The 276,686-nt window shown below is 38.9% G+C and overlaps 2 protein-coding genes across 2 annotated transcripts in view; one reads left to right on the top strand and one right to left on the bottom strand.

The window, feature by feature from the left end:
- The window catches only part of c1qtnf1 (C1q and TNF related 1), an 11,651-nt gene extending 10,356 nt beyond the window's left edge, over nucleotides 1-1,295 (top strand). Inside the window, exon 4 of the mRNA XM_079397385.1 lies at nucleotides 478-1,295. Within this exon, the coding sequence (XP_079253511.1) occupies nucleotides 478-1,028 (551 nt within the window). The 3' untranslated portion in view covers nucleotides 1,029-1,295. The remainder of the gene's footprint in view (nucleotides 1-477) is intronic.
- Nucleotides 1,296-33,321: 32,026 nt separating this feature from the next.
- LOC306857993 (RNA binding protein fox-1 homolog 3-like) lies at nucleotides 33,322-177,122 on the bottom strand (the record flags this gene model as incomplete). Its single annotated transcript, XM_079398326.1, has 13 exons — nucleotides 176,997-177,122; nucleotides 72,946-73,194; nucleotides 65,165-65,185; nucleotides 64,748-64,894; nucleotides 57,412-57,465; nucleotides 54,944-55,036; nucleotides 53,345-53,405; nucleotides 51,969-52,022; nucleotides 43,239-43,371; nucleotides 42,732-42,771; nucleotides 39,655-39,719; nucleotides 35,233-35,311; nucleotides 33,322-33,366 (listed from the first exon to the last, which is right to left on the bottom strand). Exons 2-13 carry the CDS (start codon nucleotides 73,159-73,161, stop codon nucleotides 33,322-33,324), a joined length of 1,008 nt encoding a protein of 335 aa, XP_079254452.1. The 5' UTR covers nucleotides 73,162-73,194; nucleotides 176,997-177,122.
- Between the last annotated feature and the right edge of the window lie 99,564 nt (nucleotides 177,123-276,686).

Here is a 276,686-nt window from a genome sequence, read left to right as displayed (position 1 = left end):
TAAAAGCTTACATTTACAGAACGACTTACATAACCTGTTGACATTTTGACTGTATACAGTTGTTAGGGTCAACGTTAGCCTTAGCTAAATATCTCACTGTCTGTGAATGATATAGGTCAGGCCTGGTAAATCACAGGCTGCTTCTGTGGGCAAGAAAACATGCACCAAAAAGGACAAATCCCCACAGAAAGTGACTTTATGGGCCAAACTGTCACAAACAAAAGAGTAATGGTTGTGAAATTGGCGCCATCTTCTATACAACACTCCACACAAACAAGACCATTTGAGAGTCATAATTTTGAATTAGTGGATGTTTAATAAAACATCCTCCAAAGCTTGACCAGAACATGAAGTTTCAGGAAGCAAGGCATGATAAATCAGAGATTAAGAATGTAAAGGCCTTTTTAATGATCATAGTTAAATCTTTGAACCAAACTGAACTTTTCACGATTCACTACTACATTTCTTCCCTTACAGGGGAGAAGGGAGACACTGGCGTGCGAGGACTTTATGGGAAAATGGGCAAATCTGGGCAAAGTGGCCCACGAGGCCCCCATGGTGTGAAGGGAAACAAGGGCAGCATTGGTCCTCCCGGAGAACCCTGTAAGTCCTACTATGCTGCTTTCTCCGTGGGCCGCAAGAAGGCGCTGCACAGTAACGATTACTACCAGACCATGATCTTCGACACAGAGTTTGTCAACTTGTACGGCCACTTCAACATGTTCACGGGCAAGTTCTTTTGCTACGTCCCCGGCATCTATTTCTTCAGCCTGAACGTGCACACTTGGAACCAAAAGGAAACATACCTGCATCTAATGAAGAACGAGCAGGAGATGGCCATCTTGTACACGCAGCCCAGCGATCGCTCCATTATGCAGAGCCAGAGCCTCATGCTGGAGCTGGAGAGGGACGACCAGGTGTGGATTCGGCTCTATAAGGGCGAGAGAGAGAATGCAATATTCAGTGATGACTTTGACACCTACATCACATTTAGTGGTTACCTTGTTAAAGCAAAGTCAGAGGGTTAAGCAGAGACAATCTATGGACAGCAGGGATTTATGTAACCGTGTCTATTAAATGAGATGTAATTTCTTGTTATTATTTTTTGTAATATAATTTTAACAGTTTTACATGGTACTTCAGGAGAAACCTTGGTTTATCTTTATGATCCAGTACTGGAGTGTCCTGTCTGACCATCTTTAACTTTGTTACAGAGGCTGGTGCTATTTGACAAACATCGTAGAGGCTATTGTGCTAGTAATATTAAAAACAATACAAATCTATATCTACAATCTAAAAAAAAATTAATGACAGTATCATATAAATAGACAACAGTATCATATTTACAGTATCAGATTTTGCACAACATCTACGGGTGCCTTTTTCATGTGTAGATATATCAGTAATCATTTAACAGATTACTTGAAATTGTTGTATCATATCTATTATAATATATCTGGCTATAAATCAGTATTAAATTGGTTGTAGAAAATGGAAAATGGTGCTACATTTATAATTTAGGATTAATTCAAGAAATAATGCAGTTTCAGTTCAACGCTCAAATCATTAAATCAGAAAAGACGCTGAAGTTTAAATAATGCCAAATAGTTTCTTTCATTATAAAAACAAAACAACAAACAAACTAAACAGTGATCTATGTCAAATATTTTAGTAAATAAATATTTGATAATTTACAGTATTTTAGAATGAGAATATAGGCAACTTAGAGACAGTCCATGCTACCGACAACTAGAGTAACTATGATTAATAATGATCTCTGAATGTACTGTATTATAAATGTTATATTTGTATAAATGGATGCACTGGTAAGACTTCATGGTCATATCAGCATATAAACAACTACGTTGTGGATTTGATAAGATTTGAATAAATTTATGCTTTAAAACAGCGGTAATTGTAAGACTATAAAAATCTTTTCCTGTTTTGCACAAGGTCTCTAAAATAAAAAAAATAATATGACCTGGACTATTAGCACTTAACCAAAGCTCATTATTTTGAAAGTTTTTGAAAGAACCAGGTTACTGTGGTCAACAGCAAGTTTCTATAAAAACACTAACAGGGGCTTCAGCAGGAAGCACATTTATTATTATTGTTAATTTGTAAATGTTGTGTTCATTGTCAATTTTGTCAGACAGTCAAATTGGTGACCTAGAGGTCACTGTTTATGAAATGTTAAAAAGCTGCAAAACAAGTGCTGTAAAACAAGTTCATTTATTTCAATAAACAATCTTTTTAGACTAGATGTGAGTGCCATTGCTTGCTATATCATCATTATTGCATTTTGGTCTGTTTTATCCATCTGATTGTTATTTATGCATCAAATACATTAATTAAAAAAATTCAATCAGTCCATCTGAATGTCCGAATGGGAGTATTAAAGATTAAATTAATTTGGTGAACAAGACATATTTAAGAGTAAAGAGCAGTTCTGTCAAGACCACTATCGTCAATGATAGACACTTAGCATACAGTTTGGCTTGGCGGTTTGGTTCTGTTCTGGGCAAATACTCCCTGACCATCCATGCAGCCTGTCATGAATGAGCAGGGAGAGCAGCAATAATAACCCTCCCAAGGGGTTAACAGAACAGAACAAAGCAGATATCATTAATGTTCTTAATTACATTTAGTGTAACACATTACTCGAGATTAGGGAGTCTCATTCAACAGGAATGTCAGAAGCCAAGTCCTGACTGTGGCGAAAGGAGGAGTTGGGGATGGAGGAGGGTAATTTGCTCCCGAGCAAGCAAGCTGCTGAATAATACCGAATAGTGCTTATGTAGGGATACCGTGACAGGTGTCGTATTCCTATAGTATAGATAGATGTGATCAGCTGAGAGTCAGCTGATGCAAGCTTGACTCACGTGACCTGCCAGAACTAACACTACGCTTAACTAACAGATTAACTTTTAATTAACTTTTTATGACCATGCTGTGTGTGTTAACGTGTGTAGCTCTTCATATCAGTCTAAAATATAGAGGATAGAAGTGTAGGACCAATTTAACACTGAAGCTATCCTGTGTGAAATAGAGGGGTAAAACCTGTTATGCTACATTTTAGGATTAAATTAACCTTGCTATATCTCAGCAGCTGTTCAAATCAGAGCATAATGCTTTTAAGAATATTAAACAGAAGATTAGACATTAACAGAGTGAATTTGAGTAACATTTAAGCCATTCCCGTGTGAAATCCTGAAGATTTTAGTAATCTGTTATGCTGTATTGTCGAATTCAGTGACCCTAAGCTGTTCACATATGTGCAAAATGCATTCAAGGATAAAAAAAGGGGTGATTTGACTTCACCAGAGTGAATTTGATAACACTGAAGCCATTCTGTGTGATACACAGTAGTCAACATTTGAAGTGGATCAAAAAAGTTAATCAAAATTGTCCAAAGACAAGAATGCATTTTGGTTTTAGGACAACTTTGATGAAATGTTTTGATCCACTTTAAATGTTGAGTGTAGAAAAAGTGTACACTTTAAAGTGTAGAGATGAGTAACAGAGTTTGGTAACCTATTATGCTACTTTGTCAGATTTAGTGACCCTGCTGTATCTCTGCAGCTGTTCACATTAAATATTTTTTTATATATATATATAAGATATAAAACACAGGAGGTAAGACATCACCAGAATTAATTCAGTTAACATTTTAAAGCCATTCTGTGTGAAATAGACAGAGGAAACAGATTTCAGTTGTTGTCAGATTTGGTGACCCTGCTTTCTCTCTGCAGCTGTTCACATCAGAGCAGAATGCTTCCTAAAAGACAACACAGAGGAGCTTAGACATCACCAGAGTAAAATGAGTAATATAAAGCTATTCTGTGTGAAATGCAGGGGTGTAACACAGATATTGGTAACTTCTAATGCAACCATGTTGGATTTGGTGACCCTGTTGTATCTCTGGTCTGAGTATGAAAGAGAATATTAGACATCACCAGAGTGAATCTAGGGACCATTAAAGCCATTTTGTGTGAAACAGATGGGGGGTAACAGATTTTAGTAGCCTGTGATTCTGCATTGACGGATCCAGTAACCCTTCTGTATATCTACAGTTGTTTACACCAGAGCAAAATCCTTTCTAAGATATAAAACAGATTAAATTAAAGCCATTCTAACATTTTTGGCAACATGCTGTATCTCTGTAATTGCACAATGCACATTCATATCTCTTCTATTACTCTGTTTTCTCCTATAACCAGTATAGCTAATTGTTGCCATCTAGTGGTGTAGTTAAAAAGGTCTTCAAGGGATAGTTCACCCAAAACTGACAATGATGTCATGATCTCATGTCAAGTCAGTGTTAACTGATCTAAGCTGTTTGCTTACCAACATTCTTTAAAATATCTTCTTCTGTTTTCCACAGAAAAAAGGTTTGGAATTACATAAAAATGACAGAATTTCCATCTCCCTTTTCATATTTCTTTAATTTTGAACAGCCCTAAAAGAAATGTAAAACCTTTCCATATTATTTAATTAGTAAATAAAAAGACTTACTTTTCATATTTCTGATTTGTAGTTGTCTGTACGTGGATTGTAATAGGCCTACTTACCATACAATGCCCAAAATATAAAATAAAATACATTTAATTCAGACAGCCAATTGTGTTGACCTTTAAAACTTATCTTGATGGCATTCAAAAGTAAAACTAAAATGTCTGATTGGAAGAATAGAGAATATGACACAATGACATATGATCCTGTTTTTTTTTTTTTTTTATGATACTTTCCTGGCGTTTTAGGAATTGTCAACATAAATCACCATCCACTTTTCTTGTATATAAAAAAAGCTTGAAAATCCTGCTAAAATGTCCTTTTTTTGTTTGTAGAAGACAGAAAATATGGGGGAAGGAATGACACTGGGCATGAGTAAACGATGACAAAATGTTCATTTTTGGGCAATACATTCCTAAACGTTCAGCAACAGCAACTGCTAGCCTGTCTGCAGAAACAGTTTTGCAATTTTGTCTCCATCTTGTGATTAAACTTGATCAGTGTTCACTGTTTTCCACAGATTTATCTCCCTCGCTGGAAAGTATAGTTCTCAGTATAAATGAGAGAGTTACTGAATCTCCAGCACTCACTCCCCTGGAAACCTTTTATTTTTACTGTCTAACTTGCTGATGGTGAGGCACTTTACGTAATTAATTACAGTTTATAGTGTATACAACAGTTTGATTCTTTCTCTGATACAACTTTGTGAGTAAATAAATTTCCAGGATATTTTCAATTGCTGTCCGTATGGAAATTTATGTGGTCATTCAAAATGAATAGAATTAATTTGAGATAATGATCTGACTACGGTACAGAAAAATGACTGTATCAAGAGTCAGCAGTCAACCAAGAAAGACTAACAGGAGATCATTTTAAATTCAATTTCCAATCTAGCCAAAAGCAGGGCTATTTTGTCTACAGAAACTACAGTCATCAGGTCTTAGTCTGATTGCAGCTATAAAATGCATCGACAGGCAATGGATTCAGAGTTTGTCCTGCCCATTAAAGAGCACTGGGGTAAAATGCTGATGATGTGCGCTGCTCTTGTGATGGGTGTTTATCAGGATGGGCCATCAGACGCTGCTGGGGAGGAGGGGGTGTTTACTCAGCAGGCACATGCTCTTTCTGTGCACTCAACTGAACAACCCACTTTCTTTCGCTTTTAAAGTGCTTTTAAGGTGTCATCCCAGAGTGCTTTTCTTTTAAGCCAGTTAAGCTTACACAAACTCAGTGTGTCACAAGTCACTGTGACAATGTGTGAGAGAAACTGCTACCATATTGAAGAGTGTGTGATCTGATGCTAGATTTACACGACCCTACTGAAAAATATACTAAAATGTATTTGAAATAATTGCCAAGTATAAATACATTCGCATATTTATGTACTTAATAAAAATACCCCGCGCATTTAGTAAACTACACTGGTATACTTAAAGTCTGCTAAATTGGAACAACTAATTTAGCACATAATGCACTTTAATTGTGCAGAAGTCCAACTAAAGAGATATACTTTAGGTACACTTTAAATATCTTGAAAGACTGATATTATTCAATTCTCATCAATAGTGACATTTTAGGCTTAATATTAAGAAATGTGCATTGTGCACAAGTAGTACTCCAAATATAGTTTAATTATATATTTTTTAAATCAGTAAGTCTTAAGGGATATGTCAGTAAATATGTTAATAGATTTGAACTATACTTAGTATGAAATAAATGTATTTTAAATATATTACTTTTTTTTTTACTAGGGCAATTATTACTATTATTGACACATTAGAAGATAAACAGAACAAGGAAAAGTATCATCTCCATCTATCATCTCTTCCTTGTTCTGCTTATCTTTCTCTTTCTTTCTTTCTCTCCTTCTTTCCCCTCTCTGTCAGTCCTCTTTTTTAATTTATCTATTTTTCTATTCTCTTTTTAAATTTTTTTTGTTTGTTTCTGTCTCTTTCTCTCTCTAGGTTTTTTTTTTTTTTTACATTTTAATGATTTATATTTCTGTTCGGTAAATATCACTATATCAATTATCTATTCATAATTTTTTCTACCTCATATGCTGCTATTTAAATACCTTGTACAACTTTTTTGCACATTCTTCTGCACATTCCTGTTATATTACTATTTATGTCAACAACATACTGACCTGCACATTTATATTTATATATTTTTTATTTTATTCTTTTTATTTTTTTATACTTTTCGTTTTCTTAATATTTGTCTATACAATTGCACTGTCCTTGGAGCGGACCTGACTTACATTTCACTGCTGGTTATACTCTGTATAACTGTGTACGTGACGAATAAAAATCTTGAATCTTGAATCAGAGGAAAGAGACAGACAGTAAAGAGAGAAGAGCTGGAGATGTAGAGGGATTGGTCATGAGATGTGGAGCAGTGATAGTGGAGAGCTCATGCTCATCCAGCACTATGCTCCAACAGATTTATGTTTGGCTCCTGGACTTGGCTCTGTACTAGCCTCTCAAATTAGATTTTCAGTGTAAGTCCTGGAGCTCTGCCACCGAACCACTAGCAGGAACGAGGAGCAAATATTACATAAGGAAGGGGAAAAAAAAATGACAAGAATTTTGTCTACTTTTCTAATTCTGCCTTTTGCCGCCTTGACAAAGATATGCAAAGTGATTTATAAAGCTTTTATCAGCAAGCCAAGACCACAGAAGGATAAATAAGCCATAAAAAAGGATTACGAAGATCCAAGTAATTAACACAGGCTATGAGGAGAGCTCCGAGCCAAGCAAAATCCAAAATCAGAGAGAAATGCCCAGGAAAAGAAATGTGGTTTGGCTGGAGTGAGTATGAGATTCAGCAGCCAGATATCACTGGCTCAGACCGAGATTCTAAATCCACTGTGCATTTGTGGCCATGTGGCTCCTTATCTCTGTGCCTTGCCAGGTCATCATTGTAAATAAGAGTTGGTTCCTAATTAATTAGGAAGTTGGAATGGAGGTTAAATACTATAGATAAACTGAAAGGCAGATGTAGTGTCCACTGATTCTGTATCTGACATTTAGCAGATGCTTTTAACCAAAATGACTTACATCATACATCGCAGGGAGAATCACTTGGCACAATGTGGTTGAAATGATAATTCCCCTTAAAATGACAATATGAAGTCATCATTTACTCACAAGTCATCATTCACCCACATGTCGTTCCAATCCTGTATGACTTGCTTTCTTCTGTGGAGCACAAAATATTCATATTCATGCTGTGCTTTTCCATTAAAATGGAAGAACCAAAAATCATCAAAAAGAACCAAAATCAGCATAAAAGCTTAATAAACCATATTGCTCAAGCACTATATTCACAGTATACTGAAGTCATATGATAGCTGTCTGTGAGCAAGAGACCAACATTAAAATCGTTATTCACTAAAAAAAAATCTTTGATTTAGCTTTTAAATTTCATTCATATTCAAGCACATTGGAGCAACTGGTTATGAATATGTGGCGTATATGTAAAATACGTTCTTGCTGCAGTGAAAGTCAAATACAAGTCAAAAGTCTGGCTACACAAGACAACTGTGTCTAACTCCAGCACTGGTAGCTCTACAGGCACACTCGATTTTCAATAATTGATGAAAAATATGTATCTTAAGGTAAAGCACATCTGTAAATCCCAAAGTTCTTCTCTTTTCAATTCCAAAAAACACATAAACTAAAACTTTTGCAAAGCTTAAACAGTTTAAATGCATCTGATCCAAACTTTCAGAGTCCATACCCATTGGGTCCGCACTGATGCAAACTGTTTGCTCACTCAGAACTTAAATATTTGCTATGTTCTATATATCTGTTTTTTGTATGTATTGTTGTGTTTGCTGATTTCCCTCCAGTCATCTGAGAACACCCAACTCCTAGTTCTTTCTCTGACACAGGGGTCTGCCTTTCTGTTAGTTCCCTATCCTCTTTGCGCTCTGTTTGACAGGCCGTGTTGTCTGCAACTGACCTCTTTTGCTTCTGCACTTCATTGCCAAGCTTGATCTATGAAACTCTCCATCTCTCTCAGGCTTTACCTCTGCCATGCAGAGAGAGGGGGGAAGAGCATAAGAAAATAACAGGAGGAGAGAGAGCTAAAAGCTCAGTGCGAATGGTAACAAAATGGTCCGGCTGTACCTTTTTTCCATCTCTCTTCTCCAGCTATATAACAGTCATTACCCTTCCCAAGCCTCTCTTGGAGACAAGCTAAGCACTTTTCAGAGAGAGGACAATTTGTGCTCGCTGTAGTGGCTCACCTGTCTACAGCTAGTCCTTGAAGTCCTTCACCGGTGTGCTACCATCTGTTTTTAGAGGCTGGTGAGCGCTGTCAAGTCCCAATTTGCACTGAGAAAATGCAACTGAGAGGACTTGAGCTTCCGTAAGAAGGTCTGTCGTCTCAGTGTGGTGTGCTCCGATTCACCATCCTGAGAAAGTTTTAATGAAGTTAACAATTATGGGAAAAGGATCAAATGCAACCAACTTTGGTATGTAAGATCTGTCTTTAGGGAGTGATTAAACTTATCTCACGCATTAATTGAAACCAGTGTACTGACGGTAATGAGTCTGTGAATTGCATCACAAGTCTGATACCATCTCACTCCGGTGAGTAATACAATTTCCTGTCTGGATGGTTATAGAAGAAAACACAGACATAAATGAAGTTGTAAAGCACTGAAAACAGAGCAGCATGATTTGTCTACATAAGCAGTTTTCAAAATCCACTAACCTCACATTTCTGGTATCTTCTCAATAAGCGTATTTCTGTGAGACTGTGTTGCCACAGTAAAGCCAGAAGATGGCAGTCTTGTCTGTGCAAGTCTTTGCAACCGCTGGGCTTCACACTTTCAAACTGCTCAGAGTCATGTCTTCAAATGTCTGCTTAATATTTCTCATCTCAGATACCTCATATGCACTTTTGTCCCTTGAGCTTTCCAGAGAGCCTGAAAAAGTCAATTTCAATACATGGTCATGTGGGGAAATACACTGAAGCCCAGTTACGTGAACATATGCAGCACACTATACCTTTGTTCTCAGTTTATTCTCAGCTCAATATCAAAAACAGTGAAGTCTCAGTGCTGTCAAACCCAGTTAGAATCAAACCCTCATGAAGATAGATGAGATGGTATTTGATCCTAGAGCATATCATACTCGGCCAATCCCAGGAGACAATAAACATGAGCTTCCAGTGAAGGTATATTGTGCAGATTTGTGTGGGATTAATAGCAGTTGACAAATGTGGAAGCTCCTCTTGCATGTCACACAATTATCTCAAATTCCTGTAATATGAAAAATGCATGCAATTTCAAACACAGTCGATACATAACTATGTGCGTTTAGTGAATCTAAATACGATAAGTGACAGGTTCAATCAGGTCAAATTCCCCTCTGTATGTCTTCAGGTTTGGCTGAAACCCCTCGGGAAAGAGCGGCCTATAAAAACAGCCATGCCACTAGTAGCATATTCTGTGTCTGAGGGCCACAAGCAATATCAATTTTTAATCTGAAGCGCACTTTGAATATGTTGAGGCGTATTTATTAGCATATGCCAATATATAATAAATAATCCACCTCTGAAGCCTGCTGGTAACATTAATTTTTAATTGAGAATGTACCTAAATGTACTGCTGCATTTTAAAACAAATTCTTATGAGATTAATTTTTATATTGGGTTGTTAGACATTAAAGGCTGAACCCCTGTGTGCCTTTTTCCCAAGATGGGATGAGAAAAATCTGTTTTCCACACTGCATAAGGAGACCTAATGAAAATAGTCGACATCTCTGCTGTTAGCATGTGAAACGATCAAAGCTGCAGTTAACATGCTTTCCTTCTGAGGGCTGTGCCATTTGTTTGTTTGTTAAGTGCAGAAATCTTTTACATGGCATGTAGGTGGTCAGGATGGGATGCTCTATTTATTTACTCTACTCACTGGTTTTTCATTTCAGTTAATCAGGTCTATTTGTAATGCTAATTAGTTTTTTCGAGAGGGACCTGATGGCTTTGTTGCTACTCATGGTGCATATGCTGTTGGATGAACTTTCATGCACAGCGGTGAGGCGCTTCTTGTGTCTCTGCTGACTGGACTGGGAGGGTAGAAGCAGGTGAGAAAGACAGAGTAAATAAGGAGTGATTGCGGACAGAAGTGACCTTTGACCTCTCTTATGGTTGTACCCGGATACTGACTCTGAAAACCAAACGCAGAGATGCGCTCCCTCTTCTCACCACAAATAAACATTAACAGCAGCTCCTCGGAGGGCACTTCTACAGAGAGAAAAGTTTTTTGGCCCTGGAAATAATTATGTTTGGCAAAGCAAAGAGCTCCTCCGGTTCCCTCAATCAGATTTTAACATTCCACAGCCCTGTTGCTGAAGTCAACAAATATTTACATTAAAAAACCATTAGAGGTCCCCTCTGTCTCTTGACAAGATCTCTCCGAGGTGCATTTGGCCAGTTTTTCTGCCCGCATGATTCCCTTTTAATTGTGGACGATTATAGTCCGGGGACTTTGGGGAGCATGGGGCGACCATCCTGTGATTGTAGGACCATTAAACCTTTATTGGACGCTCTTGCTCTATGGTCATGCCCATGTGTGGAGGGACGGCTAGTACACAACGGGGAAGTGTTAAAGGGGGCCTCCCTTTTTTTAATGCACCTTTTATGGGTGTTCAAACAGCAGAATAGGCTCTTGTAATGTGCTTCCCACCCAGATGCCAGCGCTTTGTCCTTTCCCACCGGCCCCTCCCCACCTTACATACTTCATTAATTGGTCCACTAAAGACTTATCACGTTGGCGCTCGTTTTCGTTCCTCTCAGTTGTGAAAAGTGGCCCCCTCGTCTCAGATTTGGAGGCTCGTCCACTCCTCTTTTTCTCTGTCCCACAGCAGATGCTACTGTTCTGCCTTACTGATGAAGGCTTCCAACTTAATTAACACTAAATAATGAAGTGGATAAACATGCCATGTGAGCACATGCGCTCAGCACTCAATCCTGTGCACATTGCCTGACGCCCACGCTCTACAGGAAGATATCAATGACTGTACCAGTTCAATGAGTCACCAACCTGAAACCATTCAAGCAATTTCATTAATTAACAAGAGAGTGACTGAGTCAGCGTGCTGAGTGGATTACTCAAGCCCCCGCTCTTTCAGACCAAACGACAGCTGGATTTTGAAAGTTTTGGCCGATGTGTGATATTGATATCTGCTGTTTATGTGGCATGAAAAATGGTTGATGAATATTTGTTTTGCATTCAGTCTAGCTCACAATATAACAGCTCAGGAGTTGTTTGTGTCTGTACAGTAGGACTGCATATGGCTGAATTTCATGGGTTACATTTCAAATATTTGACCCCTGGTCCACAAAACCAGTCATAAGCATCGGAAATACATTGCATGGGTGAAAATAATAGATTTTTCTTTTATGCCAAAAATCATTAGGATATTAAGTAAAGATCATGTTCCGTGAAGATATTTGGTAAATTTCCTACTGTAAATATATCAAAACTAAATTTTTTATTAGAAATAGGCATTGCTAATAACTTAATCTGGACAGCTTTAAAGGCTATTTTCTCAATATTTAGTTTTTGTTTTGCACCCAGAATTTTAAATAGTTGTATCTTGGCCAGATATTGTCCTATCCTAATAAACCATACATCAATGGATGCAGAAGCTTATTTATTCAACTTTCAGATGTTGTATAAATCTCAATTTCTAAAAATTAGTGGTCCAGGGTCACATATGCAGTAATATTAAGAAATGACACTTAAAAAAAAAAAAAAATGTATGTATATATATATATATATATATATATATATAATATATGTAAATATTTACAATCCTAATATAATTTTGCTTTATGTATTTATTTATTTTCCTCTTGATTTTGTGGTATTATTTGACCTGGACATGTTTTTCAACCATGTAATTCATATACATATGTGATCCAATGCACCCCACTGCTGCCGTGTTAAACCTCCATGCAAAAATGGCAGAAAATAAAAGCTAATTTAGAGGACATGAATATATCCTCTGGTTCTGAGGCCTCTAATCACTCATGTATAAATTACTCTGTGCTGCAAGCCGAGCACGGGAATGAGCGGATGAGAAAAGGGGGTGGTAAACGTCAAAGACGGAGGAGGGATGGGGGTCTATCAGTGTGTCTTTTTCACCATCTCTCCCTGATGCCTTGTTGTGTGGGCCCACAAAACACTCTGACAAACACTTCATCATTGCCCCCCTTCCTCCCCTCATATGTTCATGTAAAAAAAGTAAAGATGAGCTGCTTTCTTACGTCTGGTGCAGACACACGGGTGATTATGTGCTAATGTTCCTCATCCCTGTGCTTTTGTTTTTTATTCTTTCCAGCAGGATGAATTATGAGCAAGGTTGGCTGTGACGGCATGGAGAATGCGGTCCACCAGGAGCCAGCGTAATTCCAAGAGTCCGTTATCAAAACACACCGATGTGGGCCGAGACGTGTGGCTGCTCTTTTCTGCTGGGATGGACATGTCCTCCGCCCCTCCCAGTAGTCTTGCTTATGCCCGGCTAATTAATGGAGCCACACTCTCATTCCCCATCAAACAACCGGAGCAAGCTGATCCAGGGCTGCTCTGTGTGCTTAAAAGACACAATCTCGGTCAATGGTCTCGACCTTGGACAAACAGTCACATCTATATGCACATTCAGTTGAAAGGGCACCAGGACAAGTTTCTTGTCTTTACTTTAGAGGCATTTTATCTGAAGAGTAACTGTCTACTGCAGATAAAAAGCTATAAAAATGCAGATATGACTACAACAAAAATACAACAAAACAGTGGTGTTACTGTATGCGTAAAATATTGCAATTTTTCAAAAGTACCACTGCTCTCACAGTGCTTCAAAAACATGGCATTAATTTGAGAAAGGTAAAAGCAAAATCAGGGGAGAGGATTCAGTGCATCCACATCACTATTACTGACGTATTGCACTGTAAATCTGTTATTTCCCACCTTTCATGTCCAAAGTCAGTCTGCAAATTGGCCTTAATGGGTTTAACTGGTGAAAATGACTGGAATAATTAGAAAGAAATTCACCTACTCAGACATCACCACTTTTAGTCACATCCAAATCAAAATGAATTTACAGCTGAAGATACTTAAATGGCCTTAAACATTCTCAGGGTATTAAGCATAAGGTAAATGTCCTGTTGAAAAAAAACTGCATATGCTGGTTAGGTATGTTTTGAAGCATGACAGCTGGTTTGAGATGGTTTAAGCTGGTCCGTTGATTTAAGCTGGTTATGAGCTGGTCCTGAGCTACTTGCTTAGGACCAGCACATGACCAGCTTAAACCAGCTAAGGATCAACGAAGGGCCAGCTAAAACCAGCTGTCATGCTTCAAAACACACCAGCATATGCTGTTGGTGCTTCATTTGTCTCTAACCCAAACACAGTGAAAACATCAAATGAAACTGGAGTGTGAATTTAACATTTTTACATTTGACTTAAAACCCCAAACAAAGGGTTTGCTTCCTCATTTCAGAAGTCCACAAACCACCGTCGTTTTGCTGCCCTCCACCTCTCCAGACCACTCAAGGCAGAAGAAGCATTGAGCTCCTGAGCCTGAGTGATTTCAACATTTAAACTTGACACCGGTCATGATAAACTCCCATAATAAAGCTAGAGGAAGGGTATCACTGGGTTGCTCATCACCATAGTTACACTATTCCAATTACAGCTCCTCCTGTGTCTCTCTCTCTATTTTATGTGATCTCTTTAAACAGCAGTAAGGAAGAGAAACACCATGGACCTCCAGGCGTTTGAAAAAAATTGTTAGAAAGAAGGAGAGAATGAAAGGAGTAGAGAGAGAGAGAGAGGGAGAGAGAGAGGGAGAGAGAGAGAAAGGGTTCAGGGATAATTTTACATTACATATTATTCTTTTTTTATAATCCATTTTATTCAGCGAACATCTAAATTGGTACAATTAATGTCTCATTGTCTTTTCATCATTCACTTCAGATTCTGTTAAACATGACTGGTACTTCATGGCCTGGGTAATGATGTTACTCATGATGTAACAGTCATGCCAACAAAGCGTTCTTCAACTGAACCGAATTGAGAGGGTGAGCAAAAGAGAGGGAGAGAAAAAGGGAAAGAATAAAAAGACAGGCCAGTACAGAGAGAATAACAATAATGGAACAAACCCAGCCTGGTGTTATTATGATTGTAGGCTTCCATTTTAAACAGGCTGTGCCGTAAGCCAGGTGTAGCTCGATTGAGTGCGACTCAGACAGATGAGCTCCCTTAAACAGACTATTCCTCACAGCCAGGAGTAAACAAAACTAATACTTCTAGTTCTTGGCAATGAAAAGACAAATCCTTACTGCTTCGAGGGATAGTTCACCCAAAAATGAAAAGTCTGTCATCATTTACTCACCTTCATGCCATCCCTAACCTGTTTGACTTCCTTTGCTTTTACCCGAATAAAAGCTTTGAATGCTTCCCATCTAATATAAGCAGATGTTTCAGATTTATTAATAAAACAAAAACATCAATTTGTTTGCCCACATATTCTACAAACTCTGGGTCATGACGCCATTCTATCTGAAAACGCCAGGATTTTTTATTAATTTTGTAGTTTTGTATGATAAAGATACCGCTGCATGGTCATAGATGACTATACTGTGATAACTACAATCCGTTGTATTGTTAAGCAATTGTGCAGAAATTAGGTAATAATCAATATGTGAGTATGTTTGATGTATACCAGAATAACAGAAATATGATATCGCTGCAGGATTAAGAGCCATCCAATCATCTAATAAATTAAGATCTTTCATAAATTCCTGTATCACCTTCCTGGCTTTAGTATGTGATTTATCAATCCCTGTTGAACGAGCTTTAGTAGGATCTAACACACAATTCATATCCCCTGCAATAAGATAGTATCCAGGCAAATTAGCAATTAACAAAAACAAATAATTAAAAAATGTGGGATTGTCATAATTTGGACCATAAATGTTAAATTTATCTTTTCTGAAAAAAAGGTATATTGTAAGACAATGTATCTTCCTAGTGTATCCTTAGTTACTTTCTGAACCTGTATTGGGATCGATTTATGAATTAAAGTCATTACTCCTCTCGCATTAGAAGTGTGACAAGCAGCAAAAACTTGCCCTTGCCATCTCCGACGAATCCTAATGGTCTCACTTTTTACCATGTGGATTTCCCCGATTTCCCCAGTAGCGTCCATACTACTGCGTTTGACCCCCCACCCCTTACACTCCGTATATGGCGCTGATTGGTCCACACACCCGCGAAGAACTATCAGGTACTTCTGAGTCTATATTTATCATCACAACCCTATTTGTAACATTACTCTCACCAATTATATTAAACTATGAACACACTTTTCACATTTCCAGAGAACAATAATACCTGAACATATTACATAACATATTATTTTACAAATTGGTCTCGATTCACTATCGAGTCCCCACAACAAAAGGGATAGTTTATGGTGTATGATCGGAGTTATTTTAAACCTACATTCAGGTTTTTAATAGTCCAGCTGGATTGAGCCCACCTTTATTCTGTGTCTAATTCTTCAATGAAGCTTTCAACCGCTGCCGGTGTGTCAAACACCCGTGATTTCTCCTGGTGAGTAAGAAGTAGACAAGCAGGATATATGATCCTGTGTTTACCGATTCCTCTCTCTCGATGCTTCAGTCTCACTCCATCATAAGCCCTTTCCTGTTAACTTCAGCCGAAACATCTGGATGAAAGCGAAGAGTGGGTTCCTTGTATGAAATCACCCCCTTGGACCTGGCCACTCTGAGCACCTGTTCTTTTTGTTTGAAGTTTAGGAACTTCATTATTAGTGTTCTTGGTGGTGTACTGGCATCTCGTCTTGTGTTCTGAACATCCTTGTTTCGTTGTGGGCCCACTCTATGTGCGCGCTCCAAAACTAACGATGTACTCAAGTCCATTTCCAATATTTTTGGAATCCAGGCCTCTAAAAACGCACACGCATCGCTTCCTTCTTCTTATTCCGGCAAACCCACCAGCCTCAGGTTGTTCCGTCTGTTTCTGTTTTCCTTGTCGTCAACCTTTTCTGTCAGTTTTTTAACTTGTGATTCAAGGGAGTTTGCACGAGCACTAAGTTGAACGATTTCATCTTCCGCTCCAGAACTGCGTTCCTCAGCCTCCTTCATGCATTCCTTTACCTCTTTGATGGCTGACATTACATTGTCAATTTTACTTGTAACTCATTTGTCCATTTCTTTAATGGCTTGTAACACATCTGCATTGCTGGGGTTCAACTCTGTTCCTTTAGTAGATTCGCTGTCGTCATCTTCCTCTACCTCTTTTAGTTCGTCTGCATAGTCAGATTCCTGTGACATCTCTTGAGCTTCGTTATTCACTTTTTCTTGAGTTCTGTTCTTCCTTTTTGGTGCCATTTCGGTTGTTAGACTTTTGTGCATTAAATAACAAAGGATGTATCAAAATTTTAAGTGACCTTGAAGGATTTATATTCAAAACTATAGGAGGGTCGTTAACTCAGTACCACTCCATAACCGGAAGTCAGATTTTTTGAAGTTTTAAATAAAAGATCAAAAGGATTAACAATGCAGATTAATTTTCACAGCCTCCTTTGATCATATTTACCAAGGCTGCCAATATTTTTGGCCATGACTGTATATATACTGTATATATATATATATATATATACATACATATATTAACATTTTCCATTCTATATTCCATTCATACGTTAATCAGAGTGTCTAAAAAGGTTAAAAAAATGTGATGATATATTTATGGTGCTTATATACACTTTGTTGTATGCACTGATATACTGGGACTGTCTGAGGAGACCTTTTTGTTTGGTTCAACCCGTTTCTCATTAAGCAGAGTGAATGTTTCTAAGGGGAGGAATTCACATGAGGGTTAAAGTGAAATGAAAGCAGGCAATACTACTCCTCTGTCACTCTCTTTTTTCTGGTCTGCGCTGAAAGCTAGCAGTAGATCATCAGTGTTGCTGTGGTTTGTTTGCGGCGGGATTTGGAGACCTGTAGACAGAGCACACACGGGGGAGCAAGCATGTGTTTGCTCTTGTGTCTGGAAATCTGTGTGTGTGTAATGCTGGACAATGCAGTTGTGATGGCAGATTAGTGAAGTCTGAGCCCAGAGGTGGGCAGACAAAAACTGACCTGCGTTTAATGAGATCTTCCAGCAACAGAGCAAGTGCTGGGCAGAAAGTGTGTGTGTGTGTGTGTGTATCTGTGTTTGTGCTTGTTTGTTTGATGACTGAATGCTCCCTCTTGCTCTCGACGAGCCCTCAGTAAATATTTACTCTCATTTGAGTCTGTAATCTCAGCTGTGTCTCAGAGTAGTCTACTTGCTCTCGTTCTCCTGATACACTCGCTCCATCTCTATTATCCCCCCTTGATATTTCTTTATTTCTGTAGTTTTGCTTTGCCAGACCTCACTAGGACTGCTGTTTCTTGGTTCTTGTCAAACTGCCAGGTGAAAGTGAGAAATAAAAATCGCATGAGGAAATTCTCAGATTCAACCGTGATGACCACAGCTCTGAAATGGTAGCGGTCCTAGAGGGCATTTTATACTGGTCATTTTTGTGGTAAAATTAAAGTCTTTATTGCACTGAATATTTAATAATTTCAGGCAAAAATGAAAATTCTGTCTGTATTTACAGGTGCATCTCAGAAAATTTGAATACGGTGAAAAAGTTCATTTTTTCTTGTAACTTATTTCAAAAAGTGAAATTTCCATATATTTTAGATTCATTACATGTAAAGTAAAACACTTCAAAAGTTTTTGTTTTAATTTTGATGATTAGAGCTTACAGCACATGAAAGTAAAAAATCAGTATCTCAAAATATTAGAATATTTACATTTGAGTTTCAATAAATGACCATCTCTACAGTATAAATTCTGGGTATCTCTTGTTCTTTGAAACCATAATAATGGGGAACACTGCTGACTTGGCAATGGTCCAGAAGACAAACATTGACACCCTCCACAAAGAGGGTAAGTCACAGAGGGTCATTACTGAAAGGTGTGGCTGTTTACAGAGTGCTGTATCAAAGCATATTAAATGCAAAGTTGACTGAAAGGAAGAAATTGAGTAGGAAAATGTGCACAAGCAACAGGGATGACCGCAAGCTTGAGAATACGGTCAAGCAAAGCTGATTCAAACACTTGGGAGAGTTTCACAAGGAGTGGACTGAAGCTGGAGTCAGTGCATCAAGAGTCACCACGCTCAGATGTCTTCAGGAAAAGGGCTACCAAGTCACTTCTGAAACAGAAACATCGTCAGAAGCATCTTACCTGGGCTAAGGAGAAAAAGAACTGGACTGTTGCTCATTTGGAAATCGAGGTCTGAAGTCTGGAGGAAGAGTGGAGAGGCACAGAATCCAAGCTGCTTGAAGTTCAGTGTGAAGTTTCCACAGTCAGTGATGATTTGGGGTGCCGTGACGTCTGCTGGTGTTGGTCCATTGTGTTTTATCAAGTCCAGAGTCAATGCAGCCGTCTACCAGGAGATTTTAAAGCACATTATGCTTCCATCTGCTGACAAGCTTTATGTAGATGCTCATTTCATTTTCCAGCAGGACTTTAGCACCTGCCCACAGTGCCAAAACCACTTCCAAGTGCTTTGCTGACCATGATATTACTGTGCTTGATTGGCCAACCAACATGTCTGACCTGAACCCCATATGGAATCTATGGGATATTTTCAAGAGAAAGATGAGAAACAGTGGATCCAACAATCCAGACGAGCTGAAGGCTCAATAGTGCCTCAGCAGTGCCATATAGGCTGATTGCTTCCATGCCATTCCTCCAGTATTGAGTGCATAAATGAACATACTTTAAAGAACATTAACTTTTCTGTTTTGCAAATCCTTTTTTTGATTGATCTTAGGAAATATTCTAATAATATGAGATACTGGATTTTTGACTTTCATGAGCTGTAAGCTCTAATCATCAAAATTAAAACAAAAAAACTTTTGAAGTGTTTTACTTTACATGTAATGAATCTAAAATATATGAAAGTTTCACTTTTTGAAATAAGTTACTTTTTGTTAATAAGTTAATTAAAAAATTTACTTTTTCACCATATTCTACTTTTCTGAGATGCACCTGTACAGACAGATTTGATTTTAAGAATGAAGAAGTATAAAGTTGTGATGAACAAACCAAAATTTACACTTTAATCACGGATTATCTTCCCCTTCAGTGAGAGGAATTTATATGTATTAATTTAACTGATACTTAGAAAAGATAAAAACAACAGAAGCCTGCAAATTAAATTATCCGTTAAAAGTTACTGAGACAATAATACACCTACATTGTTTTAAGTCCTGTCTACTTTGCGTGTTACACAAGCAAATAAAATACCCTCACCCTCGTGTTGCTCTAAAACACAATGACGCTTTCATACAAAATTCAAGGTGACCCTTACAAAAATTAACCATGGTTTTACTACTAATAAAAAAAAATATTTCTTATCAAGCTAACATTTATTTTATCACTATTCTTGCTAAATTTTACCTTCATAAAGTATCAAAGAAAATAACTTTTTATTTTCAAGAGGGATGTTAATTCGAATTCTTAAAAGAAGTCTAAAAATTCAATTACTTTTAAAGAATCTTTGGTGGTGTAGTATGCTTTAGTTCATTACAAAATTTAATGTATTGTAACACTCTTAGAATATTTTGCTATTGTCTGATTGTAAATGTTGTGTTCTATGTGTCCACAACTGCACCCACGTTGAGAACCTGTCTTAATAAGACTGTACTGTATGAATATATCCTTAAAATCCCTAAATTATACCATATTAATGGTGTTATTTTTTAGATTTCTTTGATGTTTCATGAATTTATATTTAGCAAAGAAAAGACAATTTTGTAAATGAATAGTGGTTCATCTTCCTAAATTGCCAAAAGCCTTTCCAATGTCATTTTTACATGAAGTTCCTTTACCAATGGCATCAGGATGGGATTATGGGAGTTGAACTAGTCTGTCAGATAGGGAGGGGGGTCGGAAGATACTACTGCTCAATTTAAAATGAGAAATGGGTGAACACCTCGTCTGCTGGGTCTCATTATAACCCTGCCTTGTGACAGCCACCACATTACCGCATCGAAAGAGACCCTTTAAAAAGGGGGGATTTATTTTGTGGAATGAATTACCAAGTATAATTAAAGCTTTAATCTCCTTTTTCCCCTCAACAAAACAATTTTGTACGAACCCAGAGAAGCAATCCAAAATTAATTTACTGCACCAGTGATTAGTATTAATGCTTTGCCATTTTTTTCTTCCCTCTTCCGTCGCATGGCTCTCTCTTGCGCCGAGCTCAGATGAAAGGATATAGCCTGTTGTTACATGCGATATTCATGTGTAATTAACAAGTCTTGCAGAGCACAGGGGGCAAGCTAGCATGTACTCTTAATAGCTTTCATCCTGGGAATCGCAGCTTTTGTCTCCCGCTGGCAGGGTTAGGGTAGTGTCTAAAACTTTGCTCGTCAAGACTGTCAGTCATAATGTAAGGCCAGACTGAACCAACTCTTCCACCAGGCCATGAATGGATGATTTCTACATAGGCAAAGGTGACAGCGGGTTCAGAAGATTGGATGAAAAATTCCACGTGGAGCTGTTTTTTTTTTTTTTTGCAGGAAGTAATGGAGAAATGTCAAGATGCTTGAACTGCCCCTTAGGTCTTTATTCTGCTATTTGTTTGTAGCATTTTACTATGTTTAAACTTGTATTTGTGAAGGTGTGTGTGCTCAAGTACGACTGGAGTTTTTTTTTTAATGGTAGATTTTCCTTTCTTTCCTGATCCATTAACCGATTGCCAAACCTGGATCATGCAGGTTTGCATTTCAAAGCAGCTACAAGTTCAACATCTTTCTTTGAAAACAAATAAAAAAATACTGGCATTTGAAAGAGACAAAGAGCTTAAAAATAAAAGCTTTTTGCCTCTTCCTATTGTTCTTCCAGAGCAATCTTCTTATTTGTTCCTTTTCCAAGAGGTTCCTCTGGTGACCTCCAGACGAGGTGTAAAGTCTTCTTTGATTGGACGAGACCTTCTATAGCCTGTGTAATGAGCGAATGACAAAGTACTGAACCATGGGATCAATGCTGGAGGTGGAAAGCTGTTCGTTAGCGTAGGTATGTGAACATCTTTGTGCTGTTTTGTAGGGTGCGAGTGGGATCGATGGTGCGTTTGCTTTGTGTAGGTAAATGATCATTGTGGAGATGGACAGGGCCACTTTGTCTTGTGGCCCTAAGGGAACAAAAGACAAATTGGCCTAGAACTCCCATCATCCCTTTCACTCTCAATTCTACAACTTAACACTGGCAATGATACATACGGAGGAGCTACAACAACAAATCGGGTCAAATAATTTCCAGCAGCTCTTATAGAAGGTCAAAGGTTACTTTTAAATTGCATTTATTTCCAGTCAGTCATTGTTAATATTTGATTTGCTGTACCAACACTTTTAGTAGCAAACGTCTGAAAAAAGAAATAAGGGACATAATAGAACTTAAAGACATACCCGCCTGAGATTTGAACAAAAGGGGTCTAATTTATGTTGTACATTATACCTGTCGTTGTTCTGGTCCTTGAATTTGGTCATGTGCTTGTGTTTTCCAAACACACTCAGTTTGTGTATTAGTAGTGGGAATTTTTCAATGACACATTCTGCAATTTACATAACTATAAATGTCAAGTATTATATTTAAATCAACAAAAGTTTATGAATTAAATTTTTTGTGCATGATAAATAGTTAAAACATTGAGAAATATCAAGTGATTTAAGTGTGACACTCAATAACGAATTATGAATGTTTTATGTTGCCTGCTAGTTTGAAAAACATGCCATAGAGACTAAATACACATTATATGCTACTAAACCATCCTATATCTGATAAAATAAGATAACGTATGATTGAGCAAACAGATTTGAGTATTCCAGTGAGCTGTGTGATAAACATACAGTGTATATTCGACTATAATATAAACTGTTCAGATGCATCATAAATATGCCAAGCTCAGAGATTTGAGTTTCTGTTATTGAAGAAAGAAATATTTATTTATAACCATATTAATCATGATAGTAATAATAATAATCATAATCATAATAATATAATGATTTCATTAATAAACAGTACTGGTTGTTTGAAGCACATTGGATGCATACAGAAAGAAAACTGAAATTTAGAGTACAGATCCAGGACAGCAGAAGTTTCGTCATTTCATTTTAAATAGAATACTTTATATTGGTTTCTTTTTTTCTTTAGTTTTTTTTTTTTTTTTTTTTCACGCTTATGTATTTGGAACAAGTTCAAAATTTGAAAAAGAATGAAAGAAAAGGAAAACAAACAAAAGAAAACCCCAAACGATAGATTTGTTGTTGCGTAGAGCTTGTGTTGCACATGAAGAGAACCTTTAATATAATACATTTTATATTGAGATGACAGAGGAAGTAGCTTTTGTATATTTTCAGTAGAAAACAAAGGGGCTGGAAGCACACACACATACATACACGCACACCATACACACTACATGGAGGGTAACTATCACTGAGACAACTAACTTGACTTCCATTCAAACTCTTGTGCTTCGGGGATCTGGCAATGACGATGAGGAAAATCATGTTGGCAGGAGTTCGTTTTTTCCTTTTTTGTGTTGGGAAAAGCAATTGCCGAGATAAGTTTGTCATTTCCATTGGCTTGACTGTGTTTGAATGAAGTTCAAGGGAACTGTGCAGACACAGGTGAGCTGCATAGCTGGTCTTACACCTGCCCTAATATCTAGAGCAGACGACCAGTGTAGATTTGAAGGACGTTTCGGATGGAGGAACAAGTGGCAGATACATGCGCTTGAGTTTCATCATAGTTCTGACAATAGACTATAAGCAGACTACAGTTTGCATTGGTTCTCTGCTTTGGGTCGAAGAAGACGGCAAATGACTTTGGTGCTCAGGTTAATGGGCTGAAACAGAGAGGAGAGGGAAGACAACAAGCCAAAGAATACAGTGCAAAAGCTGACAATGTATATCTCACAGCAGGGTCAAAAAAACCAGGACATGTAAACAAGTAATGTCTCGTACGGACTAAAGCAAAGAAATAAACCCAGAGGTCTCGGATCTCTGTAGAATTGACATCTTTTTGTTAGGTTGTTCAGTCACAATCTCTTCCAGAGCAGAATCCGCCACTCGGTTTTTAGAGTCCCTGAAACAACACGTCTTCACCGAAGTTCCCGTTGCTATCTGACCCGACGAACTGTTTTCCACGATCCTTCAGGTAACAAAGTAGTACAGTCGCTAAGATAGGAGTCGCCAGCTTTGTAGAAAATAAAGTTTTGTTCTGAGAGGAAAAATGCAGCAAGGAAGAGTAACATCTTTACCTATGGAAGGGAACACATCAGTTCATGTAACACCTGAGTCCGAGGAAGCGCATGATTTTGCAAAGCTTGGGAATGCTGTCTGTTGAGGTGGGCTATCTGTTAAATGTACCATTCCTTCTCACTGAGCCAAAACACACACTGTAAAAAGCATGAAATCGTGCAGTTGTTATTTCATAGACGTGTTTCTTCCTGATCTGACCCACACACTTTCACCGGTGTAGCCTAATGTAGTCAGGTTGATTCAGTCCTATTAAATATGAAAATGCTGACCTGAATAAAACCGGTAAATTTAGATGTTATCAAAAGAAGCACGTTTTTTTTTTTTTTTTTACAGTGCATTTCTTTCCCAGGATAACATACTGCCATTTTAACAACATCGATTATAGAGTGACACCTCTTTTGAACGTGGGTCAACTGTTCACCATTTGCATAAAGAAAAAACAAAACAAAACAAAGGAAAGTGGTTGTCGATAAAAACCAAAGAGCATAATTCTGCTCTGTCTCATCCAATCGTTTTATGTCTTTTCTGCCATTGTCCTGCAGGGTCATGATAATGTCCGTCGGCCAGCTGGAGTGCTCCTGTTATAAAAGAGAGGTGTCAGCTGGATATTTCCGTCAGGTCCGGCTTCAGAACGAAGACTCGGTTTACCGTGTCCACATTTACAAAGTACTGCTTAAAAAACAAAGACATGTACATAAAAAGTTGAATTACATTCAATAGCTGAACCAAAGATACAGACGAACAGAAACAACGCCACACAAGTGAAAATCTCTCAGTACTTGCATAAATCGCCTCCGAAAAGAAACCTGGACCACCATCAAGAAACAAAAAAAGGTACAATCCTTTTTGAAGGGTCGCAAAGTCACAAATAGATATATCCATATATAAATGTTTTTCATACTGGTAATACAATAATACAACATTAGTAAATGGCTACAATCGACGTTTGACCACGCTGAGCAGCATGTAATTAGTACAACGTTTAAATATATAAGGATGTGTCACTGAAATGGAGCTCATTAGAAGTATAAAGGTAATCGATTTTTAATAAAACTTTGCTCGTAACCCTATGACTAAACTGGCATGTCGTTTTCCACCTCGCAGCGGGCAGGAACCCATTTTCAAGATGGATAGTGAAACTCCTGTGACAATACCGAGAAGACAGCTCCAATTTTCTTAATTTGTAGCCTCATGACACTACATACAAAAGTGTTTACTACACAGCACGGCCACCTCCACAACACTACAATGAAATGCTTTTTGGTAGCCCTGGGTTCCGGGGCCGCCGCGACCCAACACGACTCTACAAAGCCCCCTTCCGCCCGTAACCGCTCTCACACAAGAACGCACACATCCCAGTAAAACCTGCCGGCGGGCCATTTCGTATTGTGCTACAAACAACAGCGGGATGACAGCGCGTTCCCTACTTCAGAACGACTGCGCTCTGGTAGTTTATTTACAGTGTCTTCTCGTGCCCCGTTCCATGCGACACCTGAATAGCGACCTGATGTACTGTAAGACTGAAATTTGGAGTCCCATGCAAGTTTGTCTGCCTACATCTAGACGGGATGAATAACAGCTCCCTGTGTTCGCGACTAAAGGCCCTTTCCCTCGAGGAAGCGATGCAGTTCAACCCACGACAAAAACCTACTGATGGAAGACCAAGCTGTGCCATATATTCAAAGGCTTTGGATGAAGAGGGGCCACATGGAATCGTGTCTGGTGGGTCTTCAGCCTCTCTGCCCGGCCTCCTTGACCCTCCTAGCGCAGGCCGGACAAGGAGGTCTGCGATGGGAGGGGGTGGGGGGTGTGAAGGACCAACATGTACACCCCCCATCCCCCCTCCTACAGCACTAATTCATCACTCTGTTGCTAGTTTTGTACAATTTTTTTTCTTCACTTTTTTTTTTGTAACATATTTATACATACATATATATCGCTATATAGATATATACACTCATCTTTTTCATCTTTTTGAAACCATAAACTTAAAAAAGTTTAGAAAAATAAAAAGTTTTATGACGACCTCTCCTCTTCTCCTCCACCCCGAAAGGCTGTCCCAGGTGAAAGCTAAGCCCTCTTTTCATCCACAGCTTGGCTGCGTCAGTCTCGCGTCCCCACAGAGATATATAATGCCTTCTCCTGACAGCCTCGGTGTAAGGATTTTCGCTTAACTTCTTTTTGTATGTTTTTTTTTTCATTGACACTTTTCCTCCTTTATCCTTTTTGTTCCTTTTTAGCTGATGCTCTTCTCCATTGTCTTCTTTCTTTATATTTACTAGAAATGCAGAATAAATAGAGAACACATGAGTTAATCTGCATTGTATGCTGCTGAGGTGCATGCAGACTGTCTTTAACATGCACATACAGTGGGGTTCAAAAGTCTGAGACCATTAGTGAAATTGCTTGTGTTTTGCATTTTAATAATTTAATACATTTCCATTCAACATTTTAAGAATGACAATTTGAAGACAAAAATTCAACTGAATGATTCATATAAAACAAGGTTACTATTAATAATAATAACAACAATAATATTTAAAAATATATTATTTTTTTACATTTCCATTACAAATGTTCTACTTCAAATTATATCAGCATAATGATCAACAGAAAAAGTAATAATAATTATGTAAAACTTTTGTGCTTAAAAAAAATATATAATTTTTATTTTCCAAAATGTATTATCATTGTAATGATTTGAAGGAAATTCTATGAAATAATACTAATACTAATAATATTAATACTAATTGCTACTTACTAATATAATACTACTAATAATTATCTATCTATCTATCTATCTATCTATCTATCTATCTATCTATCTATCTATCTATCTATCTATCTATCTATCTATCTATCTATCTATCTATCTATCTATCTAGAAACTTTACATTACAAATTAAAAGCACATTCATCTAAAATAAAAAATAAATTCCTATGTTTGTACAGAGGTCACATGATCAGTGTCACAATAAATACGGCAGAATCTGAAATATTATTGATTTTACATCATAATTTACAATTTAATCATAAATGTTTGTTTTACATTTTTTTTTCTAAACCTGTTTCCAGGTTTAAATTAGATTCTGAATCCCAGATCTTCAGTGTGATCTCAGACTTTTGGACTTGCATGATCTAAAAGAAACTAATTACACAATAAAAATGCAAATCATGCAGAAGGAAAATATATTCTGATTACATTATCTTCCATGCACCGGCTCAATATCAGAAACAATCCTTGGGTGTAACACTAAACACACATTGTGGAATTATCCCCCAAGTCCCGGATTAGAGTAACTGAAGTGAAAATAGGTCTCAGCAGGGGGAGCTTCTGCTAAATTTTTGCATAATGAGTGAAGCGGATTGATCAGAGGCTTGGTGATATCATTGTAGTCTGAGGAGGATGTTCAACACCGAGCTGAAAAGACGTCCACTGGACAGGAAGAGAAAAGTGAAGAGAGAGGAGGAGGAGGAGGAAGAGGAGGAGATTCCGGGGTATCCCAGGGGCTCTCATCCTGACAGAAGCTCTCTAATTCAGGGAGATGTGGTGCCGTGTGGAGGAGCCTCAGAAGAGGGAGCGGGCTGACTTTAATTTGAACATGACTTTGTAGTTCTTCACCCATCCCTGGAGGAGCACACAGATGTGCTCCGGCATACTGATCATGCCCAATGATGGGCCTCTGTTCTCTGCTTGGGGCGTAATATCTCTGGAACAGACATGGGAGGCTCCTCAAGTTTTTGCTCGACAAACATGAACAGAAATCGACTGAAGCAGACGTAAAACTGTTGGTGGGCAGCCATGTCGATGGAAGCCAAACACGCTTGTAACATGATACATGCAAGCCTCCTTTTCAACATCCAAGTGCTATAGACTATGTAAGTCACAAAACTGACAGCTACTACAGGCAATAAAATAAATATATTTTATACTAAATATATATATATAAACAATCAAATAGCAAAACAGAAAAAGACACTTATAGTTATAATTTTCCTTTTATTTAGACACAAAAATAGCTAAGTAGTACTTATTTGTATTTTATGTACATAGCTTTAACTACTGAATCTTGAAGTCCAAAAACAAATGGTACCAGTTGGATTTTAACAGATGAGGCGATTCATATAAGCTGAAAATTTCACAATGTAAGCCTACATGAAAATGACAGCAAGTGCACATTTAATACTACAGGTTATACATATAAAAGATTACTGCGATATGTGCTCACATATATTTATATATAGTATTATGTACAAAGAGTACAGTTTTTGCTTAAATTTTTTTTAAAAACATTTTTTTTAAATCCCCTGACAGAAGAAAATTGCACAATGAAACAGCACATGGAATAGACACAATTTTAAATGACAGAAAGTTAATGAGGTAACAGCAGATATAATATTAAATTGCGTTATTGTCCGGCGTGACCCAGTTTGAGTCTATTATTGACACAATTCTATGCTAGTTAAGCCGCTGAATTAAGCACGTAAAATAAACAATTATATTACATTATTAACTTCTATGTAATGTTTCAATAAATAAATAAATAAATGCAATAGAAAATAGTTTTTTAGCTTATACTCCATTCTGTTTGCACCCTAAAACAGACCTCTCAGTAAATTAACATTTGTGCCATCAAATTGAGAGAGATGAAAATCTGCTGCTATGTCGACTGGCCTCTGGCCCAGGGTGCCATCTTACAAATCACTGCATTAACAGAGATAATTAAACAGGCAATCTTTTAATGGCCCACTGCGGCGTCCATGCAAGACGGAGACTTCCATCTTGTCAATCTGCAAGCTCACACATTCGTTTAGATGACTGCAAACTGTCTCCTCAGCAGTCATTTCATGCTCAGCACGGTGTTTTCTCTCTCTGCCTAAATGCTGGAATTAAATAAATGGGTGATTGAGTCCTAATATAGTTGCTTGATTAGTTTAATTGTCTGAAATAGAGATGGAAATGCCTTAAGAATATGGTAGTCTTTTGCATGAATTAACTCAATCAGATTCATTTACAATTCTGCATAGATATTTAACAAGAGGAAGCGTGGTTTATACGGTCAAACTAAACGCCACTTTTTAGGACTAACTAAACGTGTGGCTGGAAGCACCGAACACAATGCGTGTTTGATTTCAAAAAGGCTCATAAACGAGCACTCCTCAGAAAATGTGAATGCAACAAAGTCAATTAAAATTGTGTCTCCTACATAAATGAAACTGAGGTCAGAGGGCAGCGTAAATACCTTCCTGATGTATGGAAAAAGGACATATATTTAAATAGCTCAACAACACACAGCACAGAGTTATTGACTCACATCTGGACATAATATGCTCTCTCCTCTCCTCAGAAAAGGTATAAACTATTTTGTTTTAAAGCCCATTATATTCTATTATATAAAAATGCCACCATATAATATTCTTAAGGGTGTATAATAAGTTTACAAAAGAAAGGACTTTGTATGTTTAATACACAATGGCAATGTTTTCATATGCCACACCTGTCTTGTTTTTCATTTTTCAATTGATAAACACCAACAACACATTGTTCAAAGTCAGACATGATAAAAATGTTAAGAAAAATAAGCTTGAATAGAGAAAATAAAATCACAATGTTATTTACAGTGCACGTTAATTCTTTTGAGATACACTTGAGTATACCATTTCCACAGAGGAGATTTTAGCTTTTGCATTGTGTTGTTTCAAACCTGTATACGATTCTTTCTTCTGCTGAACACACAAGAAGATATTTTGAAGAATGTTGGTAACCAAACAGTTGCCAGCAGCCATTGACTTCCACAGCATTTTTTTTCCTATGGAAATCAATGGCTAGCGGCAACTCCTATCGACGTTCTTCAAAATATCTTATTTCGTGTTCAACAAGAAATGAATTCAAACAGGTTTGGAACAACTTTTCATTATTTCTGAATGAACTAAGCCTTTAAACTCTTGTTTGCTGTGGCACCTGCACAGTTTTAGCCACTGTACAGCTCCCTAAACATTTTTTTTTGCCTTTTTCTTAGAGCCAAGTGCCGCATGCTGCACAGGGGAGCAAGGAAACATTCGTTTAGGTGAAATATTATGTTGCACTGTAGATTTCTCCCTACAAAGGTGGAAAAAAGCAATGCATCTAATCTATGTTTTACAATAGGCTGCTGTGATTTCACACTCATGGGAGAACGGTGTGTCTGGAGAGGCAGCCACAACAGCTATGGTAATAGACTGAGCAGAACGGCTGTGCCACGCGCCTGGCTGGCCTAGTGTATCTCCAAATGAGATCAGTGGTTATTGACTCAATGCTGTTATCTTTAATCTGCGGAGTAAATTACTTTGGATGCTGCCTCTCTGCCCAGGTTTCTTTCCCCTTCTTCTATAACTCTTACAATTCCATTTGAGGGGTGCAGGCAGCTATTTACTGGGCCGTGTGTGTGTGTGTGTGTGTGTGTGAGACACGAGGACATGACCAACACCCTGAGGAACCAGGAAACGAGGGAGGCCCTATTTCACTGGGAGGATTACTGCCACCCCCTACTCTTTCTTTCTCATTCTTCCTCTCTCTCGTCTCTAAAGGCCTGGCATGTCTTATCACAGGTTCTGTATAAAGTGCTGGGCCTCAGGGGAATGTCACCTTGGGGGAAAATCTCTCACCTTATCGTAAAAGTGCTTCTCCATTGAGAAAAAACGTTGAGTGTCATATGGGTGGGCTTTTATAAAAACAGATATGATTGAGAGCTTTTAAGCTCATTTTTTAAAAATCTTCCAAAAAAGTAAAATACAGGTCAACATTTTTTTTTGGTTAATTAATGTCTGGGTGAATATATTTGTATATATATTTATCAAAACTACATATACAGCCATTCAAAACGTTTGAAATGAAATAAATTAGTGCTGTCAAACGATTAATCACAATTAAACGCATCCAAAATAAAAGTTTTTGTTTATATATGTATGTGCGCTGTGTACATTTATGATGTATATATAAATACACACACATGCATGTATATATTTCAGAAAAATATGTTATGTTTATATATTTATTTATAATATAAATTATATGAATATAAATACATGTAAATATTTTCAAAATATATACTGTATGTGTGTGTATTTATATATACATAAATATACTAAGCACACATATATTATGTAAACAAAAACATTTATTTTGGATGCGATTAATCTCGATTAATCATTTGACAGCACTAAATTAAATATTAAATATAATAATATTTCACAATATCACTGTTTTACTGAATTTTGATTAAATAAATGCTTGATGCACATTAGAGACTTTTATTTTTTTTATTTTTTTAACACCTTACCAACCCCAAACTTTTGAATGGTTTGAATATATACCTGTGTGAAAATGTATTTATAGATATTTATTATTAATTATTTTCAGATTTTTGTCTCTTTCCTAATTGTTTCCCCGCACTATATCTTAAATCTTCCCACTCCTATTAGGAAGTCTTAGGCTGGCCTCCCCTCCACATTTTGGACTTGGCCAATAATGTCCCGAAGATCTATGATTAGTTCGCATACTCTCAGCGCTTAACACGTAACTCAACAGCAAATCAATACTGGAACATGTTGTTCAGAACATCATAACCGGTAGGCTACTCTCAGTTTCCCAAGGGATGAGGGATGCTTTTTGTTTTTTTTTATTTATTTTCAATTGATAAATACCTATAGTCTGTTATATGTTTGTATCTTTGTTAGTTAAAATTGGATTACAAGTTATTTTTAAGCAGACTGTGTCTTCCATATTAACATCAGCGTGATGGAGATTTCAGCAATGAGCGGTAATTGCTCCCGTCATCTCTGTTGTTGCAGTAGGATTCTGGACATCTCATCAGCTAGAGGGTGCAATAGACCGTGTAGTGGGGAAGTGTTCTCTCTTTACACATTACCGCACTATGTTTATTTACAGAATGCATTCTGAGCAGCAGAAGCGGCCTTGATTAAGTGTAAGCTCTTTATGTGACATCTAACAGATTAAAACTGAAGGAAACCTTGCTGGAGGCCTTCCTTCATGAATATTTGCTTTGATACAGGCAGACGTGTTTGTATACAGGTTTAGTTAAAAATAGGAAGTTTAAAGATACATTAACATAATATAATACAAGTACTATACTGTTAGATTATGTAATTGTTAGATATTTTATTGTCATTATTGCATGTAAAAAATAAAATTAGATTTGCGTATAAGGAAACAAACTAGATCTGCTGATTTTATTGATTTGTTCAACTGAAAAAAAGCAAAAACAAAACTTAAATTATTAATATTATTATTATTATAATTTCCAGTTTAATAGTAAAATAATAATAATAGATTATTCTTTATGTTATTTTAAAATATTATTATTATTTCTGCTTTCAAAATATAATAGATTATTTTCTTTATTTTTTATTTTCTAATTAAATCATTAATAATAATAATAATAATAATTTATTGTATTGAAAAACCCCATAAAATATATTTTTAGTCCATCTGTGGAAATGGAATACTTTTAACCAAATATAAAAAACAAACAAAAACAAAACAAAACATTGACATCTGACTTGACATCAATCTCCCCAAATGACATACAATTGCAATCATACAGACAATAAATGTTCATTGAGTTATATAACAGTACGTTAAAGTGAAAGAGGGTGTGAGTGACAGAGAATTACTTGAAATGCTTTATGAAGGGTCCATGTAGCTAACTATCAATTTTAACACTACTACAATATTGTATCGGTAAACAATCATAGACTCCATAAGAGAAAACCAGAGTTTTGTAAATGAATGTTTATATCCGTATTTCCCTTTGATATTTACTGGAGAAAAAATAGTAAGGCTATATTAGTAGTTTACAGATAGCGTATGCAAACCTCAGAGGTTTTTCTTTTCATATTTTCATCGCCACTTCTAATAAGTGGGTGTTCAGTTGGGCCTTTAATGCAAAGACTGCAAAAATACGTATGCGAGTCTAGCGCTGCTGTTGTTTTGCTCAAGTTGCTCATTGCTGTGCCATTTAGTAAGGCAAATAAACTCACTTCCTGGCCCGCTCACTGTCCACATAAATCAGCTGAGCTCATGCCCATAAATCTACGGCGCGACTAAATGAGAAAACTCATTGGACAGCACCCCCCCCCCCCCCCCCCCCACCTCTGTCACTCAGCCCCTCCCCTACCAGACCACACATTTCAATACAAATAAAACAGATTCCAAATCAATAGCAAGCAACAGAAGTGCTGGATAACCGCAGGTTGATAAGAAGAGCTTTAGCTCAAATGTGACTGTTCGGGGAAGGTTCGCTTATGACCCGGAGGCGTTTTGCTCTATTGAACGTAGAGGCGGTTGGGTTGTTTGTTTGTTTTTGTTTTCTTTTGTTTGTTTGTTTGTTTGGATTGATTCTCTCTCTAGTAGGGTGTGAAGCGACTGCAACCTCCTCTGTAAAGGCTAGCCTGCAACATCAAAGATGAAAAAACAAAAAGGACCCAATCAGTGTTAAAAAGATTCTTTGGGGTGAACAGTGGTTGAAATTTTCTTCCCTTTCATCTCAAGTTTGGAAAGAAATTACAGTGTGAATTTCCTCTCGGATGGGTGTCAGAGTTCAGAGTTTCACGGATCAACCGGGTAACGACTAAAACTGCCCAGTGCGTTTCATCAGTTGTTCTGGATCGAACCTCTCCATCATGGCCGACTGGCCTTCAGGTTGATCTGATTGGAGACATCTAACACACACTGCTGTCTCAGACCTCTCCTTAACCGGACTGCAGTAGTGCCCTCCTTTGCTCTTGCCAAATACAAAAAAACTTCAAAGGCTCTATGGGCCGTTCTCCTCAGCTCCAACCCTGTGCAAAATACACACGCCTTAAACGTGGCATGAATTCTGTTCTAACAGAGAGCAAAGCAAACTAAGTTTTTTTTCGAACCCTCTGAGGGGCTCATTATTAAATACTTTTTACTTGTGATCTGCTGGTCAAATATGATTTAATGATATTCATTTCATTCTCAGCAGGCTCAGTGCAAGTACTGAGAGGAGTTCTGCTCATTTGAGTCGCAACCGGTTCAGTCCTGGCATCGCTGAGAACTCTGAGTGCCCACTTCGGCCCCCCTGCGGCCCTCGTTTTGACCGGAGGAGCGCCGAAGGATATTTGCTATGCCTTAACGTGGCAAATTGAAGTCTTGAGAAAGGGAGGAAAATTTGATAAAAAAAGAAAAGGAGGCAAAAAAGCAACACAGGCCACAGTTTTAATTAAGTAAATGAAGAGGAAAAAAATGGTCTTAATTAATGAAAGCTTTTAGCTAGCAGCTGCACCGGGGAATAGTACGGTTTTGAGAATCACACGGATGTCGACTTGGTAAATTCCAGTCATTTGTCTTAGGCAGAGTGTTTGTCCAATAAGCCACATGGGCAGGGGGAGGTGGGTGCGATGGAATCTCTCGCCTTTTCTTTAATCTCCCTCGGCACGCTGCTGCATGCGCTTGATGGTCGTTAATCTTGAGAAAAGTCCCGACCAACAGCGGCAAAAAAAAAAAATCATAAAGAGTTTTCTCTTTTTGTGTTCAGATAGGAGTTTGAGAATTTTTCATCTTTGATGTTAGCTGCAAAAGCTAGCTAAAAACAAACATTAACGGGACGACGATCCCCACATTTGCTGATGTGCAAAGGAAAGTGTCTCATTTGGAAGGTCTAATCAAGTGTCAGTACGCTGGATTACCCCAAAGCATTTAATGAGATACAAAGTGCCCATGATCCATCTTGACACACTGTCACATACACATATATCAGCTGATGAGTCTCTGAATATATAAACATATATCTATAGTCCTGACATTAATAATGCAAATGTAAACAGGGTCCAAAATTAACACTTTCCAACTGCCAAATACAAGTATAAATCGGCTTTGGCGTGTAAATAAAACACTTCGCCAGTTGCAATCTGTAAGAATGATTCCTGATGTAGCTGAAGAAAGCGATTAAAATAAAAAAGGTACTATCATCTACCAATAAATAAATAAATCGAAAATTGTCGTGGCTGGTCATTTTGGACCCTGAATATGAAAATGATCATGTACAATATTAAAGACTTCAGCCACCCCAACTACATATCTTCAGCTCGCAGCACATTCTTCAATCAGCATTATAATATTTACAATTATACTATTAATATTTCAATTACATTTAACAGAATGCACAGTGATATCTTTCAGCATTATTATGGTTACACTGGACTCTGCCTTGTACTGTATGTTGTTGGGGTGCTTGGGTCTGTGTAATGTTAGGGTATGGATGAATGTTTCATGCATCAGTTTTCTGGACTCACCATAGTGCCGACGCTGTACGTGGCTGCAGGTCCAATCGTGTGGTGATAAGGGTCTGCTGTTGCATAGACTCTGCCATAGCTGCAGGGAAAGGAAGAAACGGAAAGGGCACTGAAGCTTCCAGAAGATGGTATGCTCCAGTGAACGCTGTTCATTTGAACTACACCCATTATCACTACACTCTTCCTCCCTCTCTCTTGCCCTCTCTTTCTTTTTGTCTGATAAAAATGCAATCACTGGCTTGCCATAAATACACGGTATAAAGGTAAGAGTGTGTTAAAAGTGATAGGTGCTCTGTTATTGTTTTGGAGTAAAAGTATTTTATCTTATGAGCATGTGGTAAAGTTATATTGGTCAGAGAGGGAGAAGACACAGAAAAAACACAGCAGAGTAGAAAAGAGAAGAAAATGGAAAACAGAAATGAAGAACCAACAGAAGCATTGCAGGCTCATTTCTACCATGCAGTACACTTTTAACTCATAATTTAAAAAAATGGAAATTATGTTAGCATTCTTTTATAACAAAATAACGACTGCACATCGGGGTGAATCTAAAATTATTTGTGTATGTTGCCATTTTTTATGTTGAGTGTATGTTGCCATTTTTGAAAAGAAATATTTTCTTTTATTTTCTTTCCTCTAATCAAAATGTTGTGTAATTATTTTTTTTTATGTTCTCAACATCACTTTCTATGTATGCATTCTATATAATTTATTTTCATGTTATAATCCCTATCAAACGTGACCAGGAAGTGACAAAATTTGGGTGGAAAAAGAAATAACAAAAAATAAACAATTTTTAGCAAAGGATTTGATCACTTATGTGATGGTTTATGCTAATCATTGATATTCTTATTTGAAATATGATTACACAAACATGTATCATTAAATGTTCAAACATAAAAAATGCAAAAATATATGAATTCATTTAGTTTTCATGCTTGTGTAAGCAAGTAAATAATCAAGTTTAAATAAATAAACACATTTTCAATAAATACTTCCTTAAATGACAACATTAGCACATTCAAACTTTCAAAGTTACAAAGTTCTAAAAGTACTGCAGAACATGAAGGACCCAGCAAGGAAAGAAATGTATGGATGCTTTGGAGTTTGTGGTGTTGTGCGTGTGCATTAAAAAAGCGAGTGAAGGAGGCAGAGAGTTTATGTTCACAGCTCTCTTTATCCTTTTCATGCTCCTTTGCTCTCTCTTGTTTACCCAGGCTGCACTGTAAAGAGGCACAGGGCTGGTGGTGGCGGTGGCGTTCTCTGACTCTTTTCATTGGTACCGATTTGGAACTAATTCCTCCAAGATGGGCCTTACTTCTTCCTTTATTTATTTATTAACCCCCAGCACTTCCCTTCTTCATTTGTTGACTTTCCCTACAAACACACGCTTGCAAATGAGGGCCTGTGGGGAGCAGATAAGGCAGGCCGAGCCGGGTGCCGAGGGCACAGACTGAGAGAGGAGAAAAGAGGAGAGAGAGGGGAAATCCTGGACCCAGACATGCTATTACATATGGAAATACTATCGGATCTGACCAGGTTTTTGTCGTCTGGGATTATTACAACATCAAAGGTCAGGCTAGCTCAAAGGAGTGAGAGAGCCCAGCGGAGGGGACTTTAACTGCTTGTGACAGACAGTGCAGACGAGGCTGGCTGGGAATCCCCGTAACACTCTAGCCGGGCTGGGCTACTTAACCTGCAGCTTAACCGGGCAGCGGGAATGACCCACTCCAAAATAAACCTGGATAGCTAGTTCCATTCAAAAAGAGTGATTTCAGAGAAGTGGATTCCATTTGATAATTAAGTGATAGTTCACCTAAAAATGAAAATACTGTCATCATTTACTCATCTTCTGTGACTTTCTTTCTTTTGAGGAACACAAAAGAAGATACGGCAGTGTGAAAAAGATTTTTACGTAGTTGTAAATAAAGATTATTGGAGTATGTTTCACAACAAAATACCATTTCATTTTTTTCTATTTAAAAATTTCATGTTTAATTCAATGTGTTATTTGCTCTTTCTAAATTTGCTAACATTTTCTGAATGAAAACCGCTTCCACACCATTTTTTCTTTTCTGTGTGTGAAAAATTTTCATAACCAAACCATAACCATTTTCATGTATGGACAAAAAAGACATTTTTCAAAATATCTTCCTTTATGTTCCACAAAAGAAAATTTATGCAGGTTTGGAACAACATAAGATGAAACACAAAATCATTAATTTTTGTGTTAACTATCCCATTCTTTAAAAGGAAAGCTATGCAAATATTTTTTTTTTCATTATTCTGTTGCTCCAATCATATGACTTTCATTCATCTGGGGAACCCAAAATAAGTTCTTTTTAAAAAATGTCCCAGTGTTTGTTTTTGTTCATGGAAGTCAATGGAATCTAATGTTATTTTGAACTCCACTGACTTTGATTGTATGGACAAAAACGTTTGAAAAATTCTTCAAAATATCTTCTTTTGTGTTCCGCAGAAGAAAGTCAGTCGAGTGAGTAAATGATAAGAGAATTAATACTCTGTTAAGAGGTGAGTTCAGGAGTCTGTGTCATTTAAACACGTACTTTTAAACCCCTCCGCCATGACATATCAAATTAGAGTGCAAAACCCAGAGCTGGCTTATGTGAAAGCAAGGAGCTGAACGACAAGCGATGCAGAAAGCGCTAGAGAGAGAAAAGGAGAGTTGGAGGGAAAGAGGGGACGCAGGAAGGGGCTGAAATAAGTGTGGTGGAATGCCAGTCTTGTCATCTGCTCTGATGTGGATCTGTGCTTGGCTCTGATAAATCTTACATTATCTGGGCTCTTCAGGTTGGCAGGCAGGACCGTGCCTTATCGGCACCGACACGCTCAATCTTGCCTAGATTAAACCAGCGCCTGGCCTGATCCAACCTGACAGGGTCCCCACAGGTCCTGGATAAATTACTGACAACCCTGCACCACCTTCGTCTTCACACACACATACACACTCAAACCTCTGGCCTGAAGTGAGTAAGCTAAGTGGTTATGGAAATTCAGGTTGAATTCAAGTTTAAAGGGCGAGAGTGTTTCAAAGATAGGGAAGCAATGTCTAAATCAGGGGTGGGCAAACTTTTTGACTCGAGGGCCACATCAAGTTTTCCACATTACGTGAGCTGGCATTTGTTCTGATACTGGAAAGTCTATAGAGCATTTTAAGCATTTTTAAAACGGTTCCAATACAAGGCATTTTTCAAAACAAATTAACACTTTCACATTTTTTAAACAAGTAACTTATTTACAATTGTGCCAGTTTTGTAGTGTATATAGCTATTTTGACTTTTTATTTTGTATTCGCTCTGTGGCTTAAATGCGGCGTCCGTCAATAATAGACTAGGAGCCTATCTTTAGTGAAGCCGTGCGGAGAGCCGCTTCTGAAACGTGCCGCGGATTGACTGGAGTGGCCGTGATCTGCTCCGGTGGCCGCGTCGGAGCGGCGGGACAACAGGGGTTATTATAGCCTACTGCACTACAGGCTACAGCGCCATCTATTGGATATTACTGATATTGCATCAAATTAGCTATTTTGGAACAACTGCCTCATGGGCTGGATGAAAACGCCCATAGTTTGCCCACCTCTGCAGATACGTATCATTTTTAAAAATCCCTTGCGGGCCGCCACAGGAGTGATAGGGGGCTGCAGATGGCCCGCGGGCCATAGTTTGGACAACCCTGTTTCTAAATGATCTAATTTAACCCAGTTTAATAAGAGACCAGATTTGTAAACTGATGCCACTCAAACTGATGATTCAGAACTCAAATGAAGTTAAAAGTTGCAGTGCATAATGTCCTGCCAGGCCTTAAAAGACATGGTCTGTTTATTCATAACCATCATTCTTTGAAATCAGAGAAAGATTAATGGTTTTAATCTCAATTTGTCAAATAATGAGGTAAGACCCAAAGAAGTGGCTTGAAAAATGTTTTTTTTTTTTATATCCATTTATACTGTTGGAGATAAAACATTAAGTGCAATGTAAATTTTTTATTTTATTTCCAAAACTAAATAAATGGCTTTTATACTATCACTGTGAGGAAGCCAAAGCAAATTCTTTGTCTATATTATTATTTTTTTCTTTTCTTTTTTTCTGCATTAACATCAGCAGCCAGAAAAATACATTTTTGTATTTCTTTAAAATAGTCTCTGAACCTGGATAGCTAGTTCCATTCGAATTCAAAAAGTGTGATTTTCTTCACTTCAAATGGTTTCGATTAGATAATTAAGAATTAGTTCACTCTTTGATATCTTATTGAAAATGATCAAAAAACTAAATTTTTGGGTCAAATACTGTATTTAGATGCCTTCAGGGCCAATATACATAGACCCAAATCACCAGTGTTGTTTTAATGGGGTCTTAAAGCATCAACCAAGTAATAAAAGACAGACAGAAAGCAAAGGACTCTTACCTGTCACTGTAGGCCGCTGCAGCTGCTGCGGCTGGTTGGGCATATCTGTATGCTGCATAGCCACCCTGTCAATTACATAAGGGCATCCGTCAGACACAAGCAAACAGCAGGGCATCGGTGACATGAAATTTTTAGAACCATCTGTCCACAATACAACTGGACTGTTCATACATTATCCCATCTCTTTGCAGATCCTAACAATGCAGTGAATCCCAAAAGCTCAGTTACAACCTTAAGAGTGCTGCTGAAAAGCCCTGTCAATGCTCACTAAAATCAACGCTGAGTGATTTAGGTGGTATTTAGTTTGCCAATACAGCTTTTTGTGAAGCCTTTTTGTTTAATGGGGAATTGTCAGATTGACTGCATTAGCTCTTCATATAGATCTCGGCACAGATGCCTAACAGCCCCAGTTCGAAAGCGAACCATCTGAGCGTCTCCACTTATCTACGCTGAGTGCAGCAATAGAGGTGCGACCAACGGCTTGTCTTTCCAGTGTGCATCAATCCCATCAATTGAAATGGCAGGGCTGGGCAACTATCGATCAGCATGGTAAGTAGCAATCTGGTATAAACAATTAAAATCAGTCAATGTTTGCTTACTGCGAATGAACCAAATGGAAGATTTGGCTGAAGCTATTGAAGGGGCCTTTTAATTAATGTGGCTGGCCAATACGAGTCTCCTGGCTCGATGCCCAGGGGAGCGGTCTTGACACACACAACGTGCTCATCCGTGGCTGGAGAACGGCACAAGACAACACTAAATATTGCTTGTGTAAGCATTAGATGACATCTGACAAAGCTATTAATTGCTCCATTCAAGCTAGCTATTAATAGGCGTGTTGTAAGCAGCATCAAATAACATTAGCCGAGACTGTTCGCCACAAGAACCGTTGTCTGCTAGTCTTCTCGGGGTGACGTTTTGTGCTTACACTCCAAACATGTCAAGCTTTAAACAACAGGGAATGTATTTGCTGTGAGCGAGTATCTAAGTGGCTGGGGTGTTTATTGAAGTGTCTGTTTTAATGAAACGTAGCTCCGCTCTTTGTTATTTTTGCACGCTGACATCACTGGTAAATTATGTGAATAATCGCGATGCCAGAGCTCGTGCAGGACTGAGGCATCGCAGATACAGGACTGCACGCTGAATTATAGATGTTCTCATTTATTTTTCAGCTCGGGATTAATGTCCGATGCTACTCTGCTAAGATCAAATGTTTAGTTACTGGAGTCGAAGAAAAATCAGGTCACAGAAGATTGTGTACATGGATTCTGTAGAAGTTACAGTTTCCTAATTACGGTGGTTTCACTGGCTCACACAGATGGATTTAAAGGGATAGATCAACCACATATTTATGTCATTATTTACTCAGCTTCATGTCGTTCCAAACCTGCATGCTGCTTTTTGTGGAAACTTTTTTTAAATAAAAATAAATAAAATAATAATAAAAATATTTCAAGATTTTGACCATTGCCTGCTTTAAAAACATTGTAAAATCTCAAGCTTGATATCTTGGCATTTGGTTAGGAGACATGTGAAAATCAGTAATGTTTAAGGTTACTGATGTCCAACCTGCACCATAAAAGGCATATTTGAGATTCACACAGCAGAGTTGAAGAATATCAGTGAATAATGACTTAATTTACATCTTTTCATGACACAAATGTTATGTCACTTTGTAAGGCTTATAAAAATATAGTAAATATTGTTAAATATTTTTGCAAATTAAAATAACTTTTCTATTCATATCTATTTTAAAATTGAATTATTCCTGTGATCCTGAATTTTCAGCATCATTACTCCAGTCTTCAGTGTCACATGATCCTTTAGAAAACATTCAAATATGCTGATTTGGTGCAACATTTCTTATTATCATCAATGTTATTATTTATTAATATTATTATTATTTTAAATCTTACTGACCCCAGACTTTTTGAACGGTAGTGAATATATTGAACATGAGTCTTAAAGACTACATTAACAGTGCTCTTTTAGAGTTTGACAGCACCTGATCACTTCAAACTCAATCATTGTATGTGAAGAAAACATCAAGTTACATGGTGAAGATCGATTAAATATTCAACATAAAGGTTTGGAACAACATGAAAGTGAGTGATCTTTATTTGAACTATTCATTATAAGTTATCTAAACTTTGGGTTACTCGAAAAGTTGATGTTGTGGTCCACAGAGAAGGATTCTGACTTTATTGGCAAGCAAACATACTACGTGCGTTCGTCAAAATCCGTTCGACTATGAGATCTATCTGGGACTGTAGCCACGGAACTGGCTACGAGCTTGCAAACTTGGCGGCAAACATACTATCGTGCGCGCCAGGTAAAGGCATTGCAGTTACGTCCACGTTCATTTGTCTTGTTTTAGATGTAAATGTTGAATTAATTTCCATTTTTCAAGCAGTGAAATAATCCTGGGAAAGGGAGGCACGCTCTCTGATCACCTGACTGACTAATACGTTCTGACGGCCTGTCAAAAACAATAGGGCCTGGGCACAATCTCGGGCTGTAGCTTGAGGCCTTTGGGCTGTATTTGAATGGAAACTGAGGGAAAGGCGGATCAAATGCGTGCCATAAATTAAAACAAAATCACTGTAACGTCGACTTCATCAACTTGATCAGGCATGATTTTCCACCCACTTAGAGCAAAACCAAGCAGCGGTAGAGATAAAATGTGGAAGAATGAGACGTTAAGTGCGTAGGCAGGTTTGTTTCTGGTTCATTCCACACTGTACATGTTAGCATTATCCTAAAACCCATAGAGATCATCTACAGGATTCAAAGGAAGCCAAGTTTGAAGAGGCTGAGCCATGTGCGATTTCATTGTGCCATCTAACGGTATGCACAGGGGACGCCTACAAGGCTTTTAGTACACCACAAAAGGCCATCCTGGTGGATTTGCACATGGTGACCTGAGCTGACCCTTGGCCTTATGAAAAATTCAGCACCAGCTGCTCAGGTTAGGCTCAGTGAACGCGAGCAACGTGAGTGCCATGTCCTCAACGTTGCATTCTTTTACAGAAACAGTGGAAAAAACATTGGAATGGGGAAAAACAGTGCATACTCACATAGATCTCAGCACCGTAGAAGCCATCTTGGTAGACCACACTGCAAAAACACAACAAGAAATAACAAAACACAATACATCAGTGCCGAACATCCATGGAGTTTCTTCGCGCTGTATAGAAAAGAAATTATGCAGCGATGCATTCATTCGGCAGACAAAACAATGCACTCCAGACTGTGAGGAAGAGAAAAAAAATTGAGCAGATTAGGAAAGATGGCCACTTTCTCTGCTTAGAGAAAAACAATGTTGCTTTATAATGGGCTTTGCTCTGTCTTGTCACTGGGGAAAACCAGTAGGGCTCGCCATTAGAGTGTAACGCACTTTATAGCCATCAAGCGGTCATGTTGCAGGTTAAGGTGGTAGCACATATAATACGAAAATGGCCCTTTGATAACAGCGTTTTTAAGTGCTGAATTTTACCTAATAATGGCCTCAGGCTTGGACGGCAAAACAAAGTGAGCCATTTGCAGATACTGTATGTTTATGTTTTGGCTGAAGGGTTACTCACGCTCCATAAGCAGGAATAGGAGGGGGTGGAGGTACGGCGCGGAACGTGTTGTAGACGGCACGACCTCTGCCTCTCAAGTGGGCGCCCCTGTAAGCCACCGTCGCCCCTGTGGTGGGATAGGGGAAGCCTGTCACTGTAAGAAAAGGAGAGAAGAAAGAAGGTGACATAAGCTTTTTCTTCTAAGAGGCACACCTGTCACCGCCAATCGGCTTTCAGTCAGTAGTGTGACAACACACTGTCATCCTAAAATGTGATGCTTTAAAACAACTCCGACGGATGTCAAACGGTGCGTTATGTTGGCACAACACATCAAGCATGGCAGCATGATACAGCCAGTGATTCTCAACTGGTTTTGCTTCAGGACCCAGATTTGTGGCAACCTGATACAGTTAACAGTGTGTTTAACATACAAAAGTAAAAAAAAAAAAGGCATTCAAAATCAAAAGGTGATATTTATTAAAGGTGCACCATTGAATTCTGAGACTTCTGATGACATGGTTGAAACATAAAATTGCACGTTACTTGTGGCAGAAGTGATAGCTAATACGACAAGCTGTTAATTAGTGTCTTGTTATGAAAGATAATTGATAAACAATCAATATTGTAATAACATTAAAATATAATAATAAATATATTAAAATTGTAAAGTTAATAAACGAATTAAACAAATGACAAATATGGATTTCTGGGATTACTGCCAACATTTGTGGTTGGAATTGCAAGTTACTTGTGGATCAACTGATTCATCAATATTAAAATTCTGGCTAATATTTATTTTCATGTTAATGACAGATTTATTAAATATATATTTTAAAATTTTAAGTTTTTAAAGATTAAGCTTTAGTGATCATTACATGATGGAAAATGTAATCTTAAAAAAATATCAACTTCTGTGCTATCGAGTGTGGCACAGATATATTGTGCATCTGACACAGTAATTGATTTATCATGAAGAATTAAATGAGAGCATAAACAACACAGGCCCAACAATATGCTAAATTCTTAAAAATAATCCACACCAAATGAGAAGCAGCACACTGCACTAAACAAAAAATTCCAGGCTTTATCAACTGAATATTAAGCATTAATCTGAGCGCCTGGAGAACGAAACGCTAAGGCATCCCTTGTCTGGGGAAGCCTCTCTATTGTGGTTATCTCTGAAAGCTTGAGCGTGGGGTGTGTGTGAGTGTGTCTGGCTGCTCTACCGCTCTGGAGGGGTGTGTGCGAGGCAGGGAAGATGGTAGGTTGCTGTAGGTGAGACACAAGGTGCTGGCACGCGGGGCTGAGTGAGCAGATGGAGAGGATTGTTTAGAGATGCAATCACAGGCTGGCGCCATCCCTCATCTCTCTCCCCCCACACACTTCCCCAGCCTCACGCCACCACTGGGGCCAAACCCAGCCTGGAGGAGAGCAGGGACAACTCAGGGTCAAGACTGGGAGAGGTGGCAGATTTGAGAGACAGAGAGAGAGAATCAGGCTTTATGCACGTTAAGGAAACATACACGGATGTAAAAGTGAAACAGACAGAATGAAACTTGAAACAGTGTGTGTAACAATAAATAGGCGAAAACATGTCCAGGTCACATTTCATACAGTCTCGGCCACAGATTCCCACAGACTGCCCGCAATCCATTAGATGCATATTGCACATAAAAGTGGAAAGCTCTTTCTCAGTTTCACAAGCTCTAATCTGACTGGATGACTTTAGGTATAAAAGCACCTTTTTTGTTAACACTTTACAATAAGGTTCCATTAGTTAATGTTAGCTAATTGTAGAATATCAGAGACTGAATCAGACAAATTTAAGATGCGATCAGAACATTGAAACATGAGGAGCTGGAATCCCACAGAGAGGCCCAAGGAAACAGTCGTAAATCAGATTCCTAGCTCCAACTAGTCTGAAGCAAGCAAACTAACCAGCAAGCCTCTTTCACAAAACAGCTTACAACCATGAGACAAAAGAACACTTATTGATGATCCCAATTCAAGAAGGAGACCGTCAAATTTGGGGCAAATAATCAAGACTGATGGTCAAAGAGATGGCCATCACGTGTTCCACGATTGAATTCACAAGCTTCCTTAGACTGACTTCTCCCCCACATAGAAGACAGTCCAAACCAAAATTCCTTTGTCTAAAGAACATGCCTTCGTTCTCCATAGAACTATACAAAGACTTTCTTTTTCATATGCACTTAAAATCATCCTAAAAGGACATTTCTATGCAGAACTCCATATTATGTTTGTAACCCACATATTAGACTATCATGTTTTAATCAAATATTATGTATGTCTTTTTAATCATTATTGAATAGCTGAAGGATTCATATGCGTGTTTGGTATGTATGAGTTTGAAAAATCATGCTTTAAATGTTTCTTCCAATTAATTCTTTGTCAAATGCATCATAGTCTTGTTATAGAAATCATGTTCAAAAGTATACTTTGCAAGAGCCTGTAAAGTTCGGACCTCTGACTGAACAGATAACATGTTGATTTATTAGTGGGGTGGAGAAACAAAGCAATACCCCGATCAAGTACAGTATCTAATTGGTCAAGGTGTCCAGATGGGACGGTCTGAAAGCCGAGTTTAAAAACTCTGGACACCATCAAACTCTCTCTTCTTCTTAAAAATGCTCTCTTACAACCTCTTGGTCCTCTCCCTTCTCCTCCTCTTCTCTTTTGCCACCGCGTTTTGACGCTGCTCTTTCAGCATGCTCTGGCCCACATGCCAGCTGCTACCACAATGAGAAGAAAACCTAGTCTTGTTACATCCTTTTATTCTTATTCTTTTACTTTAGTTTCTTTTCTTTCCGTGGAGTTTCGTGTTCTAATGTAAGTTTGCTGCAAAGTTCAGCTCCGACTGCACTCGCTTCAAACTTCGACCAGACCAACTCCGCATCCTCAGCCAACGCCCAAGACTTCACTTCAAAGACTACTGAACTCTCAACCAATCAGACACTTCGGGGAACCCCCCTGTCTGCAACGACTACGACGACACAAAGGAAACCCCTTAACACAGGCAAAGCAAGCAAGTAACACCTCCAGGTTCTAACTGAATCTGTGTATTTAATATAAATTTTAGCCTCATTGAGAAACTCAAAGCGAGGGTTAAATAAGTGATTGATGGTTGTTCAGGTCTATGCAACTGAACAGCTGTAAACTTGGGATTTCACATTTTCATTCTCTTAAACTCATCCTTTCCTTACTTTATTTCTTTCTGCAACGTGTGAATGTGTGTTTTCATGTGTTAGATTAGTTTATGTCTTAGGTTTATATAAATAAAATCTCATTTATATTAAAAAGAGAAGTATCTTGTGTTTTGTGCCCACAAGTTAATGTCTTAAACTGCCGATCTTGTTACTGTGCTATTAAATAGTGTTTTCAGAGTCAACTAGTGCAGAGTTGATGTTATACGGCTCGTTCAGTGAATCGCCGTAACAGTGAGTCTGTTCAAATTCCTTATAAAATCATAAATGATTCCCTTTGAGCTACATTAAAATATTTATTTAAATTACATATTAATGTTAAATATTTTTTATTACGTTTTATTATATTACATAATGTATTAACTAACATGAACGAATAATGAACAACATTTATTACAGACTTTATTAATCTTTTTTAATGAAAATACAGTCGTTCATTGTTAGTTCATGTTAATTCACAGTTAACTCACATACATATATAAGCTGGGTGTCGGAAAGTGTGCAGTTCCGTTACTTGCACATAATTTTTGTGACATATGACCCGTGCATGTTCTTGACAGGTTTGAGAGTGTGGGATTCACCCAAATAATATGAGAGAACGAGACATTAGAAAAACGAATTTGAGAAGTATAAAAAAAACCTACATAATCAACAAAATAGAACATCAGGAAAATGAGTAAAACAGTAAAAAAAAAAGAAAAAAAAAGAAATCAAGAACATGTTACACCCAAGCCTCTCTTTAACCTTCACTGAGTATGGCTCTGATGAGTCAATGACAGCGCCATAATTACCCATAGTACTGTGCAAGCAAAACACAGTCCAGCAGTGCAGCCCACAAAGCTCTCTTTCTCATTTATGCACCGATGACACTATCGCTGTCTATCCTGCATCTCAGAGGAGCAGGACAGCCCTCTTCAGTTATTTCATGTCCCTAAACAAAACCTGTGCCTCCTCCTGATCATTACTGTACAGACATCAGCCAAGCAGCACTCAATATGTGTCAAAGTAACCACTTTAATGAGGTCAGCTGAGTTTATTTTAAGCACATATATGTATGTCTATATATTCAGCACACAGCCTTGGTGTAAAGACTTTTTCGATTCACATTCAGCAAACTTTTGGCTCTGGGGTTTGCAAGTGCTGGTATAATTTCCCTTTGACTCCGTTATCTCCTCTCAGACAAACAAACAAACAAACAATAAAACCTCTTGTATGCGACACACCAATCAGTGGTGGAGAGGTACGGCACAGCCCTTCATCAGAAGAAAAAGAAAGACAGATGGCTGAAGGTAAGGCGTTTGCTCTTTCGTTTTGATATAGCGCAGAGCCGTTGACATTTTAATTTGTCCCTTTTAAGCTATAGAGTCGGTGTTAATATGCCAAACAGTGGTCGTCTCTGATGTATGCCAGGCCATGGTCAATTTATCCCGAATTCCAGTCATGGGCAATGCTCTTATATTTTTTTTGATTGTGTGTGTGTACATTATGTGTGCCATGACGTACATAAATGTAATCTCATAATGAGCTATGGGTCTGCACGCAGCACCGATTCAATAATAAGCCATAAATCATTCCAGCCAGTTATGACACTCCATAAAGCCTACGAAACACACAACGGCAAAAGTGTACGTGAGCATAAATCTTCCTCGTGCTCCCTTGTTATTTCAACACAAGAGAAGGTGGAGAGGGTCGAAACCCTTCACATCTGCACATCTACAGTTTAAAGCGATAAGGTCGCTGACACACTGCTGCATCTACCTGGGTTTACACAGGGGCATCTCTAGTGCTGGAAAGCATCCCATTGGGCTGTTTGGATAAAGGTGTGGGGGCAATTACATCCCCTACCCTTTTGGGACTCTTTCATTTACTGCAAGACTGGTTCCTTTAATATGGTGCGGCTGGAAATCGCCGGGTGAGGGCCTCTCACAGACTGCGTGCTATTGTGAAACGTCTTTAGATAATCAGACCACCGATAAACCCATATCATGAGGAAAATTACACCATTGCTAGATTAAAGGGAGTTTTTTTCCTCCCCCGATACTTCTAATATTGTAATTAGACTGCTTAATTTCAATTATGGATCCATTTGAGTGGTTTTGTAATTGAAAAAGCACAAAATGCCCACAATGCTCCAGCACTTTTAAAGAAGTGCACACACATAGGTGCACCGTTAAGTGCTTCAATATAAGGCCCCAAATGTACTCTACACAAGTATGCTTGCCTAATGGTTAGAGAGTCGGACTCGTAATCCAAAGCTTGTGAGTTCGAGTTTCAGGTCCGGCAGGAATTGTAGGTGGGGCGAGTAAATGTACAGTGCTCTCTCTCCATCCTCAATACCACAACTGAGGTGCCCTTGAGCAAGGCACCGAACCCCCAACTGCTCCCCGGGTGCCGCAGCATAAATGGCTGCCCACTGCTCTGGGTGTGTGTTCACTGCTGTGTGTGTGTGCACTTTGGATGGGTTAAATGCAGAGCACAAAGTCCGAGTATGGGTCACCATACTTGGCCGTATGTCACATCACTTTCACTTTTTCACTTGTATACTTAAAGTTAAATTCAGGTTTTTGGAATTTTGGAATCAATTCGGAAGTGAGCATCACTCTGATTCCCTCTACAAAAAGCCAATAGGTTTTTTCCATTGTCTTTTGAAAAAATGCAGAAAATAAGTTTATGATTCTTACATGCTTTGTTCATCAACATAATCTTTACAAATGAACACAACTTTTCAGAATTTTGAAGCCTAAATACAATCTACAAGTAAAAATATATTTATTTCTGAGTTTGAGTTAGAATAGTTTACAAGAGCGTGAGTATAAACACAACAAGGCTGTAAAAGTGGACTAGTGAATAGTTCTGCTGTTCAGCATGTTGACATTTAATATCCTCAGAATTAGCAACCACCTTCTTCAAGAAACATAAAAAAACTAAAAAAAAAACCACTCATGGGGTATTACTTATGTATTTTATGTTGTAGGATAAAACATGAAAATATCTTGAGCTTGTGTCAACCATAGACCTAATTTAAGGGACTCTATTAAAGGAACAATTCACCAAAAAATTAAAATTTTGTCATCATTTACTCACCTTGCTGTCCTTCCAAATCTGTATAAGTTTGTTTCTTATGTTGAACACAAAAGACGACATTCAGAAGATTTTTTTCTTGAAGAGCCAAATGTTGTTGGTCCCCACTGACTTCAATCAACTATTTGATTACCAGCAATCTTCAAAATATCTTCTTTTATGTTCAACAAAAGAAAGAAACTCATACAGGTTTGGAATGACATGAGGGTGAGTAAATCATTTTTGGGTGAACTATCAGTTTTAAACTGCATGTGTTTTCATTTTAATAGCTACTTATAACATTTTATCAGTTAACCTATGTATCTAATTAATGTAACTAATTAAATAGATCAAATTGATTCTCAGAGTTTTGCCATGACAGTAGTAAACTGTTTAAATTCATTCATCTAGCTAATGCCCGCTATAGCTCCCTCTCGTGGCAACACTGAGAATGCAATGAGTACTTGTGTTGAAATAAAACTGTCTTGAGTCCACTTACTTGTGTATAGTAAGTTTGGACCCAATGATTTTTCTGGATCAGACACACATGGCCTGGAACCAAACACCCCTGAAAATATTTTATCATCTTTATTTAAAACATGAAAATGTATTGCTCTCTACTTTGCATTTTAATCTTATTGGCTGCGTTTGTCTCAACATGCTGCCATGGACCGAATTCACTGGCTGAGAGAGCTGTCAGTCAATCAATATTATTGTGCTGCCGTGCTGCCCGTTCGGATTGAGCAAGTTAGGAAAAACTACCCTAAGATTACGTAATTAAGTTTCCCGTGCACGGTTAGCGCCTCAGCCTCGCGTCTGCATCTCTAATTTGGCTTTGGCTACCGAGTGCTAGTTAAGAGCCTGAGGGAGAGAGAGAGAGACTGAGGGAAGACGAGAGAAGGAAGATATTGAGATTTAAAGATAGAGTGAGTGAGTAAGAAAAGGGCAGATGGAAAACACCTCAGGCTTAGATGAAGAGAGAAATAGAATTAGCGATATATGTCGAGAGAAGGCTCTGAAAAGCTAGAGGAGTGGAGAAATGAGAGCTAGGGAGGGAGTCTTACGGGGAAGAGAGAAGCCCGACTTCCCTGGAAGAGGTTAAAAGCAGGCAGTCGGCGGCCCTCATCAGTCATTCTCCTGAATGGGATTTGAGGACAATAAACCTGTAGCACCCGGACGAATGGAGACGGAGTGTGCTGTCAGCAGCCCACGATTTATGGTGCCCAATTCCGCTGATCTCCCGCACAGAAACTCGGACTGATAAACAGTGATTAATCACCTTTACATCCGATTTCAGTACCGCCCCCCTCCCCCAACAAAGTACATTAAATGCAGTCATAATTATTTCACGTGAAAGCTTCCCTCTTTTTTGAACGGTGGGAGGGAAACGAGGGGCAACACGTGGGCGTCCGTTTCGGCCATTCCGGAAGGTTCCTTATTTAGGAAGCGAAATCTATATCTTATTTCCATTTTGTCTCTTCTCCACCGGTCGCCCCCCAGGGAACAGAGGATGCATATGGTGTCGTTTAGGCTTGGCGAACTTTAGAGGCATGTTAAGACGACTTGAAAAATTAGCATCCAATAAATCAAGCGACACAGGCTCCCCGAGCCAAGCCGCTGAAGTGCCGGACGAGGGTAAATCTGATTTGATGGGATGTTTTGGGAAGCTGTATGTTCACATGGGAGGCATGGAAGTATATTTGTTGCGATTAGAGAAGGAGTCACATGCATGTTTCAGAGCATACTTAGGGGTCAAAGCATGCGTAAACATTTTACACGCACCGGATTTCTTAGCATATTTGCATTTTTACGCGCGCTACATATGCATATCACGCACATTCGATTCGTGTAACGGCTGTGTTGGATTGTGCGTTTATGCATGCCAGAATCAAGGGAGGGAGGGAGGAAAGGGAGGAGGAAAAAGTCAGATAAAAATGATAAACGACTGCTTTCTGTCACCGATGGTTATTTAGAGTTTTGCTGTAAAGCTGTCCTGAAATGAACAGATTTTAGTCTAATGAGCAAAAAGGCAGGCCGTTAAAGAGCTGCTATGTGCTCAGCACTTCTTCCAAATGAAATACTGTAATACCATTTCCCCCTCATTAGGATGCAAAGGGCTCAAAGAACTCAGGGCAATAAAGAAATCAAAGACCGAAAGGGCAAACAACAGCACAAAAAAGACAACAAGTCAGTCAAACAAAGACGGCTCCTAAACTGCGGTTCAGAAAACAGTCCGTACCACTGTTTCATCTCAGTGGGAAATGATGGCCTGGCTGATTAGCGTATTGTCAAATGCACCGTGCGAGATGGGAGAACTGGGTCGCGATTTAAAAATCATTTCTTAAGTGTCTCTCTGAAGCGCCTGTGTCTGAATTTGATCTAGAAATCAAAGCACATCTGACGAACAGTGAATCAAAGTAAGTATCTGAGCGGGGCCCTGTGACCACAACACTCAAATGCAGTTTACCTGCATAAAATTCAGGACCATAGACAGCTCCCACCACTGGATTCAGCTTCCAGCCTGTAGAGGAATACACAGGGGAAGAGAGAATTAGCTGCGAATGCTTATCGCCTTGACCTGTGGAGTGTTTGTTTCTCCATCTTTCGCCGATTAATTCAAGGGACTGGCGGGAATTTGAAAATAAACTGTAGAGATTCGGAGGAAAGAACAAAAGAAAAGGGGGAGGAGGGAGAGGAGGAGATGTGATATGACGGGGAAATATTTAAGGCGACATTAAGTTGAAGGAGTTAGGGGGCGGCAATATCGGGGCATTCAGAAGAGTGCGAGCAATATAGGATGAGAGACAGAGAGCAAGAGAGTAGTGAGTGCTGTCCGGTGTGCTGTCAAGTGATAGATGGGGCTGTAAAATAGCCTCCTCTCACTCCCCATTGGCTGTGACTGAAGTAGAGCTGGGGGGTCTACACTGCTGCTGATCTATTTGATTCTTTTATTCCCCCTCTCTGTCTCTCTCTCCATTGCAGTCTGAGGGAATGAGCATCAGCGGAAGAGCTCAGGACCCCACCAAGACCCCTGCGCTGAATGAGCCACCTCTCTACCCTGATCCCTATCAGCTAAGCTCTCCCCCCGGAGCTCCCAAACAGCATAAGGAGAGCTGCAGAGGAAGAGATCACTCTTTACATTAACCCCCTTTTTAGCGGGAAACAAAGTGGACATTACATCATTCTTATTATACTTGATGACAAGGAGTTTTTTAAAATTATTTAAAATAATAATAAAAACAATAATTTTATATAATTATTTATAAATATAATAAATCATTCTGTTTTAAATAAGTTTCAAGTAATTTTATATAATCAGTTGTAAACAAAATCTGAAAGAATTGTGTTTTAAATAGTTACAAAAAAATTAGATACACTGTCCAAAAAAAAAGAAAAAAAAGGAAAATAGTTATTCATAGTTACAGTTCATAGTTAAATATCAAAATGAGATTTATATTTTAAATAGCCCACATTTATCAAACAAAAAACATTAAACAAATATATGTTATTTTTAACAGAAGTACTTATTAAGTACCAAAAATAAATAAATAAATGAATAAAATAAAAATAGAATTTCATTAAATTATTTATAAAAATAAATAATTGTTGTGGTTTAAAATTAATAATAATAAAAAACATTAATCATAATTTTATATAATTATTTATAAAAATATATAAAATTGGGTTTTAAATATTTTTTTTTTTACATTAGAAATACTGTTAGGGTTAGGCTCTTTTTTGTGCATATGTTATTTGGTTTGATAATGAAATTCATTCATTTTACGTATAAAATTGCATTTGGGGCCACTGAATGTTTTTACAGTGAAAAACAAAAGCTCTTACCGTTTGTATATGGGTTGGCCACTTTTTTGTTTGTCATTACTCGTGCCGTTGCATTATTTACCTGTGAAGAACAAGTAGATATAAGAAACAAAAACCCAAATCAAAACCCAAAGAATACAGGCACATATGCCACAGCCATGAGTGTGACAAAAATCTGGTTCATGCTTCTCCGCAAAAAGTAAAAAAAAAAACCAACAACATTCACATGCTCTAATTATCAGTTGAAAAATTATGAGATGCTAAAAAATGAAAGCGATCCATCAAGCTCTGATCTTCTGTTTTCCTGCTGGATGTAGGATCTAATCCAGGCTGTTTGTAGAAGAGCTGGATGATGACATCTGGTTCAACATGTAATGAAACAGAGCAACTCTGGAAATGAAACCCAGAGAATATTGGAATTCCCCACTAGCCAAGCTGAGGGAGCTTCCTCGAGGCCTTCTCCGCAATTTAATCTGCCACATTGTCTAGACAGTTCTACATATTCCCAGACACTACAACCCTGAGGTGGCGGCTTCATGAGCTCTATATTTAACCTCAGGAAGGAGGAGTTATATTGTACAAGCTCTCCAGGTTACACATAACACCAGAAAATGAATTAAATCAGAACACTTATGGCGGCTGGTTTATTTGCACTAGCACATGCACTGTAGCTGAACCAGCCTGAAAATTATTATAATTTTTTTTTTTTACATGAAACCATTGTTGATTTTATTATATCAATAACATAAAATCTTTATAGAGCTCTCGGCCTTCAAGTAAATAGAAGCTGCACTTGCATGCCTGCTGCCTACATAGAAAATATTCACTCAGGGATGTTACCAAGATGGCCACCGAGTGAACTGACTTGCCTTAAAGGGACTTTAGTAACACACAGCGAGGCCAAGCAGCTTGTTGGGAGGCGCCAAAGGAATTTAAACATGGCCGCTGGCAACAGAAGCCATGTTAGTATTTCACCCTCATGTTAATTAGCGTTAATAGCTTTCCGTTCCACAGGGCCCATGGAGGTCATTTAGCTTGAGGAAACAACTGGCCTCGACTCTCCCTTGATATATAGGTCTAGGTATTGTTTGTGCATTACATGAATTATCTTAATTGTCCTATAGAAAATCTTAATAGCCCTGTGGAGAAGAGGGGAAAAAAAGAGAACAAGAGACTGTGTCCTCAAGCAAGACATGTGAAAGAAGAAATAAACCTCGGCTGTTCGGGATAAACAAGTGGGATTTAAATTTACGCAGACAGGCCTTTGATATCTCGAGATGAAAATAAAATGTATATTTTTGGAGATGGAGCATCGGTTAACACACACTGTAAGTGATGATAAAAAGTTCAAAAGTTTCTTTAAATACAGTTGCACATACACATCAAAGCAAAAAGAATCAAATCTGACGGCATGCACATCAAACACGCATACACAATAATTATCACATATGTCAAGTAATATTTATTCACAAAACCATAGACACATGAAACATGCAGCATGCATTTGGGATGCAATGCGGTGAAATGAGACGTGTGCAAGCATGTTCAATCAAACCGATAGCGCTTATTTTCTCATGGGATGGGGATGGTAGGGTATTGATAGTTAGATTAGGAAAGCACCTCAATTTTGCGTCCCTCTACGATTGTACCGTTTAATTTCTCCCGTGCGCGGTCTGCGTCTGCGCTTGTTTCAAAAGTTACAAAACCAAAACCCTGATATGATGTGATCATAGAGGATTCCCAATAGAGGATGAAAAGGGTGGTTGAAGATATTTGAATGGGCAGCAAACAGAGTGAGCGTGAAAAGAAGAAAGAGGAAAGAAGAGAAAGAGGTCACAGTCAGCAGGGTTGCAACTTCTATCCATTAGTAAGAGGTGAAATTAGAACTTTAGGGTAGGGCTGCACGATAATGGTTAAACTGATTAATGGTTAAATGATTTTTAATCACAATTATTGTTTACATTTTTTTGTTTTGCTTGCAGATTTAGTCACAGCAAACAACTGCATGAAAGAAATCATACTGATTGTATAACATATATTTGAGATCACTAAATTCTAAATGACTTTTTCTGTAATGACAGAGAGATCATGGTTGCCAGTTTTGGAAGATCAAGGCAACCACTGGTCAGAAAATGTATCGATTTCTGAAAAAAAAAAATCTCTGATTGGGGGATTTAAACTCTTTAAATCTGGCAATCGCAACCATGTGTGCTTCTGAGGGCTTGTTACCAATGCAAAAAACCCCACTAATGCCAATTTTAATTGAAATGTTTTCAGGATAAAAAAAAAAATAAAAAAAACAGCAGGAGAGTATCGCAGACGAATGTGCTTAATAAACCGAGCAAAAGCAGAAAACATGATCACGATTAAAATACGATTTATCGTGCAGCCCTACTTTAGGGTGAGAGCCACTGGAAAAGAGACAAAGCAATCTAAGATAAACTTATGAACAACAGTGACATATTCTGCATTTCTTAATATTGAAACATTTAGCATATGTAGATTAGTGCATCTCCCATCTGTCTGGCTAAGCATAAAACTCATTCTTCATAAATTACAGACGTTGCCCTTGTCATTAAATGATATAAATTAATGTTAATTTATATCAAGAGCTGATAAAATGTAAAAACTGTAACTTGAATGCAATGTAAGTCGCTTTGGATAAAAGCGTCTGCTAAATGCATAAATGTAAATGTAATGTAAGGAATGTTTCCAAGGCCATATAGGAGCTCAGAGGTTTAATGCACACAATCCTGCGCTCTAGCTAGGAAGCGCCTGCTCTGTCCCCGCACCCCCACCTCCGCTGTCAGCCGTGAGTTATGGCCAACTGCAACCCAAACGCCATATCCGGAACAGCTATTAGGCATGCACAGCAAACAAGAGCGTGGAACAAGCCCTGGTCTTTTAGTTCATACACACTTGCAAGTACGGCCTGGTAATTGCTTTGGGGGGCCTGTGAGTATGATATGCAAACATGGACACTCCATTTCTTCTTTCTGGCATGAATAAAGACCAGCCCAGGAGTCCTTGGCCCGCGAGGAAACAGAAAAATCAAAAAGGAATGGGTCGCAAAATTAATCCTTTTGACATTTTGTTCAACACAGTGCTTGTAATTTTTTGACAAATTTTAAGTCAGCGTATAAATAAATGTAAAAATCTGCATATGTATATATATACTATATATAAATGCATAAATAAATAAATAAATATTTATTTCAATATAAATACTATATTATTAGAAAATATAATATATAATGTAAATATTATATTATTTTGGTATATATACACATATATATATATATTTACTATAATATAAACAACATTTTCATTTAATACTGAAAACAATCAGTAAAAGGTACTTTAGTGTATTTAAAAGTTGATTTTCCCCAATAATTGTGTGTCAATGTAATTTTACGCATACTAACATATAGCAACATTTCCAACATGCTAATGCCAAACTCTACTGGAATCCATTGTGAATCAAGCCTCCCTATGTAGGCAGCTCACTAGATTTTGAATCAAAGCCACTGTGTAGGAAATCAAAAGGCCAGCAGGAAACAGGTTATTTGTGAACGATCGGCTGATCTTATAATACGCGTTGCTTAGGTTGAGTACACTGTGACGGTTTGTTCCAGCAGATTCACCCCTGTGAATCACCTAGGAGGAGGTGAGAGAAGTTCTCCTCAGCAATGTTACCCTCCTTTGAGACCAGCAGCGCTTTATGGAAGAATGGCTATATATAACCCGTTTTCTAGCACAAGACTGGAGACTTAAACAGCTGAATCTTATTACAGTGGGACAGCTCTAAGAGCAGAATCACTGAGTGTTGGTCAGACGTTCACTTCTCTGAAAAATATTACCGGGCAAGTTGACTCGCACTCAGCTGAAACCGCTCCGTTGTCTCGCGGCGTAGCTACCTTTCCAAAACGCGTCTCGGCTCAGTGTGAGCGAGTGTGAGAGTGTGACGTTTGAGTCACTTTGCGGCTGCTGTGTAAGAGCTGTAATTATTCGGCTCATGAAGGGAAGAGGAGACCTGTGGGGAGGAAGAAGTATGAAGTGACAAAGAACTGCTCTTCCAGCTGACTTACCTTAGAGCCCCGCTCGTTAAAAATAATTTCCACATCCAAAATTTTCCCAAATTGCTGTGGAGAGAAAAGGAGATGGGGAGGAAAAAAAGAAAAGAGGAGAGACAGGGGAGAAAGAAAGACAGAGAGGGAGAGAGAAGGAGTAATTAGAACTCATCTCTTCTGCAGTTTGTCAGGAAACTTGAGCACTTGATTGCACAGGGAGCTAAAATAGTAAACCCACCGCTTTCACTATGAACATGCAAGACAAACCTTCACACATCTCCTTTGCCATGACAGAAAAATGATACTGATGAGCACAACTCATCATTAATGGGTTACTTTAAAAGTAACGCATTACAACATTACTTAGTATAAAATACAACAAAAGCTAATTACAGTATGTAGTCTCCCACTACTATTAAGTTACTTTTACTACTTTTTCCTCACCGTTAACGGACTGAAACTATGTCTGGGATGGAATACAAATGTAACATTTAAACACTGCAAAGTATACTGCACATTTTTTAATATTAAGTGAAACAGTATAGACATTATTCTGCAAGTATAGATCTAAAAAATATTATACAATATTTAGTTTCACGCAGGGATTTTTCAGTGACTCTTTTTGTGGCAGGTACTGGTAGCTTGTGACAAGTGACTGACTTCATGATTTAGTCAATGAATCATTCACTCATTCGATTAATCCAAAACACAAATTCATTCAGGAGCAACACAAATGACTGTTTCTAAGAGTGAATCAATAAATCATTCATGCATTAGATTTGTTCAAAATACTGATTAATTTAGGAACAAAAGAAATGACTGGCTGTGTCTGAAATTGTACCTACTCACCGAGTAGGTACTTGTTCTGAACTGTTGAAAAAGTACTTTCTTTACATTTTGAATTTTGTGTAGTATGAATGTAATCCAGACATACTACATTTGCCTATTACTAAAGAAATATGCATATTCAGATGCAACCACTCTCTTTAAGAGTGAGTCAATTAATACATCAAAGAGTCACTAATTCAGGAGAAAAAAAACTCACTGAATTCTGAACCAGTAATATGTTGAGTAGTATGTTGTTCCGAATTCAGCATGTCTTTATGAGTGAGTCAATGAACCATTCACTCATTTGATAAAACAAGTGGCTGTTATGATGATGATTTTATGTGATTTTAATGTGATTTATGAAATTTTAACATTAAAATAGTTGAACTGTTCAAAAACACTGATTCACTCAGTGAATCTTTTATTTTTATTGAATCAAATATTTTTAAGCTAGTAAAGGAATCTCAATCGACTCGTTCTAAACAATCACTCACTCAACTGATTCACTCAATAAGACTGATTAATTAAGAGATTATTAACTTTGCATGACACACAAGAACTACAAATACATTTATATATTCAAAAAGTAACTCAGATCCTATGATGTAAATTTAATTGAGGACTGTTATTTGTAGCTTCCTAACCAATTGTACTACATGAAGCTCTTGGCTGGGTCGGGATTCTGGGAACGAGCAGGACATACTGCTGATGGGAGCAAACTTCAAAAGATCACAGTGGCACCCTGCTGTGTATGCACCAGTGCTCTTAATGACACAATATGGCTTGTTATTTTCTGTGGTGTTTTTGACTGATAAAAGCTGGCCGAAGCCACGGGAGAGGGTATTTCTGGCTTGACTTAACACCAAACGCCCGACTCAATTAAAAAAAGGATAATTGGATATAGAGCAGCCATCATCGCCGATGATAAACCATATATTTGTTTATTATCTCAGTGACGAATACCATCCTCGTAATTACCTGTCACTTCGGTTATTATTTTCCAGCTATTTGCACTCCGTTCTGTGGTTTTATCTGATTGTCATTCTCATGGCCCTCTGAAACGCCCAATCTCTAATTTTTATTCTCTAATTAGCATTAGCCATGAGGCACTGACCACTCCCTCCAAGATATGGCTTTGTCTGGAAGCTTTTTTCAAACACATATGGATTTTCAGCCTGGTTGCCATTTGAGGAAAGAAGCTTAAACTTTTTTGGCCTTTGACTGAACGTCGCTTATACCTGCCACCAAAAGGTGAACCCTGAAGAATCTGCGGCCTGATTAGAGGTGATAAACACCACCCTCGCTGCACAAAACACACGTTAACCTCGCCTTATGCTAATCAGGATCCTGGTTAGGGAGCTCCACAACGAGACCTTGAATCAAGTAGGTTTATTTCAATAAATAAATAAACATGCCAGCGCATGCCAACCCAAGGTCACCGCTGCTCTAGCCGAAGGAGGAGACAGCTTCTTTAAGAAGTAATTTGGAACAGGCCTGAATAATTGGTTAGATGGAAGCAGGAGGCTCCAGGGTGCACTGCTATAAATGTGCCAGTAAGCTTGACTGTTTATATGAAAGCGTAGGACAGCAATTAGAGCAACCGCACAAAGTGACACATGTGATAAAGGTTCTGTTTGCATTTCTCTCTTCCACTTTGGCGGCCGCTGGAGAGGAGTGACGGCCAGCCCGGAGCTCCCCAGAGGGTTAACGGTGCTTAAGCGTTCCATTTAACGCGACCGGCTTTGGAGATCATTACGGAACGCAGCGGAATGAAAGCAAAACCTTAAGTTCCCCTAATGGGAGGAATGAAAGCAGGTTTTAATTGCTGTCTAAAATGGCTGTATTATTTCATTAAAACTAATTACCCTGTCAAGCAGGCCGCATCGGCTTCATTTCAGCACAACAGGGGAGAAATGGGCCTTCCAGGCACCTACGGCTCAATGGGATTGATAGAGGGCCCAGGTCACTAATAAGGTTAAGAAGAGCCGCCTTTCATCCGCCCAGCCACGGGGAGATCCCGAGGCAGACTGTATATGTGTGTGTTTGTGGTGAGGAGGAGGCTGAGCTTGCGCCGCTCTGATCTCAAGCTGGGGGGGGGGGGGGATGGGGGGGGCTCGCAGTTCATTTCGGCCGGCTGTTGCTTGATCTACCGCGCTTGTTTTTTTTCCAGCCCAATTCAAATTCCACAGCCAAACCCAAACAGCTGCTACTTGACACGATTCCCTCCATTTGTTCAAATTAAGATGCTTTTTTTCCTCCTGCCAGAGTCGGAATCAAACGCCGGCATTTGCATCTCAGCGTGAACCTGCTCACGACCGCAGACGATTCGCTCTAAACAAAGTCTGCGGATGCTAATTGTTTTAACCCACCCTAATGGGCTTATGGTATTGCTGAAATACTTCCCAGGGTAGTCATCCCTGGGAAAACCGAACTAATCACAGCTAGTCACCATAGGCTCCATCATTGCCACTGCCTTGCAGCAGAGAGCTTTAATAAGAGTGTAGGCCTACATGAAATTAGGAACAATGGGAGATCGCAGTGCTGGACTGCTGGTGGTACACACACTTGATAGGTTGGGAAAACGCTTCACGAGAATTGTGAGAATTGAAGCGAGTCAGCGTTGCAGTGAAAACGGAGGGAGAGTAGTTAAAAAAGAGAGTCAGTAGTGTGACATTAAGACGGTTTTGTTTGGAAATCAAGCAGGTATCATTATAAACCCATTATGAAACCATATGGGGCTTCTGCTCTTGTTTGAGATTCTAGGTAAACCTCTGCAGTCCCTTGGGTGATCAATATTTTAGAAGATTCAAATCTCTAAGGGAAATACAGAGGGGAATAACGGTCTATTAATTCAGAATAACAAGGTACCTGTTTTAATCTAACTCTAACTTTCCCCAGAGCTGGGAGCGATTTTTATTGCTAGTTTATACATATGCACTGAAGTGTAGGATCGCTCAAATCAGTGCAGGGGAGCATTATGGGAGGAGTCGCACAATTTTGCAGCCTCTGTGTGGAATCGTCATGGTGGTGCTTTAAAACCAATTTCATACACTAGCATTTAATCCACATACTCATCTGTATAATTGCTTTGGATGTCTTTTTCTAATAATAAAATGAGGCTGAAATAAGGTTGGGTAATGGAGCTTTTTAATCGTCGCTCTTTGTTTGACTACGGCCCAAGCCAGTGTACTCGAATGAGGAAAAAGACTCGTAAGATTGCAGTTCTCATAATCAGCTATTCCAAATTGAATTTCCATCTTGCTAAATTGAGAAATCAGAAATGGTTCAGAAAGCTGTCTTGAATTAAAAGTGAGTGTGATCTGTGACTGTTTATCTACAACAATCAAAAGAATTAACATGGAAAGATAGGTTTAATTTAACATTTACTTCTGTCTTGAGACTGTTGTTGACACAATGGGCTCACAATTAAATCTCAAACAGTTTGTGTTAATAAAGTTAGGTTAAAACAGGTATCTTATATATATTTCCTCCTGCCACATTTGTTATATTTTTATATAATTTATATCTATTATATACTTTTAAAATCTACACTAGATATTTGATCATAAATACACTATTACTAATATACAATTTAAGAATAATATTTACTAATACTAATATTGTGCAACATTATTATAAATTATACTACGGGGCCGTTGAATGCTTGAATCTGATTGGCTGACGAACGTTCTGAGGTGTGCAATTATTTTCAGGGAAACGCACGGCGAACGTAGTTCCAGGCAGCTTTCTTGACCGCATTACAGTTCCATATCACTTCGCATCGTTGTCAGCGCTGCCCTGACGATTTTATCAGTTAGCCTAGTGTAGCAACTTAAAGGCTACACATGACATTTCTCACTAGCGAGGTAATAACAGCGCTGCATCTTAAAGCAGACTTACAGTTTAGAGACGGTGCTTCAGAACACTGTTGAGGGACACACAGAGGTAGCCTAATTCATACAAGCTCTCTCTCTCTCTCTCTCTCTCTCTGTTTCTCTTTCTCTGTCTCTCTCGCTCTCTTTCTAATAACTTCATTATTAACTGCATTAGTCTGCTATCAACGGCTCAAGCCTCCATTGCCAGCTTTAAAATGACGTTTTGGAACTAGCAAAAGAGTCGTTGGATGAGATGCGGAAGAAATAATCCTACTCACAATAGCGATTTAAGTAGAAAAACCGGACGAATCCCTTGAAATATATAATCTGATCGATGTCTTGAGGTGTGGCAACCGTAGTATAAGCGGAATAATTGACTCCGGACCGTTGAATTATTAGAAAAATAATGCACACCCGAGGTGTAACGGCCACTCCGCTTCGCGTCGTGGCCGCATCACCACCTCGGGTGTGCATTATTTTTCTAATAATTCAACGGCCCGTCGTCAATTATTCCTTACTTAAAATAACTTTTTTCTATTTTAATGTGTCAATATTGTCATTTATTTCTGTCAAAAAATATAAACAAACAAACAAATAAATAAATAAATACAATAAAATGAAATAAAATACCTTTTTTTGAGAATTATAAAAATGGGGAGAAGCCAAAGGTTTTGGGGTAGCCAGTAAACCCCTCGAGTAAGTGCTTAAGGAGCTTGAAACTGTCAGTAGATGGAAATCTTCTCCCCTTGTGCTTCAGTCACTGTTTTCAGACTTGCGTTTTCTCACATTTTTTGGGACTTTAGAGGTGCGCAGCGCTTGTCCATCCCATCCTCTCCCACTAGTCTATCTATGGCATGGGATAATTGCACCCCTGGGTCCCTGAGAGACTTCACAGCAAGTTGCAGCAGTCTCTTCAGACAAACATACACACACTTGGTCACGCATGTGCCTGTTTTCACATCGGAGCTGTCAGCCAACACAAACCTAATGAGGATAAACTTCTAGTTTTTAACCACTGTGAGGAGCGCTATTAATTACGTCTCCACTGGTGGGACCACTGTGTGGCTCTCTGCTCATCACATCAACTCTGGGTAGAACGGGAGAGGAGCAGAGAGGAGAGGACAGTCTCTCTTAGAGAGAACAAAGAGCGTGAGGAACAGATGTTCCCAAGACTCAGCAGTCAGGCTGTACCCAGAGTCCTCCACCAGTTTAAGTGTTACTGTTTGCTATACAGTGCCCTTAGTAAACACAGACTCCGGTTTTTAACAAGCTGGGACCAGCAGCGTTTTTTTCTCCTCCTTACGCTGCCTGTAGCCTCCAGTAACAAGCTGCCAGTGTTTATCGCCGCTCCCTTGCTGGCTGCTGATAATTCAAAGGTATGCTGGAGTTTAACTGTACAAGTCCTCGAGTCTTAGAGAGACAGCCACATATGTTTCTTTGGTCAAAGAAAGCTGCTAGTTGTTCATTAGTTTTGCTTTTTATTCTAGCCGAGAGTGCTTACATCTAAACGCAGATTGAAGAGCAGTAGATGTGGATAAAATGCTAAATAATGACCAACCATTACTGAGCCTGATGCTGCTCTCAGTATAACAATACTTTTTTGATTGAATAAAAAACAAGTTTTACTGATCCCTTGTCACAAGCTACATATACAAACGAAAACTAATATAATGCAGTTAAATCATTTAGCACTTTGTCATGCACTTTCTAGGCTTGGAGGGATAAAATGAAAAATGAGAAAAATAAAATACTGTATGGTTATGTTAAAATATTTAGACTATACTCTGACTATGGATGTTTAGTCTACAATTTTGTTCACATTAATTACATAATATACTACTTGTTTGTTGAACTGATCACATAATTGATTTTTGTTTGTTTTTTTGCATATAATACATTAATATTAGCTGAGAAAAGCCTTCATATGACATTAATTTATAACATTATGAAATGTCTCTGGCTTCTGGTTCCTTAATATTAAAGTTTTTTTTAGGAGTTTTAAATGACTTTTTAGAAATGACAAATGCAATGCCATGCAATAATTGGCTTTAGCTAATATATATATTAAATACTACTGTCAAAGTACCTAATGTGTATCTTGAACTACACGCAGTCATATGAACAACAATTTAAGTCTTACAGTTAGCTGTAAGCTATATGTGTTTAATTCAATAAAAAACTGATTCAATAGAGTCATTTGTTTCGGGAAGTAGACTACGCTAGTTGAACTGTATGGTTTTTTTAAAAAATTCATTAAAAACTGGTTCATACAATTAATTTGCTCAGAAATCAAACTACACTGCTTGCACTGTATATTTTTGATTCACTAAAATGGCTTATTCGTTTGCTCAGGAAATGGACTATACTGGTTAAAATGTATGTTTTTCATTTGTTTAAAAAGTCTCATAAAATTGATTTGTTTGGGAATCAGTCTACACTGGCCGCAGGTAACTCAATTAAAATGTTAAATTGACAGCCCTAGTTTAGTCCTTTATAGGAAAGAAAAAAACAGACTAAAACTACAGAATCTAAACAGGTTTTGCACTGTTGAATATAAGATCAATGTCCTTGTCAGAGTTGAAACAGGATTGATAATCAGGCCTTCCTCTGAGATACAACCTGCTGCCATCTGGCTGAGGCCTGAGACTCACCCCGAACATTTGCCGGAGGTCTGGGTCACGGAAGCGGAAGGGAATGTTGGAGACGTGTAACCGTTTGGGCTGCTGCTTCTCCGAAGAGTCTGAGAGCTGGAGCTGAAGCTGCTGAGAGACGTCTGTCTGCGCCACATCGTCCGCTTGCTGAAAGACACACAAGCACAGCCCTGTTAGTTCCTACCTCAAATGCTGTCACGACCTGGAGAAAGTGCAGTGGGTAACGGTTACGGGACGGTGAGGGGGTGGGTGAGCAGGAGGAGATCAGGGCATGCTGGTGGCATATTACAAATTCCCTTTACTCTGCCAACATTTGTATGTGGCGGTGAAGATTAAGGAAGCTGTCAGGCAGTGAGGATACAGATTTAAGGAAAAAAAAGAAACCTGTGACATGGGGAGACCAGAGAATGCATTTACTGAGCAGCCGCCTATAAAGACCTGAGGGAGAATGGGAGAGGGAGAGAGAAAGTAAGCGTAAAGATGGTGTGCTCATCTGTCCATCATGTGGAGGAAATGGTAGTGACACAGCTGTGCTCAAGGATGGACTGCTGTCCGTAACACGCATTCATCTTTCACCTCACAAGCAATGACGCTACAGCCTTCATCCCATTCTCACTATTTCTCTCGTTGTTCTCTGAGCTTCTTAAGACCTCATCTCACCAGACTCTGACCAGACGCACTGTCACGCATGGTGTGCAAAAACCACGCTTCATGCAGTGGCATCTCTACTAGAAATCAACCAAGATTTATTTATTTATTTATTTTTACAGCCAGTATTAATTATGAAACATTATTGTAAGTATCCAAGATGAGAATTTTTTTTAGCGGTTATAATTTTTTTGCTTATTTGATTAAAAAAAAACAACAACAACTAAATATTCCATATACCATAACAATAAAATCTAAATATGCACAGTTAATTTAATATAAAAAATATTATATTAATATTTAAGTAACAAATATTTTAAGTAAATACATATATTACAATATTATTATGAAAACAAAAACTATGCATTGTCGATTTAATATAAAAATATTATATTAATATTGAAGTTACAAATAATTAAAATAAATAAATATATTGCAATATTATTATGATAAAATAATATTTACGTGACATATATTCATAATATTAGGATTATATATTTATTTATTTTTCATTTATAACAACACTTTTTTGTTTTGCATTTTCTGAGCAGATTTTGGAAGAGAATCTGTGGTGCGGATTGTACATACTACGCTGAACATACTCAGAGCTGGAAAATAACCAAAATGTGATAAAATATTTAATAAACAAACAAACACATACATATTTAAGTAGAAAGGTGAATAATATCAGTGAAAATATATTTTTATCTACTCCTATGTACATTCAATCATATCAAATATTATGAAACAATACAGAAATAAATAATAAATCAATATCTATAAAGAAAAATATTATCTAACAAAATGCTCTTGAGGGAGGATCAGGTTAGTGCATAACTGAATTAATAATTAATCCAGATGTGATGCAATGGCTGGCAGATGCAGAAGACTCCTCTACGTTTAAGAGTTTGTCTTGTTTTTCAGCTCTTGTGTGCAGACATGTTCAGTGAAGGAAAAAGCATGGTGAGCGCAGCACCAGAACGGCAGCCCTTCATGTACATAATGAATTAGAAGAACATGGGAGCACAGATGAAGAGATGATGTCAGCTAAACTTCCCCCGGCTTAGCAGGATCAATGAGAAAGAAGTGCTGAAGGCAGCTACATTTGGCTGGGCCCATAGACAGCTGTATACTAGAACAGAATCACGCTGTAGAGAGAGAAACAGAGAACAAGAAAGAAAGAAATTTGCTGTGTGTTGCTAGGGTGTTTTGTGGGTTGCTAGGTGCTTTCTTTCTAGCTTAAAACAGTACAATCCACAGTCTCTATGATATTCTAATAGATACAAATGGCTGTAACACTATGGGGTATTTTTGCCTGTTATCATCAGTAAGGTGAAAATTTATCTGTCAAGCGCATTAAAAGTAAAGCAAAAGTAAATCATTCAGGTCCGCAGCACAAACAGTGAGGAACAAGTTAATAATAAAATGCTGTAAATATTGTATGAACAATAGTAGTAGACTTAAATACTTAAAAAGGACTGGAAGTCAATGGAGTATAAACAGCCTGAAAGCTGACACGCTAGATATAGTGAAATGGTTAAGTTTTTGGATATTATTAAGCTTTCAAAAGTCAGAAAGCTCTAAAACAGGCTGAAAGAATAAGCTTAAACTTTTCAAACATAAAATGAGCACTAAAGTGAATTCTGAAGATTAAAAACTCAAGCTCTCTCACACATGATTTCTGTGCATCCCTATTGAATTGATTTTTCAATCATTTTTGATAGGATTGAGATTTATCCATACATTCAAAGAGTGTTTTCTTGCATTTCATGTACATAGTTAATTATAATAAGTGGGCTGGACAAATTCCCCCTCATTAGGCACAAAACACACAAGAGATATGAATCATAGAAGACGGCAATATATCATGTATTAGGTAATGAAGATATAATGAGATATCTATCACTCCATCCCTTTTCGCTCGCACCCTGACAGAGAAAAATAGAGGAAAAAGGTGAAGTAAATGCAATTATGTAGACACAGCTAAGAACATAATACCAACTCAAATGCAAAAGATTTGGACCTGGAAGGCGTTCATTTTTTCACTCATTACAGAGAGAAGGTGAAAAATGGCATGATAAAATATCAGCTGAAATGAGATTTTAAAGTTTAACTCGCTGAACAAAACCATTATTGCAGAGGACATATGTCTTTACAGGGGAAATTACACCAGTAACATGACAGAAGCGGCTTTACATTGCTATGGGTCTCAAAGATGTGGGCCTTTTTTTTGCAATTAACATAAAGATATAATAAACCATGCAGACAAGCATCTTCTGTGCTTATCTAATATTTATTCAAGCAACCTTACTGAAAGAAATGTGTTCATTTTACAGCAGAACAGTACAGTAGCTACAGCATGAGGAGCTCCAAAGGCATTTTTTAGGGGAAACAAACAAAAACCCAAGAGTAAAATATTGATGTTATTTTGAAAAAATGTCTGTGTTTGTTTAGTTCATATATTTTGCCCAATGTTGTTTTGGATAGACTTGCACTGTATGGACAATAATTTTAATATTGTTTAAAATGTATTCTTTAAAGAAGAAAGAAAGTCATACAGGTCTGCTATGCATTACTGATAACAGAATGTTATCAATATCAATATATATTTAAAAATATAAATTTTTGGATGAAATGTCGCTTTAAACGTGTGTTTAAAAAGCCCCTTTGTGTACAAAAATCCCTATAGATGATTACACTAAATGTTTTGTATAAACAAGGCTAAACATACACCCTTCACACGGTCAGTAATCAATAACCAGTCTTATTTGAGAACGATGAAGGTAAGTTTGAACTCTCGCTACAGGTTATACAGTATAATAACGGCGAAACCTCTGAACCATTAAATGTCGAGGGTCACCAACTTCTGCTTTTTCCTTCTGACAACTTCCTCATCTTCTCTAATTCACAGTCTCTCCCAATGGGCTCGCCGGGGTTTCTGTGAGAGGACACCGTGTTTACCAGCACATTGGCACTATCAATCATCGCAGCGATGCAGACAGTCAAGCCCTGTTAAGATAAAGCACATGGGTCGGCTCTGGATCCACACAGCCTGTCGTCCTGCCCCTTGTGTATGCCGCCCGAGGTCGACGAGCAGCGGAGGCCCGTAGCCCCTGCCTGATGATGGTAGATGGAAAGCCGAGCAGATGGATGGGCAAGCGGAGGTGCAATTACCCCCTGGTGCCCCCGCTCCCTGGGCTGCACCTCTTCCCGCTCCCTCATCCTCATCCATCACGCCGGTGCCATCGGTCATTCACATGCTTTGTCTGCAGTCGCTCTGGAGAGAGCTGCGCTATCTATCATGTCTAACAGGTGAGCGGTGCGACGGCGCGGACTCGCCCATTACCGACCGGCGGAGCGTGGCCTCTGAGAGCCTCCAATTCCTCGCTCTGCCCAACGAAGTGCTGGAGAGAAGGATGAGGGCTTTGATTTGCTTACTTTATAGGAACACGTATTGACTAGGTCCTCTCAGATGTAAGTCATCATGTAGCGACGCGGCGCAACGAGTAATAAAAATGAAGAGAAATCTTAGGGCTGCTTCGCATTCGTCTTGCGCGTTTTGCTAAAAAAGGAGACAATTGTTCCGCCATAACAAGCGCTTTGTAAAACACACGGTCCAGCTCGCTCGCTCTCGACTAGAACGATATAATCTCTCTGGCTTTATTCGGAGCACTTCCTCTGCTCTTCAGCGTGGCGGCTTGGAGTGCTCTTCTCTGGAGGAGTTGACACCAGGCCAGGAGAGGGAGAGGAGAGGTAAGCGTTCGAGACTCCGCACTCCAGGTTTGGATCTAATTATCTCATCGTCACCGCTAAGCAGCCATCTACAGGGGGTTCGTCTGCGCAATTTGCCTTTTAATTTGTGTTAATTGCATGTTAATTATATTGCAGCTAGCATGGGCTGCATCTGTCTCTTTCAGCGACAAGGTTTCAGAGGGCTTTGCGCTCCCAAGTTCCGCAGACGAGGTGAAAAGTAATTAAAAGTGTTCGGCGTTAGAGGAAGAGGCAAACTCCCCGCTCGCTTGGGTTGCCAGGTCGTCCTCCAGAGGACGTCGCGAGATGTTTAGGAGGAGGATTTGATGTCTCTCTTGTATGTGCAGACGGACTATGACCCTCTCTCCAGAACTCGGTTTACTAGGATGACAGAGGGGAGGAGCTAAGCAACCTACCTTAGAGTACCAGAATGTGGATCCTGCCAAAAAAGCTAATAGAAAATCCATATGGGAGGATTTTATGGTCAGCTAAGAAAAGCTCCCCAAATTAACCCTAAGTAGGTATACTACTCCCTCTAAAGGTTTATGACAGCCAATTACTACAATTGAAGTCAGGAATGTTATATAACACTGTTCTGTTTGCCAGGGTCTGGGATTAAATATGCCAAATTATTTACTGAATGACAAATGTGGACTATTCATCACTCTGACATACTCTGTCCAGCACATTTCCAGTAAACATGCATCATATCAAGTTTAAATTGATTGTTCCTACAAGCAACCTGAAAAGAAATGCTAACTGTTTGAACCAAAAATGTTTTCAGAGTATCTGTGGAAAATTTAAAAGAAAAAAATATACAATGTATGTTTAGGGCTGACAAAGTTAATGTTTCATTAAGATATTAATGAAATATGTTCAAGGTAATGATTTATGTGCATTCGCCAACTTTGATATTATACTATAAAATAATTTAGCTTTCTAAAATCTTGAGCACAACTGTATATATATATATATATATATATATATATATATATATATATGTGTGTGTATATTTATTTGTTGGCCCTTGGAATCGTGTTCCCCATACTGGATCATCTCCTCTCACTTGTGTTTTCCTGCTAGCCTTCCCTAATGCTGGACTACAGTCATCCATACATCCGATGCACTTCTTGTTTCCGTTCCTGTTGTAGAAGAGCAACTTCCCTGCACTTCACATTCCACAAGGAATGGAGCAGCCAAGCAGCACCAAGAAATAATTGCCTGAACATTATCACACACCACCACATTGGACCTCACATCCAAACCCCCTCCCCTACCGCAACGTCACAGGAGGCTCGTGTTTGCCCACATTCGCGTGTTGCCATGTTTTTATGTGCGGTTGGGTGGGGAATGAGTCCTGCTAAATCGTTTCTATTGCCGCACTCATTCAGTGTTATCTGCAAATCACTTTCAAAGTGCTCAGCTCAGCACTTCCCCCTTCAGAATGCCCCTACAACCACATAATTGAAACTATCTGATTGGAAAGCTGCCAAGCAGGTAGATTACATCCGATTAGGGCCAAACCAGCGCTTCACTTAAAGGGATTAGCTTGAGCCGCTTTATAATTTTTTTGTTCTTCTACACTTCTGCCATCCTCCCTTCCGATTCCATTATCCCTCCCTCACACCGAGATGCGAGTACAAACCATCACCTGTCATCTAGAAAGAAGACACTGGCCTTTCAGTCTTGCGCAAAGCTCTAATTAATTAGACAAGGTAATCTGACTCGCAACAGGTTTAGCCGGTAACGAATACGGAGGCTTAAAGAGTGCTTATACCTGCAATATTATTATCAATGGCACAGTAAAAACTACTCAGGGAAGGCGGCCAAGAATAAGTGCAGGAAATAATGGCATTGCCTTAATAACATAACATCACGCTCCTTTGAGCAGTACGGCTGTGTTTGAGCGAGTTGTAAATCACAGTTTAGACAATCCCACCCAAGGCAATATGACAGTCGTAGTGGAAAACTGTTAGCATGTACCCTAAAGAGAGGTAAGTAGTCTTTTATCGCCGAGTTAACGAGCATCTAGAGTCTGTGCTGTTGTGATCTGATATGCGATCTGATGTGATTACCGTCCACTCTCTGATGTGTAATGTTCCTTCTTTGCTAATGATCCTCCGAAGGGAGAGAGAAAAGAAGGAGAAAGGGAGAATTTCCCTGGTGGGTTAGGCCAGAGTGACAGTTTAAGTACATCCTCCAATCGAGCCATGGATTAGCCCAGCCAGAGCTCAGGTGTCTTTACAGGGCCTGTCAGCATCGCTTCTCTGCGATCTGCTGAGCGTGGGATTATATCTACTTCCTTTAAACCATACCACCTCAGAGCTTTACGCATATCCCAATCAGAAAGAGAAAAAGATTACATTTTTCATCCGTCTTCCACCCCCCCCAGGCCCAAGAAGACCTTGTACTTCTTTTTGCATTGAAGAAAAGTTTTATGCTCTTTAATTTCTCTTTCACACTCTTCTCTTATGACCTTTCTCTGGCTGTCTCATTTTACTCCCTAGTTCCCTATGACGTAAATTAGCAAATCATGAACACAGATTTGGACTCCAGCAAGATCTTTATCCTCTTAAAAAAATGAGACACTCATGGTGTATATCAACAACATTAAATATCTTGTTATATATTTCTTGCAATAGAAATAACGACAACAGTAACTGTATTTAGATACTTATGTAGATACTTAAGACAAAGTTGGAACACATTGCCAAACAGTCCAACATTTCCAGTGAAAACAGTGATTAAAACCTTGCTAAAACCTTGTATTTTACAAGGCCTATGGTATAGGGGTTTTGTAAAGGATGAGTGTCAAGCGCTGAATCCTTAATATAGCATCAAATAAAATGTAAGAGAAAAATTTATTAAAATAAAATAATAAAATGAAATGTAATAAAATAAAAATAACCTTTAGGGATTTATCTGTCCTTCTGCTTTTTTCCCTATTTTTCTTCCCAGTGTAAGTGAATGTGTTAATCAAAGGCCTACAGGAACCAAGAAAGGGTAGCGCAAACAGACAAGACACAACTTACCCATGGGACTGGGTCTAAGGACACTCTTTCCTCTGAGTTTCTTGTCATATGCTCAGATAAAGCACTTGGGCAGCACTTGTTAAGTGGTCCATTGAGACGTTTGTGATATTGTTAGCCATGGTAAATGGCTCCATGCGGTTTAAGATATGAAGCCATGTGATAGCCATGGTTTAAAGCTTGACAAATTGGAGAGAGAAAGCAGAAGAACGCTTTCAACTGAGAAGGATGGTTTTTCTCTTAACGTCTTTTATTTTGTCTTATGCTTTTATCTTTGCTTGCACTAGCTCTATAGTTATTTTCATTTCAAACTCTTCAATTTCCTAGCCCCAATTTGTCTTTATCTCAGTCTGTATAAATGCAGACATGTTAAAAATGGGACGTTAGACTCAGATTCTGACAATAAAAAATGTAGGATGTAAAAAGTAACTCAAAAATGAATAAAACATCCCATTCGTGGGGTACAAAATGAACTTTTTGCCACCTCCCACTGGCAATTTACTTTACATAAATATTTTTTACAGTTCTTAAAACTGTAACTTGCATTGCTTTATTTTTGAAAAAATATATTTTTGTCTCAGTAGGATTTTTTTTTTTTTAAATAACAGGTTTTTCCATCAACACCTTACATTAGACAATTACATTGTGATTTTGCTACTCGTATGACTCACATGGAATTCTAAGTCAAAAAATTCTAATCAAATCAATTAAAAAATAATAAAATAAAATAAAATAAATATTCCATGCATGCATGCTGCTAGTGGCACTCACTGTTATGCTGCTAGTCCCTGTGAGGGAAGGTGTGCTGCTGTCAGTGCCAGGTGGCTCGCTGTGTGTCTGTGTGGGTGTGTAGATAGTGAGGGCTGCGGCGTGCTCAGGGACCGGACTGGGCCCCGTGTAGTCCTGCCCAGGGTGGGTGTATTCGCCAGGCAACCCATTCTGAGGTGGAGGGGGAGGATACTGCGCTGGAGCGTACGGCTGAGCCATGGCTTCTGGGGGAGCAGGGGCCTCCTGGTTACCCTGGAATGAAAGAAGGAGGGAGATTTTATCAGTTTTATTCTTACATATCTCATACTAATCCAGATTTTCGGGCTCTTCAAGGAACAATGCCTGCAATGAGACGTGACATGAGCGATCATCACAAGTGCCCTGTATGCCTGGGTCGTGATTACACATGAGAGGAGAGAATGGGACCTAATTCCATGATAATGGCTGAACAACTTGCAGAGCAACTACTGCACCTGACAATCTGAACCTAAATCATATACAATGATAAGCCTCAGATATTAAAACCACTTATAGTGATTAAATCCAAGCGCTGATTCAGATCCCTGTTCTTGCTGGCAAAAGGAATATTCCCCTATACACTTTTCACCTGATATTCAAATGTATTAAGTGTTAAAAGAAGAAATATTGAAAAACCTACAAATATTTGTTACACATAAACAGTTCATAGTAGCTACTGTACATCGTTCAAACTTCAAAAATAGCCAAACACCAGCATGATAACACCATAAATGTAGTCCAAATTACTTGTGCTCTGTGTTCAAAGTCTTCTAATGCCATACAACAGATAATGTGAGGAACAAAGCAAAGTTTAGATTATTTGCTGATAATTCTGGCCTCCAGAACTCTAGAGCCTCTCTGAATCAGTGAGTTGAAACTGAGAATTAGATCTGTAAACAACTCGTTCTTTTGAGATAGCTCTTTTAAATTATTTGGACTGATTACGTTCTCAAGTTCAGCTCACTCAATAATCTTCAAAAGAAAAGTTTATCAAAAAATAACACCATTTCTGTGTGTTCCTCACATACATCTATCTAAAAACTTACAGGACTTTTGGAGCTTAAAAATATGGAAATAAATATTACATGAAGATTCATCAAAATTCTCCTTTTTGTGTTCAACAAAAGAAAAAAGCATACAAATTTGCAACAAGATAAGGGTGAGTAAATGATTACAGAGTTGTAATATTTGGGTGTACTGTTCCTTCCTTCTGAGGCATGATTTTTCTTTGTCTTATCAGAGAAAAGCAGCAGCATCTGAGACGCGTGGCTGCTGAATGGCTTTGTCTGGGCCCTATCATATCAGCTCTCAGAGAACATTAGAGGACTGCGTTATCATTACAAGGCAACAAACTTACTTTATAGAGCAACGCTCGATAGATTTGCAACCCAAGCGACAGGGTTCTAAATTGCTCTCTTGGCAAGCAGCATGTGTGAGATCAATTAACTGATAAATTTTTGATTATAACCTTTGATTTAAATTACAGGTTTCTAATACAAGCTGCTGTTTCCCCTTTTCCCGGCCTCTCTCGTCTTTTCCGTCATATTCACCACCCTCTGTTTCACTCATTCTGTCTCACTTACGCTCTCTCTCTTGCTCTCTGTCTCCGCGCTGGAATTAAATGAGTATCTACCCCCTCATTTAGGTCTCTGTGTGAAGAGGTGTCTTTCTTTCGCGCTGTGTATCAGCATGTAAATGAATGTGCTTTTTCTTTCTTCTCATCCATTTCTCTCCATTGAAGAGGATGCAAATGAGATTCTTTACTCTGTTGCTTTCCCGTTCGTTTTGAGTCACCGAAGAACACGATGTTTTCTAATCTTATCAGCGAACATTAGGATGTGGCGGTGCGTCATTTTTCTCTCTTCCTCTGACAGGTGTCATCATTTGTGCTAGTGGAAACTGGCTTAGTGACTGTTCTTGAAGTGCAGCTTAAAGGCCCAATGAGAAAAGCTGCTTGATGAGTGCAGTTTCTGTCCTGAGTTGGCGTATTTCCTGTTCAGACAGGAAGTTTGGGTGGAACAGAGGGGATCTGAACTTTTTCAGAAAGTTATTAGTATATAAAATAATAGTCATTTTTTATAAAATAATAGAATTCCATATAAAAGAGTAAATTATATAAAATAAAGCAACTGTAACAGACAAAAGTCCCAAAGAAACTGTAATTTTCATTTTGTTTTGGTCTGCACATTAAAGTGTTTCATTGATACTACAGATGATCATATGGCTTATTTTAGGGAGAGTGTGTATTGTGAGATGATGAGAGATGAGAAGTACTCATTTGGACATAATGCAGGTGTGTTAGTGTGTTGATGTGCAAGAGCTGTTTGTGTGTGTGTAATGACAGATGAGGGGCTACTCTCTGGGGCAGAGTGCTGTTGTCAGCACAGGTGCAACTGGGTCATCCGTACAAAGTGTATTGTGTGTTTTTCTGTAAATGTGTGTTTGTGTATTGTACATGTCTGAATGTTGCTATATAAAAGCCGCTTACCCCGAGGGACTCATATCAACGTATTAATCTTATACAAATTTAGGACCTTGGAGTTTGACCCGGTCCTGAGAGCTCATGGCAAAGAGAGGCAATAACAGCTCCTTTAACCAACCTCTGGGTAATGGGATCTCTGTTGCACTTACTGTGCCTGCTCCTTAATTAATCAAAATCTGATGAGCTTAAAAAAATAAAAACACCAGGCACCCCTGGTCACAGACGACTTCTTGTTTGGAACCACACAAGTATTTTGGACAGACAATAATATTCCTGAATCTGAACTCAATATGAATTGAGAAAGCAAACAGAAAGCAGAATTGCATTTTGATTTAATGAAGTAGAATTAAAACTAATTGAAATTGAGAGAAAGAAAAAAGTCTAATTCTTTCTTTTTTAAAAATGAAATATGTATAAAGGTTTATGTATAAAAATTTAAGTGTAAAAATATAAAATATTATATTAATATTAAAAACATTAAAAATAACATGTTTATATAAAACATTTATAAAATAACTAAATTATTAAAATAACAATATAATGAAAAGATATTAGTGTAATCTAGTATTAAATTATTTTAGAAAAAAAAAAGAATGCTTATAAAATAATGATTCAAATGAATACAATTAAAAAAATATATAAATCTGAGGTGCTTGAGAGCTGTTGGCTCTTGAGGATTCATGTTTGAGTACATCCTACGGTCATTTCCCAATCCCATTCTCTCAACTTTCCTGTCTTTCTCAATTGTTCTATAATATGGGCTAAAAAGCCCATAAATAAAATTACAAAAAGAGAAAATCTCAGCAGAATTTGGTCACCTCCGCCTTTTCAACCGTTGTCCATTACAGAAGGCCAATGAAGAGCCGTAGGAAACACAGAGCCTTTCTTTCCCATTTCTGCTTGATTGTTATTAACCTTTTTTCACTGACTAAGCAGCATTAGGCAGCGGCAGCAGCTTTGGCTGGGGAGGGATGCAGTTTAATAGAAGTGGGGAGAAATGCATTAATGTAAATGTAGTGGAAACAATGAGAGGCCCGGCCATTGACATGTTGGCAAACAAATGAGGCTGTCCTCTCAATTAGAGTCAATGCTCCATTATCCAAATGAAAAACGCACTCTTCCATGGCCAAACGCACGACGGACAGGCGTGGAGGGGTGAGAAGGAGTGAGGAATAAGGAAGCTGGGATTTTATTACTTCTCAGTTCTTTCTATGTGTTTGCACTTTATTACAAGTGTCTCAAAGTTCCAGAAGCTCAAACCGAGACGCTGACGCAACACGCGGTGTGCTAAGCATTGATGTACAGTTCCGTTTTGATGAAACATGTACAGTTTGATACACAAACACACAAGCCCATGCATACAACTTCAGTTACGTGGGGCGCCGAACTCAAGGTTTGACAAGTGCGGGTGTTCTATTGATTAGATGTGGAAGTTTGTCTCTCTCTGTCTACGTGTCCGTCCATCTAACTCTGCATCTCTTGCTTTCATCCCATTCCTCAAGTTGCACCACTCAGGCCATGTCTGACTCTCTCCTAGTCACACAGAGGAAAAAGAGCGAGGCAGCCCATAGCCTGGGGTGGATATTGTAATTCACTAAAACATTAAGCAGTATTGATGCAGCACCCCGTCTCAAAGCACCAATGAGGGTGAGGTCTGTCCAGCAGCCTGAAAAACAGTAGATAAGACTGAAAGGGAGGGGTGGTCTTCACTCTATCTTGGAATGTGGGCAGAAAGCAAGGTGGTGGTGGGGGGATCCGGGTGAGGTGCTCGCACGCCCATAAAGTCTGCCGGAAATGGTTTTCGCTTGAAATCACCTTATTATTTCTGTGTGTGTTGACTCCGCGCTATGAAATATTCAGTGAGCTAAACGGACGAGTAAGCCACATTTTCCAAAGATAAGATGAAGGATGGAGAGCAGGTTCCTTTGCATCAGGAGGGCTATGAGGCGGATGAAACAGTCAGTAATCTAGCCTCACATTTTCGACGTGTTTTTTCCAGCTCTTGCACCTGCAAACAACATAATGTGCTTTGTTTTCTCCATTTTACACCTGTGCTGAAGGTGTTTGGTCTCTAAACCTGTCTGGCCTATGTTTGTATTTTTTTGTTGCTTCTATGTGCATTAGTTAGTTTTTTTTTGGAAGGTTAAGCGAAAATGACCTAAGAGAGCTGACGCCCGATTAGCTCCCATTAGATCCGCCTGCGGTCACAGAGAGCTTGAGTGATGACCTGAGCTTGTACCATACTCCACCACAGACGCCGAGAGGATGTGCGGTAAAACCAAACCTCTGGGACTGTCCGTCATCGCAGTGGTCAGAGAGTGACCACTACATGATGTGAGGTTACGGAGAGACGAGAGACCGATGAGAGAGAAAAGTTGTGGTGAAATGTCTAAAATCAGTTGAAAGAGTTCCTCAGAACTCGGGTGCTTGATTCAGTTGAGAAGCCTTTTAAATTCTAATGGAATTCCTGCTCATAGGATGCAGAAATTCCAATGTTAATTTACTTGAAATTACAAATGCAGAATTTGAGATAATCCAGTAACAAACAAGTCTTGTATTTAATATTACGGTTTGATATATTATATCTTATATTTAACTTGAAAAGCAAAGTTTGTCAAGATAAACTTTGAATATTGTTGTTATAAGCTTGTTTGAAAAGTTTAAAAAGCCTTGAAGTTTGACGGTTATAAGGCGAGACAGATAGATAGATAGATAAATAGATTATAAAAAAATAATATAATATACTATAATATAATATAATTGGATATTTTTTTAAACTAGAACAGGAGTCAAATAAAAGTTGAAATATAAAAAACAAACAGAAAATATTATTTAAAATAATGCTAGAAATGATTAATTAATGCTTTAATAACATTTTCTCAAATATACATTTACTTAACAATCATTTAATTCCTAAATGTATATTTCATGTAAAACTAAGTGTCCTAAAAGTAAAAAAAAAGTTTAAACAGTAAAAACAACAATATAAGACATTATTAAATTAACGTTTTGTATTATTAAAATAATACAATTAAAAAAATTAATAACATTAATTCCTCAATGTGTATTTTTTAAAAATTGAACAGAAAACTTTAAAAAAAGTTTAGTTCTTTTAAACTGAAACCAGACAGACATGGGCTAATCATGTTAACATGCTTTGAATTTCAGTTTACATTTCTATTTCTGTCAATTCAAAGTTAATTTACAATTCAATGTTCATGAATTCAAACAGAGAGAGAGTCAATTCTTAAATTCTGATTTTGTCCAAGTCCACTGTACATTACAGCAGTGCTGAAGAGCCTTTAGCACCACGGACAGCTCCCATTATACACTGGGTGAAAGGGAACAGCTGTAACATCAGAGATCTGACCTCTCTGTGTCTTATCACACATTTAATATTCCTATAGGAGTCCACAGACTGAATAACACAAATTCTGTTCGCATACCTCTCAGCCTCCGTTATACAGTCAAACCCGACATGATTTAAAAATGGCCATTACTGTTATGAGAAGTGCCAAACCACACAAGAAATACATACAGGCTTCATATAGGGAAGCCAAAACAAACCGTTCATCCTTCATCTTACAGAGGCAGACTGCGAGACTGAACTGAGAATGACGTGGGGCCATGGAGCGGAGAAAAATCACTCACTATGTGATTTTGTTTTTGATAAACTTAAATCAGAAATTGATATTTAATACAGCCCTCCACTGCGGCAGCTTTTATTTAATCAGTGCCCTTTCCACATCGTTCTGTAGAATAAGACTCCGATAGCTTATAGATGTGGAAGACAGAAACGAGAGAGCGAGTGTGAGAGAGAACCGAAGGAGGAGAGAGAAAGATTTCCATCAATATGACTGAAGCCATGCGACACTAAAAACATCCTTCGATCCTTGTCGTCAAATTGCGCCCGTAAATGATTTCCGCGATGAGCTAAATGGTATTATCCACCCCCAACCCCTATTCCTCCACCCTCCGCCAGCCTCAGAGCCCCAGCCGATGCTCGCTAAATGAATTTATTTCCTTCCCAATGGGGAGAGTGAGTGGGGCATCCTAGTCATTCAAGCCAGGATTTAACCCTTAGCCTTACCACTGGGACCACAAACAGCCACTCTACAGGTTGCAAGACTAATGGAGCCCAAGATTGCCAATAACTCAAGACCTTTCATCAGTTTCAAAGGGAGGCCTTATGCAATTTTTGATCAACACTGTTGGCAAATGCTTGCGAAAGCTCGACACAAACATGGGAAGGAATAAAAATCCTCAGTGGAGCAGATCACGGATGCTCACAGCTCTGTTTGAAGTTTGAGATGTTTTGCGAGTGAGTTGGACAGGCGTGTAAGTGACTGTCACCAGACCAGAGAGGATGGAAGATGCCGCTACATCAAGAACTACACTAATATGACCACAGAACAAAACAGGACATTTTCATAGGAATCTATTGGCTCAAACACACATTATACACACATCAAAGTCACTTCTTTTGAAATTAATGGGAAAAAAGCCTGAAAGAAATAATAATAATATCAAAGTACTAATGTCTGTGCATGTTTACGACAGGCAGTAAAAAAATAATATAATGGTTTGGAAAAAAGACAAAAATTGTAACTTATTTAACCCTCGCTTTGAGTTTCTCAATGAGGCTAAAATTTATATTAACTGCCCCTGATTGAGTTAGAAACTGGAGGTGTTGCTTGCTTTGCTAAGGGAATCCCTTTTGTGTCGTAGTCTTTGCAGACAGGGGGGTTCCCCGAAGTGTCTGATTGGTTGAGAGTTCAGTAGTCGTGAAGTGACGTCTTGGGAAGCCGATGGAGTTGTGGCTGGTAGAAGTTTTGAGGCGGTCACAGACTCCAGTTGAACTCGGAGACGAGGCGTGGCGGCAAAACTTAACTGAGTACACGAAACTCACAACGGAAAAGAAAAGAAATTAAAGTAAAAGAATAAAAGGATGTAAAGAGACTATTGGTTGGTTTTCTTATCATTGTGGTAGCAGCTGGCACGTGGGCCAGAGTACGCTCAAAGAGCAGCGTCAAAACGCGGTGGCAAAAGAGAAGAGGAGGAGAAGGGAGAGGACCAAGAGGTTGTAAGAGCATTTTTAAAAAGAAGAGGAGAAGGGTGACTAAGAGAGAGTTGGATGGTGTCCTGAGTTTTTAAACTCTTCTGGCTTTAAACTCTCCTGGCTTCTGGACACATCCCCTCTGGTGTCTTGACCAATTAGATAGGCTATTATCTTAGCTAGGGGTGTTCTTTCCATCATAAATCAGCATGTTATCAGTCACATGGTCCGAATTTTACAGATTCTTGCAAAGTATAATTTTGGATGTGATTTCTATAACCAGAATATGATACATTTGACAAAGAATTGATTGGAAGAAACATTTAAAGCATGATTTTTCACACTCATACATACCAAACACGCATCTTAATCCTTCAGCTATTCAATAATGATTAAAAAGACATACATAATATTTGATTAAAACATGATAGTCTAATATGTGGGTTACAAACATAATATGGGATTCTGCATAGAAATGTCCTTTTAGGATGATTTTGTGCATATGAAAAAGAAAGTCTTTGTATAGTTCTATGGAGAACGAAGGCATGTTCTTTAGACAAAGGAATTTTGGTTTGGTCTGTCTTCTATGTGGGGGAGAAGTCAGTCTAAGCAAGCTCATGAATTCAATCGTGGAACACGTGATGGCCATCTCTTTGACCATCAGTCTTGATTATTTGCCCCAAATTTGACGGTCTCCTTCCTGAATTGGAATTATCAATAAGTGTTCTTTTGTCTCAAGGTTGTAAGCTGTGTTGTGAAAGAGGCTTGCTGGTTAGTTTGCTTGCTTCAGACTAGTTGGAGCTAGGAATCTGATTTACGACTGTTTCCTTGGGCCTCTCTGTGGGATTCCAGCTCCTCATGTTTCAATGTTCTGATCGCATCTTAAATTTGTCTGATTCAGTCTCTGATATTCTACAAAATATTATAAAAAATATACAAAAGTATTATAATAATTAAAATAAAATAAAGTGTTATATTGCAATATAATAATTTATTCCTGTCACAGAAAGGTTGAATTTTCAGCAGCCATTATGCCAGTATTTTCTTCAGTGCTCAAGAAAAATGTAATATTATTATAAATATTATTAGCAAAACAGTTGTGCTTCTGCATATTTTTATGGAAAGAGTGATATATTTTTTTTTTCAGGATTCTTTGACAAAACGTTCAAAAGAGCAGTATCTGAAAAAGAAAACATTCGAGTCAACTAAATTTGTGCATGAGAGTAAAATGCTATTTGTAAAAGATAATCTATATACAGAAAAGTATGTATATTAAAAAAAAAAATATTAGAAAAACTGAATTACTTTTCCAAAGTTTATTTTCCTTATCTCATTGGCAAATTTCTTTATTAATTAATTTATTATTATTTAAATTATCAATCTAACAGAGCTGAATGAGATTTATGGTTAAACAACAACAATTTGTCAATGAGGTAAGAAATAAATACTGTATAAAATACAAATATTAAAATAATAATATATTTTAATGTAATTTTTATTACCATTACAGCCACTTCTTTGGTGTATACTGATGCTTTGGCAATATTATATGTAAAACAATCATCCCAATAAAGTACTTTGAAACTGAAATTGAAATTGAGTGAAGGGTGAATTTGGGCCGGCCGGGGCCAGCCGGTATTGATCTGCTCTCAGCGGAGCACTTCCATAGCTGCAGGCCTCGTGCGACGCCTCCAGTCTGATTACTGAGAACCACTCTGCTGGTGCAAATTGGATTGAAAAGCCCCTCCCAAGCGTACTTAGGAAATCATTTCCAAGGCTAGGCTGCTGCTTGTATCGCGTCGGCCAGGCACAGGTCCTTCCTGGTGCCCCCAAGTGCTTTGGGGACAGACCTTGTGAGAAGCTCTGTTACCGTGCGCATGTTTGTTTGGGTACGGCTAGGATCCCCCCTCTTATTCGCAGACGTAATCTATTTTAATCTATGAGTCATAGGGTCCATTTCCCCTCTCCCTGCCATTCCGCCAATGGATTCATTCTCTTTTCTACTACATAGTCACATGCACACACACACACACACACACTAGCACTCCTTACTGAGTGTGTGTGAACTCAAGCGTAAGAATGAGAGCTGCTGTGGTGTGTCTGTCTCTCCTAGTTGTAACACCGTGACACAAAGCAGGTTTGAAGGGTGAAATTTAGCACTGTGAGAGAGCAGCGGCCTTTGTGTGTGTGTCTTAAAATGGTGAGCACAGTCACGTAGGAATGCTATTGTTTTTTCCAGATGATAAAATCCTCTGTGGTGACAGGAGTGTGAGATGTATGAGTGATTTCCCGTGCAAACGGCAGACGGGACTTGGGATCAACAGAAGCCCAAAGGTCTGCTGCATTCGAGAGAAGAGCAGGCACAGAGGAGAAGTAGCTGTTAAGTTTGGAGAGTGAGAATTGTTTCCTTATGTAACTGTATCTCTCTGAGACGCCTAACACTGACCAAATAATGTGTACCAGAGGAAAATGTTATTGCTAAAAAGATAATAAAACTATCTAAACTTTATTAAAACAACAAATCTATTAGAGAAAGAAAACTGTTTAAGATATTAGGACTTGCCTTTCTAAAACGTTTCTAATGTTTACTTATATAACGGTGTGTGTGTGCACTTTGGATGGGTTAATTGCAGAGCACAAATTCCGAGTATGGGTCAGCATACTTGCCATATGTCATGTCACTTTCACTTTTCACTTTTTATAGTTTTTGTCTAGTTTCAAGTATTAACCTAACAAAATTTAATGAGATTTATGGTTAAAACAACAACAATTTGCCAATGAGGTAAGAAAAATAACATTTAAAACAATTTTTTTTTGCCTGAAAAGCCAAAAAATGCTGAATTTTTGCTTCAAGTACTGTAACTTTATATTTTTAAGGATGTTTATACTTTCACTGGAAAACAATACAAAAATACTGAATAAAATATGTTGCAGTATTTATAAAATATGTTTATGTACCAACTTTACTTCTGATATATTTTCTAAAATACATTATGAGATAATTATAAAAAAATGGAATCTCTAGAAACAACACATAGATAAATAGCACATTAGATAAATAGAATTCTAAGATGGATGGATGGATGCATGGATGGATTGGTAGGTAGGTAGGTAGAGATAGATAGATAGATAGATAGATAGATAGATAGATAGATAGATAGATAGATAGATAGATAGATAGATAGATAGATAGATAGATAGATAGATAGATAGAATAGTATAACATAAAATAGTCGAATGATACATTCACAGACACAAATACTGTTCACATACATTTGATGTTTAACATTCAGTTATGTGGAACAGAAGCAATGTCACAAATGTCACAAAATGCCTTGTCGTGAGCTGGTTAAGATAAAAATGATGAGGGACATTATAGGCAGAGAAACAACAACTCACACATGCATGTCCACAAAACCGTACAAAAACATACAGCACGTTCCTATAGAGTTCTCTCTGTAAAGCCCTGTGGTGATGTGCACAAGAGAACATCTTAGATATGCAGACATTCAACATTAAAGACAGCACTGCCTCTCTATGTCCCAGCAGGTGAACAGTAAGGACGTAACATTGCACCCGCAGGACCCGAGCACATGTCTCTATGCCCCCTAAAGCTCCCAGTCAAAGACTAATACAGGGAAGGGGGGCACTTCAAAAGCAGTAAACAACTATTTCTCATATATTCCTCCCTCGGAGCTAGTGTGGATGGTAATATATAAATAAGCTGCTTTTATATTCTTTGAACTCCAATAAAAGCAAAAAATCTAGGATATTAAATCAAAAGAAGTACATGACGGTTCTGTATTAACATTCGGTTTTCCCATATGTTTTAACCCACCCATTTTTTCCAGACTGTGGGAGTTCTAATGTACAAAAGTGTATGGGATAACATACACACATATGCTGCGAATAGTGCGGACAGAGTAAACAGGAAGCATATCTTCTTTTGCTATAGTTAATATTGATGGTTATCTCCAGACTTCAGACGGAGGGAGACACTGGGGGACGATTTTCCCAAAACACAGCAGACATTTAGTCAGTAAACAAAAATATCGGCGGTCTAGGAGGATCCATTTTAATTATACAAATCACACCATTTTCATTGCTCTCTGCTTTCTCCTTTCCCATTCGCTCGTTCAAAAATTTTTTAAGCTTGCGCTAATCATAGACTCTCGGGGCCGATCGCTCCCTGCGCCCACTGCACAGAATGAGAAACAAACTCATTTAAAAGACTCGAAAATGTGTTATTCTCATCTCTAATAAAACGGAAAACACAAAAGCTGCCTAGTGCAAGTCAATAATACACTTTCAGGAATCCTTGATAAAACCTAGAGAGAAGGAATAGAGAGAGTTTGGCTCAGGTTTAGTGATGACATCCTGCTGACGATGGCTTTAACCTTCATGTTCTGTTTGGGGCCTCAGAGGCTTTCATTTTAATATCTCAAACTTAACATCAGGTTAATGACTTTGGCAAATCTTATTACAACTTGCAAAATTTTGACTTCATTTCAAAGGCCCACTATGAGAAATAGATTTTTAAAGATATTACTCATGTTTGGGTTCTCAGAGAGAAGGAGAAAAGGATAGTTCAAGTTGACGGTAGCCATTGACTTCCATAGTATGGAAAAAATACAATGTGAGGCAATAGCTAATGTCAGCTGTTTGGTTACCAGCATTCTTAAAAATATATTCTGTGTCCAGCAGAAGAAAGAAACTCATACAGGTAAATGTAAATGATAACTATTTTCATTTTTGGGGGTGAACTATCCCTTTATATTAAGATCTGTTTTCTGAGGAAAAAGCTCTAAAAAGGAAAATAAGAAGCCAATCTAAAATTTAATATCATTATTTTATGTGTATCATTTGCGAAACCAAACATAAAAACAACAGTCAATTTCAACAGAACATGAAGGTTAAATTGGAACATGGACAAAAACTGGAAAAAAGGGGGTAGTGAAGAAGAGAAATGAGAGCGTAAGGCTCATCAGCATGTCTGTATCTGTCATCTTGACATGGTTATAATTCCACTGTCACATTTGTTTTGCCCCATCAACATGGTTTAACATTATACACATGCCAACACATATTTGAATGCAAACATTTGGCTGAACTCAATGTCCAGTCTAGACGCAGCTTTGTCCATCTTTCTTTGTCTTTCTTCCGCCGTCTGACCTACTATTCCCAGCCCCTACCTGAGCGGCTTCATGATACCGCTCTAATTCTTTTTGTCCCTTGACAACAGTTTTTAATAACTTTTATTAATTAGGGCTGTCCTATGGCCTGTCAGCTGGAATATTATTTTATTCAGGGACCATTAGGCTGTCTGTTACCCCTGTGAGGTGTGTGTGTGTGTGACAGAGAAGAAACTGCTTCAGTGAATGAAATCAGCATACATCACTTCTGAAGTGACATTATTGCTCATACAGATCCAGACAAAATCTGCAGCCCTTACGCATTTTCTGTGCCCATTTTAGAGGAAAAACTGTTCAATTCTGCTTAAAAAAATAGTGTAGAGTCCCATACATGCATATAGGCTTATTTGCGTGCACATAATCATAGTATGGCTCATAATTAACGAAGTGAATCGCATTTCAGGCATTATCCCTTAATGAAATTACATTCTCCTGCTGAAAATCCAGCATAGCCCCATTCTAATCGTAACTTGCTGCAAACCTGTGTTTGTTCTTCTGGCTGATTGAAATTTCTTACAGTGCTCATCACTGCAGTGTTTGAGTAACTCAGTAATTGAACTGTAGAACAAGAGGCGAAAACATCATCTGTACCGACGTGGGATTCAACATGATGCTGCGAGCCCTCTTCAGCTCACCTCGGCGATATCAGATGTCGTCCTGCCGTACAAGAAATCGCTCGCAATAAAGAAGCCAGAGATTTGCAGGCATTATACTCCTGACGTGAAGTGGATCTGATGGTCTCAGAACATGAGACGGAGTGTGCTACACCGCAGGGGATGAACTGTCCTAGAACACTAAATTGGTATCAGTGGCAGGGCATGGTGTAATAAGAACTTCTGGCTTCGAAACTGTCTCAAAGTTCACATCATTCTACCATCAGCTGACTAAACTGTTGAATTAAACAAGTCCAGTGTCTTCAAGAACAGTATTGCATGACCTGAAGGAAACAAACACTTTAAGAACTTTTCACCTAAACAGATTTTGAATGCAACTTCCAAAACAAGGGATCTTTGATATTTTAATATAATTATTAAAAAAGGTTTTTCAACATGAAAGGCCTACAGATTTTTCCTCCCAATATCCAGAAAATGTCTGTATTGTTATTTTCCAACAAAAATCTATAGTGATCAATTCCTGTCAAGATAGAAAAAATGCACACTCAATTGCACACTCAAACTGCCTGTTATATACTGTATATGTGTATATATATATATATATATATATATATATATATATATATATATATATATATATATATATATATATATGTATATATGTATGTATGTATATGTATACACACACACCGTTCAAAATTTTGGGGTCAGCAAGATTTATTTTATTTAATTTTATTCTTTAACCTACATTGCATTAATTTTTTATCAAAAGTACAGTTAAACAAAAAAAACATAAAATTTAGTTCAAAATTACAATTTAAAATAACAATATATTTTTATAATAGTTTATAGAAAATTTGTAACCCTGCGCCACAAAACCAGTCATAAGCGTCAATTTCAAAATTGAGATCTATACATCATCTGAAAGCTGAATAAATAAATTGATGTGGGGTTTGTTAGGATAGGACAATATTTGGTTGAGACTAACTACTTGAAAATCTTGAATCTCAGGGTGCAAAAAAATCTAAATACTGAGAAAATCACCTTTAAATTTGTCCAAATGAAGTTCTTAGCAATGCATATTGCTAATCAAAAATTAAGTTTTGATATATTTATGGTAGGAAATTTACAAAATATGTTCATGGACCAAAATCTTCACTTAATATCCTAATGATTTTTGCCATAAAAGAAAAATCTATAATTTTGATCCAAAGAATGTATTGTTGGCTATTGCTACAAATATATCCGTGCTACTTAAGACTGATTTTGTGGTTATTCCTGTGATGACAAAGCTGATTTCCAGGCTTCAGTGTCACATGATCCTTCAAAAATCATTTTAATATGCAAATTTGGTGCTCAAGAAACATTTCTTATTATTATCAATGTTGAAAACAGATGCGCTGATTAATATCTATGTGGATACAGTGATACATTTATTTCCAGAATTCTTTAAATAATAGATGGAATTTTTGTTTGTAACATCATAAATGTCTTTACTAGTAATCACTGCTGATCAATTTAATGCTTCCTTGCTGAATTAAAGAATAAATAAAAAACTAAAACTGTCCCCAAACACCAAACTAATGCATCTTACAATTAAATAATTAACTATTATATATATATATATATATATATATATATATATATATATATATATATATATATATATATATAATTTATTTTTATTATTTTTTTAAACACTTTGGTCACATCTTGCCAAATGCTATTAATGTTATAATTGCCTGTGAACATGAGTTTTGCTTTCCCAGTGCTCTGGTTGGTCATGATGCACTTTTGAGTCTGATGAGTGTGTGTGTGTGTGTGTGTGTTTGTGTTGCTGGTTCTTGTCTTGGCTGCATTGTGCTAAAGGACATGCAGAGGAATCTAATTTAACAGCTGACTGAGTAGCGATCAGTAGCGAGTGTTCCCTGGCGCACACACACACACATACACTCCACAAACACTGACCAGAGGTTCTGGAAACCTGACCCTGAGAAAGAGAGCAGTAGACCCCCTAGATCCAGACCACAGACCACATAGAGAGAGAGAACAAAAGAAAACCAGAGAGAAGAAACCAGAGAGCAAGCACTATATACAAGGAACCACAGATATTCTTGAAGCAGAGAGAGATGAAAAGCAGCAGAGGGAAGCTGAGAGATAGATAGGGAGAGATCAGCGTTTGAGAGTATTGAAGGGATGAAACGGGAGCGAGCGAAGCACAGCTGCTTGTAATTCCGGGCAAGTCTACACTCGGGCTGGTCGCAGCTCCCACTAGACCTGCTACATGATATTCACTAACCCCAGTAACAATGGCAAACATATGTAAATCAGACACAGTGCCGGATCCAATCAGGGCTCATCACAAAGCCACTGACACACTCTTCACAGGCAGCGAAGGCCACAGTGCTCACCATCTCACGGCTCCCCGTCTCTCTGCTCGTCTCTGGTCCGTTTCTACGCGACATCATGCGGCTTTGTTTGCACCCTTGATGTCTTACGCTCTCTTTTTCACCAACATTGTCACAGTCTCACAATTACATCTTTGCTTTCGGCCCTTCTTTTCTTTCCCTCCATTCATTCTCTCTCTCTTTCCATCATGAAAGAGAAAACAAACACGAGCATCGCAGGACAGCTGAAGCTAATTAAATTGCTTATCGATTCTAATTATAGAGATTTCTACTAAAGAGACTACGACCAGTCAAAGCACATTTTCCAAACGCACATTAAAAATGTCTTTGTTATCCGTATTGCGTTTTTGCTCTTGTTTCAGAACGCAGAAGAAAGAGGCATAAGCTATCAATACTAATGATCCATGAATCTAATCTTCTTAATGAAAGGGGTGACCAACTAAATCCACCATTCGAAAACTTCCTCCAGCAAAACAATCGTACAGAAGTCGTGTGAACAAGAACTGAATGGATGGACAGAGCAGTAACTGATGGATGGAATGATGGCCATTTGAAAGAGAAGCACGACCGACAGTCTCGATTACCCACTCGTCTCTGTGAATGGAGAGAACAGAGGAGCTGGATATCAATGTATTGATAGGGATCTGTCAAACAAGGCCGCTGCGCTGAACAGTGATGTTAATAGTTATATGTATCTGATTAAAAAGCGTGCGTCCAGTTTATAGCCGGACAGGGAGCTGCTGATGAGGTGCAATTTGGAGGACGATCATCGATGCACTTATGCTACTTATTAACCGCATTAACTTCAGGGCTCCTGAAAACAACCAAAGAAAGCTATAAGCTTGTCAGTATTGAGGAAGTCCCTGCTCAAAAGACCAGCTGAGACCAGCATGAATTTCCATTCTGGGCTAGGCTGGCTTACCTTGGTGTGCTGGTTTGGAACACACTCTGTTGAAAAACAAAGAGGGAATCAAAAGATTCAGACAAATGTGTCTCTCTTTATATCTCTTTATATGCATTGAAATTTTATAATATATTAAGATTTTATGTATCTTTATATATATATATATATATATACATGGAATTAATAAATAAATAGATAAATACCAACAAAAAATAAAATAAATTGGCTGATCTTTCCCACAGGGGTGACGTACAGATTTCTGTCTGCTATTGAACTGAAGCTTGAAAACATGCTGTACAAACTCCCTGTTGTTTTGTCTAAGATATTAGCATAGTGAATCAATTTAATTGTTCCCTCAATAACTAGGTGTAAAGTATTCTCTGCATTACAGAGTGAGCCGATTCTTCCATATGCCTCTCTCATATTTGTCTCATCAGAGTTGTTTTCCTAGTATCATTTAGATATCTGATGAAGTTTTGTCTTCATTTTAACATCTGATGGTTCCTGTAGAGTTTGGTCATGCGAGACTGTAGGATGTGTGTGATGTTTGACCTAAAAAAAATCTGTTGGAGTTTCTTCACATGTGTATTTCATGTTCTGAAGATGTTATGAAGAATGCACTCATTGGTGAATACTGCTTCTACCTCCCTCTCTCTCAAAATCTTTCTTCCCTCTCCGGTCTGTCTGTACCACTCCCGCTCTTTCACCTTCCTCTTCTAGCTCACTCTCTGTGGCCCCCGGTCCTTATTAAAGGTGATTCCCGGGCATGGAGAGTCGCCGGCAGGGCCATGGCCACCTCTTTAATGGAGACAAGCTGGTAAATCTTTCATGCTTTAGGACCATTTCATTGTAAAAGGGAACCGGCTGCAGCGTGATAACAATGGTGCATTATTCATAGGGTTCCAGGGCTCTCAGACGGCCCAAATCTGACTCTTTCCTCTGCTGCTGGAGGGATGGTATGTGTGAAAGAGAACAAGATGGTGAAGCAGTGACAGAGTGTCTGCAATCACTGGTACCTAAACCATCATTTCTTTTTCCAGTCAAAGTTATGTGTGACAACTGACAAGTATATCCATCATTTTATTAGAATACTAGTGTTAAAATTTTGATGGCAAAGACAGCTGGCAAAAATAGCTCCACAAAAAACAGGCCTGAAACTTTTTTGTTTTCAACAAATGCTCAGCAAAAGAAGGTGCTTAACCTTCAGAAAACGATGATCGCTAACCTCAAGAGTTCAAACTAAATATTATATAAGTATATGAGCTGTTTCGATTCTTATTAATTTTCTATGAGATTTTCAAATTTTGGAGGACTGAAACTATGAATTTTATGCAGCAATAAAGTTTAAATAAACAAAAGCTTATATATCAAATTATATACATATTCCCTCTCTCATTTTATAAAAATGACAAATGACTAAAAATTACATTTGTTAAATAGTAAATTGATATTTTATGATATTGCTGCATGATTAAAGGAGGGAAACAAATATTCAATGTGCTTAAAAAGAAGATACCTTTAAAGCTAGGTTTAGTTTATCTTAAAAATTATTAACACAAAATATGATATTTGTACTTTTAATGTTATATAAAAAATGCATTTGTGGAATACGCCAGCTACACTGCTATATTTCATTGCATTTGTGTCATTTATGGTGGGGAGTTTTTGCTGTATTCACTTTAACTGAAGTGCATCAACACAGGAAGTGAATTTGCAAATCATACCATGCTTAATATTATAAATATGCGTCACAACCAGCCCATCGGCACAAAACATCTGCCAAACTACCAGTGTGACTGTCACCACCACTTTTTAAAACAAAGTGACACCCAGGCTACACTGATAAAAAGAGAAGCCAAAAGAAAGTCGAAGCTAAACTAATCACCAAAGTTGAGCGGAGGAGACTGGAGGTAAGGGGAGGAACGATTCACTCCAGTTTAAATGTTTTAATTGGATCAAGCGGCCAGCCACCTGGTCTCAATGTCTGGTTTGCACCAATCCATGCAGATCAATGGCTCAGTGAAGCTGAGAGCCTGGCTCAGGTAAGCAGGATGCAAATGACATGGTTTAAAAGTCCTTTGCCACCTCCTGATTTTCCCCCAGATCAATTTATTACTAGCCTGATCTCGTTTTCCTTAAGGCAATCCAAATTCCCAATAGATGAAAAAACCCATTGAAGCGTTCAAAGACAGAAAGCACCTACATGCAGGCAGGCGGGTATATGCACAATCCTGCACTTGGTCATACTGCATTTGTACTCTCTCTCTCTCTATGAAACACACAAACACAACTACCACTACTACTTAATGCCTAATTTCTGAAAGTATGGCAAATGGTCAGGTAGTATAAAAAAAAGAAAGTAACCCCCCCCCCCCCCCACAAAAAAAAAACAAAAACGGTTAGACTAACACCTATATTACTTTCACTTAAAGGGATTGTTCACCCATAAATTATTTACTCACACTCATGTAATTTTAAACTTTTATGATTTTCCTTAAGAGGATTTATTTATAATAATAATAATAATTATTATTATTATTTTCCATAAATGGAAATGTATGAGGTCTATACTATAGCTATAATGTTTTGACTAACGTATGAGAAAAAAACATATTCTTCAATATATCTTTACACTAGTTCAGTTCTCTTGGTTTGTTTGGTCCGGACCAAAAAAAAAAAAAAAAAAGTTACATTTGGTGCTGGTCTACTTAGTGTTCACACTTTTGACAGCGAACCTAAATATACCAAACCTAAAGGCATAGTCATATGTTCACAACCAGATTGGTTGGGTTAAATGATGTATATTTCATGACGGAACACCCCAAACAATAGGTGTATTCAACTTAAAGTGGTGCCGCGCAGAGCAGTCGTGTATGGCATCAAGGTACCCATTCACCAATCGATCTGCTCTTCACATAATAACATCGAATACACCTAATGCTGTAGCAGTCCAATGAATTAGCATTGGACTAAGCGCACTCATTGTTGCATGTACATATGATTTTATTTTTACCACCTGAGCTCATAAAAGGCATTTTACCTCCTTGTTGCTCCACGTTTTCCCTCTGCTTATTTTGTTTTGGATACACCGCTTGCTCCCCATTGTCAAATCATGTCACATAGCGTCACATCTTATCATTACATCCTGTTTTTGGTTAGTTTAGAAGTATTTGGTCCGTGTTGCATTCATATTTCATTCAAACCACACCAGAGTTTGTTTGGAAGTGGATCGAGACCGCTAAAAAGATGGGTCTTGGTCCACTTCCTAACAAACTCTGTTGTTCAACTCTTGTTTGGTGTAAACCAGGATTCGGATGGCAGCGTTCAAACTTACTCAAATGAAGCGCACTAACAGAGCAATCGCACCAGAGTTTGTTTTAATCAAAGATTAAATGGAGAATGCAACAGCGCTAATATAAGTAGTAGTCAAAACAAAACAGCACACACACAAACACCAACAATAAAAAAATCTACAAAGATTCTGAATGAAAAGCACTTCAGTTACTAAAACCTCTGGTTATAAAAGAAAATAACAAAAGCTGACACACTTGTGTTGGACTTGCATCTTAAATTCAGCATGAATCTTTCACAAGCACAAAAGGATGGGAAAGGGGAAAAAAGAAGTACCCTTACAGTGTCTTTGATTTGGAAATGCAGTTTTATTTTATTGATATTAAATTGAATGTGTTGTAGTTGTAGGATATCAGAGACTGAATCAGACAATTTTAAGATGCATTAGGACACTGAAACCTGAGAAGCTGAGATTCCAGAAAGAGAGGCTCCAAGAAACAGGATATCATAAATCTGTCCGGAGTCCTAGCTCCAACTAGCTGAAGCAACTCCTAACTTAGCAAAGCCTCTTTCATCAAACAGCTTACAACCTTGAGACAAACGAACACTTATTGATAATTCCAATTCAAGAAGGAGACTGTCAAATTTGTTGCAAATAATCAAGACTGATGGTCAAAGAGATGGCCATCACGGGTTCCACGATTGTATTCACAAGCTTCCTTAGACTGACTTCTCCCCCACATAGAAGACAAACCAACATTCCTGTCTAAAGAACATGCCTTGTTCTCCATAGAACCACATAAAGACTTTCATTTTCAATTTTAATGAAACTAATAATTTCTATGCATAACTGCATATTGTGTATGTAACCCATTTGAATATCCTTGTTTTAATAACTCAATATGTCTTGCTTTTAATAAGTATTGAATGGCTCGAGCCTTAACGAGACCTATTGCATGTTTAGTGTCTATGAGTTTGAGAATTCACGCTTGAAATGTTTCTTCCTGTCAATTCTTTGTCAAATGCATCATAGTCTTATTATGAAATCATGTTCAATAAGGTATACTTGGCCATAGCTTGTAAAATTCGGACCATGTGACTGATAACAAGCTGATTTATGATTTGAAGAACACACCCTAGCTAAGCAAGGACAATACCTAATTGGTCAATACGTGCAGATGGGACGGTCCAGAAGCTGAGTTTAAAACCTCAGGACATCCTCCTCTTATCTCTCTTGCATTTTACTCTCTCCATCTCTCGTCCCCCTCACCGCGTGCGTGCTGCTCTTTGAGCATGCTAAGGCCTCATGTGCCATAATGAGAAAGAAAACAACTTAGTCTCATTACATCATTTTATTTTATTATTTTACTTTAGTTTCTTTTCTTTCCGTGGAGTTTCGTGTTCTAATGTAAGTTTGCTACAAAGTCTAGCTCCGACCCGTTTCAAACTTCAACCAGAAAGAACTCTGCATCCTCAGCCAACGCCCAAGAGACATCACTTCAAAGACTACTGAACCTCCAGCCAATCAGACACTTCGGGGAACCCCCTGTCTGCAACGACGACACAAAGGAAACCCCGTAACACAGGCAAGCAAGCAATGCCTCCAAATACTGAATTGGTGACTTTAATGTAAATTTTAGCCTCATTGAGAAACTCAAAGCGAGGGTTAAATAAGTGATTGATGGTTGTTCAGGTCTATGCAATATTACATATTGCTGTGAACTTGGGATTTCACATTTCCATTCTCTTAAACTCATCCTTTCCTCACTCTCTCTCTTTCTGCAACGTGTGAATGTGTGAATGCTTGTGTTCATGTGTTAGATTAGTTTATGTCTTAGGTTTATATAAATAAAACTGATTTATATTTTAAAAGAGAAGTATCTTGTGTTTTCTGCTCACAAGTTAATGCCTTAATCTGTCGATTTCGTTACTGTGCTAGTTAATAGTGTTTTCACTATATTTGGGATTTTAATATCCAGTGCAGCGTTTGTTATACGGCTCGTTCAGTGAATCGCCGTAACACTGATTCTGTTCGAATCCCTATAAAATCATAAATGATTCCCTTTGAGCTAAATTAAACTATTTGTTTAAATTACGTATTAATATTATAATGTAATTAACCCTACATTTTTTTTATTGGTGGAGAATGCGGGCAGATTAATCTAAATTGTGAGCATAAACCGAGTTATTTAATCTTTTTCTGTTGCCGCGGATGAGAGACGAGACTATAGTGTGTGTGTGTGTGCGCGTGCGCGTGAGTGACGTCAGCTGCGCGCGCCCCGCTTGAATGAATGAAGACAGCAAAAGAGCTTCTCGAACTGCAGTAAGTGAACTTAAAGTTAACATCTGAGATCGTACAATAAGGTCGAAATTGAGCGTGTTCCTCTCTTTCTGTAATGCCTTTTATTTATAGTTGAAGTGATGTCCTGCGGGTTCCAGGTCAGTCAGTAACTATTCTCCTGAATCTCAGTCTGTTAGCAGAACGAAGCTAAACTGCAGTGATTAAACGGGAAATAAATCAGTGTATAAAGAATAGTTTTGAGCGTGTTCCTCAATCCTATTTATCAGAGCCATTATTATTCATAGTTTGATTAGCAGTGCGTGTCCCATTGTTAAATCATCTATGACTCCCTCAGTTAAACATTAGACAATAACGCTCGTATGTTTGTGTAACTGTTCACTAAGTGAAGTTAATCTCGCTCAACACTGCGTGTGTCCGGGAGATTTTTAATGGGAGTTTTAAAAGCTTTATCAAGTAAAGTTTAACTTTGAACCAACAGCGAAGAAAACCTGTTGTGTTTATGTGTCCAGAGAAACTGTCACGGCTTCTGATACATCACTGTTTCCCTGCAGCACCAAGCTGTTATTTTAATAAAGTTTAACTCTGAACGAACTGAGAGTTTAAGCGCCACATCGCAGAACAACTAAAAGCGGTGTTGTTTATTTGTACAGTGTTGAAATGCGCTGACATTTCATGTAACATGCTTAACTGTACAGGCAATGCAACGTTTGTTTTGGTTTCCACAGTTACGATCGTGACACGGAAGTCTTAACCTACTTCCGGAGCAACTTTGTACTGCGCACGCGCAGCACATCGATGCTGATGTAAACAAACTCATGCTGTTGCTAAGCTAACAAAACGGTTGTTTACCTGGTACAAGTCTATGCTAAAGATTAGCCTCGAAGGTTAGCAGTTAGCATTAACCCCCAGTGGTTTAATACAGTGTGTGTTTGAAAAGCTAAAGTGGTTTAACCCTTTAAACACCTCTCAACTAATAGACTTGTTGGTCTTTCTCTTTCTCATTTCTCTAATTTCTCACTTCTTACCACTTATTTGCATTTTACTAGAAAGGGAAATACTAGTTCACAATTATTAATTGTGCCAAATTCAAAATTTAATTAAAACATTAAATTTATTTGGAATCATTCAAATTTCCCTCAGATCATTTCATATGATCAATACTTCTAGTATTCTCTTCTGGGCCTAATCATTTTAGATACAAATAAGTCTTGAACTTGGAAAGTTTAAGTAAACTTATTCTATCTAATTGATTTATTACCCATATTAATAGATTCTATTCAGACTTATACTCACTCATTAATTTATTGCGTTTTATTCCCTCGTTCTTCCTGTTGTGGCTATACACTTAGCCACTATTTTCTATTTTTATTTACTGATTTTCTCCTTTATTTAATTTCAATTTCACTTTGTCTCACCTGAGCCTTAATAGGAGACAGTGTTATCCGTCACTACGAGTTCAAATAAATTTAAGAGACAAATCTCTTGCACCCAAAATTTTATTTTTGTTGATTGGTTGTGGAGCAACTGACAACAACTCGTAGTCGGCATAACTGCTTGCTAGTGGACCCGATCCACTCGATTTACTGTCTCTTTCTCTTCTCTCCTGTTCTCTCCTGCTTTCTTTCATCTTCACTTTTCACATTTGTGGGGACCTGTAAGAACCATCAATCAATTCTAAGTGAATGAGATACACAATCTTGTCAAAGGGACTAATCATCTTTACGAATTTGATTGTAATCGTTCTTCCTAACCTCCCTACATTTAAAAACGCAATCAAAATTTTAACATCTCATGCAACGCTGAGATCAATTTTAATAGAGAAGTTTTGAGCAACCGTTGCCTTCGCAGCCTCCCTGGTGAGCGGTCCAACTGTAAGGTGTACGTTGTCAATCCTGTCAGACTAAAAAGAGATATCAGAATTATTATTATATTCATCTGTCGAGAACAGAGATTTAATAATATTGTTTGCCTTCTTGATAACATTTAATTGAAAGAAAAATGTTTAATAAATAATTTCTCATTAAAAAAAAAAAAAAAAAGGGAATTGTTTATTTTAATTGAATTTGCTTTTCACCTGTTTTCTCTCTTTCCCCTCTTCCTCATTAGAGTGACGAAGTCTTCACATCTTTAGTCTACCACCTAGACACTGCGACCAACACAGTCATCACCACCACACTACATTAGTGGTTCAAAATCACTGACACAACACGTAGTTGTCACCACACATAGGCTTTTACTCCACACAGATCTGTGTCAGTCTCTCTTCTCCCTAGCGTGCCAACATGCCGCAGACTGCAAACCCCTTTGCACAAGGGGAAGATGGGAACACTTGGCTGAGAGCCACGACAGACAGCCTCACCCCCAAGACCCTTGAACTGTTATTATTTTTAATAATAATCCTAAACCTGAGAAGATTCCTGACACAAGATTCAAGCCAGAACAACAACCACGAGGAGCTAGTCAAAATCTCCAGCTCTCTAAGCTATGCCTTCACAACCCAGCTGAAACTGAGCGACAAGCACGTCACCCACCTTCAAGAGGAGCTGACACGTGTTCTACGCCGCATAGACAAGCTGGAAGTGGAAGTTCAAGATCAACACAAAGCACCCAACGAGAGGGAGCAGGAATCAACGGAACAAGTTAAGGAGCTCCAAGCAGCCCTGACAGCAGCTCAGCTCGACCAACAACATGCAAAGGCTGCCCAGAAAGACCTGGTAAACAGACTCCAGTATGCTGAACAGCTCCTAGAGAAAGCCAAGCATGACATCAGCGACAAGAATGCTGAAATCAGTGCCTTGAAAGACCACCTTGAAAGGTACAGTTCTAAAATAGACACTCTGACCCAACAAATAGACGATACCAACGATCAGCTCTACATGGTCAGAAAAGAACTTAAACATGCTAATGAGCAGAAACAAGAGCCAAGGCGAGAGAAGCAGCTCTCAGCCTCACCTCTGCTGAGCAGAGCAGAGTCCCACATCCAAGAACTGGTATACAGCGAAAGAAGCGAAGAGCCACAACCCAAAACCTCACCTGCCTTCGCCACAGAACTCTTTCCTGTCAACGAAAGTAAACCTCCCATCCAAGCAGACCTCGGAGCTGCACATGGGATGACCATCAAAGACCTCGACAAGCTGTCTAAAAACATCAGCAAGTTCAACCCGAACTCCACAGAGGGCCACACCATTCAGGCCCATCTTCAAGATATCGACTTCTATCTGGAAATGAGACCTCATGTGACTGACAGAGACAGGTTGTACCTCCTTAGAGCCACGTCCAGTACCGAGGTACGAAACTTTCTAGATCGACAGCCCAGTCGAACGAAGTCAGACTACCAGCTACTTCGTGAAGTCCTGATTAAAGAATTTACAGACTCTGAATCTGAACATGGACTGTTAACTGCCTTAGAAACCAAACAAGGTCGACAAGAGGCTCCACAAGCTTACTACAACCGACTCCGACAAGCCTACTTCGGTGCACACAACGAACCTGACCTTGAAGAGGATGTGAACTTCAAAAGCCTCTTCCTAAGAAATCTGCACCCTGGAGTCAGCCACCATCTAGGCGTCATGGCCTGTCCAGGCTCCATGACCATCCAACAGTTGCGTGACCTAACACAGAAGGCCTACAACAAGCAGAAGATGGCCTCAAAGAAAGGTAACACAACCTCCACACTCTTGAACTCTGTCAACAAAGACTCAAGCTTTGCACTGGACGACACCCAGTTGCATCACAACACCAGAGTCCTCCATCAAGAGCACAGAGAACGTGACCCCCATGTCCACGACAGCTATCAGCCCAACCGCTGGAAAAATCCATGGGACCAGCCACGCTTCTCAAGAAACCACAACAACTGGAAACCTAACCAGACATCCAAAGGTAATCGCCTGACTCATCCAAGGGCGACTCGTGTGGGTAAGCGACAACGAAACCCACCTCAGCACCACTCAGACATGCACAGTGCTGAGTATGCACAAGAACAAGACGGCTTACCATCAGAAGACATGGAACAAGTCATGAAACAACTGAAAGAGTTCCTTCAAGATAAGCTGAACATGGATGACTACAAAATTGAGTCATGCTCGCTGTGACCAGCGACAGAACGGAAGGCCGGTGATCACATGGTACAACACCATATCAGAGATGACAAGCACCTGTTCAACAACCACCCAGAATGAACAAGTCTCTCACGGCCAACCAATGATGAAAACTGAGGTACCAGAGAACATCACCTCAGTCACCCATCACTCACTAGTAAACTGCTAAATGAACTAAAACTTCAAGAACCACATTCACGTCTGTGCAACAGCAACCACCAAAGCACAGAAGGTCAGAAAGTCTGCCACATCCAGAAGGCAGCACAAGAGGAATGCAACATAGGAGACGAAGTTTGCATCCCAGCTTCACACAGCCATGCCAAACTACCTCTGACTGTCTGCTTAAGAACTTCCTGCCTTGCTGGACTGACCCCCATTAGATCATGGACACGCCCTCATCCACGCCAAGGATGCAGAGAGCCAGTCTTCACTGACATACCAGAAAAGGGGGAAGACAACACAGACTGAAACAGATCTGACCACACCTACACTACACCACTAACACACATAACATTACCTATACTCAGAGGTAACCACATCTACTGATAACACATTCCACAAACATATTCTTCTCACAAGTAGAATATACAAATTGGAGCATAACAAAGTTACATACACCACCATGAAGAAACATGCAGCTATCCTCACAATAGGTAGAACACCTGACACTAAGTTAAGGTACATTACTTCCTAGCTGCACATGACATCCTAGCTCAACAGAAGTTGCAAACCACGCTAGGAAAACCCACAGCAGCTTTGTTTTGTTTTGTTCTTCTTTCACCTATACTTTTCCTTCCCCTCTTTCTTTAGTAGGTGAAAAACCTAGACGCCCTGCAAGGGTCAAAGGTCTGATATTAGGATTGACTCGTCACACCTAATATCCGCAAGCCACTCTAAACTGAATGGAAGCCAGAGAGCTCCATGCACGATAGGTCAATTCATTTTACCACAAATGATGCCACCAGAAACTAAAGGTGAACATTCATAAGTTAAGACAACTTAGAAGGAACAAACAAATTTAAATCACAAAACTTGATCGAAGAATCAAAGTATTCAACCGAATTAGAACAACAATTTCCAAATTGAATTGTTCAATTTAATAAACCATACTGACTAATTGAATATAACCGTCTGTACCTCAAATAACCTGAGGACCTGCACCAATACAGTAACTGTTATGGAGGTGTTGTCTTGTTGTTTGCTGTGTTCTTGTCTGCTTCTTCTGCCTTTGTGTTTCCAGCGCTCGACGACGTCTTCAACTAAACACCTCGCCGATCGAAAGGGGGAGATGTAGGATATCAGAGACTGAATCAGACAATTTTAAGATGCATTAGGACACTGAAACCTGAGAAGCTGAGATTCCAGAAAGAGAGGCTCCAAGAAACAGGATATCATAAATCTGTCCGGAGTCCTAGCTCCAACTAGCTGAAGCAACTCCTAACTTAGCAAAGCCTCTTTCATCAAACAGCTTACAACCTTGAGACAAACGAACACTTATTGATAATTCCAATTCAAGAAGGAGACTGTCAAATTTGTTGCAAATAATCAAGACTGATGGTCAAAGAGATGGCCATCACGGGTTCCACGATTGTATTCACAAGCTTCCTTAGACTGACTTCTCCCCCACATAGAAGACAAACCAACATTCCTGTCTAAAGAACATGCCTTGTTCTCCATAGAACCACATAAAGACTTTCATTTTCAATTTTAATGAAACTAATAATTTCTATGCATAACTGCATATTGTGTATGTAACCCATTTGAATATCCTTGTTTTAATAACTCAATATGTCTTGCTTTTAATAAGTATTGAATGGCTCGAGCCTTAACGAGACCTATTGCATGTTTAGTGTCTATGAGTTTGAGAATTCACGCTTGAAATGTTTCTTCCTGTCAATTCTTTGTCAAATGCATCATAGTCTTATTATGAAATCATGTTCAATAAGGTATACTTGGCCATAGCTTGTAAAATTCGGACCATGTGACTGATAACAAGCTGATTTATGATTTGAAGAACACACCCTAGCTAAGCAAGGACAATACCTAATTGGTCAATACGTGCAGATGGGACGGTCCAGAAGCTGAGTTTAAAACCTCAGGACATCCTCCTCTTATCTCTCTTGCATTTTACTCTCTCCATCTCTCGTCCCCCTCACCGCGTGCGTGCTGCTCTTTGAGCATGCTAAGGCCTCATGTGCCATAATGAGAAAGAAAACAACTTAGTCTCATTACATCATTTTATTTTATTATTTTACTTTAGTTTCTTTTCTTTCCGTGGAGTTTCGTGTTCTAATGTAAGTTTGCTACAAAGTCTAGCTCCGACCCGTTTCAAACTTCAACCAGAAAGAACTCTGCATCCTCAGCCAACGCCCAAGAGACATCACTTCAAAGACTACTGAACCTCCAGCCAATCAGACACTTCGGGGAACCCCCTGTCTGCAACGACGACACAAAGGAAACCCCGTAACACAGGCAAGCAAGCAATGCCTCCAAATACTGAATTGGTGACTTTAATGTAAATTTTAGCCTCATTGAGAAACTCAAAGCGAGGGTTAAATAAGTGATTGATGGTTGTTCAGGTCTATGCAATATTACATATTGCTGTGAACTTGGGATTTCACATTTCCATTCTCTTAAACTCATCCTTTCCTCACTCTCTCTCTTTCTGCAACGTGTGAATGTGTGAATGCTTGTGTTCATGTGTTAGATTAGTTTATGTCTTAGGTTTATATAAATAAAACTGATTTATATTTTAAAAGAGAAGTATCTTGTGTTTTCTGCTCACAAGTTAATGCCTTAATCTGTCGATTTCGTTACTGTGCTAGTTAATAGTGTTTTCACTATATTTGGGATTTTAATATCCAGTGCAGCGTTTGTTATACGGCTCGTTCAGTGAATCGCCGTAACACTGATTCTGTTCGAATCCCTATAAAATCATAAATGATTCCCTTTGAGCTAAATTAAACTATTTGTTTAAATTACGTATTAATATTATAATGTAATTAACCCTACATAGTTGTAGAGGTACAACAGTCTTATCAGAGTCGGCTGAGTTGAAAGGGTCTGGGCTTCCAGGGAAATCTGTGTTTTCTTTTCAAGCTGAGTATATAGATTACACTCACTGAGCAACGCTGCACAGGGGAGGATTGTATTTTTTTCTCTCCCGATTGTGATTTCTGGAGAGCGCTTATCTGTTCGCTATGAGAGGAGAGAGCCTAGCGCTGTCTGTTTCCCAGCATTCCCTGATCCAAGACATTGCCAGCTCTTATCGATGCCGCTCCCGAACAACCGCTACACTGCTCCAGGCACCTTCCTTACTCTGGGTAGGAGGGGGTGACGGGGGGTTGGCTATGCCCTCAGAACCCAGAGATAACAAAGGAGGAGACAGCAAGAGAGCGACTAGAAGCCAAACACACCCTGTATGAGCACCCCTCTCCCACCTGTCCCACGTCCGTGCTGTGATGCGGATATGCAGGGACAGATCACAGCAGCTCCATGGGGTTGAAGGTCAGCTTTTAATTGAGTGTGCAGAGGAGATGGAGAGCAGGGAGGCCGTCTATCATTCCCTCAGCCACTAATGGGAATTCACCAGAGGACGGGACTGCTGACGCTGGCGCAATTGCATCAGAGAGTGTTTTTATTTTTTTTTGTATTTTGAACACTAATATGGAGTGTAACACATGCCTTTAAAGGATGTCCCTATCTCCTTTGACCACAGCTGGTTAATAAGGAACACAGCCTGTTGCTCCAGTCGGGACGATTCATCATGTCAGATATTCATATCCTTAAAGGTCAATCGAAGTCATGAAAGAGGAAAATATGCTTTGTTAAACTTTTTTCCTCCTTACAATTTTTCCCTGTCGTCTTTTTTTGCTAACCTTATCATATAAACAGACACCGGGCTGACCCGCGTGGGGCTTTGGAGGCGGGCCTTCAAAAAATGATTGATAACTACAATTACGAAAGCCAACAAGTTTCATTTCATCAGACACTTAGTGTGACAAACCTCACAAACAAGCCTTAGATTCATAAGCGCAGTCGGACGCACTCTCACTTTTCCTGCGAAGGGTGAAAAAAGAGAAGGTTTTGGATGTTCACAAAGTTTCATGATTAAGTCGGGATGTAACAAATTACAGATTTAAGGAGAGACTTGCCAAATATAAGCAGAGATGGAAATTCATCCTCTGTTATCTCATTACATCGTAAAAGTGATGAGAAGGTTACGGCTGCATTTGCATAGATGCTGGGAAGAGCCTCTTTCGCCGTCATTAGCTATTCCATCTTGTGCTAAATCTATAGCTGCTCTGAATTTTTTAACAGATAGAAACAAGAGTCGGCAGAGGAGCCAGCGGAGACTACATGAATTAAACCCAGCTTACATATGTTAACGCCGTCCGACGTCCTCAGAGAGACACTTTTCAAAGAGATTCTGAAGGATGCGTGGGGAAATCATGGCGATAAATAAGGAAAAGGGTAATTGCGAAGGTACAAAATGAAAACGAACGAGGGAAGGGAGACGGCGAGGGGGAACGGCTGAGACAGACTCTAAACGCTAGCTGCTGTCAGTAGAAAGTGCAGCGCTTGTGGTTCGATCCAGCCTTCCTCTGCCACTAATGACTGTCAACATGGCGAGAGGGGCTCTGAAGGAGGAGAAAATTACTGGCTGAAAAGCAATTGACTGATCCCCATCATTTCTCAGGGAAGCAGTGACCTGTGAATATTTCATTATGGGTAAAAGTCATGCGGTCCATACCAATGCCCGCAGTGGAGCGAGTGATGGGGGGGTGAGGTGAAACACTGGCCCCATTTCCCCTTCCTCCTGAGCCCTGTCACCGGCAGGTAAGAAACAGCTCCGGAGCCTATAGCTGTAAACTAGCACTTTTCCGCTATTTATAGCAATGGGACCAGCATCACATGAAAAGACTGCAGATCCAAGGACAGCGTCAGCAATAGGAGTTTACTGCGTTGCAACATCAGTGTAGCTTGCACAATGTTTTTGCGTGGCGGTAAACTCACCCCTGAACCACGCCATTCTGTCTCGGACTGACCTCGGAATGGCGTCACCTTTGAAACATTGATACAAGATGACAAAGCGCGGTTTAGTCTCAAATCCTTTATTAATAACCTTATTAAGCACGCTGTACCATGATAATTGGGCAAAGCGTCACGTCTCTGTACTTAGGAGCTACGCTAAAAGCTAATTAGTGCTAATTTGACCAGTTGTCCTCTGGTGGTATAAAAGTGCTGAAACAGGAAGAGCAGGGTGGAAAGAAGTGCACACAGGCACAAATACCTCATTTTTAGACATTGCTAAATACATCCCTGCTGCCAGAGACTATCGATGAGCGGAGACAGATGGATTTGACGGCCCCTTCATAAGCAAAAGATCAACAAGATCAATGGGCCGTTTTGTACATGCCACAAGCTAAATATACAGCCACGCTTAACCTTCAAAAGTTCACACAAACTTCTGTGACAAGCACAAGAACGGCTCAAGGAAACGTGTGTGCTCTGAGAGACGGAAAAGTGCAAAGGTAAGCAAGCAGGATAAACCAGACTGGACAAATATCTCTATAAACACTAATAAAAATATTTTCACATTATTTAAAGAATGGGATCATTTTTTTTCTCTAAAGAAAATACACACTTAAATAATCTTTTCTCTCAAAATCATACTTTAAGTTAAATGTATCAGATAATTTAGAATTCAAATAGCAGGCATTAATGTACATCTAAAAGTATGGACATTTATGATTAATATGAAAACATCACTGTTTGGATTTTGAGAGAAAATCACTATAGAAAGTGAATTAGAGAAATAGCTTATATACATATAATTACATATCATATATCACTGTGAATTAAGCATTTTCTTTCCTTTCTACAAAGTTCTCATAAATTGTTTTCACATTCTCCAATTTGAAAAATTATCCTTTTGAGTGCATCCTTAAAATCCGAATAATTTCTAAATGACATCAGGTTTGGACATTAGCCTTGGCTTTGTGTTCACAAAATAGAAACAAATATTTTTTCTTTTTATCATGTGCCATAAAGCACCGTCCACCAGCTGACTGAGAAATTTAGTGTTAAACATTCACTGAAGATATTTAATACATCATTTATATTGCATATAAAAAATATACACCATAGATACTTCTCAGGAAAATTAAGAATTAATGGTTAATTAAAAGATGTCAGCAATTTTAATGGTACAAAAGGAGAAGGCACTAAATAAATCATGCCAGCCATTGAACAGACACAATTAATCCATGACAGCTCGAGAAATTATATTTTCAGTGTGATTGATGGCTCTGTTGAACTAATGTTGAATGAAAACTTATTACAACTGAAAAATCAGCATTAATAATGTACCAAATCTCAGCAGCTTTACTGTCCACTGAGCTTTTACAGCTTTAGCAAAATTCTGCCCGCTAATAAGGACTCACCTGAAATCTATGGTGTCTTTTCACTATTGACTCGCTCTTAAATTGCATGCAAAACAGCAGTGTCGAGACTGATTAGTTTCTTTCTTTCTTTTACTTTCTTTCTTTTTCTCTCTCTCATGGCAAGAAGCAAAGGACAGGGCACAGGGGTTGAAGCTAGGAGTGCAATAGTGCTGACCCTATGAAAAAAGATTAAAGACATAAAAAGCGTAAAATAAACAAAAGCCTGCAGACAACTGACACACTGCCGATTCCAATCGAAGTGTTGGGAAATATTCGGCTGTTGATGCGTATGTGTGTGATGAAGTGTTTGACAACACACACACACAGCTGACTGGGCAGCTGATGAAAGAATCATTCATGTCATGTCAACTCTAAAACTGACAAGCCAACGCAGTTAAAATATGAAGCCAAACACAGCTTTTATATTTTGAAGGGTTTCGCATGTGAATCTGCAGACTTGCACCAATGTGACTCATTCTTTATCTTCAAAATCCAAGTTATTGTTTTAAATTCGAAAGGTTGCTATTTTGTTATATTATTTTAGCTGCTTAAATATTGATGAGCCACTTCTAATTAACGTCATTGTGCAGACTGTTGTATTCATCACAGGTTCAAATACGTGAGCAATCCACTGAAATATATAACCAATTGTTTTATGCTTCCAGCTTGCTGTTTGTTTTACCGATCTTACTTGTATATGAATAGACTAAGATTTTTATCTCCGTTTTTTATGTCCCTCATGTATCATACAGGCACACACCATTAAATGCATGCATGTGCCTGTATGCACACACACAAAAACACACACACACACACACACACACACGCTCACTTTCCCTGTTCCTGTAAGATATACTTCTTAATCAGCAGGATATATGTGAGCAAATGAATGGCTTAGTGGGAGAAAATTCAGCGAGGGAAGTATCAATTATTCAAAAGAGAACATTTTGCACTTATTACTTAACTAAATCCAGCGGCTCCAATGACAGCTTACGGGAATGAATCATTTTGGTCCAAAGTCTCCTTGCAGACTGCACTCCTATATATTTTCTTGACTCCCATGTATGCGGACACACACACACATCCACACCTGCCCGAGTCCCTTATTGTGCTGTCATGTCTGAAGATTACCCACAGATGGAGCTGATGTGTCCCACCTCACATGGTCAGTAAAGGCTGCAGTATGTTACATAACGTCCCATATAAAGCACTGATGCACACTCAGGTGTTTCCTGGCATGTGGTTCTTCTTGCTAGTGCGCTTCAAAATTAAGCCTATTTAAAATAGCTCTGTTACAGAACGTCCTTGCTGCCTATATAGGTTGCTGCCTTCTAACTGAAACAACCAAATAAATTACCAATTTGGACACTCTGCATAGGCTGGAATCATGCGTAAAAATAAAGATTGCGTTCTGCATGTGAGCAACAGTGACAGGCAATATGATAAGCATGACTATACATAGAACACACAAATAGAGGGTAGAATAGAATGTTTAAATGATTAATAAATATTAATATTCAAATATTTAAATTATTGATAATTTATTAAAATATGAATATTAACTTATTTAACTGATAATTTCTAGCATTATTTATTTATACGCAGAACACACAAATTGTGGGTATAGTACATTTTTAATTTAAATATTAATAACTAAAATATGCAGATATTATTATTAACATAATAAAAATGATTCATTTTGGTTGTTAATAATTTATTTTATTTTTAAAGTTTTTGTTGTACATTTATAAATAATTAAATTGAAAATAATAATTTAAATTCAGTTTCAGATTCGAATGAGTTATAATTAGCATTTTTGTCTCCAGCATCTTGGATTTACTTTTCACAATGCATTCTGAGATTGTATTGTACATGAAAGACGAGATGCTGCTTTAGAATAAAAACAAGTATATAAGAACACAGAATTACAGAAACACAGAGTTACTACAATTACGCTACAAAGCTACGCTTTTTGAACAGGCAATCAATTCCACACCTATGATGTTTTAAATTGAAGCAGCTCACTACATTTTGGAACAGAGAAATTGAGTGAGTCATCTTTACAGTGGAATGAGCTTCCCTCCTCCCCTAGTAAGACCACCACAAGCTCTTCTTTCTACTTTCTGCAATTACACTTCTGCTCTATCTTGTAAAGCTCTGCTTTACTGTTGAAACCCACAATTGCTGCACTGCTAATATTGTTGAGTGCCGTATGATAAATTGCTTGTGCTTTTCCTCATTTGTAAGGCGCTTTGGATAAAAGCGTCTGCTAAATGATTAAATGTAAATGTAATGTAAATGAGTGAAACTTCAATGCATGAAGCCTTCAGACATCCAGTCTCTCATCCACAGCTTTGCTGGCCAAGCACCAGAGTCAGAAATAGATGCTCACGCCATACTGTGTGTTCACGGTGTACTTTGGAATTGCACAAAGCAGGAAAAGGTAACAGATTGTCCGAATGGCTTGTTGCCTGTACATAAAATCTATTTTTTTCTCTCCCATGGCTCAGTCACAGCCGGACGAAGCCACCTCCCATTCTGCACACTAAGGTGGGTGCCACCCATAAAACAAATGAAAGAAACAAATTGCCTTCCTTTTGCCGTTTCCGCCTTTGTCACTTCTTCCCAATAATATTTGTCAGCCCTTAAGGTTCCTGAAGTGGAAAATGGACTTTATTTTTATGATGTGGCAAATTAAAAAACTTCTGAGCTCCAGCCCATTTCACAGGAGGCTCTGCGAGGTAACTGGCGTAACCATGGTGATGAGATGTTGCCCCCCTCTGCCGTGTCTCAGCCCACTAAAACCCAGCGTCTGTCGCCCATTCAGTCCAATTGCCTTCCAACAACATGATTGGGGGCGTTTCGCTAGGCATAAAATTGTCAATGATTCGCATATAAACTGCAACCTCGAAGAACATTCCCGTAATTACATGATGCTGAAAAAGTAAAATAGTTTTGTCCTCCTTATTAAAATTGTGAACACAATCATGAAGACTTAGGGTTCCAAACAACAGAGACTCCACTGATTTTCTTTCACACTCATATTCTTTTTAAATTAATTTTAAAATAATAAGTAAAATAATATTATATTCTAATATAATATCTAAATGCATTATATAATATATAAATATTTACATTTTATATTATAATATAAAGTAAATTTGTAATTTTCTTTTTTTTGTAGTATTTTTTTTTTTTTATATTATGTGCTGTTTTTTTCTTTTCTACCCACTTTTGAAATTACTGTAATTTTTTTATTATAAATAAAATAATATTATATTATAATATAATATCTAAATGTATTATATAATATATCAACATTGATATTATATTTATATAATATAATCAATTATAACTTTTTAAATATTTTTTTAGATTTGGCAGTTGTATATACTTTGTGTTTTTTTTTTTTGATTTATCACTTCTTTAAATTTAACTCTTTGTTATAAATCAAATAATACTATATTATAACTTAATATATAATAACTAAATGTAATATAAAATATATACATATTGAAAATATATTATATATAATTAAAATACTATAATCAATTTTATTATATTAATTCTTTTGGCAATTGTTGGCAATATAGTGTGCGTTTTTGTATATAGATGTTTTTTTGTGCTCAACATTCTCATAATATTTTCAAATGCACACATCAATTTTGTTATATTCAATATACACACAACCGTTCCATGTATGTTGCAGGCAACAAAACTGTTGTGTATGTTTGATCGCAAAAAAAATCATCTTTGTTCTTAAAAAAAATAAAGTCATTTGTTTAGAACATCATAAGGGTAATCATTATATAAAAGTTAATTTTGGGTAATCTATTCCTTTAACAAGCTAATCAAGATCTTACCAATATATTGCCAACCAAATTGGACATCTCTAAGTGGCCAAAGTCCAAAATCTGCCCACAAACCTGCTGCTAACGTGACAAAAGGTGTTTCCTTTTTAAACTGATTGGGTGCCAAGCCCACACTGTGTCACCCCCCCCCAGGCCACTGGCATGCGGGCTGTCATTTCTTCCCAGCCTCCTCAGTGCCCAACTAGATCCTCTGGAACAGGAAAACAGCTTGCTCCCCCTTCCTGCCTCACAGCGGTCTACGTGGACCCGGTCCGGAAGGGTCGCAGTGGGGACCGGGCCTCTTCCATATCTCTCCCTTCCCCTGGTTTCCGCTCTGACAGCTGTGGGTTTGTTACCAGGAGCCGATCCATAAACCACACACTCTCTACAGCCTTCCACCACTCCCATTAAATATATATGCTCCAAACCATTAGGCTGCCTGCCTGCCTTGCAGCACCCTGGCAGGGCCAGTGCGTGCACACACAAACACACACACACATCTCTGTAAAAGCGAAGTAAGAAAGCAGCACAAGATTTGGTTGTTTATTTTTTCGAATTGTATGATGCATCAGCCATAAAACTGATTAAAGCATCACCCTACACGGCCACGGTTGCGGTGACCCCGGGTGCGCTCCGTACACGCGCTGAGGCGAGAGAGAGACGCTGTGGACACGGGTGGGCCGGAGCTCCAGGCTACACTAAAGATGGCTGCACTACAAAGCCCACTCAGGAGATTACTCAGTGCACGGGGGTCAAAACTCAAAAAGCCTCTGAGGTATGGGTCGCATTCAAAAGCCTACACTGTGAGCCAGATACTTTCTCTCTCCCTCGCTTTCTCTCTCTGGGGTGGGGGATGATCAATATGGCGCCTTGCTCCTTGAACAAATTAGAATATGCAATGGGCTGGATCCAGACGAGTTCTCCACAGCTCTATTAAAGAGCGAACGGATTTCACTGCACACGCCGCAGCCAAATAAAAACTGCAACTGTGTTGAATTAACAGAGGCATGAAGGGACTATATGAACGTAGACATAGCGAACTCTTGACCCCTAAAATGTCTTCTCATTTACGCCTAAACCCCCACCATCCTGCAATCCCTTACTTGTCCCTACATTTTTTTTTTATCAGTCACCCATTCAGAATCCACTATAATGACCACCAGCAGGACTCGGGTCTGGCTCAATAGGCAATATAAGAGAGAGTGAGCAGCTGCTATTGGCTTAAACGATGAAAACTATTGTGTTCAGAAAGAATCAATCAGGGCTTTTCAGAGTAATTCGATTCTATTCACAAAGGAGTAGGAAGCAATTTGAAAATAGAAATGCCACTTGACTTTCAAAGGAAGGGAGGAGGAGGAAAAATGAGGAGAGTTGGTAATGTAGCAGTATGCATAGCAAATAAAAAACAAAGGAAAAAACATTCCTGTACACACAGAAACTCTATATGTACACTGTGTCTCACACAAAATACATTGGGTGAAATATAAAGTACATCAACAGGTCAGTAGTAGGTTGGTTTTACCAACCTCCACTTCACTTCAAAAAACCCATTTTAAGGCAAATGTATGTTGTCTTATCTCCTAATTAAAATATCTAAAAATCCTTGAAACAAGATAAAGCAAATCCTAACATTTTGTGCAGTGACTACATATGATATTAAGATTTGCTTTTTTATTCTTAAAACTAGTGAATTTTGTATTAGTGCACGTTTTAAGTGTAAAGTTAGTGCAGCAAGACAAAAATATTTTTTGAAATAATTTATTTAATTCAGCAAATATTTATTACATTTATCAAAAGGGACATTAATTGATATTAAATTTCAATTATTTTTTTCTAGAATTTTCTAGAATGGATCACGTGACACTGAAGACTGCTGAAAATTCAGCTTGGCCATTCACAGGAATATATTACATTTTAAAATATATTAAAAATAAAACAAAACAATATTAACTAAATAAATAAAATCATTACAAAATTATTTTTTTGAAATATCCACTGTAGACCTGCCCTATCCCTTCAAACACCCACCATCCTAAGACAGGCCAACCAATCAATATACAACAGCAAACCTGAATATATAAAAGGCAGAGAGTGCGAAAGCATTTCCAAATTGGCTACATTTTCTTATTGACTCTTTTTTGCTGTTTATGAACCCTAGGTGTGTCATCACACCGGTGTGATTATTCAAGGCACCTTTTTATTTGCGATTTACACATTTTTTTTGTGATATTCCAAAATTAAAAGAAAAAAGCAACTTTAATGTGGCCTTTAAAAAAAGCTTGTCGATGATAAATGGATTGATAACAGGCTGCACGGTATGTGCTCCATCATCTCATTTCAATGGTCAAGAATGAGGAACTAATTAAGTGCTAACTAACCGCTAATTAGACCTATTAATTAGACAATTAATCACATATTAGCGAGCTGTTGGAGGGAGAGAGGAAAACGTATGACTCTGCATTTACACTATGAAGCTTTGTCAAGATATCTTTAAAAGAAAAAAGTCAGTTAAGAGGTTTAATCTACAATTCAGGCACAGCTAAACTAATTTCATAGTCTCATAGAACACGTCAGGTGATTGATCATGAATATTAGCCACAATTTGCTTTGATTTGCCTCAAAATGAGCTCCAGCGGGAAATGGTTGGTTACACACAGGAGTTATAAACAGTTTGATCTTTAGGTCGTGAGTTCAATCAAACACAATGAGTGAAATTAGCGGTCTACGAGCTTAAAATAAAAGGAGTTGATGGGTAGATAAGCAGCGGGGTCTCTAAGTTTGCGTATGTGTGTATATGTAGATGGTCTCAGTGTCAGCTCTAAAGCAGATGGCGCATCTTCTCTTATGCACTTCTGAGAGATGCGGTCAGTACAGTGTCAGACTGCAAACCGCTATCTGTGTGTGTGTGTCCTCCTAAAGGCCGGAGTCTATACCTAGAAGGGTCCCAAGCACGTGAACCGGTCGGACCCCAAGGGAGATAAGGTTTCTGCCTCAGACCAGGAGTGCTGGCAGGGCAGTTACAGAGCCCCTAGTGCTCCCCTGTCCTGTTGAATCATTGATGGATTGAGTCAGCATTCCCCATACACACACACACACACACATCCAAACACTCATTGTGGTGTATAAGCCCAATCTTTTCCTCACTTTGGAGGTGGCTTTTGTTAAAATTCAAGTACCATTCTGGGACTCATGGGAGACATTCTCCCCTAGGAAGGTGGTTGAACGAAATAAACACAAAGCAGCGACGCTCAGAAACCGTCCAGTTAAGATTGAGGCTTATTCTCTTCACTCCTTCCTCTCTCTCTCTCTCTCTCTCTCTCTTCAGCAGGCTTCTGGAATCGCGGAGCAGCCGGTCAATAAACCCAGATGGTCAAGCCCCAGGATAGGGTGCAGCCTGGCCTGCCAGCACCACCCCCGCCCCACACACTCAGGTACACACACACACACACACACACACACACACACACATCCCAGCTCATTCCATTGAGAAGGTGAAATCATTCTCAAAGAAGATCTCAAGGTCGGGTACGTGTGTTGTATGTTTACTTAATGTTTATCTTTGTTTGGGAGGGTGGTGTCAGGAGTATCCCAGCATGCCGCTCTCCAGGATTTGGGCATCCTGAAAACACACACACACACACAGGTACAGAGACAAGGGACTCCACTGCTTCTTGACAAGCAGCCAACAAGCCCTCACGTCTTTCTATGTGAGGAAAGCGCAGACGGAAAATGATGAAGGGACTTAGTCGTCGTCTTATACTCTCGATGCACGAAAATGCCGCCAACATCTAAGATTCAACAATCTGTGGAGGGCAATTAAGGATCTCGGTGGAGAAAAAAATATCTGACAAATTCACTACATGGCCAAAATTAATGGGTTTGGCTATGGTGATTAATTCCAGCGAAGGCTAAATTTAATGCTAGACATTCTACAGATTTGTGCACGTCCAAGTTTGTGATAACAGCCTGGGAAGGATTCTTTTATTTTCCAGCATCACAATTCCCCTGTGCACTAAGCGAGGTCCATTAAGAAATTATTTACTTTGTCTGGTGTGGAAGAACTTGACTGGCCTGAACAAACCCAGACTTGAACCCAACTGAACGGCTTTGAGAGCCTGACTTTATTGATGTTCTAGTGTCTGAATATGACAAAACCCTAATATTTCTAATATTTAGTGGAAAACATTTCTAAAAGAATGTTACACCCTAAACTTCTTAATAATGTATTGTAAATCAAATGTTCAACAAGCACATACAGTGCCCTCCATAAGTATTGGAACAGTAAAGACAAAATTACTGTTGGCTGTGGAGTCATTTGCAAATATGATTAAAAGATGAATATGAGACAAAACTACAGAACGTCACATTTTATTATTTGCCATTTCAACACATATATGTTTTACCAAAATAAAAAGAACAGCACTTTTAGAGTTCATCCCACTCATTGATGTGAGCATAAGTATTGGGACAGTTGAACATAAGGCAGATATAAAAGATTAAAAGCTATTATTTGGTTGCAGATCCCTTGCGCACAATCACAGCAGTGAGTCTGTGACCCATAGACATCACCAGACTCTTGGTCTCATCCTTTGAAATGCTTTTCCCAGCCTTTAATGCAGCCAATTCCAATTGTTGCTTGTTTTCGGGAGTTTTTGCCTTTAATCTCCTCTCCAGCTGGTGAAATTCATGTTCAATCGGATTTAAATCTGGAGATTGACTTGGGCAATCTAAGACTTTACATTTCTTTGTCCTTATAAATTCCTTGACTGAACTAGCAGGGTGTTTTGGGTCATTGTCCTGATGCAATATGAAGCACTTCCCAATGAATCTGGTGGCATTTTCTTGAATATTGGTAGGCAAGATGGTTTTGTACCCTTCCAAATTAATTCTGCTATTGTCATCATTCATCAAGTCATCAGTAAAGTTCAGAGGGCCTGTTCCAGAGACAGCATGCATGCCCATGCCACGACATCAACTCCACTATGCTTTACAGATGAGGCTGGATGTATGCTTGGGATCATTGCAGTTCCCTTTTTTCTCCACATTTTTTGCTTTCCCATCACTTAGATAAAGGTTCATCTTTGTCTCATTGGTCGATAAACACAGTTCCAAAACTCTTCTGGCTCACCTTTGTGCTTTTTTGCAAACTCTAATCTTGCCTTTCTATTTTTGGTGCTGGTCAGAGGTTTGCATCTTGCTGTGTAGCATCTGTAATTCTGTGTCAAAGTCTCCTGAGGACAGTAAATTGTCAGAGCATCACCCCAGCTTTCTGGAAGCTGTTGGTGATTTTACAGACACATCTTTTAGGATTCATTTTCACAGCTTTTATACTTTGTCTGTCTTCAACTACTGTTGTTTTAGTCGATCAGGTCGTTGTTGGTTGCTGATGTCGCTGGTGGTTTCCAAACTTTTGATTTCTCCATGCCCTTTGTTTTTGCTAGAGCTCTAACTGACTTCCTCTTTTCTTTCAGAATCTAAATTGCTTGCTTTTTTCTCAAAGTCAGCTCCCTCGTCTTCATTCTGGTTTGTGTGTGTCATCATCAAATGCAAGATTCAGAATGCAGAAGTAATGGATATAACTGATACAGCACATTCCCTGCTTTTAATATCTGAAGAATTAATGCAACAGGACACAGCTGATCACTTAGAAAGACCTGTGAGGCAACTGTTCCTATACTTATGCTCACATCAGATAGAGGGATGAAACTCTAAAAGTGCTGGACTTAGCTGATAAAACATCTATGTGTTGAATCACCCAGTAATAAAATGTGACATTCTGTAGTTTTGTCTCATATTAATCTTTTAATCATATTTGTAAATGTCTTGACTCCACAGCCAACAGAGCGATTTTGTCTTTACTGTTCCTATACTTTTGGAGGGCACTGTATACAGCAGATGTGGGTGTGTGCAATAGTTTGGAGTTAGCAAGATTTTTTTTTTCTTTTGGAAAGAAATAAATGCATTGAATAAATGTATTTTATGTACTTTTTTAACTTTCTATTTATCAAAAAAATCATGACCAAAGTTTCAACAAAAAATGTAATATTACATATTACATATTACAATGATTTCTGAGGGATCATTTTAAATTGTAATTATATTTCTCAATATTCATATTTTTACTCTATTTTTCATCAAATAAATGCAGTCTTTGCCAAGCATAAGAAATATTTGTCTATAAAATATTTTTTGCCCCAAAATTATGCAAATATAATGCAAATGACTGCTATGTTGTTTTCCTGGTGACAAATCAGCAGAATTAGCACCAAACATGAAGAAAATATCACACATTTAAGTATTCAAAGCATAAAAAAATGGGATGTTTAAGATCAATGAAAATAAAAAGAAAAGAAAACGAGCAAAGCAATACAGGCCCAAACAGACAAGCGACAGTTTATGTGTGAAACTCTGCCACACTGGTCAATCCTATTGAGCCCTGATTGTGTATTTGAGGATGAAACCATAGCTGTAGCTGTACTTACCAAAACGTCTCTTTTCTATGAAAGTAAAAAATAAAAAAATAAATCACACAGCCGCATTCACAGACTGTTGCATGTGTCCGCTCAGGGATGTACACAGACAGACACGTACACACGTGCATACACAGACACACCGAGAAAGCCAGAGGGGCTACTGGTGTGAGTGGCTCAGCAGAGGCCAGGGCCAAGACTGAGGAATTAATTGAGGTAGTTTGTTTCACACCGGGGAGTCTATTAAATGCCATGTCACTGCAATGCCATGGGGAGTAACAGGCAAACAGTACCCAAAGTGTGCGGAAAGAAAGGCTGAAGAGAGCGAGAAGGAGCGAGAGATAAAGGCTCGGTGAAGTGGTGGTGCTCTGCTGTCTGCCGTCCCTTAATCAGCAGCCTTCAACTCCTCCAAACCCCCCTCGATTTCTGCCTCTCTCGCCATCGATCGTCCACACTGCCATTCCGGACCCCATTCAGAAGGCACGCTGGGGAGCCAAAGCTATCATGGCTCTCCATTGTCTTTTTATTGTCCTGCTGTTTTACATTAGGACTTGTCCTACCAGAGAGAGACAGTATCCCAGCATTCCTCAGCCTCTGGTGCCTGATTCGAGCCTGTAGCTGGAGTTGAGTGTCCATGACAGCCTTATCACCTCCGCTGCGCACGCACACACATTTCTGTCCACTGGACACAATCCATTGGCCGCAGCGGCCCACAGTGCACTGCAGGGCCTGAAACACTTCAGCAGATCACCTTTAGAGACAGTAATTATCCACTGCTGGCTCTACACAAAGAAATGAACTAGAAGAGAGAGGCTAAAAACTTTGCGTTTCACCCAAAAAAGGTCACACAACCAATACGAAATATCCAAACATAACCATCAATTTGTGACTGAACCGTGCAATGTGCTGTTGACAGATCAATGTGCGACTCAGTTTGTAAGTAGATCCACCTATCCAGACACTGGAAAAAAATCAATAAATCAGATTGGGTATTTTTAGGCAACTGTCAAGAGTAAAATTCTGCACATTTTTAATCATTTTTTTTTCTTCTTCTTTAGAGTGAATAAACCTAAACATCCTTAAACAAGAAAATAAAATGACAAAACTGCCTACAAAAAGATACTTGCATGATAAATTCTTTAGGCAACTTTTAAGAGTTAAAAGTTTTTTTTGAATAGAACTAAAAACTGTTTACAAATGATCAGCTTTGCACAATTTTTAATCAGTATTTTTGTCAAAATATATCTTAATATCATTAAGCAAGAAAAATGTACAAATTACATAGAATACTTACACAAGACATGCTTTTAAAAATATTTTTAGTTCTGTTTTTTAGCATTAAAATTCAATTAATCATACAGGCATTATATTTAAGTATTTAATCTTGTTTTAAGGTATATGAGATACTAATAATTACTACTACTACTTCTACTAATTATTATTTTAGAATATTTCTACACTTTGTCTAATTGGAAAATGAGACAGTTTAGTTGCTTCAAATTAAACACTTAGTAGCAAGACATCTATCTTGTATTGAGTACTGTTGTATAATATATTTCTGATAAAACCGGCCCTAAACAGCAAACTGTGTTTGGTCACTTTTTTTTGTCAATCAAATTGTCTGAGTGGGTGGTCTCTAGCTAGAATAAGTTACAATGAGGAGACTTTATGCTGAAAAGAATGTCAAAACACCGGGTGTATGAGACTATGGTCGCTAAACATGCTTGATATCAAGTCTTTGTATAAATATGAACCTGTTCCCCTCTAGACAGCACTCCAGACAGTGTGTACAGGTCATAAGACCCCTGGGAGTCCCACACAAACACACACACACACGCTCTGGACTGCCTCCAGTTTACTGTCTGAGGACTTACTGTAGACCCTGAAACATTTCAGCAACTTCAGCCTAAAATTCTGACTGGCAAGCTTTCTGTCCAATCAAATTAATTTCCTGTAAGAAATGCCAAAGGTGACACTTTAGAAAATGGAAGTGGACATTGCAGGGGTACATGAGTAGGGAGGAAGATATAGAGAGGGAGAAGAATAGCAGAGTCTTGGAAGAATGAGCAAAAATTGCCTTGTGCACTTCATCTATATAAAAAGGCACCTATTATGGACCTCTGCTCTTGTCGATTCAAAAGAAATAAAGCGTAATATATACAGGGAGTAACTGATGAAGGAAGGGCATGACACACTCACTCATTCAGAGAAAACAAACAGCCCTCTCATCTGGTCGGTCTACACATTCTCCGGCCAGTAGGTACACATACTGATGTTTACGGACCCCTCTTTCCTTAAAGGAACAATTCAGCCCCAAATTTTGTCATTATTTACTCACCTTATGACATTTTGATGCAGCTCTTTTCAATGCAGTTATAATGACTGGATACTGGAGCTTACAAGCTTTAAAATGGTTCATATGATTTGGGCACTTTATTTCAAATTATGATATGATAACTTTGTGTTAGAAACGGACCAAATTTAAAATCATCATTCACTGATATTCAATGATTTGATTACAAATCGGACTGAACTGTTCAACTCATGAAGATTATGAGTGCGATAAGTCTGTTTCTCACACAAGTCTACAAGTCATAAGGACTAATTTTATGGCGCTTTTGAGTATTTTTGAAGCTTAAAAGCTCCGGTCCTTATTCATTGCAATTGCACTGAAAAAAGCAACCAGTATATTATTCAACATTTCTCTTTTTTTGTGTCCCACAGTAGTCATATCTACACTAAATACAAGGGTTTGGAATGACACGGGGGTAAGTAAATTCATTTTTGGGTGAACTGTTCCTTTAAGTGTGTTTTTGTTATGTTTCACTCTCCCACACAGTCTGTCTATGTCTCTATGTCCCTCTTTCTTTCGACTGTTTACCAACACACATGCTCACCCACTCATTAGTACGGCATCCTCTGCCTCAGCGCTGCTGTCTTACTCCTGAAACAAGTCACAGTGCATCCGCTGGAGTGAAAGACTGACAGAGCCTCACTCAAACAGCAGCATTTCTTACAGAACTGCACCAACACTACTGAAAGTGCAGACAGCACCGCGATGACTGGAGGTGACAAGCCAAGTGCGAGCTACGGTGAAGTATAAAAAAAAAAGAGATAACTCATGAATATCATAATGGGAACGAGCAGGCAAAACTGCTCAGTTTATTTGCTAGATATAGAGTGACTGACAAAAAAGAATTCTATAGGAACTTAGGAAAAACCCACATAAAAGAAATAAATCTAAAGGTATGAATAAGAAAAAAAAATGCCCTGAAGATCCTGGCTGACAAAACAAACCTTCCACAGTATACTGTACTTATGTATATTTTGTGTAATTAGATGTGGGTTATTTTTATACTACTAAATTCAAATACATTTTAAAACTGTTACTTAAAAATCTTAAAAATGAAAATGCGTCATTATTCATTCAGCATTATTCAAGTCATTTCAAACCTTTATGTTGGAATTTTTGAAGATTCTTCATTAGGTTTTTACTAATAAAATATAAAATAGAACAAAATAAAATAAAATTAGTAGTAATCCATGTGACCAGTGCACTATATTCAAAGTAGGGGTGTGCTCAAAATATCGATTCTTAGATACATACCGATATAATAAAAAAAGATACAGTATCGATATTCTAGCCCTTAGTATCGATACTCCGCCCAGCCATTAGGGGGCGCAGCGGCGCCCGCGAGTTTAAAAAAAACTCATGGAAAATGTTAAAGCAAGATGTAGCATTTAAGCGATTTCATAGTGAAATATGTTATGGCAGTACATGGTGTCACAAAAAAGAATTATAAGAAGATTTAATAAGAAGTTAAGAATAATAAGAAGAAGATTTTGTGCTTGTGTGAGCTCAGACTGTACCCTTGGAAAGTTAAATGTTGACTTGTGGTAATTTCCAGATTAATACAATTTGTGTACAATTAATCAGAGCACTTAAAGTTGCAAATATTTAAGCAAAATGCACTTTGTTATAATGCACTTTTGTCTTCAATAAATTGAAGAAAAATGCAGAGTTCTGTTTGTTGAGTAAATGTGTTCAGCATTAACTAATTGGCTCTGGCCCATGTATTTTTATTGAATCGTATCGAATCGTGTCACATTGTATCAAATCGTATCGAGACAGCTCTGTATCGAGGTACGTATCGAATCGTGACCTGTGTATCGAGGTATGTATCGTATCGCCAGGTTCTCCAAGGTATACAGCCCTAATTCAAAGTCTTGAAGTTGTATGATTTGTATGTAAAAAGAAGAAGAAAATATTTCCAATCTCATTCAAGTCCACATTCAGATTAGTTAATGTATCACATTCAGTAAAAAATGACTTCAAATTACACACAAATCACTTTTATATTTACTTTCAACAGGAAAAAACAGCATATGAATTTTTAATGAGCAAATATTGTCAAAAATATAATTGTTTAAATAAAGGATTCACGGTTAAAGTGCTATAAAATCATGCTTTTTTTTAGCACTAACGGTTAATATTTTACTAAAAATGTATGTTAAAAAGATCATCTTGTGAACCTTTCAGGTACAAGTCAAGATAATATTGTCCTTTGCAATCCTTTGCAATATTGTCCTTTACATAATTAATCTGTGTTTCGCTTGGATCACACAGTCATGTATCTTGGCGACAACGAAAGGAAGTGCAGACAACATGCGGCCAACCAGAGACTCAACAGACATACCCGAGAGAAAATCCACTCTGGCTCCTGCTACGGCTTCACACGTTTGCACCTAGTTTAGCGCAAAATAAAATATTCATCCGTTAAGTAGTACAGCATTTTGCGCTTGTAGCAGCGCATGAATATTTCAGACTATTATAAAAAAGGACAGAAACAGTCAGAGGGAGGGGTTTCGAACTGAAGGACAGGAGGAGAGCTCTCTGTGTGTGTGTGTGTGTGTGTGTGTGAGCATGTGTACAGAACAGTTTTATGATGTCGCAGAGTGCATGGGGAGAAGTGTGTGTCAGAGCTGGGGTTTGTACAGGTGTAAAGACAGCCATTAGAAAGCTGTGCAGTTTTGTAATGGGATGAGGAGCAGATGTGACACACTTACTAAAAGCCTGACAGCCACACACACACACACAATACCAGCGACCCCACAGCATATGGATGTTTACTCTCCTTGCAAACACAATCGGGCTACAGGTTCCTGACGAAGAAACAGGAACCCAAAAATCTACATAAATAAGTCCGCTAAACTTCATAAAGTGTCAACTCCAGAGCAGTGTTCATATGAGATGACCATGACAATATTTTCAGGACCTTCACACTTATTGGCTTTATTTAATTCAACATTTATATGGTTTTCTCTCCGGTGGCACAATAATTGACCTCACCAAACAAAAACATTTATACGCCTACTTTTTTTTCCAATTTTGCGAGCTCAAAACAATTCTTTCATTCTCGCTCACTGATCCAAAAGTGATTTGAAAAGTCACGTGCCGCATTGGCCGCTCCATGTATCCCGAGGCGGTCCAACTTCCCCCGTCCTCTCTGACCATTAAAGCGCAAGCAATTAAAGCCCCTCCTCAGATAAAACCCACCTTTATTCCTCGGCCCTGCTTTCTCGGCCATAAACTACACTCATTTGGCATCTGATTGTTGGTGGCAGCTGTTTGATGGGGTAAATAAAAATGCAGTAAATAATAGATGGCTCAGATCCTGTGTTTGTTTGGTGCCTGAGCGAAGCAGTGCTGTGCAAACGCGGGTTTAGACGTATATGCAGATATGCGCCGTGGCGACGCGCATGCAAATATGCAACCAAATGCAAATGCATCTCGGTCAATCTTCTGACAGTGCAGTACGCTTTGTGGCACTGCCATGGGATTCAGATCAATTACTCGAGGTATTATTTCATCTTAAAAAGGGCTTGTTTAGTTTGTGGCTTGTTTAAATGCAGAATGAATACACTTGAATGGATCCTTCTGATCCAGACGGATACATAAACACTCGGATCTGCCATATATAAAATGGTGAGATGCCCAATAAATTCTTTTGTTAGCTTCAATGCCTAATTGATTTGGATCCGTTTAGAAAGGACAATAAAAAAAGGGGCTGGATTTGGTGTAAAATGGAATTGGGGGAGGCATCTGTTCCCCAGAAACTGTTCCCCGTCAGCCAAGCTCCATTACTGGGCCTATTCACCGCAGTATTAACCCTGTGTCAATGAACCTGTCCAGCCGGCAGACCACCCCCATCCCCTACCCTTGCCGCCCAGCTGGCCGGGCCCAAGCCCCGCTTACCGTCCACCGCCGGCGGTTTTTCAGCCTGATAAACGCTCATTTCCCACCAAGCAGACGTAATTCCTGAATCCCCTTTTGCTTAGTTAATTTACAGCCCTGTGCAGGCAATTTTCCTACACGCCATATGAGGCGAGCTTCGCCTTCTCTCAATTACCTTAAATTGTCTGCGAGTGCAAGGGCTGTGAGACATGAACCGAGAGGGCTGGAGGTGATTGGTTGGAAGGGGGTGGGTGAAAAGCTAATTTTAATTAAAAGTTAATTTTCAGGGCAGGGCGGGGCGGGGCGTAAAGGGACGGGCTGCGGGCCGTGTTGTGGACTGTCACACGACAGAGGTGAAACTGATGGCTAATTTACAGATGGGCCCCCCCAAACCCTCCACGGTCCGTGCCCCGTAGCCAAAGCCAGTGAATAGCTGACCTCTTTATAGTGTGTATGAAATACGTTGCAGGTGCACGCTGGGTTATCTATTATGAATGAGACATGTATTGCTCGAAGCATTAGTAATGTATGAGCTGGGCTTTGGTGGAGCGTGGCTATGGGTCCTAGCAGCAGTCTCGGTCCCTGCCTTGCCTTACCTATCTCTCTCTCATACACTCACACAGTGCTTCTGATAGCAGCACTAACCCATGTTACAAGCCATAGCACCTGACAGCTCCTGCACATTCAGCACCGCCTGTCCGATTTGGATGCTGGGAGTTCTGCCTCAGGGGCCACACTCTACTCTCTCAGCTCTTCTGAGGAGAAAAGAGAGGAGTGGAGGACAGCTGCCTTGACCAACCCCTCCCTCGCCAACTCTGCCTGTCTATATTTAATCTGTCTGACTATGAGCACATCTGGATCCAAAGCCCCGCCTCCTCTCGTTGTTTCTGCCGGTGTCATGCCGAATCCTACAACCCCTGTCTAAATTGCACACATACTGGACCCCAAAATGTAGTAAACCTGATAAAAAAAAAGCCTGTAGTTATAGATATATTTGTTAAATTGCGTAAACAGTGTTGAAAAATATATTTTAATCACCTATTAATTTTTACATATATATTATATAAATTATTAAAAAATATACATTTGTCGGTGTCTACAGCCTAGCGCACTGACATTTAGCGCAATTGCCTCTGGCCGACCTGGCTGCAAATTTTGACCCAGGGTCCTTTGCTGATCCCGCTCCCCCCTCTCCACCCAACACTTTCCTGTGAGTTTCCACTGTCCACTGTATTTAAAGTAAATAAAATAAAAAACTATTATTTTTTTTAAATATAAATTTGAATAAAACATCTAATAAATAAGTAATAAACAGGGATGACAGCGAACCACTTGCAACTTTCTGGATTTCACTCAGTGGCATTTATATCTCCAGTCTGTCTATGTTCATCTGTTCACCTGGACAACACTGGGGAAAAGCACATTATATTCCACACCAGTTAGCAACAAAAAACGCCTGAAAATGTCGCCCGCTTCCATAGTTGATAAAGTTAGGCGGGCTCTCAAGACATTGGCTCTGTAGACTTGCTACAGCTCGCTCTGTACCACCACCAAACTTTTGAGAGTGTGGCGGTCTTCAACAAGCAGTCTCTCTCGCTCCCCCTCTCTCCTCCATTCAGATGAATTAGTAAAACTTCCATTAATAATGCAGGCATGTTTGAAGCCACAAAAACCAGAGATAGCGAGTGACTGAACAAGCGAGTATGGCTAGAGAGAGCGAGGGGCACAAGGAGAAACTCTGCTTCTCTCAGATATCATGTTATAAACGTGAGAGGAAATCTCATCATACATAATCTGTGTGGCGGCAGACCGCCGTAGAGGAGTGGTTAAAAAAGACGAGAAGGGGCTGCAGGATGGAATGGTTATGACAGGAGGCATCACTCAGCAGCTGTTTAGAGGGTGGAAAAAAGGGCCATAAATCAATTTCACACCGATTATGACACAATGCAGAACTGCGTGAGCTCTGCGGAATTAGCTGTGCACACCGAGGATCATGTTGGGCTAAATTGATCCTTGTAAAAGAAAAAAAGGAGAAGAACTGGCACTACAGAGGGACAGAAAGAAAGACAGAGGGAGAGAGAGGAAGCCAGCTATGAGTCTTTAAAAGACAAGAGATTACAAGGAACCGAGTGGGAGGAACAAAAGTGGAGACAGATTAGTGGAGAGAGAGAGAAAGAAAGATGGAGATAAAGAGGTGCGAGGAGGGAGAGTGGCAGCGGGTCGCTTCTGGTCAATGTTATTGTGGTACTGACTATCGAACTGATGGCGAGCGAAACTCACATGCCACTGAGATGCAGGAAATCATATGAATCACAGTCTAGAATGTGACGAAAACCTTTTAAACCTACTGACACAATCGTATGCAAACAGACATGGATCAAATGTCTGAGATCGTTTTTTTCCCACTGGAAATAACCAGTCTTTTGGGGGAAAAAATCTGATAAAAGATTCCAGTCAAGTAGAAGATGCTCTTTGGATCATTTTCACAAACTTGTGGCATTCTTGCAGTTCGAGTGCTGCTGTCATTAAAACAAAAGTGGGACAAACCATTCATTTTCCTTCATTAATTCTTTTTTTTTTATTAAACCTTTCACTCAAGTTATGATCAAATAATTTGTAATGAAACTGAAAATATACAAAACAAGCATTTTTCACTAGTGCTCTCAGACCCCATTATACATGTAAATCAACAAAATAACGTCTTAAAGGGATTGCTCACCCTAAATTTAAAATTCTGTCATCATTTTCTCACTCTCAAGTTGTTCCAAACCTTTATATATTTCTTTCAGCTGGTGAACACAAAGGAAGATATTTTGAAAAATGTTGGTAACCAAACAGTTGAAGGTAGCCATTAACTTAAATAGTATTTTTTACATACTAAAAACAAAATCAATGGCTACCAATTGTTTTGTTACCAACATTCTTCAAAATATCTTCTTTTGAGTTCAACAGTTCAAAGGAATATATAATGATGAAAGAATTGTCATTTTTGGGTGCACTATTCCTTTAAGAAAATTCAAAAGACTAAACCCAGAAGTTCTTAAAGTGCAAAAAAGAGTGAAAACCAAGGGCAGCTCAGTACATGCAAACATGTAAAGCATTCAACACACAGAGAAGTCTGTAATTAGCATGCAAGGCACATCTGGACATCAAATGGCAATTTGACTCATTTGATTCATTTTAATGTAGACACTTGACATGACGTGCTACCACTGCAAATTCTTCCATGTGCCCTCTATGCCAATAACCTTTTCCATCTTAACAGACAAGCATCTCCAACCAAAAAATAAAAAATAAATAAATAAAAAATGTACAAAGAGATCTGTGCACGATGGGAAGCTCTTGTTGTAGAAGCACACAAGGAAAATCAGTTGTACTTTGAACATACTATATTAAAAAATGACATTCTGGCTTTAATATTTGATTGAATTACCCACATTATAAATCAATAACTAATCTATGCATAATTGTGTTATAGTAACTGATGAAGTCAACATTAGTTATTTGGTTTACCAAGGTGATCTGGGTTTTTTGGTAGAGCACACTATGAGATTGCTAAGGTGTTGCTTATTGAAAAGTAATGGGAAAAAAGCCAATCCTTAAACTCACTTTCCCTCCTTCAAAGTCAATCTATGAATTTTTTGGGCTATTTTGAACACCCCAATGTTAGAATCCATTAGGATGAGAGCTGAATTAGAATTTGCAGCAGGATTACAATCAAAACCAACATGAAGCCCAACTACATTTATTTGAACAGACAGAACTTTAAAGACTACGAGGGGATGGGATGTTCCTTCTCAGTGTAAACAGAGGTCCTGTTGGGTGGAGACCATCTTTAACCACTGTTAACTTTCCAACACCACACGCTGTAAGAAACCCAGTGGATGTACTTGAAAGTGCATATCTGACGGTCATATGCATGATTCATTCATCTACACGATTTTTCTCACCCGTCAGTGCAATTTAGAGAATCACGCTCGCTGTGTGTCATAGTGTGTGAGTGGACTCCTGGTGAAGCCCACGGATCATGATGATCACAGGCGTGTGATCGGAGGCCAATCGGTCCAGTAATGATGCTGATGTATCGTGCCAGTAAGTACAGGAGCACAAGCAGCCCCTTAAGCAATTATGCTAGCATTAAATAATCATTACGCAACCTCATCAGGAAGCTGGCATATTCAATGTTGGGGGAGAGAGAGAGAGGAAGAGCTACGTGATTTTTAGAGGAAAATGAAGTTCTGGACTGATGAATATTGAGCAGTATCAGGCCAGGCAGGCACTTTGATAAGGCCGTTTCTAATGAGGAATGGCCTGTTTTACACACATTTAAAGATTGGGTGAGCTGAGAAACACACACGCACAGAATGAAAAATCTTTAGAGAGAATAAATGGCCTTACAGAAAATGGAGTTTCATCACAGGCTGTTTAAACACTTGATTCAAATGTCTGAATCGAACCCAATTTTGATTTCACCTAACAGGTCTCTTCACACTGCACTTTTGGCCACAAACTGTAGTATGCTTGCATCATCAATGCAAGTGCTAACGGCAGCTGTTTACCCCTGTAGCTATGTAACGATTTACGCATGAGATGCAAAATTATTAATTCACTTTCACAAGACATGTTGAAAAAACTTGTTTATTGTAAACTTAAAAAAATAAGTAAAGATAGGTTTTTAAAATATCGATACAATACTGCGATAAAAATATAGCCACTGAAACTGCATCAAATACGCAACCCAAACAGCATACCTGTGAGAAAAATAACGAACCTGTGGGTATATTTTCCATCTCTTTTGTAATGTAATGTAATAAATATTTTTGAGCGAGTCCATACATCATAAATCTGTGGGTTCATTTTTAATCTCTCTTATGCTTTAAATGTGTTTTGTTTAGACAACATATTTCTTCATAGTCTTCCCTGAACTGTAGGTTAAATGAAAAAAATAAATAAATAATTAAATATAAACAGATATATTCATTTAAAATACAGATACAATTTTGTACAACTGTATCAATAAAGCCCTAAAACCAAAACCCAACTCTTAGTCATGTATTTTTGAGGTCCAAAGAGTGACTGTAAGTAGTCTGGACTATATGAAGACAGCAAATCAAGATGTAAAACCCTGTATGACGCTTGTACAAAGTGATGGGGATGAAAATGACCTAATATTTTCAGTGGAAGTGAATTAATGGATTTTCATTCTCTCCAAAGTGCTGCAAGTGTAATTAAGGAGGACTGGCCAGCCGGGGGCTTCCGCGGTGCTTAGCAAACCGTGGCTGTCTCCGAGTGTGACTATGCCGCAGCGCTGTACTGTGTGTGTGTGTGTGTACGTACATGGTTTTTAAAATATAAGAATATGTTTATCTCAGAGTGTGCAGTGCGTGATGGAGTGTGACGCTGAGGTGACTAGGGGTGCGCGAGGTCTCCCACACGCAGCGTTACATTAATTCGACTGGTACAGATGAAGTAATATCTGGAGGGTAGTGTAATTAGTTCAAATTCAATTGGACTCAAATACTTCATTATATACCTGCCAACAACACCAGGGATTGATAGCCATGGTTTCTTTTTCAATTTCCTTTTTTTCCTTCATTAATGGCTTGGAATTAATGGTATGACATGGTCGAGTCAGGCAATGCTAGAGGAGAGCATTACAGCACCAGAACTGTATCATGGGGCTTTCGGAGGCTTGGCAAGCATTAGAACAATTTGTTTCTTGGTTTCATTTTTTTTTTAGGCACTCACAGCATGTAATTCATTTACTGAGAGAATTCAACATTAATTTCCAAGTATGCAAAAAGTAACAAACAGGGATATTAAAGTTAACTGAAACAAACAAACAAACAAACAAACAAACAAACAAAAAAATAAAAATAAAATAATAGAATAAAAAAAAAAACATTAACTGGAATAAAATAAAATGTAAAAAACTTGTTTTTATTTTAAGCTAGTTGACAAGACAACATTTAGATTATACCGATGTACTAAAATAAATAAAACTACAGCTTAAGTAAAAAAATAAATAAATAAAAACAGACATTTAAAATAATACAAAAAAACTACTAAAAAAATATATAAAATCTAATTCTAAATCTATATCTAATCTAATTCAAAATATCAACAAAAATTACAATAGTATCTCAGTGATACTAAAAGAACACTGGTGACAACAAAACTGAAAAAAAAACTGATTTTAATAGGAATTAAATAATAATTAATTTGTTGCGTGATTTTCATCTTGGGAAGATGATGTGTAAAGGCACATTCCCTGTTGACAGTCTCCTACATTACCCATTATCCCTGGAATTTTCCACTTCCTATCCGTAAAACCAAACATGAATCGATTTTTTTTTCAGACTCTGAACATTTAAGATATATATTATTAAAGATATACATTCTAACAACAATAGAGCAAATGATATTATTCTTTTTCTCCTTTTTTGTCAGTCTTGGAAGGACGATGTTTTACTTCGTAAACACACTTACATTCAGGACTGTGAATGCAATCTTAAAGACACTCAGCAAAAACACACTCATATAAACTAATGCCCCAACCTCAATGCTGTTGTCTTATTGAAATATTTGTTCGCATGGCTCAGTGGCCTTTAATCTTCCAGGGATCCGATTTGATATTTGTCTTGGGTGGATTTACTCCCTAACTCTGCCTCTGTTTACCCAGTGTAATTGACAAGCCACTTAGAGGAATGGGAAAAGCAAAGTGGGACGGCATGCCCTGTGCATCAGCATGCCTCCTCCAGTCTGTCAATGTGAGACTGTATGTTTGTTTAGCATCTGCTATACTTGTCTAAAAACACTTGCCTGATGCACAGGGGACATCGGTTCTCTGTGTCTCTCTCTGTTGGCTGTTGACCTGTGGCTGACACAATCAGCTTGTCACTGCATGTAATAATGGAAGGAGATATTCTGAACTTCCTGTTTCTGCTTTTAGAATTTTAAGGGCGTTGCATATGTTTGCCGGCCTTCATATGCCACAAATTACTTGACAGAAGTTGACAAGTTAATGAGAACATAAATGTCAAATTCGGTGAGTTAGTGTGACGGAAATGCAATACTGGAAACATTTTTCGCCACATTCTTTAATTAGGAAAAAAACATGTTCAAACAGACGAAGCTATGAAGTGTAGCCTCAAAACATTTGGACACTTAAAATAAACCAATTTAATCAAATTAAATGCAAAATATCACACATTTGGTAACAAAGATAACTTCACTGTTAACAATGTGATTTTTAGTGGATGTATGAAGTTAGTTTTTCTTAAGTTATATATACAGGTTATATACAATCTTTCAAAGAAAACATTTTGATAAAAATGTTGTATTTGATAAAAAGGTCAGTAGTGCTACATGATAAAATTATAAATCTGCAAAAATATTTTAAAATGTATAAAAACAACACAATATTATAATATTTTAATTAAATTAACACAATATATTAAAATATATTTATAAATAATTTGATAAAAAAATCAAATAAATTCCACATTAATATTTTACAACACAATGCACAGCCACATCATTATTTAGGACACCGAACACATTTTTTGGGACCACTGTAAAAATGCCTTTTGTAAATAACCAGCAAACAAAAAGCGCTGTGCTTGTGCTGTGTGCAGAAGTGCAAATAAATAAAACAGAAGCTATTGTTTTTTCTATTGTAAAATGTACCGGTTATTTGTTGCCATCTGCCCCGTAGATGAAAGGTTAAAGTTACAAAGAGGGTCTGATGTTGCATGCAGGTTTTAGTGCCAACCTTGGAATGAGCTTTTGACATCTTGCAACAACAGTTCAATACCCATCCAGGGGAGCCTCCATCGCCTGTGTTTGACGGGGGAGCAGGCAAAAAGACGAGCATTGGCACCTGGTGTCTGAAAACCCTGTGACTGCTGGGGGGAGGAGTTCTGGCTGATGTAAAAGCTATCTTTGATCTGAATAAAAAGCTGAAGGCTCTGGAAGGGTGCACTTTGCCATTATTCATGGGAACTTCAAAGCCTTCGTAATTAAATTGGAAGAATACCTAACAAAGAAACAGCCACAACGGAAAACTAAAGAGAGGGAGTGAGAGTGAGAGAGTGGGAAAAAAGAAGGAGAACAAATACTGGCGCCAAAGCAAAGCCATGTTGAGCGATGTCTGGAAAGATCCTGAGGGATGTTGGGATGGCCCGCTATGAAGAGGCTGACCGCTGTCTACCTCGGTTTGTTCTACCAGACTGGTCTGTGGGGGCTGCACCCTGCTAGATACCCCCTATATGTCCCTAAAATTACCTCCAATCCATCATCTATCCCAGATATGACCGAATCGATAGGTGGGCTCCCGCTGCTGCCAATGTCAGGGATTTTTTTTCCCGCCGTCAGAAGTTCTATGAAGGTAGGAGTGAGGTCGGAAAAGTGCTGGGGAAAGTGCTGAGTCGCCTGCAGCCCACAGACTTTATTCATCTTATCAAATTACAGCCACCTCAATAACCATCTCGTGGGACTCGAGACTGAAGAACAAGATTTTTCAATATTTCCAGCCCTTGCTTGATTTCATTGTTTTTCTGATGAATGGTGAACACGGAGTGTATGAATGTTGAAAGATGCCAAAAGAGGATGCTGATTTACTAAAGCGGTCATCTACAACCGCAAGCAAATTTCATGAACCTTACTAACGATAAACTCAGTCCTGGATTGAGAAAATTCACATGCATATATATTTAAATATGAAAAACAAATGGATTGTTCATTCAAAAATGGAAATTCTGTCACCATCAGCTTGTTCCAAACACTGTATTAATTTATTTTAATTTCTGAACACAAAAGATGATATTTTGAAGAATGTTGCTAACCAAACAGTTCACGGTAGCTATGATTTGCATAGCATGCAAAAAATGGTACTATGGAAGTCAATGGCTACCGTCAGCTGTTTGGTTACTAACATTTTTTAATATCTTCTTTTAAGCTCAGCAGATGAGAGAAACTCATATAGGTTTGAAACAAGTGTATGATGAGTAAATGATGACAGAATTTTCAGTTTTGGGTGAGCTATCCCTTTAAACAATAATTCAAAACTACAGTTCTGGAAAAGCTATACTGTAACTTATGTTTATGGCACCAACTTAAAGAACATGGATTCAAAATGACACATACAATACCAACATGCTTGAAAAATTAAATTACACTGTAAAAAAAAAAGATTATTGGAGCATGTTTTATTTAAATACCATTTCAGTCTCTCTACTTCAAGTTTTCATGTGTTACTTGCCATGTTTTGTATTCCTTTGTGAAAGAAAATTGAGAGAAAATAGTTTCTACCCCATTATTTTTTCAATGTACCACTAAATTGAAATGGTCCATCTCTCTACATCTTTATTCATATGCAAAATTTGTTGTATGTTTGTCACATCTTTACTCATACCTTTTTACCCTTTTTAAGTTAAATATATAATATGTTTACAACTGCCATCTAATAAAATAATTAATGTGAATTTTTCAAATGGTAAAATCTACTGGTGCATGAACTATGATTTCTCCTTATTTTATAAATACACTACAAAAAGTAAAACTTTTCAACCCTAAGGAGTTGCAGTATTTCAACCTGATCTGACCTTTCTGGTTGATTCAGTCATTATTAAATAATATTTATAACTTGAATAAGACTAGTTCATTTAGATGCTACCACATTTTTAGGACACAAGTTTTTTTATTTTTTTTTCATTATCACAGCAATCTACACAAAACATTTTCACATTTGTATAACTATGTTTTTTGTTCTGTCACTCCATAGTTTGCCAGGATACAAATGGCACCAGAAAGACCTTCACCTGGTTTCGTACGCTTCTCTGAAGGCACTCCGAGCTGGGTCTCTGAAGTTTAGTGTGAACAGATCGAGCGATTAGAGTAATTACTTATGACAGAACACGCGGAGCTGCTAGCATCCAAAGCATCCCTCTGCCTGGCCTGTTTTCATTACACCGCATCTCACTCAAACACAATACTAGTGATCAACCTCAACAGCAATCATCTTAATTTCTAATTATCCCAATTAATGTATGCAAATGGGGTTAATTCAAACTTATTGAAACAGTTTCGAAAGCTGTGCAATCAACTAGCAGCTCCATCAATTAACATCAATATTTGTCTTGCTTTTATTATTTAATTTTCCCATGGTAATGGCCACAATTAGCAGTAATTAAGAGCTTCCGTATGCGAGATGAACCGAGCTGTTGATTAGAAGCGTATCGAAAGGTGCCAAAGCCGAATCCCTCCCTTCCAGCTCATCTCCCCTCAAGGGGGGAAAAAATAGGCAAAGAGAGAAAAACAAAAACAAAATTGAATCAAGATTTTCAACATGAAGCTGATTTACAGCCTTGTGAGGAAAAAATACACTCATACTGACAGCTAAAATTTGTACAGTCTGTTGAAAGTGTAAAAAAAAAAAAAAAGGTGATTAGTTTTGAACGTAAAGGCTATGTACCACAATGCATACTGGGTAAAATGTTCTGTGACATATATACAAAAATGGGAATTTCAAACAATTTGCAGCAGTCACAAAGGAGGCGATATGTCAGCACGCATTTCATTAAATTTTCTGCTTTCTTTGTTTCTCTATGGTATGCAATGAAAGGCTCTGTTAATCAGAAGCATATGTTGGATTATTTATTGCAAGCATGATAATGTCATTATTGTGCATGCAGGGCCACAGGGACCGGCTCATTTTTGCTGTGCGTGTGTACAACAGCGCAGATAATGCATTCAGCAGAATTACACTAATACCAGCAAACATAAAAATCCGTCGAACAAAAATCTTTATCATTTCTGCTAGCTGGCCCTGTAGGTTAATATTACCATGCCTAACAGCAGGAAGAGACCTGAACGAAATGAAAATGTATTGCAATTAGACTAGGACTGATTAATAGACGGTCCTATATTAAACTATGCTTGACTAAGCTATACATAATTCACCAGTCGTGTTACCGAGCTTTTCTTTATTACTGGACTGAAAATGGCTGCAGGGTTTATGTAGTGCTAATTGTTCAGCAGGTAAGCGTCTGTGCTAACAGACGCTGGAAAATGAACTCATTCATTTACAGACCACAAGAGTACAGGCTAGCTAACTAAAACCTTGTTGCAAACATATGAAACGGGCAGCAATTAGGTCTAGCAATGTGAAAAGCACATCACGCCGTTGAGGTCAAAGGCTACTGAACTTTAAATGTCAACAACAAATGTCCATCGCTAAGCTAATTCTACGCTATTGGTGTCGGAATGTTGTCGTGTTTGACAGCTTACTGACGCACGCGGTGAACGCTAAGGTAATTACTGAGGGGAACCACATCGCTAGTACCGTCTAACTACCGCAACCTTCTGAATGTCAGGTTGAAGACCTCGTCATACCGTCTACGATCCTTGTGTTGGAGGACCTCCTGCAGACACTACATGTACAAAGTGAGGCGCGCTAATTAAAAACACGTTTTCACGCTAACCTTTAAAACGCTAACCCCTGCTTTAATGGCCTTTAGATAACGTGGTACCTGTGCTATCAGGGCTGCGCACCTATGTCGATCCTCACCTCACCTTTACATAGCTCTCTTTCAATTAGAGATAGCGAGAGTGAGAGCGGAGAGAGATGACTAGCGTCTCATTTTTATGTGAGCGGAGACTTGAGGGGAGCTGTCTATAGGCCCTTAATTTACCGCGGAGCAAAAGTGGCTAAGCAGATGGAGACAGATACAGTGGGACACAAACTTCTCATACACACACACACAGAAGCGCATGCAGCTTCTGTCGTAAATTATGCTGAGCAGTGGAGAATTTATGGGGCACAAATATCTCAGTACCAGCCTATCATTTCCTAAGCACTGTCAGTGTAATTCTTTCCTTGCCTGTCTAAACACACAGATAAAGCTGGTCTTGACTACAGCAGAGACTGAGAAGAGACAGATAGACATGGTTAGGGATGGGGAGGTGGCGGCGAGGACAAAAAATAACCATGTGGAGAGCCAGAGGAAGTGTCATATTTTCGCTAGTGTGTTAAAGAGGGCGTTTAAATTCAAATATCACATATGCAGCTGTGATGCATTACTGTCGACGTATTTCTTTAAAGGAATATTCCGGGTTCAGTACAAGGTAAGATCGAACAACAGCACTTGTGGCATAACATTGACTACCGCCAATTAATCCTACTCCTCTTTAGTGAGACACTTACAATGAAAATATAATGCCAACCCCTCAGAGGACCTCAGAGGATGCCAATGCTCAGACAACATACAGAATTATCAAATTTTGCCATAAGTTAAATATATTAAGGTTCTGCAATATATAAATATATTGTGGAAACTTAATTTCCTGAACTGCTTTGCAATGATTTGTATCGTAACGTTAAAATACACAATACTTTTAACAGTAACAAGAGGCAAACAATGTTAATTTTTCAACCATGTGATGAAAACAAATGTATAAGTTATATAAGAATATATTTTTTTTTATTAAATTTAATGTTTCTTATGCACCAAATCAACATATTAGAATGCGACACTGACAACATAAGTAATGGCTGCTGAAAATTCAGCTTTGCTATCAAAGGAATGCATTACATTTCATAATAAATTAAAATAGAAAACAGTTATTTTAAATTGTAATATTTAATAATTATTACACTTTTTACTGTAATTTTGATCAGATTATGCAGCTTTGGTGAGAATAGGGCTGCAATCTTACCAAACCCCAAACTTTTAAACAGTAGTATAAGTTATGCAATTTATAAAAGTTATCATTTATAAAATTCTAAGCTTTACATTTACATTTACAAAAATGGCCCCAATTCCATTGTAAATGCCTCACAATAATCTTGATTATCAACATTATCCTACAAACTGAACCCAGTATAACCCAGAATATGTATAAATGTGCATAAAAAAACTTTAGAAAGCTGAAAAACAAGCAAACAAACAAACAAAAAAGTGCAAAAGCAACTTTTAAGTATTCTTCTCATACGTACCAAAGACTCAACTGATGCCAAAGGGTCCATACACCCAATAAAAAGAGTCTTCATCAAACAAACTAGGTATAGCTGACAGAAAAGAAAATGTTTTGAACCAGTACAGCAAAGAAATAGCAAAGGAGATGAAGGGGCGGCATTATAAATTCAGCTTCAACTTTACAATGTGAGAGATATACTCCGGGAGAACCAGCGCAGAGATTTTGGGGCTTATAGAGGCTTAATGGGAAAGGTGGTCAGGGCTTGCGTTTGGCGTGTGCCCTTTTGCTACCCTCGAAGTCCTGGCCATGAGCAGCGTGCAAAGTACACATACTTCGATAAAACGGCATCCAATTTACCCAGCTATTCTCCCCTTGCTCGCAAAGGAGCTGAAGTACTTTGCATGTCTGCTAAGGATATGAAACTACCTCACACAGCTAATTAACTCGTCTTGCAGGAGCAACAGAGAGGAGACTCCAGTTGGATTGCCTCAAAAAGTCATTCAGTCGACATGAATCTGGGGGAGGATGATCAGAACAGGCTCTCTGAGTGAGGACAGTGATGTCTGAGCTGCATGAGTGAATAAAAGAAACATAAATAAAACATAAAATGAGAATGAATGAGTGTGAATACACCACTAAAAAAAATGTAGTATTTCTTAATGCATTGCTCAAATATCATGTAGCAGATATTAGACACCTTAGACAAGTTAACATATTAAAAATCTACACAAATTTGAAATACAAATTTCTGTGTAGATATTATTGCTTAATAATAGTCTACAATGTTTCATTAAACATTTATTTATTTTTTAAGGATTTTTACAGTCAACTTGCTAAATATGACAAAACATTTGTTGTATTTAATTTAATCTACACAGTTTAAAAAGACAAGTTTAGTGGGCCACCCTGGTCACAGGAAATTTGGTTGTCCTTTCTCTGACTGTACAATTTGCATAAATAAAAGACATCAGCAAGTGGAAAATGCTTTTAAAGACACTTTTATTTTTTATAAGAATTTGCACCGACATGACAGTCACATGCGAAACTAAACCACTTTGTAAGTTGTTCTTCATGAGTACATCTGCTAAATGGCGTACATATGAATTATTTGTCATACATGCCGCCGCTGCATGGCCCATGCAGAGAATTTATCTCTGAATAGGCGAATAACACCTACACTATGTGGGCACACATTGATCTGTGCAGCATATCTGCACTGATACACAGATAACTAACTATACTTCAGCCTGAAGTCTTGTAACGAAGCATCACAGGGTCTTCAGAGATTTATTAAGATCCACCCAATGGATCTAGAAGACCCTGGAGGACCCATCCTTCCCATCATTCTCACCTCTTGAGGATAACCGTGGTGCAGAGCCAGTGGCGGCCCAGCGTGCATTGCAGCAAAGCACAAAAACATCAATACGATGCACTCTCAACACTGGGGCTTGTGGGAAACATCACACCATCTGCAGAGATCTAATGCAGACATGCTCACACACATGCCACAGCTCTGATGTTTCTCTCTTAATTCCACTCAAAGCAGACACAGCGACAGGATGTTTTTGATTAGGTGTAGTTTTAAGACTTCTACATATAAGACGAGTAATCAATCCTGAGGATTCCGTTTTCGAATTAAAATCTTTTTTAACCTTTTTAAAAACAGCAATCATTCGTTGTCAGCACAATCAATAAAACGTTTCGGTAACACTTTATTTTAATGTGTCCTTGTTACATGTACTTACTATTATAATAACAATAAATGCATAATTACATGCAAGTATCCCTAAGCCAAACCCTAATTCGAACCAACATAAGTATATGTAGTTAATTAATATTACTCAGTACAATTGCACTGTAACAAAGGACACCTTAAAATAAAGAGTAACCAAAGTTTCTTTTAAATGTCTATAAAAATGTGATGATACTTATGATCTAAGTATCTGTATAGAATTGATTAGAATCTACAAACTGAAAGTGAAATTATTAAAGTATTTAAAAATAAAGCATTGAGTTTAAGTTATGTTATTAGTAATAATAATAATAATTGTATTTATTTAACTGAAAATAAGTTTAATAACCTGAGAATCATGCGTTTTGAGTGACTTGAGAGCTAAACCTGTAACAGGGCATTTCATGACTAAAAATAAAGATGTTAAATTTTTTTTATAAGGATATGGTTAATCATCGGCTAAAAAAAAAAGAAGCTTAGAGTAAAATGACTAATTTCTCTTGTGCGCCCAATTATGGAGTAAGATAAATATGGGGATGGCTAAATAGATGCTGATGCGGTGGCCTAATAAATAACAATACAATGCATCATTAACACTAGGGCACAGTGAAGAAGAGGACTTTGGTGAATTAGCTGCATGAACTAAATAATGCAGTGCGAAATTTCAAAGAAACTTTTTTGTTGATTGTGCTGATGCGATTTAAAAAGCCCAAGAAAATAATTACGCCTTTGATTAAATCACCAGCGCAGACCACAAATACTTTAAAGAATGACTACCAAATTCACTTGAGTGCTGAAGTCATTGTGTTTTTGGAATCCGCAGGTTTTATTTCAGAAACTCGATGCTTGGAATTGATTAGCCTCATAACATGAATAATGTGATGATCCAAACAATGACATACAAAATATGTCTTTCTTTCCTAACTGTTCCAGAATCCATAACTAATGCAGCACTAATGCACACTTCATTTTTATGCATACAAAATATATTCCTTCAATTTAAGATGCGCAAGATTGAAGGGATGACAAGACAGAGACAAATGTTGGCACATCGCTGGTATTGTAATCAATAATTTAGTGGAGCTGATAGAAACAATATTTTAATGAGATCCACAGCACTTCACATAGCACAGAAAACCTATGGAGAGCGTTTTCATTTAGTATTAATATGAAAATGCTATGTTCACTTTACATCAATGCAGAGCAGCGCTTGTCTGGGGAAAACACTCCCTTTGTTGTGTAGAAGTTTAAATGTGTGTGTTGCACCACTGCGCTACGATGCTGTCAGATCATGTACCTATTTCCTATAATAACCTGCTGTTAATCTCAAAAGTATTTAAACTTTGATTTGATTAGTAGTCGATGCTGATGAGATGTCCATTTCACCGGTCAAGACTTTTTATCGTATGCACAAATGAAGTTGTATTTCAAGCGGGACTCTAATGAGTGAAACTAATTTTGTACGAGGTGATATAAAAGGATTCCTTGAAAACAAAACACATTTCTTTTCAAGCACAACGACCAGCTCATTAATTTGATCTTATCAGATGTGTTTAAGAGTAGAAACAGGCTAACTACAATACTGTTAGCAAAACAATTACCTATTGATACGCAGTATTGATACAAGCGGCTACACAGATTCATCCTCATTGCGGCTGTCTTTAATTTCCACTTACTGTTTCTAGACAAACTAGAAAGAAAACGAGACTGTTTGAAGCTAACATCTGCTTTAGTGCAATGGACATCAGCTGATTCGTATTCCCAGGGGTTTCGCTTCCATTTCCAACCCATTATGTCATCGGCTATTGACGAGCGAGTGTATACTGAGTTACGCTCATAGCGAGAGTCTGAGTGAGTCCGGTGTGTGCGCACACACGCGGTGAATGTATGTTTCAAATATCTGATCATCATTAGCAGGGGTTGGTGTCACTCAGCAGGACATCTTGAGGGAGGAATGAGCTCCGACTATCTCTCCTGTGCAGCACAGAAAAAGAAATGGCTTCAACCACTCCCTACGTTTCTTTGACTCGCACTAGCCCACCCGTCCAATTATATCTCATTGTGGCTGAGCATTCATATCCCTCTCAATTCTCTCTCATTCATGGATTTCATTTTCCCACACCTTCCTCTTCCTCTCTTTAATGTTTCCATCCTTGTTATTCCATCTACCTCTTCTCTGGCTGTTTTCAAAGCTGGCTTTATTCCTCTCTATAGCTCTAGACATGCGAGAGACCACCTGCAGCAGAGCAGGTGAAGCTTTTGTGCTGACAATTCAACATGTGAAATACACACATTTTTTTCCCCCCTATACGTGTGTGCGCGTGTGTGTATTTTGGAGTTATACTTGCAAAATGACTTCGACCACTGCTAGAAATGACTAAAAACTCACTGGAGAATAAGCTTCTAATATTCAGCTCCATAGCTCAGGAGAAAATCATACAATAGCGAGAATTGTTTAACTATCCTGAGCATGGATGAAGATTTTCGGTCCTCTAGGGAAGGAGAGATGCTTGCACAAGCAGATTTACTGCTCCGTATTGACTCAAGACTTGAGAACCAGCCTCTGCCGCAATAAAAGGAGAGGGAGGGAATCTTATCCAGACAAATTTAAATTAAATGTAGATAGAGGTCACGTTTGCTAAAAAAAGAGAAAAGAATGTAATGGACAATTTTTTTTTTCTCATATCTGTGAGGATCTTTTTTTTTTTTTAAATGCTCTCTTGACACTGACAATCCTTTTTTATTTTCAATACCAGACTGTATCAAACAACAGTGGTTTGATGTTTAAATGAGGTTACAGAACAAGCTACTGAACTAGAAACATGTTCTGCCTCTGCAATTGCTTTGTTCTGCAACTCCACGCAGTGTGAGAAAACACACAGTTTGCTAAAAAAATACCTGCATCACAACCTGCATAACGCTACGGTTTAAACTTTTGCTATTAAACAGAAAACAAAAGCAGTGTGGATCCCTAGTTAATTCCAAATCCAATGAAAACAGACAGTAATGCAGCTAAACTGCATTTGCCAGCGCTAACACACACACACACACACACAGATGCATGATACACACATTAACTTCACAGACATTATGTACAATATTTGAAAATCAAGAACAAACAGTTTGAGTTATCACAGAAGCGGTGAGCAATTTAAAAATATTTTTTTTTTTAACAATTATATTACATTGTTATCAATTGTGTTCTTACATGCTTGTAGACATTAAAATGTTTTAAGTATGAGATGTATGATTTAAAAAGGAAGTGTCTAATTGCATACACATTAAATTTAACATTTTGTAAAAATACATTACATTTTTGTGTAACTGTAAAATGAGTAAGTTTACTTTTTGTAAAACACATTTTACCTTCACTATATTGTTTTTGAAGCACGCAAAGCCGTTTCCCTTAACTATTTTTTTTTTTTTGGGCATAGACTGCAGTCTTAAGATGAGACACAGGTGAGGAATTCGACAAGAAAGAATGAAGACAAAAAAAGCGAAGAAACAAATCTTATTACAATTCACAATCTACAAGATTTGACGTGCCGTGTGTGGCTACCATTTCAGCAGGTGAATAAAAGCAAAGAAAGGCAAAAGGAATAACGAATGGGATCCTGTAGAATCCCCGAGGGTGTGATAACTCTTTCTGAATCTGTCTGTATTATTTGGAAGTGAGTCATACTAAATTTGATAGATGAGAACAAGTCTGCGTTTCATTCTTTTTTTTAACTCTCGCAGCAACTGACTTCAGAAAAAAAACTAAAAAAACCTGAAATCGCTGTAACAAAATAACAATATTGAAATCGAATATTTCAATATTTAAACCCCTGCTAGCGCCTCAAATGCAACGAGCCCAATATGACAGATATTTGAGAGACGTTTCTCACAGCTAATCAATTACGGGTGTACACCAAACAAACAATAAACAAGCCCTGACATCTTGTCGATTACATGTGTTCAAAATCAGATGAGGAATTATGAGGACGCTCAAACGCGCAAGCATTTACAGGATGAATTCTTAAATACGCCTTATTTGTATGCACAGACACACATGTACACACACAGCGAACGGCGCTGGGACAGCAGAGGCCCGGACAGCTGGTGTTGTGTGTGTGTTTGCCGGGACAGCGACTGTTAAGGTGATGAGTGAGGAGCGATTTGGTAGCAGCATGAGGCAGGTTATCTCTCAACAGCCTTATCATTCTTTATATCTGAGCAATAACACACCGTCTAGAGGAAAGCAGCAGCCTGCATCAAACATGCTGCCCGTAGTAATGCAAACACGTGGCCAAAAACAATCACCGCAGCCCCTCACGTGCCACACAATTTCCAAGCACCTTCTGAAAAGTCAGCCAACCCCTATTTACAAGAACGGACTAATTCAGTGACATCTGTCTACATTCGGCCAGTGAGTAGCTCACAAAAAACAGAGACAGATTCACACAACTTCTGAAACAGAAAGCACTGAATGCAATTAAACAAGAATGTCAATACAACTTGATACTAAATGACAGTCCTGGGTTTTTGAAAACCTTTCAACGAAGAGTGAATTCTTGAATGAAAAAACACATTTTGAACGGAGGAAGTGATGTGTGATTGACTCCGGATACAAATGGGGTGTTATATATAAAGTAGAACACATATGTATATGTATATGTATATATATATATATATGTATATATATATGTATGTATATATATATATATATATATATATATATATATATATATATATATACACACATACACACATACATATATACATATATATATATATATAAAATAAAAATAAAATAATAAAAATAGACTCCTTTCATTAAAAAAATATGTAAAGAAAAAACATTTTAAAATAAGTTTTATAATAAAAACACTGCTAAATATGGAAACTAACAAAAAATACACATTATATACAATAAAAAAAAGGAAAATAAAACAGATACAAGCAAAAAAAAAAAGTTAGGTAGTATATGGAATAACTATAGTATAAAAGCCAAACTTACACTGCAAAAACTCACAGCATGAATGAAAAGATGGGAACAGAGAAGGATGACCCTTGCCGAGGGTTTTGAGGGAGGAGGGATATGAGGAGGAGGGGGTGAACACAATGCTAGCACGTGTCACCCGCAAGTAGCAGAAGAAGAAGAAGAGAAAGGAAGAGCGAGCGCAAGACGGAGGGATTGGGATTGCCTTACCTCGGGTAGGTAGAGGAACGCAGGGGGACACTGGAGAGAGTGTGTTAGCATCCCTGAGCCGGAGAGCAGAAGACAGCCTGTGTTGGCCATTGAGCACAGCATGTGGTAGCGGGACGTTTTGCGCATTAAGCTGGGAGATCCTCTCTCTCTATCTCTCCCTCTCTCTCTCTCTCTTTCTCTGAAACCCTCACTCTGCCTCTACTCCTTCTTCTTTGTTTTGTGCAGAAGTCTTTTTGATTCTATCTGCTTCTCTTTTTTTGCTGTTCTTTCTCTGTTTCTTTTCTCAGCTGTTCTGGAGGTGGGCTGAACGCGGGCGTGCGAGTCGTCTGAATGGTCCTGGGCCCTCTGTCATCAAGGCTTGGCTGCGCACTTTCACTTACACTCTTACACACGCACACGCACACACACATACGGAAGCCAATGTGAGCCCTCGGAGAGAGAAAAGGGGAGGTTCTGTTAGAGCGAGGGAGAGCAGGAGGAGGAGGAGGAAGGGAGAGATGCTGAGAGGGAGGAGGCAGGAGTTCCCGGGGGTATTCAAAGATCAAACAGACTCACTGTAGAAAATGAAGGGAATGTATAATGACATCACAACAGCTGATCTCGGCCATTAATTGCACATCTCTGCAGCCACATACACCGCTTTCTGCTCGTGTAACGGAGGAGATGACTCGCAAAACATTTGATTTGCTTTTGATTATCTTTTCATTAATTATTCACTCTAATCATCAGACATCCTGTAAGGAATAAAGGAAACGACACCTGAATATTTGACTTGCATTTAGTAAAAATTCTAAATAAACAATTACTCAATAATTCTAGGTGATCAAGGGTGATGGCCACCAAAGCCAGGGTCTTGTTCCAAGGCTGGAGAGAGTGAGACAGCCCTAGGCTGGCCTGGGATATGTATTGGGTTCATTTAGGGTCTTTGGGGGGTTGATCTATTTCTTTTTGGATGCAGACACACCAGATGTGCCCCCATTATGGGGGAGCAAACCCCCACCGATGCACCGAATTACAGCCGCCAAACACAGCATGCAACCCATCCAACAACATCCTTTGGTGGACCTTTAGTGTTTTTAATAGGGTCTTTTCTTTTAGTTCAGAGGAAAATACATAGAGTTTAGAATGATGTACAATGGAGAAAAAAAAAAACAGAGCTTATTTTTTTTTTTTTTGGCAAAAGGAGGAACAGACACGCATTGCTTCACTTTTGATTATTGTTTTGATTTGAACATAAAAAACACTGACCTTACATTGAATCCTGATTTATTGATCTCTCAGGTAAGAGTTATAATGTCTGGTTTGTACAGTAAGTCTGCTTTATGGTTTTCTCAGTAATTAAATTGTAAATTATGGTCTAAGTGCTGTAAATTTCAGCTGAAAGCGAAACTTTTCGGGGCACAAATAACTGATTATGATTTAACATCGAATCAATGTATCAAATTACCTAATGCTATTTGATATTACTAAAAATACAAACTAAAAGAGTTTTGTATGTAGTGTAAAATTATGACAACAAATAATAAAAAATAATTTCCAGAACTAAACATCACATTTTTTATTTAATCACTTTTACAATCCATTATTCAAACTTCATCCCTTTCCACAAAAGAAACAATAACAATCACACAAAGCAAATGTTTAATAAATTTATCAGTTCACACAATTAGCTAAAATCTTTTTTTTTCAGTCAAATAAGAGCTATTTGAGAGATTAATATGATTTTTTTTAATTACCTGAGAGTTGTTTGCTGACAAATCATCGTAGTCTGTAAACAACAGTTCAGTCCAATTATATCATTTTTTTTAACTAAACATCACATTTTTAATTACTTTAATAATTTACTAAATAAAACAAATAAATAAAAAGAAACCATTGCAACTACACAAGATACATTTTTACCAAATTTATGTCCACCTACCAGTTCACATAATCTGCAACAATATTTTTTTTAAATGAATAAAGTATGAAGTACCCAAAACATTAACTGTTTTATTATATTTATTATTATTATTATATTAGAGCATTACTTTGTCAAATTACTGTAGTCAGCATATGACATTTCAACCTGCACAAATATCATTTTAGCAAGTGATCTATATCTTGGTGTGTAAGCAAAATGGAACAGATATACCGGGTTCAAAGTGAAATTGTATCTTCATTTAATACTGATGAAAAGTCTTAGATATTAAGCCTCTCACTAATGACTCCCAATCTGTTTTGTCACGTAAGCATGTAGCAGACGCAGTCTTCTTTTCCAGAGCACGCTAGCATGGGTGAAATTGTGCATACTCTCGTGAACCAACCTCTAAACTCATTTTTATAGTTTAAATTAGATGTGATCACATAGTTTCACTGACGTTTTGCCAATTTAAGGTGCAGAAACGAATCTTTGCAGCTCCTTTTCATTCTGCTCTTTTGTCTTAGTGCGCTGTCACTACCCTGTTAACAGTGCTAATAGAAACTGATGAGACATTAGCTGTAATGAGCTGAGTGAGCTAAAGAAATACAGATGAGTTCACTAGACAGTCATTTTCACTAGAGCTAACTCTGACCATAATACCAGTGCACAACCACAAACACTAATTAGTATTAAAAGTCTCTATGTCCATTTCTAGTCCACACTCATAATGGTCAAGGGAAGGAAAGATTACAGGAGTCTAATACAATGAGAGAAACTGTCAATAATAGATAAAATGAGAGAATGAGAGAAACTGTCAGTAATAAATAAAACCTTCTTGACAGAAGCTAAACTGTTGCTCACCTTGTGACATTATGATTCTTTACATGCTGCATGTCTAAAAAATACATTACAATATTCGCCAACAAAAACACACTGCTGAATTGATCTCCACACATGATGGATACACATTCTCAAGAAAACTGAAGTAAAACCTGAATATGTTATAGCATGGATTTTTCACACTGCCGTTTCTACAAGCTCCATTTGCAGCCGTATAGGCACTCAATCAGCGGGGACAACTGTAAGATCCCTGTTGGCACAGAAACATCAGTGCGGATGAGCGTAATGACATAAGATTTCAGGCTGTATCAATCAAACCACACACCGCTACTTCAAAGCCATTCAGGTGCTGTGACTACTCTAAAACACACCCCTCCACCATTTACAACAAATCACTAGCAATCACAGAAAGTAGATTGTGGATGTGAGCCAGGATGGGTTATGCGTTCCGATTTGCTTCTTCCTCTTATTATTTATGAATCCATACATCCCACAGGAAATAAAAACACACAAATGTCAACTCTTTAAAGGGATATTTCACGCCAAAATGAATTATGTCATCATCTACTCACCCTCAAACCTACATATTCCAGCACCATCGGACCCCATTGACTTGCATTGTATGGACAAAAAAGGGGACAAATTTCAAAATATCTTCTTTTGTGCTCCACAGAAAAAAAAGGGCATAACCCTTTCATTTTTGCACAGTATCAATGTCTCAATGTGCCACAATTCAAAAGTCTGCAACAAAAACATTTTCAAACATTTCTCATCAAATTCATCCAAGTTCAAATGATCTGAGATGTGCTATCATATGCACTCTCATAGCTCGTCTTTTACTGTCTAACAACAAGTGTCTCATTTGCTTCTGATTTTATTTCTCTTCATAAAAAACATCTGAAACAAAGCTGATATTCAAATCAAACATAACCAAGATTTCCTATAAGCCTCCTGAGCTATAAAAGAGCAATGCCCGAGCAATAAAACCTCCCCCCGAGATGCGTTTTGGTGGATTTCCTCAGATAAAAGCTTCATAATCAATTATTTAGCATACATATATGTCGATCAATGGCGTATGTTAGCCGTACCCTTGCAATTTTCATGTTCTCCTGTGCAAATGAGGACAGTGGTGTTTTATCATGTCTGTCATCTCATTTATCATCTCTGTAAAGATGCCTCTTCGAAGTTCACCGTGAAGTCTGAGATTTTTTCCAACTTTTATTTTTTTCCAACTCATCCTTATGAGAATTTAAATGCCCTGTGACATTGAGAACTTCAAAGCGGCACTGCTGTAACTTCAAAGATGGTTTGAACTCTTTTTTCAGCCTCCCCGTGACAGAGAACGTCTTGTTTATTGACACAATGCAAAAAGCCCAGCATGAAAGATGGGATTGGGGGGTTTGGGGTGGCGTCGGGGCAAGAAGGTGGTACCAAGCACTGCATCGAGGTATGGGGGGAATGAGAGTGGGAGGTGGAAGAGCATGTCTGATGCATTCAAAACACAAACGGTCATGAAAAGCTATCGAGTCCCAGCGAGCTCCGGACGCATGTGAAACAAGCGAATGCAAAAAAGCCAGTGGTTATCTATTGGAAAGTGACTTTCACATGCGTCGTCCCTGGCTGGTAGAGGCGCCGTTTGAAATGGGGAATCAAAGGGGTTGAATCCTGACAGGGGGCTGCCACATTAGGCATTCTTCTACCCTTGTCCCCTAAGGTTCTTATACTCTGCAAAGTGGAACAATAGCAAAGAAGAAAGTCAAATGTGTCTCCTCAGTCTTAAGGTGATTGCACGCCTTACATTTCTGACAACATCTGACCAAACTAGGAATGAAACACTGCTGTCTGGTTTTAACACTGATTAAAGTGTGTCCACGTTCAAATGTGTAATCACCCATCAATAACACCCTTCTGACACAACAAATGTCCCCTATGTCATCCCTGGAAGCCTAAAAAAAGTTTATATACACTGTAAAAATAGGGCACAATACACTGCATTAAGTTGAAGATTTTTAATCCTTTACTTTTTTTTTTAACAGGTTTTTAACTTGTTTAGGGTTAATGGAAATGTCCTTAAAATGAATGGATAATGTCCTGGCAGAAAAATACCATTTTCCTTTTTTTTTTTTTTTAAATACAGTATGTGTGTATGTGTATGTATATATGTGTGTATGTATGTGTGTACACACACACACACACACACTTGTTTCTGTGAATTGTGGGCACTCCATAGACTTTTATTACTTTTATAGTGACTAAACAATATTTTCTATCCCCTAACCCAACCCTAACCCTAAACCTACCCCTTTCTGAAAACTTGTTTGCATTGTTACACCTATAGATAAACATCATTTGCTATTTTTTATATATTTTTTCCCCTCGTGGGGACCGCAGGCCGGGCCCCACAATGTCAAAAATGTCAGGTTTTACTATCCTCGTGGGGACATTTGGTCCCCACAATGTAGCATAAACAACACACATGCACGTATTGAAAAAAAAAGAAAAGTTTTATGTTTTATTTTTGAGGGAAATGGCCGTAACGTAACAGAAAAGGTACCGGCAATTGTCTGCCAAGAAAAACAAAATCTACCCTTAAAAACATTTTAAAAATGCATTGGTTTAAAATGATTGTAAAAGACAGGAAAGTACCCCTAATTGAAGAATCACTCAATGACATGACATAAAGGAACAGCTGAATCAGTTGTTTTAACAAGTTCACTGAAACTGTTTAAAAGCAGTGATTCATAGAAATGAGTCAGACCTCCCATTACTAGTAGGAAACACAGAATCCTGTTCATTCATGTTTGTGTATCCAATAGAATTAGAGCTCGGATTAAAACCAGCAAAACACCATGAATCAGCTTCACTGTTTCACCATTTTTCCATCTCTTACTTCATTGAGTTTCAATAGCAGCCAGTTCACATAGAGGTCATGAGCATTGCATAAGGCAATGGCTGTCCAACCACATTACCTGCAACAGTCCAAACAAAGCTGAAAATCTTGCAGGGTGACGCACTAATCTGCCGTTTCACTGCAACATGAGAAAGCACCGTGCTTTGCACTGGGGGAAGTTTCATCATATACAACAAACCATTACATGTAGCTGTAGCTTATGACTACCTGAGGCTCGCTAGTCAAGAATGCTGGGTACTTATTGTTTCACATCTTGCTGAACAGCAGTGGGGGTCCACAATGAATAAACCTCTGGCATGATGATTGAGAGCATGTGCTTATTTTTTCATTTCACTGCACGAAATTTAATTTGACTTCACACTGCGCCATATTGCATTAGCTCAAAGGGTAACTTGTGATTACCCAGAGTACAATGGGTTTATTAGGGCATAATTGAAAATATAATTGTAAGTAAATTAGCTCACTATTGTGCGAGTGTATTTTGAAGCGATTAGAGCTGAGAGGGGCTGTGCGATGAGTCGAAATGAAGGAGCTAATTATTGATTTGGGAATCCAGCACGGCATTTGCTACTTCCGATGTGAACCTGGGAAGCAGGAAGAATGAAAAAAAGGAGAAACTATTGTTTTGTTTATTTTATTTTTGTTTTGTTAATTGGTTTTGTTTCTCTCTGTGAAGTAGCTAGAAGCATCATTAAATTAGACAGAATATTTACAGTAACACTTTACAATAAAGTCCTGTAAGGTAATACAAAAGCTAATATAAGATAACACTGAACAATACTTTAACAACATTTATTAATATTGGATAATGTTTGGGGCTGGTGATTTGATCCTATGCTCACCAAGGCTGCATTTATTTGATCAATCATACACATTTTTTAATGAATAGAAAGTTCACAGGAAGAGCATGTATTTGATTTTTTTTTGTAATACTGATAAATTTAATGCATTTAATGAATAGTATTCATACAACAAAGTATTCACTTCTTGCTTTCATAAATAAATATATTATTGACCTCATACTTTTGAATGTTGTTGTTTAGAAAAACATTTTTATATCTTTGTATAAATGAACTTGAACATATTATGATTAAAGAATGATGAAATTAGATATAAATTAATATTAATCTAGATTAAAAAGAGTTGTAAAAATTATACCTAATGCAATACGTATTACAAAAACTATTTACTAATCGGACACAAATGGTAATGTTAACCTGTATTACTCTGTGAATGACAGGTTTTCATATTCAGCCAACCACAGAAATCAGCTTTATTGTAATGCCACCTATTATAAGAAAGGTTGAGCCTGAGAGAGTGTCTACATTTTTAAAACTATAGAATGACCATAGAATGAGTGAGAGCATGTAACGTGTCCCTCAGGCATTAATCTCAATGTAAAGGTGTGAAGTTTCCAGGTTTAAGACTCCAGCATTACCAGAATAGGATTAGGGGACAATAGAGCACCTGAGGGACAGGGCAGTATATGGGACAGCCAACCCAGGGTGAAATACTCTAATATCTCTACATAATATCATTTCCCACAGTGCTCTCTGTCACCCCCTCACCTGAAATATTGGTGTGGCTTGCTGTTGGCGATGGGGCTGCAAAATCCAACAGAAGCACCCATAAACAGAGTCCATGGCACATGGCACTATTTCTCATCTCTCTCTCTCTTTCCCTCTCTCTCTCCCACACTGCCTTACAGGCCCAGGGGCTTCCCGACCCTTTTAATGTTGAGCAAATCTGTTCAAAGTTCATCCATCATTCGGCCAGCGCATTGAGACAGCGCTCCATCGGCCTCCTCTGCTGCTCCATCATCCTCTCCATCACATAGTTTTTTCTTTTCTCCTCGCCCTCCAAAAAAAAAAAAAAACTTCAGAGACTCTGCATGCCTTTGAGGTGAGGAGAGAGAACGGCGAACAGCACAGCCTGTGTGCGTACAATATCTTAACACCAAGAGTCTAAAGCGACTACGCCACCTCGGGATTCGTTCTGAAGATGTACAGTAGCCTTCTGACGTCATGTGGAAATGCAATTCACCAAAGCAATCCGGCTTGTTCTGGTTTACTTCTATCTGACGCCGAGTTGCAATATATGCCTGATGAAATTTAAGCTCACCTCCACCGTAATTTGCATTTCTGTGGAACAAATGTGTGTGATTTATTGAGGCTGTGGCGCAACGAGGGAAACTCGCTTGGCAGAAACAGTGTTTTACCATATATGCAACCGGCTCCGGAGTGGATGTTTCAATTGCAAGATTACAGAGGGAAAACCCCCCGCTTTGGTTAAATTGTCAACACATCTCAAGATGATTGCTAAGTGCACCCAAGAGCATTATGGTGTTTGAGTCATGCCTTGCAGTTTTTACATTATACAATACAATTCTTAAATTATTTTCACATAGTATCCGACTTTTACATAGTTTTTTCCCCCCATGTTCAAAGTATAACATTCATCTTCTGCTCTCATAGACTAAATAAAATGCATAAAAGTGTCCACTTGTTCCAAATATAATTTTGTGAAAATAAAACGTTAAAATATGGGTGAAATAATAAATGTTGTCATTCAGTGTAACAGAGACATTTAAGCACAAAATGAGACAACATACTTATTCTGTTCTGTAATTACTAATATATATAAAATAATACGTTCTCATACCAAATTTTATTATATTTTGAATGATTAAAAATTTTTACATTGTACAGTATTCTTATTGTGTACATACTTGCCATTTATTTATTTTAATTCAATTTATATCTACTTTTTGATAGGAAAAAGTATTAAAGCTTTATTTAAACATGCCTACAGGATTGGCCAAGTCAGAGGAACATGTACAGAAAGATAAGGGTGAAAATAAGAGGTTAATTTGGAAATCACTATTATTATTTTTTAATGTAGAGTCTCTGAGACCCCAGTCAATCTCAACAGACCATGAATGTTGAAGCTGATCTCTGAGGTTGTAAAAATTACGAAATTATGGAAACTGAAAAAGAAAGGGAATTGAACAGACAGAGGGTATCAGGTGGAAATGGAGAGAGAGAGAAAGATGGAGATGGAGTGAGAGAGGAAGAACGAGAGCGAGCACCCAGATGGAAACAACGCACCTTGGCTTGCCTGACACAGCCCTATTACCATAAACTTCATTTTTCTCCCTGAACACTCAGTAAATAAGAGTGGGAATAAGTGAACAAGCCCATCCGGCGTTTCGAGGAGAAAATGGGAAGAGAGGAGGAGAGGAGGAACGGGGGGAGCTGCTGAAGGACTCCGACACAGAGGAGATGCCTCGTACAATCGAGCAGCTCTATAATATCAATCAAGCATGACGCGCAAATTTTCTTTCTCGTGCTCGTGTTGATTTATCCTTAGCCCCACAGGTAATTCAGCTCCCCTCCAGAGACCACGCACACCCGTTCTGTTCATATACTTCTTTTAGCACCCCCTTTCTCAATTTACATATGAAAAAAACACTTAAAATAAGTGTTAGGTTTCAATTGCTTCTCTCACTTCATTGTGGTTTAAAAAAAGCTACGTTTGAGGAAACAAGAAGAAAACAAAAGTTAATAAAACAGGTGCGTTGTATTTAGATGTGTTAACAAGTGAAGTGATGTTGCATGTGAATGAAAATAGATAATTAGTTTTTATTGTTTCTCCAAACAGACAACTAAAAAACTAATTTATGACATTCAAATGTCAGAATCAGGTAGGACTAATGTGTGAAGACTGCATTAACCAAAACAATGTAAAAAGCTGATAGTAATCGCTTTCTGGGGTCCCACTCCCTCATCTGGCCCTTGGAATCATCCTAGAACATGATAGGATGCCCAACCCCCCCTTCCCCCCCGGTTACGGCACTCCTGATAACAAGTCTTATGACATTTACATTTATTCATTTAGCTGACGCTTTTATCCAAAGCGACTTACAATTGCTATATATGTCAGAGGTCGCACGCCTCTGGAGCAACTAGGGGTTAAGTGTCTTGCTCAGGGACACATTGGTGCCTCACAGTGGATTCGAACCCGGGTCTCTCACACCAAAGGCATGTGTCTTATCCACTGCGCCATCACGGACTCATATCATATTGCTTGTTATGAAGCAATATGATATGAGTCCTTTCCTCACACAAATTACTGCATGACTTGTAATATGGTCAAGCATTCCTTTAAATATACTATTAATGAATAAGTAAAGATTAAATATTATTTAATGTTCAATTGTATAATAATCATGACTGAAATAAAATCTACTGTATTGCCCTAAAAAGCTAACAAAATTCAAATCACATAAGCATCGCTCTAACATCTAACAAGAGATGATCGAAAGATGTACTGCAGATGAAACAAATTTCAGTTAAAAACACACACATTTAATAGACATCTGGGTGACGCATATGTCTTATCAGAATATTACGGACTCGCTTGCGTAGAAGTTAAATTACACCAGAAACTCGGCACTACAAATGCAGCGCCCCGCAGAGAGTCACGGTGAACCCTCAGAAGCGATGGCGGAGGTATTTGAGCGCCGCTGCAGTGGAACAGGTGCGGAGGACGAGACCTCTCTCACAGGAGTGCTAATACCCATTGGCACAGGCTGTGCAGAAGCGGGCGGCACAGCATGGCACTGTACTCAGCCGCAGCGACGGGGAACAGCTGGTAATGTGGGGCGGGCACACAGGGGATGGATGTGGGGGTTTTAGGGAGGTTGCTGAAACCCCATTCTGGCCTCCTGCTACATCCGAGCGGGCTCTGAAGTCATCCGGACCAGTGCAGCTGTGTCACCAGCCAACGGCACATTCGGGCTGACAACAAACACCCCTCCCTCACTTATTCTCTCTCATGCAATCCAAAACCTCTCTGTTCATTCCACCACTTAGTCGCTACCCATACGATAATGTACCACAGTAAACATTGTTTTGGCACCTAAAACCTTCTGCTACTGAAGGTCCCATATAATTTTTGTATGATTTTACAGAAGGAACAATGATGTAGCTTTTTGTTTTTGTTTTCATTTTTTTTTTTTTTTTTAAAAGCCATGACCAAAGGGGGGGAAAGTTTTTGAAACACAGTACTTCCAAACATTTTATTTTCTCATACATTCCTTTTCTTTTTCCTTTTTTCTTTGCTGTCTTCTCTCTTCTCCATAATGCTTCCTTCTCCTTTTTATTATTTTCTTGCTGCTTTTCCCTTCCTGTCTTCCTTTTTCCTTGCTGATTTACTTTCCTTTTTTCTTAATACTTTCATGCATTTTTCTTTCTTTCCTTGCAGCATTCCTTTCCCCCCCTTTCCCTTCCCCTTTTCCTTCTTACTTTCCTTCCCTTTACCATTTACTTTCATTCCTATTTTTCCCTTTCCCCAGATATTTCCTTCCCCTTTTCCTCCTTTGCTTCTAGCCTTCATTTTCTTTTCCCAGTTGCATTTATTGCCTTTTCCATTCTTCCCTTCCTACATTCTATCCCTCTTTCCTTTCTTTCATTCCTGTCTTTTTTCCTTTTTCCTGAATGGTTCCTTCCTGTCTTCCTTTCTCCAAACTGCCTTCCTTTTTTCTTTCTTTCCTTCCAGCTGTCCTATCCCTTTCCTTCCTGCCTTCCTTCCTTTTTTCCCTGTCTTTCCCATTGTTCATGCCTGGTTCAACTTTACCTTTTCTTTCTCCTTGTAGAGAACTTGACAGCCAGCGATCACCATGCATCTTATATGGAAAAGAGCCAAAAAAAAAAAAAAAAAGCAAAAAGCAAAAAGAGTGACATGAAGGTGTGCACATGATTTTATGACATTTGTTTTTCAGTTTAAATCAACTGCACAGCAAAATTACCCACTTATCAAATTGAGACATAGTGCACAATTTCTTTTTGCAATTTCAGTTTGCAAAATCCAGGATAATAGTGTATTTTAAAAAAAATGGTGGAGCATGTCCCCTCAGTTGGAATTTAACACAAGATAGAAAATTAATTAATCTGGGGGCTGCACACATGTCTAGGTACAGATCGACAGTGTGTAGATCTATCGGAAGACTACCACAGGTGAAAAATAAGAAAAAAAGAAAAGTCATTAAAACGTGTTTTGTGGTAATTGGTTGAGTGGGCCGGGAGCTAGAAATACTCGACCAGCATGCTGGTCATGTCCTATAGTGCGACATTGGTTAATAAAAAGGCTCGTGTCACTGCAGGCTACCGGCGATGTGTGTTTCACCCTCCAAAGGTTTAGTGCACCAGCAATTTATCGGCCGTAAGGCAAAAGCCACTCAGTATTACCAGCCTCCCGCACCACCTCCCCAGCCTCCCTCTATCTAAATGAATGGCATGCAATCCATCGCCTCGGATCCATTCAATTTCAGAGGGTTTTCAAGCGCAAGTCATTTTCTGTACTTAATATCACAAATGAATGTTCCAGAGAGAGGAAGGAAGAGAGGGACGGGGGAAAAAAGGAGAACATTTGGAATGTTATGTGAAGATTGACACGACAGATTAATCTTTGATGGTGACAGAACGTATCAAATTACCTCTAGCACACCTGGACACAAAAAAGGCAACGTTTATTGGTTTTGATCACGTCAGGGGTCCACCTCTAAAGACAATTTCACCGGGTTCATGCTAATCCTGTATGTTTGGACTGGTTGAGCCCATAATACAAAGATAAAATCTCCACACAAGCATAAGACTAAATTACTTCCAGCTAGATGATTATTAAAAACACACTGCCTCCCCTGGATCAGACTTTATCTCATCCGGCTAAAATAGACAGTTGTCATCTCGGGCAAATTATATGAAAATGAGGCGAGATAGCGACTGTTTGATCTGGCTTCCACAAGCTGTTAGAGCAGTAATTCCTGCCCCAAAAGAAGGCTTGTTTACCACACATTACAGGAATGAGGAATGAATGGCAAATTAGCTGTGTGAAAAATGAAAATAAGACATTAACAGTGTGAGGATTAGGCACGCCGTATACATATGTATGATTACAAATTAAAGGCTTTTCTGCTCTCCCAGAGTCCCAAATGTAGTTATTTCAATGAAATGCATTATGAAATTGAATATTAGTCAGGCGCACACACACAAATGAACACACTCGCTAAAGTATCACTCCACGACCTCTTGGCGAAGTCCTCTCAGAGTCTTTGTGACAGCGCGAGGGGGACAGAGGGAGGTCTTAAAGGGCGACTTTAAACAGGGTCTTGTAGCTGCATTAGAATTCTAAGTATTTAAGTAGTGAGTATAAAGGAGGGTCCCGCGAGCCTGATCTCTCTAATCTACAAATGGCTCCTTGCTATTAAACTGCTAATTCTGGGGATTAAGGGATCCCTGAGAACACAATCCCCTTTCTCACTTTTTTGTGAGTTTTCTGAAGGTGTGGGTTTAAATATTAATGAGCTGGGAAAGGAAAGGTGGGGGAGCAGAAATTAGAGGTGTGGAATTTCACTTGGAAAAACGTCAATGCTGTTTTCCTCCCGTAGCACAAATTTGTACCAATTGGACATTAATTAAAGTATCAAACAAAACCCTCACTCATATATCATTATGAGTGCAATTTAACAGACTAAACACAGAAAACCAAGCACACACACGTGATGAGCAGAAACACGCCAACAAACGAACTGTGTCCACTGCACCGAGAGCGGTCCTGCCTCGCTGGCAGCTCAGAGAAGCAACAGCATTAAAATTTAAATAGCTAGAATGATGATGGGCCGAATTCTAACAGTTGCAGAGCACAGCAAAATGATTGCTGCTTCTTTCTATTTGTTTCTGGTCAGCTGCTCTACCCTGGGTTGCTGCGGTGGGTCCCTGAACGTACACTGAGGTCTGTCTGCCTCTCCCACACACGCCGAAAAGGTCAGATGTGTTTCAGACTAGTGTCTTTAACTTGGGAACAAGCACTCGCTGATTTCCTGTCCTCTAACTGCCAGTTCTAAACAATTGTATGATTTGAAATGGGAAAGAAAGAAAGAAAGCAAGAAAAAAAGCAAGCAAGAAAGAAAGAATCAAGGGTGGAAAGAAAAAAGTAAAAAAGACTGAAGTGAAGGAAAGACTGAAGTATATAAAAATGAAAAATACACACATTGTGTCAATCTGTCAATGAACTATAGAATAGTACCTCACAACAGCAAAATAAATAATACTGTTCTTGATATGGACAGCAATAAAAAAAAAAAAAAAACCAGATTTGCATTTCCTGAAGGAAATACCAGTGCTTGCAAAGCAGGAAAAGAATTGCGTTAAAGTTTTAGTCTTTGCTTCAGTCTAAATGAAATGCTATTTTGCTGTTATAACGACAGTCAGCAAGTGTCTTGTTTTATGTTGGCTGTGTTTGAGCAACCAACACACAACTGTATCAACAGTGTAAAGGTGGAGAAGGATGGTTAAAAAGAAAAACATTCACAATTCAGTATGCAAATATGCTTAAGACCATTGGTCTCAAACTCAATTCCTGGAGGGCCACAGCTCTGTACAGTTTAGCTCCAACCCTAATCAAAGACACCTGATCCAACTAATCAAGGTCTTCAGTATCACTAGAAACTTCCAAGCAGTTGTGATTTGGGGCTGGATGGAGCACTGCATTCTCTATATATCTATTTGTCTAAAGCATGTTGTGTAGCAAAAACGGGCAATAAATCGCAAGAGAAATATTTATAATTTGACTGCATTATATATCAACTGTGTGTTTGGTTGTGTGCCTAACAGAACAGTGGTACTTTAAAATCACAAATCACACACCTTTGCACAACTATAACAATTGTGGTGTTTGCAAAGCAATTTCTAATAAGGCAAAACAGCCATTTCCTTGATTGTCTATCACACAATGTCACAAGTTGCGATTCATTTAGAGCCGGCGCTCTTTGAGGTCCCATGATCAAAGGATGACCCCCATACAGAGCCTATTCATTAGGACGGCCTCTCCACCTTATCCGGTGTGCCAACACCGCTTCATGTTTTAATACTGAATTTCTATGCTGCTGGTTTTTTCTCATTACAAGTGCTATTATGAGGTATCTTTGCTTTGGAATCCAATTACAACACATGACATTAATTCCGACATAATTACCTGTGAGGTGCAAGCAGGGCACATTGAGGTGAAGTCAAATGAACGGGTGGCGAATGAGAGTTCGTGTCTAATAGGACAATCATTTGGACTAAATCTCATTATTGAATTAATGGAAGACGCTTGTTTTCAATCAGGCAAGAACAACAGGGTATGTGATTTAATTCAATTAGATGTGCTTATAGGTGAAAAGATCCTCCTCTCAGGAGTGGCTGCGGCAGTGTGGATTCGCTGAATCAAAGGACTTGTTTGAGGGAAGTCTTGTTTTAATGGCGCTCAGAGAATCCTTAAATCAAACAGTGAAAAAGTGTTTTTCCATTCACTTTTCACAGAAGGGAAAGGTGATGTGCACATAGCCGCATCATTCTGTCAGAGACATGGGGAGGATGGGAACACAGCAGACCATTTCCATAAAACCAGCTGAGCAATCAATAGATCTCCAGCAGTAAAAGTACGTTCTGCTTGAATCTGCTTGAAAGTTTGGGGCATTTACGAATGTTCAAATGGATATGATGATGAAGGATAGTGGAAGAGCAGGTTCTGGCTGATCAAAATGGGAATGTGTCTGTTTCATGCAATGGTTAAAAAGACAGATTTGACCCGCAAAGTATCAGAGTTAAATCAGAAATGAACTGCCAATCAGCAGTGATGTACAGTAAACGGTGACTACGATGTGAGGAAAAACACCTGTCTGTCTATTTAGGCTGTGTTATGACAGGCTGACATTTTCCTCATTTCAGAGATATGTGGGAAAAGAAGGGTTTACTCTGCTTTTTAACCTTTTTTAAAATTGACTGCTCAATTTAATTTCTTAAGGCCTGAGAGATTTTAAAATGAAACAATGCTTTCTTTTGCACCAAATCCAAAATATCCCACAGCCTAGGTCAATGTTTTATTGTGTGGTCACTGGAAAAAATGGGGGGAAAAGAAAAATCATGATGTAAATATTTCATATCTTATGCCATTTAGTCAAGTTGAATGTGGTGTTGAATATACTTTGCCAAACGAATAAAAAGACGACTCCCAGTGGACTCGAGATGCTAGTAAGCACAATTTACAATCCAAATAAATCAAGAAAAGTAAACAGTGGCACTGCTAGCTTGTCACTGACCAGTTGTCAATACTTAGAATTAAATTAAAAAGAGAAATGTAATAGGAAGAATAGAAAGGCTGGAGCAAGACTTACAGGGTTCCTATGTTGCATTTGCATGTCTTTTCCATTACTACATTTCTTGAACATAGAGTATTAACAAAGAACAGCTTCTAGTCTAAACATATTTTAGAGCTAGGCATATCAAGATCAGCAATATTTCATTAACTTCCATGTTTTCAAAGCCTTAAAAAAACAAACATAAAACTCCCTGATACTGCCTTACAGCTCTCATCACCAGTCTTGCTCTGTAAAATCCACAAAGCACTCATAGAGCGAGAACAAGATGGTAAGAAACTGATATCACTGAAAAATATCCTCTAACAACAATTAATCGAAGCTGAGAAAAACTACCTGAAAAAATCTTTGTGCATTCTCTTTGACCAGGCTTTCCTTAAAGCCTCTAGCATCTCTTCTGTTGGTTCCCGCTCGCTTCCTGCTCCCAAAACCAAAAAGTAGGACATTAAAAATGCTTTTAGGCAAACATAGCCAAACTGAAGGCCTGCAGATAGACCCCATTAGGCCAGTGGAGCAGCCAGCTGGAAAAAAGAAAACCTCAGTTGGCCTTGCGAGACCTTCTGAGTGTGGTGAACTAGTGAGCTCAGTGGCAAGCACTAAAAGTGACATATAGTGGCCTTTCTATTTGCACTTGGCTAAATGACAGCGGAGGGTATTTTACACTGTATTGCATGTTTCTCCGGATGAATCCAGACATTTGTAACCATAATTTAGAGACTGACCATCTAAAAGGCTTTTTTGAAGGAGCTGTTTTCCAACAGCACATATATCTTACACTAAAAAGACACTGTTATCAGTAAAAGTTCTACTATTTCCTTAGAATTTACAACTGCACGACCATTCAAAAGTTTGGGGACTGTAAGATTTTTAAATGTTTTTGAAATAAGTTTCTTATGCTCTCTTATGACAGCAAAGCCGCATTTTCAGCAGGCATTACTCCAGTTTTCACTGTCACATGATCCTTTTAACGTCCTGATTTGGTGATGAAGAAACATTTCTTATTACTATCTTTGATGAAGAACAGTTTAAAAGAACAGAATGTATTTGAAATAAAAATCTCCCAGTTTAATCATGAAACACTTAGATTACACAAAATTGTTGCAATGTTGCATTGTCTTGCCAGACTGACATCACAGTAACCTACAGACTGTGTCTCCAAAGATCCATCAAATATATCTATTGAGTTGAATTACATCGCACCAAAAGTGTTACAGAGTTCACTTGACCGAGAGACCATGATTGTTTTGGTGTGAATCCAAGAGCGACTGCCACTTAATGATCGTTGATATAGCATACATAAACTGGACAAGGGAGAAAACGCACCAGGTTCTGCGCAATCATTAACATCACTGGAAACAGTTCCATATTGCAAGAAAAATGTAGGGTGGAAATTGGTTCCATCCTTTTGTTGTTGATTTGATAGAGATGTGGGCATTTCACATGAAAAAAAAAAAGAAAGAAAAAAGACAAAAAGTAAGCTTGCAATCAACTGTGGAGAGGCTGGTTTAAACGGATAGTTCCCCCCAATATGAAAATTGTCATAATTTATTAACCCTCCATGTATTCTTAAACTTGTATTATGTTCTTTGTTTTGTTGAATACCAAAAAATATGTTTTGAAGAATGTTGGTAACCAAACAGTTAATGGTAGCCATTGGAAGTTTAGCCAAGAAAGGTGCCATTCTCTTTAAGTGGACTAAATGATTGGAAAAATTGGCACAGGTCACCAGAGAGAAGTCTGTTGATTTGACATTTTGATTAAACATCATGAGGCCAAACATAAGTGAAACATACATGGATGAATTGTTCATAATAACATAGATAACGTGCATTTAGAAAAGATATGGTGAACTTCATGCTGACTTTAAAAAACATTTTCTAAGATTACTTTACAATTAATTGAATTCAATTTTTTTAATTAAATATTTTAGGACTAAAATGACATTCTGATATCTTAAAAAAAATAAATGCAATAAATTAAATTTTTTAATTAAAATGACAAAATGACATGCTTCAGCCAACTATAATGTGACTATGGAGAAATTACATTCCTAAAAAAAAAAAAAAAAGATAAGCAACATGACTGTCACTTCAGAAGATTAGATAATTGTTATATTCATAGCTCTTTAATATACTATTCAGGTTCAGGTGAAGTGATAACACATAACTTAAGTCCATACACACTTGCACACAGGCTGTGAACTGAGACATGTCAAGCTGTGGGAGTCCTGGGAACAAAGGGACAGGGAATAAAAGAGCCAACACACTTCAAACAGCACATCCCTTTCTGCATGACCTGTACACACCAGAGAGCAAAGACAGAGCGAGAATGTGAGTGAAAGATGGGAGGAAGGGTCACAGAGAGAAAAGCATGTAAGAACTGCCGGCGGGAGTTGAAGTTTTCTCTCGAGCATCGTCTTGTAAAATTCATGGGGAATTGATTGTGAATTTGGTGCTTGTGTTGTGAGTGGGCACAGGGTGTGAAAATGCTCTTATTTCTCCCATTCCCTTTGACACTGTCGCTTGATTTGCACCATAAATCCCCCCAGATGGGTCAATAACCTATAACGTTAATGTCAGTGTCCTGCCATTAGTTTTACAGTCTGTGTGTCCCCTCTGTATCTTAATGACCCATGGCTGGCAGAGCAACAGCTGTACCTGGCTCTGTACTAAACTCAACACCCCCCATGAGCGCTTTTCTGATTCGTCCCTCACCCTGAGATGTCCAGAAGTGTCATGCCACTCAAACCGAAGAGGAACCGTACCCCTTTAGATGTTTCAGCTCTGTGGATTTTCAATGCAAAGTAAAAAAGACAAAAATATATAATTTTTTTTTATTAAAGTTAAAGGGAAAATTCATCTAAAAATAAGAAGTCATTACTTACTTTCTTAAAATACCAGTGAAACATTTAAAAAAAAAAATGTTTTTGAAAGAAGAATGTTTTTCTCTTATGCTTACCAAGGCTGTATTTATTTAATCAAACATACAGTAAAATACAATAAAAACAGTAATATTTACATTATCCTTCAGAAAGGTTTGAAACCATTTTTGTGGAAACAATTTTTATTACTTGTTGAGTGGAAATTTCAAAAGAAATGTATTTATTTGAAATACAAATATTTTGTAACATTATAAGTGCCTTTAATGCGACTTTTGATCAGTTTAGTGTCCTTGCTGAATATACATTTCTTTATTTTTTCTTTTCTGTTCTTCTTCTTTATTTAATCTCACTTACCCCAAACATTTAAAAGGTAGTGCATCATGGTTTCTTGAGCACCATATTAGAATACTTTCATAAGAATCATGTGACACTGAAAACTGGCATAATGGCTGCTGAAAATTCTTTGGTTTTTTTTCACAATAATAGAAGACTTCTTTCAAAAACATAAAAATACCTTAATTATTCCAAACGTTTGATCGGTAGTGTACTTTCTTTTGAACACAAAATAATATATTTTGGAGAATCTCACTTTTTTTTCTCTTTTTTTTCTCTATACAATGAAAGTCGATGGAGTCCAAAAACAACATTGGATGCCAATGACTTTCATTGAATGAACAAAACTAATTTTTCAAAAGAAAATGACATTTTCCAAAATATCTTCTTTTGCGAAAGCCATATACTGAAGGTTTAGAAATTACATAGTGTGAGTAAATAATGACAGAATGTTCCTTTCTATATTAATTATTCCTTTTAGTTTCACTATTTTTGCAGGTAAAAAGGGATCAGATTCTCTTATTAAACAAACTACACCCTCATTAAACTTCTTCCGCTCACATTTACTAGAGGATGTGCCCTCGGAAGACACGACGGCCAACATCCCCTCTAATAAGTCAGCTCTTGGAGCGTGCTGATTTGGGAACTCTTTGAGTAATTATGCTCATTGTTTTATGTTAATTTCACGGTCAGCCTCTCTCTCTCAGTGGCCAGAGGATGCAGAAGCCCTCCGTGTGACCCGGCTCCTCCGTTCCTGCCCTGACCACAGCGCTATCGATCCCTAGATCCGAAGCTTAGCACGCTGCGTCTGAAGCCGGCGGGAGCTGCAGGGGGCCACTGATCTCCCGCACTTCACCTCTCATTCCCACAGACCATTAGAAAGGTGCCAGGCATTAAACTGTGAAGGGGATAATGCCTTAAACTCACACCTTCAGAAAGAAAAAGAACGGAGGAAGTCGAAAGAGAGAGGAAGATAATGAAGTGTCCCTGTAATGACCTTTTTCTTGGGAAACCCTGTGTAAACACAGCTAATATAATAGCAAAGGGTGATAAGCTTGAGCCACCATGTCCTCTTTCTGTTTCTCCTTCTCTTTCTCTCTACTATCTGCAGAACAGCATGATTCTCTTTGGTGCACGAATCCCTTTTGTAGTCAGGGGAGAAATCCCTCTCCTGCTCTGCTGTTTAATGGTCTTATCTGCAGCGAGGAGAAGATTAGGCCGTGACGGGCGTGTAAGAGCCAGCGTGAGGCAATGGGATTACACATGACGGAAGGAGGAGCTGGGAGGAGCCGCAGGGACCCTTGTGCCGGTAGTGAGGCCCCCAGGGGCTTGTTGATGTGGATAGGAAGTTGTAGCTGATCTCGATCATCTGACCATTGCAATGCATATCTTACCATGATGCTACTGCTTTACATATTCAATGACAGATAAAAGAGAAGCTAGAGAGAATGTATGTGGACCTATATTCTGTGTGTATTCTCATCAGGAATGAAGCATTTTACCACCTTTTTAGTCTATATGAGACAGTTTAGCAACACAGTTTAATGTGTAACTATAAAATGGACCTTCGATGTAAAAATATATCCATTTAAAAAATATATATTGCTCTAAATTAACGCATTACAGTGTTTTTTAGTATTATTTATATACTTTTATAGTATGTATTAACATTTTCAAAATATTTTCAGTTACTTTAGTCATTTTATTCTTTTTTGCTGTCTTTTTTATTTCAGTTTTAGTAATTTAATTCAAAAACATGCAACACATTTTAATTGATCATAATCGTATCAAAGTTTTCCTATTTGACATTTTCAAACTATATACAATGTAAACAGCATTGTATGCAAGTATGTGACCAATGAATATTTGTGTGCAAATTTCTTTTTATTTTCTAACTATAGGTAGTTTCATTGGGACGACCAGTGTCACGCTGGCCCATATATGGTCTTGCCCCTGGGTGAAAGAAAGAGAGAAAGGACAGCAGGAAGTGAGATGAAGAAAGTGATGGAGTGAGGGAAGGATGAGGCAAGAGCGGATTGCATTGGATGCTGAGTTGTTGGCAACTGAGGTGACAATATTGCACTCGACTTAAAAACACAAACAGCCAAGGGGTCAACAATAATGACTTTACAGAAACCAGGACTTGCTCGGCATGCATTTGTAAATGTCACGGCTGAAAATAGCTGGTCTATGGAAAAAAAGAAAAGAAAAGAAAAGAACAAAGGATTAACAAAAAATAAAAAAAATAAAAAAAATCATGCTACTGTAGGTCACTCCGTTAGAGCTACTGTCCTGGCTCCTACACTATAGACTGAATAAGACTTTTCTGGCTGTCAGACAGCAGCTGGATGAAATGAACACACGATAAATGTTACAGGACCCACAGTATGCAACTAGAGAACACAGATCAATTAAAGTGGTGACAAATTAGCGCAAGCATTTCATTTAGCAACATGACACCGTCGGCAGCCGCTCTCCACTCCAAATTACATGGCTGATTGACGCTGCTTCCGAAAGCCACCACTTGAATATGCAACGCTCTAAAGGCAAGCATGGCTTTTACATGGTTAAACTTTTTGTATCTACAAGAACATGTTTAAACTGGATTTTTTTTAACTAAAGCACATTTTTGTATGCTTGTACTAGGTTTAGCATTTGAAAATATGGAATCAGAGGAGAAACGTGACCATTCGAAAACTAACAACCAATTACTTTTGGCAGGAAAATGTTGGTGGTTTACTTGATGGGCTAAAATCATAGCATGTTTGCCCACGCTACAGATGTTAAAATATCAGTACTTTGGAACCAAAGTACTATATAAAAAAAAAAAAAAAACTAACTATATATATATATATATATATATATATATATATATATATATATATATATATATACAGAGTATATATTTAAAGGATAACACAAGCTATACAGTATATACCGTGGTATCTTGACCACCCATACAGAAATCAAACAAGTTGGTGATGTGAAACACACAATCCTGTAGCAATAGCACAGATCATTAAAAATAAATGGCAAAGGTTGTTTTAGGCTAGGCCTGGCTTGGGGGGCATAAAAACAGGCCAATGTGCCGTTTCAAACCAGGCATAAGCTCTATGCACTTCCATCTCTATGCTCGCAGAAAAACAAGTCCCTCGCTCTGAGCTCTCAATTATTTATTATTGAACAGACAGAGCAGCTTTTTTTCCTCTGCTTTTTTCATTTCCATGCCACTGTAATATTATCATTAAATCCATAATTGTTCAGCAAATTCACAGTCATGTCCTTACTGAAAATGTGAGAAAAACTTGTCCACACACATTGACACCCTCTCGTCGAGTCTGAGCTCAGAATTTGGAATAATATTTCTGGAAGCACACACACAAAGCAGCAAACACACAAAGAGCTATCTGTCATCAGAAATAAGCGTCAGTATGCCTGTGTGAGCTAATCAGTTACAGGATGTCTGACAGGGGTAAATTTTATCACTCTTCTCACCCGGGCCATCAGAAAGTGAGCTCAGATTAGATTAAGCACATCTGCGAGTTTGAGTATGAGAGAACGGGCCCCTGTGGCCCCTGTGACACAGCCTGCACCGTCTGCGTGAGGGCGTGTGGCAGCCGCGGAGGCCCTCTGCCCCGCGCTGGGCCGGATGAGACTGGAGTGATGAAGGGGAATGATTAATGGGCAGTCGGCGCTATCAAAGAGCACAGCCAGCTCAAAAGATGAGAGATTGCTTTCTGACGATCATTAAATCCTGGTTGCCACATCTACGAGCGTGCACTTTTCATCTGGCCTCTTACGGGGAGTAAGGCAGAGAGAACGGGACGCTGGACGGGAAGCAGGTTTATGGTGAAGTAAGGTTTCTATAAGCTAAAAGCCCATTTTCAGCACAGTTTGACACGGCCACTGTCGTCATATTGTTCTTTCATCCACTCACCTCCTCATTATTTTTTAGAGGCACAAGTAAGAGGCCGTTCAGAATGAGGGTGTTGTGTTTGGAAGATACTGAAGTTGTTTTAACTGGACACAAGATGCTAAAAAAATAATAATGAGATGCTGAAATGACCAATGACATCATTCTAGCATGAAAAGAAAATATTTAAAAGAACTGCAATGGAATTAAAGACTCAAAAAGAGACCTGCAGTATCAGGGGGTTAGGGTTTTAAAAAGTTAAAGCTGTTTTTACTGGACACAGCATCTTGTACCATAAGAAAAAAACAACGAGACATGAGCAATAAAAATATTAAAAACAACTGTGATGAAGACTCAAAATGACAAAAATGACTCAAAATGTGCCATTCAGAAAAAAATTAAATACATTTCTTACTATTTCATGCATTCATGGTACAAGATGCTAACAACAACAACAAAAAAAAAAACAATAGTTAAAAAAAAAAAGAGACACCTTGAAATGATCAATGTATAAAAAGGAGAAATGGACACAAAAATGGCCCCACAAAATTACGAAAAAAAAGAGACTCAATAAGCGGCATTATATTAGGAATAGTCCACCAAAAATTTAAATTGTCATTATTTACTCACACTTATGTCATTCCAAACCCGAATGACTTTCTTTCATTTGTCAAACACAAAAGAACACATTCTGAAAAATGTATTTGTTTGAGTTTAATTGTAAGGACAATGTGTCCAATGTTGGTTTGGACCCCACTGGCTTTCATTATCTGAACAAATCCAGTTCTTCCTAATGTGTTCTTTTTTGCTCTTCAGGTATGGATCACCATGAGAGTAAGTAAATTTTTTTTTTTTTTGGATGAACTATTTATTTAAAATTTTTACTTTTTACATGGAACAAGATACTAAAAGCAATGAAACCTATAAGATTGGTCAAAGTTGTCTGTACATAGAAAATCCAGTAGATTGTCACAAAAAAAGCCCCTACAACTCTTTCCTCACTGAAAATGCGGCAAAAATGTACACAAGTTAAGTTTAAGTGACATCCACAACAAAGAAGTGCTGTGAAGGTCTATCAAACTACTTCAAAACATACAAATGGGGAAAACACCTAAATACCAAAGCATTTAAACTCCTCTATAGGGACTTAATAACACAGTTGTGAACGTACATCCACTTTTCGCAGTGTGAGTTTGAACACTCCCCATCAGTGAGCTGAGAAATTGTCAGAGCTATGCAGAATCAGGTCATATGATCCTCTGTCCTCAAAAAGAGCATCAATACTATCCATTCTGAACAGCCATGGCTGAATACTCATCTCCTCCAGGACCAGCACTGCGGAACAAGGCCCTTCGGAGTGGAGGAAAATTAAACACTGCTCCGACTGAAAGCAAATAATGCAAAGCAGTAGCTGAGCAAGAGAAAATCTGTGTATGTATTTAGGTTGGAGAGATAAACTTAGAGGAAGTGCAGGAAAAAGAAAGAACGAGATAAAGGAGGAGGCAAGCTTATCGCATTCTACAAGCACACCATCTTATCCCAGCAGGTCCAGGGTTGAGATACAATGGCATAAAGGCCAACCTGATGGACGGCAGAGGCGTTACTCACCCAAAAGTACATCATCATTTCGGCCAGGGACAGGTGGGCGCTCAGAGATGGAAAACGGACGAGGGGTGGGCACAGAGCTGGCCGTGTGGGTTGGATTCGTGGTGCTTGAAAGTCCTTTGCTCTTCCCAGATCAGTCCAGAAAGAAAATAAAACAAGTTAAAGCAACAACTGTTGACACACTATCCGTTTAAAAAAAAAGAAGAAAAATCCGAAAAAAAAAAAAAAACGATCTAGTTGACAAGAAAAACAGGAAAAGGCAAAGGCGCTGCTGTCTCCACTCTTCAGTTTCCTTTCACTTTCCTGCTTCTTCCTACAACCACATAAGTGGCTTTCTTCACGTCTTCTGCCCTGTGTCGTTCTGTTCAGGGTCTTATTGGCGAGTGGGAGAGTTCTAGAGCAGGCACTCCAGGAGGTCTTTGGCAGCTGTTCCTAGCATTCCTTCAGTGAAGCTGTGTTCCTCCGCAGGGAGAGGAGTCCATTGACACTTCAGGCACTGATACAGCCACGGAGCAGCTCAGCATCCGAGCGCAGAGGGGAGGGGAGGGGAAGAGAGGAGCGTCTGCTCTCCTGGCTGATGCTGCGGCGGCTGCCGAGGGAAGCCGGCTGGAGGTGGGGATTGAGAAGACCGTAGGAGCGGTTCTTTCCTCTCGCTCGGTCTTGACGCTCAGCTGATGTTCATGAAAAGTCGTGCAGGGGTAAAGGCGTAAGTAAACTAGGTAGGGCGAGTCGGCGTGCAATGTAATGCCTTTTGCTCTTACTTGTGTCTGTCTTTCCTTTCTTTTTTTACTCACCAATCTTTTTCTCTGTGACAGTGAGGGAGTAGAGGCTGGGGTTTCGGTGGGAGAGAGGCTTGCAGAATTCCGGCTGTGCTTTCAGCCAATCAGGAGTCGGAGTGCGCCGGTGGAGAGCAGGGGGAATCGCTTGACAGGTTGCGTGCCATGAGAACAGGGCTGCTCTTTTTGGTTGCCTTTTTTCTGGTGTGTGTGAGAGCGCAATACGTGTTTGTGTGTGTATGTGTGTGTGGTTTGAGCATCTAAGTGCATGCGTACACAGCCATGCGCCTTTCGGGAGGCTTGATTTGGGGGGGGGGGGGGGGGGGGGGGGGGGGGTTACGCTGCCGTTTAACATCTCAGCTGTCTCAGCAATTTCAAACCCATACTGCCAACAGGCAGCTACAGCGTTCTTAAATATTAACCTCTGTGCTGTTGCATGTTCATATGTGAATTTGAGAGAACGCTAATTCGGCTCTTGGTTTATTTTGATTAGAACAAAGCATTTCTGGAGTGACGCCGTCTGAGACAGCTCATATTTTTCATTGTGCTTTGGAGCATGTGCAGTAAATCAATGCAAGAGTTCTGATAAGATCAGGGGTATTGGATCATTATGAATAAGTTTTTTATTTTATTATATACAGTTGTGCTCAGAAATGTACATACCTTCCTCTGTAAAATGTACATAACCCTTGCAGAATCTATAGCATTTAAAAAATACTACATATGAGATTATTTTTTTTAGTACTGCCCTTAAGCTGCAGCATTAATTATAAAGAAGTATATTCCACAAGAAAAAAATATTAATGCAATTTACACACAAAAATCATGTTAACAAGATACCTATGGCAATATACAATATTAATAATAAAAGTATGGAAACTTTTAAACAGGATAATTAATGTAATTTCATTTATTTTCTGTCTTGTTGAATATATGTAAATATCTGTTATGTTAAATAGTATAGAGAATTTAATGAAAGAAAATTGCAATTTTTATGATCCCTTTGATTTTTTCTGCAAGGACTATGTAAACTTCTGAGCAGGACTGTTATCTAAAAACATGTGAACCTCAATCAGTTTCTTTTTCTTACTGAGTTTCACAGTGAAGCAATAAAAGGATCTCAAGTTGCATTAAAGAAACTGTCTTATCAAATCCTGAAGTCTATTTCAAGTCAGTATCATAAATAAGTAAAAAAAAAAAGAGGGGTCTGTGAAATGACTGATCTTTACCGTTCACTGTTTTTTAACAATATGAAGAGAGTTGAAGAAAAATGGCTGAAAGAGAAAAATTATTTAGGAGCCTGAGTAGATTTGAGTAACACACAATCCTTATAAATGTCTTTAAGTTAATGTCATTAGCAAATGCAAATGAAAACTACACAATAAATATCATTCACTTCGTTTTGCAGTGTATTGCACAATATAGGGAGTCTAGGGCCAGTTGCACTTTTACAAAGTCGATAATTATCAATGCAGGTTTATTTTCTATATAGAGACATACAGTAAAGTCTTGACTACGAAAACGCTATTGAGTATTTTTAGTGTTATGGTTGAGGGAAAAAAAATGAGTTCACTGCTTTCACAGTGGAGTCTGCCTTTAAACAGCCTGTTATTAAATATAAAAAATGAAATACATTTTTACATATTTGAAAAAATGTGCCAACTTTCCTTGAAAAAAAAATCTATATAAAAAACATAAATAAATAAAATGATCAAATTAACACATTTGTCAACTAAATGTTTGAAATCAATATACACAACTAATTGGACTTCTGAGTCAAAACCTATGAAAAAAATAGTTACTGAAAGTGAGCTGTGTGACAACTAGCCCCAGTCTCCCCTACTGTTGTTGTTCTTCTTGTAATATTCCTGTCCACTCGCTATTCTGTTGTCTCTCTGCTTCTCTTTCTCTCTCAAATCCAAAACACTCTTTCTCTGTCTCCCCATTCCTTCTCCGGCACTATCTGTACTGTTTTTCCCGAGCATGTCGCGGGTGCTGCTTGTTCGGGTTAAGCACTCGGAGGACGACTGGCCCTGGGGACGTCATTTTCCATTACAGAGACAAGAAACCTTTTCTCTCAGATGAAGAAGGAGGGAAAGAGTCAGAGCCCTGAATTGGTTATGCTCCTTGTCGTGTTCTCTTACTCCCCCAACTCGCGATTTGTTTAGTCAATATTTAATGCCGGTGTTGTGCAGTACAGTTGTCTGTTGGCCCGATCCATGGGTTTGATCTCCATGTCTCGCCTGATCTTTCTCCAGGCTTATGGGCTTGTGCCGAGATGTGACGCAGAGTCAAAAAATGTGGCACAAGCTTGTTAACGCTTACACATTTCGCTCAGATGCAGTGCAAAGAAAGAAAAGGACATATAGATGGAAGAATAAAGAAAACAGCCAGCTGCATTACATGCATTTAGCACAACTGCTCGCTTTATCTGCACACAATCACGCAAGCCTCACCCTGTCTGCAGGAACTAACGCCCTCTACGCCCCACCTTAGTATAGTTGTCAAGCGGCGTGAAGTGTAAAGGTGGTATTTTTCTTCTTTAAGCAGGGCAGATGGGCAAGGTTTGGTCTGAGCAGGCCCAGGCTGAGCCGGTGGCCAAGCCAGACTGTCTTAATTAGGAGCTGGCCGCTGCCAACGGCAGGTGAACACATCTGGGACGCCATATTGGCCGCAAACGCAGCAGGTCTTGGAAATAGTGCAAGCCTTGGAATATTCGACAGGAGCTTTTTTTTTAACCCCCATACTACAACCCAAAAGTGAACCGCAATACATCTACATGCCACACAGAGTCAAGCTTCCATGCTGCGCGAGCCTGCCAGATATTAAAAGTCTCTGTCTTTGGAGGTTTGCGTTCGTTTTGCGTGCTGCCAAGGCCCGAGCAGCCCCAGAGTGCTATCAATTACACAGATTCTGCTGAAAAGCTGAAATTCAGCTCTGAGCGCAGTCTGACAGGATTCAGCAGTATGTGCACGTCCGTGTGACGACTTGGACGTTTGCGTTTCCTTTGTCCCCTGTACCTGCCCTCCACTGCCTTTGTTTGGAAAGAAGACGACACAATCACAGCGTGTCGCACTTAAAGCACCTTATAATGAAGTCGAATCCTCCCTTCTGCGCAGACACACACACACACACACACTCTATCAGGCATGCTCGCCCCACTGAGCTATACCTTCCTCATCAGTGCTTTACCCAACGTCATCATTTCTGCCTTCATAAACTCAATGGAGCTACATGCTCCTCTCCTTCTCTCTCAACGCACTCCCTTCTAATTACCGCGCCAGTTCATTTATTCATTAACCCGGCAAGGAAAATCGAGGGAGACCTAATTCAAAAACAACCGCCCTCCATTTCTCTCCATCTGGTGGGGAGGCTCGATTCTCCAAACACGTTCAAGCGACTTAATCTGGTTAAGGTGCAGTTTAGCGTCTGCAGCGGAGTTTGGTGGGGGGATTGAGGAACAGATCGCCGTGCCAGTCCATTTTCATTAAAAGGCCATTCCAGTGACCAAACCGGTACAGGAAGTGACATGCATGGAAGTATGGACTAATCAAAAAACAAGCGGATAAAAGGCAAGGCGCCGTTGTGCTTGATTACAGAGGCATTGACTAATTTACTTAATATACGGTTTGGAACTGAGGTAGAACTCATTTATAGTGATTTGAGTGCTAGCATGCTAGTGCACTTAAACGCTAAACGTGCTTTGGCTATTTGAAGCGTTGTATTTCCAAATGCCATTAGTAGAATTTCCTATCTCCAAAAGGGGAGAATAAAATTAAAGTTTGGGAAAAGTAAAAGTTGGGAAAACATAATTGCTTTGAGCCTTCCGGCTACGGCAACCGACATTCAATCTAAATTAAGTAAATATTGTAAAGCCAAATTAAGCATTGGACTATAAATGATTTACTACTTAAATGCATTCAACAACAACAACAACAACAAAATAAATCTTTTCTACTTGAGCTGCAAAAAGCCAGTGGAATTTAGAATGTTTTATCTTTCAGGAATGTCACTCATGGTATTCTAACATAGTCTTATTCTCAAGCAGTAAAGACAAATGAGACTTTACTGTAATAAGCAGTCCATTTCCAGCTTAAAACATCTTAAATCAGCCGAAGCTTATTTACTGGTCTCTCTGGACTAACTTTGCTTTTTCTTGGCTGGTCAGGCTGGGCGATCAAATGGCTATACTGCTAAACACCGCTTGGCCAGGCTGAAAGGTTAACTAGACCAGCTTGAAAGACCAGCAAACCAGCTGGTCCCAAGCCATATACTTTTTTTTGTTAACAACTGTTTATTGAGTTTTATTTTGTGGAACAGTAGTACAAAACAAAAATCAGCTGTACAAATTTAAAACCCACCCCAACCCATCCCACCCTTTGGTAGACTTAAAATAAATAAATAAATAAATAAATAAAATAACAAATAATAATAATAAACACATATTAATTAATATTAATAGATAAACAAATAATAAAATCATTTTTACAAAGATTTTAGAAAAGAAGACACAACAGTTTTCATGTTAGATCCATGTATACGAGAAGTAGAGAGTTCCATTGAGATAATGTCCAACAAATACACAGTCCAGGTTCGTCTGTCCATTGTGTGAGGAGGATTCCATCGGTTGACTAGCAATTTTTTTTGCTGCTGTGAGAGCAGCTGACAGTAAAGATCTTTGTTGGATGGACAAGGTGAAGTCCCAAAAGTCATTCATGAAAAAATGTTGCAGAGTCAAACGTATCTCAGTACCCAACAAATATGATAGGTCCTGTGAGAGCTGAGTCCAAAAAGGTGAGAGAGAGGGGCACCCCCAAAAAAGAAAATACAAAAACATGCCTAAAACTCCTTGGGAACAGAGATTACACTTAGGAGAAGACGACAGATTCATGAAAAAAACGTTTAATTGGAGTCAAGTAAACCCTATGCAGCAATTTCCAATGAATCATTTGGTGATTAGGGTTTTTAGAAGACAATTTAAACACCCCACACCTGATCGGAAAATAAAACATATACATCCTCATTAAGATCCTTAGCCCAAACAGTTGTAATAGATAAAGGTTTGTATGAATGCTCAAGAAGAAAGAGATAGATGACTGAAGCAGAGGAGGGAGATTCCTCAGAAGGAAGGATTAGTTTGGGCAAAGGGTGAACGGGCAGTTGAGAGTTCCAAGGCACCCCATATGCCCGTAGGGCCGATCTAATGCGCAAATACATAAAAAGGGAGGTGCCTGGCAGATTATATTGAGTCTTAAGATTCTGGAAGGATTTTAATCATCATATCATCATAGATATCTCCCAGAGTGTTTACTTTACTATGAGTCCATTGCGGACAATGAAATGGAGTACTGCCTGACAAAAGGTTATTATTGTGGAAAATAGGCGAATGCCTGTGCCATTTTGTAACTAGTTGTGAACGTCTTTCAACATCCCTCCATGTGGAGAGGAGATGGGCTACAATGGGACCTAGAGATAATACTGCGCAAGGGGAGGACAGGCTATTATTTGAATTAATAATATGATGTAACCTGCGTAAGTTATCCGAAGCTGAGCAAGATTTAATGAATCCTGTTTGGTCATGATGAACTAGCCTATTCATAAATTTCTCTAGACGACGAGATAGTACTTTAGCATATAATTTAATATCAGTTCCTATCAAAGAAAGTGGCCGGTAACTAGAACAGGAAGTCGGATCTTTATCTTTTTTTAACAAGAGAGAAATAACAGCTATATTGGGAGATGGAGATGGGTGAAATGAGTCTTGAGTAACTGAAAAAATTATCATATCTAACATGAGGGGGCCTAAATCCGACCAAAATACAGTATACAATTCAATTGGAATCTATGCCATCTATGCCTGGGGATTTCCCCTTGTTCATAGATCGAATTGCTGACTCCAGCTCCTGAAGAGTGAACGGTTCAGCCAGGTATTCCGAATCTAAATCTGACAGCCTAGGTAAATGAAGGTTGGACAGAAAAATGCAAAAGAGTCAGGGTCACCATCAGCAGAAGTAGTATAGAGGTTAGAGTAAAAAGAGTGAAAGGCAATATTAATGTATTTTGGATCTGTCATAATGAGCCCAGATTGGGATTTCACTGCTGAAATATTAGCAAACTTTTCACTGTTGTGTAATCTTAGGGCTAAGATTACACAATTCCCTTGAAAATAATAATTCTGCCTGCATCTTTGGATCAGGAATTCTGCCCTGGATCTCAGTAGTGAATTGAGTTCGGACCTAACCGCCATGATTTTACTGAGTGTATTGTCTGAAAAACAACGCTGATTAAGGAGAAAATTCTGGATGCCAGCATCTCTCATCTCCTTCCTAATTGACACAAATGCACTTCTTTTTACGGTGACCGGAGGAAAATCTGGAAAGAAAGACAGCGTTGCTCCGTCGGAAGTTTTCACCGGGGCATGAAGTCTGGCGGCCCGCAGAATGAGCTCCCCGTCTGTGTACCGCAGCAGATTAAAGATGAAAACCAGTGGTTTAGCATTACAACACACTTTTAGCCCCCAATTTTTTTTATTTAGTTTTATTTATTTATTTTTTTTATTTAAAGTCGGGCTCTGACTTTTTTATGTCCCTATAGGGCCGGGCAAATATTCACGTCATAGTTCAGACGCGGGCCAGTCCTCGGGCCTGTTTTAGGCTTCTCCTTATCTTTATATTTTAGACATCCATCAATTATTGATGAAAAAAAAATTGCCGCGCTGGTGGAAATAACATGAGTCCGTCAGCGAGCAGCGAGCCGTCAGCACAGCTGAAGAGTTCTGCGTTCAACTACACACAATAAAGCAAAAGCCCCAGCAAAAGTAATGAATGAATGTGTCCGGGATGTGTCCGGGGGAAATAGTAGCCATCTCCTCGTTAGACACGCCTTAAGAGAGAAGTGCATCTTCACGGATAAAGCTTATATTAAATATTTTTTGTTTTCGTTTTTATTTATGTCGTTAAGTAGCAATTTAAAGCTTTCTATAGATATATTTATCTTGTCTGTGAGGCATGTATTTGCTGACTTTTGGTTCATTTTTGTGAAGTGCTCCTGTTCAAGATAAAAGCATGACGTTTTGTTGACATTGTGAGTGCACACAAATAAAAGTAGACCCTTTACAGTTACGAATAATGTATTACTCTTACCTTTATGAGCAAAAATTATGGCGTAAGTTGTTTCCATTGAAAAAAAATTGCAATTGATTGCGCTGGTGCCTCCATGTCCTGCGCTTTAAATTCCATTCTCCGCAAAAACTGGATGCAGCGCACATTTATCTAGGTTTAACGTTTAAACATTGTCATATGCTTAAACTGTTTTAGTATATCTATAGATTTTATTTTAGGCAAGTCATGATGATTTGAGAAGGCTAAATTGATCAAGCATAAGCTATGATCAGCCTGCCGTCTGCTGCTGGCCGCTTGGTCGTTACTTTAAGAAAGAAAAAACTTATTTAATGAACAAAAAATGCTCCAAATGTAAACTTAATAAAAAGCCGGAACGCAATATAAACACTTTGCCATTAGGGCAGGGCTCTAGTACATTTTGTCATTTTAGAATGTTAAGTTCTACTTCTGTAGATATTTTGGTGAAAGTAACTCAAAAGTAATACAGGAGTCATGTAACGCATTACAATTCTGAGACAGTAATATTGTAAGGTAAGGAATTACTTTTAAATAACGCTAAAAAGTAATATGTAATGTATTACAGTTTGGAAGTAACTTGCACAACACTGCTGAGGAGAGCCTTGTGTACACGCGATGCGCTCGCTCCACTTCAATCTCTTTGCCCGCCAGAGATGGGAGCCACGTCCATAGCAATCTTTTCTAAAAGACCATAGGGTCGTCCTTTTCGGAACCTTCCGTCAATCCGACCAGACGCAGATTGCTGCGCCTATTGCGATCCTGTAAGTCCGCAACCTGTTTCTCGAGCGCGGCAACGCGCCTATCGTGATCTGCGACAACTTTCTTTTGTTCTCTCATCTCCCCTGTAAGAAGATCCAGTTTAGAGCATAGCGACTGAACAACTGACATGTGAGAAGCGAACTCGTTCCGCATCACCATCAACTCGGTTCTTAGAATGTCCTCGAAGTGTGTAACAGTGTTCGCCATCTTGTCCATCATATCGCTTGAGTTCAGTCACTTGGTTTTGGTGGAAAGGTGGAAAGATCTCATTTTACACTTTAAAGGTGGGGTATGTGATTTCTGGCAGCCAATGTTGATATTTGAAATAACCAACAAAAACACGTCCCTACCCCAAAAGGGTCTCGCTCCCTATTTTGATAGCTCCACCCCACACATACGTAACGTTACACAACCCAGGCAACGATTAGTTCTGTGAAACAAAGCAAAACCAATGTTACTCAGCTATCGAGAAGAAACAAAGCAACCTCGGTGCCCAATCGCAGGCCTTCCCGCTCCTTCAGTTCTCTCCAGCGCTGGAAAGCTGATCTGATATTTACACGGGTCCTACTATAGAACTCATTATAACCACTAATAATGCTGTCTACACTGGATCCTGACAGTAAACTGCTGCTGTGTTCTATTCATCACGTATTGACACAAATTTCAAATGATTTTAAACAGTCACTTTGTCGCGTCCAGTGTAGACATACTTCAGCTGGTGCAACACGACAACTGTCGCGTCCGGTGTAGACACGGTGTAAGCCTTCTTTTGTTCTGCAGATGTTTTCCTCTTTAGTTTTTTATCCGCCATCTTTCTGTTCTCTCCCAGTAGACAGCAGTTGAACTACATCCCAATTCTGCGGCTAAAGTTTTCGTCTGAAACACGTCTGCATGCTCAATTGGGAAAGCAGCAAAAAACAAGTTACCCTCAGAGATTTATATTTCTGATCCTCCAAATCCTTTTTTATCTTAATCGAGTATAAGGCAGTAAATTGCTCCAGCTCTGCCTCCTCCCTGTCTTTCCCTGCCTGTATGCTAATACTGTTTGACATATTTCGGAGGAAGACGGAACATCAATATTTATCAATTCATAATAAGACAGAGGTACTGACATGCGCTAAGATTACAGTTTAATTAAAACTTGAGTAGCCAACTAATATTCAGTTCTTAAACTGACACATCATATGCCAATGCATTATCTACTCATTTAGATCTTGCATAATTGAGAAAGAAGGCAGACAGGGAAACCAGGAAGGAGAACATGACATGTGGCTGCAATATTACCCCTTTTCCCTTTCTACTGCTGTTCTCTGTGTTTGGGCGTAGCTGTCAGAGCTGAAGCTAAAATAAACTTTGCCACACTGGTCTGTATAAAAAATGGATACCTCTGGTTCAAGTCCTGCCCAGCCAAAACACAACTGATGCCAAATTTCACCTGCCAACAAGGGATCCTGAGGTGGCAAAGGGAGCACAGAGGCAGCGCCAAACATGCCACCAATCTGGAAAACACAAAGAAGGCATCCACTTACCAGTCTTGTGACAAGGGGCACCCCAAAATGCCAGAAGGGATCGTTCAGCAGCCCACTGTACACTACGTTTCCAAAGAGAGCAATGCTTCCTGTTTTACACAGCCCGTTTCCTGGTTTGGTTTCTGCAGAAGGAGAAAAAATTTAAATATTTGGAACAGGTTAAATAGTAATATACAATGACTAGAAACAAATAATAATTATTATAATAATAGAAATGAAGATAGGAGAGAAGGAGAGCTAAATAAACAATTAAGGTAGAATGTAAAGTAAAAAGAAGAACAGAAAAATGAAGGAAGGAGGGAAGGAAGGAGGAAAACAAAGGAATTAAAAAAGGAGGAAAAAGTGAAAGAAAGAAAAACGGAAAGCAAAAGTAAGAGGGATGGAAAGAAGGAAGGAAGGGATAAAACAAACGAAAAGAAGGATGGAAATGAGGGAGGAAGGAAAAAAACAAAGAAGTACAACATACAAAATACAACGGTAATAAAGGAAGTAATAAAAGAAGAAAAAAATACAGGAAGAAAGGAAGGAAGGAAAAACAAACAAAAAAGGAAGAAAAAATACTGTAGGATAAGAATGAATGGATACATGAAGGAAAAACAATGGAAGAGAAGGAAATTAAAGCAAGTAAGAAATGAAGGCTTATATAAAAAAATAAAGCATGTATAATAGAAAGAAAGAAAGAAAGAAAGAAAGAAAGAAAGAAAGAAAGAAAGAAAGAAAGAAAGAAAGAAAGAAAGAAAGAAAGAAAGAATGAAGGATGGAATGAAGGAATCAAAAATTCCTTTTGATTCCTGATCAAAAAGGAATACAAAAAGTAAGAGACAAACTCAAATATTTCTCTGACAATCTGAATACGTCACATCCATAAACACTTCTCTCTGCTGTTTGGTGCACATCAGTCTGTGTGTGAGTGGCATGGTGTGAGTGAGAAGAGCTTGGCATGTGATCAACAGTGGTGTCAGCCCTGCTTACACAGCAAAGCAAACTAACAGCTACATTCAACCTCCTTTGGGTAGCACACACACACACACACACAATGATCGGTACTCACAAAGACAAAAAGAAAACATGACTCTGACATCACACACAAACACACACACCATATCCCAGCAGTTCAGCTTAAAAAAAAAAATCCCCATTTTCCCAGTCTGAGAGCCGACTCAGAGAAGCGCGTGCAAAGATTGCGATGTGTATTAAATTATTCCCTATAAATGCCAAGTACAGCAAAAATCTGCATTCTGCCTCAAAACAATAGTGAAGCGCATATTGTGGAGCGCACCACAGCAAGCCATGCATTCATTATTGAAAAACAAAAAGTAAAAATACCCATTAAAATGTCACTTGTGCTCTTTGTGGTTGCGGCGACACATGAGTTTTAGTGTTATAAATGGGCCTTGCGTTATTGTTTATGGTGGCTGCTAGCCGCAGGCTACCCGGCGGTGACTGTAAAGTCCACGGATCACACACCACGAGCCTCCAATGCTGCTCCCTCCCTCTCTATACATCACCCCATGAATATTCATGCCACAGGGCCATGCTACAGCCAATCGATCACAACTATAACGCGTTTATATCCATGATACATGTGGCTGATTTTTTTTGGTGTCTAGGAATAAAAAGATATGGCCTAATTAGCAATAAAACAGCGGCTTCGGCATAGATTTGGAGGCCGAACGGCGCTCCTGCTCTTTTCGGAGGTGATGTAATTCAGACCGCGGCACGTTGCATCACAGGAACGTGTCGTAAGGTGAGACTCGAGGCGGGGAGGGATGGCTGTCATCGCGTTTGAGGCTTCCCTGCTGTCTGTTGGCACCAGTTGAAGCTCCTTTGGCATCCGTGGGCATGTTTCTCACCACGCCTCACCTGTGATTAATTATTGACGGCGAGATGAGGATGCGGTAAAGTAAAGCTGCACTGACATGCTACACTGCAGATACATTACAACAACCCCCCAGGCTGCTTCACTATCTCCCCGTCTCTTTTTCTTCCTTTCCCCTGGTTTTCCCTCTTGCGCTTTGTCTTTAAAGCCCCCTTCTCACTCTGACAACCTTTCCTTGCTCTCTCTATCTCACTCTGCCCTGCAGTTGGGCAAATTTGACAAGAGCTTTAAAAACTGAGCCAAATGTCAAAGTTGTCATAAACAGTGTGTGAGAGGGAGTATTTTTGGTTTGATAAGAAAGCAATAACAGTTTGATTTAAGGCAGAAAAGAGTGTCATCACATCTAAATCTGCCATCGGAATATCTCAGTCCAGGGTTTGTCAGCGCGTCGCTGCGCACTCATGCAGATGAATGGAGGATTTTAGGTTGAAACTGAGACTGCATTATCTCGCATTTCTCTGCAAGGATGACAATAAGTGCCATAAAAGATCCCTGCCTGATCTGTGGGGAAGCACCCAGCTTTGAATCTCAAGTGTGATGTGAAAGTGGAGGATTCTAGGGCCATGATAACATGATAATCAGAGAAGAAACATAAATAGAAATCTATACTATAAAACAGCTCTATAAATGTGGAAATAAATCACTTGGCAAAGGCTTTAACTGAAAAAAAACAAAACATTATGAATTGCACAACCCCCCCCCCCCCCCCCCCCCCCAAAAAAAAAAAAAAAAACCCACACAAAATATAACAAATGATACGCATATTTTTCTCATAACTGACTTTTCAAGTTTACACAGGTGTCACTGCAGAGTACACATGGGTACGTTATCATATTCCACAAACGTTTGGGTAAAACATTCTTACTAATTAATTGCAATCCTTAAACAATCTCAATTTTGATTGCTAAAATCCCAAGATCAATATTTTTATTCTAGCCAGCGTTTTCATCAGTGAAGCAACACACGCCCCACCGTTGAATATACAATCCAGCGGAAAGAGAATTCATATTTAATATAAGTTTGGAATCCGAACTGAATGTGAAGAGATAAAAAGGAAGCATATTGCAAAATAAAAGCAAGAAAACACATTTGTTGTTATAAATAAAACAAAGATTTGTAGTACATATTACAAGAAAACAGTTTAATCTTCAATCTTTCCACTGTCACATTTTTACTTGCCATTTCTTTGTAATTACAGTATTTGTAAAAATGTATTAGTGATTTCTGACTAAAAACACAGGTTTGCACAGAAAATTCAATTTAAAGCTTATTTTTATCTTGAGTTTTTTAGTTGTGTTGATCTATTAAATCAACAGCACTGGAACTGCATAGTTTGGGTCCTCTTGTTCATTTTGAAAAATTAGATTTTAATGTACCAAATGAAAAGGTTCCATTTATAACTGACAGCAATAGCTGAAAGAGAAATGCTCATATTACCAAAATGGACATTAGAATAGAAAAATATATTACAGTACAATATATGCAAAATAACAGAAAATGAATCAAATAGTGAAAATTCACCAACATTTAACAGCCAGGTTGTGTCTGAAAATCTATAAATGTATTTAGAATTCAAAACAATGCTTTGCTTGAGAAGTGTGCTTGCAGTATCTTTCTCCAACACATGACACTTGGTTTGATATTTTGCTGCGTAATGCACTGACATTCATACATTTTTAAATGTGGTCCAAGTGCCCGAATACTTTTAGGGCCACTGTATAAAAATAACTACTCACAACACTGCAAAATATATCAAAATCTTGCGCTTATTATTGCCAAGTGAGCAACAGGGGATGACATAATGTCTGCCTTCTTCCGGCTGGAAGCTTCCTCCCACAAGCCCTGTGGCTCTGGCAGTGGCCACCCTGTCCCTGGGCCTGCGCTTCCATTAGCCACACTGACCCGGATCTGTTCTGGCATCGCTCTGATACTAGACCGGTGGACTTGGCCCTTCCTCTCAGTGGGGCAGCTCTGTCAGGACCTCTGTCCAACTCAAACACACCAGCCACACCAGCCTGTCCATATGGCAGTCCCACACTGCCTGTTTCTGGGCCAGAGCCTGATTCACAAGAGCTGGAGAAAAAGAAGCCCTCTTCTTCCAGAGCCCTCTCCAGGGCATCACCATGACTCTCCAAACGATGTATTCATTACCCCTCCCTCCTGTACCCTGGGGATGTTCAAAAGCCTTGTTTCAGAGCGGGGAGTGTGGCTTAAACACTGCTCCAGTCCTACTTAATCATGTGCAGTTGGAGGGGCAGTCCGTGCCGGCGCTCTGATTAATACAGCATGAAGCTGTGGCGGCAGACATAGCTGCAAGGGATGCAAGGCATTAATAACCGTATGCTGCCACTGTTTCTGCCGCTACCTCCGCCTTCCTGAAGTCTAGAGAGACCATGAGTACAAACACACACAAATACCAACTCATAAGGTGTCGTGGAGCCTGGACGCTGTAAATATCGTCATGGGAAAACACTGGCCCAGAGATCCATCTCTGGTAATTGTATTAGAACACGGAAATTGATTTTTTTAATTCATGCAATTTGTCAATCAGCCTAATCATGATTAATCATTACCATTTGTGGTTCATAGGTTCACAATAGTGGAATATCATGATCGTAATCATTGCTGCCATCATCATTATCACCAATACAGATGATTTTCGTAACTTACAATGTGGTCTTAAAATTGTGGCAAAAACAAAAAGTGACAAAAAGTGTAATGGAAATTAAACAAACTATACTCTAAATTGACTTCCATAGTCACTTTTGGTATTGTGTTTTGTCTGGTAAAATAAAGTAAACCAAGGGGCCAGGGTTCACTCTTTAAAATGATTAATATATACTGAGGATGACAGTTATTGCAAAATGTAAAATATATGGAATATTGTAATTTGTTTTTATATTAATATATCAAAAAGTCTAATTTAATTAAAATGCTAAAAATATACAATGAAAATGTAAACTGAAAACATATTTTTTTGCCCTTCAGTAACTATTGCTTTTATTAAAGAACATAGTAAATCATAATTTCTTGAATCACAAAATTAATTGTGGTTAAATAATTTAGCTATTTCGACACATCTCCAGTTTTATACAGTATAGATAGATAGATAGATATACATTAACTGTACATAAAATATATTTAAATACATTTGTGTACTCATTATTTAAAAAGGAATCCATGAAAAAACATGAAAAATCAAATGAATGTTCCACGGCAGAGAGCTAATACAACACTTGCAGTCTGGATGTACGTACATTGAGATTTTGACTTATCTGTATAAAACCCAGCAAAGGCGGGGGTGGAACTTTTTGCACTTGAGTGCGCTATTGACGAGAGCACTAAATAAATACAATGTCATTAGCCGAGCACTAAATATGCTGAGGTCTCCAACCTGAAATTAAAAATCAACCAGAAGGCAATATTGATGGAACAGGGGAAGCGATAAAATCGGGCAAAATTAGCTTTTGAAACTTTCTCCCTGCCATAGTTGGGAGATGATTGTTTGTGGGGGGTGCCGTTCTGCCGCATGATAAAAAATGTCTTGCGCCCGCTGCTCTTTTCTTTGTTTCCGCCCTTTTGCTTTACGATTCTCCCATGTGCTGAGTTTCGCAATAGTACGGACCGGCATAATTTATTAAAATATGAGTAAATCAATGGTTGATGTCCTTATAGATTACTCTGAAATCATTAAAAGAGCCTTGACAGGAAATGTAGAGTAATACAATTTAATTAAACTGCATATCCTCCCCCTGTGCAGCCGCCTGATTAAAGTGGCAGTCAAATAAAACAGCATTTAATTGGCATACAACACGAAAGCTGTTTGCATGTTTATTTAACATTGCGCCGTATTAATAAAAAATTAGAACCCTAATTGGCCTAACTTGTGCAGGCAGGAGCAAGCTCCTGGCTCCACTTCCCCCTACAGTTTAATGGACTGTGACTGAAAAATAATCCCAGGCTAGTTTAATATTTCTGCAGTCATACTTGATGAAAATCCCTGCTCCCATTGGCCAAGAGCCACACATTAAAAAGCAATCATGGATACCTGGGCCTGCTGGTGAGAATCCCCAGTGGAACAGACCACTTGGAGCGGCCTGTCAGAGAGAACCGTCCCGGCAGGGGGAGGGCGAGGATCATTAGCGTTTTGCATATCTCCAGTGTGCCATTCCGCAGGTTTGTCCCCAGCCAGCCCCCCCCCAATACTTCAGAGCCCCATGTCATCCCACTGGCATGCTCCCAAAGACAGCTGGAAAGCCCCCTCCCGTATGCTCTCTCTCTGTCTCTCTCTGCACTTGCTTCAGATTTGTGTGCACGGACCACCAAAATGAGTGCTGATTTGATCATTGACCAAACATCAATGAGACCCTCGCTGTCCCTGCTACTGCATTTTTAGTTTTTATTTTGGAATTACAATAACAGCATGGATATAGTTTTGATGGAGCAAAAGGAAAAATGTATACAGAAAATAAATAAATGGTTTAAAAATTATTTTTATATATGTATATGAAATGCAAAATTATTTAAATACACTATATAGAATTGTGACGCATGCGTCATGGTCCATAAATTGGCAGAAGATGGTAACTCGCAGGAGAAGAATTGTTGCATAAAGTCGTTATTTTTCTTTTTTTCACAAAAAGTATTCTCATAGCGTCATAAAATTATGTTTGAACCACTGATGATGTCCTTACTATGTTTCTGTGCCTTGGTGGTAGGACCCTTGCTGTCTATGCAGGGTCAGAGAGCTCTCGGATTTCATCAAAAATATCTTAATTTGTGTTCTGAAGATGAATTTACGGGTTTGGAACAACATGAGGGTGAGTAATTAATGACAGAATTTTCATTTTTGGGTGAACTATCCCTTTAAACACATATTCATCCCATTTCCAATAAAAAAAAGACCTCTGGCACATGATGAAGCGAGAATGCACAACACATAAGCAAACAGACATATCCACGTAGCTGAAACGGATGACTACAGAGAAAGAGAGACATATTTCTGACAGCCGTACTGTATCGCTCCCCAACAATCACTCAAAAGCATCAAAAAGCACCTTCCCAGACTTGATTAATTTATATTGTATAGTAAGAGCTGCAACTTGATTTAGAGGGAGAGAAAACACCAAGAAAGAAAGAAAGCTCGCTGCAAGTGTAGTCTGTATGCTGCTGAGGACTCTTTCCTCAAAAAGACTGGAAATTTGCCGCTCGTTCTCTGTTCTGTTTTGTCACCCACAGCTGCCAGAAGATTCCCAGGAGTCAAGAGTCACAGAGGCTTCGAGTTCAAACTCCCCTGTCAGTTTTCATTTACTGTCTGTATGTGTGTGTGAGAGAGAGAGACAATTCTGAGGATGACAGTAACTGAGAAATGTTGTAAGGTGATGAAAGCACATATTGAATCTAATCGCTACTGGCTGGATTAGGGATGTAAATAGTGTGTGACAATATAATCACAATGGTAACGGTAAGCACTAAACTTAATTTAGATTGCATTTTTAGAACTATTGTGCAGCTCATTGTGCATTAAAATAAAATAACAGTTGCAACATTCCTACAAATATAGACATAAAATCCAAAATGGCCAATAAAGGCAAATAAAAAGCTTTTTATGCACGTTTAAACTATTCTTTTTTATTGATTTTTAAAATGATACACCACAGAGTAGCATAGAGTTTGCCTGGGTTTTTTTTTTTTGGATGAAATGGCGCTGCTCTCTATTTTTAGTATGTAACAGATAAAAGTGGTTTCTTATTGCATTTTATAACTATTATTTTGCAATGACTGGTTTACTAGCTTTGTTTTACGACCCAGGTTGTACTATATATTGAATTTAGCAATATTCCCATTATCTAAATTGCATAAACAACAGAGGTGAGAATACCCAATTAATACATGAAAGAAACACTACGCCATCTTTTGCATTAGCCTAATATTTTATAAATATTACCATATAGTTTTTAATGTTTTTGAAAGAAGTCTCTTATGCTCACCAAAGTTGAATTTATTTTATTAAATAGTAAAAATGGTAATACTGAGAAATATGATCATATACTGTGTATATATATATATATATATATATATATATATATATATATATATATATATATATATATATATACACACACACACACTCACCTAAAGGATTATTAGGAACACCTGTTTCTCATTAATGCAATTATCTAATCAACCAATCACATGGCAGTTGCTTCAATGCATTTAGGGGTGTGGTCCTGGTCAAGACAATCTCCTGAACTCCAAACTGAATGTCAGAATGGGAAAGAAAGGTGATTTAAGCAATTTTGAGCGTGGCATGTTTGTTGGTGCCAGACGGGCCGGTCTGAGTATTTCACAATCTACTCAGTTACTGGGATTTTCACGCACAACCATTTCTAGGGTTTACAAAGAATGGTGTGAAAAGGGAAAAACATCCAGTGTGCGGCAGTCCTGTGGGCGAAAATGCCTTGTTGATGCTAGAGGTCAGAGGAGAATGGGCCGACTGATTCAAGCTGATAGAAGAGCAACTTTGACTGAAATAACCACTCGTTACAACCGAGGTATGCAGCAAAGCATTTGTGAAGCCACAACACGCACAATCTTGAGGCGGATGGGCTACAACAGCAGAAGACCCCACTGGGTACCACTCATCTCCACTACAAATAGGAAAAAGAGGCTACAATTTGCACGAGCTCACCAAAATTGGACGGTTGAAGACTGGAAAAATGTTGCCTGGTCTGATGAGTCTTCATTTCTGTTGAGACATTCAGATGGTAGAGTCAGAATTTGGCGTAAACAGAATGAGAACATGGATCCATCATGCCTTGTTACCACTGTGCAGGCTGGTGGTGGTGTAATGGTGTGGGGGATGTTTTCTTGGCACACTTTAGGCCCCTTAGTGTCAATTGGGCATCGTTTAAATGCCACGGCCTACCTGAGCATTGTTTCTGACCATGTCCATCCCTTTATGACCACCATGTACCCATCCTCTGATGGCTACTTCCAGCAGGATAATGCACCATGTCACAAAGCTCGAATCATTTCAAATTGGTTTCTTGAACATGACAATGAGTTCACTGTACTAGAATGGCCCCCACAGTCACCAGATCTCAACCCAATAGAGCATCTTTGGGATGTGGTGGAACGGGAGCTTTGTGCCCTGGATGTGCATCCCACAAATCTCCATCAACTGCAAGATGCTATCCTATCAATATGGGCCAACATTTCTAAAGAATGCTTTCAGCACCTTGTTGAATCAATGCCACGTAGAATTAAGGCAGTTCTGAAGGCGAAAGGGGGTCAAACACAGTATTAGCATGGTGTTCCTAATAATCCTTTAGGTGAGTATATATATATATATATATATCTATATATATATATATATCTATATCTATCTATATATATATATATCATAATATGTGACTCTGGACCACAAAACCAGTCATAAGTAGCACAAGTATATTTGTAGCAATAGCCAACAATACAGTGTATGGGTCAAAATTATTGATTTTTTTAATGCCAAAAATCATTAGGATATTACATAAAGATCATGTTCCATGAAGATATTTTGTAAATTGCCTACCGTAAATATATCAAAACTTAATTTTTGAATAGTAATATGCTAAGATGTATTGCTAAGATCTTCATTTGGACAACTTTAAAAGGTGATTTTCTCAATATTTAGATTTTTTTGCACCCTCAGATTCCAGATTTTCAAATAGTTGTGTCTCAGCCAAATATTGTCCTATCCTAACAAACCATACAAACCATGGGAAGCTTATTTATGCTTATTTATTTATTTAATCTCATCTCATTTAAAAACATTGACCCTTATGAATGGTTTTGTGATCCAGGGTCACATATGTTTAATAAATTAAATCAGTTGTAATATTTTTATACTGCTTAATATTTTTGTGGTTTTCCAGGATTCTTTTGATGAATTATTTCATAATTGCTGAATAAAATAATCTATATGTTTTATATTAAAATAAAAACCTTACTGACCCCAACATTTAAACAGTAGTGTAAATTTATAAACTATAATATTTATCATAATTTATATCTATCATTTTATTCATTTATCATTCTCTTTCCCCTCACTCTCTGCGACCAGAGGCGACCTGCCACCAATTGAGAACTACTGCTATACATTAAAATGCATTGATTTTGAACATGATAAACGCACAAATATAAACAGCCACATTGGATGTCCTTAATAGAGGAAGTGCTTTTAAAAGTGTGAGTGAATGTGGCCGTGTATGTGTGTGCTTGTGTGTAAGTCACAAATAGTGTGATCCCTTTGCTAGCCTCAGGATACCGTGTATTGGAAAATCCAGCACAGGAGGTCTAATTGAGGAGCTTGGGGAGAGGGTCTATTAAAGATCAAAGCTGATTGATTGGGCCTGACCTGACAACCTGTGTTCTCCTGTGAACTGACCACATGGAGGCATTCCCTTAACAAGCCCAGGGTCAGGCAGGACCAACACACACACACTGCACAAACACGCACAAACATTCAAAGATAAAAAGAAGTGATCTTTAGATCTTTAATATGTCTGGAAATTGTGCCAGAGCTGGAGGCTTTGGCAAATTAAATGACTGTGACACATCCTGACTGGCACCACAAAGGGATTTCAATGTTACATCTCATCCCAGTTAAAAAAATCACTACAATTCATGCAGGCTCAAAATCAGCCAATGACAGTGAATGTGTTTGATGTTTCAGGCCCAGAAAACTCACAGATGTGCTTCTAAACAAATACATCAACATGATCTGCCAAAAAAGGCATTCAAACCCATAAACAAAAATGTATCTATCTATTTTTCCAATTGTAATCAAATTTAAATTCATATTCTGAATTTAATTCAAATTGCAACTATTTTTTTTCCACCTCAGGTCATATTCAGTTTAAATACAGGAACTGAACTAGATTTTAAAAGGCATTCTCAATTCAATTCTGAATGGTACAACAGCCTTACTTTGACCCGCTGTTCTTCGTAAGTGTATTTTATTCAGCACAAGTGTCTTGAAAAGGACCCCTGGAGGACCTTGATAATGCAACACATTACTTGGTGCCACAACTGATTGACAGCTCTCAAGAAAGGGTGTAAGCTGGTTTCATTACATTATATAACAAGGACCAAATCGTTTGGAAGAGAAAGGTGTTGGGATATTTATGAGGAGTTTATAATTTATGCCCACCATCACTGAAAAAGACTTGATGAGGTATTTATGAAGAGTCTAAAACACACCAGGTTATCAAGGCCTCAGAAAGCCTTAAGTTCAAAGATCTGATCTTCACAATACAACCCCCCAAAACAAATCAACCTAAAATAAAAAGATTCTTGGAACTCAAAGAGTCTCCATACACATTCCATTGTTATTGCCATTACACTTTAGGTGCTGGAAAAGCAGAGTGCCTCTGTTTTCTCCCAAGGCTGTCCTCCAGGTCAGCCCGCCACTCGCCAAGCATCAATCAAGCGCTGTGTCCTGGCATAGAACCAATCGATGGCCAACACAGCATCTCATTGATAGAAGACAGCTCCTGACTAAGATATAGCATAACTTTTCTGCTGCCTAGTCCAGCAATAATCTCCAAGGTCAATGGGAGGCGTTCAAGATGGCAGTGTTACACGGATCCTGGGGTTTGAAGCCACTGTGCGCACCAGGGAAATCGTTAAATCCATAACGGGCAGCTCAAAAGCAGGGCCCCCTGACGGGAGCCATCTTATGCATGAAATTCTGATCTTGCCTGCCTGAGAGGCCAAACAAACCTGACCCGGACAAGACAGCTAATGGGAGATCTGAGATGGGCTCTTCCTTTAATTACAGGCATATAAGACTTTTTATGCATATTTTATGCATTAGACATTATAATTCCATGTGAGAATGGAATATTACTCCAATATAGTGGAATTACTCCTGAATTTGTGATATAATGACAATCAACATAACAATAAATCAATGAATATAAAAATAAAGTCACTATTGTGAGATCTGTAATTCACAGTTATGAGATAAATGAATTTATGAGATGTAGTCATAAACCTTAAAAAATAATTTGCACTTGCGATATAAAGTCATAACTATGAGAAATAAATACGCATTTGTGAGTTTTAAAGTCACTTAGTATAAAGTCACAATTACAAGAACAAAATATGCACATGAGTTAGTCAAATTAATCAAAAATTAATAAACATTTGTGAGATTTACAGTCACAGATGGGAAAAAAATGAATTCGGGTAGATATACAATTTGATTACAATTTTGAGAGATATATAATATTTCTCAAATATGAGAAAAAGTTACAATTATGAGAAATAAATAGGCTTTAGTGATATATAAAGCCATTATTATGAGAAATAAATATATACTTGTGAAATGTAAAGTCACAAATACATAAATATGCATTAGTGAAATATACTTAAAATGATGTGAAATAAATATGTATTTATACAGATAATATAAAGATAAATAAAAAAATAAATATTTCTTGTATTTGTGACTATATCTCACAAATGCATATTTATTTCTCATAATAGTATGACTTTATATCTCACAAATGCTCATAAATTTGGTCACAAAAAGTGACAAGTTTGAAAAATAAAAGTCACAAATATTATAAATATGCATTTGTGAAATATAAAAGTAAAATAAATATGATTTATTAAAATACCCGGACTGTTTCTAAATCAACTGGTACGGAGTATGTGGCCTGACACACAGCACATACACAGTGTGCAAATGGCCTCTGTGGCCTGTGGCATGAGAGGGGCTATGAGAGCTGGCCATTAGGGAAGAGCTATAGGTATGCACAGGGCTCAGGTAATTAAGTGCAAACGCAGGCAGGGAAAGCAGGCCTCCAGATTTATGTGGCGTAATACTGCTCACACTGCATTCCACCACCTCCTCGGCCCAATCTCATAAAGCATTAACTACCTGACCATTCAAACGCACTCCATCATTCTCTTTTCAGCTCTTGTTTTTCCACCGCCTCACCCTTGTTCTCTCCCCCTCCCTCAGTCTTTGTCTTTCTGCCTGCCTGCAGGTACCTCTCCTCCACTGGCATAATGTGCCACCTGCCTGTCTTACGATGCCAGGCCAAGACATCAGTAAAAGGGAAAGGCCGGAATAACAAGTTTGTTTTCTCTTTCTTCTCTCCCTCGACCCTCATTTTTCATGACAACGCAGATTAAAACCATTTTCCGCTCAGGGTCGTGCGGAGGGGGCGATCTTCGATCAGTCGCTCTCATCTTGGCGGGGGTTCATAAAACCCATTGGCCCCATATGTTTTGCTATATTGAATCACACGCAGTAGGTTTTGATGTAGAGCGGCATCCAGAAACACGACGTGTTTAAGTTACCATGACTGAGTTTGAAAACTCTCACAAACCCTCCTATGAACGTGCTTTAAAAGGATAGTTCACTCAAAAATTTAAATTCTGTCATTATTTACTCACCCTCATTTTTTTTTGTTCCAGACTTGAATGCATTTCTTTCTACTGTGAAACAGTAAAGGAGGAAATCTGAGCAACTTTGTTGGATAAAAGAAAAGTGTATGGGGACCAGGGGCTGTCAAGCTTCATGCGGTACACGGACAGGGAGCTCATTCTGCAGGCCACCAGACTTCATGCCCCGGTGAAAACGTCCGACGGAGCAACACTGTCTTTCTTTCCAGATTTTTCTCCGGTCATCGCAAAAAGAAGAAGTGTATTTGCGCCAATTAGGAAGGAGATGAGAGACGCTGGCATCCAGAATTTTCTCCTTTATCCTGCAACGCTGAAGGTCATACTCAATCAAGGTGAACCTAAAATACTATATTCCCCAGAAGAAGCAAGAGTTTTTCTCAGATCCCTTTCATCCACCAACTCTCAGTGAACTCTGAGAAGAGATGCTCTAAATGGTTAGGTGACTGTGTCTTTCACTGTTCACTTTAATGCTCACTTCTTAATTCATAGTTCATTGTGCATACAGTATCGCTTGCTTATTATGATATTTTATTTGTTTTAGTTGTATTCTTTATCTCTCTTTTCTTTCTTTCTATCTTTTTTTTTTTTTTAATAGAAATACTACCTAGTCAATATGTGACTATGGGGACAAATGTTGGTGCTACAGTAATGTGCAGGCTTTTGTTGACGCCACGGACCATATCAAGGTTTGTTCTTGGTTTGATCTGCCATAGTTCATGGGAATGCGTTTACGTTTTTTGAATGGTAACGGGGAGGGTGGGGGGTGGTTTAATGGTAGACTCAACTGATTTTATTTTCAAACTTGTATTTTGTCTTATTATGCAGTAATTCTGTTTGATACCTATGTCTGACCTTAATATTCTGAGTTGTATTAATGGCCTAAATGGCCCTCACAAACGTACAGGTTTTCTGGATTTTTTTGCGAAGAACAAAGATTGATATAGTGTTAGTTCAAGAATCCCATTTGAAAGAGGAGGATATACACAGGTGTAATAAGTTTTATGAAGTGGTATCTCACTCATCTTCGGATACTAAAACCAAGGGTGTCCTAATATTAGTCCGGAGGACTTTAAATATTACTATTTTAGATAAAGGTTGTGATACAGATGGAAGAATAACACATATAAAAACAATAGTGGAGAATAGGAATATTGTATTTCTCTCGGTTTATGCCCCTTGTACTCCTGACCCTACTTTTTTCTCTGTTTTGTCGACCTATCTCTTGAAGTTTTCGGATTTTGAAATTGTATTGGGTGCAGATATAAATTCTGTAATGTCGCATATCCTAGATAGATCTGGACCAAAGGAATCACACTCTCAAGCTTTGTGTTCTAATTTCGGCAACGTGTAACCTCGTTGGTGGATAGTTGGTGTTTATTAAACCCTTTTGCTAAGTCTTTCACTTTTTAGATTATTTTCTGCTACTCATAAATCCTATTCGCAAATTGACTATATTTTCATCTCTACTTCTTTATCTTCAGCTGCTCGTGATGCCGATATCGGTTCCTTATCTTTGCCGGATTATGATGGAAATTTGTGCAGATTATCTTTGATCCCTCGGCCATCTCGTGCCACTAGATGGCGATTTAACCCTAAATTGTTACAGGATTAATTTTTTTTTTTTTTTTTTTTGTTAACGACTGTTTATTGAATTTTATTCTGTGGAACAGTAGTACAAAACAAACAGCAGCTGTACAACCCACCCCAACCCATCTCACCCCCTGGTAGACTTAAAAAAATAAAAGAAAAGAAAATAAATAATAATAATACAAATATATTAATTAATATTAATAGATAAACAAATAAAAATAAAATGATTTTTACAAAGATTTTAGAAAAGAAGACAACATTAAAAGCTGAATACCATGAATGAACAGTTTTCACGTTAGATCCATGTATACGAGAAGTAGAGAGTTCCATTGAGATAATGTCCAACACATACACAGTCCAGGTTCATCTGTCCATTGTGTGAGGAGGATTCCATCGGTTGACCTGCAATTTTTTTGCTGCTGTGAGAGCAGCTAACAGTAAAGATCTTTGTTGGACGGACAAGGTGAAGACCCAAAAGTCATTCATGAAGAAATGGCGCGGAGTCAAACATATCTCAGTACCCAACAAATATGATAGGTCCTGTGAGAGCCGAGTCCAAAAAGGTGAGAGAGAGGGGCACTCCCAAAAAAAAGAGGAGCAGAAGAGCGAGATTCCTCTGAAAGAAGGATTAGTTTGCGCAAAGGGTGAACAGGCAGTTGAGAGTTCCAAGGCACCTCATATGCCCGTAGGGCTGATCTTATACGCAAATACATAAAAAAGGAGGTGCCTGACAGATTATATTGAGTTTTAAGATTCTGGCAGGATTTTAATCATCATATCATCATAGATATCTCCCAGAGTGTTTACTTTACTATGAGTCCATTGCAGACAATGAAATGGAGTACTGCCTGACAAAAGGTTATTATTGTGGAAAATAGGCGAATGCCATTTTGTAGCTAGTTGTGAATGTCTTTCAACATCCCTCCATGTGGAGAGGAGATTACAATGGGACCAAACCGAAATTTACACTTTATATAAATTTACACGTCCAGAATCTTAAAACTCAATATAATCTGCCAGGCACCTCCTTTTTTATGTATGTGCACATTAGATCGGCCCTACGGGCATATGGGGTGCCTTGGAACTCTCAACTGCCCGTTCACCCTTTGCCCAAACTAATCCTTCCTTCTGAGGAATCTCCCTCCTCTGCTTCAGTCATCTATCTCTTTCTTCTTGAGCATTCATACAAACCTTTATCTATTACAACTGTTTGGGCTAAGGATCTTAATGAGGATGTATATGTTTTATTTTCAGATCAGGTGTGGGGTGTTTAAATTGTCTTCTAAAAACCCTAATCACCAAATGATTCATTGGAAATTGCTGCATAGGGTTTACTTGACTCCAATGAAACGTTTTTATTTGAATCTGTCATCTTCTCCTAAGTGTAATCTCTGTTCCCAAGGAGTTTTAGGCACGTTTTTGCATTTTTTGGGGGGGGAGTGCCCCTCTCTCACACCTTTTTGGACTCAGCTCTCACAGGACCTATCATATTTGTTGGGTACTGAGATATGTTTGACTCCGCGCCATTTCTTCATGAATGACTTTTGGGACTTCACCTTGTCCATCCAACAAAGATCTTTACTGTTAGCTGCTCTCACAGCAGCAAAAAAATAGCTTGTCAACCGATGGAATCCTCCTCACTCAATGGACAGACGAACCTGGACTGTGTATTTGTTGGACATTATCTCAATGGAACTCTCTACTTCTCGTATACATGGATCTAACGTGAAAAAGGTAAATTCATGGCATTCAGCTTTTAATTTTGTGTCTTTTCTAAAATCTTTATAAAAATTATTTTATTTTTATTTATCTATTAATATTAACTAATGTGTTTATTATTATTATTTATGTTATTTATTTATTTTTGTTCAGTCTACCAAGTGGTGGGATGGGTTGGGTTTTAATTTGTACAGCTGATTTTTGTTTTGTACTACTGTTCCACAAAATAAAAAACTCAACAAACAGTTGTTAACAAAAAAGAAGCCAACTGGAACTGAAACGGCCAACATGCTCAGTGAAATCAATGTCATATTAAGGCAGTGTTAGATGTGGTATACAGAGACAATAAATATCTATGATAACAGAACGGCTCACGAGAGAGCTCTGACTTGTTGTAACGCCACAGTGCCGTGGAACAGGGGAGTTTGAGGAAACAAAGGGCTCTGGATAACAAAGTAGACAGGTAATCAATAATAACCTCTGATGCTCATAACTGGCTGGTTAGGAACTCTGTCTCCATTTCAGATACTATGCCATCACTTTGTAACAAGAAACAGATGCTTAGAGAGATAACAAGTCAGAGAAATACATCAAATAGAGCGGCCATGCTGATCTATACCTCATAATCTGCCCACAATGCCCGACCTTGGTCAGGGGAATTTATTAGGGGAATAGCCTGGGTGTGTTTTGCACAATATGTTCATATTATAAAATGTAATCAATAAACGTGACACGAAAACAAGAAGAATCCACATTTCCATGACGCGTCGCCCTTCGGCAAACAAATCACGCTTATCGTTTACATCCAGAGGATCGCTGTTGTGAATCTCATTCACGGACAGTAAATTGTCAGAACATTAAGGGATGATGGAACACCTGCCCTGAACTGCGGACCCTAAACATTACAGCTCAAGTCGATGCACTCAGCCGCTAATTGCATTATTAAGTGAGATAAGATCCCGTAGATTATTATTAATGGCCGCCCTGTGGGTTAGACTATCGTGAGGTTGGATTATCTATCTAAGAGCTTCATAACAAGACTTCTCCGGCTTCAGCGCCGCCAAATAAACAGGGGGATTCTCATAGAGTTCCATCAGCAAGTATTAAAGTATTCATAACAACGCTGCTTATTGCACACAGCTGGTGTGCGTGCAGTCTGATATTAAACATAGACTGAAGAAAAGAAGCGCTCGCTCTGCATGCAGGCCCCAGTTCCTTAAGTCCGAAACCAAAGCCTTCTGCTTTGCTGTCCAGGCGGTCAATGACTTCACAGGCATGTGAAGACATTGAATGATCTCCTAACATTTACATTACCATTCAAACGTTTGGGCTCTCTTATGCTTACCAAGGCTGTATTTATATGATCAAAAATACAGTAAAACTGTGAAATATTAGTACAAATTACAGTAACTGTTTTCTGTTTAATACATTGTAAAGTTTAACTTATTCCAAAACTGAATTTCCAACATCCACTCCTCCAGTCTTCAGTGTCACATGAGCCTTTAGAAATCATTCTGATATGTGATCCTGGACCGCAAAACCAGTCATAAGTAGCACAGGTATATTTGTAGCTATAGCCAAAAATACATTGTATGGGTCAAAATGATCGATTTTTCTTTTATGCCAGAAATCATTAGGATATTAGGTAAAGATCATGTTCCATGAAGATATGTAAATTTCCTAGAGTAAATATATCAAAACTTAATTTTTGATTAGTAATATGCATCGCTAAGAACTTAATTTGGACAACCTTGAAGGCGATTTTCTCAGTATTTAGATTTTTTTGCACCCTCAGATTCCAGATTTTCAAATAGTTGTATCTCGGCCAAATATTATCCTATTCTAACAAACCATACAACAATGGAAAGCTTATTTATTCAGCTTTCAGATATATTTCCAGAATTCCATGTATAAATCTCAGTCTCAAAAAATGTACCCTTATGACTGGTTTCGTGGTCCAGGGTCACGTGGTTTGCTGCTCAAGAAACATCTTACACACTCCAAAATTGTGAAAATTATTGTATGCATCTTGCAGATGTCTTTTTTCCTCCTAAACAAACTAGTTTCAGACAGGCTACCAATAAATCACGACAGCCGTATAGAAAGTGCATTTCTCAGAACAAAAAAGGACAAAAAAATTTAAATTCCTTCCCAAATAAAAATGATATATAATTCTCATCTAGAAATAGGGTTAAAAATGCTTCCCTTCCAGGAACTCGAGCTGCGTCGAACGCTACGGGGAACGCCCTCAGCGTGACCGCGCTCTGAACCAGAGTGTAAAATGTCCAATGAAAGGGCGAGACGTCATAGGCGGTGACGTCACTGACCGGAAAGCATATAAGCACGTGCGGTGGAGCCGGCGTTCGCTTTTTGTCATTCAGCAACCGCTTCTCTGTCTGTGTGTATTGTCTTTGCATGTTGTGAGTCTTATTTAGTGTTGTTTGTCCTGCACAATCACTTAAGTAGGCTCCAGCAATATGTGCAAGCACTGGGGCGATAGCAGATCGCATTCTGGGCTGTGTGTTCCTCCCTACACAACATTATATCACTGCTTGGGATGCACGCAGTCTGTGTGTGGTCTGCTTCAGAGCAGAGCGCGCAGATTCAGCTCTCGAGGGAGCTGACTGCCCGTTTGTGAGCTTTTTCATTTCTTACGCCTGCTCTCTGAAGGCTCTCTTTGAAAAAGAAAAAGAGAGGAGTGAGTTTCACTAGCCTTGAATGAAGACGGGCGAGCCCGTGTCTTCTTCCTTTCCTAGACCTGTCTTCCTCCGAGGAGGTGGACGCGTCAATGAAACAGTGCTTGCACAAGCATATTATGAATGAGAACGGCGCGCAGTCAGCTCTAAAAAAAAAAAAAAAAAGGGGGCTGGTTGTGTTTCTCTCCGCTGTACATCTCACATTCCCGCCGCTGCTGAGGCACGGCGGCGAGTGTGAGTGCGGGGATCGCAGCGCGCGTTGCCGAGGCGACGCGTGCGTTATTCTCATTCATATCAGAGCGATGCCCCGGGTGGAACAGACGCTCGCGAGCTATCTGTCCCCTTGCGTGGCGTTGTCTCTGAAGGCTCGCGGCTGCAGGTCAGGCTGGTGCGTGTCTGCACACCGAAAAAAAAAAAAAAAGAGAGAGTGTTGCAGGCGCACCAAGCTGACGTACCTGCTTAGAGAGCTGGATGAGGGATTGGGCTCAACTTGATTGAATTATAAGTTGGTCTCTGAGCTCCCTAGAAACGCTGTCTGTGGTCGACCCTATCTGACATGAAGGAGAAGATAGGGTTTTCCTCATGGACGCCCCGCTTGCGCCTTCTGGCCTGTTCGGCGACTACGTCAATTACGTCGTCGACAGGTACCAGGAGGCTCGTAGACAAGCGGCGGCGTTTCAGCGGTTTCTCCCTCGCCTTTCTCCAGCTCAGGGGGCTGCTAGGCGGGAGCAGCCCTCGCCGCGTGCCAGCCCCTCTTTAGAGAGGCGCAAAACAGAGCGTGGCTACTCACACCCCACCGAGGTGGGGCCGTGGCAGCTAACGCTCTGGGTCGGGGACCTCTAAGGCTAAGCCGGATCTGCGGACCGTTCTTAAGTCTAAGGGGGTTCTCGGCCAAGAAGCCTACGGGCGTGGGAGATCAGTCTGCCAACCCTGCCAGAGTTCCAGGGCGCAGCTGGCTCCAGCGAGCAATGTTCTCAGTTCTTCCGCCCCGAAGTGTAGCGGAGCTGGGAAGCTCGCCACCCCTGCGGGGGTCCCTAGAGCTCCTGGTTCGGCCGTCTCCTGCCGGTCCTCCGCTTCAGGGCACCGAGCCAGCAGCTCTAGGCACGCCAGAGGCCAGTTTCGAGAGACTGGTTCCCTTAGGAGACCATCAGGCAGCGTGGGAACTACTGCCGATGTGTCTCTTTGGGTCCTGCCTTGCAGGGTCTGGTTCTTCAGCTTGGTCTTCCTAGGAATGACGCGGGTCTGAGGACCGTCATTCATTAGGGGGCTGAGGCTGAGGCAGTCCTGGTGCTGTGCCTAGGACTTACGAGGGCAGACCCCTCTGGGGCAGATCGGGTGTCCGTCTCCCCCAGTGCCCTCGGGAGAGCAGTCTGCCAACCCTGCCAGAGTTCCAGGGCGCAGCTGGCTCCAGCGAGCGGTGTTCTCAGTTTCTTCCGCCCCGAAGTGTAGCGGAGCTGAGAAGCTCGCCACCCCTGCGGGGGTCCCTAGAGCTCCTGGTTCGGCCGTCCCCTGCCGGTCCTCCGCTTCAGGGCACCGTGCCAGCAGCTCTGGGTACATCAGAGGCCAGTCTCGAGAGACTGGTTCCCTTAGTAGACCATTTAGGCAGCGTGGAAACTACTGCCAATTGGATCTCATTGGGTCCTGCGTACTGTAGAGAAAGGCCTTTTGTATTCAGTTCGGCGCTCCGCCACCGCCTTTCAATGGGGTGATTCCCACGTGCGTGGTCCCCCAGCAGGCTCTGATCATGGAACAGGAAGTAGACACTCTCCTGGGGAAGGAGGCCATCGAGGTGGTCCCTCCTCACGGAAGAGAGTCCGGGTTCTACAGCCGGTACTTCATTGTTCCAAGGAAGGATGGTAGATCTGCGTCAGTTGAACCGCTCAGTCATGTCACTGAAGTTCAGGGTGCTTACACTCATCAGTCGTGTCTCAGACCAAGTCCGAGGACTGGTTTGTCACGATGGATCTAAGGACGCATATTTCACGTCTCCATCCTTCCCTCTCACGGGAAGTCCCTCAGGTTTGCTTTTAGGGGCAAAGCTTACCGATATTGGGTTCTTCTCGTTGGCCCTGCACTCGTACCCCGCATTTTACATCAACGATTGGTTGATTCTGGCTCGATCAGAGCAGGTGGCGACTCGGCATCGAGATGTCGATCTCGCGCACATGAAGGGGTTGAGACTGAACGTCAAGAAAGTGTGATTTTCTCCAGTAACGAGAACCACTTATCTAGGCGTGGTGTGGGATTCGACCACGATGCAGGCACGTATGTCTCCTGCTCGGAGCGAGTCGATCCTCACCTCAGTCAAGAGAGTGAAAGAGGGCCAGTCACTCACTGTCAGGCAGTTTCAGAAACTGCTGGGGCTCATGGCAGCTGCGTCCAACGTGATTACTTTTGGCCTGCTGTACATGAGACCCCTACAGGGGTGGCTCAAGACCAAGGGGTTCTCCCCGAGGGGAAACCCGCTTCGCATGATCAAGGTCACGCGGCGATGCCTACGTGCCTTAGACATGTGGAGCCAAGCTTGGTTCTTGTCTCAGGGCCCGGTGCTGGGAGCCTCTTGTCGCCGCGTAATGCTAGTGACGGACGCATCCCTCACCGGTTGGGGAGCGGTCATGAGTGGCCACCCTGCCCGCGGTCTGTGGAGCGGTCGCCATCTAACGTGGCATATCAATTGTTTGGGAATGTTGGCCGTGTTTCGTGCACTCAAGCACTTTCTCCCGGACCTAAGAGATCACCATGTGTTGGTGCGCACCGACAGCACAGCGGTGGTCTCTTACATCAACCACCAGGGAGGTCTGCGTTCGCGCCCCTTGTACAAGCTGGCGCACCAGATCCTTGTGTGGTCCCAGGGCAAACTTTGCTCGCTCAGAGCCATCGATATCCCTGGGTATCTCAATGTGGGAGCAGACATCCTGTCGAGGCAGGGGCCGAGGCCCGGGGAATGGATGCTTCACCCCGAGGTGGTGAAGCAGATATGGAGGTTTTTGGCTGTGCGACTCGAGAGTCAGCGCTATGCCCCTCTAGTTCCTCCAGCTCCTTTGGACTGGACGCTTGGTACAGACCTGGCCGAGGCTTCGTCTGTACGGTTTTTCCCCGATTGCTCTGCTCCCGGGAGTTCTGGATGGCAACAGGGATCTGGTGAACAGGTTGGAGACGGGTTCGCCCTATCTCCTCCTGCATTCCCCAGATCTAGCGCTCTCGCTCGTGGAAGCCCGCGTGTGCGGTTCTTCCCCCTCTGAGTGAGTGCTCGCTGTTGCAGCGCACGTTGCCGAGGCGACGCGCGCATTACGTGTGGAAGTTCTGGCCTCTGAGGGGGCGCAGCTCATAGCTTCCGGTCTCTCAACCGAGGTTGCTGAGACCATCTTCCAATCCAGAGCTCCCTCTACGAGGAAACTATGCCCTGAAGTGAAAATATTTCACTTCTTGGTGCGGAGACCGCCACCTTGACCCAGTTAACTGCCCGTTTGGTACAGTGCTGCAGGTCCCGCAGGCCTGTTTCTCCGCAGGGGTAACTCACTCCACCCTGAAGGTTACGTGGCGGCTTTATCGGCCTACCATGCCCTTCTCGGTGGCCTTACAGTGGGTCGACACCCCCTGGTTACATGTTTCCTCCACGGTGCGCTGAGGCTGAGGCCTCCTGTACGACGTGTCCCTACGGGGACCTGGCTGTGGTCTCTTAAGAGAGTGGGGATTTGTAGGCCCTTCATGGCCCCTTCTTATCTCGTCTTTGCCCCTGGTCTGGCCAAAGCGTTTTTCTACCCTCGAGCGGGTTATTTCCTAGATCCCCTCTTCTATACCACGGCCTGTCGTGCTGCAGGCCCTCAGTCCTCCTCCCTTTCGGGAGCCTGACCAGCGAAAGCATAACTGTGTGTGTCCAGTGTGAGCACTGGACGCATACGTCCACAGAGCTGCCCTGTGGAGAAGGATGGACCAATTGCTAGTTTGCTTCGGTCCTCCTAAGCGGGGTCGGCCTGCTTCTAGGCAGACCCTTAGCAGGTGGATTGTGGATACTATTTCCTTGGCCTATGAATCTTCAGGCAGCCCTTCGCCTCTGGGGCTTAAGGCCCATTCAACTAGGAGTATGGCGGCCTCCAAGGCCTTTCTGGCAGGGGTTTCTATGCAGGATATCTGCAAAGCTGCGGGTTGGTCCACGCCCCTCACCTTTGTTCGGTTCTATCACCTTGATCTTACGGCCACTCCCGGCTCTTCTTTCTCGCCCTCGCTGTGCTCCCAGTGATACACACAGGGCAGGTATTTGGAAGTCTGGTGGCGTTGGCATCTCGTTCCCCGTAGCGTTCGACGCAGCGTCTCGTTCCCTTCAGGGAACCAGGGTTACATACGTAACCCGAGACGTTCTCAGGATTCTTCTTTAAAAATTAAAATACAAGATGGGAAAATACTTCAAATTCCGGTTGTATTCTCTCCAAAGTATAAATCATTACAATGTGCATTTTTTAGAAGTATTGGGGATACAAGTTCAAAATGAATAAATAAATAAATACCCAAACAAATAAATAATAAATAAAAATAAAAAAGTAAATCACCAAAATATTAATGTTTATAACATGCATTTCATAATACAAATGACATAACGACTAGAAAAAAGATGGAAAAATATGAAAAATTGCTCAAATGTTTAACCTTAATGTAAAACTATTTAGTGATGTTTATTTCTCACAGTGTGAAACTAAATATTTGTGTTGTTTCCAAAATATTTACAGTAGTGACATCAATATACGTTTCTCAGTATATGCTGATGTATTTTTTGTATTTTGTTTCCTCCCTCTATATGTCAGAAGCTACAATTTTTGATTGTCAGGACTCCTGCTAGTGAGTACAGAAACATATGAGACAGTTCTGTATGTTTCATGTTGTGTACCACCTCCTCCAATGGCACTGAGGTGTTCATTAGCGCACTGCTCTGAGCTAATGCTAGTGGGGATGGAGTTGATTGTTGTCACTAGGAACAGGTGAGGACCAAAATTCATGCGTATATGCTTGCCCTGATGAAACCGTACAGATTTTTTTGGGGTGCTTCATCTTTTTTAGCGGTCCTTTTGAAGAAAAAGAAAAAAGAAAAACTCATTTGCAGAGTCATTTTTCAGCTCACACTGTGTGGCTTTTCAGATGTGAAACCTTTGGGAAGCACAAGCCTAAACTTCCTGGAATCCATGAACAGAGAACAGTGTGACAGTCACAAATGAGTAAACAAAGCAGGCGTGATTTAGCCATTCATTACCCTGTAACCAGCTATTGTTGTTGCTTTGAGGAGGAGAAGAGGAGGATGGCCTCCACAGAGATTTTGGATTCAATTAAAAAACAACACCTGCTGAGGAAGCCCCACATCCAGCATCTGACATCAGACATATAGAGAGGAGGAAACAAAGTCATCAGCGTATGGGCATGTAACAGGTTGATATAACATAAAAAATAACAATATTAAATTGACTAAACAGAAAGTTAATGTAAAGACAATCATGAATATGAAGGTGTGATTTAGGACTAATATGGAGACTTTACAAATTATCCCCTTATGTTTTCAAAAGAACTTTAGGAGCCGATCATAAAGGAAACCTAGTGTTATGTCTGCAGAAGTTAGTGTACATAAAAGCACTAAACTTTGACTACTGGGTTGACTACTTGGTTTGGCTTCTGTAGCCATTTTTGTGTTTACATGCCACTTAATATTAATATAATTTTTTAAAATATAAAATAAAAAAATGAATGAATGTATAAATAAATAAATGATCTCCACAAAAAAAGGAGAAGCTGTCAATTCTACCAGTCCAAATGTAATAATTTTGTTTTGTTTTGCATCAACTAATGCTATTTTTGTTACTAAATTTAGATGCCATTTAAGTAATTAAGTAAAATTGACAAAAATTAATAATATCATAATGACAAAATTTTAAGGATATAAGAAACACCTATAACAATAAACTGTGAAACATTAACACTGGTTTTGCACCATGAGCACCACAATGTCAAGCTAAAAAAAAGGCAAATTAAAAAAAAAAAAAAGTTTCTCATGTCCTCATGCGATTTGTTCCATTCCGCTGCGCTGCAGCTGTTTTTAATTCCAGTACTGCATCTTATGTGAACGGCCCCTAAGAATGGGAAAATTCCACTAAAGAAAGTTAGTATTTTTGAGAAGCGCCTCTGGTCAAAATCAGAGGCCAAAAAAACATGCTTCTTCACACGAGCAAAAGTAGCTCTCCAGGTATAAACATTTGTAAGAGAAGTCATCTCTCTCTTACAGGAGCCAAGTGTATGAGTCATGTTTACAGAGTACCTTGGGTTTAGAAGAAGAAGGGAAAAATGTAGCTTACACTCAATAGTAATAATCATAATAATAAAAAAAAGGTGCAATGAGAACTCCTCGCAGCCAGAAGCCCATTCATTAGTGCTCCATAAACCCCTGCAGGAGCGATGGGACCATTTTCCTGCATTGCATTCGGATCGGAGAAGCTCAGCAAATTTGTCGTCATGACATAAGGACAACGTCCTTTGTGCTTCGCTTCTGGAAATGGATTTGGAGATGTGCACTGGGGCTCTGAGGCGCAACCCGCTGACAAATAAGCTAATTCTGCATGAGTGCACAGACAGCAGCAGAAGAAATCAAGTGACTGGATAGAAACGACGAGAGAGAGGGGAGGGAGGAGACTAGCTCTCCAAACTCTGAACAGTTCAATGGACCTTTTTTCCCCCACATTGCCCAGGGCAAGCATATCAGGCCTGACACCTGCAAACTTCACCGCCGCTGTTTTAAGTACACACCGACCGCATCTCGAGTCTCTGAGTGTGACACACATTCATCAAATAAATCCCTGAACTAATAAATGATTGAAGTGATGAATAAGTAAACTATTGGCACTGATGGGATCAGGAACGAGATGTTGTGTGCAGTGCACACTATGGTCATGAACAGCATCATCGATCGCTGCCTCGCATGTTACTGATGTATAATAGAGGGACTTCTCCATCGTGGCGTGTCCCTGCAGTCCAGGCCTGGATTAGAAACCAGATTACTCTGTCACACTGAAGACCAGCTCTCTGATCAGTGGTTTATTACACTAATTGATCACCATCAGTCCACACATCCCAGGCGTATAATGGCTGTCTCGAGTCACATCGGACTCTGCGCCTGTTCGCGAGGACTTTATTGATGTTGACCTGAATGTAGATGCTGTGACAGAATCACCCTAGGAGCTAAAAATGCTCTGATGTATAGGCAAGGAGGATCCTAAAACTATTTCCCATGCAAGTTCCGCATCAGAACGCAGGGTTTAAAAAGCTGCATTTGTAGTGCAGGTTAAACAAAATTCAGAATTGAAAAATTTTATGTGAATAGAATTGGATATTTCTTGTTCTAATTAAAAATAGAATTTAAGAGTTATGTGAATATCTACATTTCTTTTAAAATACATACCTAAACATTAAAAATATATATTTAAAAATAATTTTTTGTATATTATTATAAATATTTTAATATTTTGAATCCATCCAATCATCTATATAAATTTTATTCTAGTAAAAAAAAATAAACAAATAATCTTTTATTTTTTGTTTTATTTTAAAATAAATCAAATCAAATCAAAATCAAATCAAATCACTTTTATTGTCACATCACCACAGCACATGTGCCTTCGTGAGTGAAATTCTTGAGAGCGTGCTCCAGACAGTGCAGAAACAATTTACATATAGACATTACCATACATACGTACAGACTTATACAGATGACAATGTGTAATATACACATGCATATACTCAGTACACACAGTGTACTATTGGACAGACATACAGTTATCGATACACATTATACACAGTATGTAGTACACATTCTACGTTATATACACACAGTAATATGCGAAGATGCAGCAGATTGTATATAAACCGGGTGTGCAAATGTCATGGATGTGCATTGGATGGTATCCAGTGCTGGCAAAAAGATTGTTGTATTTGTGCAGTAGTGTACTGGTAGTCCAGTTTGAACTGTATGGAATTAAAGTGCAGTGCGTGGTATATTGTAAAGTGGGAGTGTGCTGTAGGGTGTATTAGTTTTGATTGTTCATTAGCCTGATAGCCTGAGGAAAAAAGCTATCCCTCAGTCGGCTAGTGCGGGATCGGATGCTGCGGAGACGTCTTCCTGAGGGCAGCAGAGAGAGCAGTCTGTGGGATGGGTGGCTGGAGTCATTGATGATCCTCCGGGCTTTCTTTATACACCGTCTGGTGTAGATGTCCTGGAGGGAGGGAAGCTCACCTCCAACAATGTGACGGGCAGTTCGCACGACCCTTTGCAGAGCTTTGCGGTTGCCAGCAGTGCTGTTTCCAAACCAGGCGGTGATGCAGCCGGTCAGGATGCTCGCCACAGTGCAGGTGTAGAATGATCTGAGGATGCTGGGGCTCATTCCAAACTTCCTCAGCCGTCTCAGGAAGAAGAGGCGTTGGTGTGTCTTCTTCAGCACTGCATCTGTGTGAGCGGACCATGTGAGATCCTCAGTGATGTGAACACCGAGGAATTTGAAGCTGTTTACTCGCTCCACAGGTGTCATGTCGATGGTGATGGGTGTGTGTTCTCTGCTCTGTCTCCTGAAATCCACCACCAGCTCCTTGGTCTTATCAATGTTGAGTGAGAGGTGGTTCTCTTGACACCATTTAGTCAGGGTTCTCACCTCCTCTCTGTAGGCCGTCTCATCGTTGTCAGTGATCAGGCCTATCACCGTTGTGTCATCTGCAAATTTGACGATGACGTTGGAACTGTGTGTTGCTGTACAGTCATGTGTGTACAGGGAGTACAGGAGTGGGCTGAGGACGCAGCCCTGAGGAGCACCAGTGTTGAGGGTCAGCGGGGATGAAGTGTTGTTGCCCATTCTGACCACCTGACATCTGCCTGTCAGGAAGTCCAGGATCCAGCTGCACAGAGATCCGTTTAGTCCCAGAGTCTGGAGCTTCTCAACCAGTGTAGCAGGCACTATGGTATTGAATGCTGAGCTGTAGTCCACAAACAGCATTCTCACATAGGTGTTCTTATTTTCCAGGTGGGAGAGAGCAGTGTGCAGGGTGAAGGCAATAGCATCGTCTGTGGAACGGTTTCTGCGATATGCAAATTGTAGGGGATCCAGTGAGTCAGGCAGCACAGAGCAGATGTAGTCTCTGATGAGTTTCTCAAAGCACTTGCTGAAGATGGGTGTCAGAGCAATGGGCCTCCAGTCATTCAAGCATGTGATTTTATTTTTCTTTGGTATGGGCACAATGGTGGATTTTTTGAAGCATGCGGGAACCACAGACAGAGAGAGGGAAAGGTTAAAAATGTCTGTGAAAACCCCGGCCAGTTGGAATGTGCATGCTCGGAGCACATGGCCTGGGATGCCATCGGGACCCACAGCCTTGCGGATGTTCACCCGTCGGAAGGATCGGGTTACATCTGCGACAGAAAAGGAAAGTGCGCTCGCCTCTTCTGCTACAGCCGCGGGAGCGCGCTCTGTGTGGGCGGTGTTGTGAGCCTCGAAACAAGCATAAAAGTGATTAAGTTCGTCCGGTACAGAGGCGGCAATGTTCACAGTAGCTGGTTTATTCCCTCTGAAATCTGTGATGTTATTGATACCCTGCCACATGCTTCTTGCGTTGTTGGATTTGAATTGTTCTTCAACTTTGTTTTTATATTGTCATTTGGCGGCTTTGATTGATTTCCTGAGATCGTAACTGGCTTGTTTGTGATCGTCAGAGTTTCCGGATTTAAAGGCAGATGTCCGCGCTGACAAGGCTGCTCGAACATCGCTGTTAATCCACGGTTTTTGGTTGGGGTAGATGCGGATTGTTTTTGTTGGTACTACATCCTCTACACACTTCCTGATGAAACACGTTACAGTATCTGAGTACACCTCTATGTCGTCATCAGACGCTGCCCGGAACATGTCCCAGTCCACGTGATCAAAACAGTCCTGTAGTATAGCGTCTGATTAGTCCGACCAGCATTGAATTGTCCTGAGGGCGGGTGCTTCTCGTTTCAGTTTCTGCCTATAAGCAGGCAGGAGCAGAATGGAAATGTGATCCGATTTGCCGAAAGGTGGGCGGGGGAGCGATTTGTAGGCGTCCCGGAATGGAGAGTAGCAGTGGTCAAGTACACGATCACCACGCGTGTTGATGGTGATGTGTTGAAAGTATTTTGGAGCTATTGTTCTGAAGTTGGCTTTGTTGAAGTCCCCCGTAACAATAAACGCTGCATCTGGGTATGCGGTTTCCTGCTCACTTATATTCCCATACAGTTCCTTGAGTGCCTGGTCTGTGTTGGCTTGAGGGGGAATGTAAACAGCTGTGATTATGATCACTGTAAATTCCCTCGGTAACCAGAATGGTCGACACAGAAGCATATGAAATTCCAGATCAGGGGAGCAGGAGGATTTAATAGAGTGTAGGTTCCTTTCATCACACCACGAGTTGTTGATAAAGAAACAGACGCCCCCACCTCTGCTTTTCCCTGTGAGCTCTTTCGTTCTGTCCGAGCGGTGCACGGAGAACCCCGTAAGCTCGATGGCTGAGTCTGGAACCACTGCAGACATCCAGGTTTCTGTGAGGCAAATAATGCAGCAGTCCCTTGTTTCCCGTTGGTATGAGATGCGTGCCCGCAGTTCACAGAGTTTGTTGTCCAGTGACTGAACGTTAGCCAGCAAGATAGTTGGGAGAGGAGGTCGGAGGGGACGGCGTCTGAGTCTGACAAGGACGCCGGCTCTCTTCCCCCTTTTCCGGCGGCGTTTCCTCGGTCGCGATCGTGCGGCCCAGACAAAGGGCTCTGATGCGGTGTCTGTAAACAAGGTGCCGGCGTTCAGGAACTTAAAGTCCGGTTTGCGTTGCGCGACGAAGGAACCGATGATTAAAAGCGTGTGTCTATCGTAGACAGTTATACTGACAACATCTAACACGTGAAACAACAAAATAACAAATAAAACATAAGAAACATAAGAAAAACTGCAGAGTTTTCTTGGAGCTCGCAACACGGCTGCCATGCTCGGCGCCATCTTGGAACATTTAAACACATAAATTGTAAATAAAAAAAATAGCATAAATTATTTTAAATATTATAATTAAATAATTAATAACAGGCATACATGAGAAAACAATTACAGTAATTGAATATAATAATTACATAAAAATTAAATAACTGTTATAAATATTAATTTACATATTTAAATAAAACTAGTTTATTGTAATATCTTTATTAATAATTTCTAATAATTTTAACAATTATTTTGTCTGGGTCAGTCTGGCTTTTACTTTTTCAAACAAAACAAAACAAAACAAAAAACAAAACAAAACAAAACAAAAAACAAAAACAAAACAAAACAAAACAAAACAAAACAAAACAAAAACACCTTTAAAACAAGGCTTTGTCAAGCCAATATTCAAAGTTTTGTCTCGTCAAACTTTGCTTTTCTGAGTTAAAAATTAGTTACATAAACTTTTTTTTTCTACCTCTTTAACTAGAATTCGGAAACAGAATTTTAACAGAATTAGAAGAATTATCAGTTCAGTTCTGAAGAGTGCACAATCCTGGGGCTAGCAATGGGCTGTTCAAAGCAAAGTCTGTTTAATAAACGCAGCTCTGTGCTAATTTAGGGCTTTAGCTATTTGTTTCATATTGATCTCTGTCTGCTTTTGCGTTTTGTATATTAACACTATAATCATAAATCACATGATATAAATAATGCGCTCCGCCGCTTGCAGATGCAAGCCTTTGTCTCCGCAGAGCACAAAACCAAAGGTCAAATGATTAGCTTTGCATGCATGCATGCCTTTAATGATTTGAATAAACCTTTGTGTCCGCGTGTGCATCCTCAGCAGAAGCAGCAATGAAACAGAGAAAAGAAGGACTAAATTAATGACTGCTCTTCTGTTTGCTAGCCTGCGTGTGCCAGGCAGATGACTCAGCAAAAATGGGCTCTACCCATGCGAGCGCACCGTAGAACCAGCTGCAGTTCATGCACAATACGCCAAGGATGCGCTAACAGGATCTATTAAAAACAAACCCCCAAGGCAGGAGGGTGCCGATATTCGAAGGTAGGGAAAATATGGCGTCTTTACGCTAAAATGTTGTTGACAAGGATGAGAAAGCATGTTACACACTCGATTTTCGCTAGTTGCTGTTCTAGCTCGCCGATCAAACGTCTTCGAATGCATCGCACGCTTTATACCCGACTGTGAAATGCTCATTCGGATTTATCAATACGCCGTACACACGGTCATCAAGGCCTCAGTCAAACAATTCTCCACGCTACTTCAGGTGGGTTTCTAAATGATTAATACGCAGCCCTCTAAGGAGGACGTTACTTCATAGACCCTCTCTTCATGCTCTGACTGCATTGTGAATAATTTGTTCTTCTAAAGTGCGTTCCCAAGGTCTCACTTTGGGAAACTCCAGCCATTTATTTTGATTTGATCTCGAGCTTATGAGTAATTATGAAGTGCCATAGGGCACATTCTGCCTAGTCAGCAGAACCGAAAGCAAACATTAATTTACCATGCTTAGAGCCAAAGCATTACGAATACGAAGTCAAGTCTATGACTGCCACGGAAGGGAGGGGAAGGAGCGGAGATCATGTTAAACCAGTGACATTAGCAGAATGCAAATGCACCGCGACCGGCACCTGCAAAGTCTGCTGCTAAAACGTGGTGGAGAAATTATTTTGAGTGAGCACGAAGAAAAGCAAAAAAGTTTATTTTCTCTCTTTGAGCAACTTTCCGAGTTCAGTTCAAGAGGAGAAGAAATCCCACCAGGACACGGAAACAAAAAAAAGAGCCTGCCAATGGAAAACTGGACGTGCTGATCGATGGGAGCCTAAATACAGCGATGCTAAAGCCTGTGAAGGATTTAAATAATGCTACAGAGGTCCAGTGGGGGCATATATAGTATCGAAACATGTGCAGCTGTCCAGAGAAGCTACTGCTGTCAAAATGTCTCTAGGGTACAAACAATAAATAGACGAATAGGACTAGATGGGGCAATTAAACATTTTACAATTCGCTTCAAGTGGTCAACTTGATCACAGGAGCCTGAGGGGGCCACAAATGCACGCTCAAAGGATTATGGGTTTCTTTAAGAGACTGCAAAGGACGCCGAAAGCACCGTAGCTGCAGTATTGTCCAAGCCGTACTGTCTTGGCTGACCTCTTATGAGAAAACGATGCGTTCTGCTGCAGTGCTCTGCTTATTGAAATCATCTATGTTAAAATCACAGCCATCCAGCACATTAGCAGTGAAATTAATTGAAATAAGACAATTCAGCACATGCTGCTCAGTGGGCCCTCCTATTGCTGCACTCCATTGCTTTCATTTGCAGCCCTCTCACTGAAGATAATGATCACATTTAGCTGCAGTGCCCCTAATAAGATGACAACCGTGGGCACTGCATGCACCCACTGATGCTAAAAAGTAGGCCACAAAGTCATCTTTGGACGCAAATTACTTAACGTGCATTAATGAGGGGCTAAAAGTTTTGGTGATGTATTGCTCTCAAATCAATGATGAAGCGTGTGAGTTTTAAAAAAGCAATGAGGTTGTCGTGTTCGGTTTTGGTTCATTCTGTATACTTGGATGGGTTAAGACACAGTGCAAGCCAAAAATTGCCTGTTTTCTCTGGAGTCTCAGGATTTGGGCTGTAGGGCACAGAGGAATGAGTAAAATCTATGCGTAATCTACAATGAGTAATTACTGAATAGACTGATCATTTTTCTGAGGTGTGTGTGTGGGAGGTTAATTGCCTGCGAGAGAACTGAGGGAGGGTTTGGGCAGCTCTAGGAGACGAGGGTCAGTAAGACACGCAGATGGAGAGAGAGGTCATGGGGTAGGCTGGGAAACTCCTCAGCTGCTTAGTAATTACTGAAGGGGTCAAGACCAGATGTGTATGCACACACACACTCACACACACACACACACACACTCACATGCACAAACACATATACACCTCACGTACTACTGTACATACATACAATGGCAAAATAACAAATCCCTCACTTCCTCACCGTCAGCTAGCTTCTATTGTTACCTATTCACATGCGTTTCACAAGCTTTGTGCACTCATAGAAATTAACTCTAAAAACGTTATCACACTCTCATAATGAGTCTTATTTATTTAAGTGGTCTAATAAAAGTGGATGCATGCATCTAGTTTTTATTTTTTTTCCCTGAAAGTTATACCATTTCCACTATTTTTTAAATTAAGATGGAAATAATAGTGGTGAGAATTACATTTAAAAACATTTCATGAATAAAACTCTTGTCTCACTGAAGTTAATTAGAATGCTATAATTGTTTGTATTGGATTTATTTGAATGAATGAAATGTGTGTATATTAAATATAGATATTATATATTATTAAATATACATTGTAGAAATTAATATATACTGTATGTATGTGTGTGTGTGTTAAATAAATATATTATTTATATTATTACATTCTACAGGTATATCTAAAATTCCAAGTCTGGGTCTGGGGTAGCTTTAAAAAAGATAAATGCAAGACGTCTGAAAAATAAATAAATACATAATTATATAGTTCTAATGTGATCTTTATATAATAAAAGTGTGTGTTAAAACCATATCTATACAGTTTCTATAGATATCTGAAAGCATGTCCAGATGGAACACTTGTACACTTGGAACCAAACGTCTGAATTAATGCTCAATAAAATGGTCTGAAACAAACTGAATGGCATAAAGCTCACGTGTGCCGTAACAGGTAGTTAACACAAGTGCAGCATGTTCAGAACGGCCACAGTTTCTCAATCTTCCCATCTACCCTTTACCACTGGACTAAAGAAGGACTTTTTGTTTTTTGCTCTGACAGCTCTGGACTTTGAGGTTCTCCACCACGTCAATCAAACCCTTCTCTTCACCAGCACTTGGTAAACATACAGTCGCCCTGTGATGGTAAAAACGGTTGTTTGTTTTCCTTCTGTTTTCCCCTCCTTTCTTTTCCCTTTTCCTACTACTTCTCCGAACACAGTGGGAGTCGTGCCTAATGAGCCACCACCCAGCATCTTCTCCTCTCCGCACCAGCCATGCAACCCTTAATCTGTGACTTAACCTGCCCACTGAGCGGCACTGCTGGCAGGAGAAATTACAGCCCTGCGGTTTACCCAGACTGCACTGTACCCCTCTCACAACATTTAATTAATCCACTGGGGAGCCAGATCTTGCTAAATATAATCCCACCGACGAACCCCGCCGTTCCCACTGCCCTTCTGACGTGCCACCGAAAAGAGACACGCGTCAATGAAAGCGTAATTATATAAATATTGTTATTAACAAGACGACTGCTCGAGGTTGCAACGAAGAGAGTGGAAGGTGAAGGAGATGAAAGGTACTTAAAAGAGGCGAGACGGGACTTGGCATACTTTTCCGAGCTCCTGCCTGTATCATTCCCCAAATTGTCTCCCCAGTACCGCCACAGCAGCCGGATGAGTTCTCTGCACGTTTAATAAACAAACTCCAGCTGGTTCAAAATGCAGCAACTATAGTTCTTACTAGAACCAGGAAGTATGATCACATTAGCCCAGTTCTGTCAACACTGCACTGGCTCCCTATTAAACATTGTATACATTTTAAGATCTTGCTAATTACCTATAAGGCCCTGAATGGTTTGGCACTTCAGTATTTGAGTGAGCTCTTATCGCATTATAGTCCTTCATGTCCGCTGGGATCTCAAAACTCTGGCCATTTGATAATATCTAGAATATCAAAATCAACTGCGGGCAGGAGATCGTTTTCCTATTTAGCGCCCAAACTCTGGAACAATCTACCTAACACTGTTTGGGAAGCAGACACACTCTGTCAGTTTAAATCTGGATTAAAGACCCATCTCTTTAACCTGGTTTACACATAATACACTATCGCATTTCTATCATTCAAATCCATTAAAGTATTATTAGGCTGCATTAATTAGGTCAACCCGGACCGGAAACACTTCCCAAAACACCCGATATACTTGTTACATCGTTAGAAGAGTGGCATCTACGCTAATATTAGTCCGTTTCTTTCTTATTCCGAGGTCACCGTAGCCACCCGGATCCAGTCTGTATCCAGATCAGATGGTGGATCAGCACCTAGAGATGACCTCTACAGCCAGGACACTTAGATGAGCCCCAGAGACTGATCCACAGTGAAGACCCTGTCTCCGAGACGGCCATCGGGACAAGACCACAGGGACCAGATGAGTCCTTTGCACAATCTGACTCTGCTTTAGCCTAGATTTAAACTGCTGATTTTGTCTGGCCAGAGGAGAATGACATTATTTCGACAAACTATTTCCTCGGCTAAATACTGTAAAGCTGATATAAAGCCACACAGCTTTATATCAAGCTGATGTAAAGCTGCTTTGACACAATTTGCATTGTTAAAAGCACTATACAAATAATATTGACTTGACTTGACTAAAACACTTCCAGCCTGACCAATGTATCGCCAACCCAGAAACATCCTGAACGCCATCCGTGCCATTCAACCACCCGCGATAACTCAAACCTGCCTCGCTTTCGGACACCCACCTCCATCCGACGAGTTCTGCTGTGGGGTTATACTCATTTCCACTAAAAGCACTTTGGGGCAAATGTTCAATCAGACCCAAGATGATCTTAGCTGGAGAGGCAACAGGAAACAACGAATAAATAAAGGGCCTGCAGTAAAACCGTGAGCAGTGGAAGTGGACCCTGAAAGGATCAATCCTGGTAATTGCTGTGGTAGAAAATGAATCAGGCAGGAGGGGAGAGAAAGAGTGAGAGGGAGAGAGAGATGTGGCCATATAAACACAGAGTGGTAAACAAGTGCAAGAGGAGCTGTGGGAGCACGCTACGGCACGGTTACACACAAACAGACATGACCTGCAGCCTGAAAACATGCTGCACAGCCTCCGAAAAAACAAACAGCAGGTGGCCTACAAATCAGCTGCATTACAAGTAACTTTACACCTCGCTTATTCAGATAGAATCTAGAGGACTTCCTATAAGGATATAGGAAGTCAAAACTGAGAATTTCTGCACTTTTACTGATGTCGTACGGCCATTTGAAAAGTGCTGAAGAGGAAAGAAATGTGCATGTGAGGACGTGGGATTATGAGGCAATCTCTCGGCTCGGGTGTCAGCTCTCATTTGGAGCGGAAGTAGATGGTTGCTCCTGCTGCAGCACTTAGCATCACCTCCAAAAGCCCTGAGGCTACAGCAGACAGCCTTCTTCTATAAGTGCAGTGTAAGAATGTATTTAGCTGTAGACAGGTAGGCGGGAAAAAGGGGTGGGAGGTGGAGAGGCACACGGCTTGGGTTTCAAGCCCGGCAATAACCGGAGGATGATCGTGTCATGTGAGCATAATGAAATGGTCACTGAGATGATGATGATGATGATGGCAGTCAAAGCCCCTCAGATTTCGCTGATAATCTTAAAATGTCTATGAACGTAATTTTATTCATGCATGGCAATTTCTTTTATCCAATATATAGTATTATAGGAATTGTGGGTAAATAGTCCATACAACATTGAACACAATTTTCAAACAAAATTACAATTTCGGCATTACTTTTACAAACCATTTACTGGGTCTTAAAGAAATAATTTAACCAAAAATGAAAATGATGTCATCATTTACTCATGTTATTCTAAACCTGTATGACTTACTTTCTTCTGAAAAGAAGATATTTGAAAGAATTCTAGTAACTAAACATTTTTGGTTACCATTGAGTTTATTGTAGGGGGGGAAAAGACAGTAAATCTCTTCAAAATCAAAACATATTCCTTATTTTCCCCAGAAGAAAGAAAGTCAGAGATTTGCAAAAGGTAAGTAAGTGATGACAACTTTATTTTTTATTTTTTATTAAAATAATTTTTTGGGGAATCCAGCTAAACAGACAACAATACTGCAGTCTGACTTGCACATAAATTATATTTACTTTTTAACCAAATCTTAGTTAAAATTACATTGGACAGCACTTAGGAACCTCACACACATAGTTAAAGCTTCAAGGTCAACGGCATATGCGAATAAATATTTCATATATTGCAATTGTCTACAAATGTAGAACTCTAAATTTTTTTATGATGCATTTCAATTCTGATCAAAAAATATTCCATGGCATTGTTTTTTTTTAAATTTCAAGTGCTGCCATTGTTTTTATTTAGATTCAAGTGCTAGCTGACAGCAAGCCATCAAAACATTATTCTAACACCTCAAACTAAACAAACAAAATTACTTTGTAATAAAATAAATGATCACAAAACAGCTACCAGGGTGCAAACAAAAATTTTCAATGAAAGAACTCTGTCTGGTATATTTTAATTTTAATGCACTTTTATAAAAGAAACAAGGTCATCTACATTTACTCTCCTCACACTTACCATAGAAATCACCTCAAAGCCAAACATCTCAAGAAGAAGCGTGCACTTGCCAAAGACAGACAGTGCCTTTTCAAACAACAGAAAAGACTCATAATATCAGTATGCCACCCACTAAAAGCATGAGTGTCGTTAAATCAATAATTCATTTACTTTAATGAGATAAGTACTATGGAAACTAATTGCATGCTGCCCCATTTAGTCAAGCCATTCAGGGGTCTTAATGCAAAACACATCTGCCTTACGTGTCTGCAGGACACACCAGGTTTAGATGGTTGCTTCTTTGTCCGAAGTTGTGACGGCATGTCACATTTTCAGATCAACACTGCATTAGGTAAATCTCACACATCTCTGGTCACTACATACATCACTACCTCTATATGATTCAATGGCATCTCCAAAAGAAAACCTTTGAATTTTGAGTATATGTGTTGATGTGTAATATCTATGGAAATTTGGACTTTGTATCAGAGAAGAGGTCTTGATGTTCAAAAAATGAGATTTATTTCACAGATGACTTCCTTTAACATGGGGTCACTGTATTACTATACATAGAAGAATTAAATTTGAGGTATACTGGATTATAATGTTTTCTGAAAATTATTATTTATTATATTTAAACAGGCATACAGTATATGTTTGTTACAAGAATAGCTGTAAAAGGGTTTAATTGCATCTAAAGTGAATTACTAATAATCGAACACTACAATCATGTTTCACCTGGTTGAGCTCTCAGATAGTTAGACATCAAATTAAACTGTCCAATCACATCCAGTTGGTTTTTAGTTGAAGGGACAAGTGATTATTTTGGCCGGAAGGACCAAACAATATTCAATGGAGGCATTATTGCCTAGAAATAATGCATGAATGTAATGCACATTGATTTAAAGTGCCACCAGTATGCCATGCACTGTACAAAACTGCCAATTAAGTTATCTAGCAGGCCCACAATTACTTCTCAGTGTTGAATTAGTCTGACGTTTGTGTATTTAAAAAGGGGACATGTCAAATCAGAGCACTGATTATCTGTTTCATTTTGTGTTGATCTTATTTAATCATCTAATTCTTTAATGGAAATTAGCACAGCTTAATGCAGTTAAGCGCTTTTCAAATTATACTTTATATTATGAAATTCAAAAGAAGCTATGAAGTTATAACATTACAAAGTTTTATTTCATTATATAGTGCTCAATACAATGCTTCTAATCTGTTAAGCATTATAGCCAAATATATTAGTGTATGTTATAGAGCCAATTTTAGAGGAGACCGGGACTAGTTGTCACATAGGAAAGTTGAGGTTATCTTAGCAAATCTAAGGCTTTGAGCTAAAAGTTCAACTACATAAATGTGTAAATTGGGGCAACCTGTCCTAAAGGGAATTTACAGTTTATTAACACAGACTCCAAAAAATATAAAAATCATCAACACAACTTAATTAAAAAAAATATATAATAAAATAATATAAACACGTGACAACTTGCCTTTTGACAAATGTACACATATATACTGTCCCCTTTATAGTCTTATATGTGCTTATATTATGTATAATATTGTATATTACAGCCAATAAAATTGCTATGAATTGTTACCAGAAGTTATGTATTAACTACAGGAGGACCAAACTAGAAAGCAAACCAAAAGGTCATATTTTACGCAGTTAAATTTTGTTAAAGTGCAATTTTTAGCCTGATGGCATATTTCTGAGAGACATGTGGCATATGTATTTGTGGCGGCTCATGTATTCCTGAGGGTCACTGTGGGGATTCCTGTACTTGATCTCATACCTGTTAAGCTAACACATTTTTTTTTAACAGGAAAGGATTTCATTACATTAGCATGCTGTGCTCTGACTAAATTTGTAAGTTTAATCAGCTTCAATTAAATTACAAGCCAAACATAGAAAGTGAGGAGCGCAGCAAACGTGTCTGTTGCCGTCTGCTTCCATCAGTGAAATCAAGGATGTTTTTAAGCAGGTCTTATTTTTTTAACCTGCACACATGTATTATACCGCGTACGCATGAATAATACATGCACTCACATGGACGTGCGCTTGCACATTCACATACCCATGAGCATAGGAAAAACCTATGCGGATTTATCATCGTTTGCATGTATAGGGGAGATGAATAAAAAAGCTGCATGGTGCCCTGATCAAGCCACGTATCGATTTCCCACAAACAAAAGATATTGTGAGGCCATGAATATGTAACACTAACAAACATATGCATACACATGTAATCAGAGAGAAATATTTCATTACTGATCACATCTGACTGTGCACAACCTTGGATTTTACTTTTTTTTTTTTATGCAAAAGAGACCTCACTTTACAACCTCTCGCCAGGGAGCGAAGTGTGCTATAAACGTCTGCAGTCTCCCAGAAACCTCCACCAACATAGGCTGCAAACTCATAACTCCAGACATCCCCTGGGAGATGTTATTTTGGTATTACATGCCCGAGAGACAGTTGTAATATAATGATAGCATGTTATGAATGGCCTCTTAATAACAAGGCTTGGTTAAAGAGATGAATGAAAATTTACATTAATAATTTTCAGGTTTTGTTTCCTCTTTTTTATTTGTATTATTGACACTCAAAAAACATTTAAACATGCACTAACATTCGAAGGTTTGGGGGTTATTATGATTATTTGTTTAAATAAATTATACTTTCATGCATTTAAATTGACAAAAAGCGACAGCAAAACATTAATAATGTTCCAAAGGACTTCTGTTTTAAATAACTGCTGCTCTGATCTGTTCATGAAAAAAAAAAGAAGAAAAAAAAAGAAAAAAATCACGGCTTCTGCAAAAATATTAAGCAGCACAACTGTTTTGCTAATAAGAAAAGTTTCTTGAGCATTAAAGCAGAATATTAGAATGATTTCTGAAGGACCATGTGACAAGACTGCATGGCTGTTGTAACTTTAATTTAGCTTTGCCATCACAGGAATAAATTACATTTTAAAATATATTGAAATAGAAAATAAATTGTAACATTTCATAATATTACCCTTTTAGCTGATAAAAAAATATCGGTAGTGTTTACATGCAAAAAAAAATAAAATAAATAAATAAAACATTTTAAAATATAGCTTATATTCAAGGCCAGTGCTGTGTTGAATTGTTAGGGATTATAATACCTAGTTCTATCAACATAACTTTTTTTTTTTTTTTTGCAGAAGCTAATCTTTGGGGCCCACTGTATATGTAAGTGATTTGCAATCATCTTAAGAAGTTTTGATGCAGTCAAACTTTTCTGAATAATCAATTTGATTTCATTGTAACTTTTTCCAAAACAAAAAATAACAACTATGCTCATTATATGAATTTGGTGTTTAGAATCGATAAAATCCAAATAAAATCATGAAACCAAACAGATAAATGCATCAATGGTTGAAAATCTAATCAGGGGTTTGACAAAATCACATGTAATCCATTCCCAGATTTGTCTGTGCATCAATCCAAGAGTCATTTATCAGCGAATAAGACACTTCGAGAGGAATCAATTGCCAACGATATGAGTGATCCACATTTTCAAAACCTAATGCATCTCTTCATAGATTTGCCGATTTACAAAAATCTCCTCCATCAAAGCTGGGGTGGAGATGTCAGCGGAAAAGGTGGGCTGTTCGGGACCCCTGGACATTGAGTGATGCATAACATCTCCTCTGCAACGAGAGAGACACTGAGCGACGGGTTGATAAAGAGGGGCGTTGTTGTCTAGATCAGCATATATGTGCGCTTTGAGTTTGTTATGCGTGTGTGCGTGCACATCTGTGCACTCACACTAATTTATGTACGCTCCCCTCGCAGCTCGATAGAGATCAGCAGTTGAGACCATCTCCACCCGACCTCACCCCTCCGAACCCCCCCGCCCCTCGCACACGCGCTGCGGAGAGGAATGATTTAAAGGTGCTGAGATTTGTGGGTTCAACCCACGGCCAGACGAGCTGACACCTCCATAAATCAGAGTGGGTGGCCTGCCACACACAGCCCACCTGCGAGCCGCCCCCCGGCCAGCCTGGCCTGAAACGCTGACGCCATACTACCTTCCCCTTGCCGGACACACGCATCTTGAACAGCCCTCATTAACTCCTGAGCCTCAGCTAAACCTCGAAAAACACACACGCAGATATAAACACCCACACAAACAGGCCGGCGTTCCAGTCCAGGTGATTAGGAAACAGCAAACCTCACCAGACAAGCACTTGTTCTAATCCCAAGAGGGAATTCCTGTGATGTGGCAACCCAACATGTTGTGCCCTCCAGCCAAACAAACTGCTTCTAATGCGCTGGTAAATATGGAATTGTTTCTTTTTATTTTTTTGATGCACTTTTTTTTGCTCAATACACCTCCTTGGCTTATAAACACATCAACAAAACATTCGTTTAGAAGTTGCCTCCACTGTTTTAGATGTAAATGAGACTAAAGCTGCAGCTCCCAAAAGAGGTGACTTTGTTTAGTCAGCGTCTCTATAAAACAACGCATTACCTTATCTAAAAGATGCTGATAAGTACAATTTTCATGCTATTCTAGAAAAAAAATAGTACCGAAGCCAACCTGGTTAGATTTCATGTAACTAGATATCATTGCACAAGTTTGTGCCTAACTTTCTCAAGAACTTTCTTCTCACTGACCTTTTACCAAAGAGAAACAAAATGTTAAATAAAAAAAGAAATGCGACAAGTTCCACAGCATCTCGATAATGTATTACCTTATCTAAAAGACATTGATGACTAAAACTAATAAATAAATAAATAAAACTAACCTGGTTAGATTTAATATAACATCTCTCTGCAGAAGTGAAAAAACAAATTAAAAAAGGAAGTTGGAATTCAAATAGAAATTACAGGAAGACGAATTCAATGAACAGCAATTCAGAAATTCAACACAGGTAATGCATTGTATCTTGGTTGGCAAAAGTTATGCAAAAGTTTACTATATATGAAATATATAAACTAAATACTAATTTCTACAGTATTTCCAGCATTTGCTCCATCCATCCATGCAAACTTCCATCCATCAATTTTTCTTATCAACTTCAAAGCTTTTAAGCTTTCTCCAAACAATTCCAACAAGACTTTGCCAAGCCATCATTTAAATGTTGTCCATCCATCCATACTTCTAATCAACTTCAAAATTTTTCATCTTTTTCCAAAAATTTCAAACAGGACTTTTTCAAGCTGGCATTGAAATTTTTTCTTGGCAAACTTTAATTGTTTAATTTGAATTTTATTGTTTTAATTGTTGCATTACATTGAAACTAACCTGGCTAGATTTAATCTAGCTAGATATCACCACACACGTTTGTGCTTAACTTTCTCTAGAACTTTCTTCTTACTGACCTTTTACCAAGGAGAAACGAATGCAAAATAAAAAAAGAAACGAAAAATGCCACAAGTAACACAACTGTCAACCTTGTGACTTTTAATCGGGCCAGGACTGTCACTGCGGCCCGCCCTCGACAGGGTCCGAGCTGGCCTCACCTGGTCCGGGACCAGGGGCCAACAAGGGGCATGTTCTTAATTAAAACTGTATGGCTTCGGGGGCCTGAACTGTCACTCAGAGAGCATACTGTTACCTTTAGAGATGAGAGCTTGGGACACGCTGGAAGCACAGGGGAGGAGGAAAACCAGGAACCCAAGGAACCGAAGACAGAATGACCGCTGCTAATAAAAATAAATGATCAGTGCTGCACAGTTACGAATCATCCTCTTGCAATCCGTGCACTTACCTCGACTTTGTCCTTGGACAACAAAGCCATAATTAAATATTAGTAAAACGTTATGATGTACTTCTTTATTAGACGTTCCCTGCTAGTCCTCGGTGCCTGAGGGGGATCAAGACAAACTGCCTATCAACCCTGCAAAATAATGACTAACGCGTCATACCGCACTAGTAGAAGGATCGTCACTATTAAAGTGAATTATTTGTTCATTCGTCTCATTATATGGCTCTATTCAAATCATTCAGCGCCGTGCAGTGTGTGCGATTGTTAGTAATGAGATCCATCTATGCTGAACGATAAGATCAGATTCTGTGATAAAAGACACCTCTGTGTACCCACACTCGGACTGATGAAAGTGCACACGAGGCTTTGGTGTGTAATAAGATCTCTGATCACCTGTACCGTGTTTGAGGTTGACGGCACTTAGACAAACTTCACATCAGAGGAGCTGTAAACCAGCGATTGATTGATTCCAAAGGTGAAATAGATGCTCTTATTGATGAGCCATTTAACTGGACTGAATGTGGAAGAGAGGGTCTCAAATGTGTTGAGTGAACCTTGGGGAGCGAGTTGCACTAGACACCTGGGACACAGCGAGACACAAACATCCTTAACGATGCTCCTATCCGTTGGCACGCGGCTCACACCTGTGCAAACAGCAATGCAAACATGCTTACATGGGGACAAAATCAATTCCTTCAGGATTTTCAACATTGTGCTGCAGGGAGTATAATGAAAACTGTGATGTAAAGGAATATGTAATGGAAAATAAACTTTCTGCAAAGAAACTACACACCTCATACACATTTCAGTTTACCAGAGTTGTGCAAAACCACAATCAAAGCATTGATTCCAAAAATAAAAAGTCAGTTTGAATTGGAAAGGAATTCAAACTCCAGAGGAAACTGAAATGGAATTTGAATTGATTTATCTATTTAATTTGATCTAACTATCATCTATTCAACCATCTATCTTTGTAATTAACTCATGTATGCATCCATTAATCAATCCATCTTTCTAATCAAATTCAAAGCTTTTCATCTCATTCCAAAAAAAAAAAAAAAAAAAATCTAATAAGACTTTCTCAAGCCAGCATTCAAATTTTATCCAGCCATCTTTATAATCAAAGCTTTTCAGCTTTTTCCAAAAAAATTCTAAATCACAATTACTCCATCCTGTTTGCTACCTAAATTTAAAATCAATTCAAATTGAGGAACTTAATTAAAAAAAAAAAGCATCCATCCCTAGCTGTAGAATGCGAACCGCCGAGCTCACTTGCAAAACGATGGTTCCTCATATTGATCTTCACCTAATTTTATCTAATTTAACCGATAGAACCACTCAAGGCAGCAAACTTTATGGTCAGTGCCAAAGGGCGGCCATATAATGCATATATGACCGTGCACACATATGTACAATCTGGCTTTTCTCATTTCTTCTTGCCAGCACAGAAGAAGGCCTATGCGGTAACATATTACATTAAGAAGAGGGAAGTTTTTACTTCACCTCAAATTTAGGCAGCTGTTCCATTCTTCCGTTGCAGCCCTGCAGCATTGCAGTTTCTCAAGCTTTCTTTAAAAAAAAAAAAAAAAAAAAAAAAAAAAATCAATCAGACGCGTCTCAATTAATCTGCCGAGTGGTGCATTGATTGTGCCTCTAAATTGGGTCAACAGGATTGTCTATTTAAAGGGCAGGACCCTTTAATCATCATTTTATGTCCAATAGACTCACCAGTGCTGCAGTGGTCCTGATGGCCCACGCTAGAACAGATTCCTGTCCTATACGGCAGATATATCCTCCTCTCTCTCCGACAGCAAACATCCATGCGGCCATAAAACCAGACATGCACACTATAGCAACTTCCCATGTGGCCTGTGCAAGCACAGCACTGTTTTGATTAAGATGTGTGGGAACGCATGTTGTTATGCTAGCTACACCTGCAGACAAACTGTACATGCTGGATGGAGCTTTGTAGTGGCGAATACTCTGTCATGACTTATTTCTAGTCCCTCTACAGGGTCCTTGAATGACAGAGGTATACGGTATCAAGAAAAGAGTCTGCATGGTTTAAGATGTTCACACTGTACATCTATTTTGTTTGTTTGGACTCAAACACTTTAGTTTTGCAAGTGATGAAATCAGATCAGTTTGTTGAGAAGATGTTGCCAATATTCAGTAGAACTATATCTATAAAAGAACACAGAAAGTAGCTGTCAATGTGAAAAGACTGTAAACTAAATTTTGTCTGTGCTCTTGTCAATCCTGACCGCCAAGGCAAATTGTTATTTTTCTTACATTAGAATTCCTACATTATATATTTTTTATACTGTATATTTGCTACATTATACAGTATATCATTTTCTACTGATTATCTCAACAAAATACCTAAATGAAAAATAAGAGAGGGAAATACTGGGGCAAATAGGGGAAAAAAAATCATTAAAATCTAAATTTTAATATCTGCATTAAAATAGAAAATTTAACCTCTAAATTTACCACTGCATCATCCACTCCAGTGTATGATGTTTATACGTAAAATATGCAAATGCATAAAAAAAAAAAGAAGAAAAAAGATTTTTCAGATTGATTTCAAACCAAATATGGATATGGCTGTAAACAGGTTTGTAAAAACTGAATGTGTATTTTTTTTTCTGTTCAGATTACAAAAAGCTAAGAGATTTAAGTTGAATACAATTAAGAAAAAGATCAAGTGTTTCCAGTCCTTGTGAAGGAAGTCATATTATTGCATATCTGATGGAGTCTCCAAACTACGCCAATTGGGGATCTTATAACAAAACAAAAAACATTGTGAACTTTGCATTTTACAGTACATTGATTTTAATACAATTTCTATTTACATGTTTAACAGCGTTGAGCATTGTAGCCAATCTCATGTCTGTCGAGTGCTGAATTCAATGACCGATTAGAAGTTAATCAGTAACGCATCCATTCATTACTGCACAACGTTTTTGTTCAGTAAGCTCATATACTGTCTTCTACATACTCGAAAATCCTTTCATTATAACTAAAAAACGTTTTAATGTGAATACAAGATTCACTGAGCAGTGTAGACAACTTCATTGATCATAATGTTTCCACAAACGTGTAGAGCTCAGTCAGTGTACTCACACTGAAGTGATTGACTACTTCAGTGATTATAAACAGAGCACTCTTTGTTTGCATTTTGCTTCTAACTCTTTCACAATCTGAATAAATGATTTATTTCTCGTGCTACCAGCTACACAATGCAGATTCTGGACTGACAACTGCAATTAAATGCAGGATTGGATCTGAATCATGATGATTGACAGCGATAACCATGGTAGTATAAGAAAAAAAATCTGATACTATATGTAAGAGCAGATCTACATAAAGGTATGGTTCATACAGAATGCATTTTTCCATTCCACTACACTATTTTTCCATTGTTCTTCAACATTTTAATATGTAGCTATAATTTTAAATATATTTCTTTGTTTTTATTAAGTAAAAAGACGAATGTAGCCACTATGTCTAGATGATTTTTTTTTTTTTTTTTTTTGTATTTTGCGGTAAAAAAAATTTGTTCTTTGTAACAACAGATGTTCTATCCAGATCATGCCTTTTTCAAGGAGGGTAAAAATCAAAATTTGGATAAATGTTCTGCCCAGCCCTACAATATACAATACGAATACAGTTTGGATCCTGTTTGCAAAAGTCTGTCTGTCTGAACACAATCTTATTGTTGCATACCTGATTACATTTTCCATGCACGGGATGCTTCTAAATGTAAAAACTCCATTGATACACTGTATATCAATGCTGCGGGCTACACAAGAGCGGTCGCTATTTCCATTCTCTTTCTCCCCCTCTCTCTCTAGTGTGATTTACTCCAGCTGTCTGAGGGGCTCTGGAGGAAGCCTCCTTATGAAAGAGGATGACTGTCTTAAGAGTTGTGATGATGAATGTTGCCGTGACGACGTGGAAGCACGTGAGACAGGAGTGCCGGTTGTTTATGGACGAGGCTGAGGTGCCATGGCAGCCATTGTAAATCCTCTAGCTGCTCACCTTAGGAGGGGAGAGAGAAAAGTGGGAAAGAGGAGAAGAATAGACCACTACTCTTTCTCCGAGCCGTGCAGGATGCCAGCGTCTTATTGGATAGCGGCTAATATAAATTACTTTATGGCTTCTACTTCTAAAAGGTAAGAGAGCAGTGCATGATAACTTGATCCCGGTTACCTCATTTGTTTGGCGAGAGCTGCTCACTGTGCTCAGGCACCCGGGCCACGCTGTTGGCACATCCGAGCAAATGTAACCTTAGATTTCCGATAAGAGCCAGGTGTGTTAATAAGAAAGGCCACTGGAGAATCTAACCCATCTCAAACTCTCAAGACTTCTGCGTCGCCTCTCAGCTAAGTCTCAACTTCCCACCTACAGACAGGGGCTAAAAAAAGCAACAAGCCTCTATTAATGAATGTGTTTATTTATTTCCTTTAATAGATTTCGGACCTAGGGCCCTCTGGGAGTGAGGAAAGCAGCATTTCAGCAGCTTTCAGATCCCCCTCCAAACGGGTGGAGAGGAAGAGGGAGGGATGTCAAATCGATAGTGCGCTGCCCAAGCGAAGCTACACGGTGGTTTCAGCGGGCGCCCCTCTGAGCTACTTCATCTTACAGAAAGAGAAGCAATAAGCCCCGGCTGAGAGGGCAAATCAGCATCGCTGCTAATCAATTAATGGCCCTCATTCATTAAGTGATGAGTCGATTAACGAGCATGTTATTCTTGAGGAGGCTGACATATAATCATGGGAAGGCTTCATTGCACTTTTGCTTTAAAGTGAAAAGCAGACAGATCCCTATTGTGATTATTGTCTGGTCAGGCCGTTGAGGAGAGCGGCGTACTGAATAGACAATGTCTGTCCTTTTTGACATTTCTCAATCACAATAACAAAAGGATGTCAGCAAGAGGGAGGTTTGAGTCGAGATGGTTCGCTCATCAGTTAAGGTCTTAGTAACATTACTATTGATCCAAAAACCAGAAAGCGCATGGCATCTTCTTCTTCACACAAGTATGATACAATGCATACACAAGGTTTTTTATGCCGCAAACTTGACTATGAGCCCTGAAAAAAATTAGGGCTGTTAATTCAAAACTGAATTAGGTTTTTAACATGATAAATTAATTACATGATATGCTAATGAATTAATGAATCACATGCATATATTTTTTCTTGAGATGATTGAAGACATTCCATTATTTTGGCAGACAAAGGCAATGAAGATAAATTTTGAAACCAAGTTATTATTTACATTTTATTACTTTAAATAAAACAAAACAAATTATATATATATTAGTGCTGGGCAAAGATTAATCACGATTAATCGCATCCAAAATAAAAGTTTTTGTTTATACAATATTTGTGTGTACTGTGTATATTTATTATGTATATAAGGACACACACATACAGAATATATTTTGAAAATATTTACATGTATATATTTATATTCATATAATTTATATTATATAAAAATATATTTAATATATAAACATAACATTTTTTATCAAATATATACATGCATGTGTGTGTATTTATATATGCATAATAAATATACAGTACACGCACATATTATGTACACAAACACATCGAGATTAACAGTTGCCCAGCACTAATATATATATATATATATATATATACACACACACACACACACACACATGCACATATAATACATATACATACATATGAAAATCACACCAACTGTCAGCCCTAATTAAAACAAACAAACAAACAAACAAACAAACAAATAAAAAAAAGTTCTACACCATTAGATTCAGCCATAACTTTCAGTGAGATCACTTTTATAATAGCAAGGCTTAGCTTACAGCAAGGCCGTTATGAATGAGGAGCTTAATACTTAATACTACAAGGTTCAGTGAAAGATTAAAAATGAGCAGAAAAAAAATGCTCTCAATGGACAGTATCACATAATCATATAATCAAACCGTGACCTCTTGCTGCTGGAATGTAATGAAAGAGTTTAATTAACATCTGAAATGAAGGAGAACAAGGGAAATGACTGAAGGGCTCTGTCAGTCATTCAGAAGAGAGGAAACATCAGAGAACAGGAGCTGTTCATCAGACACGGACGCAGAAAAGACCATTAAAGGTTCAGGAAGTCTTTGAACAAACCACTGTACATATGGCAGTGATGGAAGTTGCTGTACTTCTTAATAACATTTGTAATACATAATAAAGTTAGCAGCAAGGCCTTGTATAGTGGGGTTTTAACAGCATGCGTGTGGTGTGGGTTCTGCTGTCAAATTCAAGCTCAAAAATATGAATCTAATTAGCATGACCTGAGACACATTATGGCCTCAAAAAATAAATTGAAAGATTACAATACGTAAATATATGGCTTACATCCCTCTAAACGTGGTTTTAGGCATATTAAAAATGAAAAATGGACGAGAAAGGTTTCAGAGCAAGTGAGATCTAACTATGTCAAATCTAAAACCACACTCTGTTCATAAGGGGACAAAATATAATCACGCTCTGTGCTGAAATATTGAATTTCTTTAATTTAAATTCATTTTTAAGGCTTTGTCTTCAGCTTGTGACTCAGAATCAAAACCCTTAGGACTAGATTGCAATCTAATTAACCAAGATCAATATTTTACTGAAATCGCCTCTCGCTCTCATGGCTGTATCTCCTCAGCAGATCCATTCGGGATTTAAACAATGGGAGATTCATTTCTCCACCCCACTGCTTGAGGAGGCCCTCACACTGATTGGGATCACACCGAATCAGGTAGGCAGAGAACTCTATAGTGGCCCCTGCCATTTACCTTCTAGGATTCCAATGCACACATAATGGAGGGAAAAAGGTCAATAGAACATTTTTGTTTCACAGTGGCCTTACATGGAACAGAGCACTGCTTTCCATTCACTCCAACAGTATCTCACTGTAGTACAGAACAATAAGTTCTCTCTCATGAAAAAAGGATTCACAAATTAGTTTGTATCTTTTTTTAATAATGAGATAACTATTGTTAAATTCCATACCAATAAATAGCTATTAATGAAGTTGCTATTTAATTTTTCATTTAATTGCCATTAATTAAATATGAATTAATTCATATTTAAGATTAGTTTACTCAAAATAAACATTTTCTTCATGTACTCACCCTCAAATTGTCTTCCATTGAAAGCCAAAATATATGAACCAGATTTTTGAGTCAGTGAAGTGAAGAAATGGATCGGTCTGATTTATGAATGAACCAATTCATAAACAAATGATTTATGAACAAACCAATTTGTTGAACTATATACAGAAAACTTTTCCCATGGGGGGTAAAGTATTTAAATGAACATACAGGTCCTTTTCAAAAAATTAGCATATTGTGATAAAGTTCATTATTTTCTGTAATGTACTGATAAACATTAGACTTTCATATATTTTAGATTCATTACAACACAACTGAAGTAGTTCAAGCCTTTTATTGTTTTAATATTGATGATTTTGGCATACAGCTCATGAAAACCCAAAATTCCTATCTCAAAACATTAGCATATTTCATCCGACCAATAAAAGAAAAGTGTTTTTAATACAAAAAAAGTCAACCTTCAAATAATTATGTTCAGTTATGCACTCAATACTTGGTCGGGAATCCTTTTGCAGAAATGACTGCTTCAATGCGGCGTGGCATGGAGGCAATCAGCCTGTGGCACTGCTGAGGTGTTATGGAGGCCCAGGATGCTTCGATAGCAGCCTTAAGCTCATCCAGAGTGTTGGGTCTTGCGTCTCTCAACTTTCTCTTCACAATATCCCACAGATTCTCTATGGGGTTCAGGTCAGGAGAGTTGGCAGGCCAATTGAGCACAGTAATACCATGGTCAGTAAACCATTTACCAGTGGTTTTGGCACTGTGAGCAGGTGCCAGGTCGTGCTGAAAAATGAAATCTTCATCTCCATAAAGCTTTTCAGCAGATGGAAGCATGAAGTGCTTCAAAATCTCCTGATAGCTAGCTGCATTGACCCTGCCCTTGATAAAACACAGTGGACCAACACCAGCAGCTGACATGGCACCCCAGACCATCACTGACTGTGGGTACTTGACACTGGACTTCAGGCATTTTGGCATTTTCCTCTCCCCAGTCTTCCTCCAGACTCTGGCACCTTGATTTCCGAATGACATGCAAAATTTGCTTTCATCCGAAAAAAGTTGCTTGAGGGTGTCAATGATGGCCTTCTGGACAGCAGTCAGGTCGGCAGTCTTACCCATGATTACGGTTTTGAGTAATGAACCAGGCTGGGAGTCTTTAAAAGCCTCAGGAATCTTTTGCAGGTGTTTAGAGTTAATTAGTTGATTCAGATGATTAGGTTAATAGCTCGTTTAGAGAACCTTTTCATGATATGCTAATTTTTTGAGATAGGAATTTTGGGTTTTCATGAGCTGTATGCCAAAATCATCAATATTAAAACAAAAAAAGGCTTGAACTACTTCAGTTGTGTTGTAATGAATCTAAAATATATGAAAGTCTAATGTTTATCAGTACATTACAGAAAATAATGAACTTTATCACAATATGCTAATTTTTTGAAAAGGACCTGTATATGGGGGCAATCGTGGCCTAATGCAGAGGTCCCCAACCACCGGGTCGCGACTGACTACCGGGCCGTGAAAATATACAGTAAATACTGCATTTCTTTTTATTTTCCCTCAAAAACTACTGTTTTTATTGAAACTCCTGGAATCACAAAATCAGTCATTGTTAATCAACGTAATATATCAATACGACCAGTTTCTGTTTAAAAAATAGAACAAAACCCAACTTATGATACTTTTATGGTGCATTAGAAAAGTCTGAAAGCTTGTAATTGCATGAAAAAAAAAAAAAAAAATTATATATATATATATATATATATATATATGTGTGTGTATATGTATATGTATATATATATATATACATGAAGAGTTCATTTGCAAAAACGGATAACTTTGTTTTTAACAATTCTCAGAAATCATGTTTTTTCATTGTGCATTCCAATTAATCTCAATCAAACTGCAGTTGGGTTATTTTCACTAGGCAAAAAAAATAACAAGAAAAAAAGCTAACTAACACAATAAAACACAATAAAAACATAACGTAATAAAAAAACATGTAAAAAAAAAAAACATGTTTTTAAAAAAACAAAACGGAGTTATCTGTTTGCAAATAAACTCTTCATATGTATATATATATATATATATATATGTATATATATATATATATATATGTATATATATATATATATATATATATATATATATGTATATATATATATATATATATATATATATATATATATATATATATATATATATATATATATATATATATATATATCACCAGTTACAGTTACAAGACACCATCCCCCAGTACTGTGGAGAATCAACACATGGCAGACGACTTGAACAAGTTCTTTTGTCGTTTTGAAAGATCACCCCACACCCGCCCTGAACACCTCTCCACACAACCATTCACACCTCCAGCAACCCCTCTCTCCCCCACACCTACGATTCAAATCAGCGAAGATGATGTGTACCAGGTCTTCAGGAAAAACAAAAGAAGGAAAGCACCAGGCCCAGACGGTGTGTCACCAGACTGTCTAAAAACCTGTGCTGATCAGCTGGCCCCCATCTTCACACAGATCTTCAACAGATCACTGGAGCTGTGTGAAGTCCCCTCATGCTTCAAACACTCCACCATCATTCCCGTCCCAAAGAAACCCAAAATTACTGGACTTAATGACTACAGACCTGTGGCCCTAACGTCTGTAGCCATGAAATCATTTGAAAGACTGGTTTTGGCTTATCTGAAGGACATCACTGGACCCTTACTGGACCCCCTGCAGTTTGCCTACAGAGCAAACAGGTCTGTGGATGATGCTGTCAACATGGGACTGCACTTCACCCTGCAGCATCTGGACAGACCAGGGACTTATGTGAGGATCCTGTTTGTGGACTTCAGCTCCGCTTTTAACACCATCACCACGGAAACCCTTCAGAATAAACTAACCCAGCTCTCCGTCCCCACCTCCGTCTGCCAGTGGATCAACAGCTTCCTGACAGACAGACAGCAGTTAGTAAAGCTTGGTAAATTCACATCCAGCACTCGAACCATCAGCACTGGAGCTCCTCAGGGCTGCGTACTCTCCCCACTGCTCTTCCCCTCTACACCAACGACTGTACATCTAAAGACCCCTCTGTCAAGCTCCTGAAGTTTGCAGACGACACCACACTGATCGGCCTCATCCAGGACGGTGACGAGTCTGCTTACAGACAGGAGGTTAAGGAGCTGGCTGTCTGGTGCAGTCTTAACAACCTGGAGCTTAACACGCTCAAAACTGTGGAGATGATAGTGGACTTCAGGAGGAACCCCCCTGCTCTCTCCCCACTCACCATCATGAACAGCACTGTGACTGCAGTGGATACATTCAGATTCCTGGGCACCACCATCTCCCAGGACCTGAAGTGGGAGATTCACATAGACTCCATTGTCAGGAAGGCCCTGCAGAGGTTGTACTTTCTTCGCCAGCTGAGGAAGTTCAACCTGCCACAGGAGCTGCTGAAACAGTTCTACTCTGCCATCATTGAATCCATCCTCTGCACTTCAATAACTGTCTGGTTCAGCTCAGCTACCACGTCTGACCTCAGAAGACTACAGAGAGTAGTCCGGACTGCTGACCGAATCATTGGTAGAACCCTCCCCACTCTCCAAGAACTGTACTTATCCAGAGTGAGCAAAAGGGCTGGTAAAATCACTATGGACCCCTCACACCCAGCACACTCCCTCTTTGAAGCGTTACCGTCTGGTCGACGCTACAGAGCTCTGTGCACCAGAACGACCAGACACAGGAACAGTTTCTTCCCTCAGGCTATCCATCTCATGAACACTCAACAATAAATGTGGAACACACAATTATAATACACTATCCATTCAACACACTCACAAATTGTATCTTTATTTTCTAATTTCTAATTTGCACATACTTGACCTGTACATACATAGTTGCTTATATTATATATTGTGTTTTTGCTGCTTTGTACATTGCCCTTTGGTTAATTGTTGTTATTCTTTTATTATCTGTGTCCTGTCCTGTTGCTGTCTTTCTGTTGCACTGTGGAGCTTCTGTCACTACAACAAATTCCTTGTACGTGTAAACATACTTGGCCAATAAAGCTCATTCTGATATATATATATATATATATATATATATATATATATATATAAATAATGTGTATACGGTACATATATAGCAGTAAAATATTCAGTAAAATATTAATTTGAGGATAACTATTTCTTTAAGTTAATAATTAAATTTCCAGTCAAAATAAATAAAACCAAATAATTCATTAGCGAATGCAACACAGAGCGCACAGGTAGACTTGGTGAGCGAGTTGGTTTGCTGTAGAGGAGCGTTCTAAGAGTTAGTTGGGAAACGCAGTCAGCTGTCATGGGAGCCAGTGGTGGATTGGCGCTGCCACAGACAGCCATGTGAGGAGTGATTGGCACAGTAACTCACAGTTCCCCGTAACCTCATTAGCTACAATGCTGCCGCTGCAGCGCTGATCAAAGCCATCCACTGATAGGCTTGTTTGGAGCTGCCAGCCAACCGCACAAATGTTAATCCAAACTCAGGAAGGAGAGGAAACGCCATCTCTGTTCTGCGAAGCCCTCACCCCACCATGCACCCCCATCTCTCTTCCTTTCATTCCCTCCATATTTCCACCGCCCCAGTCACCACAGCCGCAGGGGACAGGGACACAGCAGAAAAGAGTGCAGCGCTATGCGTACGAGGGTGTGAAAGATGGTGGAGAGAAGAGTTGAGAAGGGAAAGAACAACAAAAAGAGAGGAGCAAGCCTGGCACTGGGCTGCAGAGAGTGGCTTAAAGGGGGGACAAAGGCGCTGATTCAGACGGAACGACTCAACTCACTGCGTCGCTGAGAGACAATAGGATCCCACAGCTACGCAATATATATACACTCCAGCAGTTGGCCTTTTCCACAAGTGACGAGGCAGATTAATTATGACCATCGCAGCTAGGGGTCAATTACCATAAATCATGCCTAGAATAACATCATCAGATTTCTGCTCTGTAATTGGCTTCGCCGCTCCTGTGGCTCAACCCAATCATTTTTACACGGGAGAACAGGAAGTAAAACTGAGGAACAGATAATATTACAACTTGCAGGGGAAATTTGATGGCAAAGTTTACTAAGGTTGTTCTTGAAGCCTTGGGAAGAAATTCACATTATAAAATCTCACAGATGTATCATCTGCTGTGAACCTGATGCATTTCAATTTTAAACCTCTACGGGGTTAAGTTGTCACTGCCAGCACATTGCTTAAGGGCATAGGTCAAAGGTTCAAATGTAACTAGGACCAGTGGCAGAGCCACAAGCTGTTATCTACTACAGGACTCTTTGAACTCCATGCCACCATTGAACCTCAGCCTGTAGCATTGTTTTTGAGCCGCTTGTTAGTCCATTGCACTTTGAAATGGGCAGGAAAGAAAACCTCACCTCTAAATCAACCACTCATACATAAAGCAACAGTTTGCAGGCACTGCCCCATTCTGGCTGCTTCCCAGAATGATAAATTGGCTGGCGATAGCACTCAAGCTATGGACAATCCATTGAAGGGATCTGAAATTACAAAACTGAATTAAGGAATTTATCTTTCATTATTCTGTAGTGGTGTCCAGGAAATGATAAGGAAATGGGATGATATCCGCTAGGCATGGCAAAAATACTAGTGCTGCGGTATGAAGTCGATACACCCCCCCCCCCCCCCCCCCCCCAAAGAAAAACAAACAAACAACAAAACAAAACAAAACAAAAACAATAACACATATTAGGCTGTTTCTTCAACTTTGGCCACAGCTTTCAAGGTCACATTAAAGGTAAGCCAATATTTAATAATGTTTATAAATAAGATTATAAATTTATATCTGTAACACATTACAACCACAATGAACAATTTATATCCTAAAAATCTTTTAAATTAGCTTACTTGTTTACTAAGAAGATAAAAGTCAGAGAACAGTGTCAGAAAGCAAAGTTAAAATAAATATCACTATTTAATATCAATATTTTTTATCAATCAAGCTGTAATTGCCGAACTATGCCAAAAATATGATTTTTTATTTATATAATGCTGAGTAAGTCGTTTTATTTAAATATCTTTAAAATTACTTTTCCACTATCTTCATTACCACCAGAAAATATTAGTAAAAACACAAAAATGTGTGATGTGGTGGAAATTGGACTGTGGTGGAAATGTGAGTCTATGTGAGAAAATCTATCTATCTATCTATCTATCTATCTATCTATCTATCTATCTATCTATCTATCTATCTATCTATCTATCTATCTATCTATCTATCTATCTATCTATCTATCTATCTAATTTTTATTTTTGTATGTATTTTTCGTATATATAGTCCACAGGGCAGCCAAAACTGTCCATAGTTGAAGAAACACTCTTTTTTTATTTTCTTTGTTTTTTTTGCTGCGGTATCAAAATTAGTATGAATGAGAATCATGAAATTTGACTGGTATTGCTATCGACTACCGAAATTTTGGTACCGTGACAACCCCTAGTATCCACTAAACATGCCTCCTGGATTTCAAAGGCAAAGTGATATTGATCTAGCTAAATGTGATATTCTAGACCTGAAAGGCACAGATTTGAATATTTATAGCAGAAATGGATTTTCAAGTACCACATTAGATCTATAGAGGCGACGGTAAGAGAGTTTACACAGCAATATCACAGGGGATCACTTATTGCTGAGGTCTTGATCCTGTCTAGAATCAGCAGACTCTAAAACATCGACTCAAAACGTGATTATAGAGTATAAAGTCAAATGAAAAGTGCTGGGGAATAAATCACCTTTGCTGTCCATTTTTCAAAAGGACACTCAATATTAAAAATCACATACGTGTGGATCTCTCATTTGTTTTTTGGAGACAAAAAAGGTCAAGTCAAAACATTTGCTTTGCCACAAAATGCTTTATCACCCTTGATTAATACTATATTCAAAGCATTCATTTCCATTTGATCCAAACAATAACACAATGCTTCTGAAGCGTAAATAATGCAAAGGTTTAATCATTTGCATTAGACCTTCAGTGGGGAAAAACTGCATTCAGATCTATTCTGTAATCAGATATTACTGACAGCACATGATAGATACTTTCCTGATACTAGCGGGTCACTCCATCCCAGCAGATTCAGCATATTTAACCCTTAATTTAACCCATTACGAGCAAAAGCGATCCATGTTGTCCACCATTACCATTAGGCAAAAAAAATGAATCTGACTCCTCTTCACCACAGGCTCCTCCGCAATTATCCATGATTTTAATACGCTTTAATAAGTTTGCATAACAACCTGGAGAAAATGCGAATTCATTTGCATACTGCAGGCCTCTCTAATTATACGCTCATGATTAAAGGAGGAACTTAAGCAGAAGTGAAAAGGCAGAGCATGCTTAACAAAAGCAAACCCCCCTCCCTTCTGAACTCTGGCTCTCCCAAGACAAAACTTTCCAGTTCAGCACTCAACAATACACTGGTGCTTTTACATAACACTGCTTGTTGTTCCAGACAGCCGGAACAAGCCGATAAAACAGGCACAGCAGATTGCCACCTATCGCACCGAGAAAATCTCGCGTGAGGACGACGGCCAACCTGATGGACACGTTCCTGTACGGTAACTCCCATGTGACGCAGAGCCCAAAATAAGAGCGTGCCCCATGGTTCCCACCCTTTCGCATATTGCCTTCAGTGGGATCATGCATTATGCATGCTATAGATGTACACTGCACCACTCTCTTTTGCCTTTCTCAACCTATTGTAAATACATACATACTAAATAATTAAGCAGACTAACAGGAGCACGTCAGATGCTTGATCCGCTCTATGACAGTTTGGATGGGCCATAACCCGGTTCCTGTGGTCATGGGCGACCATTAAAAATGCAGGCACTCCCATTCTCATCTCTGCACGGTAGACGTGCTATATTGGTGTGCCATGTTGTCAATCACTTCTTGCAGGGGTGTGCGATGATGGCTGACTTACCTTAACCCTCTGAGGCACACCTAAAGGGGTCAAGCTGATGCGTGACTCCTCTTAACTTGGTCTTGAGCATTTCTCTGAGCTTGATGGCCTGCGGAAACAGCCCATTCCTTCAGGCTTTGAGTGTGAGGTATAGCTTTGTGTCTGTGGTGGAGTGCAAAATCCATAAAGGCAATACCAATAGTTATCTCTAGACGTTATAACATACATGATGGCAATAGCACTCAGCGGTGAAGAGTATTTGTGAGCATTGCATGTTCGAAACGGCTGTTAAGTAGACATACTCACCGCTGCCTTTTAGAACGGTTCACATTCCAGCATATAGAGACATTTCCATTTTCTAATGAGTCCCGTGTGGCGGTTCATTACATCAATAATTCAAACGGTGAAAGAATAATATGCCTTCGTCTTTTGTTGAAAGATTAGAGGGAAACTTGCACTGTATGGGCATGTGTGTAATTGTATTGCTTCAAACACAAAGAAACAGAGGAGTTTGTACTGCTTGAGTAAGAAACTAGCAACCCTCAAAAAAGGCCTGATTTGTCCAATTTAGCAAAAAGAGACTGGCTAATTCTCTTTGGATCCTCAAATTGGTGGAAAAAACGTCGGACTCTAGGACTTAGAGGAGACCAATCAATGAATGAGACCGTGAAAATTTAGAATCTCCTTGTGTACCTTCTCTTCTACTTGACAGTGAACCTAAGTGATCAAGGCATCAACAGCTGTCTCGTTTTCCTGGTTTTCCCTTCATTCTCAGTCCTCTTACCCAGGAAGCTAATGCCTCCAGTTTGGACGACTGGAGTGAAAAAGCCAAAGCAATTAGAGCCACTGCTCTTGGGTGCCCAATAACTCATTAGGAGTGTAAATGGCCAGAAGCCCTGGGGACTCCCTGCTGAGTGCAATTTACAGCTAAAACAAGTACCGCATCTCCAGTCCGCACCATTAGGGCAGGCTTGCCGTGTTAATACAATTTGTTTTGTTAAAGTTTGAAATTATGAAACTGCCATTTTAGTCCCTCTTCGAACACCTCTGTGGCATTAGCAAATGCATCAATTATGCTTGCAGAGGGCTCTGATCAGCCAGCTGCAACCAACAGGGATTTCATAATGGCTGTGTTCTTGTTTGAAATGAGGATAACAATGAGAACCTTGACGCAGGATGTCAGTGCCAGCCAAAAACAGAAGGGCAGCTTAAAGGTGGGGTAAGTGATTTCTGGCAACCAATGTTGATATTTGAAATCAACAAAACAAACACGCCCCTACCCCAAAAGGGTCTCGCCCCTATTTTGATAGCTCTGCCCCACACATACGTAACGCAACCCAGGCAACGATTAGTTCTGTGAAACAAAGCAAAACTCATTACAAACAAAATAGGATCCTGTCTACACTGGATCCCGACAGTAAACTGCTGCCGCGTTCTATTTATCACGTATTGACACAAACTTCAAATGATTTTCAAAAGGTCGCATCCAGTGTAGACAGACTTTAGCTGGCATAACACAACAACTGTCGCGTCCGGTGTAGACACGGTGTAAGCCTTCTTTAGTTCTGCAGACATTTTCCTCTTTTGTTTTTTATCCGCCATCTCTATCTTTCTATCGTCGCTCGGCTCTGCTAATGTCCGTTATTTGCACTGAGCGCTCTCTCCCCCGCATCATGAGTAGACATGCCCCTTACCGCTGATTGGCTACAAGTTTGTTTTGGTACTTGGCCCCGACTCGTTTTCTAAAGCGTTTTTGAAAAAATACATACATTGTTGTTCACACAACAAGAAAATTATTAATCACTCATGTCATTCCAAACCTACATTTAATAATTATCTTGCTTCTCCATTTCATATAAAAATCAAGACTGTCAAGATCCAAAATAACAAATAAAAAAAGAAACAGCATTCTAAAATTGCTCCATATGAATTGTGTACTATTTCAAATGTTCTGAAGCCATATGATAGCTTTATATGGGCTGCAGGCCAAAACTAAATTTATTCTCTGAGACTGATATGTTGATAATTATTTACACATCATGGACAATAAGCATTAAATGGCTGATATTAAAATTCTACACTACTGTGTCTAAATATATTAAAAATACAACACTAAAAATGTTAATAAGTTGTTTGAAATGTTACAGGTGAATTTAGGCATCATCACAGCATTATAATCTACAGTACAAAATCTATATTTAATTTGAAATTAAATTGTTACCTTAATTTTGGGTGTTAGATGATGACAAAGGTAATTGGAATATAAAAATAAGGAAAATATTCACAGATAATTAAGTTTCCAATATCTAAACATATATATGTGTATATCCAATATTGACTGGTATGCTAAATTAAAAACAGAAACCTCTAACATAATCCAGAATGTAATCAACATATAGTGCAAATGTAATTTTCTGTAAATAACTTATTTTGATCTGTTTCTCTCACTGAGGTATTAAAAGACTTGAAATATACTATATATGGAATATGGGAAAAAATATTCAGGGTATTCTTTTTTTTATGCTTCTCAGAAGAAAATACAGAACAATGTGAAAGTGAGTAAATGTTGACATTCCTTTCCAGGCAAACTATTCCTTAAAGAGAAAGAGCAGGAGCACAAGAACACACATGCTCCCGGGAGCAAGAGAAAGCACTTGCCATGTTATCTGTACCCAGCCATTACACCTCTGCAATCTCAGTCGGCAAGTAATCAATGACTTAACAACTCACCCTAAGCTCGTTTTAAGAGTCCGATCCCCCCGAATCTCCATCTTCTCTACTGCCCCTGAGACCCCCATCCCCTCCCCCAGGGTCCTCTCCGCCTGCGATAAAATGTGCCTGTGCTCTGTTGAAACCCCTCTCTATGTTACAATCACGCAGATTACAGTCTCACTCTGAGGCGATCAATGGCCTCCCAGGAGTGGGTGACCAGCTAAATGAACATGTGCTTCCTTTTACAGGCCTGGTCAATAGGCCTCCTTTCCACAATGGAGGCCTTTTCCTCAACCAGCACTGACAACAGAAACCGGCCTGTTGTCTTCCCTTCTGATGGTCAGGAAAGCTTTACTTTAAGGTTGAGCAAATGAGTGAGATTTGCTACATATATTTATCTGAGTTTATTTCACAATAAATGTACCCTTACCAGTCATTAAAATGTCAAATTTCTTTATATTAAGTTTCATTCTTGAACAACACAGGTCAGCAATGCCTGGCAAAGACTTGTTTCCCATTTTTTACATTTTAGTTTTTTTATATTGGCATGCTATATTTTTATACTCGTATTGCCAAAGCATGTGCAGAAATATACAAACTAAAACAGTACAAAACAGCATACATAAATTAATAAAAGGAAAAAAAAAGTAGATACTAGATACAGTAAAATAAAAAATACAGATAAAAGATACAGTAATTGACTAAGAAGCGTATAAGAATGACTAATAAAATGAAGTCACAGGTAAAGGAACAATGTAAATTAAATTAATTTGAAAAAATACATTCAAAGAGTGGGGCGTAATAACAATAATAAAACATTAATTTAATTTCCATATTAGTGAAATCACAAAATTATATTCAAATACAATTACTAAAATACATCTTTATTCAGAAAATATAATTTAAAGTTATACACTACGATTCAAAAGTGTGGCGCATGATTTTTATTTAAAAAAATAAATTGTATATATACACTCACCTAAAGGATTATTAGGAACACCTGTTCAATTTCTCATTAATGCAATTATCTAATCAACCAATCACATGGCAGTTGCTTCAATGCATTTAGGGGTGTGGTCCTGGTCAAGACAATCTCCTGAACTCCAAACTGAATGTCAGAATGGGAAAGAAAGGTGATTTAAGCAATTTTGAGCGTGGCATGGTTGTTGGTGCCAGACGGGCCGGTCTGAGTATTTCACAATCTGCTCAGTTACTGGGATTTTCACGCACAACCATTTCTAGGGTTTACAAAGAATGGTGTGAAAAGGGAAAAACATCCAGTATGCGGCAGTCCTGTGGGCGAAAATGCCTTGTTGATGCTAGAGGTCAGAGGAGAATGGGCCGACTGATTCAAGCTGATAGAAGAGCAACTTTGACTGAAATAACCACTCGTTACAACCGAGGTATGCAGCAAAGCATTTGTGAAGCCACAACACGCACAACCTTGAGGCGGATGGGCTACAACAGCAGAAGACCCCACCGGGTACCACTCATCTCCACTACAAATAGGAAAAAGAGGCTACAATTTGCACGAGCTCACCAAAATTGGACGGTTGAAGACTGGAAAAATGTTGCCTGGTCTGATGAGTCTCGATTTCTGTTGAGACATTCAGATGGTAGAGTCAGAATTTGGCGTAAACAGAATGAGAACATGGATCCATCATGCCTTGTTACCACTGTGCAGGCTGGTGGTGGTGGTGTAATGGTGTGGGGGATGTTTTCTTGGCACACTTTAGGCCCCTTAGTGCCAATTGGGCATCGTTTAAATGCCACGGCCTACCTGAGCATTGTTTCTGACCATGTCCATCCCTTTATGACCACCATGTACCCATCCTCTGATGGCTACTTCCAGCAGGATAATACACCATGTCACAAAGCTCGAATCATTTCAAATTGGTCTCTTGAACATGACAATGAGTTCACTGTACTAGAATGGCCCCCACAGTCACCAGATCTCAACCCAATAGAGCATCTTTGGGATGTGGTGGAACGGGAGCTTCTTGCCCTGGATGTGCATCCCACAAATCTCCATCAACTGCAAGATGCTATCCTATCAATATGGGCCAACATTTCTAAAGAATGCTTTCAGCACCTTGTTGAATCAATGCCACGTAGAATTAAGGCAGTTCTGAAGGCGAAAGGGGGTATATATATATATATATATATATATATAAGATAAGATAAACAGTAAAAACATTTATATTTCAAATAAATGCTGTTCTATTGAACTTTCTACTCATCTAATCATGTGACACTAAAGACTGGAGTAACTCCTGCCGGCAATTCAGCTTTGTCATCACAGGAATACGTTAAATTTAAAAAATGTATTGCAAGTTGCAGTTTTTATTTTTATATCAGTTTTCAATTATACACTTTTACTGTATTTTGTACCAAATAAATGCATAAGATTTCAAAAACATTTAAAAAATTTTACCGACCTCAATTTTTGAACAGTAGGTACAGTAAATAAAAAATAATCTCGTCAGCTGAGCAAGATTCAAACTTGTGACTTCTTGCACTGCACCAGGATGCAAATACATACTGTTTTTTTGTTTGTTTGTTTTTGGTTTTTAGAAGGGTAGACCATTCATGTTACAAACTGTCTGAAACGGATGGACATACAATGGCTAAAATGGCATTTTTCCCTCACGGAGCGGTCAGACTGAAGGCATGAATACAGTCCACATGTAGCCACTATCCAGGAGTTCAAATGTCCTTATGGTGCCAAACTGTAAAGAGGACAATTCAACAAATGTCAGATGGAGCCTACTGCCTCTATAAATCTCTTTTCTCTCTCTCTCACACACACATACACACACACCCCCTCTCTATCATCAGGACCCATCTCTCTTTCGCCTCTTCTCCTGAGCAATGGCCCAGCAAATTTCCTGGTTCACTTCACTGAAATGTGACAAATACCGTGTGACACAAAGGGAGTCCGGGCTCCTCAGTCTCGGAGTCTCGCTCACAGTGCCATAGAGCAAGCAGGCCACCTCTCAATATCTGCGCAAGGCCCTAAAAACCTGCGTGTGAACGCTTGGTGTCAGCAAACAGCAAAGCAACTAATCGGAACTTCTGTAGCGAGTTAAAACATCTACCCATCAGTCAACTCTCACCGACAGGCAACAAACACACGCGAGTGCACAGTTCCCAAATTAAAGCACTCAGCGGTTATGAGCCAGATAATCAGCACACAATCTTCCCACTCTGAATTGGCTACATTTTAATTTTGGACATCTTCAGGGTATAAAACCTCGGTCTCATAATTAGTTGATTTAACCTTAAAGAAGGAGACTTTAAAAGTTCACAGTCTGATATGTCTGTCCAGTGCTTGCAGTGGACAAGAAAAATGAGCTGTGATCCATTTTAATGTCCTACTCTGTAAAAGGTTTTAAAATGACCTCTGATTGCTAACGACAATGAGAAACACGGAGCTCTGAGTAAAGGTGTGTGCCACAGATAGGAATTAGCTCATTAAATATTTAATTTCCGAATTTCTCAAGTGACTTTTCTCCCCTTAAATCTTTAATGAAGATTAAACATTCCTAACAAAGACTAATCAACAGCCCTTAAGATAACAATCGCAGTGGAAAAGAGGTGTAATTGGTTCATGGCTCTATCATAGTCTTTTTACTATGCGCACACACGCAAGTGGACACACACACACATAGCGCAAACAACTTGTCAGCAAATTGTACAGAAAGGCCATAAAGCATTTTGAATTTGTAAACCTATTTGAAATGGCAAGTGTACTGAGGAAACTTTCTTCATTACCAAAGCATCGCTATATTTGGTTTTCTTAGTCAGGGTGCAGTTGGAAGTTATTTGGAAGTACCAAACAGAAGGGAAAATCTGTCTGTTTTGAAAAGCACTGGGCATAAATGAAGGTGACGTGTGGGGAAATGGAAATTTGCTCATTTATTTGTGTCTTCTAGTGTGTGACAGACCATGTATGTTAATGTCCTCCTCAGTCTTCAATCAGACAGTAGATTGGGAAACTGATAAAATCTCGGTATTAGCGAAGAATATTGCAAAACAGCAAGCCAGACTGAGACACAAATGAAGAGCGAGAGAGAGAAAGAGAAAGAGAGTGAGACAGTCACTGTATGATTTCAGAGTGAGGTAGTGCTGAACCGTTTTACACCTTGATTTTTGCAATTTTACAATGTCCCCATGCACTAATTATGACTTGTTAGCATATAAACACAGTTTCTCACATATGACAGACTGAATGTTCTTCTGTTCTCATGTATTTTGTATGTATGAGCCTATGAGGAAGACTATTAACTGCTTAACCACACCATTTATTCATTTGGGGTTATATTTTCAGTCCTGTAATAGATGGTGTCAATATTGGTTGGGAAATTTTTTCATCAAACAATCTGATTAAAAGCAGTCCGTCATCTATTAGTGAACAGGAATAAATACATTACATTTAGTCATTTAGCAGATGCTTTTATCCAAAGCGACTTACAAATGAGGACAATGGAAATAGATGTAAATGGATGTATTATTGGTCAAAAATAGTAATGTTTACACCAATGAGCCAAAACATTATGACCACCTGCCTACTGTACTATGCTGTTGGACCGACCCATCAAGGCATGGACTCTGCAACACCCCTAAAGGTGGCCTTTCTTGCACCAAGATGTTACAGCAAAAGACCCTTCAAGTCCTGTAGGTTGCAAGGTGGAGCTGCTGTGGATCAAACTTGTTGTTGGTCCAGCACATCCAACAATTGATTTGAGATCTGGAGAATTTGGAGGTCAGGACACATACACACTGCACCAATGTCCAGTTCTGGTGGTTGCGTGCCTTTTGTAGGTGCTTTTCACAGTGAGCAGGGGTCATCATAGGTACTCTGATTGGTCTGTGGCTACGTTGTGACACATTCCTCCCATAATCATCATCAGCAGACCTTCTGTTGGCTCGGACCAGAAGGGATAGCCTTCATGGGATGGCCTTCATTGCTTTTGTGCATGATGAGCATTGGGCGCCCAACACCCTATCGCTGGTTTGTGGTTTGTCCCTCCTCGCACCACTGTTGGTAAATTCTCACCACTGCTGACTGGGAGCAACCCACAATCCTGTTCTGACCCTGTTGCCTTGCTATAACAATTTGGCTTTTGTCTAAGTGACTCAGATCTTTATTTCTGCCCATTTATTCTGGATTAAACACATTCATAACAAGAACTGATCATTTGCTTACATCTAATCCACCTAGACTTTAGTATGTGGCCTTGTTCAGAGATGGTCAAAGATATTTGCTTTGATTATTACTACAGTTATTATTATAAATTACTATTTTTGACCAACCAACCTTCTAATCTAAGATAAATCAAAATGCATATGCATTGTCTTCATGTTACATTTGATTATTCATGAAGATTTCATAGCGTATGCACTTTCAAAATATAATTCAGTAAAGCAAATACCAAGTTTTGCAACTGTTAAATAAATAAATAAAAATCGTTCAGTGTGCTAAAAAAACCTCCTGTCTCGCATGTCATGTTCAAATCATACCAGCCAATGCTCATCACACGCACAAACTCCTCATACAAGCACACACACATACACGCACACACATACTTGCAAGAGGCTCAGGGAAAGAGCTGACTTAACCATTTTTCTCCATTTCACAAAAGTAGCTGCGCTGGTGTCAACATGATGAATGAGGGAATGTGGAGAGAGGGTGCACACTTTCTGTAGGGTAGATGGCTCCTCCTCAGTGCCCATGCCCAGCACAATATACAAATGAAGGGCTGAGGAACAGCGCTATAATGAGCACTAACATGTGTTTTCACAACACAACATCAAAAGCCTCTCGCATGTACAAATGTTTCGCAAACAGTCTCTGCTCCCAGACAATTCTCACACTCTCCAGTTCGTGGCGTCTGCATTACATGCATCGCTGCCTGCGCAGTCCCCACATACATAAATAAGCTCCTCTGCTGCTTCTTGTGCCGACATGTGCGGAAATGGAAGGCAGGCTTTTAATTGTTTAGCGATGAAGTTATCACGGTGGCAACGATGCTGAGAGAATGAAGCAGGAGGACAAAATTAGAACCACTGACTCTAGCACTATCCTGGGCCGTAAGCTGGCACACTGTAGTGTTTGGAGAGGACTCTCGCCCTCTTAGGAATCGGTTCCTTAGCCAGCCATCCGGCTTGTTCCACTAATTTACTCATTTATATTTAGCTTAGACTTCTTCTACAGTACACACACACACACACACAATTTCACAGCAACAGTCCACCTGGAGCACCCTGAGGTTAAAGCTGAAGTGTGTGATTAAAAAAAAAAAATACTACTAATAAGCAATAACTAAAAATAATTCATAGCATTACTAAAAAGAAAACAACAAATTGGTGTTTGCTTAAGCAAACAGCTCAACCAATGGCATGAGTTTGGGGCTAGCTGTTTTCTGATCAATGGCAGATTGGGAAGTGTTTGGGAAACCTGTTTGAATACAGTATTTTTTGCAGTTCAGTAGACTAGACATCCCTTGTTGTGAAGAGAGACTTTTTGAACATCTGCTGATTATAATTGTATAAACTCAGTGAGAACAGTAACAAGTGTTTGTGTTATTTGTAATATTCAAAGTAAAATGTGAAAAAGTTAAACAGCAGTAAATACCATGAACTTTATGTTTGAAATTTGTAACAACACTTTTACAGAAATATTTAACAGAAAATTCTACTCAACTTTTATGAACCTAAATTACAAAACTGATTCAAGATCAAGTACAACCATACATTTAATACAGATTCTTATGTTAACTTAGGATCAGTCCCCACAGCTACAGACATTGTGAAACGCTTCACAGCAGAATGATTAAGTCTTTGTTTGTACTGCACTAATTCAAAACAAAAGATTTATACAACACCCATCAGTAGTTTAAACCTACAATCTTTCTGTTTCCAGCTCTGATCTTCAACCAAGGGGATACAACAACACCTTTAGGAAAGATCTTTCTTGCCTTTTGTTCAAATCTCTCTCAAAAAACAGAGAATCTCAAAGTGATTCACACGGGTAACTTCATGCCATACGGGCGTTAAAAGGTAATGTGGAAGCAAATACCACCCCCCGTCCCACTACCAGAGTCCCTCTCCCCATTTTCCGCTTCTATGCGAGAAAAAAGAGGGAATTTTACAACTCCATTTTTGCTGCGGCCATTAATCGGGTGAGAGGAGGATTAACGACCAGCCCCAACATTTTACAGTGTTTGATTGAAACGATGCATGACACTCAGGGAATGTCGACTGGTAGACAAAGTAGAGAGAAAGAGATTTGAAAATGTCAGCAACTTAGCGGAGAAAAACTGTAAACTTGTCCAGCTGCCCTGAAACTTTTGTGTCTAAAACACCTCAGTTTATCTTTTCCTTTCGTCTGGATCAGTGCCGTGTGTTTACTTATGTGTTGCAGACTAAAGGTGTCTCTGGAGAGCCTATTGTTTGGGGTGTCTAAATCTTCTGAAGGCTGGAGAGCGTGGGAGAGAGGATAGATAAATGTTTGGTACCACCTGCTGGACAGGAGATGTCACTTTGGAGAAAAATGAAGTGAAAATGAACAACAGATTACAGTGTGGCTGCTCCTCGTCTCTCTTGGACCAAGTAGGTGGAACTGGGTGTGTAAAAGCGGTTCGTAATTCTCCCTCTGGGACTCTTACAGTCTTAAAAGCTTCCGGTCGTATACTTTCAGGCTACTATGTGCAACATTCGACAGTAAAAGTTGGATTAATGCAAAGCACATTACAGCAAAGAACTTTAAATGAAGCTTATAACCTAAACGGATTTGCAACTATGTAATGAATTAATGCTGAGTGAAAGATTTATGCAAATCAACCATAATGCTATCAAACAACAGCAATATTACGTAAAAAAAAATAAAATGGCGCACCCAAATATGATCAATATGTATTTCTGTAAGACATAACTGCTGACACAGACTGTACGCCAGTGTTACACTATCAATCAGTGGGGAACCATATCAATTTAAGCATTTAAAAGCAATGACATGAATCACCTCTATTCATTATATGATGTGCCCATGAATCGAAGATTCAAAAATTAATCTGGGCAGCAGAGCTGGGCGAGGTGGAAACATATGAGCTGAAATGCTCAAATCAATAACTGCATTATTCTTTTATAGTCTGAAGACAGTGATGCATACAAAGCCACGAATGGGTCGTTCTGATCATCCTAGTAGCTGATCAGAGGTTGAGAGGCTTTTTTTTAGAGGACAAGACTGCTTACGGTTTCACTTTACGTCATATAAACATTGAAAGATTGTGTTTAGCAGGCCAAAAATCCATTTGTACTTAGTTACGGAAGCAAATTTCAACAGGAAGGAGAAAAACAAGCTGTTTCAGGAGATATTTTGCAATAGTTTGGACATTACCAGCGCTTTGCCTGAAGTGGGCATCAAGAGCAATGTGTTTGGCAGAAAAAGCATTAGGTCCAATTCAGTAATGGAACATAACTCAGCTGCCACTAGGGTTAAAAATGACTTCCTGGCCGGTTAATACACCATTCCTCCAAACGTTCCCACTGAATTCTCATCATGCTCATTCCCTGCTTCCACTAGGCCTGCTTTTCAGCCATTTTAATTGTAATGAGCCCATTGTACGCTGTATTGGGCGAGATGAAGGGCTCATTATCCTCATAAACAACACCCCGTGCGTCCTTTGAGAGGCCTCAAATCAGTGTGATGAGTACCCTCACCCTCGCCCCTCTCCAAACACTCAGGCACTGCGGGCTTAATAATGCAACACTGTGCAATTATCATTACGAGGTTTTTTTTCTCTGTTAATTTTTGATGAGGAACTAGTGGAGAAACATCTCTAAGAGCTGAAAGAACATTAACCACAAGGAAACACATAGCTTTGACTAATCATATAAACGTGGCAGGTTGGGAAAGTAGTAATTGTTTAAGCCCAGCACATCTCTGCCAATAAAATACTTTTCAAAGAACTTTGCAAGCAGGATTCACTTGCTTTAGAATTCAGGTTTACAAATGGGAGACGTACTTACTCAACAACTTTTTTTTCATTAATAGTATGATACTGAATCTTAAACCCCAAAAAATAATTCATTCATTATGAATCAGACTGAATCAACCGATTAATTGAAAAGATCCAACTCAAATGAGTAAAACATTCACGATTCAGACATTGCTCTTTTTTGCAATAGATGTTTTTGCAATAGAAGTCTGAGCATCAAACAAAGTTTCAGAAGACTTGGAATATAGTGTCAAATCAAACTACTAATTTATTTATTTTTTCGCTTTTGTATGGCTTTTTTGTTATTTTGGAGCTTGACAACCATGGTCACCATTTGCTTTCATGATATTAAAAAACAAATAAAATTCAGGATATTCCTCAAATTCTCATTTTGTCTTCCACATAAAAAAATGAAGTCTTATAGTCTTTTAACATGAGGTAAAGTAAATGAGAAGATTTAAAAAATTGTTTGCAGGGGAACAGTTCCTTTAATATTAAATAAGCCTGACTTTACGCTGCTAATCAAATGATCACCGAATATAACGCATCACACATATCACAGCATGTTAACCACACCGTAATCATTTCTCGTCTGTATGACAGGGGATAGGATGCTATAGCTAAGATTAACTTCCTGTTTGCACCTCCTCTGAGCAGCTGACAGAGAGACATCTTTTGATAATCGATGTCATGTCTCCATGCTTCAAAGAACCTCCAATCCTGTCCAAGAAGCATTTTGAAACATCAAAACTTTCTAATTAAAGGCGTGTCATTGTGTTTCTGATTTGAGTCCTGTGATTTGGCCAGAGGGGCTCCTGATGAGAGCAGATACAAGCCAAACAGTCTCGGGTGTAATTATGATTAGAAAGCCCTCATTTGAAGAGCACTCATAAGGGTGAACATGAGAGAAAAGCCCCTTTATTACCAAAGTGTGGCTGATTTTGCCTTCAGTGGCGTTCACAATAGCATGCTACAGCAAGGCAAATAAAACATCACTACCGACACAGCATGTAGACAGAGGACGCTACATTTAAAGGATACTTCACTCATAAAAACAAAAGTTCTCTCATAATTTACTCACCCTTATGTCTTTCCAAACCTGTTTGACTTTTTTCCCTCCGCAGAAAAAGGGCTTGTGGCAAAAACGCTCCTGAAAGCAACTAAAATGTCCCTGAATAATTAAACTATGAGGATAATTAATGTCCCATTTGCTTTTTATCTGTAATCTAACATTTTATAATTTCATTATATTTAGACAGAAACACTTAAGACCAGTGGTTCTCTCAAGATTTTCTCTATACATCTTACCTCTGGGCTCTATTCTATGTAAACATGGCGTCTTTTCATTTCTACGCAGATGATACTCAAATCTATTTACCAATGAAAAGAAACAATTCCACTGCGATTACTTCTCTTCTGCAATGTTTAGAGGAGGTTACATCATGGCTAGCCCAAAATTTCCTCTTCCTAAATGAAGACAAGACCGAGGTAATTGTTTTCGGTCCAAATGAGAACTCTCAGTGTATAAGCCCTGATTTAGAAAGTTTATCCATTTTTAGATCCTCACGGGTGCGGAACCTAGGAGTTTTTGTTGACCAGCATTTAAAATTTGATAAACATATCTCTTCTGTTATCGGATCCAGTTTCTATCAGCTTCGCTTACTGTCCAAAATTAAATATTTTCTCACTCCTAAAACTCTCGAAAGGGCTGTTCACGCTTTTGTTACGTCTTGTCTAGATTACTGCAATTCTTCATATTAAGTCTCAAATTGCGCATCTTCAGCTTGTTCAAAATGCTGCCGCAGGTGTCGTAAACATGAACACATCACTCCAGTACTTAAATCCTTACACTGGTTGCCGGTTTGTCAGAGAATAGACTTTAAAATTCTCCTCTTTGTATATACATCCCTACACAACCTAGCCCCTGTCTACCTCTCTGAACTTCTTCATCTCTACACTCCATCCAGAAGCCTATGATGCTGTGACCAGGCTTTGTTGGTAGTCACTCACATTAGGCTTAAGCGTAGAGGTGAGCGTGCATTTGCAGTGGCAGGGCCTCGACTTTGGAATACCCTGCCTCTAGAGATTAGAATGGCCCCTTCTCTGTCTGTTTTTAAGTCCCTGCTAAAAACTTTTGTTTTCCTTAGTGTATTGACTATTCTGATATGGCCATTTTTAATTTTTAAACGGGTTGTATTCAATTTTGTCTGGTCTGTTTTCTGTGTATGTGGTATAATTTTGCTTTTCTGTAAAGCACTTTGGTCAGCCTGATGGCTGTTGTAAATGTGCTATACAAATAAAATGAACTTGAACTTGAAGACGACTAAAGATAAAATCATAATGAGCTAAAATTGAATTAAATGAGCTAAAACAACTAAAAATCAAGTCAAAATCAATTCACTCTCAACATTTTTTTGTTTCCACTGAATATACGAGGTAGTCCAATTTTAAAAGTGTGATTTCTAGATCTGTAAAAGTAATATAAATAAAGAAAATTAATAACTCCATAGGCATTTTAAGGTTAATATTGCATTGGTTATTGGTTAGTCAGTAAAGAATATTTAAAAACAATCCTTAATTAATAAATTCAATAAATACAAATTAACATATTTAGTCTTTCAGTAAAAAAAAAAGGTCCTTATAAAAGGTATAAAATGCCTATTAAAATATTGCCTCTTAATAAAAGAATGAATTTCTGACACTGATGGTGAACATGGATGTAAAACAAGATTTCCAGTGAATAACTTAAAATTCAGCCTGTTCCTCACACAAAGTCATCATATGATTTCAGATGGCTTGGAATATAACATTATGATACTTTTATCATGTTTTTGCACATTGACAGCTATGGTCACCATCAAATTTCATTATGTGTTAGAAAGTATTGTGAACATTTTTCAAAACATCTCCTTTTGTGTTTGACTGAAGAAAGAAAGTCACAGGTTCGGAACAACACAAGGACAAGTAAATGATCGCAAAACTTAAAATTTTGGGTGAGCTGTCTCTTTAAAACCTGTTGCGCAGTACCACTGCAAGACAGCACACTGTAATATATAAGTGGTGTATAAAAAAGGGCAGATACTGAGTAAGCACTCTTTTGCATATTTCTCCTGGTTCTCAATATTTTACAGCATGAATTATAATATTCTGGTCTTTGAAGTATCCAGTAAGGCTTTGCTTTGACTGTGAGTAATTCCAAATGTATATTTTCCTCACGGCACACTCACACACACACACACCCCATCTGCTATGATTTAGGCCTAAAACCAAACAGCTCAAACAGGCAGCAGTGGATACAGTGGATGCCACTATCCACCAAGGTAACTGAGTTAGGATTGAACGCTTTCCCAGCAATTGGATTTCCATTGACAGAGAAACTGCAGACGTACAGAAACACAGTGGCGAGGCAGTCAGGTGCAATCTTTGCCCTTTCACCCCTTCGCTTTTTGAAAGCATCTGACCAGAAAGGGCTGATACCTGGCTCAGTGCTCGAGAAAGGTAAGTCCGTTCGTGTCAGTCGAAATCGGACGTTTGTATTTGACCATCTACGCCAAGTGATTTATTTGAGCCAAAGGAAACATGTGCACAAATTATGCTTTGCTAAGCGCTTTAAGGAACACTATTATAGAGGGAAAAGTGAGTCTTTGACCTTGAGGATCTTTGTTAGTCTTGGATCAGATGGTCAGTTTAATGATGAGTTCAGGACGTTTACAGTTACAAAATACCAGTGCCAGACCCGAGCCAGGTCTATCATTTCATCTCATTACTCAGTTGTCACAAGGGATTTTTCGCTCTCTCTGTCCATTCTGTTAATGGCATCAATGGCCCTTCACCTTGGGAACGCAGAACTCAAAATCTGGGAAAAAAAAAGAATGCACCGAAGTAAGGCCCCTTACATTTGCCTATAAAAAATGGTTGTTTACTAAAAATTATTTGTTAAAACAAATATTATTTTTTTAAAGGTTTACTGAAAATTAGTTCATCTGATACAGCAGATACTGCCATGTTTTGAGGTCTGATTTAACATGAAAAAAAAAAAACTTAAAAACAAAATATTGCCTTTTTGCAAAATTACTGTGATAAACAAAATCCTATATTTGGCAGAATATATTTGCACTTTAAAAACAGGCATAATGACAGCAATTCATCAAACATTTACTCAGCGGAAATACTACTGAGAAATAAATGATTTTGGCAGGATGATAAACTCAGTCGTGAGAGAGATTTGTAGATAATCAGACAAAACGGGCAAAAATTGCATGAATAATTTGTCGAAGCGAGAGTTAGACAACCGCACTGTTACACAGCGTGCTCCAGGGGTTGGAGCGTCGTCGTCTGCCGAGACATGGCTGAATTTGACTAATGCCTCTCTCGCTGTGAACAATAGAGACGAATGTTACTTTAAATCCGAAATACTTAAATCCAGCTTTCGATGACTCCAGGCAAATATCATTAATCACGCGGGGCCCACCTCGCTCAGCACGCGCGTGCACGACCAGATGATGGCTTTCCCCGACTCAATCCATCACGTACGTGTCGTGAGCGTGGGCCCTCGTACCGGCTGAGAGCCTCCACGTAGGGGCCCCGCTAAGTGAAAGAGTTACAACAGCTGTACCTGGCGCTGGTCTGCGCTCTCAGAGCGGCCTGGCTCCCCACTTAGAATGTCATCCGGCTCGTTTTAAAAGAGCGTCACACCATGGAGCTCCTCGTTTGATGTATCGTTCCTCATCTTTACAATTTTGGGAATAACAGGTCTAACTTATCAATTTGGCACCTGAAATCCCACCGCTTACAGTTTTAGCACATCATGTGTGGGGGTGATGTCATCCTGTGACAGCACTTCCTCTTCTCATTACGGGACATTTTTAGACAGGCCAATAAAAATGAGAAAGGGGGCCATTTTAAAATATCCCATTTGCCTGAAAGTGAATCAAGTTATCTCCATTATTTCAGCACTGAGGTGTGTGGTGACAACGCCGAGGCGGTAGAAGCACATTTCCACCTCTCTCAGGAGCTAAAGGCCACTATGAGTTCACCACAGGCCTCGGTCGTACATAATCGTTTTTAATGTCTAAACATAAATGTTTACTGCGGACAGCATTGTGATGTTTGGCAGAAAACGTGGCCATTTCGAAGACAACATGAGGGCAAAAAAGGGGAAAAATGCTATTGCTATTTGTGAGTAATATTTAATTAATCACTTTCATAAATAATGAATAGAGCGGATGTAATTGCAGATGTTTTTATGATGACAGGCTTGGCTTCACTGGGCTTTTTTTTCCCCTCCCTCTTTCCAATTACTGTCCAGAACAGGGGGAGGCAGAGAGAAGGAATGGAGAGAAAGAGAGAGAGAGAGTGAGGAAGAGAAGAAGTGAGAGCGCGTGCGCGCGAGCAAGAGAGAGAGAGAGAGAGAGGCTGGTGGAGGCAGAATTAAAGAGGCTTTTTGTCGCGTTTAATATCAATTCATTCCATGGACTGCTGACACAGGCAGTCCAGAGAGCCCAGGATTTATGGCTCCCTCTAATGGGCATGCTCAGAATCAAAGGCCTGTCGTCAGCACTACTTAAACCACTCCTCTCTCACTCCCTCGTTCCGGCCCTCTCCTCTCCACTCCACTTTTAAAGACATACGCTCATTTACAGCTCTACAGCATCAGCTCTCAACTAGTTTGGTTCAGGAGCAAAATTTTAATTTGGACATCAAGTGGTGACCCAACACAGCACCAAAATTTAAAACAAGCAATTTATAGTTAATTCTCTTATCTAATATTGTCCGCTTTTAAGGATACCGATATGTCAAGCAACCTGTCCCTGTTGGCTTCTGTCTAATTTGGCGAGCTTCAACAGTGGCCGATGACACCATAGAGTTCGAAATCAACAATAAGCTTCATAAGTTTAATTTAGCTATTCTTACAATGTAAAATTATATACTTAATTTTTTTTGGCATTTAGCATGGTTTTATTTCTGCAATTGAGAACCACAGCTGTGAAGGGACACACACGCACCAGACTGATGTGACTGCATTAGTCATTTTGATCTTATAAGACAGCTTTGCATTACTAGAAGAAAAAGTAAGATTAATAAAGTGCACTTCAAATTAATCTATCTATCTATCTATCTATCTATCTACATTCACTTTTCATGGATTAATAAAAATAAGAGCTTTATTCATATACATTCAGCAGTTTGAATGTGACGGAAAATTGTGTATATCTGCATACATGTATGAAACTTGTATGTAAATATTAATGAATCTACCAGGTTTCTAGTAATGTAAGTGATCCACAGAGGAAACACCCCAGACAGACGGAAAACAACAATGACATTGAGACATACAGCGGATAAGGATGATATAGGAGAGAGAGAAAAAGCCTGTAAATGTAAATTGTGAAAAAAATATGAAATCCATCCCATGAATTGAAGCCAGACTCAATTTCAATCCAACCTTTGCTTACAGCACCATTCACTCTTGAAAGAACATCTAACTCAAAACCAGGAAGATCATGCAGCTATATTTTGAGGGGTCAACAAGGCAAGAGGAAGTGAAAATAAAAATAAATAAATAAATAAAACACCAACAAAAGTGACTGAAAGAAATGGAAAAAATATGTTTTAACATTAAACCGTCACTTTTGTACAAAATCCATAATAATGCTTCCTCCAATGAAAAAGTTCATCCCCTGTTGTCCCCTAAATAAAAATCCACCAACAACTATTTTGGACTGGTTTTGCTTGTAACAGGGTTTGATCTGTGCATATTTTCACTGGAGAAAGGAATACTGTGGATAGGGGACTCATATTTTGCCTTAAAATAAATGATGTCTTGATGGATTTGTTTATTACAAACATGCAGGTTTTTGCTTTACAATAAATTACACGATGAACTGGATTTGTGTGTATTACTTATTATGGATGACTGTATATGCATATATTGTATATGTGATAGCACTTTAGGATAAGGTCCGATTTTCACTATTAACTAGTTGCTTATTAGCATGCCTATTATTAACATATTGGCTGTTTGTTAGTACTTATAAAGCACATATTCTGCATGACCATATTCTACATCCCTAATCCAGGGACGGATTAACGCACGGGCCTACCAGGCACGTGCCCAGGGCACTGGACCAGAGGGGGGCCCAGCTACTCCCGCACCGCGATTTCCCCCTCAGACTTTGAATGCAGCTTCCAAAAGACCAAAAATTGCTGAATAATATTTTTTATATTTAATAAACGACCACACCGGTGTGATTAGATCATTCAGTGCGGCACATCATCAGCTGCTAAATTGTTCGCTCATCTTCGCTGGCTGGCACGGAGCCAGAGACAGCCGCGTGTTTCTACAGCACTGCGCATTATAACCAATCACACATGATTCTGTTGCGTTTATGAGTACAATGGCCAATAAGAGGCATCCAGATGAGTCATCGCTGAAAGTGCAGAAGTGCGTACGATGTAAGCAAGATATTAATTTCACAATGTAAGCAACTTCAGTAATTAATGGGAGTTTTTGAGAGTGCTTTAATTCTGCATGTAAATGTTCAAGTTCCGTTTGTCTATTTGCACTTTTGGCAGAGACTATTTATACTAATTCCTCCCACCAAGGTGTGACTAGAACTGTCAAGATTATAAACAACAACTTTGAATTGTGAGTTCCAGTGGCGCAGATGGTAAAGCGCATGCTTTTTGACGCGATCGACCCGGGTCCGAGCCCACCTTTTGCCGAACTTTTTTTCTCCCTTTTCAAATCTCATATCACATCGTAAAAGCATTTGTCAATAAAAAAAGAAAATAACCAAAAAGTTGAAAATAAAGTATCGGGTAAGGGTAGGTGTCGGGAGGGCTTTATTGTATCAATAAGGTGGCATCCATTTAATAATTTGAATTAAAATTATTAAAAATTTACATTCAATACTATTATTGCATACTGTTTTATAATGTAATACAATTCTGAAGTGAAGATAATTGCCACTATTTTGCGACAAATAGTATAAATAGCTGCTATTTTAACAGTGTAAATATAATCTATAGCTATTTGCACTTAGTGTAAATAACATATCGCTAAAATACTGCTATTTTCACTTGGTGTAAATAGAATCCAATACTATTTGAATTTAAGAAAAAATTTGTGCAAATTCGACTGAGGGGGGCCTTTAATCAGTCCGTGCCCAGGGCACCAGTGCATCATAATCCGTCCCTGCCCTAATCCTAAATTTAACAATTATCTGGTATATTAATAAGCAGCAGATTAGGAGTTTATTGAGGCAAAAGTAAAAAATTAATGGTTTGTTAATAGAAAGAATTGAACCTTAAAATACAGTGTGAGCGTATGTGTTTTTATCAGCTGTTTGAACCCATTCACTGCAGAGGATCCTTAGTGAGCAAGTGAAGTTATGCTAAATTTGTCCAAATCTGTTCCAATGAAGAAAACCACACCCAAACAACACAATTAGACAAACACTCAGTCCATGACCTCCACAAACACACTAACCTGCCCAACTGGGGGTCTCCATGTACAGCTGTGGCTGAGCAGGTGGGGTCTCACTGCAACCACAGAAGTGTCTGATGCCTGCGGGAGAGAGAGACAGCAAGAAGTTTTGAGCCTGAGAATGAAAGCCACACAATTACACGCAAACAAAAACATTTAATTCCTCAAAAAGTGGTATTTTAAATTGCCTTTGAATTAAGAACGAAACCGTCTACCATAACAAAGAAGGTGAGCTCCCAATTTACATTACAGATTGCCCTGGAATTCTTTGTTTTTGTGAATATGTTTGTGTTTGGACTTAAATAGTTTTCTTTTTGTTTTTTTCATATGCCCTTGTTATGATAATATGTGAGGGGATTGAGGAACAGTCAGAAGACCTGCAGGGTCCAGATAAGCTCAGAACCCCACCAGAACCTCCAAATCCTCTGCATGTACGGCAACCGTGCTTCATGCTACACTGGTGCTGAAGTGGATCTGCTGTAACATTTGGAGCACACACACCAGCTTGTGTGTTTCCACACATACTGTAGTTACAGATAAATAAAGCAAAAAAGGCACTCTTCGGATACGTAAACACGTAAGCTGCAGGCGCACAAAGCATAAATTAACCACAAACCCCTTCATGTCCCGTTAACCCTTTCCGACTGGAAACAGCTAAGCCTGATCGTTGGATGAGAAGAATAATCATTCTGTTGGTCTGACCTAGCGAGAAAATGGGCCTGGTGTCACTGTTAATTTAAAATCGACTGAACTAAGGCAGGTTTGGCTGTGTGTACGTGATAGCAGGTGGCTTCAAATCACATTCTTATTTAGAGAAACACTGTGTTGAGTAAGAAATCACTTCACCCAGAGGAGTGTGAGGGAAGAAGAAGATGAAAAAAGAAACGGGAAAAGATGATAATGCTGCAAGTTTTCTTTGGACACAGAAAAATATACAACCCAATAAACACGGGGCCCCAGAGAGTGAATGCAGCACTCGGGACAAAAGACCCTGTTAGAGCATTACCGTAATTATACGGCCGTAATGGCCTCTATTGCAGGCTATTCAGATTAAATATGTATAGTGCCCTGTCTATATCCACTGGGCTTGATAAAAGTCTTATGTGTTCCTATGTGTCATTTAATTGTTAGCATTAATCTAAAATATAGAGCTAATATGTTTATTGAAAACAGCATTCTGCTACTGGAATTGAATGTCTTTCTGTCCTTTTTGCGTATCATTCTTTCTTTATCAAATCGCTCACAAATCATCCACATTTTTTCCCATTACCTCTGTTTGACACTTTTCCCATCACCATTTCTCTGTTTCTTAAAGTGACAGTCCACCCAAATGTTTCACAGCCATATGATTTTCTTTCTTCAGTGGAACTCAATAGCATATCCTCTGAAAAATGTGCTGGTTGCAGTTCTGCAGTTAAAATAAATAACGAATGAATCTTTGAAGCTTTAAAAACAGATGTAAAGCACCTTAAAAGTGGTGAAGTCTTATGAAGCCGTAAGTGAGAGAAACTAATTTGTTATTCACTTAATTCAATCACTTTTGAGTTGAACTCGAGAACCAATTTGTGGAGGAATAATTTGGAATAATTAAACTAAAATTAAAATAATTTTAGTTTTTGTGAACCAAATCAAATGATTCATTTGAAAAGATCTGAAAAATCTCTACTTTTTAAGCATTTTAATGAATACATACTTTCTGTTTCTTCAAAGATAGTATGTTGTATGATTTTAGACGACCTGCAGAAAAAGGTATATGCATCACTTTTATGGTACTTCTATTGTGCTTTTCTATTGTTTTTGAAGCTTCAAAGAATTAATCACCATTCATTGTAATTGCATGCAAATTAAATTGTGCTAAGAGTTTTCTTTAAGTAAGGTCTGAGAAGAGATAAGAGTGAATAAATGTTGAAAGAAAATTTTAATTTCATTTTTGGATAAACTATTCTTTTAAAATGACATCTAACCTTTTTTTCCCTTCCACCTAAAGTCCATTCTTTCTGTGTCTGTCTATGTGATAGAGGTTGTAGTTCTCTGCGGGGAAGTGTCTAATTTCATTCCGAGTGTTCCCCTCTGTGGTCAAGAGTAGAACTGAAACCCGGAGATGCAGGAAGTCTTCTGGGAAATCCAGTTCACTACCGACTCGGTGAGAATTCATTTCTGAAGAATTTCGCTTCGCTTGCCTGAAAACAGGCTCACAGGGTGGCAATGAAAAACAGAGGTCTCTGCATGTCAACAAAACCCTGAGCGTATTTGTGACCATCCACCGAACCCAACGTGCATAAACACAAATGTTCTTTTCCAAAATATAGTGAGCTGCCTACGGAGGCAGCATTTTAAGGTGAAGGCTGTTTCCAAAGGTACAGTATAAGCAATACTATAATACACCTCGTTTGAACCAAATACTAAGATAACATTGCATATATATACACGTTACAGATAAGACAATACCAGAATGCAATGTAACAAACTCAATGGGGGAAAAAATCCATGGTAGCAGACAAAGTGAGAAGATATCAATAATAAACAAACACATATTTCATTCAATACTGAAAATTAAACCAAATTTTTTACCCGGTATATTTGCATTGAGTTGCATTTATTATAGGCTTAGGCTATCCCATGAGGCCACAGGAGAAGATTTCTGAATGGCAGTGAGGAGAGACAACTGAGGCTGGTAGGTCACATGACAATGACAACACGATGAATGTAGAACGTCCAGATTAAATTCATACTACAGAACATACTTTTTTAATGGTTGTGAAGTAATTAATGAAGTAAGCAGAGCATCCTAAATCATTCATTTATGAGGTTTAATCACAATTATGATGCCATCTTAGAAGCCTGTGTAGGCAGCCTACTGGGTTTTTCTCTTTCCTGTACTTCAAATTCGACAAATTTCACCCAAAAATGAAACTGTGCTTGAAGCGGAATTGATAAAAGTAATTAAAATCAAGGGTGGAGGATGATAAATTTAGCTCATTTACAAGAATATACTACAGGTGTCTAACGCATTAGTGTTTGTTGATATGTAAGTGCATCATTGCGGCCTGACACTCAACCTTTTGAACAGATATTGATGGATCGCAAAGGATCTCTCGCAATAACACAGACAAACGCCGACACACACACACACATGAACAAAGCATGTGTATTGATTTCATCCAAACAGAGCTCATATCTCACAGCCCCATGTCTCCCTCCCACACTGTCTCTCTCTCCCTGTAATGAATTACCATGCACTGGCTCCAGTATTTTTGGGAACAAGGCCAACATAATTTGTTATTTCATCATAAGTAATTAAAAGCTGTTTCTTTTCCTGTTGTGTCGAAGCTGATTAATTATTTGGACGGTAAAAAGGCATAAATAACACAGAACTGAAGAGTGCCATGGAAAAAAAAAAACAATAAAACAACCATCACTCGGACTACATTGATGTTGCAAGCAAAAAGAAAATAGCATCCCACTAAAGTCTATTTGCCCAGCTATTTAGTTTCATACACAGCAATAAATAAACCGTTGGCTGCTGTATGATGAGAAGTGCAATAACAAATGTTATATCTCAACTATGAAAGGTCTGCGGCATGTAAGCAGATGAAAACAAGGCGTCTGACACGCGACAGGTGTACATACCATGACATTTGCATTTATTTCAACTGTTCACAAATCGAATGTGTATTTTTAGACAACATTTTGAGCCATAAGATACTGAAAGCATTATTTTAAGTGAGATTTATGCAATTTCACAAGAGCAAAGCGGCTGCGACAGTCGAATCACGGCAGTGCAAGTGTGATATAGCTTTTCTTACAACAATTCAATAAAGAAAGTATTAATATTATATAGCTTACATGCATACATGCAGAAAATTCCAATTACTTTGTCCATATTTGTCCCGACAATGAAAATAATTGCAAATGAATTAAAACATATGTTGTGCAACTGCAAATGCACACAGAGCCAAATCATTGTTTTGAATGAAACAGTTGAGAAAATGATTCAATGACACTTTTATAAAGACAATGGTTTATTTTTGTAATGAATCAATGTTTTTGAATGACTCGGTCAAATTAATTATTCAATGACTCATTCACTATGAAGAGTCATTTGTTTTGTTCCTAATAGAATTTGAATAGGGGTTATGCGCAGCAGACTTCCGCATTCTGTTAAACAGGTCTCGCCGCTTCCAGTTCAAGCATTTTGCATATGCTTCACTAAATATGAAGCGGTTTTCCTCAATATGCCTTCAAATGACACAAAAAAAATGCTGGGTTATTTTTTTTTTTAATCCAAATGCTGGGTTCAGCCTGTTGGGTCATTTTATTGGGTTATTTTTTAGTATTTTTACCCAGGTGCTGGTTATTATTTTTTTTAACCCAAACGCTGGGCTCAGCTTGTTGGGTCGTTTTATTGGGTAATTTTAATGCTGGGTTATGTTTTTCTACCTAACCGCTGGGTTGAGCTGGTCTCCGGTGAAACTTAACGCAGCTGCTGAGAGCACGGGCTTTTTAAGTCCACAGGAGAGAGCGGTTCTCAACGCCGTCACCTCCGCTTTGGTGCAGTCTTTCGGGGAAATAAAGGTTTGTATACATTTTATCCCATTTATAAAGTTTTTAATGAAATATTTAAGGACGAGATGTCGGTCAGCTGCGTCAGCAGCAGTCATTTTGCGCTGGAAACGCCTTTGCCTTGCATAACATAAATGGATTTTATAAGTTATAATACTGAATATAATTTAATTTGATGTTAAAATATGTTCTCTAATGTCAGTACGGTTTGTTTTTGGGCAGGTTTTGGAGTCAGTCACACCATCTCTCAGCTACGAGTGAAACGCGAAGCCACGGTCTAAAGTTCACAGTTCCCCCGCGAACAGCAGCCCTTCACCAGCTCAGATTCTGGCGACACACTGGCACGAGAATTAGCACTATTTTGGTACAAAACGATTACAGAGAAATTAAAAAGCTACTTTTAAATGTGCCTTTTTTATTCCTAAAATACTTGTTAAACGAGTCTAAATGTAATATTGTAAACTACACTGCATTCATCCAAATAAATTCAATTTGTCTTGTATTTTGCTTAATAATAAATGTTCATCTTTTGATTATTGCTGTTGCCTCAAGCAATTCTGTGTGTGATTTTTAGTTTCCAGCCCATTTTAAGCCAGCAATATAATAATTTAAAAAAAAAATTATACAACCCAGCATGTTTAGCCCAACCAGCTGGGTCAAAATAACCCAGCTCTGGGTTGCCAAATTACCCAAGTTGGGTTGTTTTTAACACAGCATTTTTTAGAGTGTAGATACAAAAGTGATCATAACCAATGTCCACCACATACATTTTAAAAAAAATAAAAAATTCAATCTTATTTAACTGATTACCTTAAAAGTCTATAGATATCGCCATTATTTAATGGCGGGGCAAGACAAGGCAAGGTAGACACAGACAGGAACACTGGGGAGTAACGAGTAGACCAGACGAAAACTAGCTGAACAGACAAGACTATAAATACACAGGATAATCATAGATGATGAGACAAACACAGCTGGACAAGAATTAACTGATAATCACACTTAACAAGGACAGGAAACAAACCAAATATGGACACAAGAGGCAGGGACACAATATACACATGCCACCTACTGGTGTAAAGATGTAACATGTAGAGTTACTAAAAATGTGTCTCTAATGATAAATTAACGTTGACCTAACCTAAAAAAGCCAAATTAGAGATTTCAGTGTTTAGATTCTAACATTAAATGGACACATACTGTTGTAAGAATAAAGGGGTCAAGGTTTTGCTTGCTATTATGGTTGATGAGCAAAGATGGCACATTTCAAACTTCCAGGTTTTCTTGTGCCTGCCAAGCATGTGCCATTAAGATGAATGAGAATGCTAATGGATACATGTATCCAGATTTTATAGATTTGCTTACTTAGAATACTTGAAATTCCCAATGACGTAATTGGCACGAAACATAATAATAATAAATAATAAATAAAACATAATTATACCAATGGATTAAAATGCTGATTTGGCAGTGAATGAATAATTCTATGTAATAGCAGATTGTGAAAATAAATAAGATGAAATACAATACAAAACAAAAGAGAAATAAAAGTTCTTAAAGTTCTTCTTTATGGTCCATTAGAGAGGCCATTTCATGTCAGAATCTGAGGTTGAATTGATTTACCAAGACATGTTTTAAAGATCAGAAGACAGAATAATGCTTTCTATCAGTTCCTTGCATGCGTTCGAAAGAAGAAGTGAAGGATGTGCTTCTACATCTTTTCAACAGAGAATGAGAACAGGTTGTAAGTGGGGGAGAAATAATGAAAAATTGCCAGGGCAGTGGTATGGCATAAAAGAACAATTTAACTTTGTAATGCTGTGCCTGAATCCTTTTGGATTCTACTTGGCTTTGTGAAGCAGATTAGTTGAGCAGCTTATACAGGCTTTGGTAAATAGAGTTGTAACTCCATTCATCCCCCATACACAGAGTAAATATCCCCTTTCACACACACCAGAGCACAGTGGCACACACACTGACCTGGAAACACTTCTCAATTACAGACAAGCTGGAGCTCATCAACTCTTCCTACAGGGAGCCCGAATAGAGTCTGGACATAAATATTAAGCCTTGAACAGCCTGCTGTAATTTGATTTTCATACTGGGTCAATATATGAAAGCTGTGAGAGCTAATGTTCCTGTTCTGTATGGAGTTTCACCTCATATCGCTAGGCTGGGAATTTATGTGGCATGTATGTTTGCTTTTGCATGTGCTTGAGATTGCTGTCAGACTGTTTGCTGTACTTTGAGTTTTTGTTGAAGGATTAGCTCATCTGAAAATGAAAAACCTGTCATAATTTACTCACCCTCATGCCACTGAAAATCTGAATGACTTTATTTCTTCTGTGAAACACCAAATGAAACCTGTACAGGCCATTTTTGTCCACATAATTAGTGCCCATGGCATTCAAGCTTACTAAATCACCATAAAAATGGTACAACTCACACACTTTATGTGAGGAAAAGAGTTTTTATTCAACTATAATATTCATCTTGAATTAACTTCCAAGCTTACTGAGTTAGTGGGTTCAATTCAGGAACTGAATCGAAGATTTTTCAGTTTCAAGATTTGTGAATGAATCACTCTGAGTCAAAAAAATGTTATGGTGCTTTGGAGTCATTTTAAAGCTTTAAAAAAACGCTTGCACGAAAAAGTGCAAACAGCCCACTATTTTAGGAAAGTCATAGGAAGGAATAACATAAGGTTAAGTTGGAATGATATAAAGGTAAGTAAACAATGACAGGATTTTCATATTTGTATTAACTATCCCATTACATCTCTTTCTTTTGACCAACATTGAAACTAAAATATGAGCGACTACCACCCCAGTGTTCTTCGTCTCATATAGCTGTAGGTAAGAAGTAAATACCAGTTTTATCCCTGGCGAGCAGCTGAGATATTTAAGAGCACGGAGCGGACTGCACTCTCACCAGAAACCCTGCTGAACCACATGTTGCAAATGTTAATGAGGATTCCCAAATGCCAGGCCACTCTGGGGACTCTGCCTTTAACCAACCCAGCAGATAAATAATACAATGCCCTGCTATAACTATACCGGACACATACAGTGAATGACGAAAAGGCCTCGGAAGATGAGAAACAGCCAGAAGGAAGCACGTAGACTTGACTGACTAGCCGACGCACTTGAAATCCTCCTTATTCTGGCAAACCAAAGTTTTCAAATTGACCTTCATAAAATGAACATGAAACAGGATTTGCTATGGCGCGTCATCGCCCTCCCTCATAACCGTGGCGTCGCTGTAGGTTTGCTCGGTTTTGATATTGCATTTGTTTGGTAAAAAGATTGAATATACAGCTAATAGACATCTCCATTAAGACCCTAGTGTTGTCATTCCACTGCAACATGCACCCAATTTATGTTGGACAGAGAGGATTCTGGGAAATGGAACACTAGGACGTCTGATGCAAATTGAACATGAGGGACATTGAATATTAAAACAGGCAAAGCAGCCCATTGACTGAAAGTGGGGGAAGAGATGGAAATTTAAATGAAATACGGCCCGCCGTAAAAGGGTGAAAATAAAGGACCAAAACAAAATCAACAACAAGTGAATAATTACCAACAACAGCTTGGTTTATTTCCAGTTTGAGTTGATTTACTAAAACATAAATATACAATAAAAAGTAACAAGGGTGTAAAGCATGTTGTTAAAATTTATCATTTTAAGCAAAGAGAGCGAGACGTTAGGCGGGATGTGCCTCTGATCATGAAACGCTGTTGGTTTACCATCGACGGCTTTCTACAGGATTAGGAAAACAACCTCTGCTTGCTTTATAGAAAACCAGGTTTTATGATAATTATTCCGAAGCTGTGTGGATTTAGTGAGTTGTTAAAGTGGAAATCGAGCCATCGTTGGAGGTGGTAAGACTGCCATCCTGTTTTCATTGGAATCCCACAGTAAATCATTATATTACGGAATGGCCGTAATTATGTTGTCGTTGCAAACGTACGTTCTCTTCCTGAACATGGTGACTGAACTTGACTTAGTGACTTTAGTGTCATTAGTGGAGAAGTCCTATTTCTAAATGTAGGTCCCACCAAAAGTTCTTAATTCCAGCTAGACTGCTTTAAATTTTTGTGTAAAGCCTGAAATAATCTATAATTTCATTTGCGTTACAAACCCAAAATATTTGGGATTGTTTGGATTTAGGACTCTCTACAATACAGGCATTATAGGAATAGTTCACTCAAAAATGAAAATTTGGTGGACAATTTGGTGAAAATTAGTTTGTTTCTTCATCAAAACAGATTTCGAGAAATTGAGTATTACATCACTTACTCACCAATAGATCCTTTGCAGTGAATGGGTGCCGTCAGTCCAAACGTCTGATTAAAAAAAAATCACAATAATCCATAAAACGTTAATTGATGGACTGAAGTCATTTGGATTACTTGTAGATTATTGTGATGTTTTTATCAGCTATTTGAACTCTCATTCTGATGGCACCCATTCACTGCAGAGGTTCCTTTGGCGAGTAAGCAATGTAATCTGTTTAAAAGAAGAAAAAACTCATCCACAAGATGGATGGTCTGAGCGTGAGTAAATTTCCAGCTAAATTTCATTGTTGGGTTAAGTATTTCTTTAATTTTCCAATGATATTATAAGACAGCATGCTTTTCTTTCTTAAAACTACATGAGACTTCTTACTAGCTATTAGAAACTATAGTTGTCAATAGAATAAAACAAACTTCAATTAATATCATGTCTTTAGAAAGCATCAATAATATTAAATTCTGTTAACGTGTTAAAATAATTTAAACATATATATTTTTAAATTGCTTAATATTAACATCTTTAAACTTAATACACAATCCTTTTTGTTTACAAAAAAAAAAAAAGCACCACTCTTACAATCACGGCTTTTTTCCAAAAATTTACATTTTTTCATTTCTGATGCCAGCACCTCATTTGGATGGTCTTTTACGCAACCTATAATGTCATACAGTTCAGTCTGAATCGGTTCCTGCAAGTTGAAATACAGACACTTGTGCAAATGTGAGTTAATTCATACTGGTGTTAAATGACAAATAACAAGTAACATGAACTAAAATGGCCTGCTTCATGTTTGTGTGCAATGAAGCTGAATGTTTGATGTCTTTGCAACCTTTGTTGACCTGACCTGACTGATTTGTACCAAACCAAATGTGAGAACCACATAATGTAAAAGGTGATGTTATGGCAGCCATTACAGCCATTTCTATATGAGAAAGGTGTGGTGTAATCACACAACACAATGTACTGTACAAAGCACACCATTTGTACAGTAGAAAATTCCAGCAAAAGAAGGCTGCATGAGTGTAAATAAAGGATGAATGAAGTAAAACTAAATAAGCCAGAGATGCCTGTCACATTTTTGTGCGCTTCTGACTAGACAAATGAAAGAGAAGTTCCCGTGAGAGAGCTGAGTATGTAATTCAACGCTTAATGTGTGTGTGCTTGTGTGTGTCGGATGAACGAGAAAGATGCAAGAGGCGCGCATCCATCCTCAGAGGTGAACTCGATTTCATGGGTTAGTGAGAGATGGGAGGTGGGTGTTCTGCCTCGGCTTTATTAAAGCGTTTCTGTTGCAGATGACAGGCCTGAGCTCCTTTCACTCGCCACAGCTGCCGGAGGATCCACACCTTTGTATTTCCCACCTAAATATCCACTCCGACGCAAACTATCACATTATCAGCACTGTTTCTAGGTGTATTTTAAGTTGGATAGACCAATTTATGCATTAAAACTTAATGTTTTACAGCTTTACAAGAATCAACAGTTGCTAACAGAGCAGAATCAGATGCGCTAAACATGAACCCCTCTCACATACACATACACACACAGTCATATATCAGACATTTATCACTGCTCACGTGTAGGATGACCACCCCCCAGGAGCTTTTAATATTTAATGTAAAGATTAATCAGCCCTCTCATTATTTTAATTGTTCTTCCTTTATCCAACCTGTCAGTGCTATAGATTACCCCCCGTAGACACTACCAGCAGCTCCCTGGTCGGGGATTTATGGGTATTTTTGGATCAGTTTGCCTCTAGTCATATTTCACCATTTTCTGACGAGCCATTAAAATGTCCCAGGTAATTAAACAATGGGTATCAAGTTCAGGTGTCTCCTCTTTATCAGGCGAGAAGCATGCTGGGATAAAAACTCCCTTGCTAGTGATTAGCATGTTTAGTAAAAAAAAAAAAAAAAACTCACAAGTGAAGATGAATAGAATCAGTACAGGAGTAGCAGCTCTGAGGGGATGATACATGCTTGTTAGCGAGTTGATAGAGCATCATGGGATATTGGGGACAAATATTAATTTAAAAAAAGAATCCAAATAACTCAAAAAATAATTTGAAATACACATATATACATATATATATATATATATATATATATATATATATATATATATATATATATATATATATATATATATATATATATATATATATATATATATATATATATATATATATATATATTCTCAGAGACTATAATTACTACTGTAATAATAGTAAGTGGGAGGAAAATATTTTATTGGTCCCAGAAATGTTACATCTGTGTTTACATATGTCACAATTTGTGACATATATATATTATATATGTGTTTATATATGTCACAATTTGTGACATATATAAAATAATTTTGAAGTGTCAGATTATCCTTCAGAAATTATTCTAATCAGGTTGGCACTGATAGCCTTGTGGGCAGTGCAATGACATGTAGCACTGTTGTGCTTTGGACGTCCTGAGTTCATGTCCCGGCTCGTGGACCTTTTCCGATCCCACCCCCCCTCTCTCTCCCACTTTATTTCTGGTCACTATTCTGTCCTATTGAAATAAAAAATAAATCTTAAAAAGGAATAATTCTAATCAGTATAATGTTTTTACTGTCACTTTTGGTAAACTCAATGCATCCTTGCTGATTAATTTCTTCCAAAACAAAAATGACTGACCCCAAAAATGTACATAAAATATATATTTTTCCCCAGAAAACTCAGTGGGTCCCGGCAGATCTGCCTTTCTCTTCGCGCCTGACAGGGTTGCTGTAGGAGTCCGGCAGCTGCCCCACGGTGATTGAGTGGGTACTGATGAAGAGAGAGTCGGAAGTGAAAAATGCCAGCCCTTCGGCCAAGAAAACACATACACACACAGAAGGGGTCATGCCTTTCACAACCTCCGTTCATTTCATCGTTCTTGCCAGGCTGAAGCTTTTTGTGGGCAAGGTGGCTGGAGCAAGTTGCCGATTACATAATCCTGTTTTACAGGGGCTCCATCCATCACCCGGCTTTCATTTTCATTGGAGCTAAATTGCACGAGTGCTGGGAGTGGAAATGAATTTCAGCAGTCCAGCATATCTGTTTAGTTTGCAGAAAGCAAAAGCACTGTGGAGAATGGAGAGTGAGAGAGATGTGTAGAGCCAGCGAGAGAGAGAAAGAGAGAGAGGAAGGATAAAAGACCCTTCCCGAGTTTGGTCCGGCGAGGGTCTGATGGTGATGCATGGTTATGGACCATCTGCACTCAGAGGCGATAAATTTATGATTATGGTGAGAGAGCTAAAAGGCTGTCCATTACTGTAACATAGTGGCCTCAGTAGAGAGTCTCTCATCAGGCCCAGCCGAGAATCAGCAGTAAAACCGGACAAGGCATCTAATATTAAGCAAATTTACATGCCAACAGCAGGTGTCAGTCAATAGCCTGCTGACAGTTGTTCAGCTACTCAAGCTGTAGCGCTCACTCACTTTCTCCACTTTTACCTTTGGGTCCAAATAGGCTCACCAATGTGTGGCGATAGGACAGAGAGCATGCTATGGTTGCGAGATGATTGGTGTGCACGAAAAAGGCTCATTTTGCTGACAATGGCAGAAAGACAATGAACAGAAATGCATTCACACTTCGGATCGCTGTCACGCTATTGATTCTTCTAGATGCCACCACCACTGTTCAAACACATTCGAGAAGGCCATGAGCACATGCGACCAACGCAAATGTTTAACCCAAGGGCATCTGGGTAACCACATGACTCAGACAATAGCGGCTCCTGACCGTAAATTTAGGTGGGTGATTCTGAGTCGTAGCACTAGTTTATAATAAACTCAATAAAGTTCATAGTCTTTCTAGTCTAATCACTGTCCTTGCGTTATTCAGACTGTGGGCGGCACTCTAATGTTGATTGACAGGGTTGAAGTACACACACATAGAATTCTATAGAATTATTGCCTTAATACTGTCTCTGAGTGTTGATTTTGAATGTTACAAGATGTAGAGCAATTTCAGTGAGAAAAGGAATATCATGTCTCATCTAAAAACAAGCATAAAACAAACACAACAGAACTATACAAAAGACAGAACTAGGCTATATACACAACAGAACTATACAAAAGACAGAACTAGGCTATATACACGACAGAACTATATTTTCACGTGAGCACATATAAAGGTGCCATAGAATGGAAAACTGTATTTACCTTGGCATAGTTGAATAATACAATTTCTCGCGCTAATTTGCCCTGTTTAGTAAAACTGTCCTTTTATATAATTTTATACGTATCATTTTACATGCCTGTCGAAGCTTGCGATTAATTTTAATATATCCTGCGCAATTTATGACTTAAAATTGCCAAGAAAATCTGAAAAATATTTGTTGCAGAATGCTGAACACATTTATGATTTCAGAGGTGATCTTGAGTTTAAACTTACAGCAGAGTTCAGTGGATTTTTGTTGGAGGTCTTTGTTGATCTACTCGATGGGGTGAAAATTAGGACACCATCTACCCAGAACCAAGATTTAAGTTGGAGAAGTACTTGGATGAAGTTGAAAAAGTAGTGTTCTCGCTAATGCTGTCTGCAAGCCTACAGATCTGCTTCTAAAAGAGTCTGAGATTAAACCAACACAAGCAAAACTACTCAAACAAGTCGCCCGTTTCCCTTGAGATGGAAACATCCGGCGTTGAACGAGCAAAAGCTATATTTCCGTGGTCGCTTGCTGCTGATGTTCTCAAAAGCATCAAAATAAACATGTCAGTTCAGTTCTGTAGCAAACAAATTTAACCTTGAGAGGAATCTAATGCTGTCTTAAAGGGGTTTGTATTATAGGGGCTTTTGTTCAGTTTGAAGCTCTAACTTATTGTCATTTGAAAATGTTGTTGGCACACTTACAATATTTTAGGGGTAATTTGTTTACAGAACTGAATGTGTGGTCTAAGCTAAATAATTAATGATTCTTTTCCTCTAGTAATTGGTTTTGCTCAACCGCCAAATAACAATCTAATGTGAGCTGCCTCTCAAAGCACAAGTCTAATTTCAGGCATTTGGTGCAAATCTGTCACAGTTATAAGCTTAACACATGCATTACAAACTCACTCGGGGACTGGCTACAATGCAGAGTAATTAATTTCACAATTAAAAGAACAGTGAAAAATCCATATGTTTCCACAATAGTCAAAATCTGAATCCATACACGTTTGACCCATTACAAACCTTGATTGTTTCCCCACTTTAGTGGGTGATGCTTACTTACTTTTCAAATGCTTTGCTAAGCAAAATCTAATCATTTTGAGATGCATTTAAAAGGGATTCTACAGCTGACGCCACTACTTATTCTGCCAAGCACAAACACACAAGTAGCTTGCAGTGTGAGGAAGCTATTGCAGACTGTAGCTTGTCAAGCAACAAGCTACTTGTAATTTAAAGTTAAAAAGTAGTTAGTTACTAACAAAGAGCAAAAAGTGTGTGTGTATCCCCACACACATTTGATGATTATAATTTACTTAATTTATTCAGAGAACAAATTAAAAAACAATGAATTAACAATCCCAATTAGGAAGACAACAACAAATCAATAACAAAAAAAGTAAATTATGTTATATTCATTTTTTATGTTATATTCATAATTATAAGAAACATCCATTCCATATTTGTGTCACGGTCATGATCTGTTTTAGTTTAGTTATGTCTTTGTCTTCCTGCCTAGTTTGTTTCCATGGTTTTTGATTAATTGGTTCCACACCTGTTTTCTGTTCCTCCTTGATTGTGTTTAGTATTTAAAGCCTGTGTTCTCCCCTGTTCTGCTATTGTTATTGTTTGTATTATGCTACCCTGTGCGCCTGGATTTAATCTGTTTCTTCTGTGGATTATTATTAAAAAGACTTTCATTTGAACTCTTCCTTCATCGTGTGCTTATCTAGCATAGCACCCGTAACAGAATAGCGGACCCACAAAGTTAAGCCTATTTAGTGGCTTTTTTTTTTTTTTTTTGAAAGTCTTTTTAATAATAATCCACAGAAGAAACCGATGTAGCGGTGTAAGGCGGACGGTCCAAAAGAGAGTTTCACCGCTTGTGTGGAGTGTGTGCTGGAGAATAATGGATTGTTTTTCTCAGTCTGCCACAGCTCCAGCCCCACTCCCGATCCAGAGCCCTGCCAACCCTCACCATCTCGCTGCACGGAGTGTTCGTCAGTCGCGATTACAGAGCCTACACCATTTAAAGTGACCGAGCCACTCATTGCCCCGGAGCCTGAACCCAACATGACTGACCAGGTGTGTGAGCCAGCAACACCGTGCACCGTGGGAATCATTGTAGAGATTGAGGGAAAGGAGGATAACCCCGCCCACACTCTCACCACTGAGGGTGAGCTGCTACTGGACTCTGAACTTTTGGACTGTTTGAGTGAGGAGGATTTCTGGCTTCTCCCTTTCCCGTTGCTCCCACCCACCTCCCCATGTTCTCCAGAGCCCCTGCTAGGGGTGGAGAATCCCAGTCTTCGCCTCCAGCCTTCGAGACCCAGACTCCACCTCGGCCCTCCGACCCATCGGCTCCACCTTGGCTCCCTCGTCTCCACCGTGGCCCATCACTCCACCGGGCTCCCTCGTCCCTCCGGCTCCACCTTGGTCCGTCATCCCCCTGCCTACTCGACGGGACTCCACTCTTCCAGCTCTGCCTCGTTCCGCTGGCTCCGTCGGGCTCCTCCCTCCCTCCATCCGACTCCACCTTCATCCTCTGTCGCTCCGGCTCCACCGCGTCATTCAGGATCCCCGCCTCACTCGCCTAAGCTGCTGGCTCCGCCTAGGCCCTCCGGATCCTCAGTGTCACCCAGGCTCTGTGGCTGCTCCGCTCCAACCTGGGCTCCTACTCCACCGGCGTCATCTCCGTCAGTCGGCCCCTGATGTCGGTGGTCCCATCTCCACCATGGCTCCTCTGTCGACTCCATCGTGGGCCTCTGGACTTCCACCTGGCTCCTCCTGCTCTGGGCTCCTCCCACCCTCCACTCCCCCTTGGACTCATTTTTTTGGACCGTTTTGGTTTATGCCCCTTTCCCATTGCCTGCCCCTCTCCTGCTCCACGCCCACCTCCTGAACCCCCACCCTCCCTCCTCTGCTGGACTGTTTTTCGGCGCGAGGATGCACCGTTCTGGGAGGGGGGCGAACTGTCACAGTCATGATCTGTTTTAGTTTAGTTATGTCTTTGTCATCCTGCCTTTGTTTCCATGGTTTTTGATTAATTGGTTTCACACCTGTTGTCTGTTCCTCTTTGATTGTTTAGTATTTAAAGCCTGTGTTCGCCCCTGTTCCCTTGTCCACTATCGTTTGTATTGTTATGCTACGCTGTGCTCCTGGATTTCATCTGTTTCTTCTGTGGATTATTAAAGACTTTAATTTAAACTCTTCCTTTGTGTGCTTATCTAGCATAGAACCCGTAACAATTTGATGCAATTGAGTCAAAGGCATAGTGATTAACTAAATATTCCAATATATAAAGGTGTAAAATTATGTTTGGGGAATTTGTGAATCTTTTTTGACCCTGTTCATTTAAGAATCAAGCAATTCACTAGCATCCACAAAGCTGATGCATTAACTTTACAACTACTAAAGAATCGATTCACTGTAAAATGTCCACTATTTTCAAAGCAACTGAGCTATTGTAACACTACTGAAAAATAGTTAAAGGGATAGGGATGGGTGTCATTTCACCCATAAATGACAATTTACTCAACCCCACATTGTTCAAAACCTGTATGACATTTCATCTGTGACAAGTTATTTTCAAGAACGTTGGTGTCCAAACAACATAAGTCACTTTTGACTATAATTGAATGAAAAAAAAAAAAGAGATCTTCAATTGTGTTTCACAGAAGACCAAGTCATACAGGTTTACAATGATGGAAATGATGACAGAATCCTTCATTTTTGGGTGACCACAATAGTAAAAGGTTTTAAAGAAATCAAATTAATTAGAAAATAGAAAACCTATAAATCCCAATGGAAGTGAGTGTTCTATATGGAAACAGAACAGACATGTACAAAACATCAAAAAACGTCCCTAATTAAGATTTCAGGATGTATTTAAAAAAGTAAGGTGTTGGGAAAAACTACTACAGACTACCATGTCTAGCCTTTTCGGAAACCTTCAGAGACCCGTCTCTTGATGGAATGAACTCCGAGTGGTCGGGAGGAGGCGCCGTTTGGGTTGGTTTCAGGTAATGTTAACTCTTTTCTCTTTGGTCTCAACGGCAGGAAGAGCTGAAGTCAGCAGAGGTCTTCTAGTTTGAGTGAGCCTTTCAGATAAATCAATAAAGCCGCTTTCATCCTCTTTCTGATCCATTTGTCCCTTTCGTTCTCCACGCTCTGCTGATATGGAGCTATAGGAGAGGGAGATAGAAAGACGTTTTTGCTAAGCTGAAAGGCAAAGGGTGGCCTGACAGCTGCAGTGCAGGATAACCAGTGTCCAATCGGCTCTCGGCAGGTGACGGCGTCCATCATGGCTGCAGGCATGAGCGGCCATGGTATTGATGCAGGACAGTTGAGGTACGTGCTGGTGATTTGAAGAGCGGGTGGGTTCGCCGGAGATGGCGGGCATGCTAAATGAAATACATCACATCAGTGCCTGCGCCTTAATTACACCTGTCAATCAAAAGAGCTCCTGCTTATCTGGAAACTGTCTCCTCATGCCCAAAAATAGTCTGTCTAGTTTGGAGGAGACAAGCCAAGTCCCAGCTCGCCTTTCACGCCCCTTGTCAGATTATTTTGAGCTGGTGATGGTCATTTTATGAGACCTCAAACATTTCATGTGTCGAAACAGATTGGCCAGTGCTACTTTACTCAAAAGGTAATTGTCTTTTTATTTGGTTTCAATTTGGGGAGAAGTAGATTTGGTCACACTAATAATATTTCAGTTGACTAATGAAATATGCATCCAGAATTCAGCTTCAGACCATGTGGTGTATGGTAAGTGGCTCCTTTTACTTTATGTTGGTCCCGGAGGGATACAATGCAATGATTTAATACAGTAAAATACAAAGCAACAAAAAATACAGTCATTTTCACAAACGCACCTTAAAACTGTTAACAGAAACATCTGTTAATCTTTAAAGCAACCACAGTATAATTCATGTTCTATCAGTTGTAATTTAATTCATGCAAATTATATTTTATTACACTTTAATTTAGTTTAAAATGTGCATACTTTAATCTCATTTAGACAAATATGAGTACAAATACAGGATCCTGTTTTATACCCAGCTTATTTCCAAAAAATGCAGAAATATCAATAGAACGCACCAATCCCTTGTGAGTGACTTACAGTGACATTCTAACTGAATTGAGTCAAATAAATTTAGATGTGACAAATAACTCAATGAATGAATTATTTTGGGTTAACTACTAGCTAGCAATAGTGGATGCTAGTGCATTAACATGCTAAATGTAATTCTTTTTTTTTATTTTATAAAATATATGAGACAGAAGAAATTGGTCAGATCCACTCTTCACCAATATTGTACGGTGAACAGAAAATACAACACAAAGGAAAAACTTGGATGGCAGAATTAACTAGTTTTATGTAATGCAACACAATAAATGCGTCCCAAATGATGCACTATACACTTATACAATATGTACTTATGTACTCAACCATGTAGTGTATGAATTTTATAAGGTTATTTTGTCATTAATAATTGGAGTCCCTCGCCCTTCGCAATGTAATTAAAGCTGCGACAGTTGAGTACATGAAGTGTCCAACATTACACACTTATTTTTTTCGGTTATTTAAGTGAATCATCTGGGTATTTAAAATGCACATTTTCTTTTTGGGATTTTCAGTGTGAACGCACTACTCGTCCAACCAGTTCCATGCAAAAGCATGCTGGGAACCAGAAATCCACTGACTAGTTAATTCAACAAAAATTATTGATGTAGTCTCAAAATAAATGGATTAAGTAAACTTGCATTTTAGGAATTGGCATAGATTAAAAGCAATGAAATTTAGTGACAAAATGTTCAAGAATTGTGTTGCATTGTTTATTTTAATTGAAAGTAAATTGAACAAGTGAAACTTATTATTAGTTTTCAGTAAACTTTTGTTTGCATTGCCTTTGTGCTGTGCCACTCAGGGTCACTACAGAGGAACGACGATCATTCACGCCACCAAGATCTGAACTGACAGCTAACCAGGAAATATTCTCACAAGTTTCAAAAGTATCACACCAGCATGAAATAACTTCGAGAGAGAGAGTGCCAAATCAACACAAACACAATGAGAAAACACTCTCGCAAACAATAAATACATGCTAGAAAAGGCTATTTTCCCTACCCATTAGAGATACAGAATATTTCACTTCCCTCAGAGAGAAATATATACAAATATGGTATTGGGACATAAACAAAAGCAGCATTGAGTACAACTCTTTACATGACTCCCCAGCTCTCTATCTCTTTAATGAAATGAGTCCCTGTGATCGAAGGAAAAGGCAGAAAGCAGCATTATATGAAAATGCAACACAAGGATAACCGTGATCGCAAAAGAGGGAATTTGCTTTAAATGGAGGTAAATCAACCACGCTGCTCTTTTCAAGCTTTTTGTGAGGATATTGGCTGCTTGCTGACTCTCCCAACTTGATGCCAGAGGGGAGGAGAAATGTATGTTCAATTCTGTAGTCCGCGCATTGCTTGGCCGGGGGTGTTAACACTGTCAGGGCACATGAGGTTCCAGACTATCTGTTTCCCTATTCTGCTTTATTCTCATCAAATTGCTTGTTTTATTTATATCAAATGATAACTCGCTCCCTCGCTCGGCTGATAACGCACCCCTCTCCATCCCTCGCGTTCGCCCCCATCCCCCGATACATCCTATGAAATGTATTGCTTGCTCATTGTAAATAAAACATAAAGCTTCTTCTGAGCTCCTCCCTTGAGCCACCTATATTTCTATTTTTGCAAAGAGCAGCAAACCTTATACAACTCTGCTGCCACATCACGAGCAAAGACTAACTTTATATGTCTGAGATATTGAAAAGGCGACTTTAAAAGCACTATTGTCCCTGATGTAGATATCACAAAATGCAGCATTGATACAGCTCTACGAGGCTCCTTTTATAAGCGTATCAATCATATATTTCCTCGCTGTCTGTCGTAGACAGGCTCCTCTCTCTCGTTCTTTGCAGAGGGGTCCAAAAGTCTGAGAGCATTAATAAAAATGCAGACTTTTTGTATAGTACCAGAATAACGATGAAAAGAAAAGTACAAATTAACAGGTTTATCTTGGTAGGCGATGTGTCCTTTTGCTTTAATGACAAGAACTTGAGCTGTATGAAGTTTGTGTAAAACATGAGATGAACACACACACACAATAATTTCTGATATTAATCATCTTATATTTTCATGCATATGAATAAATAGTTTTATCGTAGTAGTATTACACACACACACACACACACACACACATACAGTATGTATACACACATATATAAAACAAATCAACAATATAATGCAAACATTCAGTGTTTTAACAGTAATCATATATTAGTTTGCATAACAAGCATGATATAAAAATGTAATAAAATAATTTAAACTTAAATGCATTTTATTTCTTTAAGCGTGTGAATAAAACTATGATAAAACAATGACACGCCCAAAACATCACATATAGTTTTTCTCCTTCATAAAGAGACTTACAAATGCATAGACACGAACACATGTTTGCTTGTTTCTGTGACGGCTTTCTGAACATGAAATCTATTATAGAATCAAAGCCGAACTATAGCATCACAATCTCGTCGCACATATGTTATATCGCCATAACAATTCCGAACGCAACGCGGATAAATTCTTTTTGGCTGGCAGCTGGGGAATTTGAATAGTGTGTCTTTCCAATGTGTTTCATGAAGTGCTTAAACCCACCTCAGGGTTCTGAGACGCCTCTCATCTCCAGCTGTCGGCAGCGGAGAGGTAATGTTGATTGATGGAGGGAGGGAGGGCTAGACCGATGCGCGGTGCAGTCGGAAGGCAGAGGAACGAATGGCTAACGCTAAACTTGACTCACTCCGTCATAAAGCCCATATAATTGTATCATGGACATGACACTGTCGTAATCATCCATG

Source organism: Barbus barbus (assembly GCF_936440315.1).
Source record: "Barbus barbus genome assembly, chromosome: 38".
Classification (NCBI taxonomy): domain Eukaryota; kingdom Metazoa; phylum Chordata; class Actinopteri; order Cypriniformes; family Cyprinidae; genus Barbus; species Barbus barbus.
This window is presented reverse-complemented; position numbering and strand designations above follow the sequence as displayed.